This window comes from Ambystoma mexicanum, chromosome 4p, assembly GCF_040938575.1.
Source record: "Ambystoma mexicanum isolate Mex_15411 chromosome 4p, UKY_AmexF1_1, whole genome shotgun sequence".
In the NCBI taxonomy this organism is placed as follows: Eukaryota; Metazoa; Chordata; class Amphibia; order Caudata; family Ambystomatidae; genus Ambystoma; species Ambystoma mexicanum.
The window spans coordinates 677,434,676-677,723,033 of NC_090927.1; the positions used below are offsets into that span (position 1 = coordinate 677,434,676).

Below are 288,358 nucleotides of genomic sequence, written 5' to 3' on the forward strand. Positions count from 1 at the left end.
CATGTCAAGTTTTCCTGCTTCTGAAGATCTCTGCTCAAGCCCAATCAGCCTCTCTTGGAGGGGTCCTTTCCCGATGGGGGAAGGGTGTCACTTCACATGTACCATTGACTTGTGTCCTGCATAAGTGAAGAGAAACCATTTATACATTTATATGTGAGCTGCAAGGAAGGTTCGACATAAGCTACCTTGTAACTAGGAGTGTAACAAAGTATCGGATTCAAATGAGTATTTGGCCAAAATTCTGTCAAAATCCAGCAATTTTGCTTTGGCCAAATAGCTGGTAGAGTACACACTTGGAGTCGCAATTCTGGTCAATGTTCTATGATTTCTGTGATTTTTAGGCTATTTGTTTAAGGAAGGGTGTGAGTTGGTAGAGACGCAACACAAACAACGATAGTAAATTGGACCAAAATAAAAGAATATCCAACCAAAGTTCAATAAAAATAGAAACCTTTTATTAAACTAACAATCCACAGAGCTAATTAAAAAACAATAAAGACCCACCCCTGTAAAGGAGACACACAGAATGCAGACTTTAAGAGAAAGGGGGGGGCTCAGGTGAAGATAGGGGTTCAGGCAATTTATTTTAGCATTGAAAGTCAAAAGTACTTAAAAGTTTCTTGAAAAGGCAAAGAGTGGGTTCTTAAAAGTCACTAGGACTTGGTGAGGTGAACCGGGGGGCAGAACCACTAGAAATATCGTTATTGCTTGTGTTGGGTGTTCTACAGGGTAGAGCCAGGCATCTTGGTGCTCTTCTGTAGTTCAGCCGATTGTACTTGAGATGATCAGGTAGCATTGCTCCAGTGGCGAGCCAGCATCGAGGCGGCTTCGAGACGGGACTCTGTGGATCGAGTAGGCACTTGAGTAGGGGTAGAATCGATGGCACCCAACAGGTCGAGTCAGCGGTTGAGTGCAGTCGAGATGATGGTTCCACTGGGTTGAGTCAATGGTATAGATGGGCAAGTCAATAGATTGTATTGAGTTGAGTTGGCTTTCAAGTCGTATCAGGGCAATGCATCTGCTGGGATGAGTCGGCGCTCGGAATGCAGTGAGCCGGGTGCTTCCAGAGCAGCGAGCCAGCAGCAGCGACCACTTCACTGGGTTGAGTCAGCGTCAAGACAGCTCACAGCAGCAGGCAAGAGGTTCCAAGTTCTTAAGATGTCAAATGCAGTGCTGCAGGTCCTGTTGCCATCGGTCCAGCTCAAAGATGTCTTGCTGTGTCAAACAGGGTTCTGAGCTCCTTTTGGGCTTTAGGAGCAAGGAGAGTACTTTCTTCAGCAGTTACACTGAATGAAGATTGTCTGGCACCTACAGTGATCCTGGTTCCAGTGCACAGGCAGAAGAAAGGATTGATCCACAGCAGTGTCACCACAAATGTTCGTTCCTTGGAATCTTCACCTCTATGGCAGAGGTCTGTGGAATAGACTGCATTCCAAACAGAGTTCCAGGGGAATTCTTCTGGTCTTAAAGTCCAAAGATGAATCAACCAAAGGGTTGTTTCCTCCCCCCATATGAAGTCAAAATGATGCCACAGATTGGTCCAAAGCAAGCTGGTTGTCCGGGGTCCAATCCAGGCTGCTGCAAACACATGTTCTTTGCCTTCTAATGTCATACCCGGTGTACTATTTTGGCAGCAAGTGTCATGGGGCAAGTTACTGAAGGGACCCCTAGCAGAATAAAAGATGGTGAAATACATCTATTGTGCTACACCTCTCCCCTGGGCTATGATAACTCCAGCCCCTACCCCTTCCTGCCTACTTCAAAAGCACTTCAGTAATCAGCACCTTGATGTGAGAGGGTCATTGTCATGTCTTTGGCGCATCAATTTCCAGAGGACCTCCTGTAGAGGGCTCCTGTGCCCTATGTCAGCCTTCCCAAGGAGGATCAAAAGAGAAGCTTCCTGGGCATCAAGCTGACACTAATATGACATCCAAATGCCTGTGCCTTTATAATTGTGTGATGTCAGTAGCCACCATGTTAAAAGCAGACATTGTTCATGTTTAGAGATTAGCGTGCCACTAGGCTGCTACTATAAGAGCATTTGAGCAAGAGGTGCAGACGATTAAAAAGCCACATCTGCCTGTTGGAACATTATGTTCGATCAGCAGTGCACAAATGCACAAGTGACCTTTGAACCTGCCCTACTGTGACTGCAAGGTAGGCGTTGGGGATGCCAGAAGATGGTTACAGTAAAAGCACACTATGATTTTTGGCATGGAGCATTTATGAAAGTGAGTAGGATTAGCAGAGCTCCCTTTCAGAGTAAGAATTGCCTGCATCATTGTACTGCTAAAAATCAAGCGATCTAATGCTTTTACACTCTCACAGATGGTGGCCTGTCACACACCTATCATAAATAGCGATTTAATTTATTTTTAAAGTGTGTTTTTCAAGTTCAGTGCATTTTTTTTTTAATTAAACAATTATTCAGCTTCCTATTTGGCTTCATCCAAATACTTGATGCACTATTTGGGATTTGGCTGAATACTTAATGTGCTACTCTGTGCACCCCTACAAAGAACTATGAACCGCTGATCCCAAAAAGCACGCCACTACCTCGGGAGAAGCCCGTCCATTATTGAGTGACCTGGCAGTTGATTCCGGGAATGTCGGAAACATGTCGGGAATTTCTTTTTTTAAACACATGTAGAATGTTTATTGTTTTATTTTTGAGTCTTGTTGTGTTTTGTGCAATTACGTAAGAAGTTTGTTTAGACGATAGGTCTAGGTATTAGGTTATTTGTTAATATACTTCCACTGTGTTTGGTGTTTGTGGGTCCATTGATGTTTTAACCATTTGTGGTACATTTTGTAATAAATCGACTTTATTTTTATATTTCATCAGCATACAGTCCAATTTTTTCTAGACTGTGTTGCCGGAACATCATGAAGTTTAGGTAGGTTCTTTGAGGTCCATAATAATTAGTTATTTTCCCTGTCATTTCTCCTTGTTACAAATACATAGTTGATATCAAGAGCACGCAATTTCACGAAGGCCACTGTTATCAAATGGGACCTGAAGTTGTATTTGTTTTCAATTAATGACAGCCTCGTAATGAGTTCCGAACCAGCGAGTTCATAATAATCGTTTAAAACGGCAATCTAGCGGCAAATGTTCACGAGAAAACCTGCAGGTTTCTGTTTCAAAGTGTACTTGTCTTAAACATTATTGGCATTTGTTGGAAATACAGAAATAGAAATGGTTCCATGATCAGCAGGGGACAGAACTGTTTTACATTTTCCACTCTAATTTTTCCCTGCAAGTCCATTATTCCTTTCATGCAATTCTCTGAGCTGTGAGAAGCTTGCCCTTTGCAAACCTGATTTTTCTGAAACCTTTTTTGTTAGATTAAGCAAGAGAACAATTGCGCCATCATGTGGCTATGTGGAAATATCTACTGTAATTTCGTACACATTCCTATAAAAGCAGAGAGTACAGTACATCTAATATTTGTAAACCTCTAAAAATCATCTGGACCCTTTTGAGTACTTTGTAACAGATTCCGGAGTATCCTGGTTCTTTCCAAATTGTCGCTGAAACAAACGTTTCATGGCGAACTATGGGTCCTTTTTTGAAAGGCGTTTGTTGGCGTTTTTGTTTACAACTAAAAATAAATTCGTTCGCCAAAATGGTGTAATGAAAGTGTTCTGAAGTACTGATGGATTTTGATAGAGGCATTGCTATCCTTGGTCATGAAGCGGTGTAGAAAGAAAGTTTAGAGATTAACAGGCATGTTTTCTGTGGAGAATGCATTACCCTACCCAGTGGGCGGAGCGGTTGGGAGCACTGCTCCTCTACTTTTTTTAAATTAAGATTTCACTGCTTTAAAAAGAAACCGCTCTGGACACGTTTGTTGTTTGCTTTCGCCTTACTGGACATTCTAACCTGGGACTTGCTGGATCAGATCCAAACTCACGTCACGGTGAGTAATTGTAGAGCTGCTGGGCTGCTGTTATTTTTTCAGTGGCCTGCTTGGGGCAAAGCCCTTTCGCATGCCCTGTCATAGCTCTGCTCCGCAGTAATCAGAATATTTCTTTTGCATGTAAGCAACTTAACGTGAATACACGGCAGGCACAGCTGTAGTTGCAGGTGATGGGTACGCGGGAGGGGTGGCTTTAATATTTAGCATGCCCCGGTTAGGGAAGGGAGTGTGTGTGAAGCTGCATGCAGTGAGGGACGATGAATAAGGGCCAACTTACAACCTGGTGCTCTCCCGGCCTGTGCCTTTCTCTTTGTCCAGTTAGATCTGATTTCGAAGGTTCCTTTACATTTGCTTTCCAATGATCTCCTGTGCACAGTGCACCCTGCCTAACTGCGGAACCGAGTGGTGCTCCTCAGATGCATGCTGAACCTAGATGCACTGTCTTATTCACTTGCCCTATGATGCCTGCTTGACTTCTGCAGCCCCCGTAATGTGTCGTGTGATTCTGCCACTTGGCCTGCCCTTAATGTGTTTTATCTGATTTGACCATGCAGCACTGCGCTGCCCACATGCCTGATTATACCTTGTAACCCACTTCATTCAATCCGTTGCCGGGGCTGCCTATTTGATTGCCGCAGCCCCTGTAACATGAGGTGTGCTTCTGCCAGCTGCCTGCCTGTAATGTAATTGATCTGATTTGAGCATGCAGCACTGCGCTGCCCACATGCCGAAGTATACCTTGTAACCTACATGATTCGACCCGTTTCAGGCGCTGCCTGATTGTTTGCAGCAGCCCCTGTAACATGAGGTGTGGTGTTGCCAGTGGACTTTCCTGTAATGGAACTCACCTGACCTGAACATGTAGCCTAGCGCTGCCCACCCACTAGCCATGTCCATACTATGTATCTATCCTATATGACTGCAGCCTGCGCTGCACTCCTGCCTTCTAGACTATGCAACCTGACCTAACTTGACCATTAAGCACTTATACTTTGTAACTATTGTAACTACATGTGTAACCATCCTGCATAAGCAACTCCTGTAACCATCTTCTTAAGACCAAGTGCCCAGATGCCTCTGAGTTAGGTGTGCTTTATAAGTGTAAACATAAATAAATAAATAAATAAATGTAATGGGGGTCATTTAAAATGCATTTTGCATTTTCTTTCAGTCTTTACACAGTGGTGGGGGTGGAATGAAGGAAAGGCAGGACCCAGGTATGGGGTTTATACTGCATGTGGGATGGGACGTGGCAATGGGGTTTTGCGGGTGGGTGAGGATGGGCCAGCAGGGAACATAGTTGCACTAGTTCTTTTCGTACACTTTGACCACTGTTGTATCACTTGTTACACTGTGTTATGCTCAGGCACGCCATGGTTACATGCAATGTTTATGAAGGAATCTTAGCGCAAGATTCCAGTTTGAGCAAGTGACCGAAAAGGAAAATGGTGGGCAGTTTGGAGCAGGGGCTTAAGTATGTTACTTAAATATGTAGAGTAACACAAACTTACTTGTCTGGATGCACTTGTCTTAAGAAATTGGCGACGAAGGATACCCTGCTGCGATTCTGGTGCCTTATTTTCAATGCCTCTCCTTTCTTCTCCATAGCCTTTGGCTTAATTATTTCATGATAGCAATGTCCAGTTCTGTACAATGGCGGCTTCACCTGCTTCCTATGTACTGCTTGTAGCTAACCTATACGATGACTTGATCATGGTTACATGCAATGTTTATGAAGGAATCTTAGCGCAAGATTCCAGTTTGAGCAAGTGACCGAAAAGGAAAATGGTGGGCAGTTTGGAGCAGGGGCTTAAGTATGTTACTTAAATATGTAGAGTGACACAAACTTACTTGTCTGGATGCACTTGTCTTAAGAAATTGGCGACGAAGGATACCCTGCTGCGATTCTGGTGCCTTATTTTCAATGCCTCTCCTTTCTTCTCCATAGCCTTTGGCTTAATTATTTCATGATAGCAATGTCCAGTTCTGTACAATGGCGGCTTCACCTGCTTCCTATGTACTGCTTGTAGCTAACCTATACGATGACTTGATCTATCTTGCGTTTCAGAGTCTGTACTTTCTTCATGCTTCTGATTTCTTCAGCACTTTCTATCATGTAGTTTTCTTTTTTTTACACCTTTACGGTTCACTTGATTCTTTACTTCATCATTTCTCCTCTAGAATTCATACATTGGGCCTCATTACACGGTAGGTGGTAAGGGATTACCGGCACCGGTAATCCCTTACTGCCCTACTACGAGGTCCCTCAGCGGGTCCCGTCCTTAACGCCTGGTCTGACCAGGCGTTAAGGACGGGACCCGCTGAGGGACCTCAGAGCTAATAACGGTACCGCTAATAGCGGTACCGTTATTAGCTCCTTCCCCATTCCCATTGAGTCCTATGGGGGCTTGAATGGGAATGGGGAATGGTAATTGACATGGGGATTTACCGGGTCCTCCAGGGTCAGAATGACCCGGAAAGTCCCCATACCGCCTACCCGGACCCAGAAGGCGGTAAGGGGGTAGCCATGGCGCTAATAGCGCCATGGTTACCTCCTACCGTGTAATGAGGCCCATTGTCTTCATTTGATACTTCAGGACTTCCTGCACACGTTCCATGACATAATCAGTCCATCTTCTTAGTTCTTTCTCATATTTCCTTCCTGCAGGCCGTCATCACCCGGAGGGTACATTCGATATGGTTGTCTATTAATGGGTACCATATTCAAAATACTCGCGGCGGTATTGGTACAATATCTGGTGTCAGACATGGCACGGTCAGATGTCTCCAATGCAGGTGAGGTAGGGGGGTAGTGTCTCCTGCGGATGTGTATGTCTGCTCCTCTATGCCACGAAATCCCGAGATGCCACTGAGATACGGAGTGAATGGAAGGTGATCGGTTTGAATGAGAGTTGAGGCACTGCTGCCCTCCCAGGACATGATGACGAGTGTACGGTTTCTCTCAGTGAAAGGAGGATAAGCACACCGATTTTGTGTCAGCGTGCGTGAGGAGAGGAGGCTTGTGCTCTCCTCCTGAGTACCCGTGCCAAAGAGGACACTGCATAACAGTGCAGCCAGCATGTGCAAGCAGCAGTGCGTGGAAGATGTGAGCACTCAGTGCCTGTGCGCACATCAATGCAATGTAGACTTTAGAGGAAGGTACATTACACTGCTACGAGCACGTCCAGCGTTAACAAGGTAAGCAAAGCACCAGAGAGACAAACGTGTGCAGAAATGAGTCCAGATCCTGATACAAATAAGGTGGAGACATAAATAATACAGGAAAGAGAAAAGAAAGGTGAATAAATAGAAAGACAAGGCGACATAAGACTATCACCAGGCAAAAGGTGCTAGACCCAACTGTATTTATGGCACAACAGGGAATGCCGAAAAATAAAATGGGGAACATGTAGAAAAGATTTTTACATTATGTATGCACAACCTGTAGGGGAAACGTAGAAACTGACACAAAGTGCACTCATGCATAATTGCTACCTTAGCTGAACTTGATGAGGGTGAGGAAGTGAGTAAATTGGTAGATGAACTGGGCCCTTGCACTAAAAAGTTAGATAAACATTTCAACCCCAGGGTGGGTACAATTCTAGAATGATATAGTTTTGCCATGTGTGAGCAAATGCCTGGTGAGTTTGTTGAAGAATACATCATATTTTGGGAACAGGTTTATCGAACACATAAGAGACTAATTTAGTCTCAGGATGATAGGTCTGGGGCAACGCGCTCGCCTTGGAAACAAGATGATGCAGAGCAGCACGGGTTCCATCCCCATCTCCCAGGTATTAAGCGCGTTATAGGCAATTACAATTACAATCATTTATGGTGAAGTATAATCAGGACAAGATGAAAGAGGAACTGTGGATCAAGGATGATCCCTCCTTAGACGAAGTGATCGCAATATCCAAAAGAGTAGAACATTCTCTAAACTAACTTGCAAAAGTACCTGAGAAGGAGCTTGTAAATGAATTGATGAGAATTCAAACAAGCATATGTGCGAGAAAGAAGCATGAGAAGAGAAGAGATACGAAAGGAACGTACAAGGAAGGTGGTTGGAAGGGCGGGAAAGAACGGGGAGTGGGAAAACATTCTACAAATGTCGCAGCAAACGGCACCTTTCGGTGGCACCAAATTGTCCAGGAAGTAAAGTAGTATGCAAAAAATGTAAAAGGTGGCGACATTTTGCAAATTACTGCCGACATTTCAAGGGAATTAAAAAAGTATTAGGGTTTTGAACAAAGGAGCACACATGGATTAAGACTCAAAAGACAGTGATGATCTTGTAGGTGATGATATATGTCCCATAAGTGTAGTTGGTGAGGAATGTGACAGTGTCGATGACAGCCCCATTGCAGAAGTACATGTTAATGGTGTACCTATACACATGATGGCAGACTCATGGGCCAAAGTGTCTTTTGTTTCAAAAGAAGTTTGCGAAGAAATGTTTGGTGGAAATGAGAAAACATTGATGCCACCATATATTAGCCCGGGGAGTACAACGTGGACAACATTGAAGTTCTTGGGTATTTCATGGCCAAACTAGGATTCAGAGCAAGAGAAGCAATAGGGAGGATTTATGTGACACAAAAGCGAGCTGCACTGATAAAATGGAAAGAACCGCACAATCTGAAGATAAGTTTAGGTCCTAACACACGTCAGCAGGTGTTGACGGGTGCAGAGAATTGTAATGTTGCCCCATAGGTGTGATGGTATCCCAACATGTTTTCTAACAAAGTAGGAAAATTAAAGGGGATAGTGCACAAGATTATCCTAAAGGAAAAGGAATTGCGAGCAGCGGCAGAATTAAGATCAGCGGCATTAGCTTTGAAAGATGTTGTGGGGAAGGAGTTCAAGAAATTGTGCGAATGTGGGATGATACAGAATGCCAGTGCAGTAGAGTGGTTGTTTCCTTCAGTTGTAGCTGAAAAACAAAATAGAGAGGTGAGGTTATGTGTTGACTTACGTTGGCTAAATGATTGTGTGGTGGTTGAATGACATCCATTACCAAATATGGGTGAACTACTAAGCCTTGTAGGGGATAGAAGCATGTTCACTAAACTTGATCTGACATTTGTTTATCATCAGGTTGAGTTACATCCCAAATCAGGGAAATGTACAGCATTCATATCTCATGAGACTGTATTTCAGTTCAAGCCCATGCCATTTGGATTGGTATCGGGGGAATCTGTTTTCCAAAAGGTAATGTACACGTTTTTCAGGGAGGCTGAAAATGTTTACTGCTTATACGATGATATATTGGTTTGTGGCTAAGGTATTAGACATATTGAGTGTGCAGGGGCTCACGCTGCAGAAGGAAAAATGTGTCTTTAGAAGAGAGTAGGTAGACTACCTAGTGCACATGATATCTAGAGAAGGTGTTAAGCCGAAGGAAAAGTTGGTAAACACTATTAAAGGAAGTGAAAACACCCAAGTCTAAATGTGAAGTTAGGGTGTTTCTTGGACTTGTTGAGTTTGATCAGAAATGTGTACGTAATTTCCTGAAGAAGGTGAATGGGATGAGGGAGATGTTGAGAAGGAAAGCTGACTTTCAGTGGAATGACTAGTGTGAGAATGAACTTAGGTCCATAAAGGCTGAAATCGACTTAGCAAAACCATTAGGCCAATTGAACCCTAGAGATGAGACTATCATTACTATGGATGTAAGTGATACTGGTTTTGGGTCAGTGTTGTCCGATATCAGGATAGAGGGAAAGGAGGTGGTTACTGCACATGTTTTATGTGTTTTGTAAGCAGAGTGCAGGTATTCGGTGATAGAGAAGGAGGGTTTGGGTGTGTCTGGGGAGTGGAGAGATTTTGAGGTTTTGTATGGGGGCAAACATTCACTGTGAGGACAAACCACAAACCGCTTAAGGCAGTGTTTGAGAACAAGGGGACAGAAAAAACGTATCCAGGAGACAGGCGATTTGGGTGACACATATGTAATGTCATGACTTCAAGGTAGAGGTAGTCCCAGGTATACCTAATGTGTTTGCTGATCACTTGTGAAGAGTATGTGTGGAAGGGAAATGAGGGAGTGAGGAAAAAGGGTAGAATGGACAAGTTTACGCCACATATAATGGAATTATAGAAAGGCAAGAGTGGAAAGCTGAGTGTGAAAATGACAGGTGTATCAAGGAAGTAAAAGAGTATGTGAAGGGAAAATGGCCTAGAAAGGCCAGGTTGCATGAGGAACAAAAGACGTTTGGGAAGTGAGTGTGGAGTATAATCACTTTATCACTGAGGGAAGGTTGTGACTCTGAAAGGGTTGAGGGACAGGCTAATTGATAAAGCCCATGAGGGGCATACGGGCATAACGAAAACCAAAGACGTGTCGGAGGCAGATTATTGGTGAACAGGATTTAATAAGTGTGTGGAAGTTAGACTTAAAGCATATGTGAGTTGTAACAAATCCGGGAAGGGATTGAAGACAAAGGAGCAACCTCTGATTATTCCAGAGCAGCTGCAGTGTGTGTGGGAAGACCTTGTGATGGATATACTGGGACCCATGGGAAGAGGGTCCCAACTGGAAAAATATGTTCTGGTGTTGTTGGATCTGTTTTCGGGATGGGTGGAAGTAAACGTGGTGAGGGAGACCACTGTGGGCAGTGTGGAGACATGTCTTAGTGGTATTTTGGAAATTAAGGGATTCTGTATAGTATTTTTACTGACAATGGACCACGATTTGTTGGGGAAGGAATCAAAAGGTTTAGGGAAAAACACAGGATTGTGCAGAAACGTACTGCTTTATATCATCTGCAAACTAATGGAGTGATTTGAAGGGAGAATAGGTGTCTCATGGAAGGAATACATGTAGCAGAAGGAAGAGGCAAAAACTGAAAGAGAGATGTGGGAAAGGGCAAAAGCACTCAGATATGCACCACATTCCAGGCACAGGAGTTATACCATTTGAGTTGATGAGGGAAAGGATATTAGTGTCACCTGGCCTAGTAAGATCGTTGTAAATGCCATATCATATCGAAGCTAACACAAGAGTGTGTCCTCCATTGCTAAGGAGGCCAGAGGTGAAGATTCTAGATGAGAGTGTGATGGAGACAAAGGTGACGCAAATTAAAACAAAGGTCAAGAAAAAATATGACAAGATCAACGGGGTAATTCATAGATTTCAGTGCAGAGGCAGCGCACGCGAGCAGCGCAGAGAGGGAGCGTGGGCCAGCGTGCGCCAACCGTGTGCGCTAAACAGCATTCTGGCACACCGAGTATTCATGGAATATCAAAGCCATTGGAGCGCTGGAGCAGAGAACATCCCACAGCACCAGTTACGCACCCAAGAAGGCCCCTTGCACAAGGATAAGGCATTGAAATCCCCAATGCAGCGCAAAGGGCCACGCTAACCCTGCACCAGTTCACAGGGTCGGTACTGTGTATTTCAGGGGTGCGCTGGAAGTTTAACATGTGATAGGCCTTGTGCGAGCGAGTACGTGTATTTTGGTGGTGCGCGGAAAGTTTAACACACGACAGGCCTTGGGTGAGCGGGGTATGTGTATCCTGGGGGTGCACAGGAAGTTTAACACGCGATAGGTCTTGGGTGAGCGGGGTAAATGTATCCTGGGGGTGCGTGGAAAGTTTAACATGCGATAGGCCTGGGTGAGCGGGGTATGTGTATCCTATGGGTGCGCGGGAGGTTTTACACGTGATAGGCCTTGTGCGAGCAGGGTATGTGTATTTTGGGGCTGTGTGGGAAGTTCAACACGCAATAGGCCTTGGGTGAGCGGGGTACGTGTATCCTGGGGATGCGTGGGAAGTTTCAAACGCGATAGGCCTTGTGCGAGCGGGGTACGTGTATTCTGAGGGGTGTGCAGGGAGTGTCACACGCAATTTCACTGGGCGAGCGGGGTACGTGTATCCTGGGGGTGCGCGGGGAGTGTCACACGTGATTTCGCTGGGCGAGCGGGGTACGTGTATTCCTGGGGTATGCGGGGAGTACCACATGTGAATTGGCAGTGTGGGTCCTCCCAGGTGTGCCCTCTCCCCCCTCCCCAGGCCTTGCAGGCAGCCCTCAACACAGGGGACTACCCTGCACCCCTGGGCAAGCCCTGCAGGCAGGCCACGCCACATGGGACTACCCTGCACCCCTGGGTATGCCCTGCAGGCAGGCCACACCACAGGGGACTACCCTACAACACTGGCCATGCCCCGCAGGCAGACCATACACCCTGGCTATGCCCCCCAGCCAGCCCATATGTCACCATGCACAATACATGTCCCCCACACCCACTCACCCACTCAGCAGTAACAGTCACCTGCCAGCAGGCCCCGACTCATGTCCCCCTGAACCCCCACCCACCCAGCACTGACAGGCACCTGCCAGCAGGCCCCGACTCATGTCCCCCCACATACTCACCCATCCAGCAGTGACAGGCACCTGCCAGCAGGCCCCGACTCATGTCCCCCTGCACCCCCACCCACCTAGCAGTGACAGGCACCTGCAGCAGGCCCCGACTCATGTCCCCCAACCCACTCACACACCCAGCAGTGATGGGCACCTGCCAGCAGGCCCCGACTCATGTCCCTCTGCACTCCCACCCACCCAGCAGTGACAGGCACCTGCCAGCAGGCCCGACTCATGTCCCCCCACCCACTCACCCAACCAGCAGTGACAGGCACCTGCCAGCAGGCCCCAACTCTTGTCCCCCTGCACCACGACCCACCCAGCAGTGACAGGCACCTGCCAGCGGGCCCGACTCATGTCCCCCCACCCACTCACCCACCCAGCAGTGACAGGCACCTGCCAGCAGGCCCCAACTCATGTCCCCCCCAACACGTCATCACGATTCACAATCATGGGCCTTATGGCCACCCAAATCACACCCTACACCACCCCAAACACACAACCAAGTATTACATCCACCCCACATTGCAATATCCATCACATGATACATCGCAAATGGCAAGTATGCACATCAATACATGTCCGTCACACACACACAATGGGTGCAAGTGAATGAGAAAACACACATCGTGACATGCATGAAACCAAAGAGAGAATACCACACATTGAAGTATGAAATAAAAATGTATTAAACTCAAAATCAAGGGAATGAAATGAAATCACACAATAATGGAAATAAAAAATAAGAAGCTGCATGTCCAAAATAATCCCAAAAAATGTGTGAAAGCACAATCCAAATCAATCCAAAAGCAGATGGGTCCAAAGTGTCTGTCTGTCAAACGAAATCCAAAGTGAATAAATAAAACAAATCTATTGATCCATGGTAAAAAAAAATCAAATGAAGTGAAATATTGTGTTGAACTATATACAAAGTACACATCCAGGGTCCATGAACCCAACCATTGAAAGGAAACCTACAAAAAACCCTACCTAATGAACAACTATATACAAAAAGGTGGGGCATTTTCCAAGCGCCCCAAATTAAATAAAAACAGAAAGGAAACCTAACACTAATTAACTATATACAATGGCGACGGGCAAGTCCTACGGCTCACTTGTTGATATCCCGGGCCAGGGCATCATCGAACTCCCGTTCCACATTCTGGAGGCGGGCCTGCTCCATGGCCCGATGTTTCGCAGGGATATAGCCATGCCCACCTCCAACTCCCTGCGAATTGCCTCGAGGCACTCAGCCCGCCTCAGCGCCCTGCGCATGGAGTTCCCTGCCCTGACCATAGTGAGCCGTGCCTCTTCCGCCCGCCGCCGCTCCGCATCTATTTGCTAGCCCAACCGGTGCCACACAGAAGACACACCCTATACAGGGTCCTCCTGCCCTCCGGCCGATGCCTGCCCCTCTGATGTTGATGGCCCCGAGCCATCATCGCTCCCACCTTGAGCCGGCTGCTGCCGTGCCTGTGCCCTGGCTCTTGATGCCTGCACAGCCTCCTCCTGCTGAGGTGCAGTTGTTGGGGTGCCCACCCCTGCTGGACCTCTGACTCCCGACTGTGGCAGGGATGTGTCCTCCACCAGCCTGGCCGCTGGGTCAGAGGCAGCTCCACAGGGTACCCAGGTGATACATGGGCCGGAAGATGGCACGGAGGACGACTGGCGCATAGGGGGTTCAGGTGAGGAGGGGGTCGGTAGAAGGTCCAGCACATGGGGGAATCCAGCACTGGTGACCCGTCCTAGTAGGTCAACGTGGTCAAAGAGGCTTCCGAGATGACATGCAGAGTCTTCACAAAAACACTGTAGGTCATCTCGCATGCCCCGTTGACGCAACGCCATCCCAGCCAGGACAGGCTCAACCCGGTCCCGGATTGCCACATCCGCAGGGAGAGGAAGGCCAGTTGTTGTGCGCTTATCCCCTCCCTGAGAACGGTCTGGATGTACGCATCCCTGATGGTGCGGGATGATGCAGTCACAGGATTGGGAACAGGATTACACACAGGCACCTCCGCGGCAGCCTGTGCTGCCTCCTGTCCCTGCCCCTGGACTGCACCACTAGCACCAGTGGAATCCCCCCTCCAGACCCTGTGTGTGTCCCTTCCACGGCCTCCTCCTCAACCAAACCCCCCACCAACCTGGATGACTCCGTGCCATCTTCCTCCATCGGACCTTGTGGGGTCTCAGCTGCCCCTTCTGCTGCCGAGGAGTCCACCTCCGACCTCCGCCTCTTGGACCTACCCTCGGAAGCTGCGCCCATGGATGTGGCACCAGACTCCTCACTCCCCGATGAGATGACAACATGGGAGGGGAGCCGGGCCTTGCGTCTCCGGGTGGCGGTGCGACCCCTGCCGCTTTGCTCCACAGCACCCTCTCCGCCCTCTTCATCAGTTGACGCTGCAGACAGGGAGAGATAGAACACAGGCATCAGGGCACTGTACAATGACCTGATACACACATAACAGTTGTAAATGAGTGGCAGTGTCAAACTTCAGACATGGCATCACACTCCCCAACACACATGTCATTTCAATTTACACACATGAGTAAATCAACAGGAATGTTGCACCAGGCAGCACCATCCATACACAAACAACAGGATGAGCAGCCGAAGGTGAGCCTGACGTCACATGCAACATGGGGAGTGCAGAACACATGCACACACCCCACCAGACATACATGCATCTGTACATCTCCACCATCCATGTCACATCTGGCAATCAGCCTCCTACATGTCAGTGTCACATGCATCCATGGTGTATCACAGTTGCACACTTGTCAAATATACACACATGCACATGTACATAGTGCAGATACATGCAGGTAGAACCAGCATCCATGTGTGACACCACAACCATGCCACAGTACATACACAGAATTTTAAAATTGTGTGCACCCACACATGCATTTGGCCAGCATGCTTACCAACACCTACACCATTGAAGTGTCTCACACATGAGAGGACTCACATGCGGCAGGCTCATGTCCCTGTACATACACATCCATACATGGCCCTACAAAGACATATGTGCAACCTGCACACTCCTGCCTCACCTCAACATGCACAGCGTCCAATCAGTACGCATGTACACTTACCGCTCAACTCCGGACGGGTCTGCCTCTCAAGGCCCTGAAGGTGGAGCGCTGGGCGTATACGTTCCAGGACCCTCATCTGGTTGTTGGTTAGGCGGACCCGGCACCCCGCAGCATCCGCTGCCTACAATAGGCGCCGGGCCTTGTTGAGGGTCCTGGACCTGAAGTCCTCCCAGCACTTCCGGACGTGTTGAATGTCACGGACTGCCACCCCCTCCACGTTGATGGCAGTCACAATGTCCATCCAGATCCTCTTCTGTCCTTCATTGTCAGCGCGCGAACTTCCAAAGAGGGCATCATACTGCCCCAGGACTTGCTCCACCAGGATACCAACTTCATTGGCACTGAAGCTGGTAGCCCTCTGCCTCTCTGGCTGGGGGTTGCCAGATGGTGTTGTGTCCGACATGGCAACCCCAGAGGCAGGTGTGGGTGGGCAACTGGGTCCTGGGGCTGGGCTGTGGAGCGATGGAATACCAGTCGGGAGTTTTCTGTCCCAGCAGGGGTGGTCACAGCAACTGCACCCCTGCAGATGGCTGACGTGCAGGCACCAAACAGCAGGGCACGTGGGCACCAGGCAGGCAGCAGCAGATGGCAGGTGGGAGCGTGCTCGGGGCTTTGGGGGGCAGGAAAATGGCCTTCTGGGCAGGAGCGTGGTCTTCCGTGTGTTGTTGCGTGACCAGCTTGATACGGAGTGATTTGGCACGTTAAAAAACTGCACGTCTGCGTGTAATTCGAGGAAAGGCCCTTAGCGCGTAAGTGCATCTGTGACATGACGCGCATGGGCGTTTCCCTCAACGCGGGTGTATGTTGATTGTACACGTACAAAAACTGCACGTCTGGGTGTCACTGCGTGTAATTGGAGGAAAGGCCCTTAGCGCATATGCGCGTAAGTGACGTTGCATGTGTGGGCTGGGTTAAAAGGTACGCATAGGATGCCATTTTCTTGTACATGCTTTTTGTGGAGAGCGAGCGGGTGATTCTTGTACTTCTTGTCGGTTCACATGCGATTACTTCACAACGGTTCCAGTTCGTACTCCCTGTATACTCAGACAGTGTTTAATTCTTCTTTTGGCGGGGGTGTCGCATCTTTTTCACATTCTTTTTCCAGGCAGACTGTGAGTCGTGCATGTATTTTTCAACTGTGGTTGCCCCCGTGTTGCGTACCCATTCAGAGGTCATTGTAGGCTGCGTGTACCACACGTACGCTTATTTTTGTGTTTCTGGGTGCCACAGCATAGTGCGGGTTCTTTATTCCATGCACGTGGTCTATCAGAGGTCGCGTGCACGTTAAATTTTGATTTCAGGGTGCCTGTGCATTGCGTGACCCATCATCTTCCCCCAGGGGTCACAGACAGCCTTGCTAGAGCACTAGGGTAAGTATTCCATCTAGTACCCTACCCCTTTCACCCCAATTGCCCAGGACAATTGTTTACTGCAACTCCCATTCGCACAACAACATCAGTGCCATGGTTGGGAGGCACCCAAGCAGTAAGGGAGGCAAAGGTGGCCGACCTCAAAGAGGTGGGTGCGGTAGGGGACGTGGCCAGGATGTGCAGGTTGGCCCAAGAGGCCAATATGTGGAGGACCAATCAGGGACACCTATGCCCCCCCCCAATGGGTCGGGGAGATGTAGCTGACACCATCCGAGCTCAGGCCTTGTGAACCCGGCCCAACCGAATATTGTCAACCGAACCGGCACAGGATGACTCCCAGGCTGACCTCCGTGTCACCAAGTCGAAGCCACGTGTGGCGGTGAAAGTTGCTGTGACCAGGCCACGTGGATCTGGGGCAGCAATGTCATCTGCTGCCCAAAGTAGCCAGGGTGAGGAGGCTGCAGGGGCAGCTGCAGCTCAATCCACCCCGGCTCCGAGTCTCCCAGCCGAGACAGTGTTGGTCCAAGTCCATCACACCGAGGTTGGTCCTGCCAACATCACCCATCAGCCAATGCCTGCAGTGAGACCTTTGGTCATCGTGCCTTTGGCTACTTCCAGTGCCCAGTCCACCTGCGCTTCTGCCCCTACCAGCCAGAGCAGCGTAAGCCACTCAGGGTCCGCACCACCTTCTAAGAGGAAGAAGGGTGCTATTGCGGTACAGGCTGGGAACCCAGACACGGCTACCCACTCCGGCACATCAAGGAAGCCTAGTTTCAATGATGCAGAACTAGATGCACTTGTAGGCTACGTGTCGGCCCATGGCCGCGAAATGGTGGTGACTGCAGGGTGCAAGACTACGACTGCTCAACGTAGGGCCCACTAGCAGACCATCGCGGACCACATTAGTTCCCTTGGATTTGTGAAGCGCACAGCTGATGATTGCTCTAAGCGGTGGAATGAGCTCCATTGCAGGGAAAGAGTGACGAAAGATGGAGAATTATCGTATTGGCCACGTAAGGGGTTTCCGTGGTGCTAGGAAGTTGTAGCGGTTGATTTGTAAACGCCACCATGGTTATAGGGAACCACCTCACGTGAATATAGAGGTGAGAAAGTCGGGTCCTTGGTCGCTTAAATTTCTACAGTGAGAAGATTGGAATCCCCCAGAAGCAGGAAATGAGCGGTCCGACATATCTGTTTGGACTCTCCCCTACAGACACCGTTGTTCAAATAAATTATTGAAAAGAGTGACACGGTCATGAATTGTGTGGCGCAGAGTTAATCATGCATATTGAAGAGTTTTAAAAGTGTTGGATCTACCATAGGCGAAGAGATATTGTTCAAGGGTACAGATGGTCCCCCTGATGAAGTTCTCTAACACTTGGTCGAATAAAATGGTGTTGAACGAAACATGTTGAGCAAAGAAGTGTATTGTAATTGAGTGACAATATACGAATCAATCTGATGTATCAGATTGGAATCCACCCCAGGGTAGCACTGAAGGGGGTAGGAATGCACTAAATAGATAAATTACGTGTACAGTGGTATCCTTTAGTGAAAGGGAACCTAGTAGCTACCGACCATTTGGTTTCTCGAGGTAGTGTTCACCTTTGTACATTATCTAGTTTTGTATAGGCAGGTTGAAACAGGGCTGAGCACAACACAGGTTGTTTTATATATGGGATTTTTTTTATGAGAAATTTTGTAAAAGGTTTTTAGGAATTATTGCAATTTTAAAATGATGTTTTACAGAGTTGTACATTGTATTGTGATCTATATGAAATTAAAATTGTGATGTTTAAATTGTGTTTTTGACTTAGTATCTATTTGTTAAAAGTACTTAGTGGTTTGTTGACTTGGGGGACACAAGAGGGGGTAACAGGTTGATGTGGTGTGACCCTTGGTTGAAGGATTGTCCTGAATTTGTGCCTAGGAGCCTGGTCACCACGTCATTAAAATGGCTCCATGCCTCTAGGTGGTTGTTGTGGTGACTGCAGGGTGCAAGACTACGACTGCTCAACGTAGGGCCCACTAGCAGACCATCGCGGACCACATTAGTTCCCTTGGATTTGTGAAGCGCACAGCTGATGATTTCTCTAAGCGGTGGAATGAGCTGAAACACAGAGAAAAGAACAAGCTGGCTTCCAATCATGCCTCTACTCTGGTGACTGGCAGTGGGTCTCCACCAGAGGAGGAACAACTCACTGAACATGAGTCTATCGCTGGAGCATTCATCACAGAGGATCAGATCCAAGGCGTAGGAGACCTACCAGATCTTGAAGCAATGTCCGGTGAGTGACCATGCATGTGTGTGCAATCCATGTGTATGTTGCTTGGGTGATGTGTTCTGATTGAGTGCCAGGTGAGGCTCTGTAGTCATGACTGCTATGGGTCACCCATGTGGTCCCTCCAAACCATGCCCCGGCCTTGGGGTTCCGTTTCACACTATCACTTCTGACCGCAATTGACAATTTGCACATGATTACTGCACTTGCCCTTCAACTGTCCTCTTGCCACAACATTGTTCATACTGTTTTCCTGTTCATTCTGCCGGATTGATGAAATCATTAGCATTTTTACCACACATTTTTATGACCTACTGCCCCAAATGTGACATACTTCAGTCATAAATTACACCCCACAATGGCCCACATTTCCTAACTTATTATGGGAATGATTTGAACAATCAGGCTGATTGAGTAATGTGCACCTACACATGGCCTGCACACAATCATTTTGGGGCCCTGTTTGAATGTTGAACATGACAATTGTATTCTGTCATGTCAAAGTGACCAACCATTGATGTATTGATGTGCCTGCCATCAACACTGGCTTTGCTGCAGCGTGTGGCACATGCGTGTTTTGTCACACTTTTTTCCATGTTTTATTTCATGATGTCCATCTCACATGGATGGGTGACAGTACAGCTTTGCAAATATCTGGGTGTCCTTGTCAAATATCCCATGGCTATGCTATCTGCCATCTGTGTGCTGTCATGTGTCATGTATGTGGATTGTCCATGCCACTCACAGGTTAATGTGTGATGCCAATGCTATCCAGCATGCAGCACATGTGTTGGTTTTCCATCTTGGAGTCATCAGTGTCTGCTTTTTGCCTCCTCTTCCAACTCATTGACAGTGCATGCATGCCAGAGTTATTGTCAAGTGACATGTGTCATTTCTGTACTGCATGTCTGCCTCGTCAGGCCTATGTGTGTGTGCTATGGTGCTCATGCCTGTTTGCATCACTTATCTTTCATGTTTTTGCAGGTGATGAGGCACTTGATGCTGTTGAGGAGGGGGAGATGGCGCAGAGCCAGGTGTACGCACAGCCACAACCGGGCACCAGTGGAGGACGTGGGGTGGTGGTGGGTGAAACCCCAATCCTCCTACAGACCATACTGTCCACGTGTGTCTCTGGGTACACCTCCGGAGACCTCTATGAATCAGGTGCTGAATCGGACATTGAGACATATGTCCCGTCGCAGGTGAGTGTTTCTGGCAGGGATGCTGTTCTGTCCAACCCACCTACACCGGGGGTAGACCCCTCTAAGGGGCATTCTGTGTTGGAAAGTCCACCTGTGGCAGTTACGCATGCAGGGTCACACTCCACAATATTTGCTCCTGTTCCTAGGCCAGCAGATCAAAGGAGGAATGCAGTCCTGCAGCCTCAGGCAGTGCCAGCACTGCAAGGTGCACATCACCTTGCCCCAAACAGATGTGGTGCCCGCCAACGCGGTGGCCGTGCACCACCAGGCAATACTGTGTGCGAGAACTCCATCTACACTATAGCAGCACAACAGGGGGCATTGTGTGAAATGATAGCTCAGGCCATGGATAGGGTGGCCACTTCCATTCTCCCCCCTGAAAGGCAGGTGGAGCTTCAGCACCAGGCAACAGAGTCCATTTGCCACTCACACAGGGAGGACATGTTGGCGTCCATCAGGGACCGATGGGCTGGACTGGAGACTGCGCACAGCCATGTCTGCAGAGTCACAGGCCCACAGGGAAGCACTGAGGTTAGAACACAGGTCCCTCAGAGGTACTCTGGGTGAACTTGAGGTGTCCCGGAGTACAAGGTCAGAACAGCAGCTGGAGCAGCTGACACGCACACTCTCAGCTGTGCTCCAGGCAACCCGTCAGGAGATCTGGGCATCGCGCAAGGCCAGGCAGGCAGAGATGCTTGCTACCCGTGAGGTGCTGCATGGGGATCTCCGTACCATCATCCTGCGGAACCAAACCTTTCACACCCGCATGCTTGCTGCCATGGATGAGCATGCCAGCATGCCAGGGCTTTGCGTGGTCTGACACCCATATCATGCCCACCTTCTGATTTAGCACCAGAGGGTGATGACAGCGACAGCAGTTCTCCCACTGTAGCGTAGCTGTGCAGGCCATGAGCCCAAGGAGGGTGTCCTCCTCCCCCCGGACCACACATGGGCATTTTTTTTTTTACAGTGTGTTGCTTTGTGTGGCTCCCGTAGGCATCCACTGTGTATTCCAGCTGGGCATATGCAGGCTTGTCCTGTGTTTGGGTTAGAAACTTGGGTTCCTGACACACACACCCCTCCTGCTTCCCCTTTCCACGGGCTTGCAAAGGGTGTGACCATGTGACAGTGACTCACACAGTGACATTGGGCTCCAATGAGTTGTGTGGGCAGTCTGTAGTCAACACTGTGTATAAATCCCTAGTGGGGAGTGTTGGTCAATTCTACACTGCATGGTGGATTTGGATATGGTTCTACATCCATGACTTTATCCTTACATACATGTACCTTCTTCATGTCTTAACAAGCCGTCTCCTTTGCAGATGCAGTTCATGTTCTATGCAGTACACTGATACATTTGCCTACCAGCAACACTCTGCAGTTGGAAGGGGTCGATGTGCTGCCTTAGTCAGGTTGTGACACTTGCAGTAGTTTCATTTTTTCACTGTTGCTGGGAAGTATTTGTTCATGTGTGTTGTTTTTTTATTGATTACTGAGAGCAAATTGTCTGTGGCCTGTTTCCATTTGGGACGGTGCACTTTGTGACACTTGTGTCATGTGGTGTGCATTCATTTGGTTGCTTTCACATTACATGCTATGCCATGGTGTGGTGGGTAGCTGAGATGGGGAGGGCTTGGGTGACATGCCACTATTTTGATGTTGTATTTTGCAAGGGGGTAGTCCTTCATGCTGCATGAATGTGTGCCTTTTTCTGACACAGCATTGGGTATCTTTAAGTAGCTAGGGATGCACACAATGTAGCACTTCCAGGTGGACAATCTCAGGCTGGTATGGTTGTGACAGTTGACTGTCCCTTTTGTCATCATCATTGATTGTGAGCTGGTATTTGCCAGGCCTGTGTGCACTCCGCAGGGGTGGGATTTTAGGTGAAGTAATTTGCAACAAGCTGGGTACGGGCTGCCTCACCACGTGCCCTTTCCCCTCCCATGAGCAGCGGCCGTGCATGTGATTGGGGATGTGGGGGCACAACCATGTCCACCAGCATGGCCCGCCGGGTTGCGACATTGTGCAGGACACATGCTGCCACTATGATCCTGCACACTACTGGGGGCGCACATAGCAGCTGCCCACCAGAGCGGTCAAGGGAGCGAAAGCGTGACTTCAGCACTCCGAATGAGAGCTCCACTATGCCCCGGGTTGCAATATGGGCTGTATTGTATCTTACCTCAGGTGGTGTGGTGGGGTTCTGAATTGGCGTCATCATGTAGGTGCTCAGAGGGTAGGCACTGTCCCCTGGGGAGGTGATAATGGTTGGCATTAGTGTGGTTTTCACATTTCTCAGTGTCTGACATGCATGTATGTGCAGAGGCATTTATACTCACCAATTAGCCATGTGTCACCATGCCGCACCAGCTTGCAGGCCCGGGTTTAGGGGTGACATTCTGAATATGAAACTATCATGGCTGGACCCTGGATAGTTGGCATATACCGAGGTGATGATTCCCTTGGCATCACATACAACCTGCACGTTGATGGAATGCCAGTGCTTGCAGTTTCGATAGATGTGCTCAGTGGCCCTGGGAGGACGTAGAGCCGCATGGGTGCAATCAATGACACTTAGCACTTTGGGGAAGTGTGCCACCCTGTAAAAGTCCAGAACGACAGACTGCCTTTCTGCAGGTGTATATGTGCCTGCGGACTGAGGGGCATGCAGTCATGATGGCCAACACCTGGTGTAAGCAGCATGATTGCGTGGCCTGTGACACACACCCCACTATGGCACTTGTCCGCTGAAATGACCCAGTAGCCAAAAAGTGCAGTACATTGAGCATCTTTTCCAAGGGGCTCATTGCTTGGGAACAATGGGTGGGTGATGTGAGGTCATCCTCCCACTTCCTGACAAGTTCTAGGATTATGTGTGGTGGAAACCTGTACCTCACATGCACCTGGTCATCAGGCATCCCAAAAAGGCTGGTCCTGGGTAGAAAAATGCAGGGCCTGGCTATCCTCCTCCTCCTGCGGTGTCCCACGACGACTGCTGTGAGGAACGGTATATTCATCGTAGCATCTGAGCTTGTTTGTTGTTTGCGCGCACTTTTACGCTGTGCGGGGCCACTTACGCCTGCTTCCTGCTGGCGTACGTGTTTCCGGATTAGCGCGTCTTTTTTGGAGCACGGCTTTCCCCTGTTTGATTCCATGAATACGTGTTGTTTGCACATGTGTGGGTGTTGCGAGCATTTACCTCCTGTACTTCCCCTATAACGCCCACATTTTCATGCGTTGTTCCGCCCCGTGTTCCGCCCACTTTTCTTGTGTACGCTACATGATGTGTGCTTTCCCTGTTCAGTGACGTGCGCGCCCGCGTGTGCCACGCACGGATTTGGGGCACATCACAGGTTTTACAAGCGCAGCGCATTCCATGGATCAATGAACGCTGCGTGTGCGGCTTTAGTACGCGTGTGCTGCGATTTTCACGCTTGCGCTCCCCTTTTCGGCGCCCATTTATTCATGAATTACCCTGCAAATGTGTCCAGAGGATAATGATTAAAGGAGGAGATGTAGTGAGGATGAGGATGGGAAAGGTGAGAGACAAGAAGAGAGTTAAGTATGGACCTCCAGAAAAGGTCAAGCATGTGTTGAGTGTCGTGTTTAGGCTTGAGAATGGACAATTGCAGATCTTGAGAAGGGTTGTGAAGTGTGAGAGATACAGGACTGTGATGTGTGGGTTGGGTGAGAGTCGTAAATAGTGAGAGATTAAGTTAATATGTGTATATTTTTTATTGTGGTATAACCAAATTATGGTTTTTCACAAAGAATCATAAAAAACAGTTCATATATCCAATTTCTCTTACACAAATACAAAACACAAAAAAACAATTCATTTTGATAAAACCATCATTTTTTACACTTAATTAAACTGTTCTGAACACACAATTTAGAAAAATCCCTCAACTAAGAACCCTTACTTCTGAAATACTCTTAAAACATTCATCGTCAGGGCTGTTTCATGCCCCGCCATCATTCTTTCCCAAAACCTTTGTGAAGACAACCAATGAACTGAATAGGTAAAGCGCATAAAATACATCTGTCTAATTTCCAACGTGCCTTTACAAAATCTTAATAAATGCTCGTTCATTTGCTTTTTTGGGTCCAAACATTCAGAACAGCCTCGGCCCCCCGACGAGCAAGAACGGAACCAGTATGAATCAAATTGAGCGTACTCTCAAAAAGATGTCTCTCATTTTGGCATCAGGGAATTTCAGCAAATATTTTGGCAAATAAAGGAGGCTGCAACCGCTGATGCTCTCATTTGATCTATTGTCACTATCCAATCCATTGTAACAACTGCTTTCTTGATTTCAAAGGATTGGTAACTAGTGTTTCTTCATCACTGTCACACTGACTGAGGATCTTCAATGCCCTTCTTTTGAGCTCCATCAAAACCACAGATTGTCTCAATTTAAGGCACTGTAGGAGATCCTCATATAGCGTATTCCTTATTGGATCTGACATGAGCCTATATAATGAAAGAAGCTTCCAATCCACTTGCGACTGGAGTGAACTAAGTCCTAGTTCATATCTCAAGACCACCATCTGCAAACTACTTGGTAAACCTAAGGCTCTTTTCCAAATGTTTCTCTCTATTTTCAACCAATCTACTGACCAAGTCAACGGTTTTGCCTCAGTCCATAAAGTAAAATAGGGACCATGTTTGCCCTATAGAACTTTATTGCTGGCATTAATGAAAATGTGCAGTATTGCCAAACAATCTTTTGCAGCTGTGCTGTCAGCTGCATGACTTTTGACAATAGAACAGAAACTAAATGGGGCCAGTTAGAGTTCTTCGAATGAGCGCTCATGTGATGCCTGACCACTTTGTCGCTGGTCCGTCACTGGACTTTCTTTCAAGCTTTCACACACACGCTCTTTGTTTACAAGTTCATACAATGATGCCGTTCGCAACCTTGGGCTCCGACTCACTGGGTGTGCTGAACCTGTTGGCTTGTCTTGCTTCTGGAGTCATGGACGGTACCGTGGTAGCAAGCATGCCTTCCTGCGTGGGTTACCAATACGGGAGGCTTCTGTGCACCGTTGACATCTGCTACTCCACATGCCAGCTGTAAATCCTGGTCTTGTGTTTCCTTTTGCAGAGGCTTTGCGGGGGTGGGTTGAAAAGGGCAGAGGCACTTCCCTCCTTGTTATCCTTTTGGGTCTTGCCACCTTTCTTCAGTTTGATCTGCCGGTCGGAATAGCTGCTTCCTCATGCGGTTAGCCTTGCTTGTAGTGTGCACTCATGCTCCACCTTTTATCCATGAGGGCAAGGAAAAGGGCCATCAGGTGTCTGTGGTTACTGTCATTTGTCTGACCCTTGTGTTGGGACATGTCAGGTAAACGGCTCTGGTGTTCGTCCGTTGTCTTTTACTGTGTAAGAAAGTGTTTGTGTCGGAAAAGGGGTGGGTTGAGCTTCTAAATATCCTACGGGTAGGATGGGGAAAAGGTGTTACAGGGAATGGGGTACCGCGTCTCTCCCATCAGCGTCCCACCTCCACTCCCCGAAGACCCCTCATACAGGTGATCCTTCGCCACTGGTCCACCCCCAGGAACTGGCTCCAATAGAGATGGCCATGTCCTAGCCACCTGGATGATGATGTCAGCCAAACATGTAGATAAATTGTAGAAAATTGGCTAACTCTTAGATGTTATTCAACAAGTAAATAATTAAAAATGAAATGTGATCATATGCAAAAACATGTAATTCTTTGACTGTTTCGATGCTTCACCACTCAAACTTAGACTCAATTCTTGTAAAATGAATTATTTTTCTTTCTTTATTGTCTGATTGCCCAACGTGTTTTGAGATATACAGCGCTTCATCAGGGGATCAAAAATAGCTTCCAAACGTTCTTTATATATATCTTAACACATAATGAAACTAAATAAGTCATAATCGGTTTACAATGTTAAAGGTAAATCATATACTTTCTAATATCGAAAATAACATCTATAGGTCTTTATTAATTACCTTCATGTCATCTAGGCAATGTGAGCTATGTGAAATTGAAAGGCGGGTGGTGACAGCACCAGGAAAGTGTGGCTACCGCACTGAACTTGTCTTCTCCAGATAGGAGCGTATTAGCAGCCTGTTGTAAGAATCTAATGGGGCAGTGCACAGGGCCCCAGGCGAGGAGTTACAGGATGGGTGTGGGATTCTTACAATATTGGCGCTGCGCACATAGTTCATATGAAGTCTTGAATAGAATTTGTGGTTGGTTTCTTAGGTCTCAATTCAATTTAAAATGGAGCCTGTAGGTTCCATTAGTGTCATTTGTTCTTTAATGGTACTGAAAGTGCTGACACGTGTTTTGACCACTCAGGGGTCTTTATCAAGGCTGTGGTTGTCTTTCATCAAACAGGGGTTGCTACATTTTGAACAGAAGTTGAGTCCAACACAAATGTTGCATACCATGGGACCATATTTGTGCCCGTGGGGGTGAAAAAGTGCAGTGTGCAATTGTGTGTTGGTGACATGAGTGACAATGTAGTGTTCAAAATCAAAAAGCATACATACATCGTTAATTCAAATTTCATTAAATTTTTACAATTTGTGTGGATATTTTCCACAAGGCAGGGGAGAAACAAAGCACCAAGGAGAGAGAAGAGAGACAATGAAGAATGCTAGTATAAGTAAAGATGTAGTAATTCTCTGATGGGTAAAATTGTGGATAGGATGGTGATAGCTTACCAATTGAGTATATCTCATGTACATTTGGTAACGTGGGGGCATATTGCTTGCAGTGGTAATGTGCACTGGTTAGTGCTTCTGTGGGGGAAAACAACATGTTGGTACATCAAACTGTTGATTTAAGGTGTGGGTCCAAGATCCTAATTACAACCTGTGAGCCATGTGAATGCCTGTGCAACTTAGGCCCTCATCACAAGGTTGGCGCTCCGGTAAGAACGGCAACGGTAAGGCAATACCGGCATCCATTACCGGGCCGGTGTATCATGACCCTAGATGCCGTTGCTACCGGCATCGTCAAGGACCCGCTGTGGCCGTGCACCACTGTACCGGCATGCGGGCACGCGCGCAGATGGGGAGGCCTTAATACCGGCATGCTGCAAAGAAGGGGACACCATGAGTCACACGTACGTACAAGTACATACCGGCATCGAGATGCCGGAAAGAAGGGCCACCATGATGCCGGCAATACCGGCATCGCGGACCACCTGTAAACAGCAATCTGCTGTGTAACCAAGTGCCATAGGTGCACTCAATCAGGACAGGTGGAGGCAATGGAGTCAGGGTCAGCACAAAAGGAGCACACCCACACACCACACCCCCCTCCAAGGCAAAATGCTACCACTTGTACTTGCCATACTGGGCCTGGAGGACATGCCTGCACTGCTATTCCTTGAGCAGGCAGTACAACAGGAAACACAGAGGAGACGCCGGAGGAGAAGGAGGGTGAGACATGCCCAGCAAATCCCACCAGTGCAGGCAGTCGCTCCCCGCAGACAGCCAACAATTCCACGTATAAGGGCCAATCCATTTGACTTAACCCCAGCACAGATCCACACTCTGTACCGCCTGGACAGAGACACCATCACCAACATAGTGGAATTAATACAGGATGACTTGGTCAGCCTGATCAACATCCGCACAGCCATCCCCCCTTTGCTGAAGGTGGCATCTGTGCTCCATTTCCTGGCCACAGGCACTTATCAACACACAGTGGGCCAAATGCATGGCATGTCCCAATCATGCTTCTCTGTTGTGTTAAACCAATTGCTGGATGCACCCCTGAAGCACGCAAGTGCCTACATATCCTTACCAAGGACACCACAGGAGGCAAATGCCACCAAAATAGCATTCCATGCACTGGCAGGCATGCCCAATGTAATGGTGCCCTCGGCTGTACCCATGTAGAGTTGGTAGTCCCACATGCCGTGGAGGCGGTGTACCGCAATCGGAAGCTATACCATTCCATCAATGTGCAGATGGTGTGTGATGCCAGCCAGATAATAACACATTGCTGTGCCAGATACCCAGGATCCACGCATGATGCCATGGTGCTGCGGAACTCCTCACTACCCCGCTACATGGAAGGAGACATTGTACAAAGTGGCTGGCTGTTGGGTGAGTCTCCCCTCTGGGCCATGGGGGCAGATGGATTGGGGGGGAGGTACATGCATATGCAAGGTGAATGCCCTCTGGGCCATGGAGGCAGATGGATTGGGGGGGAGGTACATGCATATGCAAGGTGAATGCCCTCTGGGCCATGGGGGCAGATGGATTGGGGGGAATGGAAGTTTCTTAAGTCATCCGCCGACATACAGCCCTCACATTTGCATGCAAAATGCCCCTAGCCAAGACATACATTGGGAGGCCTGGTGCTTTAAAATCCTAGGACCCTAGGTCGTGTATGTCACACAAGGCTCCTTCTATGGATTGGCATGCACTGTACAGGGCTGACAGTCATGTGGATGTGGCTGCCAATGATGAGATAGTGCATATGAACTTGAATGATGTACAGGCTGAGCACACCTGTCAACTGAGCCTCATCCTCACACATACCTCCTTCTGCTCCCATGTAGGTGATGCTGGATATCCTCTGAAGCCGTGGCTACTCACCCCTGTCAGGAACCCGCAGAACAGGCACAAGGAGGACTTCAATCGTGCACATACACGTACACGTGTGGTCATTGAGCAGACGTTTGGCCTTTTGAAGGAACGGTTTCGCTGCATCAGCAGGTCGGGAGGGGCACTCATATACGGGCCTGAGAAGGTGGGCATGATCATCACGGCATGTGCAATGCTACATAACATGTGCATCCGGTGGAACATACCCCTGCCACCTGACGTGGAGCTGCCACCACCTGGTGAAGTAGAAGGAGAGGAGGAGTAGAAGTAGGACATAGACCAGGACGCGAAACTCGTGAGGGTCGCGCAGTGCGCAAAATGGTCATAGACCAATCATTCTGATGTACTTTAATGCAGAGGGTGCCATGTGTTGTGTATTGGGGGCACTGGTTGTGTGGGCACATGTGCATGAATCACCATGAAGCAATAAATTGACATACAAAAAATCAGCAATGTCCACTCATGTGATGTTTGTTACACAACTGGTGTATTTGTGAGAAATTAAGTACAACAAGATTCAACAATCCACACCTCCACCTCCCCCATCTGATGCTAAGGTTGTGACAATGGCACATATTGTCGTATAAGACCTCTGTGTAATCAAGTCTGTGTGTGAGTGTGCAAGCATTCATCTGATGTCGGCCAGTTGACCCTGCGTTATTAAACTTAGAATAAAGTAGTACTTTGCCATATTCTTTGAGCCTGTCTGGTTATTTGGTCTGAGATCTTTATTGGTAATTCCATCTAGCACAAGAGACATTTTCAGGTTCTAAAGCAGTTGCCAGCACTAGAGCAGTTACCAGCACCATACACTTCACTTCCAATAGCACAACATATTGAATTGCAAGGATGTGCCCCACAGGAGGAGAAGGCGTTGTGGCAGAAAAGAGGGTGTACACAATCCCCCACAGACTTGTAATGGCGGCAAGGGAGTACAGGTAAAGTTGTTGTGCCTCATGACCTGTTGCTGGTCGCATTCAACCAGTTGCATCATTCGTCTCATTTGTCATAATACCATATCACTGAAGATATACAGGAGGACTGGTTTGTCCCCAATCTGCAGGAAGTTCTTACCAAACTGGTGATAAATTGCATTATATGCCAAACTTACAGTATTGAGCACACCCTAAGAGCAATATGAGGTGCGCTGATTTGCCCTACTAGGCCATTTCAGGAGCTCCATATAGATTATGCAGATATGGGAGAGCAGTGTAATGGATGCAGGTATATGATTGTTGTGTTTGTCCCTTCTCCCGGTGGGTCGAGGAATGTCCTTGTGTACATCCAGACCCTAAATGTGCTGCTAAATTTCTAGTAAAAGTGGTGTTTCCTTGCTGGGGGGTTTGCGATGTGCTGCGGTCAAACAAGGGCACCCATTTCTTTAACAAACATTTTAAGAAAGTGACCTCGTTGCTGGGCATCAGGAATTGGATGTGCACAATTTAACACTTCCAGGCCAATGGGACTGTGGAAAGGATCAATGGAATGTTGAAGGCGAAGCTATCTAATTTGTGTGTCACCCTTAAAAGAAATTGGGTGCACTGGCTTCCTCTTGCTTTATTCAGTTTGCGTACGCATCCCTGTAAGGGTCATCGCTTATCTCCACATAAGGTGTTGACAGGCCAGTGTATACACACACATTTATCTCCTATAAGGAAGGTCTCTGATGCTCACAGGGCGGTGTCCATTCTGGGTGAAGAGTTTAAGGATTACTTAACTGTTTTGACTAGATCGAAAACATGTATTTCACAACAGTTAGCACAACGACAGTCTGAATAAACAACCAGCGCTGCATCTGCTTCAACGACATCGCAGCCTCTTCAATTGTCAATGGGTGATTCCGTGTTCATTAGGAACTTCGTACGCAGGTGGAGTGAACTCAGATACAATGGCCCTTTGACCGTTGTGTACGCCACTCCATTTGCAGTAAAGGTCTGGGAGCTGTGAGATTGGATCACCTTTCTGATGTCCGAAGGGCTCCTAATGTCGCACCCCCTACTAGCGAGCCTGACAGTGGTACATAAGTAGTGTTTACTAAAAGTGAGTATACATTTGCAGAGCAATTGACTGCATGTACATTTGTCTATAAACTATTTATAGAATTTCTCACTCTGCTTATTTTAACTGAATGACGTTTTGCCTTACATTTTATTTTATACATTGGTATATTTTCACTGTCTTGAGTTAAGTATCATTTTTCTTCCTTTTTCATTTTTTAATCATGGAAGTGTGTTTACTCTTTAATGTACCTATTACAAATGTACAATATGAAGCTGAAAGAAGATTTGATAGTACTGGGTTTTCCTCCATGCATATGTGCGTACTGCATTTAACATTGAAAATATGTTGTATTTTTATGGTTGGTTTAGGACTATATTTAGTGTGTCATTTTATATGGTTGGAAGATATAAAAGGGGGGAATACCCGAGGGAGGTGTACCAGAGGTGGGTGTACATATAAGAACGGACAGAGGCCCTGCTAAGCATGCTGTCATTCTGAAACGTTACTCTCAAGCTATTGTGGTTTGAAAGAAGGTTGTAAGCAAGGCAGAATTTTGAAATCTCACAACTCAATCTTTTTGCAACTGTCTCGACGAAGGAACATTCGGTTTTCTCTTCCAGGATCGTACACCACTGCTCAAACAACTGTGGATCCATATGAATTAAAGACATTCCAAGCTTTGGCCCTACGCTGGTGGGACGTAGAGGGTGTGTATTCCGTTCTCCATTCTATGAATGACCTCCAAGTGCCATTTATTAGAGATACTCTAATAAGTAAGAGTGACATTCACAATCTGGGCAGTCCGTTACTAGGTGTGAAGCTTTTGGATGTTGGCTGCGGTGGAGGAGTGTTGAGTGAGAACAAACGGCCCGCAATTAAAGCGGTTGCAACAGAAGGTCCGGAGATACATTTTGGACTCAAATCAAATCAAATCACAATGAATACGAGGACAATGTCCACATAAACTCTGCATTTCGACAGACCTATCAGGTCAGGAGAAACACCCCGAACCTGATTGATATACCTATCGAGTTGCCAGATGGTTTTCCTTAAATGTCTGAAAACAAGCACAGTGGACCACAGATCATAAGCCAAGAAGCATCAATTTTGGGGAAGAATAGTATCTCTGAAAAAAACATTTTGTATGTCCTGAAGACGGCCCATATGTAAAAGACCAACAGCATTTGAGAAGTGCAGTGTATGAGTCTAGACGGCCGAAACATATGTCGACAAATTCAAAGGAAATTTTGACTACACTTTTCCTTTTTTCTCCATCTATATCCATATGCAGGGAGGTTCTGTATGAATTATAATATTGAACTACTCCCCATAATCACACGTAGTAATATAGAGAGGCTGTACAGAACAAAAATAGGAAGGCACAGTTCTCTCTGTAATCAACAAATGTATTGACCTACGAGGGATTTTTTTGATGGATACAATTTGTTGAACTTGATTCCCAGGCTTTGAGAAAGTATCTGTCCCAAGATAACTTGCTTTGTTGTTTTTAAAAAATTGTTTTAAAAAATTGCTCAAAAAGCTGGATGTAAGACAATTGAATGAATGCAATATATGTCTTTTTTTTAAGAATTGTACATTGTTTATGTATGGTCTGGTTTCAGATCTTTTTTATAAATACATTAAATGAAATAATAAATTCAGTGTTCTGAAATACTAGAGCTTTGTCTTAGACAGTCTACTATGTGAAGAGATTGTCCATTTTTGACTGAGTTGTAGAGACTCGAGGACACAAAGGAAGAGGTAGTCGACCTGTTTGTTTTTCTGTTTTTCTGGCATATGAGAACGGGGACAATAATGCAAAATTGGGAATTCAATTTTGAATACCAATAAACCAGAATGTGATGACGGGAAAAATGAATATGAATATATTATCAGGTGCAAAGTTATATGTGCCATGTGCAATTATGTTAAAATGTTTTAGAAAAGAAACCAAGAACAGAAAATACAATGAGTATAGAGGATTATGTTTTGACATGATAGAGTATGTGCACAACCCAGAGATGATTAACAGTTTGTACACAGACATGAGCTCAGTGGGGAAACAGAGGGTAAATGGGAGTTTTTACATTTGCTCCTTAATACCACACACGTCGGGAGCCCTCAAGGTACTAATACCACAAGAGTTCCGCTCATGGATGCTCAATGTCTCGTCCATCTAGAACTATGTAGGTTGCGAAGTACAATCCAAGCGCACAACATTCACCTTGTGATGACGGATCGAGATGAACAGCCATGTGCCCGTAATGCTAGAAGCCTGCAGTGCCTACAAGGACCATACAGGCAACTAGAAAGAGTGAGGTTTGTGTCCAAACGGTAGGAAGAGACTGTGACAAGCTGTATGGCAGGGGGACTTATCGGACACAAAAAGAAGTGATTCAGAGGGTAAACAAAGTATGTCAAGAGCACTGGGGGAAGCACATGACAAAGCTAACATGGAGTGAAGCAAAGGAGAAGCCAGTGAAGATGCAGAAACAAAAAGAATATCAACTGTGCTTCTATAAAGCAGGCAATGTCTCTGTGGGTACCAATGACAAGTGCAATGTGACAATGAACACTTCAGATCTCAAGAAAGGAACAGCAGCAGTAATGGACACGTACTTGGTCTGTTGCCAGCAGGCGTTTGTGCACCTCCCACCATCCTGGAGGGGCATATGCTCGCTAAGCACTTTGCACTCGGCTCTTCTCATGGTTTCTGAAGCACACCTAACTATGAGCCCAGGAAGCTTGGTTACCCGCATGCCAACACCAGGGCCTACCGCCTCTGCATTGCCGCTACAGCCCCCTGTTTTCTTGCTGGGAAAAAAGGAAAACATACATTTCGAAAAGGAAAAAAAGAGATCTAAGTGTCAAAAAACTCAGCTCAATTGCTTCATGAAATACAGGAAAAAAAGAGATCTAAGTATCTGTCAAAAAACTCAGCTCAATTGCGTCATGAAATACCTGATACCCAATACCTAAATACCCAATACGACTGTACAATAAAGAAGAGAAATGTGCTGCTTCTCTGCTAGTGCCAGGAATAGAAGCAGCAGCCAATGCCAAATGGCTGCAAATAGTCAGGTGGGAACTGAAACAGTTGGTAAAAGACACTGAACAAGTATTTAATGCAATCAAGGTTGAACTGAAAGCCATCTGGTTAATGGTGTTCCCACACCGTTATGCGCTCCATCTGCTTACAGCAATGGAAGGGGGCGTTTGTAGACAAATACATTCTTGCTGTACTTGCATACCCCCAAATGATGCTGCGAATAGGTCTCTCACACAAATAATAGAGGCTGTACAAACCCCCGGAGAACATATGCAGACGGAAGCAGGGATTCATAAGAGTGATTGGTTCAATGATCTCTTCTCGTGAGCACCGTCATGGATGGGAGCAGTTGTGATGATACTAGTGCCAGTGGTGGTCTTGGTCCTGGTGATCTTCTGTACTTGCCAGTTGGGACTTCAATGTTGTACTAAAGGGATCGCTAATAGTGCAATGATGATGGTTTGAATTGGGGTAAGCAGTGCAAATGATGGGCAGGTACAAACGGATGACCCAAATATGCTCTGCATGGTGAGAATAGAGCAAAGACTTGATCCCCCTGGAACAGTTACTACAGCCCCACCAGATCTTGAAAACTATGAAGAACACTGGATTGACGTAGAAGGAGATGGGGGCTCTATATATATCTCACTTGCACACCTGAACCGTAAGCTGCAGCGGGAGAAAGTTTGTGCTCAGTATGTAGAGTGTGGGTGCCCGAGAAAAGGAGCATGGAGGTATGACAATGCTGAGAGGTAGGCAAGGGAGTTTGTTAATATAGAATTAATGAGAGGGGGTAATGTTGGGAAGCAGGAGCAGAAGTCCAAGGCCCTTCGCCACTTTAGGACAAGGTGATTATAGAAGGAGGCACTGGGGGGGAGCCAGGAGAATAGAGGAGGCGAGGGGTCGTCCATGGGAGTTGGACTAGGATGAACATTTTCTGAATTTTGATATTAGTATAATGTGTGTAATGAAATTCCATTCTAGAACGTAGAGGCAATCTTGAAATTGTGGTCTAGTGTGAGAGCTATGTTAGTATGCTTTTTCTGGCAGCCCTGCAGAAGGTTAATTCATTGGAAATACATAGAATTACATTGTGTCTTATCATTAGTGCATGTAATCCAGAAGGAATGTGCCCTGCAAGGCCAGGAGAGGGCAGGAGTTGATCTTTGAAGAGCTTTTCCATGAGAAGGGGGGTAGGGGCTGTAGAGGAGGTCCCAAATACAGCCTGCACTCCAGTCGCCCATTTTGAAGTACCAGGAATATTCACACCGAAATATGTGACGTATGATGAGCAAATACACCAGCAGAGGCAGGGCTCTGCCCAGTACCTATCATAACAACAATACCTATTGAAGTACCAATAACCAGACAACCATGGACAGTAAGGTACCCATTAAGAAAACCCTACCAGCAAATGAAACAAAATGAATATTGCGTAAGTACTGTCCAGGAAGAAACCACAAAGTCCTTAATGAAAGACGAATGGTGACGTCATGTGGGCCCGGACTAACGCACCTATAGAAGATATAATGACCCAAGAATGACACAAGGAGACAAAATGCCACGAATAAAGATATTGTGAAACTAAAAGAAGAGAACATTGATAAAAGACAAAGGAGCCTAATCTGTAAGCAGGATGAATATATTCAACCAGCTAACGCCTGTACATATGCTTGTAACCGCAAGAAAACTAAGAAAACAGTGCGGCTTGCTATGCTGAGTAGAAAAATAGAGCGGCAAGCGCCATTGTATACAATCTACCTAAAAAACTAAGCATGTTATATAAGTGCTAATCCACTTTGCAATAAAAGCAGAACCAACCCACGTTATTATAGGCCATTCATATTCTAGCAAACACGAGGAAAGAAGGCTGAATCGAATCTCGGCAGAGGCAGCTCGTGCCAGGGAAGCCAAAGTCATATCAATAGAAGCTATGAACAGTAGTTACTTTTAATTGAAGCTAAGAACAGACTATCCTGCCTCTGAAGGATCGATCTAAGAAGACGAAGGCAGGTGGCAGGTGAAACGAAAATCAAATACATAAATTGCGAGAAACGAGGCAAATTCACAGTGTAGTAGCATGTGACCATCCAAGCGAGAAGAGGCACGGGTTCACACCTACGCTTAGCAGTCACCCAGACAGAGATATCATAACTTTTTTCCTGACAAGAAGACACAGTTTTGAGGCTGACCAACAGCCAACTAATTGCCACATAGCCACTAAAGTAATGATGGATTGAGGGTAGGCAGGGTGAATCTTAGGGCACCCTGCACCTGGTTGACCATTCTGCTTGCTGCTAAGTAAAATGGAGATTTATGCATGGGGTTGAAGCCAACCCAATCATAATGGACCAAATAATCTAGGGTTCTATAGATAGTAGAACCTATGTGACGTCGTACTCATAGTGGCGTCTACTAGAGTAATGTTAGAAGGAAGGGCTTAGACGCCCACCTAATAGTGTTTATCCAATCATCTTACTCCGTTACCATATACAGATATAGTACCTATAGTAAAGTTACCTTTTCCTAACCAATAGAATTGCATGTTAACTTTTGAGTGTTAAACGTCAATAATGTGAGTTTTGGGTATAAATGTTACTGTTTGTATGAAGTTCGAGGGAGTTGAAGCGAGACAGACTATCACATCACTGTTGACTTCCATATTTCCCCGTTTTTTGTACTTGTCATTAAACGGACTCCCCTTTGCCAAACCATTGAGTTGTCCTTATTGATTGGTGTTGGAGTAAGAAAACCTGCACCCCCATCCATCTCAAGGTACAGCTATCTTGTCTAAAAGTACTCTGGAGCAAACCCAGACTCTATCGGCCGGCTGGGGTTCTCCCCAGTACAGGGCTTTAGACCTTTGCCAGTCCAGACCTTTAATTTATAGCGACACGAGACCCCCAAAGCCCCAGACACAAGCGTTCTTGTACACTGACCAGCCCAAGACTTATGGTCATAAAACTGCATTGGCTGAACGATCAGGAAGATCAGAGAGCACTGACGGGCTGCTCCCACTATTGGCTCATGTGATTTGTGCTGCTAGGTGCCAGGGGAGAAGATAACAAATTTAAACTGCTGGTGGGAAAGTTGCAGAGGCACCTGCATGTTTCATATTGGAGCAGGGGTTCAGCTAGTTCTAAGAAGTTATCAGAACGTCGCTCATGTCCTTGGTACAAGGTGCACTGTAGAAGATATGAAATAATGAATTATGCAACTAAATTGGCAATCAGAGCATTTGTACCCGATGACAAAAGAAAAAGATCCCCATGTGGAAGAAGGTGGACAGAATATGCTGGGAACAATTGCCTGTCATCCCTTATGGAGCAGGCTATTTCTTAATAGGGTCACACCAACCAGCCACCTGGATTTGTAACCTTTGTGATGAACGTCACTTGTGACACTTTGTATCTTTATAATCCACTTATTATGCTGTTTTTGTCAGAACGCTGTGTGGCAGCAGAGTTCTTTGCTGGCACGTACCTTTGTGAGAATAAAACTTGCTCTCCTTGCAAGAGGTGTGCTGCGGCTTTTTCCCTAGTGGGTTGTATTTTTTCTGGTGTGGGCGTTGAGGGGTTACTCTGCATTGTCTTCCCTGTGGATGGCTCCAGTGTGGCATCACCTTCTCCCACCACTGCTGAGGTGTCCCCTGATTCCTTCACCTCCTGGGACCTAACCGGCACCAGCCATACCCAATGGTCCATGTGCTCCCTCAGCCACATCACTCAGTGAAGAGTAGGTGTCACGGGGAGTGGCTGGGGTCTGAGCCTTTGTCTGGAGGCTGGTCCCTGCATCCATGCTCCACGGCACTGCTTCTACCCTCTACGCCAGCTGCAGCAACTGTGGGAAAGCAGGAAAAGAACATTCACATCAGTCAACAGTCTCACAGCATGTGTGGCATACACAACATTTACAGTAACATAAAGTCACCATGGGTCAACCAGAAACAGCCAAACACACACACACACACGCCCAAGAAATTCCCTTAAAAACTGACACACAAGTCTAGGGTCAATGATGAGTCACCGTCGCAGCACATTCACATGCTAACACTTCACATATTTGGTACTCCACAAACACATAGCAAAAAACATGACATGACACAATGGCAATGCCAAAGTGACCCAACTGTAACCTGCTGCATTGCCACAGGAGCCATATGGGCACAGGGTTGAGTAGGGAATCAAATGGTCAACTGGTCGGCTGGCCAACCACAGAATGAATGGAAGCACAGATGGACTGGGGAACTGCTGAGAACACATTGGTGGCAAGGCACCCAGTTGAATGCTGGATCTCAGTAGGCACTCACGATTGTACTATGCACAGCATGATGCAAACACCTGATTGCCATCTGTCCACACAATTACATGAAGCAACATGCCTCCATGACAGCCTGACCTGTAAGCATGGAACACATACATGAACAAATTGCGGAAGTACAAGCGAGTATGCTGTAGCCCCAAGCCCATACACATGGCATGATCACACGTCAACTCAGACTTCACATGCAGTGGGATGACAAGGTCCCTGAAAGGTCAATGCACCAACATGACAATCACCAACATCCATGCACCCGTGTCACCTCCAGATGTTGAGGGTGGATGGCTACACTTTGAAATTAAATACACAATAATTAGACATTTATGCGTACCCCTCACATGGGCACAACCATCAATTGACATTGCATGTGAAGGAGTGGTGCAAGTCAACAACTACAAAACTGCACATTCCAGCCCATGCCCAATCAACAGAGGTCTGACATCACACATGGCAAGCATTTTCTGGGGCATGCATGCCGCAGTGGATCACTGAAACACACATGCTGCATACAGAAAGGAGTAACTGCAATCATACATGCCCATGCACAACACACATGCACTGTAGAGCAGTGCACTACATGGTTACTCACCAACAGCATCCAGACGCCGTTGCCACTCACAGATCTGGGAATGTAGCTCTGGTTAGAACCTCTCCAGGACCAACATATTAGCCGATGAAAACTTGAAACAACCCGTACGGTGGCACCAGCCTCAATGGCTGCTAGATCCTTGGAGTGGGTCCGGGTCTTGAGGTCCTCCAATCGCTTATAGATGATCTTCGGCAGTGGTCTGCCACCCCCCTCTGTGTTGATGGCAGTTGTGATGGTCACCCAGATCTATTTGCATGCTTCCTTCCCCAGCTGTGTTGCTGAATTGAAGAGGGCATCATAATTCCCCAGGAACCCATCCATCAGGATGTCAACTTCATTGGAGGTGAAGTTGGCAGCCCTCTGCCTCACTGCTGTGGGGGTGCCGCTCGGTAATGAAGAGGATGGACCAGACCTGACATCCCCCGAGTCAGGTATGATGGGGCATACTGGGTCCTGGAAATGGGCTGTGGAGCAGTGGATGTGTGATGGAGAGGATGGAGAAGTGGGAGTCCAAGATAGCAGATGAGGTGGTCACAGAGCCAGACACAGGAGCACAGGCAATGGTGGGTCAGCAGTCACTCCAATGCAGTGCATGTGGGCAGTAGGCACTCAGTCTCAGCAGGCAGCAGCAGATCAAAAGATGGGAGGCAGTACAGAGCAGAAGGAGGCAGTAAAATGTTACTGGAGGCAGGAGAAGGGGTGTCGTGTCTCAGAGGCAGTGGAATACAGAGTAAAGGCCTTTAGCATATAAATTACATGCTACACACTGCACGCAGCAAATCTATGTGGCCTACGTGGCAATGACAGTGATATTTAAGGGGTTCAATGTGCATCACTGGTAGTGCGCGAGAAGGCACGAAGACAAACACATTTCACAGACATGCATTTGTGGGTGCTACGGAAGCTGTTTCCTTCAAGTAACACAAACCACATTTTTCTTTTTGGGGTTTGGACCAAGAGTAAGCTCAGTAACAACCTGGCCTCTGCACAGGCCACGGGAGAGGGGGCCAGCAGAGGTGGAGCAGCTGATCCCAATTGAAGAGTCTGCAAATACACTCATCAGCAGTGGGCAGATGCAAGGCGTGGGAGGCCTAGAAACCTATGTGGACACATCTGGTGAATGGAAATTGTGTGTATCGTATGTGTGGATAATCATGGTTGCCACTGTGTACACTTTTGTCACATGGCCTGCACTCTGTGAGGTTGCTGTGTGGTTCCCATATGTGGCACATGTTTTCATGACAGTACACACCACTGTGTACTGGGCTTCAAAGCTGTGCAGGTTCTTCCATTCAGGGTTGTAATGTCCAGAATATGTGCACATTGCAAGACACCATGATGTGCCCCCCCCCCTTACAGGCACGCATCACCCAAAAGGCACACCTCTGCGTCATGCCAGAAAATACCTCATCCACATGAATCAATCATTGCCACACTCATGGGGCCTGTCTCCCTGCATTGTACATCATACATATGCAATATATGTGGTTCACACACTTCAGTTGCTGCTGAGGTGCATGTTTGTACTGTCACCTGCTCTTATTCTTGTCAGAATGCATTTCCAAGCTGCCTGCAATGACACACTGTGGTGTGACCAGCCTGCCCGGGTATGAGTGCCCACAGATCACTGCGCTGTGTAGCAGGCATTATGTAGAAACAACTTAACTTTTATATTGCAAGGGGCGACACTAGACAAAACATAGTAAAATCAGCTGATGGTGGGTCATCATTCCAAGGTGGGCAGTCTGGTACTCTCCAATTGAAATGTCTATAGACAGCCCATGCGAAAGGTTGTGGGGATGAATACCGCCAATGAGCGTGTCTGTCTGCATTGTAGGTCATGTATGTGTATGTATAAATTGCAAATATGATTATACAGTTCAAATTAGAATCACCAATCTGACATGAAAGCCTGTATGTGGTTATCAGTCGATGCATACGACACATGACTTGTTGCTCGCATCACTGTTGAAGACACTCACCCGAACATTGCCATGCCTGTGTAGTTGAGACATGCATACTTTTCCAGACATGTGGATACTGTTTGATATGGAATGCCATGGCAACATGTGGCATGAGGGCTCTGTTGCTCCTTGTGTCATGAGATTTGAAAATGTGGAGGTGCTGGTTCTCAGTCCGAGCATGCCCGGTGAAAAATACTGACCCATCTTTGTAGGAGGATGCTCATAGACAGGGACTAATGCCCCATCAAAATCACCCATGCAGGAGGGATGAATGTAGGGTATGATTGTTGCACCTATGTACAATACCCAGACCATTAATGACCTTTAGTAGTATGAATGACAAAGGTGGCTCCTGATATGTCGACTGGGGTCCACATTTCCACAGACACTGCCTCCTCACCATCATGCATGCCTCATGGGTGAATCGTGCACAAAAGAGTAGGCCCATGCTTTGACTGATACTGCTGGCCTGCAGCCAGTGAATATGATGGTGTGGTGTGGTAAGGTGGTTTTGTACAGTGGAGTATTGAATTTGAGGTGAATGCTGTGATTAATTCATGTACCTGAGTCTGGGTACAGTATGGGACACTCATAGTAGATGCATATGTCAACGTTCCCATTGCACTATTATATGTGCAAGTGACACAAAGCTGGCTCAAAGGACTACCAAGTTGTGTGGTCACACGGGGCCAGGACGAATATAGTGCACAGCCAACACAAACCATGTGCAGTGTAACTTTACATTGTGTGAGATGACAGCGCCTGTTACACAAAAGTGCCATGTATGGGAGGCATGGTATCACAAGTATGACACTGACATAAGAGCCACCAGTTTCAAAACCTTTATTCAATTCTTGGGCTTTGGAAAAACTATAGCTATGCTCTAGTAATCTCTAACATCAAATAATAAAGAAAACAGTCCTAGTCAGTCTATGTCAAATCAAAATGGCCTACACTACCAAAACCTAATGCCTGCCCTTCCAGTCCACTAAATACTGTAAATTTCCTCCTGTGGTCGCGGGGGTCACAGATATCGCCCACCTCAAACTCAGGTCCAGAGGAGGTGAGTATAGGAGGGGGTTTTGACGTGATTGTAGGATGGAAACAACTTCTCTGGTCCGGTTTCAACTGGGGCACGTGAAACACGGGGTGTATTGGGATCCAGGAATCTGGAAGACAGAGTTTAAAGGCAGCTGCACCAATTTGGGACAATACCCGAAAAGGACCAACGTACCTTGGAGATAGTTTAGATGGAACCAGTTGACATGGTAGAAAACGTGATGAAATCCATACCAAGTCCCCTGCCATAATACGAGGTGCAGGAGTTCTGTGTCGGTCGGAAAACTTCTTGTGTCTTTCCTGAGCTTCCAGAAGGGCAGTCCGGGCCAACTTGTGGCCCTGCTGGATTTTTTCAATTAACTGATCTACGTCAGGACACGAGGAAGCTGGAGGGACTTATGTAGGAAATGATGATGGATGAAACCCATATGATCAATGGAGTGGACTGTTCTTGATGGAAGAATGATATGAGTTGTTGTATGCGTAGTCTGCAATCGGCAGGAGATCCTTCCAATTATCCTGAGCTGCAGACACATATCTGCGAAGATAACCCTCGAGAGTTTGATTGATCCACTCTGTCTGCCCATTTGTTTGGGGATGGTATCCAGAGCTAAGGGCACGAGAAACTGCTAGAAAGGAACAGATTTGCTTCCAATATCGGGAAGTGTATTGGGAACCTCGATTTGAAATGATCACCACAGGCAGTCCATGCAGCGAGAAGATTCGTTCAATGAAGAAGCGTGCCATTTGGACAGCTGAAGGTAACCCAGGAAAGGGGATGAAATGAGCCATCTTGGAAAATGAATTGATGGTGACCATAATGACTTAACATTTTCCTGGAGGAGGTAGCTCGACCAGGAAATCAGTGGATATGATCTGCCAGGGTTTCTAGTGAATTGACATCTTAACAAGTTCCTCCAAGGGGGAGATTCATGGAGATTCTGACTGGAGACATACTGCACATGAAGCCACATATTCTCGGACATCCTAGCTGAGGGAAGGCCACCAGAAGTAACAGAGAATCATTTCCTTAGTATTCAAAGTTCCACGATGTCCTGCTGTTGGTGAATCGTGGCACATGTTCAAGACCTCTTCTGAAGGGCCTTGGTAGGGATATACACCCTTGGGCCATGAAATAAACATCCCTCGTTGATGGTCAACTGATACTGCTTGATGAGCAGATCGGGCTGTTTTACAACAATTCCGAATGTTTCCTAATCTGTGTCAAAATGTCTGTGATTGCGTGAATCACTATAGTTTCAGGGAAAATTGGTTCAGACCTGAATGGTGTGTCAGCCACCGGATCTTTCTGTGATAAGGCATCTGCTCGCAAATTGTTGCAGCCAGGAATAAAAGAAAACATAATTCTGTATAGGGGAAATAAATTCACCCACCGAGCCTGATGACGGTTGCACGTCTGGGCGTATTGTACGGCACACAGATTGTGGTGATCTGTCCTGACCTCTATAGGCTGTTTGGCTCCCAACAACAAGTGTCGCCATTCCTCAAATGCCTGTTTAATAGCCAGAAGTTCTTTCTCCAGAACTGTATAATTCAATTCAGCAGGCAGGAGAGTTTTAAAGAGATATGCTCCTGGGCATTCCTGACCCTGTGTGTACAGCTGCAGTAACACTGTCCCCAGGGCATGCTGAGAGATATCTGTCTCCACGATGAACCTCTGGTTCTGATCTGGGGTAATAAGAATTGGGGCTCTCATGAAGAGTGATTTTAATTCAGCGAAAGTCTGTTGGGTAGTTAAGGACCAATGAAAGGGTACTCCTTTCTTAAGTAGGGCTGTCATGGGCTGTGTTAAGGTTGACAAATGAGGAATAAAATGCTGATAGAAATCAGCAAAGTGTCATGATGCCTACCCCCGGGCATCTGGATCGAGTCCATCAGCCTGGGGAGCAGGCATCCAGATACTCATTAAAACCCCAACAGCCCCGGCTGGGGGCTGTTTGGATTTAGTCCTGGCGCCTTAGGTGCCAGGCTCATCAGAGAAATCAGTCCTGGCGCCTTAGGCGCCAGGATCATAGACTTTACTTACCTTATGCAGACCATGCTGCAAATGAGTCCAAGCCAACGTGAGGCCTGGATGGGACTATTTTATTACAGGGACTATTTTTCACTCGGGTGTGGTTCTGGGGAACTTCTTACCTGGGACTACTTTGCAGGCTATTTAAACCACGCCCGAACAGCAGCCCATGCTTTGCATTATTCTGCATCCAGTAGCATGACGCTCACCGAGTCTGCAAGTCAGCATCCAGTCTTCTGCCACGCCCGCCTCGAATCCGGAGCTCCTAGACAAAAGGCAAAGAAAGGAGAAGAGGTTAGATCACAGACATTATTTGATTCCTTACCTGATTCCGGACCCAGCACATCTCCGAGCCTGGAAAGGCCATTCTTTCAGCACGCATCGCTTCGCCAGCAGCAGCGCTGCGTTATACTCACCAGTCCACCGCATCTTTCGACTCGGCGCTACCTCCATCATTTTCTTCATCGAAACCCAGCACCTGGGGGGAAAACAAAAGGAATAACACGGTGAGCCGAGAAAACCAACAAGGACAATCTCTTTGCCACCATAGGCTTACCTGCTTTACCACCTGAGGTATTATTCTTTAATTCGCCGCATCTTCCTATGCCGCACCTATAAAGGGAGAGAAAACAGCAAGTTAAACTCATGCAACTTTTACCGGACAGTGTTTGGTACTACAGACTCTTACCTGAGCGCCATCAGCTGCCTCCAGGCAATATTCTTTTGGACCCAGCTGAAACCTAACGAGGGAATGGAACAAGAGTGAACATCGGACATATTGAACTCTTTGAACTTTATAGACACTGGAGTCAATATTCCTCCGGAACTCCTCCATTACCTTCAACCCAGTGAAGTAACTGGTATCTATGCGCCCCTGCATGCCATGCAGGATGGAGAGCTCATCATTTAAAAACATAAGGTGAGGTTACCAAAGGGAATATCGGAGGTGATTAGTGGGGAGAACGAGAACTGTCGGGGGCCATCAATAAAGTCCACGGGTGGCTAAATCCCTTTCTCCACTTGCAGGAGAATACTTCTACGAGTCCAGCAGACAAGATGAGGCGGGCCAGTCCAGACTGTCATCTCTTCACTACGCATCACGTTGGTGGAGACCGCAGCTGTCTGGGTCCGATCGACCCCCTGTGGGAACCTGGTGAGCGTAACACAAAGCCTATAAACCGTTGTATGTGCTTAATGGAATTCGGGGCCGGCCAATGAAGAACTGCCGATACCTTCTCTGGATCCATAGCAAACCCCTCTGCGGACAAGACGTACCCCAGGTAAATTACCTGAGCTTGGTGGAACAAGCACTTGTCCAATTCGCAAAACAGATGGTTCTGCTCCAGTCGCCTAAGGACCTTGTGACATGTCATGCTCCTGAGTTGAGTCCGAATAGACGAGGATATCATCTAGGTAGATGATAACGTAGTGAAGGAGAAGATCAGTGAATAAGTGGTCCATAAATCATTGCAAGACGGCCGGGGCATTGGAAAGACCAAAGGGCATTACCCGATATTGGTAATGCCCAAAAGGTGTGCAAAACGCTATCTTCCATTCATCACCCTCTCTAATTTGTATCAGATGATACTCTCTTCTGAGATCCAGTTTAGTATATATGGTGGCCCCTTTGACAGCCTCAAGGAAATCAGGTATGAGAGGCATGGGGTATCGATCCGGGATTGCGATTTTATTTAATCCACGGAAATCAATACAGGGCCGGAGCTCAGTGGTATTTTTCTCGGGAATGAAGAAGAGTGATGCTGCTGCCGGAGAAGTAGATTCCGTGATCAGATCATTCTTGATGTTGGTCTGTAGGTACTCTCGGAGGACCTCCTTCTCCCTGGAAGAGAGGATATACATTCTCCTGAATGGTAAGGGCTGGCTAGGAATCAGATCCATGACACAGTTGTCCCGCCTGTAAGGGGGTAATTCTGTGTACTCTGCATTGGAGAACACCCTCTGGAACTGGTGATAATGTTCTGGTAAGACGGCAATCAGGTTCAGAGTGGTGACAGTAGGTGGGACCAGATGAGGGTTGATAACAGGACTGGGAATCTCTAAAGGAACCCCGATGCAGTGTTCCAGACAGAATTCAGAACCCAAAAACAAACATCCTGCCGTCCAATTAATAAACAGGTTATGACGTCTTAACAATGGTAAACCAAGTATAACTGGATGGTGTGCAGCTCTCATGATGCTGAGAGTTAGAGTTTCAGTATGTGAAGAAATCATCATTACCATGGGGTTAGTCTGATCCGTAATGGGACCGGATACCATGGGGCTTCCGTCTACACGTTCTACCGGAATTGAAATTAGTTTTGTGTACCAGGGAATACCATGAGTGCTGGCCATTGTTCATCAATAAAATTCCCCGCTGCTCCACTGTCCACCAGTGCCGGGATATCCTTAAGAAGACGATCCCCAATGGATAATGATACCTGTAATACCAACATGCTAGTGTTTGAAAGATTAGAGCACTGGTAAGAATGAGACATTGGTGGGGAGCCGTGATCAGGGGGTGATCCCGAAACGTAGTTCCCCTTACGGTTGGGCGGTTGTTGTTCCCTGTTTACGAGGAGGGGTTATGGAACATTATCTTACGGTGTGGGTGTTGGCTCCACAGTACATACAAAGACCTCGGTCCTTCTCCTAGTCAGCTCTTCGGGGGTCAACGGACCCCTAGCAGCAGCCCCTAATTGCATTGGTTCTTCAGAGGAACAAGTGGCGCCACGGCAACCTGCCTGTTGCCTAGGTGGTTCTGACTGGGGTCTGGACATCCTACCTCTTCTTCTCTCACGCATCCGCTCTTTCATACGATAATCCAGCTGCATAACTAATGCAATGAGCTCTGTGAGGGAATGAGGATGTGGCACCTGAGATACTTCGTCCTTCATTTCCTCAGACAAACCTCTCCTGAAAATGGTGGTTAAAGCGTCATCCGCCCATATGGTTTCACTGGCCATCTGCTTAAATATGGTTATATAGGTAAGGATGTCCTGATTCCCTTGTCTGATATCCAAAAGATGCTCCTGGGAAGCTACAGTTATCCACTGCCCCCCAAACATAACTCTGATGCTGTTGCATTGGAATCTAGTATGGGATTATTGGTGGTTACCAGTGGTGTTGCCCATGCTAGTGCTGGTCCTACCATCTGTGAGATCATGTAGCCAATCCGGTCCCTATCAGTAAAGAATTAGGCACCCTTAAATGCGAACTGAACTGTGCAAGATTCTATAAATTCCTTAACCTTATGGGGGTTTCCATCGAATTGTCCCCCTGGCAATGGCCCTAGAGGAAGCTCTGAGCAGTGGGGTGAACACCCCATCTGCGATAGAGCCGCATTCTCTTGTTTTTAAATGTTGTACCTCCATAGTCAATGACTGCATAGCTGCAATTAACTGTTGAACCTGCTGATAAATGACAGCGGCCGTCCGTATCTGACACTGGTTAGTTTAGGGCGTTGCTATCTGTTATGTCTGGGGTAATAACCAATAAGGATATGTACCACATATCCAACTATCAACATACAAAAGGTTGCATACCTGAATCCGCAGGCTGGACCGGACTGAACCTTGAGAATCCACCTGATGACCTTTCTGTGTGGCTGCCGAAGGCAAGCCCATAGAGAGGCCCTCAGGGAAACCCTCTTGGGGGAGAAAACCCTGTTGATGGGTGCTTGAGGACGCTGGTTTCAGTCTGTACGTGAGGGAGATTAGGAGGTCATAGGCTGCTCAGGTACGCTGAATCCAGTCCTTATCTTCTTAATGCTGTAAGTTGCCAATAATACCCAGTATGTTTCCTACCAGCTGGTAGGATCCTGCTAATGGATAATGAACAAGGGTTAACGGGAATCCAATATCTGAGACCCTTCATGTAATGTGACCCTGGTCTCTTGCCATCACTATGGACACAGGACTCCTCCACCAGTGGTAAGGGTGCAGATGGCGGCAATGATACAGCGATGGGGAGCACTGCGTGATAGACTTGGGGACAAGAGCCTACCAAGAAGGAACAGAATAACAATAGATTTACCCCAAAGGGATAGATTAGGAGAGTAAAGATAGATGTAAGGAACCAGATAAAGATCTGCCAGTACATACTTCCCTGCACGTACTGGATAGAGGATTGAATCGTAAATATGCGCGTACCAATATGCAGAATGCTGGGAAATGTAGTTCAGAGAGGGCGAGGACGGCAGATCCTACTCCCAACTAAAGATTCAAACAAGATTAGAGTAAACTACTCTCTACTGATCCCCCCGAAACCTCGCTATGCTGTTTCAGGTCTGATCAGACTCTATTCACGAGGAAGAGTAAATCGGAGTAATGACGTGGGTAAGATCCTGTGGATCGCAGAACTGGCACGTAGGGAAACTATAAAGAGAGAAAGTCGCAGGATAGTTAGAAGGGTAAGCGGAGGCTGAAATAGCTGCCTAGCTGTTCGAAAGATAAGCCTTGGGGAAAAAGGAAGACAAACTCATGGAGCGTCTGTGTACTCTGGGAGAGTAGCAACGAAAAGTTCTGCAGGTCCGGATATACTGTTTTCTCTGCTTCCTGCTTTGGGGGCATGGCCAGGTCCAGCTGAGAGGCTTCATTGACTAGTCTGCTACTGAGACTTCCCACGGTCATGTTGGGAGACCACCCAAGCGTCCCTGCAATAAGCTTCCGAGCCTGAGAGTGTTGTTGCCCGAGACGCCTCATCACAGGGGGTAAACCATGCTTCTTTAATGGAGTTTGGCACTTTAGTGGAGGCAAAGGAGGCATTGACATACTTGGCGATGGTAGGTGCGATGGGGGGCCATGCACAGCTTGATGAGATGCAAAGGACAGATGTCTCCTTTGGAGTTGGTTGTTTTTAGGTGACTGATGGTAGTAAACACCTCAGCCAGAGATATAGGGGAGAAGTAAAAAGGGGGCATGGTAGGTTACGCAGGAGCGATGGAGGTTGTGGGGGGTGCAGCATTGGTAGGGAGCAAGGATTTATTTAGGTTAGTTTTCTCTCTGAGGTTGTAGGTTTTGTTGGCCAGCACGGACTGGACCAAGGAACACCAAGGAACACCAATTTTTGTCTTTTGGGAAGCTTGTGATGGGTGGGGCTGAGGATTCAAACTTTTGAAGAGCTCTCCTGTGTTTGAGCTGGCGTCATTGATCCTCATATTGTAGATGTTAGCTTTGGTAGTCATAATTGTGTTTTTGTATGATTTGACGATTCTGAAAAAGGCCTCCTTGTGGAACGGAGATATTTTTCCTCCGTAGGTGTTCTTGGGCACGTTTCAGTTTTTGTAGGGTGGTTAGTTCCTCTGTGTATCGATTGTGGATGTTGTTGTTTTTTTGTGTTGTGGTTTTGGGGAGAGTATGCAGATCGACTGCATTGAGGAGGGTGGAGTTGGTTTCTGGATCGGTGCTATCAGGCAGCAGAGCCAGGGAAGCGCAGACAGTGGGTTCCATCATCTCTAAAGTAAGATTACAAGTGTGTCTCACCATGATTAAGGTGGGGAGGCGGTTCCTAGATTTATGGACTGTGATGGGGTTGATGGATATGGTGAAACGGATCAAAGAATGGTCTGTCCAGGGCACGGGTCAATGGCTATAACTGTGGTGGGTAGGTTGATATTCAAGATCCAGTCAAAGGTCTGGCCCTTTGTGGGAGTGGGAGCAGTGTGGGCATGTGCGAGGTTCATTTCTTGGAGGGTGGTGCTAAGCGCTGTGGCCTACTGGCCAGCGGGGTCATTTAGCCCTAAATTGAAGTCACCAAGGAGTAAGAGCTTAGTAATAGGTTTAAGGATCTGTGTGATGAAGGAGGGGATGTCTGAGTCCGGTGTGGTGATGTTATTGGGTTGCCGATAAAGGAGGATGATGTTCACAGTGGTTTGGGGGCTGGGCTCAATTCTGGTGAACAGAAGTTCATAGCCTAGCATGGAGGGGAGCACGGATTTAGTGATAAGGTCACTCCTCCACCTCGGTTATCTAGCCCATCTGTTCTGTGGATAGAGTAACCATTAGGTATTGTGAAAGACAGTGAAGGGCCTGGTGCATCATGTAGCCAGGTTTCCAGGATGTCAAGGTCATATTCCAGTACAAAATCATGAATGTGTGGGCCATGGGTGCAGATGGAGCGAGCGTTTATGAGGGCACAGACAAGGTGGTCAGGTTTGGAGGCGGTGGGGGGGAGTAGGCAGGGTGGCCAAAGTGAGTGGCTGAGGATTGGCCGAGAGAGTAGGTGGTGCAGACATTTGGGGGGTATCAGTGGGTGCATGAGTTTTCCTCTGGGACATGGTGGTGCGCAGGCGTTTAAGGGCATCTGTGGGAGAGCAGAAGTTGTGTAAGCTGGTTTCCTCTGTATAGCATGTGAGCTAAGTGGCTGTGGTGCTAAAGGTCGGGGGTGGTGACCTTGGTAGATGTACGAATGTTTCTCTGGGAGTTGGTAGTGAGCATGTGTTTTGGGATGTGTTTGCAGAATTTGAGGTGCTGTAGTCTGGTTTCCCCTGTGCAGGCTAGGGGGTTAGTACTCAGCTGGGCGGTGGTTGTATTAGTGGTCAGAGATGTGGTAGCTGTATTTGATAATTGTATTTGATAATACAATACAATACAAATTTGATAATGGGAGATAGGCCTTCTGGGGGTGAAGGAGAGGTTGTGGGTGGGCGTGACTCCTTTCTATGTAGAATTTGGTGGCAGGGAGTTGGGCAGTGGGGTTTGTCCGATGGAGGAAGGGGGAGAATGACATAGGGTTGGGTAGGCAGGTGTGTGGCGATCAGAGGAGATATCAGAGCCACCCTTGGGGGAGACTTTAGTGGAGTGTGGAGAGCCAAAAGGTAAGGCACTGGGTAGAGGCTTTTGCCTATGGAGGAGGTGGATTGCCGGGCATAGTTGAAGAAGAGAGGCATTGGGCACAGTCAATATGGCAGGGGTGGAACCCCTATTTCTGTGGCGTCAGAAGCAAGGAAGTTTGGTACAGGGTGCAGTCTAGGCAGCAGGACATTCGGCAATGGCAGCATGGTATTAGGCATAGGCAAAGTCATAGGCCAAGGCATAGGTGAAGGCAACATGACATTGTACATGACATTAGTGAGGCAGGATAGCTCAGTAGCAACGTGTTTGCCTTGGAAGGAAGACAGCGTAGCGCAACACAGGCTTGAATCCCGATCCTGCATTTATTATTATACATAGGCAACATGACATTAGGTGTAGGCAATAGTGAATGGGGGTCCCCTTGTTATTAAGGGCAACAAAGAGCAGGCAGGTAGATACAAGGTGTGAATGTGGTATCTTGACATTACGCATAGGTGGTACGTATTAGGCATAGACACCATACCATTTGACGTGGTCATAATAGCATTAGCGGGTCTCAAGGTGCACGTGGCAGCAAAGTCATTGTTGGAGTGAGCAAGACATACGTAAGGCAGTGTGCATGGCGCAGGATTTACAGTAGGGGCAGCCCTCATGAGCGTAATAGGTGGGGGGGCCATTATGGGTACATTTTGAGGTTTTATAGGAGACTGTGGCAGGTAAGTTCAAGGAGTGCAGGGGAACACGTTGTGGTGTCTTTGGTGGCGGGGATGCTATCACTGTGTGTGATGTTTTTTATTGCATTGGCCAGAGATGAGCCTGAGATGAGCAGGTCCTGCTGCATGGGTGTAGGGACACACAACCCTATGTGGCTGGTGAGTCATTGCATGCATTTTTGTATGTGGCATGCCGATTAACACAGTATCCCATTCCCTCACCTTTTCATGGCGTGTCTACCCATGCTGGCAGTCCACTCCTGACGCTTTGGCTCTGTATGCAGTTGTCCTGCCATGCTGTGCTCGGTGTGGAGTAGTCTGGGGAGTGCATGTGGGGGCTGCACTGTTTGTCTGACCGCAACAGGGTGGATGGCCCAACCCCCAACACAAGTCACATGCCATAGATTTTATGGTGTTTGACATGGCAATGCATGCTGTGGACTGTACCCTGCATCTATTTTGACACCTGTTACCAGCTTCTCAGTACATCTCAAAGCTCTCTTCAGTTGCCTGCTCATTGGTGCCCATTCATTCCAGTCCCTGTGGGTTCTGCCTCCCCTTCCTCTTGCATGTTGCCTGCTCCTTTTTGTGTGCCAGCATCCTTGCCCTCTGTTTATCATTCCTTTCTCTTGTCTGCTTGTCTCTTTTCTGCCTGTTGCCTTTGTGCAAAGCCTTCCTCTTTGATTGCAGCCTATTTTCCCAGTTGCCCACTGCCAGATCATGTCTTCACTGCAGTTGCTGGATTTCACCTACTGTCATCTTGGACAGTCCATCATCGACTCCCACAAAGACGTCTTTATGGGAGGTTAAAAGGGGCACTTGCCCAGGGCCCCTACCTTGAAGCCCCCCCCCCCAAGGCTGCCTGATCTAAATAAGTAGTATTCCATTGTTCACCTGTCCTAAATAGCACACGTCAGGATATTTTATGGGGTGCTGCTGAGGCTCTAAACCCATTGCCTTTCTGTTTTTACAAGTACATTCTGCCTTGATCAATTCATCATGTATTGCTTTCTGTGTTCACTGTTGTTGGTATACATAGTTTGTGTGTTCCTTACGGCACAACTCTGTAGCATTCTTTCCTTCCTGTGGGAATTGTGTTGATTATGTCCAACAGGCAACAGTGAAATGTATATTGATAAATTGAGTGCCACAATGGTTTAGAAGTTAGCTCAGTGTGTGAAGCACCCATTGCAGAGATATGTGTTCATATGCAAAATTAGAATATCACTTCCAGCAAGGCTGACTGAGACTTTCCTATGTCTGAAGTTTATAAACCTGTCTGTATATGTACTTGGTTTTGCAGAACAATATCTGCTATTATCAGCAATGTACCTGCTCCAGAAAGGGGTTGCTATAAAAACTAACATATCAGCCATATGGTGAAGGTCTAGAAATTGGTTTGTTCAGATGGGGTGTTGTAAAACCTAGGCAGTCGCCTCCAACAATGGCATAAACTGTTAGTCCAAGAGGTGAATAAGTATCCAAATTCAAGACTATGGAACAAAAGTGCTCATGCTTGTATCCTGGATTTTCCGGCAGACGATACAGTGATCCTGGTCAAATCATCTAATATCTCTTACATTACTGTGCTGTCTTCTGTGAGGTGGTGGCATCGTTTAGCCCATTACTTGATTTTTCTTCTTATGGAGGCCATTTGAGTGGAAGTGGTGGTAGACTGAAGAGAGTGGACCAGATATTGCAATCCTTAGGCAAGCATATTTCAAGGCCTGCTCATATCAGACAAAAAACAGTTTGCTTTTTGGTAAAAGTCAAAGGTTTTTATAGATGTTTATGAATGAAAATGTCACAAGCCATTGTTTTGGAAGTATTTAAAGCTTTAAAATACAAAAGACAAAGTTAGTTTAAATTTGTTAAATCACATCGATTGGTATGCTGGTACTTATATACTTCCCTTGATGGAGAGAATGAAGCCAGAATCATTCCCATTCTGCATAGCACCCTTCTACAATATTTTATTTAAAAATGGTCATGTTTGGTAATGTGATTTGTGTACTTTCCAAGTCCGTTTTTATGAAATGAGATTGCTTTAGTTCATGGTAGGAACGGGAAATGAATGTGTTAAAATGCAGAAATTGCAGAGTTAGCACAAATCCCAACTTCACCCTTACCCAGTGTGTGATCCTGGGCATCTCATTAAATCTTGTATTGCCTAACCTCTCAATATTGCCAGTCCATAAACCTTTAAAAATTGTCAGCCCTTCAGAGTGACTTAATCTCATGGTATGATCTTCATAAAAGCCTTATTCATGGTTTCACTAGCTATAGGGTTGCTTCCACTTTAATAGTGAGCATATTTATATTGCAGACCAGACGCACACAACAATATGGTTTTCCATACCAGTTATTGAATGTAGCATCATATACTACTGGGGTACATAGCATGCATTGTCGTGTTATATATCTAATTGCAACACTATTTGAAAACCATATCCCACTTCTAATTTCAGTGTGTTTGGCTAAAGACACCTTCCTGGTAGCTTCTAGTCTGCCTCCACTATCCATGCTACGCTATGTGTAGGTTTCTCCTTACTTCCAGCTGGTCTCCTCTATCTATTCTTGAGCAATTTTGCATTCTGTGCAGCCGCTAATGTAAGTTCTCTGTCCATTATGGGTTACATGTACCTTTTACATACGGTCCTGCATTAATACTCCAGGCTGCATACCTTCCTGGATGCTATTGATAAAAGGTATCCTGTATGTACTAGAACAGTAACCTCTTCGTAGACTTATAATGTTGGTCTCCAATTGCTACTTGTTCATCAGTCTGATAAAGTCCCCTTACCCACTTCATTCTTGCTCTAAAGAGAGTAAACGTGCTTATTATGCTGCGAGACAGCATATCAACAAATAGGTTGTGAGAGCGACGGGTGGGGGGTGGTGGCGTGACCAGTATTCTTGATCCCTTAATTGCTTTGGTTTGGTGGAGGGGGGCCTCAAAGATGGCCGTGCCCAGGGCCCCAAAGTGCTTAAGATGGCCCTGGACTCCCCTGCCAGTGTTTCCTTTGCTGACCTGATGCCCCATTAATCAGGGGATGCCAAAAGGTGGCATTAGGAGGGCATCCTGGGTTTCAAACCTTTCAGGGATCTCTTTTCGGGAGTTTTCTCAGTTTCATTCTGACCACAACCTGTTCCGATGTCCTACACAGCATGGGCAGTCAGTGGAGGAGTTGTGGGTGGTGATAGTGTCACTGTGTGGGGTGCTTTACATTGCATTGGCTTGAGGTGAGCTGGTCCAGCTGCATTGGTGCGGGTGAGACAGGGTGATGGTAGGCTTGCAACTCATTGCTTGCAGTTGTTGCATGTCATTCAGGGGACAGCAGGGTGCAGTGTCATTGGGTGTATGGATGAGTTACATGCTGTGACACTTGTGTTATTTTTCAGGACTGAGGCATTCTGCAAGGGACAGATGGTGGCTGATATTCAAGGGATCAGTGCTGTGGTATGCCTGCTGCAACACCTCAGCAGTGTCGGTTTGGAGGCCTACAGAGTGGAGCATGGGTTGATTGCTGGGTACAGCTGGTGCAGGCACGCAATGCAAAAGATGTGAGGTGAGATATGCATCTTTCCTGAGGTGAGCTTGCCATTTCTCAGTTCATATGACTATTTTGATGTAGATGTGTATTGTGTACATGATTTATTTCAGGAAATGGGGTGGCCAGTACACCTATATGTTGTGTGACACGCATAGGGTGACTAGGGCTGTGGTCAAATGTGTTTGTTACTGGTTCCTTTTTGCACTGTGCCTTCTTACTTGTGTTCTCATATGTGTTGGTGGGGGTCTGCGTTCACATTTTCTGTTGTGGAGCATGTGTAAGTGGAAAGGGATTTTGTTGATTGTGTTGTGTGCTTTGTTGTGTATACTGTTGTTTCCACTTACTGTGTCAGTGGTTGTGCAGTTCTTTTTATGACTATGAACACACATTCTGCTTCTTCCACACACACATTCTCAGGGTATTGTTATGGGCACGGAGGATTGATCTCAATTCATCATTGGATGGCACCAAGGATGTAGCTTCAGTGTGTGTGCTCCGCAGGGGCTGTAATTTATGTGAAGTATGATTGCACAAGCTGGTTGCATGCAGCCTCTCCCTGTGCCCTTTGTCCGACCAAGGGCACGGGTGGTGCCTGTGGCTGAGGGCGATGTCCCTCCTGCATCTCTACTGGTATGCCATGTTGTGTGGTGACATTGTGCAGGACAAGCTGCCACAATGATTTTGCATACTACTGGTGGGGCATATAGCAATACCCCATCTGAGTGGTAAAGGGAGCAGAACTGTGACTTGAGCACACCAAATGTGCGCTCCACTTTGCCCCTAGAGGCTATATGTGCCGCATTGTACCTTACCTGAATGGATATTGTTCATTTATAATGATGCACTTAATACAAGCAAGTGGTTTCTAAGCACAGGATCGAGATTTGAACCTGTGTTGCGCCGCGTTGTCTTGCTTGCAAGACAAACACATTGCCCCTGACCTATCCTTGCACTTGTTATTGGCATACATTTAGATGGTCAGTTGGTCAGTGTGTCACGTGACTACATGCATGTGCATGACAGTTGATACTCACTGAGGAGCCAGCTGTTGCCGAAGTTTCCTGATGCCAGGGCCCGGTAGAGTGGTGACTGGCATGGCATATGTGCTTCCATGGAAATTGCTTCCCATTGTGGTATAGGTGCTCAGTCAATCAGGGGTTATGGGGGTGTAGCAATCAATGGCTCCAAGTACACGTGGAAAGTGTGCTACTGCATAGAATTCCTGGTAAACACGCTGCCTTTCCTGCAGTGTGCGTGGCATGTACATGTGCCTACACACGCAATGTGATGCAGGCCAAGACCTGGTGTAAACACCGGTATTGTGTGGCCTGAGATAGGCCCCCTACAATGGCAGTGGTGCGCTGAAAGGACCATGTGGCTAGGAGATGTAGGGCTGTCAGCACCGTCTCCAGGTGAGTGAGTGCATGGAAGCAGATGGTGGGTAATGCAAAACCAGGTCTAGGATGACATGGGGGAGAGCCTGTACCTTGCATACACCCTCCCCCCATGTTCTATCATGTGGTGGCGAGGGGCGCGTGTGAATTTTCCTGACGTGAGGTTGCTCGTTGAAATCCTTGAATATGGTTGTTTGTGCTTGCAAGGGCGTGTGGTTTCTTTGTGTGGCCTGTCCCTCAGCACCCCCACCTTTTTCCTTGTTCTTCCTCATTTTGCCAGGGGAATGGGGAATATGCAAGTTCAGCCCACTATTTATTTAGTTGTTTAGGCACGTCCCACACTTTGCATGGAGTGTCACACACAGCACTCGACTGCCCGCAAAGACATGACAGACCAACAGAAAGCCTGTTCCATGAATGGCTGAAAGGAGTTTTGCGCACTGAAAAGTGTGCAAAGTCACTTTTCAGTGTGCAAAACATTCTATAAATCAGGCCCTATGTTGTTTATGGATGAAAGGGAGGAGTGTGATATGCCAGTAAGTAATATATGGAACATGGAAGTGAGAAGCGAGAACTGGAGAAAGAAAGTTGAGAAGGAAGATAGAAAGGAACTGCTTATGAAGATTTATACATATTGGAGAAATAACCACTTGCTGAAGTACCCTGTTTCGCCGTGAATGCTTCAAGACTGGACCAGGGCATTTATGCGGCAGGAAATGTGCAGGCACTAGGTCAGAAATGCGTGGTGCGTACCACTTGTTACCAGTGTCGTGTCTGTGTGTCCGGTGTGACAACAACGAACCAAGTGAAAGGTCCAAACGTATTTCTTTCAAAGAACGGTACGCTTATATGCCTGCACTGCAGCAAGTCACAGACTGCACCCACTGTCCCACGAACATCCGAGTAAGCCATGACCCCTCTCATCAATGTACGCAGTATTTACTTGGCGCGGGTCAGGGCCATCATCAGGACAGGTACTGAAGCAGAACGAAGAAGACGTGACAAACAGCACAATGAATTAGTCATTCACCTCAGGCATTTAGGTGCCCTCAAAGGCTCACGTCATATCATAGAACTTACCTTATCATCCTAATGAGCTCAATAAATGTTGTGCCATTAAATTAGATAAGAATAATGTGAATGCATGCAGCACTTGAAAGCATATCCAGCACGACGCTATATAAAACAGGTGACTATTTTCACTCTAATTTTCACGCCGATTATTTCACTGCTTTTGTATTAATTCCCTTGGTATATTCTACAATTTGAGTATGTGAAAGGGTTCTATTATTTGGAAATGGATGAGGCCTTACTTTTTAATGGAACGGTTTATACCTGTTAATAGTTAAAGAGAAATACAATCTCTGACTTAGAAACCAGTGCCCAACTTGGCCTGCTGCAAGTGTGCATCTTTAATGACATATGTGAACACAGTTATTTGTGAGCAGAACATGAGCTGATGGATTGATTTGCGCATGTATTGCCACACAGCTGTTCTCTTAAACATCATATAATCGTTGAAGTAAGCCACTGTTCTGCAGGGGCGAATATAGAATTCAGAATGTATTAGTACAATTTTAGTTTTGGTTTAGAGGTGGCCAAAATAATGCATATGTAAACCTTTTGCATTTCAGTGAAGTTGTAGGTCTATGGCATGCAGAGTCTTTCCTGCACTGCCTTCATCAAGTTAGTATTGCACACAGCTCCCCCCGGCCAACCGCTTACTGGGCCAGAGATTTGACTTTCCATTCTGAATGGAAGGATCAGAACTCAATGCAAGGCTGAGAAAGGGAATAGTCCCCACCTGCTTTCCTAAACTCCTTGTCAAAGGCACCAGGCAGGGCATGGCTTGGGGGCAGGGGGAAACCAAACTGGGATTCCCTTGGTCCCAATCAGAGGTTGGCTAACTTTCCATGAGCAGGGCCAAGTCCCACAGATATCTCGCTTGCATCAATGTAATCCTACACAGGTCAACTCAAAAGCATCTCACGTCACTTACCTGAAGTCTGGGCCGCTTCCACTAGCTCGCGTGCCTCAGCCTAGTCCTTCCGTGGTAACTGGGCACACTAGAACCTGTAAGTGGTGTGCTACCTGAGCACAACGGAGTCCCGCCCTTCTGTGCTAACACGGCATAATAGTATCTGTCCTTAAAGTGGTCTCTTTGCATAGTGAAGTTGGCACTGCTGTGATAACTGACACGAAAGGAATCTTCCATGGCCTTGCCTCCTGCACAAAATAGTATCTGCTTTTACCGTGCTAACTGGGCATAATGGAATTTGCCTGTGCCGCGATACCTGGAAAATGTCGCACTGCCCCATTGTATGGAAATAATATCCATTATTACTGTGCTTCCGAGGCATAATACAACCTTCCACTGCTTTGGAAAGTGGATCCAATGAAATCTGGCACGATTGTACATACTGAACATTATCGAATCTTGATGTGCTATGCTAACGAGCCATATTGGAACCTGACACTGCTGTGCTAAATGGACTTACCTTTGGACAATGTGTGGGTACATTGGCATTGGATGGTATTGGTGTGACTAAATTTGATTTCATGGCAATACTGGTCAATTGGTTTCTTAGCATTTTATAAGCTTTAAAATGGTGCTAGTACCTGAGTACAATGCCTACTAGATGGCAGAAACACCATACTGAGCAAGTAGCAGAGCGTATCAAGGCAATATTTAATAAATAATGGCCCTCCCAATGTATGATATGATATTTTATTTATGTTGCGCCCATAAACAAGTGTTTCAGAGCGCAACGAGGAAAGGGAGGGGTACAAGGGAGGACGAAACAACTATCTTACTAGGCCCAGTGACACTGAGAACACGCAAGTGCAGGGGGAGAGGGAAGGGGGAAAGTGCAAGGGAGGGGAGGAGTGGAAAGTGCTGAACAAGTGATCAAAACAACGACAGATAGTGCGGCCAGCCGGTGGAAAGTACAAGAATTAAGAGCAGACAACGGCTGTCTGATAAGTGCAGTTAAGGGGACTGTAGGGTTGCAGGTACAGACCAAAGTGCAAGGATTGCCAGGAGGCAGTGCAGGTATGTAGCTGGATGGGCATGAACTGTGACCGAATTTAGAGGGTCACCAGGTGCCCAGTGCAAAAACGGGCAGATCAGGAAGAGAGAAGGCAGAAGCCAAGAGGAAGGGCTTTATGTGCTTCTGGAACTGAAGATGGTTCTCCTGAAGTTTCATAGAGGCAGGGAGGCTGCTCCAGAGGGAGGCCCAGGACGAAGAAAGAGATATACCACCAACTTGTTGCATGGAGAAGCAACTGACCCTGAGGGAGTTGGAGGTGGAGGAGTGAAGAGGTCAAGCAGGAATGTATTTCCGAAGGGAGAGTTGAAGGTATTGCGGACCCAGGCCCTAGAAGGCCTTGTGGACAATGCAGAGGGTCTTGAGCATAATCCTTGCAACCACTGGGAGTCAATGAAGAGATTTCAGGGCTGGAGAGATACGATCCCTGGGCTTGAGGCCAAGGACAATTCTAGCAGTCCTGTTCTGGATGAGTTGCAAAGGGCGCAGAGGAGTGGCAGGCAGATTTAGAAAGAGGCTTTTGCAGTAATCCAGCCTAGAGAAAACCAGAGCTCTATAGAATGAGCTTCCGAGGCAAGGAGAGAAAAGGAAAAATACCGCTCAGGAGGTACAGATGGTAGTTTGACTTCTGAGAGGTGTCAGAGATGTCTGGAGAAAAGGAAAGCATGGATTTGAAGATGACCCCGAGGTTATTAGCCTCACGAGTGGGTGTAGTAAGAGGGCCAAGGGAGGCCAGCCAGAGAGAGAGACAGGAAAGGATGATGCAGGAATGCCGATGAGCAGGATCTCTGTCTTAGTGGCATTAAGGAAGAGGTTGTTGGTGGCACACTGCTCCTGGATTGCAGACAGTCAGAGATGAGGGAGGGAGAAGAGGTGGCAGAAGGGAGCCTGAAAATGAACTGAGTGTCATCAGCATAGCACTGAAGCAGAGAGCAGCAAAAAGGAGGGCCAGGGGTGCCAGGTATTGGTGGAAAAGCCAGGGAGAGATGTTAGACCCCTGGGAAACACAAGTGGAGAGTGAGATGGAGGAGTGGAAGGACCCAAGTTGGACCTGGGAGGGTTGGTTGGAGAGGAAAGAAGCCAGCCAGGCCACGGCCTGATCAGTGAGACCCATGTTATCACGGTTGCGGTTGAGCAGGATGACATGGTTGACTGTGTCAACGGCAGAGAAGAGATCGAGAAGAATGAGGACAGAGGGGAGATTAGAATCAAGGTTGTAGAGCAGGTCTTCACAGATGTTCAAAAGAGCAGGTTCCGTGCTTCTGGCTGCTCTGAAGCCAGACGGATGGTCATGGAGACAACCAACAGAATCAGTGTGGAGGTTAAGCTGGGAGATGGCCAACTTTTCCAGGAGTTTGCCCAGGAAAGGATTCATAGAGATTGGGAGATAGCTAGCCGGGGAGAGGGGGTCAGCTGTGGGTCTCTTGAGAAGAGGGTGCACAAGAGAGTGTTTCAGAGGGGAGGGGAAGGCTCCAGTGGCGAAGGAGTGTTTGCAGAAGTCGGCCAGGGCAGGAGCGAGGGTGTCAGCGATGGTTTTGGACGAACAGGGAAGAACCTGTTTTGACAAGACTTTCATAAATCGGACTCGTCTAGAAATGTCGTCAGGGGAGAACAGAGGAAGGAAAGAGGGAGGAGAGGTTGCTGACAGGGGCTTAGGGGTAGCAGAGAGAGAAGCAGGAAGAGGAGGAGAGGACAAGAGGGTGGACAGGATGTCCTGGGCTTTTGAGATGAAATGAGAAGCCAGGGCCATGCAGCAGGCCTGGGAGGGCACAGGAGAAGTAGAGACTGCAGCACGATTGGCCAGCTCCTTGCAGATTTAAAGAGTTCGGCCAAGTCGTTAGATGCCGCAGAGACACAGGCTTGGATGTGGGCTCTCTACTTAGTGCAGACAGAGAGACAATATGTAACGCTCACCTGACTCCCACAGAGGCGCTGGCCTGGTTTGGATTGCTGTGGCCTCTTCTAGGATGATGCGCAGGACTCGGAAGATGGAATGGACCGGACCCCCAAATCTGGCTTGTCTGGCTCGTAGAAATATCCTTCTGTGTGTGAAAAGGGAGTATTAACAATCTGCGGGATAATGCGCAGGCCTCCCACTCCCCTTCTCACCCTCCACGAAACCCTTCTCCGATTCCCGCGAAGTCTCACCTTAGGGTCTGAAAGGACGAGCTCTCCATCCTGCTTCTGATGCAGGGGCGCGTTGTTTTCCAGTTACTTCACTGGATCTCGGATTGGTGAGAGTTCAAGTTCGCTTGACTTTTCCGGTAAGGTACCGCAAGAATTTTGTTGCAAGTTCAAGCTTTAAATAACCATTGTCTGTTTTCTCTATTTTAGGTGCTGAATGAAGATTCCGAGTTAGGGAATGAAACCGTCGAAGGAAAATTCTGGTGAGTTTTTGATGAGTGGTTCCTCTAGTGTTCTTGCATTAATGCACTAATGCTTGTGTCTTTTTCCCCTTAGGGGCCGGGTTTCGGAAATGCCGAAGATACGGCGCCGACCCGAAGTGAGAAGAGATGTCCCAATAAACATCAGGTAAGTCTTTGATGAGCGTTCCGCTAATGTCCTTGCATTCGCTCACTAATGCTAATGTCTTTTTCCCCTTAGGGGCCGGGGTTCGGAAATGCCGAAGAAACGGCGCCGACCCGAAGTGAAGAGGGATTGACCCAACAGGTAAGTCTTATGGTGGAAATTAAGCCTTTCTTATTCTCTTCCCTAGCTCACCTTTGTTCTTGTCTTTTTCTCCTTTAGGCGCTGAAATGCGGCGGAAGATCCAGATAGTCGCTGATGGGCAAGAAGGCGCCTAGTAAAGGTGAGTGGAATGCTGCGCTGCAGTGAGCTATGCGATGTGCTTTTAAAAATGAATGTCTTCCCTTTAGGATCGTCGGAGAGATGACTCTGGAATGCGGATTAAGCAGGTAATGTCTCTTCTTTCTCCTGTTCTCCTCTCTTCTCCCTTTACAGGTGTTCCAGGATGCTGTCGGGGGTGGCTGGAGTCCGGATGCAGGAGCAGACACGGTGAGCGTCCAGCTGCTAGGTGCAGAACAACGTGAAGCGTGAGTTGCTGCTTGGGCGTGACTTAAATAGCCTTTAAAGTAGTTCCAGGTATGTATTCTTCCTCTAAGGTATGTATTCTTCCTCCGGCCACACCCGTGTGGTAAAGTAGTCCCATAGGTAAAATAGTCCCATTCAGGCCTCTAGGTGGCCTGGATGTTGCAGCACGGTCTGCATCAGGTAAGTTCACACCAAGCACTTCTTAACACAAAGTCATCCTTTATGAGCCTGGCGCCTATGGCGCCTGGACTGTTGTCCAACATGAGCCTGGTGCCAAAGGCGCCAGGACTGAGTCCAAAGGGCCCCTACCTGGGGCCGCTGGGACTTCCCTCGGGAACATGATGTCTGCCTCTGGGGTTGCTGGGCCCGGTCTGGCTCCTTGGGGGTAGGCATCATGGCACAATATTGCCTTTGGAACAGGGGCCAGGCCAGTTTGTAGAGGATGCACAAGATGCCTGCCATTTCCTCTCAGCAACCCTACACTTACGTTTAAGGGTGACAAGGTCAGAGTCATACCAAGAGTTGCACTTGGCTTTGGGCTTCAAGCGGATCCTCATGACAGGGGCAAGAACATCGAGAGTATCAGCGATAGCAGAGTGGAGCTTGGAAAGAGCAGTATCAAGGTGAGAGTCAGCCAGAGGTGGATGGGGGGGGGAGGTGGCAGCGAAAGCCTCAGCTGACACACACTTCATGGGCCGGATGACCGAAAAGGTAGGTGGCATTGCTGGAGCTGGCTTGGCCTGCAGGAAGAGAGGGAGAGCTGGGAGAAAAGGAGAAAGTGATCATCATTGAAAGACGTCTGGCGAGGGGTGCAAATTAGAGGTACTCCCTACAGAGGTGTAGGAGGAGCCCAAGGGAGGGCAGAGGAGGTAGGAGGAGAGGGCACAATAGCCAAAGAGAAAGAAGAGGGTGCCAGAGAAGAGACGGAGGATGGGGCAAGGATGCTGAAGAAGGGAGAGAAGGGACAGCGGGAACTGAAAGGAAATTGATAAGGCGTGGGAAACGTCTGTCAAAGAGGAGGAGTTTGGCCCGAGGGCCTTGGACCAAGACGGCATCATTCAGGTAAACATTAATGATGACCTTAGAGGAGTAGAAAGAGGCAAGGAGGGCCTCCAACTGGGTGCCACCATTAATGGGAGAGGAGGAGTAAGGCGAGAGCACAGAGACCATATGAAGAGTCCATAGTCCTGGCGAAGGAATGACAAAGAGTAGGTCAGTGAGAGTCTGTCTGGAGGCAGCGTTGGTATAGGTCTCAGTGATATGGAGGCCTGGGTTGGAGACCAGGATATCCCTTTTGAGACCAGGATATCCTTTTTGAACTTCTTCCTACCAGACTTAGTGAGATGGGAAGGGTAGACCATAGAGAAGCAGTTGGAAAAGATAGGTGAAACAGAGAGCACCATAACCGAAGTGGAGGGGGAAGGAGAGACATGGAAGTGGGTGTTACATGAGGGAAGAAAAGAGGAGGGAATGGAGACAAAGGGGGTAAGTGCAAGCAGAGGGGACAAAATAGCTAGGGAGGGAAAGCACAGCAGGTAAAACACAGTGGTCACTGGGCACAGCACAATCCGAAAAAGGTGGCAAGGTAGATGAAAGCAGTGGTCACAGGGGACAGGGGCAGGGTAATACATGTAACAACAGGGCAGGCTAAAATTAACTTTCAGCAGGGCAGGCTAACACAAGAAACAACAGGAAAGGCTAAATTTGATTTTCAGACAGGGCAGGTGAACTACAATTAGTGACTGGGCAATGCTAGTTTAGTTGGAAGTGCAGAATTAGGACTGAGAGGTTGAACAGTCCAGGTGTGTAGGAAAGGATCAATGAGGAAAGTTAAAGCAATGTATGTAATTAACTATCCATTGGTGTGATTGCCTGGGCATATGATGCTGATGCCTGCCCATGCAATGTCCAAACATCTGCCAAAACATTTGGATTTGCGAAACGATAAAATCCTTGATCTTCTTGAAATTATAGTAGCAGCCATTGAGAGAAAGGGAGAAAACAAGGAATACAATCACATTTTAGCAAAACTAAAAATATCCCATATGCCGATCATATACTTGCCACCCTGCCTAACCTTGAAGACTCCATTGAAGTATGAATGGACACAAGTAGTGCCTTTTCAGAAGTCTGTGGTTATAAAATCAACTGAACCATAACACAATTCTAGCAAAGACCAAACAAATCTCCTCAATCCTAACTGGTGCCAATAAAATCACCTGGCAACCACAGTCTTAAATCCTTAGGAATTAAATTTAACAGAGAGAGGGAAAAAATGATCTGAAAAACCTTAAGCACTAATAGGGGAAGGCGACAGCTTAGTTTGTTTGATGGTCAAAACTTCATCTGTAGCTTTGGGGCAGGTTTTAAGAGTTGAACATTTTTTCAGCTCCAAGATTCAAGTGCCTCTAAATGGGATGGAAGATGGACCAAAACTAAAGACAAATAAACTACACCGAATGGATTGGCTGGAGAAATCTGTTACAAAGTGTGCAAACTATCAAAACTGCTGGTGTGTTCTTGAACACATACAACAACCAGCTTGAGAGGAGAATCAGTCTGTTACTGCCATACCATATGGACAAAAGCCTGTGTCAATAATCCAATCACTGGATCCATCAAGTAGGGATTTGGGTTGTTTGATCAAAGTGTAATTATTCATGGTGGAATTGACCGTAGTCAATTTCGCTGCAAATCGATTTGCACGTCTGCCAAACAACCCAAAATGTACCTTTCACCACCCCCACACCCGCTCTCCTCCTTACCTGCTTGCTCGCCGCTGCTTCCCCTTCAGCGTCAGACCCGGCCCAGATTTTTTTTGGCCCCCGTCTGCAATTTTTAGGAATCGGGGGACACCCCTGCAACCCCCCAAGCCCAATAATAACAAACATGGGGAGCGAGGGACAAGCCCGCAATCCCAGCTCCACATGTTCAGTATTTTCAAAAATGGATAGAATGGTACTGCCAGAAATTGGTCAAATTGTACCATTCAATCAATTTTTATCGGTCAAAATGGGTAGTACCTCAAATACACCTCCGACGAGCATACATGAAAGGCTAAAGAGGCACCATGATTCCAGATATGGAATAAAATGATTAATTGAAAGAAAAATTCATACAAATTTGCAAAATGCTCAATGACATTGCTTTTGGCAGCTGAAATTACCTTTCACTGATTTTTTAAATGTATTTTTATTTTATTGTTTAAAGCACAGACCTAGCTCGAGAGCAGCAGAGCGCTGTACAGAGTGTGGATAGCCGGCATTTGGGCTGGCATCTTTTAACAGTAGTGCAGTACTGTGAGGTCTGTGCGTCCATTGGAATTAGTCCTTGGTCAGGTGGTGTTGAAAGAGACATGTTTTGAGAGATTTGCAAAATTGGAGAATTGTGGGGGCATTCCGAGCCGACACCAGGATCAAGTACCAGAGGGTCAGTGAATGACAAGAGAAGGATTGTCTGCAGGTTCCCTCTTTGCGGATGAGTTGTGATTCGAACCAGTTGGTCGATTTGCTGCACAAGGAGCATTTGTCAAAAGATTTGTGTAGCTTAGACACCAGGTGAGCTGGTGTGCTACTCATGACTGCTTTGTGGATGATACATGCAGTCTTGAACAGTATCCTGGCTTGGGGTGGAAGCCAATGTAGTTCGCATAGGATGGTGGCAATTCGGTCAAATGCCCGTGCTCCAGCATGGTGGACTGTTTTTAGGTGACACAAGTGAGAAGCTGGGAGCCCTGTCAGGAGAGCATTTCCCCCAGGATTGTTCACCTGTCACGAAATATATGCATCGGTAACGCTGGCTGAAAAACAAGGTACAACATATAAAGAGGATCCCTCTCAAATCCCCCCTCCCCCATTCTTGAGCTACGGGTATACGGGTATGCAGGAACAATCAAAAGAGCATAATATCTGGGGTGTACAGCAAGCCTATGATACACATCCACTCCGTGTCTACTTCTCAGGTGGTATGCAGCAGACGCCAAGACTAGCTGTACTCCATCATACGGGAGGAAGAAAATATGCATCTGTAATGCACCAAGTAAATCCGTGGGGAAACAAGAGTAAATTCAGGATTGTGCATGACATGACAAAACATACAAAGTGATATCCCACCACAATTCCAAATACTGGCGATGCCACCAAGAGAACAGTGATGTATTGCGTATTCTAGGGTCATTTCTTAATCTGGCCTCTTACTGAATGGACATACCCACTAGAATCAGCAGGTGGCTCAAAATCAAAGGAGGCCCAGCACTGGGGGGACCATACAACTTCACTCGACTGAACAAGATTGACAAGTGAAGGTGGTGGGAAATGGTGAAATGGTGGCATCATTGATTTAAATGTGCATACCTAGGAAATGTAGGCTGGTCTGAGGCACAAGCTATAAAGAATGCTGGGGGGTTTTGGTATATGATATAATCCCAGGAGACTATTTGTGGGTGGCATGATGACACATGTACATGCATATGCTTACAGTTCTGGGAACCATTTTTGTGGCATGTGACTAGCCAGACGCACGCAACAGATGCTGATGTGGAAGACCAAAACAAAACAGATGAACATCTTGCCCTACAACACAAGGAGGAAGGTCCAGGTACTAGTGACAGAATTATTAGGCACTATTCCAATCTGAGGGCCAACAAATATTGCATATGGGTAAATGGAATACCAATCCGAACCACCTGGAGGCCACCCTACCACTTGCACTGTTCCCCATGTACTCTTTTGACAAACCTTCATGCTTTCAAACCCTCCTTTCCCTACACGAGGTCAATGGATGTAGAGTACCAGGATTCTTGTGTAGCTAGACAGCATGTTCTCCTGAGCACTGAAATCAATTGGGAGGATCACACCCACACTATCCCATAAGGGGTTGGGGGAGGATTGTAAAGACCTTAAAAATCTTAACATGAAAGGGCATTAATATAGTTTCTCAAAGTATAAAAGCTACTTTATTTTCTCTCTAAGGCTATAACGAATGTACCACGTCCACGAAAAAGAAAATATGAAAACATTTGAACTCAAATGTCAATAAATATAAAATACTGTGCTTTGGGGAATGGAATAGTATTACATTTACTAATTAGCAAACTTTCCTGAAACTGCACTAGTCTTAAAAAGTAACATAGCAGAGATTTCACAGCTCATTAACTTTGTAAGTCATTACTTGCCTTGTTATCGCATGACTAATTTAATGCACTGGGTGAGAACACTGTAGCCATTTAAAGTATTTGTAACGTACATCTAATGACTGGACACATTAGGACACTCTGTTTTCAGTACAAAGCTTGCTTTTCTCATTGAGCCGTGAAACCCAGCTGCAAAGCAGACATACGAGTAAGAAGGCAGTTCAGTTTCACTATGGGAGCTGAAGCCTTCAAATTTCAAGTTGCCCTTTCTCTGAACCAAACGTTCTTGCTTCCCATAACTGTGAGAAAGAGACTGACCTACTCCACTCTAAAGCTCGCCTATCACTGTATACTACACACACAAACCCCTCACAGGCAGCCGCCACAGACCTAGTCATTAGCACATCAAGACTAACCGAACCACAACAAAGCTCTCTTCTTTAGCCTACCACACTCACTCACATCAGCAGTGGCTGGACAGACCCAAAGTGTTGTAGTCTATCAGATTATGGGCTCTTCCCATTGGATAACATACTGCCAAGTTTCTCCGCCAAACCCATGGAAAGCATATTGCATGGGTGTAATTATAAGGGGGGCAGGGGGTTTTGTCCCCCCAACTTCTGTGGCATGCCTTTTTGTCCCCCCCCATCTTTTGGAGGGAGGGCAGGGGGGCCACAATCATCAATTATGTAATTATGTAATTGGGGTGCCCAGCAAGGCTTGTGCTGTCTCATTACATAATGCAGAGTTGCCTGGCAGAGGCGCTGCAAAACATTGAGGGCTGGGATGCCCTGCGTGGTTCAGACCATCACCCTGGCTGGCCTGACTCAAAGTCAGCAGCCAGGGTGCTGAACTGGGTATTGCAGGGCATGGCGCCTGTGCTGTCACTCTAGCAGCAGCACTTCCGGGGGCCAGCGCCACAGAGCCTTGCTTTTCGGCTTCGTCGTCGTGCGACACAAAGACAGGAACTAGGAAGCTCATTCAGCTTCCTGGTTTCTGTCTGGAGGTGCGTGAGTGCGAAGAGGTTAGGTCCGTGTAACATGAGACGTGGCCCGGGCGGCATTTGAAAGCAGAGGAGAGGTACTTTAAAAAAAAATGTTTTTATTGTGTTTGTGTATGTTTGTTGGGGAGCTCTGGCCAAGCCCTCTGAGGCAAAATGCATGCAAACTTCCAAATTAGCATATGGATTGCACCAACAGAAGTGACTTCACAGAAAAGGACATTTCAAGGCGCATCATCAGTTTTTGATACTTGGAGGCACCATGGAGGTGACTTTAGAATAAGTTGCCATAAATAAGCAAAGTGACAAATAACTTTGTGGTGCAAAATACCTAAATTGCACTATTGTTATATGTGGAGCAACTCTATATTCATTAGGCTTTTCCATTATAATAGCATGATACATTAACATAAGTTTTGAAGTGAATCAGAATCACTTACCGAGCTGCAGATAAGGCACAATGGGCCTCATTACACGGATGGCGGTAAGGATTTACCAGTACCGGTAAAATACCGGTACCTAGTAAATCCTTACCGACTTACTACCAACCCGCAAAGGGACCCAGGGAGCTAATTACGGTACCGCAATTTGCGGTACCGTAATTAGCGCCTTCCCCATTCCCATTGAGCCCTATGGGGCAAAAATGGGAATGGGGAAGGGCAATGGTGGAAGGGGGAATTACCACCCAGCCAACCTTGGAATGGGGCGGTAATTCCCCTTTCCGCCAAGGCGGTGCCGGTATTTTACCGGCATGAACCATCCGTGTAATGACGTCCAATGTGATGAAATAATTGGATCAGGATCACACACTTGGTTAAACGGTGAAACTGGGATGAGGACAATTTAAGCGACAATGCACATCTTTCCGGGCTTAGTTGATGTAGATATTTATTATGGTTTTGCTTTACATTTCATGTGCTTATTATTTCTATAATACATATAACATATAATTATTTATAGCAATGCCTTGGAAGCAAACCACATTACATAATAAACTAGCCTTTCATAGTAAACTAATCATACACTATATACATTGTCATAGAAATATGTTGAGCAATGGGAGTATGGCTTTAGTTTAATTCTCCCCATTCTGCATGCAAAGTCACAATAGCACCATGCAGATTAATGTGAGCCTAACAAATCCTCCTTGGGTTTTAAAGACATAGGGCCCCATTACGAGCCTGGCGGTAACTGAGGCAGTAAAACTGCATGGTTACCGCCAGACTCGTATTACCATTCCGCTTCCGTGATTCCCGGAATTACCGGGGCATTACAACCCTGGTGTGCCGGGAATTCCGGAGGCGGAATGGTGTAAATCCCCATTCCCATTGAGTTCTATAGGACTCAATGTGAATGGGGATCATGGAAACACCGGCACCATCTCATGATGGTGCCGGTGTTTCCTTGTCCGCCTGCAGGCGGGCGGTGGTAAACCCGCCAGGTCAGACCTGGCGGGAACACCACCTCCCACCTGCAGGACTCAGGATCGGGCGGTCCGGAATTAACAGTGGTGGCGGGTTTACCGCCACTGTTATTTCCGGACCGCCCGACCTGTAATGAGGCCCACTGTAATTATTTCATAAAGCATGCAATATTATGCCCCCTTCTCACTTCTGATCACTCCCTCCCATTCACATTTCTAAAGGGACAAAAGTCCCTGCTAATAGTGCCCCCCACCCCGTCCAGTCAGTGCCTAATGGCTCACATAGTAAGACTCTGTTTATACAGAGCAACGTGAGGACCCTCTGCTGCCTGGAGCTACGTGGGATATTTTCCTGCCAGCAGGACACCTCTAACATTTTTGAACGGGTAAGGTGTCCTGCTGCCAGGACAATGAGCGTGCTGAGCAGGAATTGCTCAGCATACATTTTCCTGCCAGCGGGACACCTTTGCCATTGGGCGCCCTCTTTGAGGTGCCGAATCGGAGAGGTGTCCCAATGACAAATGTCCCGGTCTGGCTCTTAAAAGAACTACAGGGGGGGGAAACTTGACCACCCCCTTGGAACTCTCCCACTCAATACTCCACTGCTTGGAGCCATTTGAACACAGGAAAACATACCTTAATTTTAATCAGTCAAAATCTTGTAGAAAAAATCTATCAGTGCGTAGACATATAAGGTGCTCTGCAGAACCCAAGTTCGGAGATATATGGCATTTAAAAATCTATACCAATTATACTTGCTCACCAACTGCACTGCATTAACCAATGGTTTCTGCCTTTGAATGAAAGGAAAAATCAGGCAAATTGCACATTCCAGTGAATCTGGTCCTTTCGGCCATGGCTTTATAGTTCAGATAGGTCAAGTCAACGTAGCCCAAAATTTCAGGGATCCGGAAGTGATGAAGTCTGGTCTTCTCAATGGATGTTGTGCCACTGTTTCCATGTGTTATTGTATATGTACATATAAATGTTGTGTCCACACAGTGTATGTCAGTGGAGGTGCTGGGTGCATTTGTGTGTGAGTGAGAGTGTGTGCAAGCATATGTGTGTTGACCTTTGTGTCTGAATGAATGATAAATAATGCATTGTTTGTATTCTTAAAGACTCCAATCAAGCAGTCCCACTAAGTCAATGCCTTGTCTGGGATTGCTCAAGAGAAGCCCTTAATTATATATTTTTATGTCCAGTTTGTGTACTCTGGATGACAACCCTTATATAACACCCCTCTCTTAGAATCCCCCTGACCTCACTGAGCCAAGAAGAAAGTTTGTTTTGCAAATTTAAAAGGTTTATTTGAGAATTAAACAATATATATATATATATATATATCGCACTTTTATAATAACTTAATAATTGATATCACACTTGTGAATATGAGCAGTAATCAGCAATAGGTAATCCTACAATAGCACAGTTCTGGTGACTTATGACTTGGAACAGGGGAATAAGGTATCAGAGAATGCTTTAGGGTTTCAAGGAGATGCAAAGATGAATAAAAGGCAGTACAGAAATAAACTTGATATGATTTCAGCAAAAGATAATGTGATCACTTTTTCTTTGACAATTCACTCCCCCCCTATGCAATGTAAGGAGATGGAAGTAACACGCACAATTCTCAGGAATACACACAAATGCAATACAAAGTTCCAGTTCCCCCCAGCGAGCCTAGAGGAAAACCGGTATGATTTTAAACACAGGCAAAATCCTTTTAAAGGTGGTGGCAATGAAGTGAAAAATATGCTAAAATTGCTTTTAATTCCCTATAGGAGGTTCAGGGTGAGTGATAGCTACTTTAAATTAGTTCAGGATCACTTTAGCAATGCTCTATGAATGATTGTCAGGTTGCAAACGAATTTCAGCAAAGGAAAGCAAGGAGCTGCTATTTTGACAAGTGAAGAAATTGAGCCAAATCGCAAATCGCGGCAATTTTTCCGAGTGCGTCGAGCGCGATTACGGAAAAACTATAAGGAGTAGCAAGTCGATTATAGGTTTGTTGGAAAGAATATTAGCTTTAAAATGACAGTTAAAACTCGCTACTAGCACCAACGGTTCAAGAGATACGGACGGTTTAGTGGAGGTAGATTTACAGAATTGAAATTACAGTTTCAGAATGACAGAGGCGCTTTGGAAGGTTTTAAATCAACAGGATGGACACGATTTCTGATGATGCAGTTCTAATAGGTTAAAATAGTTTGAATTAGATTATTTTAAACTAAGAGATTGGTTTTGCACAGTCCTGGCTGAGTACTCACACTATATGCTGGACAAGAATGCGACGGGTCAGGATTGGCTGCGGTTCTCTGGTACTGGTTCCGCGCACAGCGATCTTGGTCATCTCTCAGCACTGCACAGCGATCTGGTCTGGGTCTGATCTCTCTGGATAATTCTGCCTTCTGGGTCTCTGGTTCTGGCAAAAGTTCTTGGCAAAAATTCAAACAGCTCGCCCGGCTGTTGAATAGTTTGCAAATGATTTGGAGGCTTGCTGAAAAAGGATTCAGCTTGTGGATTCGGGCCTCTCTGCTACAAGTTCTGGAGTTAATTTCTGGTCTCTGGAGATTGATGGATTTGAAGTCTGAAGTCTGGTTGTGAAGTTGTCTATCAAAATGCTCCGCAGAAAGTGAAAAAGAAAGTTCCTGCCTGGCTTCCAGTGGCTCTTTTATATGTTTTGAAAATGGGTGGGTCAGCTAATTCTGCATGCCCAACCCTCTCAAGATTTGATAGGCCAAAGGATTCTTTGGTCCCTGATTTGAGAAAGGATAGTGTGTCAGAGTGATGTCAGCCATTTACGATCTATTGAAGAAACGCCCCTTTGCTTTTACCTTAGAAATCATTTTTCATAACTACACATATTTCCCAGATACACAGTTGTTTGACATTACATGTACATATTACAGATTACTTAAGTTACATTCTGGCCCAACTCTGATCTTCCTGGGGGCTTGCATTAAAAAATGACAACTTATTTTCATTATTAGTTGATTTACCAATATCGGATATTTACCAAAAATGGCACACATGTACACCGCAATCTCCATAATTCATGGGGTTTTGCCTCAGAACATCGTACGGAATTGAGTTTGGACTCAAATTGTAGGTACAATTTCCATTTTAAGGATCTCCAAATTGTACATTCCTGTCATCTGGTTACAATTAGTTATCAGTGTTTTTATAAAACATATATTTGCCTTCAATTCAATTCACTTCAGTGTTTGGGTCCGCTCCCAGAAACTTGGGAGTCAGGGATCACATGTCTCTTCTGCCAGGCAGAGCTCTGTTTACAGTCCACACCCAAATTAACATACCCCATTCAATTGCAAGAGTCTATTGTGTCGGCTGAGGTCAGCAGGCCAGGGGGCCACTCTGCATTTGGTTAGCATGTCCATGTGATCTCCTGGCTTCTTGTGTGTAGTTCTGAGGTGAGAAGGTTTCCCAGCCTCTTGCAATGTTAATTGAATCAGCCTGTCTTCAGGGAACAGCAGGTGTTTAAATTCTTAATTAACCAAAAAGGCTTTGAAGTTTCCAGCTGTCTCAGGAGGCTGGCAACTCCTGAAGTACAGTTCTACTGTCAGAGTTTAGACCGCTAGCGCTGGCTTGTGTCCAAAGCTGGTACTGCAGCACCCATTTTTTTTAGGAGTTGTCTTGAATTTGACAGGAGGATTTTGCTTGACAGCTCTAATCCTTGCTGCCATTGTTTTGATGGGCATCCTTACAGTAGAGTGGTGATGTGGAACCCCCCACAAGAAGGTTGAATGTTTAGAGTGGTCTTGTGCCCATGATTTTAGCAACTTGTTTACATCAATAAAAACAGATTTTGAACAAATTGAAATGGACATTTTGAGCTTGCACTTCAGAGAAACAGCAGTGATTTCAAGGCGCTTTTGATCTAACAGGCACTGCTATTTTTCCTTTGGCACCACCTTTCACCCCTGGCGCGACCGGTCTATCACGCTTGCACTGGTGGGTGGCAGGTTAGGTGACCATTTTGGTGTGCGCAAAACTGCGCGGTCCTCCTGGTTCTGGGATAGAATGATGGGCGGCAACAGCTCAATCCCCACATCTACCCAGTCTATTGATTTAGTTTTGTTCTGGGATAGAATGATGGGCGGCGACAGCTCATCCCCACATCTACCCAGTCTATTGATTTCGTTTTGTTCTGGGATAGAATGATGGGCAGCGACAGCTCATCCCCACATCTACCCAGTCTATTGATTCAGTTTTTGTTGTCGCCTAATAATTCAACATGGGTCAAAACCCTTGACAAGCCCCCTGCCTGACTGCGCTTTGATTTTGAGTCGATGGGGAGTCGGGTGCAAAGGATGTTTTGATCCACGCGCTGGTATGTTCGCATCATCTTCTTCCAATTCCGTAGATGGCACAGTTCAGCATCTTTTCCTCCCTCCAGTTGGATCGATCGGTTCTCCTCGCCGGTCCTGATGGGAATATTGGGCGGTACCCCAGGCCCCTGGGATATTTGCTCCCAGTCTGCAGGTCGTCTTCCGTGGTCAGTCTCCGGGTTTCATCTCTCCTAGGATGATAAAGCAAAAGCGGCAATACCTATTCGTAGACATTTCTCCCCCACTATTGATATAGTGGGGCGGCATATACATTTTATAGTCAAAAACATGAACATATCAATTTTTTTAAATCAGGAGGCAAGAAAATGTTCAAGAATCATAGAATTTTATAGGCTATATGTGGAATATTTTAGGGTGGAACTGAATTAATCTGGAGCAGTCCCCTCTGGTATTGCAGAGGACTCCTCCAGTTGCTGCAGAGTGTGCCTGGGATAGCAACACTTTAGCTGTTTTATATGTACCCACTTGTCTTCCCCTTCCGCCAGACTACCTTTGGGGATGCAGATCTTATACGCTACTGGGGAGACCTTGTCTATAATTTCAAACGGTCCCTTCCATGTAGGCAAAGATTTTCGCTGTTTGGACTGGTTTCTTTGGAAATTGTATAGATAGACCCGGTCTCCCGCATTATATACTTTCCTGGAAGTTTTCAAATCGTAGTGGGTCTTCATGCTATCAGCTGATCTTTCTAGATTCCAATGAGCATAGGCAAAAGCATGTTGGAGGTGTCTCCTTAAATTCTCCACATACTCATGAGTTGTGGAGGTATTTATCAATGTCTGCTCTTGGGTCCTGTAGAGCAAATGCTGGGGAAGCATCATCTTGCATCCAGTCATCAGCTCAAACGGTGACATTTTAGTTGCAGATGAAGGGGTAGATCTGATGGCCATTAGTACCAGAGGTAATCGGATATCCCAACTTGCCCCAGAATCTGCCACAAACTTTTTTAATATGCTCACAATGGTCCGGTTGTAGCGTTCTACTGCGCAGAAGAAGCTGGCCGGTAAGCAATATGTAGCTTCCTTTTGACCCCCAGTATCTCCCACATCTTTGTCATTACTTCACTGGTGAAGTGGCTACCCCTGTCTGACTCAATCCTTTGAGGTAGACCAAAAACGGGAAAATATGTGGTTAATCATCAGGGCAGCTGCTGTTTCTGCCTTGCAGTTTGGAGCCGGGAGACATTGCACCCACTTGGTAAACAAGCATGTAACCGTCAACATGTACTTGCTTCCACTAGACGAGCGAATCACAGGGCCTACGAAGTCGATTTGCAAATCTGACCATGGCAGTGTCATCCCCCTCTTTTGGAGAGGCGCCCGGTGTGTGAGGGAAGTTGGCTGAAATTGTGCACACACAAGACATCCCTTCAAGTATTGGTCGAGGTCCTGCCCCATGTGTGGCCAGTATGCAACCTCTCTTAAGATTTCCAGTGTTGTGTGAAACCCCCTATGACCGGCGGTGGCCGCATCATGGGCGTGACTTAACATCAGGCTTCGGAATGAGGTAGGGACCACCCACTAATCATGGCCTGCTTGGGATTTCCTTACCAACAAACCGTCTTAGATTCGGAACATCTTTGGACATTTCATCAACACTCTAAGGTCCTCTTTCCCAATGTAATCGGTATCCGACAGGGGAAAGTTCTCAGGGTCCTCAATGTGTTGGTAAAACTTACCAATTATTGGATCCCCTTTTGAGCCGTAATTAAATCAGCATCAGGGGTCTCCTTACTCCATTGTGCAGTTGAAAGATCATTGTGAGCATTTGTCTGGGACCTAGTGATAGCAGTGACCTGGATTTCCCCCAACAGGGACTCTATTTCTATTAGATCCCCTGGGATGGCCCCGGTTTTGGCCAGCTGATCAGCTAAGTCATTTCCAGTTTGGTCTGGTCCCTCTACTTTGGAATGACCCTTGATCTTTTTCCAGTAGATGGTCATCCCATTTGAGGTGACCAGGTCATCAATGTTTTGGATTAACTTCCCAGGGTTTGTTATTAGCACATAACATGCCTCTGGTTTTGAAATTAACCAGATGGTCCACGAACCCGTTCCGTACATAATCCAAATCTGTGATTATGACCAGTTCGTGGAGTTGATGTTGGACAGCAGTGAGGATGGCCTGATGCACAGCCATCAACTCTGCCACCTGACTACTTCGGGGACCAATTTTGTACCCAGCGGAGGGTTCTGGAAACTCCTTCACCCATGCATTCCCTACGCCGGCCACCAGTTCTTTCTCCCCGTTGTTGTCAACATGGTAAGAGCATCCATCCACATAGACAGTGGGCATTCCCTCACACTTGTCTTCTTCAAAGACTTTGTGGGGGGAATTAAGGTATGCCTCCATGTTGTCCTTGATTTTTAGACTTTCGTCCTCAAGACAGTTTTCTCTGGCACAATCATGCAAGTCAGCCAGAACTTGCGCGAGGGGACTCTTCTTGTTTTGGCCATATCTGACCTCCACAGGAAAGCCTTGCATTGACAGAATCCAGGAAGTAATTCGGGAATTACTCACATTTCCGGCCCGGATTCTGTCACTTTGGAGGTATTGCAGAGGCTGGTGTGGAGTCTCCACTATGATGTGTTCCCCCTGGATGAACGGGCGGTAATTCTTCAATGCCCACACTGTTGCCAGGAGTGCCATTTCACAATCGTTTAATTTTTCCTCCACAGAGGATAAAGTTTTGCTCGCATAGGAGATTACTTTATTGACCTTGTCATGCTTTTGGTATAATACTGCCATCAAGCACGTATTAGAGAACCCTGTCTCCAGGAAGAACTCCTTGTTTCTGACAGGGTAAGCTAGGCAAGGCGCTTGTGAGAGGCTTCTTTTGAGTTGTCTTACTGCCTCGGATTGTTCTGGACCCCATTCCCACTTGACCCCCCCTTCAAAAGATGAATCAGGGGTCTGGTGATCTCTGCGTAGCCCTCAATGAACTTTCTGCTGTAATTAGTCAGTCCCAGGGGGCTCCTTAGTTCCCGCAGAGTGGTGGGGTCTTTCAGTTTCTGAAGTGATTCCACTTTCTTTTCCCTGGGGACAGAGACCCTGAGGAGTAATCTCATGCCCCAAGAAATTAACACGTGTTCTACACCACTGAGCTTTCTGAAAGGAAAGTTTTGCTCCAGCGGCCCACAACTGTGTCAGAACATAACGGATCTCCGCTATGTGTTCCTCCACAGATGAACTTTTGATGAGGACATCATCTACATAAACCAGGTTACCCCTCGCACCCAGATTGGGCATGGCCTTGTGTAGGAAAATGTTGAATTCATTACCGGAGTTGAGGTATCCGAAGGGAGTCCGGGTACATGTGTACTGCTGGCCCCCAAAGGTAAAAGCCAGTTTGTATTGGTCCTCCCTACTGACATGCACGGTCCAGTATCCATTGGTCAGGTCTATTGCAATGAATACCTGTGACCCCTGAATCTGGGCCAGCCCTTGGTCAATGTAGGGCAGAGGCCATCGGGAAGTATGGACCCATTTGTTGAGCTCCCTAAGGTCGGCACAGAGTCTCCACTGGCCATTTGGCTTCAATATTCCCAGCACCGGATTATTGAAGGTGCAGTGTACTGGACGGATTATTCCCCGGGACTCAAGGTTCTTAATTATTTCAGTAAGGGACTCCATGGATGTGAGAGGCAAGCGATATTGCTTCACAAACACTGGAGTCATGCCAGGGTCCGTGGGAATTGTTGTTGTGTGGATGTCGGTGCGACCACAGTCATATGAGTCTACCGCAAAGAGATCTTGGAAATCCAAGAAAACTTGTTTCAACTTTTGCTTCTGTTCCAGAGTCACACAGGCATCAGCTAGGTTGACTCTCTCTTCCACCATCTGCCTGAAGCCTGGAAAGACTTCTGGTTTCGCTATCTCTGTGGCCTCCTCCAGCTGGGTGGAGAAGTCCCTGGTCAGAGTGCTGATTTGGAATGGAGGCTTCAGGTGGGAAAGGCAGCCCTCATGGACCTGGAAAATCACCTCATCCCTTCTGAAGTCACAAGTCACGTCTTCCTTACCATAAGGGCAAGAAGTGTACACCAGGAAGTTCCCCCCATGCCGGGTAAAGATCCTGTCTGGTGTTGTATTGTCATCACTGTCACTGTCAAAACAGTCCTCGGGGATTGGTCCTAACAGTTCATTTCCTAAATCAATGGAGAAATGTCGGTCATCAACCGCCATTCTAATAATGGTGCCTGCGGCTAGAGTCATACTCTGTAAATCGCTGTTATCCACCTCTATTGGAATGGTGTCATGTTCTATGTTGACTAATGGTGTTGGGTTTACCCCTAACCCTTGCTGTTGGAGAGAAGCATTTAGATGAATATAAGCATCCGGGTTTTTCAATTTTTGTCCTCTTTTAACTTTCACTTCCAGGGAGAATTGTCGGGTCCTTTCTGGGATGGTGACTTCCTCTTTAATCTGAATTTCGACTGCATAAGGTAGCAATTGAGCTGACCCAAATGCTTTTTCTGGATCATCAAAGCCCATGGGATTATCCGCTAATCGGGACCAAGCTTTGAAGTTTATTAGGTCCAAACTAATGGCAAAGCGATTGAGAATGTCACTGCCTAAGTAAAAGGTGGCAGTGACGTCTCGCACGACCCAACAATTATGGATTATGCTCTTGTTGCCAATGGAGATTTTGAGCATACACCTGCTTGGCAGGAGATGTTTCGAATTGGGTGTTTCCAGATCCATTTCCCATTTGTCTATCAGTTTGAATGTGGGAATGAAGCTCTTACCGTTGTTCACACACACTCGAGCGAGAACAGAGTCCTTCCCATCAGTTAACTGAACAGGGATGAACAACTGCTCTCCAATTTGCTGAATATCAGCCAGTTTCTGAGCTGATTTCACATCTTTCTGGACTATATGAGTGGGAGTGTCTGATTGTGGATTGGTAAATAATTTCAGAGTGTTTCCTTCCAGTGTGGAATACCACCTTAAACTGGAAGGAAGGTTGATTTTCAGAAATAGAGAGGACCCCCCATCACCAGTCTTTTGTTCTACTGCTATTACTGTCACGTCTGGAATTTGGTTGTTCTGGAAGTGAAATTCTACTTTCAACCATGTGGCAGGTGCCGTTTAAACTAACATGGTTGACACTCTGTTTTAATTTTATTGGTCGGCTAGTCTGGGTCCAGAGGACCTTGTTTACACAATCTATTAGGGGTGACAACCTTCTCAGGAGGTCATTCCCTAGTAAACAAGGGGTGCCCTCTGGAGTCACTACTATGACCGGGTGTTTCACCTTGTGTCGCCCAATTTTGATGTCCAAATCTGCAGTCCCCTCGACAGGAATTTCCTTCCCGTCAAAGTTCTGGAGTTGTCCAGGAAGAGAGGTGAGAGGAATACGGTAATTCTCCCCCCTTCCTGTATTTAGTTCATCAAAGGCCCTTTTGGACAGAAGGGTAGCTTGGGATCCAGTGTCCACCAGTGCCAAAAGTGTACCCTGCCCCTGTACTTGTACCTGGGCATAATATCTTCCCTCCTTCTCCTCAAGGGGGCACAGATAATGCACATTTTTGGACAACTGGTGGGCTAATTTTCTGGTTTCAGACATGGCGAGAGAAGAGATTTGGGCAGAATTCTGTGAAGAGCCTGGGGAATCTGAAAGAAAAAGTTGGCAACTGGAAATGGTTTCGGGTTCTGGGCCGCCCCCCCCTTTTTGGAGGTAGTCATCAGGATGGGTTTGACCCATGGGATTTTGGTATTGTTGGTCCTGGGATAGAATGATGGGCGGCGACAGCTCAATCCCCACATCTACCCAGTCTATTGATTCGGTTTTAGGTTCCCCTGGTTCCGGTTCTGGGCCGCCCCCCGCTCTTTGGAGGCAGTCACCCGGATGGGTTTGAACCAGGGAAGTTTGGTTTTGTTGGTTCTGGGATAGGATGATGGGCGGCGACAGCTCAATCCCCACATCTACCCAGTCTGGATTGGAATCTCTTGGGACCCATTTTTCCTTGGGAGGAGTTCCCCCATCTCTGAAGGAGAAGATCCTTTTCCCAGCATCCTCTGAGGATCCCTCTCCCTCAAATTGGAAGACCTGTACCTCCTCCACAAAGTGGGTCTGTTTGGGTCCTTTGTTTCTCCTACCTCCTCTCTGCTCCTTGGGTGGCAGACTTTCAGGGGTAGGAGATTTTGTTTCCGGTTCCTGGTTTTCCAGGGGCTGTTTACAAGTTGGGAAGGAAGCTTCCTCCAAGGCTTTACACCCCCCTTCCCCTTGTGCCTCCTCCCTGGGAACCGGTGGGTTATCGGGGTGCTGCCCCAGTCATTGTTCTGGAGCACCAGGCCCAGAGTTTGGGGAATTCTGTGCTGGCATGCTCATCTGAGGGTTCTGTTGCGCCCTCAGCATGTGACCCAGATCCCATGCCATGTTTTGGACCTGGCGCTCAAGTTGGGAAACCCGCTCAGGCTGATACGGGGTTCTGTTTTCTCCCCTGGGCTGATCCCGGGAAGGGTAGCTGTCCCTTCTCTGGTAATACCCTGGGTTGGGAAGATTTGGGTACCCCTCAACCCTTGGCCTCCCCTCTACCGGATTAAGTTGTCTGGGATCAGGGAATTGGGGAAAGAAGGATGGATGGTTTTGGGGTTGGAAATTGGGTGGATACCTGGGGAAAAAGTTCTGCCCAGGATTTGGTGAATTTCTGCCCTCCTGGGGGAAGTTAGGAGGGAAGTTCCCCGGGTAAGGCGCTTGGCTGGATCCCCCCCTTGGGCTGGAGGAGTCCACACATAACCCAGGATGGGTCGGTTTCCCTTGTAGCGGGGACTTACATAGTCAGGGGAGGGGGGACCCCATTTGTGGGGCTACCTCCTTGACTCCCTGTCTGTGACTGGCCCGAGGGCCTTCTGGGCTGTGAATTATTTGGTGCAGGCAGGTTTTTAGGTCCCCCCATCTCCAAATCTAAAACGGGGGCAACCTTTACCTCTGCCACCTTGGCAACAGCAGGGGTGCTGTTGGTTTTGGTTTTTTTTGGCTGATTCTTGTTTTCCACCGGGTTCTGCACCTCTAGATGCGGGTGGCTTGCTCAATGACCCAGTCTAAAGATCTTTTCTCGTGAAAATCTCTCACGAGCTGGGTCATTATGTATTTGGGGAGTGCATGGAAGTATGTGTTGATGAATTCTCTGCTGTCCGTGTGCACCCTTCTGGTGGTCTGCGCAAAGGCACGCTTCAATTCTTGCACAAATTCTTGTGGGGCCTGATCCTCCCCACATTGCAAATTGTAGACTGCCTTGCGAGCCTCTTGGGGATTTCCGGTGAACAGAAAAATGTTTCAAGATGGCCGCCCTATAGGTGGACCATCTGGAATGATTTTGGTCCTCCAGCGCCGCAAAGAAACTGGAGTATTCTGGGGAGAATGTCCATTTGATGTACTGGATGCAGATACTGCTGTCCTTCAAATGGAAGGTCTCCATCATTTGCTCAAAGAGCTCCAAGTGTTCCCAAACAGAATACTTGGAGTTCTTGTGATAAGGCATGATGACACTCCTGATTGCCTTAATCTGTTTTAAGGGGTCCTTAAGCAAGGCCCTTTTTGCTTTATTGTCCTTTTTGGTTTGGGTAACCCTGATCCATTCATTCTCCGACTCAGAAGCACTGCTCCCAGAGGTGCCCGTCTGATCGTCCAGGTTTTCCCGGATTCTGCGAGCCTGGGAATGGCTGGCAGACCGTGGGAACCTGGTCTCCTGTGTCCTGTGATGCTCAGATGAGTCTTCAGATCCCTCCTTGCTACCAGGATTTGATGGGTACCCCCCCACTGGCCTAACTGGCAGAGGTTTTCAGGATGCCCTTAGTGGGCCTACTCTCCTCGGGTTCCCCACTAAATTGCACTGTGCTTGGGTGCCCATACCCAGATGCTCGCCCATCCATTGCTGGGTGGTACTGGCATATGAGCCCCATCCTTTTGGCTGGATAGTAATCTGCCATCCCTGTGGCCCTGTACTCATGTGCACCAGGGGACATGAGGGTGGCAGAGTCCAGGGACTGGGAGAGATGAAGGCCTCTGGTACTAGGGCTCCTGAGGTTATGCTCAGGTGTTTCCCTTTCCCAGCAAACTTCATCTCTATCAGCCCCTGCTCCTGGTTGCAATGCAAGAGCCTGGGCTTTCAGTTCCTCAACCAAGGCCTTACTATACTCTATCAGTCTCTCCTGCATGGCTACCTGTTGCTGGAGCCTATCATTGTGCTGACAGAGAGCCTCATTATCTCTCTGTGCCTCCTGATTGGTCCTGGAGTACTGGGCCAGTCTTTGCTGCAGGAGGGTTACCTCCTGAGTCCCATCCCTACTGGCCTGCTCCTTTCTTGCCAGAGCATCTTCCACCCTCCCGGTGTGCTCTAACAAGTTCTGATGCTCTTTTTGGAGGTCACCCAGCCCCTGGAGGGCCAGGTGATTTTCTTCCATTTTCCTTTTTAAGTGGCAGACTTCCTGGCCTAAGGTATCCGTTTCCTGAGTAAGAGCCTGCATCTGTGCTGCCAGGTCATCCCTCTGCTGTTGAAGGGCACCAGCTTTCTGGCGCTCTTCATCAAACTCTGCCTGGGTATCCAGGTCTTTCAAAATCATTGTATTGTGTTCCTCTTTCTCTCTGTCTAGTTGGATTTTCAGGGTGGCTACCTGCTCTGTGCACGCCCTGTTGAAATTGATCTGTTGCTCCAGCTTTTTCTGGCACTGCAGTAAGGAGTCCAAACTGTCTTGGTGCTCATTCTGCAAAGCCAGAATTCTGGTATCCTGGTCAGCCTTTCCCTGTTGCAGGATATCCATATCCTCCTTTATTTTAATGATGTACTGTCTACTATCATTTTCTGACTCCTGGCTCCTGTGCAGCCTCTGCTCAGAAGAGTCCAGGTCAGATTGGGCCTTCTCTAATGCCAACAGTTGCCTACTTGCCAGATCTTGGCCTTCAGCGCATTTGTCCTGCATGGCTCCCATATGTAGATACAGATATGCCGCTATCCTAACCATCTTGTCGTGTTCATCTTTAGCTTTAGGAGCCATGTATAGTTCACTCAGGGCCACATGTAAGGAACCCTGATCTCTCCAGATATCTAACCCAGTTGCAGTGACCTGTTGTGTGATCGCCTGCAACCATACATTTTGGTCCTGTTCAGACCATTCACCTCTCACAAACAGTTTATGTAAGAGGTGCTCCCTAGCTATCTTCATATCTACCAAGGTCGTTATTCTGGAGATTGATTTCCTTCCTGACTTACAGACGTTTGTATTTTATTTTGCAAAACAGACCGTTTCCTTAGAGCGTTCCTTTGAGGAGTGCTTTACAGCGTAACACAGCGTGGTGATCTAACCGGATATGTATCCTGTCAGCTGGCACACTGTATTAATCTGCACAAGTGATATCCAGAATCCCGGACGAGCCCCCACTTTGTTAAAGACTCCAATCAAGCAGTCCCACTAAGTCAGTGCCTTGTCTGGGATTGCTCAAGGGAAGCCCTTAATTATATATTTTTATGTCCAGTTCGTGTACTCTGGATGACAACCCTTATATAACACCCCTCTCTTAGAATCCCCCTGACCCCACTGAGCCAAGAAGTAAGTTTGTTTTGCAAATTTAAAAGGTTTATTTCAGAATTAAATATAATATATATATATCGCACTTTTATAATAACTTAATTGATATCACACTTGTGAACATGAGCAGTAATCAGCAATAGGTAACCCTACAATAGCACAGTTCTGGTGACTTATGACTAGGAACAGGGGAATAAGGTATCAGAGAATGCTTTAGGGTTTCAAGGAGATGCAAAGATGAATAAAAGGCAGTACAGAAATAAACTTGATATGATTTCAGCAAAAGATAATGTGATCACTTTTTCTTTGGCAATTCACCCCCCACCCCTATGCAATGTAAGGAGATGGAAGTAACACGCACAATTCTCAGGAATACACACAAATGCAATACAAAGTTCCAGTTCCCCCCAGCGAGCTTAGAGGAAAAACGGTATGATTTTAAACACAGGCAAAATCCTTTTAAAGGTGGTGGCAATGAAGTGAAAAATATGCTAAGATTGCTTTTAATTCCCTATAGGAGGTTCAGGGTGAGTGATAGCTACTTTAAATTAGTTCAGGATCACTTTAGCAATGCTCTATGAATGATTGTCAGGTTGCAAACGAATTTCAGCAAAGGAAAGCAAGGAGCTGCTATTTTGACAAGTGAAGAAATTGAGCCAAATTGCGGCAATTTTTCCGAGTGCGATTACGGAAAAACTATAAGGAATCTTAGCTTTAAAATGACAGTTAAAACTCGCTACTAGCACCAACGGTTCAAGAGATATGGACGATTTAGTGGAGGTAGATTTTCAGAATTGAAATTACAGTTTCAGAATGACAGAGGCGCTTTGGAGGTTTTGAATCAACTGGATGGACACGATTTCTGATGGTGCAGATCGAATAGGTTAAAATAGTTTGAATTAGATTATTTTAAACTAAGAGATTGGTTTTGCACAGTCCTGGCTGAGTACTCACACTATATGTTGGACAGGTATGCGACTTCGTCACGGATCGGGTCAGGATTGGCTGCGGTTCTCTGGTAATGGTTCCGCGCACACGATCTGGGTCAGCTCACAGCACTGCACAGCGATCTGGTCTGGGTCTTGTCTCTCTGGATAATTCTGCCTTCTGGGTCTCTGGTTCTGGCAAAAGTTCTTGGCAAAAATTCAAACAGCTCGCCCGGCTGTTGAATAGTTTGCGAATGATTTGGAGGCCTGCTGAAAAAGGATTCAGCTTGTGGATTCAGGCCTCTCTGCTACAAGTTCTGGAGTTAATTTCTTTTCTCTGGAGATTGATGGATTTGAAGTCTGAAGTCTGGATGTGAAGTTGTCTGTCAAAATGGTCCGCAGAAAGTGAAAAAGAAAGTTCCTGTCGGCTTCCAGTGGCTCTTTTTATGTGTTTTGAAAATGGGTGGGTCGGCTGATTCTGCATGCCCAACCCTCTCAAGATTTAATAGGCCAAAGGATTCTTTGGTCCCTGATTTGAGAAAGGATAGTGTGTCAGAGTGATGTCAGCCATTTACGATCTATTGAAGAAACGCCCCTTTACTTTTACCTTAGAAATCATTTTTCATAACTACACATATTTCCCAGATACACAGTTGTTTGACATTACATGTACATATTACAGATTACTTAAGGTACATTCTGGCCCAACTCTGATCTTCCTGGGGGCTTGGATTAAAAAATGACACTTTATTTTTGTTTTTAGTTGATTTACCAATATCGGACATTTACCAAAAATGGCACACATGTACACTGCCTTTCTACCCATATTCCAGTAAATTTCCATTTTTCTAGCATGAACCCCGTGTCTGCAATCTCCATAATTCATGGGGTTTTGCCTCAGAACATCGTACGGAATTGAGTTTGGACTCAAATTGTAGGTACAATTTCCATTTTAAGGATCTCCAAATTGTACATTCCTGTCATCTGGTTACAATTAGTTATCAGTGTTTTTATAAAACATATATTTGCCTTCAATTCAATTCACTTCAGTGTTTGGGTCCACCCCCAGAAACTTGGGAGTCAGGGATCACATGTCTCTTCTGCCAGGCAGCGCTCTGTATACAATCCACACCCAAATTAACATACCCCATTCAATTGCAAGAGTCTATTGTGTCGGCTGAGGTCAGCAGGCCAGGGGGCCACTCTGCATTTGGTTAGCATGTCCATGTGATCTCCTGGCTTCTTGTGTGTAGTTCTGAGGTCAGAAGGTTTCCCAGCCTCTTGCAATGTTAATTGACTCAGCCTGTCTTCAGGGAACAGCAGGTGTTTAAATTCTTAATTAACCAAAAAAGCTTTGAAGTTTCCAGCTGTCTCAGGAGGCTGGCAACTCCTGAAGTACAGTTCTACTGTCAGAGTTTAGACCGCTAGCGCCGGCTTGTGTCCAAAGCTGGTACTGCAGCACCCATTTTTTAGGAGTTGTCTTGAATTTGACAGGAGGATTTTGCTTGACAGCTCTAATCCTTGCTGCCATTGTTTTGATGGGCATCCTTACAGTAGAGTGGTGATGTGGAACCCCCCACAAGAAGGTTGAATCTTTAGAGTGGTCTTGTGCCCATGATTTTAGCAACTTGTTGACATCAATAAAAACGGATTTTGAACAAATTGAAATGGACATTTTGAGCTTGCACTTCAGAGAAACAGCAGTGATTTCAAGGCGCTTTGGTCTAACAGGCACTGCTAATTTTTCCTTTGGCACCACCTTTCACCCCTGGCGCTTCCAGTCCATCACGCTTGCACTGGTGGGTGGCAGGTTAGGCGACCATTTTGGTGTGCGCAAAACTGCGCGGTCCTCCTGGTTCTGGGATAGAATGATGGGCGACGACAGCTCAATCCCCACATCTACCCAGTCTATTGATTTAGTTTTGTTCTGGTATAGAATGATGGGCGGCGACAGCTCATCCCCACATCTACCCAATCTATCGATTCAGTTTTTGTTGTCGCCTAATAATTCAACATGGGTCAAAACCCTTGACAGTATGTTCTAGTGGAGTTAAGTTTATGAATGTTATGGTGTCACTGGGTGCATGGCAGGCCATCTGAAGATGTGTGGGGGCCCAATTGAATTTTAAAGATACGCCACCCGTCTTATGAAAGTTATAACAGAGCGCCAGCAAGGGACTCCTGTGGTGTAGTTGTTTAGTGTTATGACTGACGTACAAACACACGGCAGAATTAACCGTATTCATTTTCGCTGTGAATATGTTTTTACCTCGGTACAAAAAACCAAAGCCATGTCCCCTCAAACTGCCAGTACACCCATAAACCCCCCCACTTACCTTTTCTCCATCCGCTGCCTCTCCTGTAACCTGAGTGTCAGATCCATCCCTTTAACGTGGGTCGGGTCTGACGCTGCAGCTTTCCTTTTCTTCTTTTTTTTTGTTGGGTCCCCTGCCACCTGTCACCAATGCTGTGGAAGCGGGGAGCACCCCTGCAATGGCTGAAGCCAAAAATACTGAACATGGACTAAGGGGGCCACCCCTGCAACCACTGCTCTTCATATTCGGTATCTTCGGTTTCAAACTAATGGTGGTGACCGAATACGGTCAGATCTACCATTCAACCACATTTTCTTTAACAATTTGCCCGAAACGATCCCTCAGAGCCACCATCCGCCCTCCCTTCACCCCACCCCTTTCTTTCAGTTGTCATGTCCCCCCCAACATTTGCAGCAAATTTACTCATCTGGCAGATTGGCACACATGAACTGGTTACTTCCGACCTTCACCCATTCACACCACATCTTTCACATCTGTCTCTGCAACTCTCCAATCCATTTGCCCAATTTTCTTTTTTTTAACAGAGCCACACAGAGCGAGGTCCCCAACAGTGGCAGAAAGGCGCTATAGAAGTCCACTTCCATTACATTACTATCCCAAGAGTTTTATAATCTATTGAAATTTGTGAGATTTATGAGATGTGCACGACGAATGAACGTTCAACTGTTTTGTAACATTCTCACTGACAGGTACATCTGTTCACCAAAATGTCAGATGTAGCAGTAGTGACGGTGCAGTTCCTTCAAAGTCAGGTCATATGGCATTTGTTAAATTAGCTTCTTTTTTTTATAAAGTTGTAATATAGATCTGAGTCCCACCCAGGTCATCTCAGTTTCAGAATCTAAAGAAATTGGTGCCTTTGCCCAGGATCATACAATTTGGTTATGCAGAGAAGCCAGGATTACAGCGCAAGTCACAATTTAGTTAGTAGATGACATCTTTTCTTCCCATCACATCTTTGGTTATCCACTAACACATGATGATTTCTGCATTGTTCTCTTTCACAAGCTGATTTGACCAACACTGGTTGCTAGTTGCTCAGAAACTAGATCAGGCTTGAATGAAAACAGGATTGGTGATTCCTGGATATGACTCTGCACTCAAGCATCTCGTAAATGGCACCCACTTCTCCCTGTCTATATAGATAACAGAAAAATGCAGGTTCTGCCGCATTAAATATTGTCATAATGTATGCATCCCAGACACTGTTAACTATTCGCTTTTTCCACAGCATTTCCACTATTTGAATGAAATTTAAAAATGAGACAGTGGTATTTTACCTTGAGTAATACGAGGTTATGAACTGTGGCAATCAAATTGCGATTGAATGGTGTAAAGCATTAGATTTGATAAGTATTTTATACTATAAATTAATTCACCCATTTTTATTTCTTGTTGTGATGTTTGTATATTATGCTATTTTATAATGGTAATAAATTAAAAATGAAAATGTGAATATTTATGACTGGGCTTCCTTCTCTTGTTTGCCTCTATTCTCCACAATTGAGTACTCAAACTAATATAGTACTCTTCCATGTGAACTCCCTTTTCCCCTTTGGGATTTTTCTATGATATATTGTTGTTCCCCAGTTCCATGGTTTAGGGGTTACCCATCCGCTGTGACGTACTGAGTCCACCTGTGCCTACACAAACTTTAATCTGAATGATTCACTTCTCAGCCATTGTGTCATCAGTTAAGCTACCTAGATACAGGTTGAACAGGTTCCCCATGACAAGAGCCTCACATCTAGTGACATCTGACTTATCAAGTTTGCCACACAGCCTCCTGTGGTCGGTCGTTGCGCCCACACGCATCTACTGAACACCCAGACGTCACAGTCTTTTTGTCCTGACGAAGGCCCACAGAAGAACAGGGCTACACTCCAGCCCCAGAAGGGCCGAAACACTGTGGTGTAGACATTGACATTGACCTTTTGGTCACAGTGTTATAATATATTCACTGTTGTTTTGCAATTTTGTTCATTTCGTAAAACCACTGTATTTTGTTATGTGTTATGACCCCTGTCGTGCTTGATCTCGACAGTAGGATTTGTATTCTGTTAACTGTATGTACTTCACTGCAAGTAATGTAACTTGTCAATATATGTGCTGCAATCTCTTTTGCCTTATGTGTTGGAAACTGGTGTTCCGTGTTGTATTGCTTAGCAAACATGTATATGTTCTTGAATCAAAATGAAATTTTTTGAAATTACTAAAGGTACGAGACCAGATTGTATTCATTTCATATGTTGTTCTATACGTGCTACATGCTACAAAGGGCCGTTTTTGTTTCATTGACCCTTTCAATTGTATGTGATGACATCTAGATTCTATACACACTTATAAATATATATTGGTGGCACCGCCTGCAGTCTATTCACTATGTATAGCCAGCCTTATGATTACTCAGTCTACTTGCGTTTCAGCATCTGTACAATTATACAACGGCTTTGCATTTTCTTCAGTGCTCTCCGCATGTGCAATCTTCATTTTGCTCATTAAATGTTGCTCAATATTTTACTTTGCCATCAGATTCTATAAGGTCTATTCACCTTCTTCATTGGCATCTCTTCTGGGTTTGTCATTTCTGCTTCATGTGACGTCAATAGTCTTCTCTTTCACTCATCTTCACATTTCTTCCAGAACTTCCTTCAGAAGACTGTCATTTCTTCACAGATACATCATAAAGGGTTTTCTCAATGGATACTTTGTTTGAAGGACTCTTCGCCGTTCAGGTACCATTACTGGCGTTGTCATGTTGCAATTTCCGGTTTCCAACACATATGAAAAATGGGGGCGGGACTTGTGGTAGAGGCACTTGGCTCCTCCTCTACACTCCCCACTCTGGTTGATTCATCAACCACTGTGTCATCAGTCTTCACATCTACACATCCTTGTCTGAAAAAGTGTTTCTTCAGAGTCAATTTATTCATTACTCCTTTCAGAGATCCTGCCGATTTTACATGTTCATCGATACTCCAGGTCATGAGACTAGATTGTCAATTTGAGTTGCAGAAGATCCATCTTCCCACATACTTCATGTGATTTCTTGGATACAGGAACTTCGTTCCTTCAAGTACATGAATACTTGATTCTATATTCTTTTTGATTTCTTCATCTGTCAGTTCTTTGGGACCAAACCCTGACTCGACATCGATCATGATACTCATTCCTGTTGCTTTCTTTGCTTTCTTCTTGCACTGTGTGATTATTATTCTGATCACACAGAATCCAAACATTATCATCACCAACAAGGCTCCAAGGAACTTGAAGATATTCACCATTCATTGTGGAACCCATTAGAAGATCGATGCAAACCAGTGGTCATCTGAAATATCTTCTACTTCATCTTCCATCTTAATGTGTAAGTTTGTCAGCATCGTTAAGGCCTCTGTCAAGGTCCCATACTCTTCTTTGTGAGAAGGTATGAATGTGCAACATGATTCTCCGATTTGGCACAAACACCTCCATCCATACCTGTAATCATGTCCAGGACATATCTATTCTGAGGAGTCATCAGTCTTATGACTCTCAGCTCTTCCTTGATAGCATTAAATCCCTTTATGGTAGTGTTAATCGTCTGCAGGAGCTCCCATCTGGTAATCTGTAACCATTTGGCATTCGCCATCGTCGGGATCCTTGGCATGAAGATTGTCGCGAATACTGCCAAATTCTGACTGAAGAACCTGTGTTCATACGGAATAGAAATAAAGGCTTCTATTGATTTAGCTGAAAAGTAGTTCTCGCTCTTAGTTTGATAGAGGAATTCAACGGATCTCCTCTTTTTCAGGTGAGCATCTGCTTTTGGAAACTCTCCAATGTTCAGGTCATTCTTCGGAATCACCAGTGCTAGAACATGGACAAGTATTGTAGAACACAACCCTCCCCAGTTCTTATGCAGCTTCATGTATGCTCTGGATCCACAGGCCCATTAGTGGTCCATTATCACTACTGTTCCATTCTTCATTCCTGGTACATCGAAGATTCGACCGCACTGCTGATTCTCTCCAACTTTTCTTGTGCCATTGTTTCTGACACATATCTATGCACTAGCGCTATCTGCAACGGGCCTCCTTTGTCCTCAAGCCATGTCAGCAACTTTGCAAGCTTCTGCCAGAGTGGTTTGCATCCCTTTTCCACACGATCTATAACTAGTTTGTGATTTGTTTTTTATTTAGCATTTTTATACATGTATCTATGTCCTGTTACTGCCACCGCTCTGCATACAACTATGCATTCTTCCCATCCATCTGGAGAAAGTACTGCTCCCCAGATTTGCATCTGGCCTCTCTCCTTGCAGCTATATATTTCTTCATCATTCTTTCCTTGGCAATTGAGCTTTTTATCTATTTCCCATCCGATTCCTGCTCCCTTCATCCCAGGCTGTTCGTATATTATCACATGATCTCTGGTGTGTGGTCCCTCTCTTGTCTTTAAATCTTGAACATAAGCATCTTCTTCTGGTGCTATCCATTCAGTAACCCATACCAAGGATGCTGTTTGAACCTGGAACTGACCTCTTGTATGGCAGAGTGCAAGGTGAGTCAAGCAATGAGCTGTCTGAACTGCTATTTCTATATCTATGAATATCTTGGACTTCCCCATAGCATAAGGTAGGAGAGCACAAACATAGCAACTCTTCTCATAGGTTCTTTTTCACCTCTTTCATGTGCTGATACAACATGTTATTCCCCAAATGTGCTGTACTGTCTAGATAATTATTTAACCCATAATCATCTTCCCTTGTGCTTCTCTTGTTTCCCCCTCTTGCAAGATGAGCTTGTGCATAATGGTCATGGAGTATATCACAAATGGACCTTGCTACAGGGGGAACCATAGTAACACTTGTCAGAGAAATGGGTGACTTCACATGTATCACTGGTGTAGGGATAATCACATATGGCCTTGGTCACTTTGCAACAGATAATTCTGCATAGGTCACTGGAGTGGGAAGAATCAAAGGGACTCCTACCTTTTTGCGACCAATGAAGTAAACAGTGTGGATTAGCAAAATCAGAAAAACAATAAATGCTGTGCATGCATATATTATGCACCAATACATCAGTCCCACCACTTTCAATTCTCCACACATCGTTGAGTTTGCTCACTTTCTGGAAATGCATTATTTTCAACAGTCCGCATTGTGCCTGTGTACTACTTTAAGGAAGCAAAAAAAAAAACATTTTAATCAGGCAGCCCAGTTAAAAATGCTCAAGTAGCTGCCAGATCTGTTCAATTATCTCCATGAGTAACCTCCTAATTGAAGGGTCATTTTTAGGATCTTGAAAAAACACACGAATGTTAGTATTATGCCATACAAGAGCAGGATAAACTCGAAGTATGTATATAAAGACAGCGATAAGTAGTCTATGGGCATTGACATTTCACAGAACCATGAGGTTAACCAAAGAGAATCTCAGTGAGGAATGAATCAGGAAACTGCTCTCTTTCCAGTCATCGAACTCGAAGTCTAAATTTGGCATATTTAGCACATCAACACTTCCTAAAGTCCAATTCAAAGATTCCTGCGGCTCAAGAAAGTTTTCTTTTGCACTCCTGCTAATATATCTATGAAGAGTGTCCGGGTGAGCAACAGTCCAAATGCACACTTGTATTTATTTAATCAGCAATCTTAGTGTCCTTCGTCCTCGTCATCGATCGAGTCTGCACGTGCTGAACTACTTGTTATTGTCTTGCTTCCAAATCAATGGGTGGGGGTGCATCGGTCTCACCAGCATATGGCGGCTTCACATCACCCAGGTGTAGCCAGGCACATCTTTGTTGGACTTTTACTTCTGAGGGGGTAACATTTTTTACTATAAAGGGTCCACAAAAACAGGGCTTGTGCCACTTCCTTGTGAAGTTACACACTAGGACTGGATCTCCAATAAATAATTTAAGTATAGATAGTAAATTTTTAAGTCCGGTTGCTGAATGGTCTTCATCTGTGTCCTGAGAATGACACCCCTTGCGCATGAGTTAAATGACAGAGATACTAGCGGTCATACATGTCAAATATGTACGTAACTAATTTCCTAACAATTCTGCAATTGTCAGGGCATCACATCTGCTTCTTGATGGAGGAGAAAACGGGGTTCTCATTCGTCCCCCTGTCACTAACTCATGGGGTGTGAGGTGGTCGTCTGACCTCGGCTGATTCCTTAATGCATATAATGCAAGGGGCAGGTAATACAGCCACCCCTTCTTTAGTGTCAATTTGAGTTTAGCGATTCTCTCTTTGAGAAGACCATTGAGTCTCTCACATATCCCCCCGTTTGCTTGCAGGTGATAAGTAGAAGAAAACACATGTTTTATGCTAAGCAACAAATTAATCTGTTCAAATACTTCATTAAAAAAAATGGGGTCCATAGATGTATCTCAGCACCTCACTTACTCCCCATCTAGGAAATACTTCTCGAATTTATAACTTTACAGCACAAGTGGCATCAGGGTGTTCACATGGACCTGTTTCGGTCCATCTCCAAAAGGGGCACACCACCGCTGTCATATACCTATATCCACTACATACTCGTAGCATAATAACAGGCAATATGTAAATGCTGAAAAGGACCATTTGGTCGAGTAATAGCTCCTCTGATTGTTCACAGTGTGTGCCCAGCGGTAAACTTTTGACATACGATGCAATTTACTACATAAAATGCATCATGTTCTAACAGGTCCGGTACAAACCAGTCCTCTACAATAGCTGCTGTGAGGCTTTCCCTAGTTACATGTGCAGGGTAGTACAGCTGCTCAAGCGCTACCCTTAATAAGGGTACAGGCATCACCGGCTTTCCAGTGCTGGCCTTTCGCCACAATGCTTCAGAGGGGGATAAAGAACACCCCCTTTGTTTCCACAATTCTTGCTCTTCCTGTGGAGCACTAGCAATGCCTTGAACCTTCCACAATTCTTGCTCTTCCTGTGGATCGCTGCCTTGAACTTCCATCAACTGTGTTTTTGACAAATTATTAAACCCTTCATTTACAATCATAATTGTGACTATTTTTTCTTTTACACTCGGAATATCAAAACTTGAAATATCTGGTCAATATATAACGGTTTTGGGCTCCTCATCTGCAGCTTTGTTCCCGCGTGAGATAAAATCAGTTCTCTTAGTATGTGCTGCTGGGAGTTGTCGTGCCTTAATGAGCCTATCCAATAATGCTACATGTTGCACTGGAGTGCTGCCGCTCGGAGGTAGCCCCTCCTTTTCCAACGTGCTAGCCCTGCGTGCACGGTTGACGTCACATAGGCGGAGTCACTGTACACCGTCACTTCCTGCCCTGAGTGTTTCTTGAGCGCAACAATAAGCACCACTAATTCTGCTGCTTGTGCTGAAAAATGAGACGGTAGTCTTGCACTTGCTACCACTTCAAATTCCCCATTAGCTCTGTGCCTTACCACAGCTGAACCCAAATGCCTTTCCGCATCAGTTTGATCAATTTCTGAAGACCCATCAATAAAGAGAACCTCCCCTACGGCTAGTGCATGCTCCTTTATTCTTTGGATATCATCATAGAACACCTCGTAGTTAGAGCGATCATGCACATGCTCACCCTCTGCCACTGGCTCAGCTGCAAACGTGGAAGGGTTCACTATTTTACACCTGACTATTTTGATTGCAAGGTTCGATATAACAACCTCATATGCAGAAGCCCTCCGAGATGTCAATGTACCCTTAGGTTTCTCCAAAACAGCAAACAATGCATGTTCAACAAACAACGTCATAGAACACCCCATCACAATGCTGCTAGACTTCTCAATGGGGAGCACAACTTCTGCCAGCGATTGATCGCAGGGAAAGTGCCCTCTCATAACTGGATCTAAAATCCCACTATAATATGCCAGAGGTTTGTACCCTAGTGTAGTCCTCTGTCTAAGCACCACTGTCATGACTGTCCCATTCATGTGCAAAAATAAAAAAAAACTCTGAATAGTTTTGAATTCCTAAAACTGGAGCTGTACAAATTGCTTTCTTCAATTCTTCAAACCCTCCCTCCATTTCCTCAGTCCATTCAATGTTTTCCTTGCACACGTGTGCTTTCTTCAGAGCCTCCAAAAGAGGTCTTGTGTATGAACTATAATCAAATACCCATGCTCCAACATAGTTGCACAATCCCAAAAACTGCTGCATTTGTTTTATTGTGTGCGGTCTTGCTGTTTTCATAATCGCCTCAGCTCTTTCAGGTGTGACTTTCTTCCTTTCATTTGTGAATACCTAACCCAGCTTTTCCTTGTCCACTTTATATCCCTTGTCTGCTAGAATAATCATTATCTGAATCGAGTCTTGCCTGCACTCAGCTTCTGTCCTGCTACAAAGTAAAATGTCACCTACGTACTGCAGCACAATACTCTGCAAATCAATGTTGCTTAGTTCCATCTGCAGGATCCTATTAAAGATCGATGGAAATTCACAGTACTCTTGGGGTAACCAAGTGCTTTTCAGCTTAGTTTTGACAAAACGTAAATGACCTAAGGTCTTGAGAGTCCTTATGCAACGGGAATGAGAAAAGCACATTTTTCAAGTCAATTACTGTGACTGTGAAATATCGTACCTTTGTGGAGATATTACATAGTATTATCGCCCGATTCAGAACTAAAGGAAACTCTGCTTCTACAATCTGGTTAATTGGTCTCATGTCCTGAATTAGTCTCCACAACCCCCCTTTCGATTTTTTCACAGGTTACACTGCGTTATTACACAGTGACTCTGACATCACTAAGATACCCCGTTCCATTAGTGCTGAACTAGTCATAAAAATACACTCATCCGCCTCTCGAAACATGCAGTACTGCCTTGCTCGAGTTAAAATTGCTCCTGGCTTCAGCTTAATCTTAACCTGCCCTACCCCATTCAATAGGCCTACATCATAGGGGCCTGTAGTCCATAAAGAGGTTGGCACTTTTCCAAGTCCTTGTCAAAAAATGCTGGGCACTGCCGTACTATCATCATTTGCTGTGGGCTCTCTCTTTTCTCTATTCTGATCCAATATGTAATACTCATCTCGAATATTACTTCACCATCTAACGGATCATCTCTAATCATATGCTCGTCTGTGATGTCAGTCAATCTATACCCTTCCCCAATGGCAATCACTGTTCTCCATTGCCTGCCCCTCATCCTTGATTCCCTCAAGCATGGCCTATTCCTCTTGCACTATAGCTGCAGTTAACCGCAGGGGAATAGTCTGTCCCCCCTCTTCATCCATATGTATCTGTGGCCTGAACTCATCAGGTAATCTTTCCCACTAGGCCGGGTAACCATGTCAACAAAATGCGTACCCCATAAAGAAAGACGTCTGGCTCTACTGGCATTCCTCGCAGAACCATTTGCCCTGTAAACGCCAGTATACATTTGCCCACGTTTAGATAATGTATCCCTGGAGTGGAACACACTATGCCTTCGTCAGTAAAGGAAATGGGCATATTTAGCTTTGTCATTAAATCTCGGCACAGAATATTAACTGGTGTCTGCCTTGAATACAATAATGGAACAGACATGTCACACTCTCCCATAGAGACTGGTAATTCATCAGTAAATTGAACTCTGCTTGTAGCTCCAGAGAAACCTTACAAATTCATGGCATTTCCTGATAATGGATATGTTCCCTCGCGTATACATGAGCGTGTTGCACCCATGTCTTACTGAAAAAGAAAAAGATTTGCCTCCTATGGTAACATCAACCCTTGGTTCCTCTTTGGGTTCTGGTGTCACAATAGTACTGAACACATGAAGTCGGCCCTGTAAACTGTCCTATTGTGGGTACCTGCTTATCCCTGTACCCGTATAAGGACTTCCTCCCACCATTGTGACAACCCCTATTCTAGGTGTCAATAACTGTCCCGTGTTTCCAGTCTGCTGTATCTGCATGGGTGTGTGCTGTGACTGTCCTTGCAGCGGATTCAATGGTGCTTGCTGAGGTTGTGATGCCTGTTGCACTTGCAGCGCTTGTGCTTGATGCACTGTCTGATCTTGGGCAGACCCATCCATAGCGTGTGAGGTATATGCTGGAGGAGAAGCTGTCCCCCCTCTTGAGAATTTCCCTTTGTGTACATACCCTTGGCTTCCACATGTTTACGTGATATGCCCTGTCATTCCACATGTCCAACATACAGGAGGAGCTCTTCTGAATAGCCCCCCTAGCCCATTCTGATTATCATTCTGCATATTCAGAAACCCACCATGGTTATTTTGGAAACTACCTCTTCCTCTGTAGCCCATTCTTCTGCCTCGTGGCATAAACTCATTCCCTCCTTGGCCCATCCGGTGTTGATTATTCACCTGCGATGTACCCACTGCTTGCTGCATTCCCAGTCCCTCTCTACTTGTCAGTACCGCCCCTTCTATCGTGTATTTTGACAATTTCTTCTGAACTAACTTGGCTTCCTCTAGTTTTCTAGCATCTTCCTTCTTCTTTTTCTTCTCTTGTAACAGCCAGCAGTGATGTGCTATATTCAACTGGATCTCTGCCCATGGCTTTGCTTCCATTCCCAGTAGTTTCTTGAGCTGTCTCTGTACCTGTTCTGGCAATCCCCGACAAAAAATGTGGTAAAATACTGGCACTGATTTCCCCCATGGCTCTCTCGTTTCCAAAGTCCACCGTTCCTGAATACTTGGAATGTAAGCAGTCATCTTTCTTTTTAGTGCCATAATTGCACCCATATCTGACGTATCAGAATACTGTACCCTGAGTGCCCTCCAGATGTCTGCTCTACAATTATTAAATGGCACTCCGTCATGAACTGTGTTCTGTGACGTGACACTTGAAGAACCTTCTCTCGTCCAAATGTCATCAGCCCTTTCCTCAAGAATGGCTGCTAGGAGATCCTTAATGTCCCCGGTTGCCAGAGAATTTCCTCCTGTTATCTTTTCTAGCTCATAAATCAACTTCCCCACCCCAGCTGTTAAACTGGGCAGTTTACATCTTAAATTATCCTTATCCATTTCTGGCCAGGGAATATACTACAGTCTGGCCCCTCCTTTCTCCAATAAAGGGAATTGCGTGATTATAAATCCGCAATCGGCTCCCATCGTCTGCCTATCCATAGTGGGGACAATGGTTCCTGATTGCCAGGTAGAAGGCAATTACCTTTGCCTGTTCACATACCATGATGTCTCTCCCATCTCACTATGCGATTGTCCTTTAGGTCACTCTTGGTACGCCATGGGATCTGGTGTCCTATCTATAGGCTGCTCTATATCAGACCATCTCACTTCCTTGTCAGTCGGGAGACATCCCTCGGGACTGCATGCACTTTCTCCCTCCTCCCCACAGAAGGTATCTCTCTCTTCATCTGACATATCTAGACCCCAACTAGTATGACTCTCGTCTCTTTCATCCCTATTTAGGGCCAGCCTGTCTAAGGACAAGGCTCTATACTCGAGACTAAGCAGAAGCCCTTCTTTGCCTTGTGATTGGGTGACTATAAATCAATCTCCTTTTCCTCAGCTTCCCGATTCAATTCTTGCTCTCATATCTTGATAGGCTTTATCGATCCTATCTCCGATACTTCCTATCTCGAAGTTCTCATCAAATATAACTTTAGATGGCCCTGGCTTTGCTCCATGCGATGGGAGGAACTCCTCTAGGTTTATCCTAGATGGTCTTGCCGTTGCTTTCTGCGATGGGAGGAACTCCTCTAGGTTTATCCTAGATGGTCTTGCCATTGCTTTCTGCCACGGGAGGAACTTATGACTCCATGATACTACTGGTCTCTGCTCCATTAACTATTTCAGAATGCGATCAATATCGCGTTCCCTTTGTCTTCTTTTTCGCTCCATTTCGTCATCTAATTCCCTTTGCTTTCTAGCTTCTCGTCTAATCCTTTCCTCTTCTTGTCTTTTCTCTTCCTTTCTTTCATTTTCTTTATGCTCTTCTTCCCTTTGTCATTGCACTCTTTTATCCCGTAATCTCTGTGCTTTGTCCTCTTCTCTCTTCTTTTCCTCTCTTCTTGTTCTTTGATTGCTCTCTGCCTGTTGCAATACTTCCTTTGCCCTTTCTTCCTTCTTTTGATGCTCCTCTTGATACATTTGTTCTTGCCTCTGTCTATTCTTTCTCTTATTTTCATCCTCCTTCAGTTGTTTCTCTCGTTGCCTGTCTTTTCTATCCTGTTCGTCTTGATCTTCCCTTTGCCTAACTTCCTCAATACTTTTCCCATCACACTTGAGCAATATTTGTCCACCCATCCATGTTTTCTGTGCAAGCGTTACCTGGTCAGCTTTATCCATTCCTCCTTTCCATCTCTTAATTTCTCATTCTATGTCTGGGGTCACATTTGGTTGTTTGCGTTTCTCCTCTTTGTCCTGTAAGACCTTAAAGATCTCCTCTTTTCTCTTACTTTCCTCGGGACTGTCGTCACTGCTATAAGTAGGCAGTTCATATATCGGATCACTAAATCCTGTTGCTGCTTTTAGTTCCCTTAACGAATACAATCCTTCATCTTTTGTACTGTCACCATTTACTTCAGGTGAGGTAAGGGCAGCAGAAGGCACATCACCTTCCTCGCTACACTGATTAAGCTTGCAGTCCTCAGGAGGCAGGTATTCCCATTCCTCCTGGTACATCTTCTAGAGATCTAAACTAGCTAGCCTTTTCTCCAATTTCTTCCCTGTGTATGCAGCGTGCAAGTATGTGGTAATGTTTTGCAAAACCACTTTTGACAGAAATCCCCCTTGTGGCCATGGCATGAACATCTTGTCTGCTGTACCCTTTACCCATTCCGCACTATACTGTCTGAGCTTAGTTGCGTGTTTTGGCAGTGCCTTGCACAGTTGCATCAGTGGAGTAACATCCCCCATTGAGACAAGTTTCAATTGACTGTCAATACCTACCGTTGATTTACACAGATAAGTTTCAGAAGAATAACAACTCTGAGCGCGCTCCAACCTCGCCGCTCAAAGCCTCTACTTCTCAATTATCTCAACCTATCTGTTCAGTCGGCGCTGACAATGACTAAAAGATAGATAACGTTTTATCTCTTGTTTAACCTCAGAGTTTTACTTTTGTCGCTCTTCGACACCCCTTTGCAATTTCAAAATACACAAACAGACTAGTAGACTTTACATACATCTCATCATGATACTCCTTTTCTCCTAGCCCCTAAAATACCCTGATTGGAGTTTGAGTCATTCCCTATCATAAAACCTGTTTATGTGCCACATAATTACCCACGTGGGTTTTGAAATGACTTCTTCTAGACCTGCCTTGAGGTAGGAAACCGGTAGGAAACCGGCTCTATAGAACGCTCCTCGTTCAAACACTTCTCATTTACATCAAACAACCCCCTCATTCCCTTATTCTGCCAGTCCCCTCAATCTACTCACCATTCAATTTTCAGCTCAAGATCTTCGGGATCATCCCCTCCTCCAACCAGCCAGCACCAGTGGAAACCAGGAGGGATTTTGTCAAAAAGAGACCCATCCCACCTGTATCGATTTTCTTGCAAGAGTTCTATTTCGGCCGCTCTCCACAGGAAACCTTGCAATCCTCCGGCTAAATGGCAGAGGTGTCTGATTTTTGAAAACACTAAAAACCTACTAACCGATGGACCCGAACCATCCTCTTTCTGCTACCAAGTGAACCTGCAGGCCCGTTAAGATAAGGTAGCGCTATCTGCGATTGATGGGGATGCAGATCCTACTCTGACCCCAATAATCAGACAGACTCAGGAAGTTGGCAAAACACAACTCTTTTAATTGCAATTGTCTAAAACAGGGAGTACAACGGGCATCAACGGATGCTGCTTGTACGTCCATTGATGCCCATTTTACAAGCATAAGTCTCAATGATTCATATGAAAAATCACTATGGGGGACTGGACTGTGATTGGGTCTCTAAGGTCAGTTGAACAGCTATACCCCTAGTGCAAGTCATCTTCTGTGTAATAAAATAAACGTTTCATTTGATTTCAAACTATAGGGCTCTTTGCTACGTGGTCCTCTACAATCGGTTGCCACGCTTGTACCATTCTGGAATATTCCACTCGCTAGCAGCATGCAAGCTGGTACCCCAGGTGCTGGAGGGTTGGCTTGGGCATGCCTCCCCACCTAATTAGCCCAACATCCATCATCACTCCTACTGTTAGTCCTTTGAACTCAGCCTTGCAAGTATCACTGTGCCTGAGAATAAAAGGGAGTGTGAGCATGGTCTTATCTTCTGGTCTCGGTGTAACTCGCCCCAAGTCTATTTCCAACTTGATCACATGACAGGAGACCGTGTTTCGATCTCCTTTATTACATTTAATACTATTAAATGAATAAAACCTGGCACTTCTACTGTTTTTCCATTACACCTAAACAGGAGCCCACCTTGCTTCTCACATTCATTGTATCTTCTCGAATAGATAACCAGTTTCTTGGCTGCCCCAATCCTTGACACCAGGCCAGACGAGCCTTCTCGAATCTTCCTTCGCCTTCAGCTGTTTTATTCTACTGTGCCGCATTTTCAGCCCTTCTATGCATGGGGGTCCTAGTTTGCTAAAATGCGTCGGGGACCATCCAGATTTTATACACATATATATATATATATATATATATATATATATATATATATATATATATATATATATATATATATGTGTATATATATATATATATATATATATATATATATATATATATATATATATATATATATATATATATATGTGTATATATATATATATATATATATATATATATAGGCAGAACCCCCTGCAGTCTATTCACTACATATAGCCAGCCTTATGATTCATTTTTCTCATGAAATGTTGCTCAGTTTTTTACTTCACCATCAGATTCTATAAGGTCTATTCACCTTCTTCATTGGCATCTCTTCTGGGTGCGTCATTTCTGCTTCATGTGACATCACCAGTCTTCTCTTTCACTTATCTTCACACTTCTTCCGGAACTTCCTTCAGAAGACTAATTCCTTCGCAGATACATCATATAGGATTTTCTCAATGGGTACCTTGCTTCAAGGACTCTTCGCAGTATAGGTACCATTACTGGTGTTGCGCATGTTGCAAGTGCTGGTTTCCAACATATAGGCAAAATGGGGGAGAGAGTTTTGGTAGAGGCACTTGGCTCCTCCTCTACAATGGTGTCACATTCCTCTTCTTTATTTGCTTCCTCTTCTCAGTGGACAATTCTCTTTCAGTGAGTGGCTGGGGATTGATGGGTCCAATTGTATGCATGCATCTCTGTCCCTTTATGAAAAAAGGATGCTGACCGATCTGCAGATTTAATGAAACGTTCTTCTCTGTGTTCAACATCTGCTGATCCTTGCCTACCTGGATCCTTTTGTTGTAATCCTCACCAACTATCCTCTCAACAGGTGCATAAACGTGAGAAATAAAATGTAACTTATGTTAGATTGGATCTGAACTTGCCATTCCCATGCAGTGACATACATAATTTCTACCCTCTGGTAGATTGCAGCAGTAAACTTGTATACTACTGCATTTTCCCACATATTCCCCAAACTGAAACCAGAAACTATGCTATCAACACGAGGTTCCTACCTACATTCCTCTTTATTTACTCCGGAATTTGAGGGTATATCTAATAGAGAATTCCCATCACTGTTTCACATTTACCATTTTAATTTAAATATTTCCATTTCCTATTACAGTGGCTATACAAATGCTACTAAACACATTAGGATAGAAAAAAGTGTAAGTATTTTTAGAAATCAATATACCAGATTTTTTGTATTTTTAATCTGCTTAGGGTAAGCATCCTGTACAAAAGAAACCTGTCATTCTGTCTGAAAATTAAGCAGACACACACAACTTTGGATCTCAGTTAATAATATGTGCCTCCTAAGGAAATGGTACATTTCCAGGGGTGGTGGTGTGTCACCATTGCAGCCCATAACACAGAAGCACCCACAGTCTGTTGTGAACATTCAACATCACTTAAGCTGATTTGCAGCTCTGCAAGCATTATCAAAGCTACCAGAAGACCAGGAAAAGGAGATTCTGCTAGAGCAGAAGAGGGGCACAGATGTCAGTGGGAAGGTGGGATATGGGTTGCCAATCATTGTGTGTCAAAGGAAATGTGAACATGCCAGATTGGTGGAGACACACTCAGAGAGGGCACCCACAGATAAGAAGAATGAAGGTGTGCAAAGGAGAGCTGAGCAAATGGGATCAACCATAGAACAAGGATGCTTGTAAACCCTGGCTACACCCACAGATGGATGTTCAAAACCGAAACCATCATCAGCGAAAACAAGGGAAGGATGTTGGGCAAGACATTCACTGGATGCCCCATAGAAGGAAGAGTGGCTGTGTTAGAATATTTGGGTAGAGACCATCCACTAGCCAAGGACAATCCTTGGGGGCAGCCATGTGGGGGACATTGTATCACCACAGTGCTGAGAAGTAAAGAGAGCCCTAGGAAGCAGGGGGAGGATGGAGACAGCAGTCCAACATTGTGCAAGCAAGAGTCGTTAATTTGAAGTCTGAAACCTAAAGGGAAGGTTCTATAGCTTAACAACCAGCAGTGAACATTGGGAGAGTGAGAGAACCTCTGCACTTTACCATTGAACCTTTAGAAAAGTACCCCATTACGTCAAATCTGCCACAAACAGTGTGGAAAAGAGAACACTTTGCACCCCCTTCTGGAACCTGAGGTGAAGATTCAAAGTTATGCCACAGTAGTCACTGAACAGTGTGTGAGGGAGGTAATCATGCACAGACTTCTGACCTGGAGTGTAGATTCACAATTGTCCTACATAAGTTACTGAACATTGTGAGAAGGATAGAAATCAACTTTTTCTGAAATCTGAAGAGCAGGTTCATCATTGTGCAACAGAAGTAATTGAACATTGTGGAAAATAAACTTGAATCGGCTTTGGGAACACAGAGCAACAATTCACAAGTGTGCAATCATATTATTTGAACATTGAATGAAAGAGAGAAACCCACACTGCAATGTGCAGTATGCTGTGGGGGAGAATAAAAGGGAACCATTGGTTGAATCTACTGCAGCAAGAAATTCCAGAATGGTACCTGGCCTCTTTCAAGTGTGTTGTGTTTTTCTTCAATTACCAGAAAAAGGTGCACCCGTAAAAGGTAGGTAGTTACCTTCTCACCTGAGGAACATTATGCAACATTTAATGCACGTTTTGCCACTAACTGAACATTCAGATGCTGAAAGATACTTTCCTGAAATAAAACTTTATACTTTCATCTGAAAATGGTACTTTACTACGTGGAAACAATGTACACAGAACTCTACAAATACAAAATATAGAGTCTGTGAAATGTAGGGCAGCATTGCATCTAATCAACAACACCAATCCCTGCACAAAATGGAGAGCAAAAGGATATGGACCAGCGCCGGTTTCGACATATTGTGTCAGAAATACTACCAAGCATAGAAGAAAATCCTGTACTACCGAAATATTAATTTTGAAACTATAAAACCCAAGCAGAACACCCTTTAACGCCAAAATATTGTCATGCGTTGTCAAATGAAGAACCACATTTTACACAACAAGACAACATGCAGTTCATTTCATTGGGAGCATTTGAAATATCCTTAAATATAAAAGTGATGTACTTATAAATGCAAATAGGAGACTACTGTAAATTTATTAAACCTTATTGTATTATGCAAGACTTTAAACATAGTAATACATAACTGTTTACAACTGCATGGCCAGATTGGTGCTGTAATTTAGCTCGGCCATTGCCTGTTTTGCTAATTCTTCCACTGAACCTGACTACAAGCCAATTTCTATTTAGCCCTTTATATATTTCTGATGGGAACGGCTTCACATCCCACTAAAGAAACTCAGTGGGTCCAGCAGTACAAAGGAATTCCCAAACAAGGGCTCATCTCAAGAGAAATGTACTTAAAAAATGAGTTTAAATATATTTCAACTAGGCCAGAAAACGGTCCTCTGGACTGATAATAACCTGGACTGCTCACATGGCATGAGCCTCTGTTTTCCAGTCAGGGTGCTTCAAACACAGCCAATTGCACTAAGCATGTCACCTTTGACATATGATTACCCATTCAAATTCACCATACACCTAGTAAAAGGAAGAACAAACAAAGGAGGCCTCTCAGTCAACCATATTAATCATTGACTACAGCTTTTTCAAAGGGGCCTCTGAGAGCGGTTCATATGACTGACTATGTTAGGACAATGTTTTACATTTGCAAATTCAAAAAATGTAATGTTTCATATAAAAGGCCTTGGAAATGAATTTCAACAAATGTGTTGATAAAGCTTCACAACAACATGACTTAGAGCAGATTGAAAAGAGGTTTTGACACTCTGAGATTCTTTTCTACAAAAGGAGTTTAAACCTAGATGCTGATGTATTAATAATTACCAAGTGTACCCGGGCTTCGCACAGTAATTTGGACTTCAGTCCTAGTTTGAAATTTATTTAAAAAACGAAACCAAGGGTTCTTTGTAGACAATATTGCTAGTCTTTCCTGTAGGAGCTTGTGAGAACCAATTGTCTTTGTTTCCAACTCTGGAGAAAGCCACATAAAGCTGACCATGAGAAAAGCATGAATCCCGTAAATCAGTACCAGCTACTTTGAGTTGGAGTGTTGAGATTGTGCAGCAACATTATTGGTGTCCTGATTTACGGCCAAGACAGCAGCAACCTCAACATAAGTGCTGTACGTGTAGAACTGAAGCATGTAAGCTTGAAGTTCTGTAGCCGTATGTGTACGGCTGAAGCATGTAAGCTTTGTACTGTTGAGATGGCATACATTCATCAACTTCTGTGGAAAATGAATTTTTAATACAATTATAAATATTGATAGCCAATTCATATTTCATTGCACAAATTCATGCCACATGCTGCCGAATTTGTGAGGGGCACACGAGTCTAGAAATCCATATCTCTTCAATGTTCCTATGAGGGGATGTGGAAGAAATATAATATGAAGGGGTGTATTAGGAGTGTCATGCTGCTAAGCAATGAGAGATAGGTGGGCGAACCCTCTTTTTTGTATGGGGGCTTGACTCGGGAGGGAAATGGGTACAATAGAACAGGAATTGAGTCAAAGCTGCCCTAACCAATGGCGTGACATAGGGTCACCGAGATTTGCAGTAGAACTAGATAGCTGCTAGTTCAAATAGACAAAAAACACCTGAAGAGGTGAAAGTAACAAAAACAGGGTTTTTATTTTACACTAACAAAGAAACAAAAACAATTTTTACAAACTGCACCATGGCGCTGAAGATATGCATAGTGAGCACATTGGAGTATGCATATTTGTGGGTTAGTATGCAGAGTGAAAAAAACACTGTTTTCTACATATGTTGTTCTAAATGATACAACAATTTGCCTTGTCGACACACTATTTTGTGTTTCTGCTTCAGTGTAAATGACTGGTGGCTGTGGCTGAAGAGATGGAACAGCGTTGATACACCAGGTACTGTACAGTCTTCAAGACAGTTTGATCGAGTCAGGTAAGTAGTGGGGTCTGTCGGCCTGTTGGATAGCAGGGGACTGGTTATTTCAGTGGAAGAGGTGTCTGGAAGATTAAAAACTGCAAAAACGGGGGACCTACCATGTTCAAGGTTAATAGCGCCTTGGTCAAGTTCTTCAGAGTCCAGGAAGTTGGACTGGGAGGCTGTCTGCAAAGGTCAGAGGCCTGGAGCTAAATGGGTAAAAGAAATAAATCCTTAGTATCTTGATATATGTATACACTGTGACGGTGAGATCGGACACAGTGCTGTAGTGAGGTGAAATACTGCTGGAGTGAGAGAGTGTGTCTGTCCGTTTGAAAATCGAGCGGGACTACTGGCCCGAAGGTAATTAGCAAAATTAGTTGTGAAAAAGCTAAGCAAAATGCACAGATCTGTGTGGGCAGCCCAGTAAATTTATTTTAAGGCGGAAAACAAAGTGAAATGAAGCTGTGGGGGCAGCGCAATGAATATATTGCTGGCCGACATCTAGACACTCAAAATGATACAAGTGCTTGAAAGCAGGGATGGTAAAAGAATTGGAAAACCAGTCGGCAGTGATTACCAAAAAAACCGTGCATGTGATGAAAACGGCTGTTGTATTTAAAGACACTAGATATTTGGGATCTTAAATGCTGCAGCTTCATAGTAAAGCTGGGTGTCTGTTATGGGAAGGATCAAAGTGGTTTACCTGAGTCCCAGGATGCGATGCGGCGTGCGACCGCGGAAAGCTCTTCTGTGGAATGAGCTGTGTCACTGTGAGGGGCTGATTCGCATGTGCGGTAGATAAGTGCTAGGTTTTGCTTGCATTGCGTGCCTGTCTCGGAGCTGTCTGTCATGCTCATGTCAGAAAAGAAGTAGTGTCTGTGCTCGAGGTAGTGGAGTCACGTAATTAGAGGAAAAACTTAGACACACAATATTGATGGAAAAACGGAACAGTCTCTAATACTGAAAGCATGTTATGGCATTTTGTCCTTTGTGATTTGTGCAATGAAAACAGAAAACTTAGACACACAATGTTGCTTGAAAACAAAACAAGCTCTAATACTCAAGGCATGTTTAGGCATTTTATCCTTGCTGGTTTACTTGCAATAAATGATGTGCAATGAAGACAGAATACATCAGGATGACGCTCTAGTTTGTGTCACTAATATAGCGTGGTTGTATTAGCATAACTTTCAGGAGATCAGAAAAATTGGGACAAAACATTCTTTTTAAGCACATTGGTACATTGTTAAAAAATATATTATTGCAACAATTAATATGCAGCAAAACCGTAGAACATCATGAAAACACTTGTGGTTCATGTCAATGATTTAGTGCTAGAGAAGTTCTAGTTACATACACCACAGGAAAAACAGACAATTAGAGTCAAAACATTCTGTTTTGGAATGGTTAAAAAAATTGAAACCCATTCAAATCAAAAACATTTCGTGGGTGGACATACTTCTTGAAATAGATTTCACAAGATGGTGGGCCAGAGGACAAACCAGCAGAGGGAATTACAAATTGTCGCTGTGTTGGATGTAAGGCGGTAAAGGACGGTGAACTGTCTCTGAAAACGGGCTTGTACAGCTGGGGACCTAGAATGTTTCTCTCAGGTTGACAGGGCGTTATCTATTGAAGAAAAGGTTCCAATCAATTGAAACGTTTAGGCCTTGTTTTACAGAGCCTAGGTGATAGATCCATTTTTGTTCAAGCTTGCGTAGGGCTAGGTCTCTGTCTCCTCCGCAAAAAGGATAGCTTACTGTTTGTAATATCGCCCAGAAGATGTCTTTGTGGGTGTGATTTTTGGCTTTAAAATGTGCCACTAGTGGTTTGTCTTCAACTTGGTTCCGCATGCAGGATCGATGTTCACAAATGTGTTGCCTTATTTCCCGTTAGGATTTGCCCACATAGATGAGATCACAGGGGCATTTGATTATGTAGACAGACCATTTGGTTCTACAGTTTGTGAAGGAATTGAGGGTCCATGGATTTCCTTTAAGGTCAATGGTTTTTAGATTGGCTGTCAGGGGACAGACTGAACAGGAACCACGGTTGAAATGTCCTTTGACTGCGGGGAGTTGCCATAGCTTGGCTTGTTGTTGGCTTGAAGTGTCAAGTTCTGTGTATGTATGCACGAGGTGGTCTTTCAAGTTTCAGCTGCGTTTGAACGCGAAACGGGGTTTCTCTGGATTGAAGGTATCGGTTCAGAGTTTATCCCAGTTTTTAAGGATCACTTTTCTGATGGAATTACTCATTGGAGTAAAAGTGGTTACACACGTCATCTTGGTTGTTGATTGATCTTTTTTTGCTAGGTGTTAGGCATGATTCTCGATTGGTGTTTTTTTCTCGCTTGCGGGCTTGGCAGATTATATGTTTAGGGTAACCTCTTTCTTTGAGCCTGATCGCTAGTTCTTTACTTTTAGACTCATGCTCGCATAATGTAGAGCAATTACACCTTATCCTAAAGAAATTGGCCGTTAGGTAGATTCATCTTGAGTCCTGAAGGGTGAAAGCTTGAGTATTCTAGGAGGGTGTTTTTAGATGTTGGCTTGCGGTAGAGGGTAGTGCCTAAAGAGTTGTCCAGATTTTTGTAGATTTGCAGATCTAGGAAAGGAATGTGGCTCTTGCTGTAGTCAATGGTGAAATTGATACAATTGTTTTGTAAATTGAGCCATTGTAAAAAAGTGAGTAAATCTTCTTCTGTCCCTTTCCAAATCATAAACACATCGTCTATGTATTTTAGCCAGTTGCCAATCGATTGTTTGAAGGGGTTGACGTCGTTGTATATTGAGTCTTTTTCAAAAGTGGCCATGAATAGATTGGCCACGTCGGGTGCAAAAGTGGCCCCCATGCTGGTTCCGTGGCATTGTTGGTAAAAGGTCTGTTTGTAGATAAAATAATTTTCCATGAGGGCTATTCTAGTGCATTCAAGGAGACATTCAGTAGGTGGTTCTATTTTTGTTCTTTTGTCGAGGTAGGTTTTGAGGACATGTAAACACTCCATCTGGGGAATACTTGTGTAAAGGGATTCCACGTCTAGTGTTACTAGTAGATCATCTTGTGCAACTTGAATGGTGTCCAACATTTTAATCATGGCCGTGGTGTCTTTGATGTAGGAAGTCATCTTACTGATGAAAGGCCTTAAAAAATGGTCAATGTAAATAGATAGTGGTTCCAACAGTGATCCAATGCCTGCCACAATGGGTCTGCCGGGCGGGTTTGTTTGGTTCTTGTGGAGCTTTGGAAGCAAATAAAATGCTGGAATGATGGGATGTTGGTTGACCAGAAATGCTTTCTCATCTTCATCTATCCATCCATTGTCATAGGCGTGGCTCATGAGACTTGTGATTTCAGACAGTATTCTTGGGGTTTGATTGATTGGTAACTGTTTGTAGAATCTTTTGTTGGAAAGTTGGCTTGTCACTTCTTTATCATAAAGGGTCTGACTCCAGAGAACAATGCCGCCTCCCTTGTCAGCTGGTTTAATGAGGAAGGTCTTGTTTTTTTCCACTGCCTGTAATGCGAGTCTTTGTGCGGCTGAAAGATTGTTTTTGAAATGTATCTTTTTGTCAAAGGTCTTGTATAATTCCAGAATGATGCGGTTTCCAAAAGACAGTATTTCAGGACATACCATTGAGGCAAGAGAGATGAAGTTTGATGGGGGTTTTAGCCCCGTGGATTTTGGCGGCTCTTTTTCAGGGCTGTCTCTGAAAAAATATTGTAGGCGGATAGTGCGAAAGAATTTTCTACGTTTCTTAGCCGCCAAAATCCACGGGGCTAAAATCCCCCATCAAACTTCATCCCTAAGCGTTTCAATTGAATGGAACCTTTTCTTCAATAGATAACGCCCCGTCAAGCTGAGAGAAACATTCTAGGTCCCCAGCTGTACAAGCCCGTTTTCAGAGACGGTTCACCGTCCTTTACCTCCTTACATCCAACACAGCGACAATTTGTAATTCCCTCCGCTGGTTTGTCCTCTGGCCCACCCTCTTGTGAAATCTATTTCAAGAAGTATGTCCACCCACGAAACAGGTGCAATATTTTCGATTTGAATGGGTTTCAATTTTTTTAACCATTGCAAAACAGAATGTTTTGACTCTAATTGTCTGTTTTTCCTGTGGTGTATGTAACTAGAACTTCTCTGGCATGTAGCACTAAATCATTGACACAAACCACAAGTGTTTCCATGATGTTCTACGGTTTTGCTGCACATTAATTGTTGCAATAATATATTTTTTAATGATGTACCAATGTGCTTAAAAAGAATGTTTTGTCCCCATTTTTCTGATCTCCTGAAAGTTATGCAAATACAAACGCACTATATCAGTGACACAAACTAGAGCGTCATCCTGATGTATTCTGTCTTCATTGCACATCATTTATTGCAAGCAAACCAGCAAGGACAAAATGCCTAAACATGCCTTGAGTATTAGAGCTTGTTCCGTTTTCAAGCAACATTGTGTGTCTAAGTTTTCTGTTTTCATTGCACAAATCAGCAAGGACGAAATGCCATAACATGCTTTCAGTATTAGAGACTGTTCCGTTTTTCCATCAATATTGTGTGTCTAAGTTTTTCCTCTAATTACGTGACTCCACTACCTCGAGCACAGACACTAGTTCTTTTCTGACATGTGCATGACAGATAGCTCCGAGACAGGCGCGCAATGCAAGCAAAACCTAGCACTTATTTATCGCACATGCGCATCAGCCCCTCACAGTGACACAGCTCATTCCACAGAAGAGCTTTCCGCGGTCGCACGCCGCATCGCATCCTGGGACTCAGGTAAACCGCTTTGATCCTTCCCATAACAGACACCCAGCTTTACTATGAAGCCGCAGCATTTAAGATCCCAAATATCTAGTGTCTTTAAATACAACGGCCGTTTTCATCACATGCACGTTTCTTTTCGTAATCACTGCCGACTGGTTTTCCAATTGTTTTACCATCCCTGCTTTCAAGCACTTGTATCATTTTGAGTGTCTAGATGTCGGCCAGCAATATATTCATTGCGCTGCCCCCACGGCGTCATTTCACTTTGTTTTCCACCTTAAAATAAATTCACTGGGCTGCCCACACGTTTTTTCTAAGACCTGTGCATTTCGCTTAGCTTTTTCACAACTAATTTTGCTAAGTACCCTCGGGCCAGTAGTCCCGCTCGATTTTCAAACAGACAGACACACTCTCTCACTCCAGCCGTATTTCACCTCACTACAGCACTGTGTCCGATCTCACCGTTACAGTGTATATCTATATCAAGATATTAAGAATGTATTTCTTTTACCCATTTAGCTCTAGGTCTCTGACCTTTGCAGAGAGCCTCCCAGTCCAACTTCCTGGACTCTAAAGAACTTGACCAAGGCGCTATTAACCTTGAACATGGTAGGTCCCTCGTTTTTGCAGTTTTTAATCTTCCAGACACCTCTTCCACTGAAATAACCAGTCCCCTGTTATCCAACAGGCCGACGGACACCACTACTTACCTGACTCGATCAAACTGTCCTGAAGACCGTTCAGTACCTGGTGTATCAACGCTGTTCCATCTCTTCAGCCACAGCCACCAGTCATTTACACGCAACCAGAAACACAAAATAGTGTGTCGACAAGGCTAATTGTTGTATCATTTAAAACAACATATGTAGAAAACTGTGTTTTTTTCACTCTGCATACTAACCCACAAATATGCATACTCCAATGTGCTCACTATGCATATCTTCAGCTCCACGGCGCAGTTTGTAAAAATTGTTTTTGTTTCTTTGTTAGTGTAAAATAAAAACCCTGTTTTTGTTACTTTCACCTCTTTAGGTGTTTTTTGTCTATTTCAGCTAGCAGCTATCTAGTTCTACTGCAAACCTCGGTGACCCTATGTCACACCATTGGTTAGGGTAGCTTTGACTCAATTCCTGTTCTATTATGCTGCTAAGCAAGCCAATGGAAAGACTTGACCAATTAAAATGTGCAACTTTACAATGACTTTGGGCCTCATTACAAGTTTGGAGGTATCCATGGTGCTATTAGCACCATAGCTGCCTCCAAACTCGTGTCTGGGTCCGGGTTCCTTGAATGGGGACTTACCGGGTCATTCCAACCTTGGAGGACCCGGTAAGTCCCCATTCAAAATACCCATCCCCATTCCCATTCGAGCCCCCATAGGGCTCAATGGGAATGGGGAGGGAGCTAATAACAGGCCCGTTATTAACAGGCCCGTTATTAGCTCCCTGGTCCCCTTGTGGGACCCGCAAAGGACGTCTGGTCTGGCCAGACATTCTGAGGGAGGATCTGCCCTATTATTGCCATTCTGCCCTATTACGAGGTTCCGCAAGGGAACCTCGTAATAGGGCAGAATGGGTTTACCGGCACCATTACCAGTGCCGTGAAACCCATTCCGCCCACCTTGTAATGAGGCCCATAGTGTGGGAATATTAGACATTATATAAGCAGCATTACACAGGGAATTAGGAGATAAACTAGGACCCTGAAGGCTGTCAAAAAGGGAATGCCTGTCCCAAAAGGATGATTGCTGAGCTTGGATAATATCGGGAGGTGAAGGGCCTTAACCATGCGGAACCCTGAAGAAGATTTCACCTTAGGCAGCCCTGGTTTCCTCAAGGCGGGAAAGAGAATATACGGGGCTCAGCTGACTGAGAGATTGTTTGAAATCTCTCATGATCCTGCTGTCTGTACGATTAAAAAGAATTATCCAAAGGTGAGTATCAAAATTCCCCAATATAATTAGATATAGGCTCTCTGGAACAATTTCTCTGTTAAGTACCGGGGGTGGGAGAGAATGCCACTAGAGGTGCTCATTCCAAATAGAATTTTTTTAAATTTCAGTCTGAAATGCAACATAACTTATTTATGTGTAAAGCCAAATGAAATTTGATTTCTTGTAGAACACATAGCATTTTTACTGTGCAGTGCGTGCAGTGACTGATAACCTAACACCAACAGAATAGGAATAGGAATAGGTTGTTGTGGCATGTTGGAATGAAATGTATGCTTCTTTGACTGCATTTAAAGCAGAGCATGGTTACAAAGAACAAATAGCATTGTTGCCTTCCTCTGTGCTATGTGTGCAGTGTACAACAGATAAAATGTTTGAATGCAGAAAGTGTAAGTAAAGGTAACTTTGTGTTTTCACAGGTGTAGTTTGACACTGAATTTGTGAAAGGGTGTCCAACTTCCACATTTCCATTATTGATTGTTACAATTTGTCCTGGAAAGCGTAGTGATTTAAAAAGAGATATTTGGGTGAAAGAGAGCTTAGCTGGGCCTTTACATTTCCATAGAAAAGATGCAATTTCAAATGGACATTCAAATTTCATCTATGTGTTGAAGTGAGAGGAATCCAAATTAGAGACACCCAAATCATCCAAAGAATGGGTGGGTTAGTTGTCATTTCAGAAAATCACATAACCTTGGGTGAATGCATACTGTAAATATATCAGGATTCTGTGTGCTATAAATTGACAACAGAGCTTTCCGAAGCTCAAGACTGTAGATTGTGAAGTGATCCAATGGAGTTTGTATTTCATTTACATGAATATGCCAGAAACCAATCACATCACATTGTACATGGGGGTACGTTCCTAATGTGAAATATCTAGAAAAACACATTTTTCTGTGTAACATTTTTCTGATAACAATATTTGTTTTTCATCTTGGAGTAAATAAATGCAAAGTGATTTATACTATATATACATGTATATATAGCTAAAGCATAACCTGTATTAGCCAGCAAACGGTGTGCAAGAAATGTGAATTGTATTGTGCTTTTTAGAAATAGATGTTTAAAAATATACTTAGCTGATGTATGGAATGCTATATATCTATTGGACCTTAGTGAGGATTTCATAAGCAGGTTGTTTTATTCTGCAGACATTGGGCTTCATTACGAGGTTGGAGGTAGCCATGCCGGTTATACCAGCATGGCTACCCCCAAACTCTGGTACGGCTCCGGCTCCCACGAAAGGTGAATCACCGGGCCATTCTGACCTCGGCAGGACCGGTAATTCCCCTTGCGCGGAAGCCGGAGCCAGTATGTCCCCGTTCCCATTTGAACCCCATACGGCTCAATGGGAACGGGGAGGATGGTAGCAGCTGTACCATTCATAACAGTACCGTTGCTACCATCCAGTTCTGCTTGCGGGTGCCACTCTGCATGCCTGGTCGGACCAGGCGTGCAGAGCGCCACCCGTGAGCATAACTTGTAATGTGGCGGTACAGTAACAACGGCGCTGTCAGCACTACCGGCGCTGTTGTCACTGTACCGCCACAATCGTAATGAGGCCCATTGTGCCAATGTATATACAATATATTATGGTGACTCCCCCAGTATAAAGTTATGAGGCCGCCTTTTAATTGATTTTACATTAAAAAAAACATTGATTCCTAATACAACCTGTTTCTTGTCCCAAAATTGTGGGGTGGGATTGTATACCATGGGGTGTTAAATTAGAGAATGCCACTTAGCAAAGAACAACAAAAATGCACCAAAGAAAGAGGTAGACGAGGCTATCAAGTCCCTCAAGTCCCGCGCTCCGGGCCCAGATGGCTACTCAACCAGGTTCTACAGGATCTTCAGGACCCAACTGCTCACCCCGCTGGTGCAATTATTCAATTCCTTCAGAGAAACGGGTGTCATAACCCCCTCCATGCAGGAGTCAATCACAGTCCTCTTACCTAAACCAGGAGGAGACCCAAGAGACCCGGCCTCATACAGGCCTATCGCCCAACTTAATATCGATGCCAATATCTATTCCAAAATCCTAGCAACACGCCTATCTCATGTTCTACCAGGCATAATCCAACCTGACCAGAAAGGCTTCCTGAAGAACCGATACACAGCTGACAACATCCGCAGGGCCTTGGACCTGGTGGACCTGGCTGCCCGAGACTCACAGGGAATGGTGCTTATGGCTCTAGATGCGACCAAAGCGTTTGACAAGGTGGATTGGACCTTTATGGAACTCACCTTGGAAGCGTTTGGATTTGGACCGGAATTCCACACCATGGTCTTGGTGAACTATAAAGCATCCAAGACTCTGCTTAGAATTAACGGCAACCTCTCTGCCCCCATTACGCTGACCTGCGGAACCAGACAGGGATGCCCACTGTCCCCGCTTCTATTTGCCTTGATCATGGAATCATTCGCCCAACGCGTTAGACAGAACAATCTGATCAAGGGCTTCCGAGCTGGTCCCTCACACCATAAACTAGCGCTCTACGCAGACGATGTCCTCTTAACCATCACGGGCCCCCACAGCTCCCTACCACAGGCTCTAGCAGAAATACACTGCTATGGTAGCGTCACGAGATTCTCTATTAACTTCAACAAGTCAACAGCACTGGGGATAGGGATCTCCCAGAGAGAGCGAGAGAACCTGATTCCTATGTGCCCAATCCAATGGAAAACGAAGGCGATCACCTATCTGGGGGTCCAGATCCCAGCCAACCCAACAGACACTTATCACGTAAACGTTCCCCCACTCTTTAAGGAGCTTGAAACGGACCTGAAACGCTGGGCGACACAGGAAATCTCGTTAATGGGTCGGATCACAACATGTAAGATTAACTTGCTCCCGAGATTTCTATACACATGCTCCGCCCTTCCTGTCGCAATCCCAACTCCAGCGCTCCAAAAACTGCAGAGGAAAATGCTCCAATTCATCTGGAAGGGGAAGAAGGCTAGAATCCCCAAAACCATGTTGCTGGGAAACGCAAAACTTGGAGGCCTGGGGTTCCCGGACCTGCAGAACTACCAGATGGCAGCCCAACTATCCTGCATTCGGGCATGGCAAACAATCACCAACCGCCCCAGGTGGGTGGATCTGGAACAATCGCGTTTGGCTCTCCCCCTACGCTTTCTCCCCCAGCAACAAGGCAGCAATGGCAAGAACTACTGTTGGCTACTAGACACACCATTACCATCTGGGACAGAACTCTGAGGCAAAAAAAGATTCCAAGAGGACTTAACCCCTCATCCCCGGTGTTCCTAAACCCTGCCTTTTCACCCGGAGCAGCTCCCCAGAATTTCTAAAACTGGATTGCGGGGGGGCTGGAGTCCTTGGGGCAACTCTTCGAGGGCGGACAACCACAGTCCTTCGAACGATGCAAGGAACTCTTCCAACTACAGGAACAAGACAGGATCACATATCTCCAACTGCGCCACTGGTGATCCGACCCACAAACATGCTAGGCAGTAACTCGCGCCCCTACAGTGATAGAACTAACCCTCAAGGACCTACCAACACAGGGCATAATTTCTGTGCTATACTAACGCCTTCAGAGAGACATTCTTGCCTTCAGGACTCGAGCTATGGCACAATGGGAGGCAGACCTGGGTCACCCTGTGGATGACCAGGCTTGGGTGGACATTTGGACCCGCACACATTCATCATCTGCATGCGTTACAAGCAGAGAATGCGCCTACAAGATCTTACTGCGATGGTACTACCCTCCCCTTCGCCTCCATCACATGAACCATACTCTGGATCCAGCCTGCTGGAGACGATGCGGCCAGATAGTATCCTTTTTTCATATGTGGTGGACCTGCCCCAAAGTCCAAAGCTTCTGGAGACAATGCTTGGGGGCCATCGCCGACATCACACAAACTGTACTTCCCTTGGACCCTGAGCCTATCCTCCTGGGCCTCCCGGTCCCCGGGACCTACTCAAGGATGGGCCCCAGGTCTAAGCTCCTGTACCAATGGTTGCTGGCAGGTAGAATAGTGTGGCTCGCACCTGGAAATCCACAGATGGCCCCCTCCCACCCCTCTGGTGGGTGAAGCTATGGGATGTGCTGATAGCAGAAAAAGTGACGGCGACTAGAGCGGGCCTCCTCCACCGCTTTCGGAACATTTGGAACCCTGTTCTTGACTATGATAGAGACTTTCCAGCCCTGACGTACAAACCCCAACTGGCCAGGAAAGTCCTGGAAAGCGGAGGGGCCCCACAGGAGCAAGAATGAAGGAGGGATCCTCTGAGAGACCTGATAAACTTGTGGAGGGTGGGGAAAAGGGAGAAGTTGGGCTTTTACAATAATGCATCTTAATTATTGATAAATGTCGGCACTGTTATTATCCTGCCTTGTTCAAAAATAAACATATTTAAAAAAATGCACCAAAGATATCGTTACAGTGCAAAGCATTTTCAAAAGTGTGCAACTGTAATCTCTAAACAATGTCGGAAGGAGAGTAACCCACACTGCATTTTAGAATCTGGATTAAAGGTGCGCAGATGTACAAGAGAATGGTGCATTGTGGGAAATAATTAAACCCAGAATACGCAGGCCAAGATGGTTATGGGACTGGGTGGAAATGACAGACCTGCTGATATATTCAACTGGATATCCTGACCAAATAAAGCTAGAAAATCACACAAATACAAGTTATTTTGTTCAGTTCATAAGTCTAAGTTCGTCATTTATTCATGAGTATGCCCCATCGGTTTACCCTGCAGAGGGTGCACATTGGCATCACAGCCCCTTCTGAATTATGTAATGCACGCCGGGTAACTTTGTGGGCCCACCTTCTCAAGTGGCATTTCCCCATTTGCATTCCAATCGCTTGTCTGCATCCTGTGTTCTGACAATGCATGTTTATGGCCAATTAGATAATAGACGTGTACTCTATGGGCCACCTCCAACGGGGTCAGATAGATGCAGTGACAACATGTGTCCCGCAGAATGGCGCACTCCAAGGTAGGCCGGTGTACCCAAGCAGATAGTGAAAGCACAGAAGCTTTCAGTATCAGCACAGATGCAGCACATATCTATTTTATCAAACGGTAGGTGAACCCCGCTGCTCTGTGATAGCACGCTGTGCTGCTCCAAAGCACTGTGGCTGCGTTCTGCTGCAGTTTGTTTTGTTAATGGGGCTGGAACCCAAAGTGTGAATCTATCACAGGCTCCACACCAGAGGTGGCCTGATCAGCTTCTGGGGCTTTAGTTCATTTGTCATTTCAAGGAGCTACTATGAATTCTATTTTTAGTATGAACCCATTCGCACGTGCTTACTCCATGTTCATTATTTAATGTCGAAGCCACTATCAAACAATATAGATCAATATGTCCTCGCTTTGGCACATCACCTACAGCGTTTCAAAATTCCAGGTGGTTTCTAGTGTAATCAACCAGGGTTAGAGTTTATAAACAAAGCCATGTTTGTAAATGCAATGAATAGTATGTGAAAAAGCTGGGTGTGTATTCACGGATGGTCCTTCTTGCACGGTTCTTGATGAATATGGCGCCTACAAATAAAAACTCATGTTAGAGCTACACTTGAAGAGCAATCATTTTTACATGAAGGTCAACAATGCATGTCCTCTTCAGTTACTGGCATTAAATGTTGGGAGTAATGTACCTATTCACCTGTTTCAGGTTCTTGATATTTTGTCTGAGAAAACAGCTCAAGGCGTGGTTTGAAATCAAAGACCCACAAAAGAGTACTCCTGCAATAAGTAGAAAATGTAAAAAGCTGCCAGGAGCAGTACATTCATTACAACACATATATATGATGAAACATTTTTTCCGATTACTATGCACAGGCACTGGAACCCTATGTATCACTTTAATCGCCACAGTAGCACTTCATCCTTATCCACCGGTGCTATGCTTTAATCTATTGCTGCTACATTTTGAATGCTTTTATTTGTTTAGATGTTACTATTTAGAAAGATAGGCTTTTAAAATAATTTTTAGGAGTATAGATCACTTTTTATTGACTGAATTAATTGGACCTGCACGAATTGTTTCACAATACGCTCCGCTCTCCGCATATGATGCACTGCACGGCATTATGAAAATCACTTTGAATTGAAGCAACTATGTTTCCCAGAATCCTTGTAGTTCTTTCAGTCTTTTGAGACACTGGACGCTGTGGCGCGTCAGCGCCCGGGGCGTCTTAGCCGGCTTGTGCCAGTTTGTGTTATGGTGAGTGGTGTTATCTGTTAGTCCGCTATTCCCTCTTGTTATAACAATGGCCACAAGCTGTGAGTTACTAGTCGCAATTCAGAGGAATCGTAGAGCATGGCTCTTGGCCATGTCTGAAAAAACTATTCATGTTACAGGCATGCCAGGTGGTGAGATATCTAATTGTATGCCCATCACTTAGATGCCGGAGAAAGCACCCCTATTTGAAACTCATAAGGGCACGAGAACTGCAGACACTCAAGCCCCACCAGATACTGTGACTGAACATAGTGGCTGCAGGGGCATAGCGCATATACTTTCATCAGTACCACATCTATTAAAATGTGCTAAATACACGGTCGCTGGTGGGACATGCAGCCGAAATAGCCAACTATACTATGGAATCCAATCTTGACTTATTAGCCATTACGAGACTTGTTTCCATGAGGCTGTCCTACATGCATTGCAACTGGCCACGCCCATTGGCTACTTATCTCTTCATATCGATCAGATGGAGAATAGAGGGGGGCGGCCCTCATTTTTAAACACAATCTTCATTTTTATATATCAGACACACCTCACCTCGATCATTGTGAGGCACACACAACATCACAGGCGACCATGGGGCAGGTGGGGGGCACACAGAACATCACAGGCAACCAAACGTGGGTGCACACGCAACATCACAGGTGACCATGGGGGAATGAGGGTACATACATTACAGGTGACAAAGGGGGTGGGGGCACACAACATCACAGGCGACCATGGGGGGGTAGCAGGCACACAGCCTCACAGGCAACCAAGGGATGGGGCACACACAACATCACAGGCAACCATGGGGCGGGTGGGGGGCACACAGCCTCACAGGCAGCAGGGGGGGTCACACAGCCTCTGAGGTGACCATGGGGGGGGGCGCTCGGGGCACACACAACATTACAGGGGACCAAGGGTGGGCAGACAGGCGACCAAGGGTGAGGGGCACACACAGCTTCACAGGTCGACAAATGGGGAGAGGAGGGTGGGGGATACACACACAGCCTCACAGGCAACCAAGGAGGGCGGGGACGTGGGGGTTACACACACAGCTTCACAGGCGACCAAGGAGGGGGGCACACACAGCCTCACAGACGACCAAGGACAGGGGCACACACAGCCTCACAGGTGACCAAGGAGGAGGGCACACACAGCCTCACAGGTGACCAAGGGGGTTATATTCCTTGTTATCTTTTGAGATATACTTCCCTCATTCTCCCATTAGGAACTCACAACCAGATAAATCTTGTATTCTGACTAGAAACACTAGAAAAGTAACGTTTGAAGTGTTTGAGGCCACAGTTAATCCACTCCTACCCTCACTGAAGGATGGTATTCCTCTCAAAAAGTTCATCTATCTATTATGATGTGCTTTGTGTGTATGTCGTGCTTGCTGGAAGAAAGGGAGATGTGTTATGATGTGCTTTGTGTGTATGTGCTGTTTGCTGGAAGAAAGGGAGATGTGTTCTGATGTGCTTGGAATTGTATGCAGGAGCATGTAATGCAAAGCGGAATGTTTTGGTGTGAATGAGAGAATGTTTGCGGTGAGGTTTCCAAACCCAAGCAGTTGGAGAGCACCTGCCTAGGTGATGGGAGCCAGTGTCTGTTCCCTATGACTGTTTCTGATAAACTATGCTGATGTAACATAAGAAGATGTAAGAAAGCTTAATGGAACTTACCTGCAGCTTAAGGAAGTCACTTTGTTACTGTCAGGAATCAGGGCTGGCAAAGGCGTGGAGTGTTAAAATGCGCCTATTAAGACAATATGGGCTGGAAAAGATTTGGAAACTACAGTTCCCAGCATGCTTAGGGCTTTTCTGTAGTTTGGCCTGTGCGCGCGTTGCCAGCTGTTTTTAATTATGAACAGCTTAAATGCAGGCAACGGCAGCGGGCAGGTGTGGCTTATTTACGATTCATCAGCAGGAGGCAGGCAGCCGCGTTCAACAGCAGCAGCAGGAGGCAAGCGCCGTATGTGAAGAGGAGCGAGGCTAGTTACGAGCTCCTGAACTTACTTGGTCACGGTTCGGAAGAAGCAGGAGCGGGAGGAGCGCGAAGCTGCCTGCAGAGACACGCGCTGTGTTCTTCGTCTGGGAAGTTCCGTGGGGCTCCCCAGACCTAAGATAAGTACTTGTGGGGGCATTCTAATTCTCTCGTGTCTGAAGTGATCACTGCAGATCATTAACCGTCTGGGAAGTCCTGAGAGGCTCCCCAGACTTGATATAAGTAATGCTGCAATCTTCTTGAATGCAATCAGGGGGAAACAAAGTGTGTCGGCTAGGATTACGTTACATGCTAGAGTCAGAGTTGGGTTGCTTTTGAAGTGACCTTTGCAAACATTGTGTCGGGTGTGTTGGGGGTTACGTATAAAGTAATGCTCACAGACAAAGACTCTCTCCTAGTGCAGTGAACTAGGAAAAACGCATTTGTGTTGTATGTTGCTAACGCAGCCCGAAGGTCCATGTGTGCTGTCTAATCATTCTGGGAAGTTTCCCCTTTATGTGTTTCCATCATATTGCTTGCTTATGTGTTGTTTATGTCAGAGCATGGTGCATTACACGTATTAAGGTGTGCTGTTCAGGAATTAGGTAAATGTTAATAGCGCAAGTGGTATTTCTGTTTGTTATATGTTAGACAGAGTAGGGTTCTTTCCTGGTGCTTCCCCTGTCCCATCCACATTAGGAATTCCCTACCTGCTTTCCGGTGTTCCTTATTTCCCCTCCCTATCCACAACCTCTCCCTAACCCCTCTTCCCCCCATTGGCTGCCACATGGTGACCTGTTTTCTTAATCAGGTGCCTGTGCCAACCACAGTGGGAGGGTCGAGTTCATACAGCTTCTGTGGTTTGGGGGAGAGTGTCGATCTCTCTTCCTTCCAGTTAAATGTGATTGTGACAGTTACACTCAAGTCTTTCAAGGACGGCAACCTTCTCCATATTGCCACTCTAAACTCTCGCTCAGCTGTCAAACACTCCTCTGATATCTGCTGCCTCCTTGAAGAACTTGACCTCGATGTCCTCGGTCTCACCGAGACAGGGTTCACTGCCAGCTCTGTCACGAGCTTTGGCACTCTCCTCCCTGATGGCTACAAGATCCTCTCTGTGCCCAGGTCCAATTGTTCCAGAGGGAGTGCAGCCCTGATGTTCCCTGAACGGATTCCTGCCTCGGTCATTCCTACACAGGCCTACTCCTCATCAGGCCTACTCCACAGTGCCTCATCTGCAGGCGCTCTCTCTCTCTCTCTCTCCTAGCCATTCCCTTTCTGTGGCTACTATCTATCGATCGGCCACCTGGTCAGATCTCCGCCTTCCTCTCTGAGTGGGTGGACCTCTCCTCTTCCCTCCTGGTCTCGAACACTCAACTCCTCCTCCTTGGAGACTTTAACATCCACCTGGATGCTTCCAGACCTTCCTCTGGATTATTTCCCAACCTCTGCAACTCTCTCTCACTCTCTATCCTCCTCCCTGGCCCGACTCTCACTGCAGGGTACACTCTGGATATTCTGATCTCTGCAGACCTTCCCCTTTCTATTCCTCTCACCACTCATCTCTCCTGGAGTGATCACGTTCTACTTTCCTCCCAGCTCAATCTTTCCAGCCCTCAGACCAAGCCAACTCCAGCACTACCACCTACCTTCTCGGTTATCCTACCCATGAAGCATGTGTCAGTTGAGGCTTTCGCCACCACTTTCTCAACTCCCCGTCCCCCTTCGGCTGACTCACACCCTGGCGCAGCCCTTTCTATGCTCCACTCTGCTATATCTGACACGCTTGATGTTCTTGCCCCTGCCATGAGGATCCACTTGAAGCCCAGAGTCAAGTGCAACTCCTGGTATGACTCAGACCTCGTCACCCTTAAACGCAAGGGCAGGGTGGCTGAGAGGAAATGGCGTGCTTCCTGATCATCCTCTGACAAACTGCCCTGCCGCCTGCTCCAAAGGCAATACTTCCTCTCTGTCCGCAACAAGAAGAGATCCCTTATCCAAGCCTGTATCTCTGCGGCATCCAACGATTCGGCCAAACTCTTTAGAATCTGCAAGGAATTGGCCAATCCTGCTGCAGTCTCTACCTCTCCTGTCCCCTCCCCGGCCCTGGATTCTCATTTTATCTCTAAAACTCAGGACATCCTGTCTGCTCTCTCTTCCTCTCCTCCTCCTCCCTCTACTCCCCGCTCTTTCTCTGGCCCTTCTTCGGCCACCTATCCTCCCTCCTTCTCTGCCTTTCCCATGTTCTCCCCAGACAAGGTCTCCAGACAAGTTCAGTCTATGAAAGTCACCCCTGTTCCTCAAAAACCATCAAGGACCAAATTCACACACTGGCTCCTGCTCTGGCTGACTTCTGCAACCATTCCTTCACCACTGGAGTCTCCCCCCCCTATGAAGTACTCTCTTGTGCACCCTCTCCTTAAGAAACCCTCTGCTGACCTGTACTGCCCGGCTAACTATCGCCCAATCTCCATCACTCCTTTCCTGGGCAAACTCCTGGAAAAGCTGGCCATCTCCCAGCTTAATCTTCACACTGAATCTGTTGGTTGCCTCCATGACCATAAGTCTGGCTTCAGAGCTGCCAGAAGCACAGAAACCGCTCTCCTGAACATCCGTGAAGACCTGCTCTCCAACCTCAATTCCAACACCCCCTGTGTCCTCATCTTACTTGATCCCTCTTCTGCCTTTGACACGGTCAACCATGCCATCCTGCTCAACCGTCTCCGTGATAACCTGGGTATCACTGATCAGGCCCTGCCTTGGCTGACTTCTTTCCAATCGTCCTTCCCAGGTCCAACTTGGGTCCTTCCTCTCCTCTATCTCTACCTGTGGTGTTCTCCAAGGTTCTAACCTCTCTCCCTGGCTGTTCAACCAATACCTGGCACTTCTTGCCCACCGCATTGCTGCTCTCTGCCCCAACTTTCAGTGCTATTTGGATGACACTCAACTCATTTTCAGGCTCCCTTCCACCACCTCTTCTCCTTCTCTGATCCCTGACTGTCTGTCTGCTACCCAGGAGTGGTGTGCTGCCAATGATCTCTGCCTTAATGCCAGTAAGACTGAGATTCTCCTCATCAGCACACCTGCTCCCTCCTTTCCTGTCAATCTCTGGCCGGCCTCTCTTGGCCCTCTTCCTGCTTCCAACTGCAAGGCTAAAAACCTCGGGTCATCTTCTACTCCACACTCTCCTTCTCGCCTCACATCTCTGACATCTCTAAGAAGTCACATTACCAGCTGCACCTCCTCAGAGGTATTCTTCCTTTCCTCTTCTTCCCTCAGAAGCTCACTGTCTCCAGAGCTCTGGTTCTCTCTAGGCTGGACTACTGCAACAGCCTCTTTCAAATCTGCCTGCCTGTACTCTCCACCCTCTGCAACTCATCCAAAACAGGCCTGCAAGACTTGTCCTTGGCCTCAAGCCAGGGATTGTATCCCTCCAGGACTGAAATCTCTGCACTGGCTCCCAGTGGTAGCAAGGATTAAGGTCAAAAACCTCTGCATTGTCCATAAGGCCCTCTGGGGCCTGGTTCCTCAATACCTCCAACTCTCTCTTCGTAAATACCTTCCTACTCTAGCTCTTTGCTCCTCCACCTCCAACTCCCTCAGGGTCAGTCGCTTCTCCAAACAGCGAGTTGGTGGTAGATCTACCTTCGGCCGGGGCCTCCTTTTGGAACATCCTCCCTGCCTCTCTGAAACAAAAGGAGAACCCCCCGGTTCCGGAAGCACCTCAAGACCCTCCTCTTTGCTTTTGCTGGCTCTCCTCCTCTCCCCTGCTAATCTCCTAGCTGAAACCGAAACTGCACTGGTTACCTGGCTACCCTCTGATCTCGGGCCCAAGTCCCCCCCTCGCTAGTTGCACACCTGCACTGCCCCCTGTCAACCCTTGCACTCGGGGGCTTTTTTCTGTATCCCAACAGGCCCTTGACACCTGATGTCTGCACTTACCCTTGCACTTGCCACCAGCTGGCCGCACTTGTTTTATTGTTTTATTTATTTTTTACTATTATCTTATGTACTGCACTTCCCCCTACTCCCTCCCCTGCACTTGCATGATCTCATTGTCACCCGGCCTAGTAAGATCAGTGTTTCTGTCTTCCCTCTGTTCCCCCTCCCTTGCCTCGTCGCACCTTCAAACACTTGTGTATTGACGCGTTATAAATGCCATATCATATCCTATGATATCTTTTTAGAACTGCCACAAATCAAGCCTTTGATACACTTGCACCTTTAAAATCCATAAAACAAATGAAGTACAGTGTATTAAATTCATGGTATACACCTGAAGTATTGAGTGCTAGACTAGCCAAATGTAAGGCTGAGCATATCTGGCCAAAACGTCCCTCAGATACCAATCATGCTGCCTATAAACATGCAGCCAAACTCTTTAAGCTTACTGTCTTTCGAGCAAAAGAGTCCAAATTGAACAAGCAAAATCAAATCCTAAAGAACTGTTCAGTATTTTGCAGGAATTAAAGGTGACTACGATTAAATCCCTGATGATCATTGATGATGACTGGTGTCAAAATATTCATAATGGATTTATCCAGAAAACTCTAACAACAGCACATTTCTGACCAGGTGAAAATAATACAGAACACGGAAGTAATTCCTCCCCCCAGCAAGACTACCGCTCCTGAAGCTCCATTATTCTCCTTTAAAGAGGTATCAGAGGAGGAGGTTATGGAGGTTATGCAAAAGTTAAAACCAACATCATGCAAGGGGGACATGGTCCTGCCTCCATGTTTAAGGACTTTTTCAAAACACTTGTACCATGGGTCACCACATTTATTAATCTTTCCAGGAAGCCCATGATCCTGATAATATCAAAGAGGCATGGATTAGACCATTGCTAAAAATAATAACCTTGACCTCATGGGTGTAGCTAATTATAGACCCATAATGAAAGTTCAGTTTGTATTAAAAATATCAGACAGAATTGCATATAACCAATATGAACCGTTCATAGAGCAACACAACATTCTTGCGTCAGAACAATCTGGCTTAGGCCGCAATCATGGGATGGAGACTTCTTTTTTTAGATCTTGAGTCCAATATTGCAAACATTATAGATGGCGGCAATATAGCACGACTTCTGTTAAATCTCTGTGCTGCGTTCAATTTCATTTTCTTTTAGCATGCAGACTAATCAAAGTTGGCAATTGGACCCCCTCTGCCACTTCTTGGTTCAACTCTTTTCTTGGACCAAGAACCACAAACGTGGTTATGGAAAACACTCAATCATGCAGAACCTCTCTTTGATGTGGAGTTCCACAAGGCTCCTGCTAATTGCCACAGCTTTTTAACTTTTACTCCCAACCATCATGTGATCTTCTCTCCTCCGTAGGGATACTGTTCGCTAATTATACAGACAACACCCAGATTGTACTGAAGCTCTCCGGATCTAACAGGGAGGAAAGAATTAATGAAGTCTTTTCAGCAATGCAATTCCTAAATGGCAATGAATTCCTTAGCCTTTAATAATTCTAAAACAGAGCTGCTTATTCTAGGGACCCAACAAAAAATGGTAAAATTAGACCTCCAATATAAAAATGTCAAGATTGCTGGAAACAATATTGAAGTCTCTACCACGTCAAGACATTGGGAGTTTTTTTTACTCCCGTCTTTCGTTTAAAAAAGCAGGTCACTTACCTTAAATCTTCTTGTGCTTACTATATACACTTGCTGTGGCAGATTTACCCATGTTCCAGTGCAAACTGATCACGGATCGCTGCCATTATTAACACAAAATTAGACTATTGCAACAGCCTGCTAGTAGGGACCTCCCAGACAAACGTCAAGCCCTAGTGTCTGAATTGCGGCAAAAACTGCATTGGCTCCCTCTGGAGCGAAGTATTCAGTTTAAGGGCCTGACCATGGTATTTAAGTGTCTTCAGGGTGAAGTGCCTTCCTATCTTTCCTCAAGAATCAAAAAAGTCCCTTTCAGACGTCCCCTTTATTCTAATAACACCCTCAGACTCCATCAACCACGAGCCACTCAAAAGAAAATTGGCAAAGCAAATTCTGATGTCTGGGCACCAGCCGTATGGAACATGATTCCACTGAACCGCAGAGAATGTGCGTCAACTGTCATCTTCAAAAATCACTTTAAAACATTTCTATTTGATAAAGGAATAGGTTAAATCCTCTACTAGCCCAGTGTGCCCTTCCTCCCAATGCCTTTGTGTGTTTTCCATTGACTGTCTTGTGAGTGCCCTGAGGTCTATGGGTGAGTAGCGCAAGATAGATAGATAGATAGATAGATAGATAGATAGATAGATAGATAGATAGATAGATAGATATTGAAGAATAAAATAAGACTTTATTTCACATAATATCAATAACACTGCAATAATTAAGTTATACTGAAGATACCAAATAGCACTCGCCAATAAAACACCAGCCATCTATTTCAAAGAATTAATTCACCTATCACTGAAGATGGGAATCGTGGCAAAACAGACAAAGCGGCCTATATTACATCACATTTAAAAAGATAGGCAAGGAAAATAGACAGCCCCACTAACTACAGGCCAATATCAAACATGAGGGTGCAGCACTTTTTCGCTTTGGTTGGGGAACTAAACCCCCGTTAATCAGGACTGGTACTTTGCCAAGGATATAGGGGATCACAAGGACTTGCCAAAATAACATTTTGTAACCTAAATTGTAAAAACATGCTAAATAGACCTCAGACACAGGTTGTGCTGAAAGAAAGAAGCAGAAGGTAAGTGGGGTTGGGAGGGAGGGGAAGAGAAAAAAAAATGCGTACCTGCGTCCCCAGCAGGGGACAATGGAAGCTTCCAGCCATGTGGAGGCGTGGAGCGGGGATGGCCCTGCTCAGAATCTCCACACTGCTGGAGGCTGCTATCGTCCCCCACCGGGGATGCAGGAGCAAGCAGGTAAGTGGGGTGGGGTGGGGTAGGGAGGGGGGAGGAAGGGAGGGATGAAGGGAGGGAGGGGAGGGAGGAAAAAAACAAACAAAAAAAACAGCTTACCTGAGTCCCCGACGGGGGACGAAGGCAGCCTCTCAGCCGTGGGGAGGCTCAGAGCAGGGATGGCCCCACTTCGAGCCTCCTCATTGGCTGAAGGGCTGCCACGCCCCCCGCCGAGGACAAGGCGGCTGGAATCCCGGCCGAGAATCGAAGGATTCTCGGCTGGGTAAGGACCCGGCGGGAGCCAATCAGAATGTGTGTTGCATTCTGCTTGACTCTCGCCGGGTACTGATAGGTAATATATGCATTTAGATATGAAGAAATGTAACATAGCATCCACAGACATGAAGAACACTAACATGGCAATGTATAAGGTGAATGTAACATGAAGGGTGTGGAAATATAGCTCGCTAACACAGAAGTAAGAGTGTAGCCATCTTTTTAAAAATAGAAGCCGGAGCACATCTTTGAATGAGCACATTTCTCAAGGCTTCTGGAAAACTCAAAAGGATCAAGCCACAGAAATACATATCTGTGCAGAGCGCAGAGCTCAGAAAGTGGCTGGCAACTAGTGCCTAGGTTAAATTGAAATAAGGGAGGATTGGAATGGTGAAACGAAAGCAATTCCTAAGGCGCAAACAGTATACTCCTAGATAAATTAAAAGTGTCAGAAGGGCACAAGAACCTTTTGATGGTCAGGTGCAGTGAAACAGTAAGCCAAAAGACTCCATGAAGAATAACTCAAGAGTGTAACACATAATGAAACACATAATAATATTAGCTAAAACCTCAAAAAATAGGATGTAAATCTATTCCAAACATGGACCCATCGCATGTGACCCATACACAGAGAGCACTGGCCATTTATCAGGCTGTGGACTGCAACAGAACCGTGGTAGCCTGGGAAGCAGATATAACACTCTCCCGGAAGGAAGTAACCCACATGTCAATTAGGAATACAACACCAAGGGGGAGTGCTATGTGACACACTTCATGATAATAAGTGACTTGACAGGAGTGTTGTATCGTGCCTGAGTGTGTTTGTAATTGAGTCTGCCTAGTCTGGTCATGTGCTCAGTAATGCCATCAAGCATCAATTGGAATGTTGATGTATGAGTGTGAGAATGATGTGGTGAGTGTTCTGTAACTGGTCAGTTGGTCCCTTCCTCCCTGGGTGATGGGTGCCGGTGATCTATTGTCTTATACTTGATGTCTTGTCTTGAAACATGTAACTTAAGGAACTGAAGTAAACTCATTAAGAAGCATCTTAAAGCAGCCTGGAGTGTGCTTTTATATTACAATGGCGACGAGGATCTCTGGAAGAAGAACCCTGGAAGGAAAGCTGGAAAGGAAGGCGACTGCAGAGACCTGCTGCGGGGGGTGCAGGAACCATCAGGACCAAGGAAAGAAGAAGACATCACCGCCCCCAAGTAAGCATACCCATCACCCAGGGTGGATAAGGGAGGAGTAGGACCATAGCAGATTGGACCAGCAGCCCATAGCCTTGGGAGTGCTGGGTCCTGGGGCATAAGAAGTGAAAGGGGTCTATACGAGAAGGGTGCCCCTACAGTGCTGGGTCCTGGGATATAAGAATAAGAAGATACGTTGATCCGCTTTAGTAAAAGTGCTCCTGGACTAATTTGGACGGACCAGCAGCATGCTATCTAAGGGAGTGCTGTGTCTAGAGCCATAAGGAACTTAAAGGGACTGCAGAAGTGATGAAAGGCTCGCCAATAAGATGGAAGGGTCCCTTTTAATTTGAAATGAAGCCTTTCCTTTGTGTGCACGCAGTGAAGGGTCCCATAAACAGAAATGAAGTAAAGAAAGGATAATTGTTTCTTTATGTGCTTCATAACGGAAGGACAATGGACGTAATATATATGTGCCAAGTATGTTTCCTGAGACTGTTCAGTGCACGGATGATCAGTGCTTGGGGAGTTTGAGCAGATCTCTTTTCAGTGGTGCGTGAAGAAACAGCGCGTAGAACAGAAAGCACAGGAGCTGAACTGACCGTTGGTCTACTAGAGAGCACAGGAGTACCTTCATGCACTACTGCCTATTTGAAAGTGATGACGTATTTCACCTCTAAGGGGGAGTTGGCGGTGTGATCAAACGTTCCGTTCGATTAGTTCTTCAACTGAACTCCATGAAGAAAGGCATCACCGCCTACTGTAGGCGTGGAGGGAGGTCATACCTTCTGAGTAAGGGACCTTGCACTTTGAACGCAGCGTCGTGTTCAGTGACCCGGAAGATTTATTTTTTTTTTAAATTGGATTTGGATGGAACGGAGACTAGGAAGGGAGAAGCGATCCCGCGTTTCGGAAACGCGTTCTCATTTTACTGTGTGGGGAGGAACGCTATACTGCTCGCTACGCAGCAAACATACTCCGCCCGCGAGGGGCACGATGTAGCGGGCGACGTGACGAAGTACTGTGGAAGGCATCCTTCGCTCATGAGGTCGGGTGCAGATAATGCCGCTCCGCCTCACTACCGAGGCGCTATGCAGCGGCCAACATGTTGGTAAAATTGTTGTACAATGCTACTTGTATGAGACTGTATAATGCTTAAATGCATGTTGAGATGGAGTTCATTTCGTTTTGCATTTAGGACAAGAACTTAACTAATGCATTGCTGGTTAATGCTTCATTGGTGTTACAACTGTGAGCATTATCGTGAGCTTTAGTGGAAACCGCTGTATGTGAAACACTGGTTTTGGGTGAGTTAAGTTAAGTTAAGAACTTAATGCAATGTTGGTTGATGTTGTATTGGTAATATGACTGAGCAATAGTGTGGGTTTTGGTGAAAAGTGCTGGTCTGATGAGAGTGTGTATGGAAAGGGTTAAGTCACTGCTGTTAGAATTTAACCATTTCTTTAACATTTGCAGGTTTATGGACTTTTTACACATTTTACCGAGAGGTGCATAATTAAATGCAATGTGATACGGTGTGGAGCTCTTTGCGTGTGAATGAGCTAGCATAACCTATTGAGGATTTTTAGGTTCAAAGTGTTTTATAGACTTTTGGACTTTTAGGCATTTAGGATTAATGCAGGACATGGACAAGCAAAGGAACTATGTAGGAAATGTTTTTCTGTCATCTATGAAGCCTAAAGAAAAGTCAATTGTTGTATATACACTGTACACAAGGTTGACTGTGAATCTGAAAATTAATGGATATGTATCTGGTTATGAGTGATGTGAGTTTAGTTCTTATTCAAATCACTTTGGGTGCATTATTCTGATGGGTAGGTTAGGAGGCATGACGGTTAGTATTGCCGTCTATGAGTATTTAGATGGGGATAGCGCTTTTGTTTAAATGCACTGTATTGAGGTAGCGCTTTTGTTTAAATGCACTGTATTGAGGTAGCGCCTTATTAGGTGTAGTATTGAGATGGAGGTAGCGATTCTATTTAAATTGACTGTATTGAGGTAGCGCCTCAATAAGGTGTCAATTGGTTGGCAATGGACACTTTCTTTAAGATGTCTAAGTGTTACTGGGAGGTAGGATCCACAGTAGTTGTGGATTTTAGTACTTTGTATACGGAGGTAGCGCCTTTGTATAGTTAAGCATGGTGAGTTAGTTCCTCTTTTGGTTATGGGGACGTGTGAGGTAAATCCTGGGGTTTGCGCCCTTCCAGGTGTAGGAGTGAGGGGTAAGTGGAGAAGTGCACTAAGGTTAGTGGGAGTTGTGGTCTGGTGATTTTAGGAACAGTAGTAGTGCACTGTTTGAAGAAGTTGTCTCTTATCTGTAATGGACAGGTGGTTTTGTTGGATGAAGTAGTGGTTCTCTTAGAAATACCTGTTGTACTGGTTGGGGACGCCCTCTGGTTAACATATTGGCTAAAGGGAAGTGTGATGTCCAAGATGAAGAGTTGTCTTACCAGTTGTTTTCTTTGTGTGTTAGATGTAAATCCTGGCCAAGGTACCCCAAGGTCAGCATCATGGGACTTAGGCCAACCCCATGTTTTGTTGGTGGTCTTGGAGATGGCTGGCCAGCATATTCAAGTGTTGCAGGATCTGTATACCTTGGTGTGGTTGAGTGGGCTCCATGGCCTAGTCCATTGATGATCTGTGTATGTTCGTGATGTAGGCATAGTTGGCGTTATTTCAACAGTAGTTAGCGGTTTTATGAGTTTTCCTACTAGGTATGGTGATTTTGTTGTCTTCTTGGATGTCTAGTATTGCGCCGGGATGACAAGCTGTGCTCCAGGGTGGCAGCCTGGAGGCTCGCCTGTGGCGGTGGAGGGCAGAAGGATATATGTTATTTTGGTGGGCGTTTGGTTTGTAGGGTAGTTTTAGCCTTGTGTACGGGCTGGCTGTGTCTAGAGTGAGAGTCTAGAGTCTATCCGTGGCAGGGATAGACTGAAGGTGATTTGTGTTAGTATTGAGAGTGACCTGAATATGTAGGTGAAGTTTGGAATTGCATAACTGTGGGAGTACTCGTGAAGTAGTATGGTGGATGGTGATGTGACTTGCCTGTATGTAAAGTGCTTATTGTTTGTGTATATGTTTCGGTAAGGAGGTAGATGTGTTGTATCATGCCTGAGTGTGTTTGTAATTGAGTCTGCCTAGTCTGGTCATGTGCTCAGTGATGCCATCAAGCATCAATTGTAATGTTGATGTATGAGTGTTAGAATGATGTGGTGAGTGTTCTGTAACTGGTCAGTTGGTCCCTTCCTCCCTGGGTGATGGGTGACAGTGATCTATTGTCTTATACTTGATGTCTTGTCTTGAAACATGTAACTTAAGGAACTGAAGTAAACTCATTAAGAAGCAACTTAAAGCAGCCTGGAGTGTGCTTTTATATTACAAGGAGCTGCAGCAATCAGAAGAGGGTAATAGAGCATTACAAAGAGGCAGCAAGGAAAACCATTTTTTACAAGAAAATATTCATCTCATAGGAAATCCAGTACCTGTAATGAAACTGCTGTCCATGGTGTAATCCAAATCCAAAAGTACTGGAGCAGTAACTAACTAAATATACTAAACACTTAAATCCCTAGCACTAACCTGAATCCAGAAGTTCTAGAACATGACTGTTGCAAGAACGAGGTTTCTCTGACTGAGCCCTGCTTAATAATAATTATAAAATTGTATTTCTTAAATAGAGCTTCACACCCATAGGTCTCAGAGGGCTGAAACAACAGAAGACATTATTATCCCACAAAGTGGTACTCTATTTATTGCCCTCGGAAGGACGAAAGGCTGAGTTGACCGGGCCAGGATTTGAACCTCACACAGCAGGCTATGCACAGTTATCAGGTGTGAGCGCTTAGCTCGCTGTGCTATCTGACCTGCTCTTTCAAGAGTAAGGCTCTTTCAATTTGGTGTTTGGAGAGCCGACTCGTGACCACACGGCTAGAGGAAAAAACCTAGCTGCATGGTCTGCAATGTGTGAGAAACCCAACGTTATTCTCCCAGGTAGACCTTGGGAGTCTTTTACTCAGGTGGTCTGGGAAGGGCTGGCACTCTCAGATCCCAACCCTGGGGGTGGACAACTGAGGGAGGATCACCTGGGTATGAGAACCCGGGGGTATGTTTGGGAAAAGGCCCCAGCTGAGACGCTGATTGTACCAAAGGAGGAGATGATGACGAGATACCTAAGATCTTTATAGGCTGTAATACATCTACCACCCTTCCTCCCGTCAAACCTCTGCCGTACAAATATAACAAATCCTCAGAATCCTAACCCCAGTTACATCCAGAAACCACCTCTCTCAGGACCCCTACTTTTCCTCATCTTACCCGAATACTCCCAGTAATTCTCTTTCCCATCCCTCCGATTATCATTTCTTTCATTCTCAACCTGCTCAGACAAAACACTACTGTTCCCATAAACCCCCTTGTTTATCTCATGATCACTATCCCGATTACTCCAGTTTTCTTCCCAAACCCTACCAATCTCATTATTCCGCATTTACCCAGCGAGAACCATAATCCCATACAACACCTCTTCATCTTTATACCCCATAGGATACTCGAATATTCCAACCCACCCCCTTTTCCGACAAACACCTTTGAACAACACCAAGGAAAAAAACAGACTAATTCCAGAGCTGTTCACATGACATGTCCCAACTTAAGGGCCAGGCAGAGTCAGGCAATTGACCAGAACCACACACACCTGAAGGCCCTTTCCCTTCCCCCACAGGGATAAAAGGTAGAGCACGAGAGCACAGGACGAGCAAGGCGGACCGCACAACGTGAGGGCTAACTCAGCACGGCAGTTCAAGAGGAGGCGAAAGACGGTGAATACCAAGAGGGTGAAAAGGAGAGACGTGACCATGCCCTTTCTGATCCAATCCCGTGTAACCTCTGCAATCGGAAACATAAGACCGCAAACAAAGGCCAGCATGTGTTGCAGCAGATGGCTACGGTCCACGAGACCCTCCTCCACTGATAAACAAGCCAGGGGGAGACGCTTGTCTCAGTGGTAACAACCTTGACTCGATGGAGAAGAAAGCCAAGTGGTTCATCACAGGGGGAGAGTCGATAACAAGAAACGATCTCTGGTGAATGAAAAGTAGCAAGAGCTGATTCAAACTTTGAAAGGAACTATTGAGAAAAAAGGGGTAAAACCTGTAACAGAGGAGACCTGCGCCACGTAGGTGCTCACACAGGAAACTCGGGGTGATTAACCTGATGATAAGAGACTACCATAACCAGAAGGCCTTTGGGAGAGGCAAAGAGAGGTCAAAGTGGTCATACAGGAGTCTTGTAAAGTCCTCTGTACAGTCAAAAATCAATGATTGTGAAAGAAAGGAAGGAATCCTTCATGCTGAAAACTAGTAAATGAACTGTTTGTTAAAAGTTGGGAAGAGTGAACCCGGCAGAGGGATGCTAATGAGAAGAGGCGAAGTCTGAAGTCCCATAGTGAACCGTCTATAGAAGTTGGCGACAGTGAACCAGAGGGAAGCACACAATCAGGGACGAAGCCTGAAGAACTGTTTAAAAATACATTAAGACTCGTGAAAGTAAGAACAGCCACAGTGAACCCAAAGGATGGAGGCTGACATATGAAAGGGGTCCGAACCCGAATGAGGGAGATACAGGATGGAAATTTATCACCCAAAGTTCATTGAAAAGATTAGTGTTTAGTTTATTTGCTGAATACAATTTTGTGAGGGGTTTGTGCCCGGAAGAGGGGGACCCAGGGGTGAAGACATCACCCAAAGCCATACATGGAACAGAACTTTTTGTTTGGTTGTCATTGAATACATCCAGCCCTCGAAGGCAAGAGACTTTTTATAGAAAAGAGACTTAACCATTGAAAGACCTGATAGCTGTAAGAGAGCTTTCGGCTTGTGCTGAGCAAGCTAGAGTGGGTGCTGTGCTCCAAGGTCCCACCTTGGCCCTTGCTGAAAACGTGGGGAAGAGACACCACTGGCAATCACATCCTGACTTATTATTTGTGAACGCTTCTTTCTTTATTGAATCCTTATCCCACAGCCTTTGTATAATTACTTGTAAGGAATTGGCAATAGGTTTTTCTTTGTATAGGCTCTTTTATTTTGACACAACACCACAAGGACTGCCTTATTTTTCATTTGATGGTCGAAGCTTGTCCCCATCTAAGATTTAGGATTAGATTAGGCGTTTTTCCACCCTGCCTTTACAGTTGAATAAACACCCTTGAACGGTGATCACTTGTGTCTGTCTTTACTGTTGCCACCTTCCAAATTATTACAACATTGGTCAGAATCCTCAACAAACACTGGCATCTATTATTAATAGACAAAGATCTTAATCGGTTTCTAGGTAGCAAACCCAATATAATTTACACTAAAGCTCCTACTTTGAGAACCAAACATTGCACATCATTTATGGTGAACAAGGAAATAATCCCAGACATTGGAGAATGGTAGAAACATAGCTACAGCAGTGGTTTCTACAAATGAGGAACGCGTTCAATGTGCTAACATGCAGTGGATAATACTTGCGAATTGGTCACTGATGATTATTGTATATGGCATTGTATGTGTCTGCGAAAAAGTGTACATAGGGAGTACTGAAAGAGAATTAAGAACAGGAACTGAAAGACATCAGCATTTTAGAGAGCTAAGCCCTGAAGCTACCTCTCGTGTCACAATGGCAGAAAGAACAACAATAGGAAGATCGAAGAAAATTATGTTTACAAATCACATGTGGCAAAAGAGGCGGCAACATAGAATTAAAACTGCAGCAGATGGGTGGACAGACTGATATGTAAAATGAGAACTGCATATGATGGTCTCAACATTGAGCATTTGATTAATATTTTCTTATAATAATGCCCACATATTTGAACCATAGAGGGTTAATCAAGTTTCATCTTGTAAGATCAACTGGACAAGATCACCATGATTGCAAAGAGAGCTGTTTATTTTCATATTTTCATGAATAACACAAATGAGCATCTTTGAAAATAGAACTAGATGTGCATTGTTAAGGTTTTCTTTTAATAATGTCTCTGTATTTGAACCTTAGAGGATTCATTAAGCATCATTTTGTAAGAACTAACTAGGATTACATTTATTTGTTGTGCATTTGTAAGGTGCTTACAATGATGCAATGCAAGATCTGTCTATTCTCACATATTGTTGGATGACACAAGTGAACATCTTGGGAGCTATGATTAGATCTGTATGGACAACAATGACCGAGACCAAGAGGATGTTAAAGAGGTTGTGTTTTATGCTTTTTACCCTATCGACAATGGTTTTAAGAGAAGAACATTCCAAAAATGGTAAAGTACTTTAACAACAACTACATAAGTAAACACAAATGCCACACTGGCATGACCACAAGCAAATAGGCACAATGATGACATCATACGCTTGACATATGATGTCACTGCAGCAAGATAAACACAAAGAATAATGGCATCCACAAACAGTGACAAGCGGATCCCCAATTGCAATAACGGTACAGTAAAGAAATTAGAATGTAACCAAGTGAGGATACAATATAATCTGTGCCAGCAAATTTAAATAGCATGTTCAGCTTTACTTATCACTAAAACAGTCAAATGACAGACCTCCACATGCTTAATGCAGCAATACAATTTGAATCTCGGTCTACGCACTCAAAATAATAAACTTACTGCACCTTGTTACTTGATATCCATTGATCTAAAAAGAAAGAACATGAGCTGAATCCACAGAACTAGCACAAGCTCTTGTTATTTTGCACAGTCACTCAAATGAACTATTCTTGCTAGTACTCCCCCAAAAGCTATACCAAATTCAGTGTCATTTTCAGAACCATGAACAATTAATAATAACAATCAACTGCTTTACAAACTGAACACATAATACAATAGCAACCGACAGGAAAGCAGACACTTTAAATATACATATAGGTGACAGTTCTTTTTATAAATACAGTCGGTTGACTCAAAATAACAACCTAACACTATATAAATGAGAGAAACGACAGCAAAAGAGAACGCTCTATGTTTGTACGGAAAGCCATTAGATGAAAACCAGGAGCATTCACATGTCTAATCATTAGGGTTGTATGAAGAGACTATGAGAAAACGTTCTATCTAATGAACTACAGGTAACACAGTTGCCATATGCATACCCATGTAAACCAATAAGGAAGGTGACTTAAATCATGCTAACAAAATTTCTCTGTTTTTGTTCTGTCTGTTTCTTCTCTTCATTACCTCCTTCATGACATTTTATTGTATTATATTAACTGTACATTCGCTAATGCTGTGATGTTTACATTGAATACTTTGAATATTTGCTCTAATGTCAAACTACCAATAATGATGTATTGGGCACGTATTTGATTTTGCACTCAAGGTTCACCTATAATTGACCTCGCTAATAATATGAATAATGAAAACCAATGCCATTTATAGAGCTTTGATAAAGAGCGAAGAGGTCGAAACATGTGTCCGCTTTAGAGGCTTCACAATTCAATAAACCCATAACTGTTGTATGGTAGGCCCAAAAACCGATCGAAAAAAAATCAATCCAAGGAAACAATAATGGAGTGCACATTTGCGAGAAAAACTGTTTTTAATGCATGCAAATTACAGTTGGCAGGGTCAGTCAACACTGGAGCTGACAACGCTGTTGATCCGCCCACATTGAGTTACAGTATTTAAGGGTAAAAACCCACAAAATTAGAATAAGTTACAAATATCAAGTGCATGTTAATCCCATGTTTCCCATTGGCCCCCACCTATAGAGAAATAAAAACACAATATACATCTAATAGATCCTATGGGTTAGTACATTATCCATGACATCCTAAGAAAGCCCCTTATGAATGACACCATTTTTAAGTCTGCAGATAATGCTTCATCCTGATTGGCCAAAGGTTTACATGTAACATTTACTAAAATAGCATTCCCTCATTGGACAAGACATGTTCATGTAACTGCTGATGTGCAGTCCCACCTAAACGACTCAATCATATAGTGGGTGTGGTGGGTGTGAACAGTAAAATCAACAAATCAGACACAGGAATAGCCTCTCCCATGTGCTCAGCCAATTTGGCAATCCCAGGCAGTTCTCAGGCCTCGTAGTGGTTTACTTCTGCAACACTTTGTATAACTCCCATTTTGAAACATGTTGCTATTTCTTGGGAACTAGGTGGCTTCATAAAAACATAACTGTGGGCTCCACTCCTTGGAAATTAATGTCTCATGTATTCACTCTTTGAAGCCATCCTACTGTAAACCCAAGTGTCCCATCACTCCCTAGGGGGCAGTATGACCACAATCTAGTTCTGACATTTTGGCAATGCCTTCACCCAAGGCTCTGTTCCCACCAAAATATGTCTTTTGCAACTATTGTATTTTATCTATCGTCAAAAACAAACCGTTATTCTACATTTCACTAAAAGCTTCCCGGATACAGCTAACCCTTGAACAATAATTAATATGTGTGCTGCACCTCACCCTTATTCCACGGACATTGACATGCTGAACACTTGTTGGGGAAGCAAGTATAAAGTTTATTAAATCGAAAGACCGAAGCTCAGAACTGTGGCCTAGTGCCCCAAATTACAAATCTACACATTGTGATGAGACCTAGTTAAAAATGGCAGGACACTGGCTATTATGGCAAGAGGCCCTTATTCTAATTGAAACCAGCAATAATGTCTTTGCCGCCCATTTTTCCGCCATGTGCTTTGTAGCCTAGTGTTCTCTAAGATCTGCCAAAACTAAAGCAAGCAAAACAACGTCCCATTTGAAGATGACCTGAAACACTGCGACAAATGACAGAATCACTAACACTAAAAATGACCAAATCTCCATGCTGATAGAAACTCTGCAGCTTGTACTTCCCTACATGTGTTGCACACTGCACCTGCACTAAGACACTGTCAAGACTAATCTATTGCAAGAATATTCATTCATGTTGAGAAAATGAATTGGTATTTGGACAAATGGACATGAGAAGGACTAGCCTCACAAATTGTGAACATGTAGTTGTCCTTGTGAAAGGAGCATAGTTGTAACTCATTGCAGAATTAGGTGTGTTCCCCTGCCCTACCACAAGTTTAATTGTGCCAATTCTACTCCCACAGAAAATTATGTGAATTTAAATCCCATCACTCTTGATTACATAATACAAAAAATGAATCTGTCGCCACTTGTACTTAATCTGAGAAATAAAAGGTGAAGGGCACTTATACCTTTCTAACAAAATCCTAAAACTAGCCTCCCAGGTAATTTCGGTTAGCAGAGATTGTGTGCATTCTGAAGCGATAACACTGCATCCCTAACTAAAACCTTTCTGATTCAATTCATGATAAGCTTATTTAAGTAAACACACAAACAACGCACAGGGCCATATTTACATGGAAATGTGAAACATGTAACAGTACTTCGGCTCTAGCATTTACCAGTGTTATTGTGGAAATAAAAGTTCTATGATTCGTTTGCAAATTTAACTGTGTAATTTGGGGATGTTTTGAAATCCAGAGAGAATTTTGATATAGTGACCGGCAAGCGGCAGAAGGACTAGAATGCCTATTGCTAATTAGAACTAAACATACAGAGATTTCATTATGTAAATGCTAGCATGTGTGCAAGAAATAGCGAGATGAATGCAGGTAGGTTAATGTTGTTGTATATACATGCTGCCTGTAATTGTGTATTATTTTGGTTACTTACCCTTCATGAATCTTGGGGACAACCTTTCCATTGATTTTACTTCAATAAAAGATTTTGAAATGAGCCTGTTTTTTGTCCCCGGAATTATAGGGTCGGATTTTATGTCAGGAGCTATCCCATCAGGCGTCCCCACTTAATAAGCGACCAATACAATAACATATTGATCTACATCATTTCATGATAAATATAACAGAAATAGGAATTAACAGTTCAGGTATAATAGTGCTAACTCAAGCATACAAACATGCCATTGTCTTTGTGTAAACCAAATCGGTGCAGTGCATAAAATCTGCATCGAATCACCTTCTCAATTATGTAGTAGCAGCTGTCCATCGCCTCTCATCAGATGCCGATTGATATGCTAAATTCAATTAATCTGATATTCTCAATGTTTTGTCATTGATGGCGCTTATGTCATCTTGATGAGATCCATTATCATGCATCCTGGTGTCAAGTACAGCTTTATAGATCCAGAGCGAGGGCCATACCATGCAATATGAGCCCCAAAGACTGGCGTGCCTTTAACAAGATATGAGGGACCCGAATACCCCATAGGTCGCTTACTGCGGGCATATACAGATAGTAGTACCTTGACAGACTGGTGGCAGATTGGGAGTTTGCTTCCCACCTACTACATCCAAAGGTGTCCAAGTCCATCTCTCATAATGTGTGATGCTTACATTTTCAGTGTGGACGTGAGGGTGGGTCTATGCACTGCGACTGCACACACAGTTGCAGGACTTGATCGCAAATAATATCGTCATGGCCAGGTGATGCAACAAGGGATGGGGCTGTTGGATCTGTTGATTTGAGTTGCAGTTTGTGGAGAAGGTGCCTTGGAAGTCTTTCCCTAAATGTCCGAGCTAGGGGAGGCCAGACAGGATGTCAGTGTTGAGCTGGAAAGGAATTGCAGTGCCCCAGCCCTTCTGGCATCAATAGTGGATGACATGAAGAAGACCTGCCCTGGGCCCGATGGAAAGTACTGAAACCGAGGAAGAAGTACATGAGAACATAGAAGTGAGCAGATCATTGGCCTCTTACCATATGTTCCTCTCAGATAAAATCACGGGGAAAGAAAGAAGGTCCTCTGTGTCCCCTCAGCCCAGGGAATTGAGCAGTGCAGGTGTCAGCATCAGACAACTACATGGCACACTTACCTTGGACCCCGTACCCCCCCAGGCAGTAGTGAGTGCTTCAGCATGAGCAGCCAATGAGCTTCTGCTCCACCCGTCCTTCTCTGCAGCGCCCGGGAAGCAGACAGCAGGGAGCCCAAAACAGACCACCTGATTCAGTGCAGATGTATCCACATGATGCACATGCACCACCGGGTGGTGTGCTCCTGGCAATGAGCACAGAAGAAGCTGTCAGTCTGGTTTAATATGCATGCCTTGTGGGCAAACACGAGAAAGAAGGGACCTGGCTTTATTTATGGTGGGTGATGACACCAGCATTATTATGAGGGAACTAACTTGTCTTGCCACCCAGAATGAAGTGATTCAGGGAGTGGTTTCCAGCAGACAGTTCACCTACGGGAAGGTCTCTACTAAGGTACAACCACCAAGACTATGGCTAAAAGCATGCGGTCCTTCCACGATATGCATTGAGCTGGCATGGTGCAGGTTGAGTTGGTATACCTGAAGAGTCAATTGGGGGGTGCATTGCCCACTCAGCCAAACCTACAGTGATTTCCATTTGTATTACAGGATCTGGGCAAAAGGACATAGTGCGGCCCTACTCACACGCACAGTAAGTTATAATGATCATATGATGCAATTGAAGTTGAAGATTCATTAGCTTTGCCAGATTCAGTTGCAATGTGATGTACAAATGCAGTGACTGAATTGTCTGAGGGTGGAGCCATGCATCTATGGCATGCTGCAAGGATATAGATATATTTTATGGGGTCACTGCTACAATTCTCAGAGGGGGGTGTTTTGTCAGAGTGACTCAGTGGGAGCTGGGCTAAGTCATTCAAGTCTAGGGAGCACTCTCTGAGTCCAAAGCTTGGGATGCAGATACCTGAATAAAAGAAAGCTGGGACAGTGCCCTGTCTGTTACTAAAACTATAGTATTGTCATGAAAGTTAGTACATCAACAGGGCCCATGTAAGATGGTGGCTAAAGTAAATTTCCCTTCTGACATTGCATCTGTACAAGGTTGTGGCGAAGTAAAAAAAAAAGGGGAACTCCAGTCCTGCAAAAATCTTTCTGGGAATGCTGTTCTTGTTTATAGGTATTTACTTGTGGTATATTTTACAGGTAAACCAAGATCCATGACACTAGAACCTTCTGTTATTTTCCTTTTCTTCTTCCCTAAAGTCCTATGTATTGTCTTCCCTCCTAGCAGAGGACAACCGCCAGCCAAATGAATAGAAGAAATACCCCTCGGCTACACTTTCAGAGAAGTATCCCAATTTGGGGTTCTTCTGTGTGGGTGAGAGGCTTTAGAGGAATTAAGAGATAACACCTCAAAGAGTAGTTCAGAATCAGCACAAAGAGATAGTACACAAACTGTAAAAAAACATTATACATGTAAAGCTATTGATAAAACAATGTGTAAATTAATTGTAAGGTGGAAAGTATACCAGTTTATGGGGGAAAACGTGTACTGGAATAACTATCAAATACTTGCTAGATTTTACACAAATCTTCATTTGAAAAACTGCATTGAAACTCTGCACCAAAAATGCCTATGCTTTGCTTTCCTTGTCACATGAGTGGCAAGCAGTTGAACCCTGCAATCCAAAAAACCCTCCCTGCATTGCTTTTGTTTCACCTGAATGACAAAGTCAGGCACTGCATCAAAAACTACCTTATTGTACTTTTTACACATGAGGGGCAAGAATTGCAATCTGACAACCAGACACGTCTTATTCTTTCCATTTCACTTGAACATCTGCCCTTTAAAACATTGCCTATGAAAAATGGCAATGGCTTGACTTTTTCTTTTATTCAGTGTCAAATCAAAGAACCCTCTGGCAGGGAGCCTACCCTCATTGTCAATGGAGCAACAGCAAATGCAAACTCACTCAAAAAGGACAAATTAAAGAATTCCACGACATACAAGACAGGAGTTCAAGCATCAGATACAGAAACGGCTTGCACACGTGTAAAAAAAATAAAGACATGACTTTAAAAACCCACTGCGGAAGGATAGCTTTGACCCCACAGTAATGTCAGTGAAATATGCTGTGGGGGAGGGGGGTTTGACTAAGCAATGTACATTATGTTCCCACCCAAAAGACTTCAATCACCTTGGAAGAGGCTAACAATACTGGGAAAAAACAGTTTTTGGGCTCAGGCAGGAAACTTCTCAATTGAAAGCCTTTCTCTCCACTGAAAGTTGCACCTACTAGTGAATCAGCCTGCAATGACATGTGATGTACTAAAGGCCTTATAATGTCCTGCTCTACCAGACTTGAAGGCAGGTGCTCAGGGACTTCAAGGAAAGCAAGTGTGGCTAAAAACTTGACTGGGAGGTGCGAGTTCCTCCTGCGCCCACTACCAAGGACAAACTGACAACTTGAAGGGGGCAATCAAAATCTCTGGTGACCGGCTATCTGGGATAAAGCTCTCCTCCCACGGAGGGTGAAAGATCTCCCAAATTGACATTAAAGGACTGAATACATTTTTAGGCATTTTTGTAACAATTAGAATGAGAAATAATTTTGTTTTATGCTATGTTTTTATGTAATTTACAGGTGGTTTTTAAGAGCTAGAGTGCATTTTCCTAGGACTTTGGGGACTGAAATGGCCAGTTAAGACTAGTTTCCGGCTGCTCGGAAAATGTGACAAGTATGAGATTTGATGGAAAGATGGAAAGTGTAATTAGGAATATGCTTGATCATTTGCAAAGTCATAACAATTATAAATTTTAAGAAAACAACAAAAATGTGCCAAAGGTCCATGCTACCTCGAACAGAGTTGGCGATCAGCTTACCCAATTTCCTATGACCCCCTCAAACCACGTATCTAACGCATATGTCAGGGGCTAGTAGAAATATGAAGTTATGAGACATAACTGGGTTTTTGTCAAGAAGTGGCCAAGAGAACAAAGAAGGAGAATGAAATGCCAACAGACAGATGGTGCTGTCTTCCCTTGGACCAATCATGCCAGCAGGCGGAGAGAGGAATGGTAAACTGTCCTATCTGAGGGGTAGAGGTAATTATAGAGTACTCCTCCTAGATTGTAAAGTGAATGATGTCATTTGGGCTCTATAAGGGGGACTGTACTAAGGCAGAGGACACACAAAAATCCAAGGAGACAGGAGAAGGAGGATGGAGAGGAGGCAGCTGTAACGCTTACCTCTGGGGCCCTGCAGGAGTGCCTGGTCCGGTCTGTTGGCGAACTCTGGTCCGGTCTGTGAATGCCTTCCGTTGATGCCCAAAACTCTCCCTCCGCTCTGCTCGCTGCAGGTGAACTCACCCAGCGGTCGGAGGGGCAGGAGTGATCTGGAGGTACAGGAATCAGGATCAATGATCACCTTTATGTTGCACCTCCGAGGCGTATTGCACCAAGTGTCTTAGTTTCTTTATAGCCCGGTTTCCTCACAGGGCTCGTTACAGTCCAGCTCAGTTCCTATCACTGAGCTCTGTAGTTCCCCCGGTACTCTCCCCCCCAGTTCCTTCACTGGGGTGTGACAGTTCCAGTTGTTCCACTGGTGAAATGGGTGCCCAGACCTGCTGCGACCCCCTTATTCGCCGCCTGTAGTATTGTTGTTTTTAGTTCTAAGTAAAGTTCTTGTTCCTTGCCTCAGCGCTGCTTAGTTCTGCACCCCGATGGGAAAGAGAGGCGTAGATGAAGACGGCGCTGCTGCTGGTTCAGGTAAGTGTCACGAGGGTGGCGGGTGGGTTAATGACACGACCGGCACTTACCACATGTCTTTTTGTCTTTCTTTGTTTCTTTTCAGGTGAGAGGGATGCAGAATGCCATCGCACTGGTGGAATCCAGCAAGCGCTGCGGAGCGGGATGCAGAACTCTGTTGTGTAGGTGGAAACAGCAGGCGAGTTGCAGAAGAAGTCTGAAGAGTCCCACGATCCGGATTCAGGTTAGGATTTGACTCAGTAGTGAAGACTCAGCTGTTTTGAGAGATGCCTTGACACGTAGTGCTGATAGAAATCCAGAATCTTGATCCGTCGTGCAGAATAAAGCAGGACTGTGACAGGCAAGCGTCACGCTGGCAGCCAAAGAAAACGCAAAGCACTGGGTTTGGCCCAGGGCGGGGTTTATATAGCCCTGGGCTCTCCCAGAACCACTATACCACCATGGAAATCAACACGGTGGCCCTCTAGGGGCCATGTTGAATACCACTGTTGGGTTCAGCCTGGGGCCATCTTGGAAGGGGCCAAAGGCCTTCAAAAGCCTATCCCTGTGCCACATAGTGAGTTTTCTTAAGTAAATCAACTAATTCTGCACTGAAATTCACGATACAATTGGGTTAAAGTTTGAAATGAACCCCCTTGTCCCTGGTGTCTTTCTTTAATAATCAAAGTCATTAAAGTGTTGCCTCAAAAGAATTAGTCTCCTTGTAACTGAAAACCGAATTTGCCCATGTATTGTGTGCATTACCCCACAAATTCCTATTTGCATCTGTCCTATAAAAACCTCAAACCGTAGTCCCATTGAGAGCAATCCCTTTTGCCTACAAGTCTGTTATGTGTCTCTGTCCATGTCAATGAAAACTGAGTTTCCTATTCTGAGCTAAACCCCTTCCCTGAGCAGCATGTCATTGTAAATCCAGTGTAAAAATTTTTCCATATTCCGTTTGTATTTTTTCCTTTTGCATTTGCTTTCTCCCCAAAACTGATCCTACTTTATTTCTACATTGCCCTGGAGCTTCCCTATCTCTTCAAGTGTAGAAACACAAATTTCCTTTCATTCTGCCCCATAACCGTGTGAGTAATAATCAAAATCCGATTCTGCTGTTTTGCTCTAAAAATGGGTTTTCACTCTTTGCTGGCCTCCCATCCTGGGTTGTGGGCTTTACTTAGAATCCGATTTTCTCTCTCTATCCCTACTCCTTGCCACTGCCTTCCATTCAAAGCATTCAAGTTAGCTAATGTTTGGGGGTGAGTGTTGCAGGGGGGAGAGCTAAACCCTGGTGTGATCTCTTTCTAAAATTGCTCTTTTTCTGTGTTGCCATTAAAGATTGTCAGAATTGTAACAATATATTTTAACCAAATTGTTTTTTTTAGAGATTTGTGCAATTATGTACCACAACATTAGTGGATTTAAAATTGTTGGATTTTTCTTTTTCATTAAATAATAAATTAATAAATATCTATTGGTGCACACAGGCCTGATTCCTGGTCCATTTTGACACGGGGTGTTTGTGGAAGTTGGGTCCGAGACGAGTTGGAGGCCTACTAAAAAAAGAATCTGTGATTCATTAAAAATAAAAAGTGCTTTATTGCACGCCACCTTCATTGTCAGGGAAGGAGTGCCTGGCTGGAGTGTGCTGTGTAATAAAACTGTGAGAAAGTGGGGGCTCGTCCGGGATTGAGAGAAGAATTTTCACCCGTGACAGTGCAACACAGCAGACTAATCCATTGAAGGTAGTGTTACTTTAGTTGCTAGAAAGCTGTGTTACACTGTGAAGGCACTAGCGAAACTTGTACCCTAGGTATTAGAGCGGTGTGGCCAAATAATACATTGTAACCCTAAACTAGGCAAGAGCAGGGTGGAGATTTTGCCCTTGCATAAATAACCCACCAGCAGTAGAACACTCTTCATAATGAGCACCGGGGAAATTAAAATGGCTAGACTGCACCTCCTATCCAAAGTATTCATTAGAGGGGAATGGGCAGAACAAAAACATGAAACCTGACTATCTAGTATGATGCAACAGGTGACATCTGTAAGTATGGATGTGTGGCAGGACAGTGGCTTGTTACATCAAGGCCTGACTAACTTCTATATGATGCAGAATGTCAAAGATGAACAAATTAAAATGGTCTAACCCAATGCATATATGTAATTCCATATGATAGTCATGGAAGAAAAGTACCAAGAAAGTGTAACGTCTGTGCAAAATCAGTCTGACTTTTAAAATGAAACACAGAGTGAGTTATGGCAGGTAGAGGAGAAAATGCAAAAGAGCCAAAATTCAGAGTTAGAATTAGGAAACCTCATCGAGCAGCAAAAGGAGGAGTTCACAGTACAGCAACAAAATAATTCAAAGCAGGAGTCCCAATTATCTGCACTAAAGGAAGAGTGCCAAGAAAGGGTTGATTCCCCGAAACAGAGTCAACTAAAATTGACCCAACAAGTGACATACAATAGAATCTGCTTAGAGGACATGGGCGCTTTACAAAAGCAGATCAAGCAATTGGAAGAGGAGAATAGCAAGTCAATCATTAAAGAGGTCCATCCCAAGCAGATTTTGATCAAGAGCGCCAGATGTCAAGCGCTATGAAACAGCAGAGATAACTTTAGTGAACTGAATTGCACACTTTATCATGAAAAAGAGGCCCTATTCCAGGAAGTGGAAACAGACCTGGAGAAAAGTGAGTCATGTTTTCAGGAATGGACTAACATAAAATTAGAGAATGAAAAATTCATGGGGCACATAACACAAATAAAATGTGATCTAGAGCAGACAACACAGATCAAAAATGCGCAGATTGAGGAGATGCATCTCCTGCAACAGAAATGGTCTGAATATTTCCAGATGATATAAGAAGCACAGAAAGAAAATGAGGCCCTTGGTGATGAGAACAGGGGACTCCAGAGCCAAGTAGTAGCAAAAGGTAAAGTCACAAAAGCCAGTCAAGCCCTGATAGCAGAGCACAAGGCTCAGGCCTTTGCATGCTATCAAGAAATAGGGGCTGAGAAAGAGAAATTCGAGAGGATAGAAAAATAATGTGCTAGGTTTAATAAGGACTTGAGGTGCCCCAAACAGCTAGAGTGTGACAGGGCAATCCCTAATCATGGTTTTGGCCCCCTGTACCAGGGGCCTCAAGCCAACTTGCCACCCTGTATGCGCAAAGCACTGCTAACTTCTTGTCCACAGGTTCACAAGAACCGGGAACCATGAGGCAGCCGGACTCAAATAGGCACAGCATGATTGAGCCAGCAGGCCAGTGTTCATCAGAAATTGATGGGAGTGCATCCCTATTTATGTTAAAAAATATTCTGGCCAATGTATCTGACAAGGAAGATTCCTATGAAGAGAAAATCAGGGAGTTAGACTGGCAGACACATCAGCTACAAAGGAATCACCTGGTCCACTTTGCAGATAAAAAGGAGTCCGAGTTTAGGCCCCAAAAGAGCATCTTGAAAACCTCCACCCAATCAGGGAGGTGGGAGGAGTTATCCACATTCGAAAGAGGGAGTCCCAGGGAAGTGACCTAGAGATCCCACAGTATAACAGGGGAGAAGAGACTATGCCCTGTCATTCTGGGAGAAACTTTCAGTCTTTAAGAATCAGGGAGCACCTAGAGGGTTGGGATAGGACTTTACATAGCAGCAGCTCTGAGTCTGAGGGCGAATGGACTCGGGTGCAGTGGAAAAAGAAGGCTGCCAAACAAAAAAGAACTTTGGTAAAAGACCCCATTAGGCAAATAAAAGCCAGTAGAAACTCCATGACCTTGTACCATAAAAATGCCAAGTACTCAGTCTGGGAGCATCTGAATCTGTATGACCAGATGAAGACTTCATTTGGCATTAAAAATTATCTGAATTCCAATGAGTTTACCAAATGGACATTCTCCCCTGAATACTCCAGCTTCTTTGCTGGGCTTGAGGATCAGAATCACTCAAGGTGGTCTACCTACAAGGTGGCCATTTTGAAGCACTTCTCCGTGCACCGAAATCCCCAGGAGGCTTGCAAGGCAGCCTACAACCTGCAGTGCGGAGAGGATCAGGCCCGAGGGAATTTGTCCAAGAATTGGAGCGGGCATTTGCACAAACCACTAGGCAGCTGCGTACGAACAGTAGGGAGTTCATCAATACCTATTTCCATGCACTTCATAAATACGTTATGACGCAGCTGGTTAGGGACTTCCACGATGAAAAGACCCTGGACTGGGTAATAGAGCAAACTACCCAGATCTATGAGGTCCAAAAGCCAATAGAAAACAAGAGTTCCCCCAAAAATCTCAAACCAACCAACACCCCAGCTGCTGCCAAGGTGGCGGAGGTGAAGGTTACCCCCATTTTGGACCTAGAGATAGGGGTGCCTAAAAATACACCTCCCAATAATCAACAAAACCAGAGGCAAATAAGACCCTCTGACCAGTCCCAAGCAGGTGGTAGCCAGGAATGGTACCCCACAAATGAGTCACCTGACTCTGCCACCCACATCAGCCCGAGGTACAAGGGGAATAGACCCATTTTGGGGTATTTCTGGACTCCCCCGGCTCAGGGGGGTGGATCCAACCAGGTAAGTACGGCTCCAGGAAATCTTCCTCTCAATTTCCTTCCAAACTTCCCCCAGGAGGGCTGTAATCTTCTACCATATACTTTAAATGTCTTCCCTACGTACCCCCAAAACCACAACATTCAAAACAACCCTCCTTTCTCTCCCCGCTTTCAGGAGTCTAGACCCCCAAATCCAGGTGAAGGGATGCAAAGGAAGGAGGGCTACTAGAGAAATATTCCATATCAAAGTTACTCTGGGAGAAGGGACATTTACCCTTCCCGAGAGCAACAAAGATTTGACCAAAGAGCCCTGTATCAGCCGGGGAGGGTGTCACAACTGGAGCTCCAAGTCTAGAGCTTGACCCAAGATTTGAGTCGCATGTTAAGGGCTCAGCAGAACCCTCAGGTGAACATAGCTGCTCAGAACAGCTCAAACCAAGGATCTGGCACCCCAGAACAATGACGGGGAGAGAACCCCGACAACTAGCAAGTGGGGGTTCAAAGCCCTAGAGGAAGCTTGCCGTGAAAATCCCCTCGAAACCTCTAAACCTGAACCCAAATCGCCTACCCCCGAAAAGCTGCAAACGAGGGAACAGAGGGTAAATAGGAGAAACCAGGGACAAAGAAGACCCATTTTGTGGAGGAAGTCTGCGTCCTCCAGTTTGAAGGGGAAGAATCCTTGGAGGATTCTTGGAAGAAAGTCTTCTCTTTCAAGGACAGGGGTATTCCTCCCAATGAAAAATGGGTCCCAAAAGACCATGGGCCTCATTATAGGTTTGGCGGTAGCCTTGCCGGTGAAACCGGTGAAGTGGGAAAATGGGAAAATACCCTCGCCTCATTCTCATCCAAACCATGCCCCAGGACATCAAGGCCCAAGCACCCCCCGCGAGAGGAGTTCGACCCATTCACTTCATCACCAGACGACAGGACCCCATGTGTCCACGGCCCACACACTCGGGGAGCCTGCCCACTACCTCATCCTGGTCAAGCCAAAATCATCCTCATGGACCAACTCGATTAGACAATAGCCACAAACATCATCATCGTTAGAGATGCCATGACGACATAGCCAACAGACAAGAACACATGTGCCACCATGCACACTGCACACTCACACCAACCCACACGAAGAACATACTCAGTGCTATGGCGCAGCGGACTGGTACACCCACAGATATGCATCGTTGTTATTTTTCACATTGCCTCCTACAGCACAGCAGAAACGCAAGACGCCTGAAGAGCTTGTGTATGCATGCTTGCACATGCCGCGCTCCCGGCACCAAGGTTACACCTGCCATCACCAAGCGCTCCTCAGAGCCAAAATACAAATCAAAAGCTCACAATTCTGCTCCAGCCACGGTCTCTCCACACGTGACCAAGCCGAACTGACAAGATGCCAAACTTACGAGACAGAAAGTTGCCGGAGTCCCACGTCTGGGACGCAGGTTGCAACAACGAAGCGACAAGTTGGACACCTACAGCGATGGGAAAGACATGCACATCAGCCACTAGTCAGACCTGTCCATTGTCCGCCACTAACACATAGTTGCACATTGTAGCCAGCACCAGGTACATCGCGAGCTGGGAATGGCGATGGTCTCAGGCTTGGGGGCTCGCGAGGGAACCAATCAGAATACGAGGGGCTCACCACTGACGCCATTTTGGCTAGCCAATCACCAAGTGTCCCCTTGAAACAATTTCGGTGTAGCAACTGTTAGGGACAACCCAAGTGTACCACCTGACCTGTCCTTATTCAATAATCCTCTCTGCTAAATGTTACCATACTGACCCTACCACTCAGGGAGCCAACCCGAAGTGCTGTTAGGTTTTGTGACAACTTTCCCAGGTGACGCAAGTAGCGCATCATACTATGGTAAAAAGGGCCTGCGAGCCCCACTAACGCTGAGAGTCTCTCCGGGTGAATACGAGCTGAGAACTATCCCTGCCGTTACTATAATAAACAGCAGTAATTACTTTGCTATTGTGTGTGCCTCATACTCCTTTTGGGACGCGGGAGGAGTTGGGGCCTCCCCAGCCCCAGTGGTCCGCGGACGGCTCTTCCGGCCCCCGGGAAATCACCCCGACAGGTTGGAGGCACTGCTGAGATCTGTTCGAGGTCTACCTAACCTGAATTTCAACTACAAGGCCTCTTGCAACGAGGCAACCCTGCCGTGCGGCCCCCTCTGCCGCTGCCCCCTTTCAAAAACTACAGGACCATTGCAGAACTGCGAGACGACCGCACAGCGCAATCCGGACATTGGCCATCAGGAGCCGACTTGAGAAGTATCCCGCCCGCGGTTGACGAGTGTCCAGACGTGGTCCAGACGAGGGGAGGTGGCGAGCCGCTTTGGAAGGGTGCCCGCAGTTGAGCAGCCCCAGCTCACGAGGACTTGGTGAGTATGGCACACCCAATCAGCAATGTAACGTTGTGCGGGAGGGGGGAGGAATTGTAAAGAGGGTGGCGGGTGGTTGTTGTTAGGGAGAATCCTCTGTTTAGGCTGAATTTCCTAACCTAGTAAGTCCCCCAGCAGCTTTGCTGGATTTTTGGGGTTTATTTTTTTTCTCCTGCCAAGAGTGAGACTTTTTTACCCTCACTCTTGGACATGATTTGAGTTTGTTTCTTTGAATCTAGATGTGTTTAATGGGCTATGGGGTCTTTTACCCCATAGGGCTTCATGTGTTTTTGTGATGTGTGTTACACCGCACCCTCAGTGCAGTAACACAGGGGTGTCATAGTGACCCCCCAGTATAGACTCCATACCCTGGGACTGACTACTGTCTCCCAGGGCATGTAAAGTCACCATTGACTTTACTAGTCTTAAATTCTGAACAGAACCAGTACAAACCATCATATTGTGGACGTACTGACTGGGGCAATTAGATGGCCCCGGGGTCTGTTAGTCGAGGGGGCATGTCTCCGTCCCCCCTGATCGAGTTTTGGCTGGTGGCAGTGGATGCTACTTTTTATATTCAACCGCGAATATTTTCCTATGGGATTTCCCATTGTTTTAGGCTACTATCTTTATTTAATTATTTACGGTAGCCTCGAACATACCGCCGGTTTATTTAATTAATATTAATTCTCTGGTTGGTATTTTTTGCCAAAACTTGATTCTAAAATGGTGTTTGTGTTCTCTTCTGTTACTCCAACCCAAGTCGAGCCCTTTGTTCCACTTTTTGACGGGCTTCTCCACAGAAGCCCTCCAAAGTGGTGCCACTCTGTCTGGGGTACTTAGGAGGGGTGGAGGGGGATTTAGGCCCCCTGGACTGAGTTGCCTAGGCAACTCAAGTCACACTCCGTCCTGATTGGCCCAAGTGGTGAGCCGGCCGGCTCACCACTTAGCATGTATGAGTGACAGCTAGGCTGAGTGAATGGGGGTTTTCTGCATAAAAGCAGGGTTTTGGGGACTGGAACTTCAGAAGTCGCAACAGGACCTAAGAATCCGACGAGGGAGAAGCTGAGCCGACCTGCCACGACGACACCACCGGTGGAGCCCTGCAGAACCGTCTCACCACTTTTCCCAACGACAGAGGAGATATCCCGCCGGAGAGTCTTCTTCCTTTGACTGGTGGGGATAACCAGGTTCACCGTCTTTTCGCCTTCCCGACATATCACGTGGCCGCCTTGCCTGTGCCAAGCACCCCAGTAACCGGGATACCACATTTTACCATGACCGCAAATTAAAAGGTACTACCTTTAACCGGAAAACGCCGCGGCTGGTTTCTTCCCTGGCAGTGCAACGACCTTCATCTTTCCTCCAAGTCGAGATCTTCTCTTCCCCTGGACGACGACGTGACTTGCAACCACGGCCAGGAACAACTGCCACCGCTGGAGGATCCTTCCCACTTAAGGTATCGTGTCCCGCCTGGCTTCCCTTGCCACCGACTGTACGGGGTAGATTTAGTCCCCGGCTTTCGAACCTGGGTTAGCCTGGGACACCCTGGCTAAACTTTTCTGAGCCTCTCTAAACTCCTTTTGAACTCTCTGCAAGACTTTCTAAGCCTAGTGTAACTGTGTGATCTTGGGCGCATTTGTGCTCTGCTCTCTCTAAGAGCGGGCCCAGCCTTTGGACTTTGGCTCACCAGTGACTTTTGCTCTTCTACCTTGCTAACAGTGTTCCTAAATCCTAGACTGGTGTACCTTTCCATATTCTATCTTTTTCCCTCCCTTTTTCACAAACTTGTTGGAGTGCCATCTAGTTAAGCGCTCACCTCTGTATGAAAATAAGTGGTGTTTTACTAAGACTCATCTGATAAGGAGTAAGGGGTGTATATAATATAATAGTAACTGTGTTTAGAGTGTTTTACAATAAGAGTGCTGGAGTGTTTCAAACAGTGTGTTTTTAAATAAATAATTATATACTTTGATACCAAAGCTCTGGTCAGTGTTTGCTTGTATTATTGTGTCTGAGTGCCTATTGTGTATACTTTGCATACTGCCTAACTCTTCTTGAGGGAAGTCTGACTGCTCAGCCACAGCTACCAGGTAAATCTGGGTGGTACAGACTGCTACCAAGTGGGTTTACTGCTAACACCTGTAGTCCTAAATCTTTTGCAGTGTTCCCTAAGGGAACTGCACAGGTTTCTGCCTAACAGTTGTTACAGTGTGTGGAAACTGATTTCGACTGATAAGCGGCGATAGATTTGTGAGGTGTAGCGGGACAGGCACGAGGGCCGTACGCTACATCATCACGAAGTATATTGGGTGGGGCTTCAAGCACCCACGTGGGACTATTAGAGGGCGCGGATTGGTCTAGATCGCGGACACCTGTACAAGGGAGGCATGGCTTTCCTATGAATTGATGTTGTAGATCAATGAGTAGATGTGGATCAATACTAATTGAGTGTTGAAGCTCGTTAGCTAGATGATGTTTTCCCGCAGGAGGTAGCTAGATTGTTTCTCGAGTGCGGAAGATAATTGGCTGGTTAAGCTCCCCTAGAGAGGGGGCGTATCACACACGAGGTGACGCAGCATGCGCAGTCCGATTATACTAAGTAATTGATTGTTGATTACTCCACTCCAGACGTAGTGGGAAGGCAGCTGTGGGGTTAAAGGGGAATAAGGGTGTTAGATGATAGCGCACGATCAGAGGTTCTAAAATAGTATGTACTTGTAATATCTTGTAGAGGTTGGGGACGTCACCCATAGGGCTTGTATAGGACTAGACGACTGTCTCGTTTTCATCCTGGGGTGGTCGATGGCAGGAGGTACGAAAGGGTAAGGGCGAAGGGGGAGAGGTGGCCGCGCACGGACATCGCTGGCCGCGCTCGACGGGGGAGGAGCCGAGGGAGAGGTGGCCGTGCACAGAGAACACCGGCCACGCTCGACAAAGGGGTTGCACCAGAAGAGGGAGGGGACTGAGCAGGCATTAGAAACGGGGAGGAGGAGGAACTAAATTGAAGGTGTGCCAAATACAGGCAGCACAGGAAGGTGGGGAAGCTCAAAGGCGTGCCGCACAGGGCACATAGCCGCAGGGGCTTTGTGTGCCACGGCCGAAGGGGGCCGTAGTTGTAACATCGGGAAGAAAGAACAGTAAAAGCAAATTATTGTAAAATTGAGAGTGCCTTCCTTTTCAGCGGCCTGTCGAAAGTCCCCAGTTTACGGGGCCAGGTAAAATGTTGACGTTGAGAAAAGTAAAATTGTAACATGGACACGTACTATGGGTCGGGGGCAGGAGCAGTGTTGGGGTTCAGAGCAAGCGCTTTAACTACACCACTCCAGCACATCTTCACGACACTGTCACCACACAAAGAGGAAATTATAAATTACAGTATTGAGTGGACACAAGGAACAGACAACAAAATAAGGGTACCGTGGCCGCCCAACTGCAGCTTCGACACGTTTACCCAACACTACCTGCTGATATACCTACACAACACATACAAAGGGAAAAAGTAAGCAAACCATTTAGAGGCTTTTGATCTCTGGAAGATGTTCCAGGGGGGTACACCAGGAGCCCCGGGGATGTTCGCAGTACAGCAGGTGAAGGAGGAAAAAGGGATAAGGGAAGAGAAGGAGATAAAAGAGGAGAAGGTGAAAGGAGGGTGTGGGGGTACGTCACGTAAAAACCCACCCAACACTGAAGAAAGTGAGGAGGAGGCAGAAGAATCGTTTGCGGTAGCAGAGGCAAGGGTGGAAAAGAAGGGGGCAGAGGACGTGAACATGGCTAAGGTAGTGAAGAAGGAGGAAGGGGGATTATATCCACTAACAGAACTAAGAGAAGCCGCCCAACAGCAACTAACGGCTGCTGAAGGGTACTCAAACCCCGCGTACAGCCCTCCACCATACGCCCCAATAGATAGCTGCCAAAAAGGGATGGCCGCGACAGGTACGGCAGATTCAACCACAACACAGGAAGAAGAGGGGGGCAGAAGGAGGGCTGTGGGAAACTTCACAAACATAGGGCCAGATGAAGGATAGCAGCGCAGGTGCTTTTGAAGCTCCGGGGGACACTAACAGGGGAAGAGGAGGATGCAGTGAGGAAGGTAAGAAAGGAAGAGATGGATAACGCACAGACAGGGCACGAGGTAAGTAAAAGGAGAGAGGGATGACTGTTACAAGAAGAGGAAGAGATGCTGGAGGAAAGGTTGGCGGAATTGAGGGACGTGCGAAGTGCACTGATCAGACAGTTCGAGAAAGAAACACGGGAAAGACAGGAGGAAAAGAAAGCAAATAAGGTAGAAAAAGCAGGTATGAAGGAACAAGCAGAAGAAAGGAAGAAGCGCGCATTCGGGCAATAGCAGAAAGGGTGGCACGCGCGCGGAGCAAAGGGAGGTGAGAAGGAAGGAGGAGGAGCGGGAAGAAAACGACAGGGAAATGAGACTGTGGAAAAAGAAGATTATATCAGAAAGCGCGTGGAAATATGAAGAGGGAAAGGTTATAGAGAACATACTAAAGAGGGAAGGGGAATATGGGGGAGAAAAGAATAAGAGGAGAGGATATTAGCAAAGGTGAGCGAAGAAGTAATGGAAGAGCTTAATAGGAAACGAGCGGAAAAAGGCGGCGAAGTAGTGAAGAAGAAGAATGATGAAAGGGGTGAGAGGAGAGTGGAACATGGAGCAACAAAATATACACGCCAGAATAAGGAGGTGGCAAAAACATCAACAAAGGGGGTTGCGGTCAAAGGGGGTGAGTACACAGACGTGGATCTAATAGATTTAAGGACAGTGACAGTGGGGGGGAAACGCACAGAGTGGGGATTGACATTTCCTGATGGATTTTGCAGCGAGGAGGAGGAAGAGTCATGCGGAGGTGGGAATAGGGAGAGTTTAGATGAATTATACATAACGTGCACTAACTGCGAATCACCATGGGCGTGCGAGACACGAGGAGAAAAAAAACACAGAAGAAACGAAAAGCAGAGAAGCGAACAGGGAAACACCATGCCCACTAACACCAACACCTGTACACACCCCATATGCCAGCAGACTTAGGGACCTCTCAGGACGCAGACAGGAGGTGCGAGCAAACACACCCATGGTGGGGCAAGAGGGTAGCAGGAGGGGAAGGAAGAACATAGGAGGTGATAGAGTAAACTACTGTAACATTGATAGTATTGAAGATTTACCATATATGAAGGAAGATGATGAATATACTAACATAACCCCACACAAACGGACACCGGGAGAGGTGAGGGATTACACTGTAATGTCACTACTAGAGAGGGGAGGAGCTAGACCACAATATGTCCCCTGGAAGCACGGCGATAAGGAAAATATAAAATGCAGGCTTCCATCGCTAAGTGGGGGAGCCGGGAAGTGGATATATGAGATGGAAAAACAAACTGTGGGGCAAAAACTAGCGGTGGGGGATGTAAAGGGGCTGCTCATTTCGATACTGGGGGATGCTGCAGATGACATTTGAAAGAGGGTGGGATTCCCAGGGGTAACAATAAGCGACACGTCACATGATGGAGCACAATTCGCCAACTGTAGGCACACGCTCTGGCAGGCGTTGAGAGTCCAATACCCAGACACATCAGACATAGGAGCAATAACCTCACGCAAGATGTGCAAGAATGAAGATCCTTTTGATTACATCCAGGAGATTCAGGAGAAGTGGCGCCTGGAAACTCGGGAGCCATGGGACAAAACACTAGCAATTTTTTACCGCATACTAATACAAGGACTCCCAGAAGAAGTACATAGGCAGTTGAAGAAATTAGTGGGAATGGAAGCAAAGGCATGGCCAGAAATACAACTGACAATAGCACACCACTGTAGGAGTTGGCAAGAAAAGATTAAGCAAAAGGAGGAAAATAGGAAGACAGAGGAAGCGAAATTGGTCCAAAAGAAACTATCTAAATATGCTATGGAAGGGGCACTGCTAACAGCACCCACGCCAATGCAGGTCACTGTAGCACAAGACACACCACAACACGTAGCACCATTACAACAAGCATAGATAATGACACAGCAGATGCCTCCACCCCCACCATACACAGCGCACGCAGGAGGAGGTTATCTGCAACCAGGAAATGGGTACTCAAATAACTACAGAGGGAGGGGTGGCCAAATGAGGTGGAGAGGCTATGGCCCACCAGCACAACAACAAGGGGGAGGGTTCTGGGGTAACAACCAATATGGACAGCAGGGGTACTCAGATAACATAGGGGGGTATCCATGGCAAGCCCAGGAACCACCAATAGACTGGATATGTGGAATGGTGGGACACATGTCATGTACTTGCACAATGAGACCAGCACAAGCAACTTGGGGAGAGCAAGGGCAGCAAGGGCCTATGGGGGAACAGCAAGTGTACCAACAACAGCAAGAAACCCAGCAACCACTACCATTACAACAAGCACAGATGCAACCGCCCCAGCTACAAATGCAAGCATACACACAACAACCACGACTGCCACAACAACAGGCACAACAAATACAATAGTAGCCGTAACTACAAATACAGATATACACACCCCCACAGCAACAGATACAACACCAACCACAGCAGCAGGCGATTGCAAAACAACAACAACAGGTCCAAACAGTGCAGTAGCTCATGCAAATACAGGACAATGCAATATCATCAACTGACACAGCTGGGGAGGGTGACAATATTGGGTCACAACCCTTACATGGGCAATGGACAGTCACTATACCCACAATAGGAAAGCCCACATATCAGTAACACCTAACCCTGCGGAGGAACAATTCATACAGGTGGCAATAGGTGACAAAAAATGTTTCCTTCCTAGTTGACACAGGGGCCACTAGGTCATGCATAAGGGAGGGAAACTTTAAATTGTCAGGCAAAGCTATGAACACTCAAGGATTCTCTGGGGCTCGAGGGTTGGTTCCCTTCACTGATAACATCTCCCTGTCTGTAGGAGATCACGATATGTCCCTTCCACTACTGTACTCAAAGCAATCACCAGTAAACATACTCCTTTACCGACAAGGGAATAATATGCTCCACACCAGGCATTAACATGCTCACAGCACGACAAATACTGCAGGCCTATTGCGGCAAAACAGTGGCCAGGGCAGAATCAGTAGATGGAGACATCTTACAATATGTGACAGACATGGCAATAGCATGGCTACCAGGAATTGAAGGGAAAATTTGGAGGAGACCAGCAGCTTATCTCTTTAGACCCGAAACACCAGCCAGTGAGAAGGAAGGGGCAACAATATCAGTGAGCATTGAGAGCATTGTAGCAACACCAGACTACATTGCAGTACATGCCCAGGACAGGGAAGGGAGAGCATGGAGAGCAGTAATAGCACTCGCAGAGGGGTGCCGACTAACACAGGTATCAGATGAGCAGCTCTTCTCGGACGATAATGGTGCGGGGGAGATGGTGTTTGAGATGAGCGTTAACATCTGGGTGACAGTGACATACAAGGAAGTAGCACAAAAGATGGCACTGGCGCTAGAGGCACCAGCCACTACAGCTGTGCCATTTTACGAGGAGGATCTGGCAGCATTACCAGCATCTCTATGGACCACCAGTCCATATGACGTGGGCTGCATCAAAAGCATTGGAGGGGTAAAAATAAAATTGAAGAAAGGAGCAATGCTGCCAAGAGTAAAACAGTACCCACTATCAAAGGAAGCAGATGAGGGATATATGAAACAATAACAGCCCTCATAAATAATGGCATACTAGTACCATCAGAATCTCATCATGTAACACTGCTGTGTACCCTGTGCGCAAAGCAAAGGCAGGGACTGGTCATTTTATCCAGGATTTAAGGCCCCTCAACCACGTTGTAGAAGCAGAATATTCTATAGCAGCCAATCCAGCCACTGTACTATGTGGAATACCAGCAGAGGCCTCACGGTTCACTGTGATTGACCTCAAAAACGCATTCATCTTGATATCTCTGCACCCTGACTCACAAGATCTGACAAGTTTCACATACCGCAACACAAAATGGAAACACACAAGCTCCCACAGGGGTACTGCGAGTCACCATCCATTTTTAACAGGGTGATACAAATGGATTTGGGTAACACTGACATGGACAGTACGGTGCTGCAATATGTAGATGACATCATCATCTGCAGCATTACAGATGAGAAGTGTAGGAAAGACTCTGTCAAGATGCTCACGGTGTTAGCAGAAAAAGGGTACGAGGTAGACAAGGAGAAGTTACAGTACTGCCAAGAACAAGTGCTCTACATAGGTCAGCTCATTTCACAACATGCAAGACACATTGCACCAAAAAGGGCGCAGGCCATAACCAACACACCACAGCCACAGACCGTGAGAGAACTAGAGCAGTTTTTGGACCTATGCAACTACTGCAGGGCATGGGTTTTTGACTACAGCTCATACATAGGACCACTGCTTGAAGCACTCAGAGAAGCACAGAGGGGGGAGAAAAAGTTGGGATGGACAAGAGAAATGACAGAAGCATTTGAGGAACTAAAACGTGCCATATCAACAGCACCAGTGATGGCCACCCCAAACTATGAAGAAGAATTCTTTATCTTTTCACATTGTGGCTCAGCAGTAATGAAGGCAGTATTGACACAACAAACTAGCATGGGACACAAGCCAGTAGCATTTTACAGTAGACACCTGGACCCTGTAATGTTGGGTAATTTCCCGTGCGAACAGAGCCTGGCCGCCGCAGCTTTTGCAGTAGAAAAATCATCCTCAATAACAATGGGCTGCCCAACAACGCTGTACGTCGAACATGCACTTTTTGCATTCCCGAACAAACCAAAATCAACCTTGACTACCCAAAGGGCATCAGGGAACGAAGTAATCTTGTCCAGACCAGAATTAAAAATTGTGAGGTGCAGCAACGTAGACCCAGCAAGGTTTATAGCAGAGGTAGTAGAAGATGGCAACTATGTTCATGACTGCACACAGGCCATTGAAATTTACTCCAGCACAAGAAAAGTTGAGGTAAATGCCATAGAGGGGGAGAGATAATGTACATTGATGGGTCCTCAACAATTGACCAGAGTGATGGGGTATGCAGAACAGGAGCCGCAGTGGTGAGACAGAGAGGATTGGACCTATGTCCCAGTAAAATGTGTTCAGTTTCCACAACACTACTCAGCCCAAGCAGCAGAATTAGTGGCCCTAATTTTAGCTTTAAAAGAAAGCAATGACAAAAGAGTAACCATATATTCTGACAGTGCATACGTCACATCAACAGTCCACTCAGGTTTAATTAAATGGCAGCAAAGAGGATTCAGAAGAGCAGACGGCACCCCGGTGCAACATGCTCTACTACTGGCCGAACTCATTGAAGTAAATGAAGACCCCAAAGAAATAGCCTTGGTGAAGTGTCAGGCCCATACAAACGGGGATGATCCCATTTCCAAAGGTAACGAATCAGCAGACGCAGATGCTAAACATGCTGCGTATTTTGGCGAGATTTGGACACCCCCAGAAATAGAAAAAGATAAGGGGAGGGCAGGGGCAAAACAGATGTTGATGAAGGATGGGTATACACACATCCCTGAAACGTAAATAATGGAATTACAGGCAGCAGCACCTATGGCAGAGAAGGAGCTATGGGTTAAAAGAGGATGCACAATGTCTCCCACCGACGCACTATGGTGACAAAATAACACAGGCAAAATAGTAATGCCCCTCACCCTATTGAAAACAGCATTGGCCCAACTACACCATCCCACACACACAGGAAAAGAGCTGATTGCAGCATGAATAAAAGAGGTGTGCTTCTGTCCCAAGCTAAATTCACACGTTGAAAACTTCATTAGCAATTGTCTCACTTGTCAACAATTTACAGCCGGTCACACGCTGCAAGTGATCAAAGGTACTATACCCTGGCCTGAAGGACCCTTTCTGCACCTACATATTTACTACATTGACATGATCAGCATATGTCAAGGATACAGGTATATGATTGTGGTAGTATGCCCATTTTCAAGGTGGATCGAGGCTGGTGCATGCTCCCATGCAGATGCCTTCAGGGCAGCGAAATTCCTAGTCAGAGAGGTGTTCCTGAGGTGGGGGGTATGCGAGGTGTTGCGGTCTGACAATGGCCCACACTTTGCCAATGAAAAGTTCCAACACATACCCGCCCTCCTTGTAATTAAGCATAAGTTTGTATGCGTGTACCACCCACAAGCCAATGGCGTCTGTGAACGCCTCAACGCCCTCCTAAAAGAAGAGATAGCAAAAATTCAGCAAACAACCAAGAAAAGTTGGCTTTACTGCCTCCCCTTGGCCCTATTCGAGTTAAGAAACAGGACAGGTTCGGACTACCACCTCACACCCCACGAGGTGGTGACCGGACGCCAAATGCACCTTCCACTCACACCACCATCAAGAGCTATAACAGACTGCCATGCATCGCAGAATGTTTTTGGTGAAGTGAAGTACGAATATGTATCTTCCTTGGTTATTAGTGTTGCCTTTATCTCTCAACAAATTGAACGGACACAGGGCAGGTCGAAGAACACCCAACAAGAAGTAAAAACAAACACAGAACTGGAACAAGCACCACAGTGGACAGTAAAAGAGGGGGACCATGCCCTCCTGCGAAATTTTTAGTGCTGGTGGAACAGCCCCCGATTCACTGGGCCCCACCCGGTGGAGAAAACAGCTCCTAGAGCTGTTAAGCTTAGGGACAAGAATGTCTGGACCCATCTGCATGACATCAAGCCCTACAAAGATCAGACCTGCCCTTGCGTCGATGACAGGGCCAACGCAGCAACAACAGCAACCAACGACAACAACAACACAGCCCAGACCCCAAACCTCCATAAGGACACGAGTGAACAATCGCCCATAGCCCAACACATGGTCACGAGATCCCAAAGTAAAACAAACCCCACCTCAGCCACTACCTAAATAAAGAACTTTGTCCAAACAAGATCTGCAATTTTACACCACACTGTGTAGACACATGCATGTTCTCTTTTCTTTTGTCTCGCACATGCAGGTACCGCACAGTACTGTTTATATAGAAAGAGTTGAGTATAAGCTACTAACGCATACGTCATTGCCCAGAGGTAAATGCTGCCCGCAGATGATGACACCCCAGAGGCATAGTCACACCAATTTGTTTATGTTATAAAAAGACCAAAACACTTAAAGAAAAGAAAAATAAGTGCGTATTATAACACATTTCTTTTGATCATAGAACAATCATTCCCACATATCCACAAACACTTACCAGTCCTAAGAGATAGGACGCTAAGGAAAGCGTGGGAACAGCTTTTTGCCTGGGCTTTGAATGATTATATGATAGGGAGAGCTTGAAACCACTAACAAAATAACGCATTATTTGAAGAATTTTCAGGCGGGCATCTGTATCATCCAAAGAAAAGAAGCTGCAGGACTGCAGCAAAGGTAAGAGAACTATGCCAGTGATATTAGCAATTGTAATAATAATTACAGCAATATTTTTCATCACTGGTCTACTTGCTGCCACTGTCTGGCAGGCACACTATGCTTCCTATGTTTTGGCATTACCTCCTACTAACAGACCCCACACCACGGCTGCAACAGGTACAGTGTCAGGTGGTACAAGTAACCCAAGAGAAAGCAGGAAAAGGGATAAACGTAGTGTTTCTATTGAAAACAACGGGGTAAACACATATCTTACTTAGTCTGCACACGTCTCAAATAACATGTGGTACCAGCACATGTCCAAAATTGGTAAGCGGACAACTAAGGACAACTGCTATGTGTGCTTGTTGATCCCATACGCCATGAGTGCATCCAGAACATTTGTGGCAACTGAGGTACCTGCAAGATCGGTAGTGCCTGCTATACCTGGCCCTGTTCCAAACAAGAGGACGATTCCAAGGGAGATTAGCAATGCTGAGATGGAAATCAAGGGACATGTACACGTATGAAAATAACTTCATAAAAACACTACCCATGTACGACAACTACTGGCAGCATACACAAGGACTCCAATATGTGACGGATGGACCTGATAAAGGAGAAACAAAGGAAGTAACATTGAATTACCTACCATGTGAATGGCGCGCAAGAGAAGTTCCTGGGATACCAGGGTGCTGGGAAAGACCACTGATATTAATAAATGGAAAGCATACACGAAAGAAGGATGGGTAGATGGGGTTGTGGGTAGCAATATGATAACATTGGCAAAGGCAACAGTAGTAACAGTAAATGAAGAGAACAATAAATGCTACAACGGATGGACAAGGAGTGCAGCACTAGTAACATGGCTAGAGAAGGATGAAGAACCAATAACAATACTTAGACTAACTGCACCTACACTTTGTTATCAACATGATGGGAATGTCGATGTTGTAAGAAACAGCAACTGCAAAAGAACAATAATGATAGCTGAGGGGGGTGCCGGTACAGCAGTTCTCATGGATCACTATTGGGCCTGCGGAGAAAAGGCATACCACAGCCTGCCACCATCATGGAATGGAATATGCACTATGGTACACATCAACGTACCATCCCTGGTAGTACCGCAGAAACATGTCAACCTGGGGAACTTCCCTAAAATGGACGAGGGGAACAAAAGGAAGAAAACGTCACTGAAGATAGGAGGAGAAAGGGAAGGGAACAACACGGCAAGCCTGTTGAGGGTGAAGAGGCAAGGAGAACCACTGACGGGGAACTACCTGTGGGGAAGATCAGAAACGCCTCTTAGTGACATCCCACCAGAACACAGACTATTCAGCAGAGCAGCAATGTTCTTCTCCTCCATAATACATCCAGGGATGCAGGCATATGCAAATGCGAAATGGCTCCAGATTACAAGATGGGAACTAATGATAACAATCAACTCCACCATCAATGGATTCAACGCAATAAAGGAAGAACTGAGGGCAGTACGAATGGTGGCACTCCAGAACCGATATGTGTTGGATCTCCTAACAGCAATGGAAGGAGGAGTTTGTGCAAAAATTGGGAGCTCGTGTTGCACATTTACTCCTGCTAACGACGCAGACAATGGCACACTTTCTGAGGCAGTATCATAACTTGCCAAGATGAACGTCAAAATGGAAGAGGAAGCAAAGGGAGTGAAGAGAGATGGTAGCTGGTTTTCGTACTTGTGGTCATGGATGCCATTGTGGCTTTCAGACGGTCTTAAAATTATAGCAGGATGCATAATATTGGGAATGGCTGCTCTGCTTGGAATGAGGTTATGGAAAGCAAGATCAGCACGTACTATTGATGAAATGATAGAATGCATGCACGCCCTAATGCCAGCTGAAGACGACAAACATACAGACATTATCATAAAGGAAAGAGAACGGTTATGCCAGCAGATACTAGAGGCAGACTTATATCCACCATCAGTGAAGGTAGAAAACCCAAGGAACCCGAAGAATTACGTTGGAAAGTGGGTTTATTGCAAGCCTGGCGGTGGATGTGTATACATATATTGGTCATTTGAAGATCATGTTAACCAGTATGGACACCTAGCAAGAATAACTAAGGTATGGAGAGTATGCAGAGACAAGAGAGCGGATAATTTTGTGGTCGACAAGTCGACCAGAGGGGGGACTGAAGTTGGAAAATGGAAAAATACCCTTCCCCCATTCTCATCCAAACCATGGCCCAGGACATCAAGGCCCAAGAACCCCCTGTTCGACCAATTCATCACCAGACGACAAGACCCCATGTGTCCAAGGCCCACACGCTCGGGGAGCCTGCCCACTAACACGTCCTGGTCAAGCCGACGTCAGCCTCATGGACCAACTCAATTAGACAATAGCCACAAACATCATCATCATTGATAGAGATGCCATGACAACATAGCCAACAGACAAGAACACATGTGCCACCATACACACTCGTCACTCACACACCAACCCACACGAAGAACATACTCACTGCTATGATGCAGCGGACTGGTACACCCACAGACACGCATCGTTGTTATTTGTCACATAGGCCTCCTACAGCACCGCAGAAACCCAAGATGCCTGAAAAGCTCATGTATACATGCTTGCAGATGCCTTCTCGCTACCTATCCCAATGAAGACGCCACCCTATGTATTTACTGTTGCTTGTGACACTCTGTCACCCCTCACGACCCCATATTATGGATTGTGTACCGCCACCCAGAAGCTAGGCCCAAAGTAGGCCGCAAAAAGCAAGAGTCCACAGGCAGGAGCCTCTCAGACGAAAATCTTCTCAGACGAAAATGCAAGCGCTGACCACGCAGAACGAGCCCCAACGAGAGCCCACAGCCAAGGCCGTGATGTTACAACCCACATGGTGCGCTCACAGCACCAAGGTTACACCTGCCATCATCAAGCGCTCCTCAGAGCCGAAATACAAATCAAATGCTCACAATTCTGCTCCAGCCACGGTCTCTCCACACGTGACCAAGCCGAACTGACAAGATGCCAAGCTTACGAGACAAAGTCACCGGAGTCCCACGTCTGGGACGCAGGTTGCAACAACGAAGTGACAAGTTGGACACCTACAGTGATGGGAAAGACATGCACATCAGCCACTAGTCGGACCTGTCCATTGTCTGCCACTAACACATAGTTGCACATTGTAGCCAGATCAGGTACATCGTGAGCTGGGAACGGCGATGGTCCCAGGCTTGGGGGCTCGCGAGGGAACCAATCAGAATACAAGGGGCTCACCACTGACGCCATTTTGGCTAGCCAATCACCAAGTGTCCCCTTGTAACAATTTCGGTGTACTAACTGTTAGGGACAACCCAACCACCTGACCTGTCCTAATCCTCTCTACTATATGTTACCATACTGACCTTACCACTCGGGGAGCCAACCCGAAGTGGCGTTAGGTTTTGTGACAACTTTCCCAGGTGATGCAAGCAACGCGTCATACTATGGTAAAAAGGGCCTGCAAGCCCCACTAACGCTGAGAGTCTCTCCGGATGCATACGAGCTGAGAACTATCCCTGCCGTTACTATAATAAACAGCAGTAATTACTTTGCTCTTGTGTGTGCCTCATACTCCTTTTGGGACGCGGAAGGAGTTGGGGCCTCCCCAGCCCCGGAGGTCCGCGGACGGCTCTGCCACCCTTGGGAAATCACCCCGACACCGGCAGACTGCTGCCAAACTTCCGAACAATTCTGGCACCCGCGAATGGGCAATTGCCAGGTGATTGCGCCCCTGTTGGTCCCGGTAATTGCCCATTCATGGTCGCAGGAATGTAATGCTCCCCATTCCCATTTGAGCGGGAATGGTGAGGTCGGATGCACTGGCACCATTCAGAATGGTGCCGTGCATCCAACATGCTCTGCTCATGGGTGCCGGTATGGCCGCCAGGTCAGACCTGGCGACCGTAATGGCACCTGCGAGCAGAACTCATAGTTTACTGGTACCGTAGTTACCGGACCGGCAAACTTATAATGAGGCCCCATAGGTCAGACTGTGTAGGTATGGGGATTGACCTAGAACCGCCTATCCCTGAACCCCAGAAATGTCATCCTGAGAAATCAGAAATTAATGAGGGAGTCTCCCCCCCAACTGGTTCAAGTGACTGCCTCCAGGAGAAGAGGGACAGCACAGAAATTTTATTTACAGATTCCCGAAACTCCGACACAGAAAACTGCACAAGATCCCACAGTGTCAGAGTCCAAAATAAAGAAATTAACTGCCCAGCTGGCCCAAAATGCCCATTTCCTTTGTCCCCCGCAGGTCAAAGAAGGTAGGTTTTATTCCCCCTGTCTTGGGGAAAGGGCAGAGTGCATTTCCAGCACTGGTGGATACCGGATTCCAAGCCACCCTCCTGTCTACAAAGGGATTTGAGCAAATCAATTCAGGAAGGGGGGAGAGTCACCAAATTCCCCTCACACCTCTTCCTGGACAACTCCAGAACTTCCATGGGAATGCAATTCCCATCAAGGGGACTGCGGATCTGGAGATCAAAATTGGGCGGCACAAGGTGAAACACCCGGTCATAGAGGGGCCCCCTGTCTCTTAGGGAATTACCTCCTTCGGAGGTTGTTACCACTAACAGGCTGTGTGAACAAGGTCCTCTGGACGCAGCCTAACCGGCCAATAAAATTAAAACAGAGCACCAACTATGTAAGCCTAAATGGCACATGCCCCATGGTTGAGCAGCGGTCTGACAAAATTGAGTTCCATTTTAGGAATAATCAAGTCCCTGACATCACTCTAATTGCTGTAGGACAACAAACTGGTGATGGGAACCCTTCTCCATTCCTGAAAATCAACCTTCCTTCCAGTTCGAGGTGGTATTTCACACTGTGGATCAGTATAAAATTTCAGGGTATTTCCTTCAATTTAAAAACCCAAATCCCATGATAAAAAGTGATGGAGTGTGATGAACAACCAGTTCAAGGATGGGCAGATAATCAGAAAGGGGTGAGCAGCTGTTCCTCCCCATTTAGTTAAATCACGGGGGGGGGCCTGTTCTCGCCAGACTAAGCCTGAATACTGAGGAAAGCTTCATCAGCGAAGCGGTATTCAGTGGACTCTCAAAAGATCAGACCACTCCAACAGTTGAATTGTTTTGTCAGTGGGTATGGGATCTGGAAATTCCCTATTCCAAACATCATGCATCAGGTGCATGCAAAAAATGTCTATTTGTGATAAAAGCATAGAGCATAATTGTTGGGTCGTGCAAGATGTCCCCTCTGCCTTCTACTTAGGCAGTGACATTCTCAATCGACTCGCAATTAATTTGGACCTCATTCATTGCAAAGTCCCAACTGGAGAGTAACCCCAGGGATTTGACAATCATGAAAAAGCATTTCGGTCAGCTCCATTGCTATCGTAGGCAGTTGAAGTTCAAAAATGAAGAAGAGGTCACCATCCCAGGACTGGCCCGACAATTCACCATCCCCTAAAAATTAAGAGAGCAGTACTTGTGGCTGATGGAAGAGCCCCGTGAGGGTAAAGCCCAGGGATCCTCCAAATAATACAGGTAAGAAACTGGAACCCTGATGGATATAAATCATATACTATTACACGGCCACAATGGTGGCCGTGTAGTTATGGTTAAGTTGCTGTTTCCAAAGGAAGAGCACTTTTTGGGCGGCTTATAAGTTCCCTGCCCCTGGACGAATCCTCATCAAACTTTGCGAAAGAAGTATATCGGCCACTCTGGATTTTTTTGCAAAGTTTGGCGATGGTTGGTCCAGGGAGGGTAAAGTTATAGGGGGGTCCCAAAATGTCTTTTTTTCCCATAGACTGAATGGGGGAAAAACTTAGCGCACGCCTACAGGCCAAACCGCTGGACGGAGTTTCACCAAATTTGTAGCAGGGGCTTGGTCCCGAAAGCGTGCTTTTGTAAATTTGGTGACAATCCGTCAAGTAGTTTCCTTTAAAACGACCAAAAAGTATGTCTCAAACAATTAGTGATATCTATGTCCGCTCCGCAGTCACACTTCCCTGTTCGCTACGCGGACAAGATAGCGATTGGCTAAGGGGCTGGCGTCATGACCGCGGACACGCAACGTCTCCGCCGATTGGCTGCAGTGAGCCGTGTTCTGCGTCAGATTGTTTGGATGCGCCCGACATCACGGATCCGCCGACAGCGCAGCGGCGACCTGCAGCAAAATGCTATTTCGGAAACTGTTTTGGTGTGTCAGAGTGCTTGGGCAGGTTCAGAGAGTAAGAGATGGGTGAAAAACTGTATTTGTTCAGGCGGTAGGTGTTAATGATGTATTCCCTATGCCCGCCTTGTTCGGGATGTTTGTAAGTACAGAAAATGAGGGGTCTCATAAGGATAGTACTTCAGTCCGTGCTGTGCACAGGCAAATTGAAACTGTTCTAAGGACACGCGTGGTGTTCGCGAACATTGTAATTGAGTACATGCAGTAGTTACATTTTTTTTTCTATGCATGTGCTGTTGATTTACACACCACCATGGGTGTGACATGCTGCAGTGGTTGTGGCCAGGGCCTAGAGTCTTGGGTGCATGGCCGTAGGCCATACTTCCAAGACTCTACGCCCTGGCCAAAACCACCGCAGCATGTCACAGCAATGGATACACCTGTACTATTGCTTATCGATCAGATGGTTGTGGGGAGTGTGTAGAGTCTTGGGTGCATGGCTGAAGGCCATGCACCCAAGAACAAAGTTATAAGCACTGGAGTTATAAGCCACTGCACACCCATACATTGCAATATTATGGACATACAGCTAAGAGTCTAGCCTCTGGCCACAACCACTGCAGCATATCACAGCTATAGATACACCCGTAGTATCGAACATCACTCAGGTGGTTGTGGGGAGGGCCTGCAGTCTTGGATGCATGGCCGAAGGCCATGCACCCGAAACCAAATGTATACGTAGTGAAGTTAGAAGCCACAATCGGTGTGATACAGTGTGGTGGTTCTGGGCAAGAGATAGAGTCTTGGGTGCATTGCCGAAGGCCATGCACCCAAGAACAAAGTTATACGCTCTGAAGTTATAAGCCAACATGGGTTTTATATAGTCGGGTGGTTGTGGGCAGGACGTAGACTTTTGGGTGCATGGCTGCAGGCTGTAGTCCATACACCCAAGAGTGTAGACCCTGCCCACAACCACTGCAGCATATCACATTCATACATCACACCCATACAATCGATTATGTATCTGGTAGGTGTGGGCAGGGCCTAGAGTCCTGGGTACAAATTGAGTACATGCTACAGTTATAATGTTTCATGCTATGGGTGTGCTAATGATTTATAAGCGACCATGGGTGTAATATGCTGCAGTGGTTGTGGCCAGGGCCTAGAGTCTTGGGTGCATGGCCGTAGGCCGTAGGTCATACTTCCAAGACTCTAGGCCCTGGCCACAACCACTGCAGCATGTCACAGCAATGGATACACCTGTAGTATTGCTTATTGATCAGATGGTTGTGGGGAGTGTCTAGAGTCTTGGGTGCATGGCCAAAGGCCATGCACCCAAGAACAAGGTTATAAGCACTGGTGTTTTAAGCCACTATGGGTTTTATATACTGCACACCCATACATTCAAAAATCTATGGCCTTACACACAAGACTCAAGCCTCTGGCCACAACTACTGCAGCATATTACCTCTATAGGTACACCCGTAGTATCAAACATCATTCAGGTGGTTGTGGGGAGGGCCTAGCGTCTTGGCTGCATGGCCAAAGGCCATGCACCCAAACCAAACTTTATACGTAGTGAAGTTAGAAGCCACAATGGGTGCAATATGCTGTGGTGGTTCTGGCCAGGACCGAGAGTCTTGGGTGCAAGACTGAAGTCATGAGCAGTGAGGTTATAAGTGTGCATGGGTGTGCTGTGGTGTGGTGATTGTGTGCACGACCTAGAATCTTAGGTGCATGGCGGCAGACCATGCAACCAAGAGTAAATTTATAAGTAGTGAAATTACAAGCCCCATGGTTTTGATATGCTGCGATGGTTGGGGGTAGGACCTATAGTCTTGGTTGCTTGGCCGCAGGGTGTAGGTGGTAGGTTATACATCCAAGACGCTAGACCCTGCCTACAGCCACTGCACCATATTACTGCCATAGATTAGACGTGTAGATTCGAATATGCATAACATGAGTGCAATTATACTTACTGTTTACTTTGTTGAGAATCCATATATTTCTTACATGACTTTAGTACTTGGCAGAAATATCCTTTTTTGTACAATAGACATTTTTGCTTTTTTTATTTTTACCCTCATATTTAGTTTACAAACCAGTGTACTGTGCATTTTGCTCAGTTTCTGTATTTGTTTTACAAATCCTTGGGTCTGGGGGAAAAAAATCCTTGTCGGATTAAAGAAATCCTTTCTTTGCTATGCTACAAACTATTTCTTTGTTTTCTTTGAGTGTTTCCTTGTTGTTTCTGATTAATGTTATGTCTGTTGGCTTGTTGCAGATTTTTAAAAACAGTTAGATACCTGTTGGCGTATTCTAACTGTTTATAATCTTTTACTTGAATTTTTGGTAATGTTGAAGTACACATTAGTTATTAAATTTTGACTTTAAGAAGATTAAATACGCATTTGTAAGATTAGCTGGCAATCTCTGCTTTAGAGTAATGGTGCTATCATTATATTCAAACCATCCACACTTCTTTTTAATGTATGCAGTGTAGTGACCTGCATTGTTTGTAGCTCCTGCGTGGTAGATTATACCTATTGTTGTAAAGGTTTTCTTTCAAAGTGACACTTGACCATGTGTGAATCCAGTCAGCTTGCAGTTGTTTTTGGTACCATCTGCAATATAACATAGAAACATAAGTATTATGTACTTATTATGTGTTTGTATCAGTAAGGTGGAGGGATTATCTGAATTGCACATAGTACATAATCTGCCATGGTTTGCATAATGTACAAGTTGCTGAAATTGAATGGATTCACAATTAGGTATGGATACATACACAAATCGCTCATTTGGGATTTGTTCCTGTATCACATTGTTACAGAGAGTGCATGTATGTTTCCACAAGTATGAAATCTGGAAGATTTCATTTATAGGTATGTTTTTGTTTTCCAGTACTTGTAGTAAGTACATTAGAAATTCTTGTGGATCTTCTTGTGAGTTTATAGTGAATCTCACCATTCCAGCACAGTAGTCCAATTCTTGTCTTATTCTGTGAACACTGTACGTGTTGTCAGGATTGTTTGTTGTGTTTATATGAAGGACTAACATTTGAAAACACAATTGGTCTGTAATGTGTAAGTAAATATTGTTAACAATTGGTGGCAATTGAAATAGAATATTCATTGCTACATTTGCATAGCACTTACACCAGTTTCATTTGAAAATTTGAATGGATCAGCTAGTTCTGTCTCTGAGTGCTTTTTTGTGAGTTTCTGTTCCTTCTTTGAAGAAGTACCTGATTTACTTTCCCTAATAGGTTCTTCTTTGCTTGTGGTAATTGATGATGTTTTAGCTTCTTTTGTTTTCTTTGAAGGATTTGCCATCAGATTCTTTTGCATTTCTTTTTGAATTTGTTTTCTTTTACCACGTTTTACTTTTTCTGGAACATGATATGGTTTCAGATGAGGGTGTACAGTGAACGCAGTATATTGTATTCTAAAATGCAAGGAATATCAGCGTTCAGTTTACTTGCATCAAAGTTGATTAGAAATAGACCGTCAAGTGCATGTAAGTGTGATAGTCTTTAAAGAAGACATGAGCTACGTAGCACTGTTTCCTATATCTATCAATGCTTTGTCTAGGGTAAGACCTTGGGATTTATGAATGGTGACTGCATATGCAAGAGTTAGAGAAAATTGTTCTCTACGTACATACATTTCTTTGAAGAGAAGGAATGTGTAGCATCCCAGCCAAGCCATGTGAGGTTTGCCTGGAAGCAATCAGACCTGCCTGACTCTACCATGGTTGGCATGTGCCCAGTTCATTGGTGGAGGAGCCTACACAAGCCTCTGTCTGTCATGGAATGTGGAACCCTGGTTGAAGATGAACAGTTATTTCCAGCTTCGTGGGTTTGAGCGGTCTCCCTCCTTTCTTCCCATACAGTATTACTTTGATGTATATATTTTAATTATAACGTAACTGAATAAATATCATCCTTATTGATCAACTCACTTGTGCAGTGTCCTTCACTGAATCCCCATACTACATTTCGCATCCTGGCCATCAGAAGCCATTCCTTATTCTTTGTTTGGTCTTTATAATACCCTGGTGTCCAGGATGCGATTTACAGATTGAACACTACATCAGGAATTGTATCCTTTGCTGTAATGGTGAAACAAAATGTGTGGGTGTGAAACAACCGATGGTGATTACGGAGATTCTAGCAAAGTATGGAAGGATGTGGGCATGGATATCTTAGGTCCAGTGTGTAGCAATGGGGTGCAAAAGTACTGTCTGGTGATTATAAATCTCCTCACTAGGTGGGTGGAAGTGATTTTTTATGCACCATATGCGAAAGGGAAGGATTCCCAGGGAGCATTCTTTCTGATAATGGTACTCAATTCAAATCCAAAGAGGTAGCCGATTTCTGCAATAGATATTCCATTGTACATAAAACAAGCTCGATTTACCATCCTCAGACCAATGGGATAGTTGAACGTTTCAACTAAGTGCTGAAAGAGACTATCAGAATGTCTTGGTCTAATGGTATGAACTGGGAGGAAGCTGTCAAAGATAGGGTGGTTGCACATCGTTTTACACCACACTCCAGCACAGGTCTTTCTCCTTTTAAACTCAGTAGAGGAAGGAAGGCCAACACCAAATTGGCTCCTGTTTGGTTAGATACCAAAGGTCATGGGGTGGAAAAGGATTTTGGTACAGTGTGTGATAAGATCAGAGGAGTTCAGAGAAAGAACAAAACTGTTTATGACAGAAAAAGAAGTAGTGACAAGTATGATAAAGTCTCTGATGTTGGCAAGTTGGTTAGAGTTCTACTCCCGTCTGCTCTTAGAGTGGGCCCATGCAAGTGGTATATGCCTATTAGAGTAATAGAAGCTTTCAGGCACACTGTTAGAACGGAAGACAGAAGAGTCTAGAATGTTGAGAGGATTTGGGTATGTGAGGACAGCAAATGTAACAGGAATGGTAGTAAGAAGGTCAGTATGGATGTGAAGGAAAGTGATATGAGAGTTGGTGAAGAGAGTGATGTGAGGGAGAGGAAGTATACATCTAGGGTTGAAATTAAGCCAAAATATGTTTCCTTGTCAGTTTGTTCCAGAGATATCGGTTTCATGTCCAGATGGGGAAGATCATATCGCCCACCTAAACGGATGGAGGACTATGTGTGACTTTCTATATTCTTTTTAGTTTTGTTAGATTTATGTTCAATTTTCACTTACCTGTTGTTCCTCAAATGACTATCGTTCATGAACAATATAAAGGAAGGGAGATGTGTAGCATCTCAGCCAAGCCATGCGAGGTTTGCCTGTAAGCAATCAGACCTGCCTGACTCTACCATGGTTGGCATGTACCCAGTTCATTGGTGGAGGAGCCTACACGAGCCTCTGTCTGGTCATGGAATGTGGAACCATGGTTGAAGATGAACAGTTATTTCCAGCTTTGTAGGTATGAGCGTTCTCCCTCCTTTCTTCCCATACAGTATTACTTTAAAGTATATATTTTAATTATAACGTAACTGAATAAATATCAACCTTATTGATCAACTCACTCGTGCAGTGTCCTTCACTGAATCCCCATACTACAGAATCGAGCAGTTGAGCGCCCTATCCTTTTCACTTCTGAAAGTATGTCAAGCGAATATTGACAAACTGAATGTTGTTGTCACGTGGGTATGTTTGAAAGCAAAAAACTGTACCCAGTGTCCCATTAACTAGCCCTTGCTCCACGTCAAGGTTACGTTTAAGCATTACTGTACAATTTAAGGAAAATTTTAATATTTTTTCCAACCCAGCTCTGTTGAAGATTTAATTTTCTAAAGTATTTAGTCTTGTTGTGCCTTGCTCACACATGGGTAGTGTCATACCATGTACGTCTAGTTTGTCTGTGGTGCAAATTTCCATTATTGGTTGCATTTCTTTTTTTAACATTGTTTCATTGAATTTAAAACAGCTTGCTAGAGTTGGCATTATGGCCATACGATTGACATTTTTGTGCGCTAATTGTTCCATAACATCACTAGCACATGAGTTATGGCTATAAAGTGCATGAAAGTGCCGGTTTTTCAATATTGCTTGTGCTTCTTGAGATAGTACACCAACTCTAATACTTTTTAAAATGTTGGCGTAAGTGAGATCTGCAGATTGCTGCATGTTTTCTGTTAATTCTCTGTATTGGAAATGTTGCCAAAGGTTGACATTTCCTATGCTGCCAACAGTTTTACGGCAGAGTTTGTGTCCTAAGGTTTTAAAAATAGGTTCAACTTTCACTGGTGTCAATTGCAGAAGATCTCTGAAAACGATAATGTGTTTTAGTTGTTCGTAGTTTGTTTTAAGTACTTCTTGCAATCTGAGGTGAATCAAAGCCAACATTAGGTTGGAGACCATGCTCACTTCATCTGTTAGTAGCATTTTCATTTGTTTTAATACTCTGCGTAGTTTCATTGCAGCTTCTGCAGAAAGTTTGTAGTAGTCTAATTTGTTTTGGTGTTCTACTGGAAGGACTAGTAATCGGTGTAAAGGCACACTGCCTATGTTGTAGGCAGCTAAACCTGTGGGGGCAGTTACAACAGCTGACAGTTTGTTGTTTGTCAATTGTTGAACGAACTTGCTGATGATTTTGATTAAGAATGTTTTTCTTGACCAAGCTTCACCACTGACGTACAGCAGTATAGGTTTGTAATTTTGGCAGGTACATTCTTTATTTTCGTGCTGTACACCATGTGCAATTTGTTTTGTTACTTCTTCAAAAATGGTGTGCTGATCTTTGTTAAGTTTTGCTTGTAGTACAGTTAAGTCTTCTATATCTTCCTCATAGTGACACATGGTGCCTCATTACGACCCTAGCGGTACGGAGTGAACGACGCCGTAAAAGGTGCCAGCGCCGTTCACCCCGTACCGCCACATTACGAGTTCCGCTCGCGGGACACGGTAAGCACGCTTGGGAAAACCAGGCGTGCTTACCGGGTCCCGCGAGGGGAGGAGGGAGCAAACAACGGGCCATCTCGTAATGGGCTGTACAATTTCTGAGATAATGTTTTGTCTGATGATAGGTCATTCCAGAGGTCTTAAAGCTCTGTTTTTTCTGCTTTTGTTAAGTAGGCTATAACATATCGTACAACTGCAGTTGAATTGTCTGCAATGTACTGCACATCTATGTTTGCATTCCATAAGAGGGCAATGATTGCATTGTAATCATTGATATATTTTGATTCTTCTGTTCTTTTTATGTAATACGTGTTCTTAGGTGATTTACCTTTAACACTATGTCGAACTGAAGACATGAAGTTGTTCACTTCACCTGTTTCTGTAACTGGTCTAGGGAAACCAAAGTGGCATTTGGTCTAGTATTTCCCTTTGCTTTTGTATTTGCAACGACAATATTTGCCACATTTGTGTCTTTGAAATTGTAAAATCTGTCCATGCAGGTCACTATGTGTCTGTTGTGAAGGGATTTCACAAGTGACATATTTTTGGATGAACTGCAAAACAGTGGCATCACTGTCGTGACCAAATTAAGGTGAACCTTTGATCCATAAAAGCATGTGAATATGTGGTGTCATCTCGCTTGGTATTCTTTTCTCCAAAAGAAGTGTTGCACTTCTCCGAGGGGAGGAACAGTTTTATTACAAATAAAGTGTAGCATAGCAATGAAACGATGATGGAAATTTCTTGACACATTAACTGGATCTAGAGAGCAAAGTTCTCCAGGTGTTAATATATCTATGTTGGTTTTGTTGTTGTTTGATATGCGTAGGAACTCATGTAAATATTCCCATGCATATTCTGCACAACTTAGTGTAACAAACCAAGTCGGTGGTCCAAGGTTTCTGATTATACAACGTACGTCTCCGTGCCGTCGGAACCAGTATTCTTTTGTACCAAGCATGTTTGCAAACAGATTTGTTATACTTGATTGTAAAACCTCATCTTTTTCTTGTACTTTTTGTATTAATTGCGTAGCTGACATATTTTGAAAGCGGGTTCTAGATTTCAAAATGTGTGCAACTCCGTAACATAGGGTTGCTAGTTCACTTTCAAAGAGTAGGTGGAATATGTATTCCACATTTTGTCTAAATCTGGGATCTTGAAAATACATTCGTAATGAGCAGTATTCTGATGCCGTAATCTGAGTGGGTCTATAATCGTATCTTCCGCCTTTGCCAGTAGGAAATAGCAGTGAAAAAGCATGTGCTTCTATACTTTTTTCCCATATGCTCATTGGTGACCCTTTGATTTGTCACATTTGGTAAGTTTCTAGTGCATCATCTATGCTTTCATTGGAATGCAATGGATGAATTGTGTAATGGTTCAAAAGAGTGGATACTGCAGCAGGATCCAGAAGTTCAAATTGACCAGTTTCTGATGACTCTTGAATTATTTCAGTTGTTTCCCTTAAGCTGTCTTCAATATTTATTTCTTTGTAGTATTTGTTATTGTCTTTCAGATATTACAAGGCTTGTCGAACTTTATGTAAGTCCACCAGTTGTTGCCAAATTTTTCTGTCCTTTGTTGGTACACCATTTACCAAGACAATTAAAGAATGCTGTATTGGACGTTGCACTCCTAGAGTGCGTACATTTTCTGTCAGATCTAATGGCAAATAACCTACTTTGCCACGAATGCCTTTCACCAATTCAGAGTGAGGTAATTTTGCTGTTTTTGGTTGAAGGCGTATTATTGCTTGAAATGGGTGAACTGTTTGAATTATGATGCTCTCATACAAATTGAGTTGTTGCAGGGGTTTTGGTAATGGGAACAATACTAAATTATTTGTGATAGCACGTGAAGGAGTTTGGTTGTTGTCCAGTTTTGTAGTGCAGTAACTGCAACATATTAGGGGTTCACTTATTTGGTATTTGTTTTCTGCTAAAAGGTAGATAGCTAATTCAAACCATTTGGAATCTTCATTGTCTTCTATTTAGTATTTTACATCTATATTTTTTGTGTTCCTTTTGTAAAACGTTCTGCGGCAACACACGCACACATGGTTTGGTACTTCAGCCGATGCACTTTTAAATTTTAGTATTTATTTTTTGTATGTGTGTAATAGAAGGTTGCTATGTGCAGAATTGTTGCTAGTCTGTTCTAAAACTATTGCATTTTGTAAGTGGCTTTCACTTCCAAAATAGTTTCTCTGGATACGGTCGATTTCTTCTTGTAGGTATTTGGGTGTACCATGCAGAAGAGTGTTATTTAAATTGGCTAATTCTAAAGCTGGACTTTTAGCATAGTACATTTTATACACTAGATTTCTTACATTTGAATGATGTACTGATATCCTTTTGATATCATGGAAGGTGCTTTTGCAAATAGGTCCTGAAATGCAGGCTAATGAATGTCCTTGTAGTCCTGTGTATTTGCGCACTGGACAGATATCCATATTTTGCAGCACTTTCATTTTAATTTTCTCTTTACCTTTCACATACTGATTGAGGAACTGATGTAAAGATTTGAAAGATTTGTTAGGAATGTCACACATTGACGTGCATGGCCATTTGTATACTGGACGGTCTGGTTCAGTTGAATCGAGAGGTAATTCTAAGTTTTCAGGGCATACTTTTCTAAGCAGTGTTTCTTGTTCCATGATGGTATTATTGATTTTTTCATACCTTCGCCCACTGCTATGGATAGCAATTGTGATTTTTGATTTTGTTTGTATGCTTCTTCATTAAAATATGCTTCTGTGGTTGTTGTGTGACTCCATTCACCTCCACAAATATTTAAGAAGTTATTTTTGTTGACATCTGTTTATTGATAAGTTTCTTTTGTAGTTTAGTACTTAGTTTTGTTAGTTGTTTCATCCTATTTAACACTAATATGATCAACTTCCTTTTGAGAAGGATTGCACTGTCTACGAGAGCTTGTAGGATTAATTTTCTACGGTAGGTTTTAAGGGTTCAGGATGATTTTGGTCCTCTTCTTATTAGATTCTGAAGGACTCTGTGGCAAAACATTTTTTCCAAAATACTTTTTTTACTATGGGTTCTTGTTACTATATCAGGATTAATAGGAGCATTGTTAGCAGTACTGGTAGCTGATTTTTTGTAAAGTGGTTTGTGTTTCGTGCCACATTTTGATAGAGGAGGCAAAGTTCCGGTAGTTGAAGATTCCTTTGTTTCGCTAAATGACTGTATTAGCTGTTTTGTTCCAACGTTCTCTACAAACTCTGCTACAGAAGGATGCTTACTTTGGACACTTTTATTTTCATTTGCCATATTTCTGCGTTCCTTTCTACAAACTTGCTTTTTGGTAAGCATTCTTTGGGGTATGTTGAAAAAAAGAAGGCATGGTTTGGTCTATTGTACAATGTATGTGTGCTGTGTGCATGCATGCATGAGTTTGATGGGGAAGCTCTTTGTGATGGTGTGTGAATGTGCATTGGGCTGTTACAATGAGTTGGGAAGGCTATTTTCCTGTTTGTATACTACTACACTGTGCTTCAGATGAGAGTGCAAAGTGAGCTAGTGGTGAGGAGAAGCATTAATAGTAAACATAATGGTATAAAATTGAAACAGCTATTTGTTTTCTAGTACTAACATTCTAAGGCTTCTGTATGTTATTTGAGTTCCAAAAACACAGGGATTTGTGAGCCATTCTGCCTGTTATTCTTTGTTTAATAAATGGGGATTTATGGGTCGAATGGTTCAGAAATCAATGTTTTTTTTGGTGCACAATTTAAATAAATAACCCACACAGTCTCTTTGAGGAACAGTAAGAATATAAAGGTAGTACTGTACTTACTTTTTTTTGCGGAATGGCCAGGTTTCTTCGGATATGTCATTTGAGGTGTAGATGCTGTTGATTTTCAGGAGAGTTATCTTCACTGCGATTGTAAAAATAAGAAGTTAGTAACTTTGTGTGTTTAAAGCAGTGATGTTACTGTACACATTAATTTTGCATCTTTCATCGGAGTATTCTCCTTTGATATCTCAACACAGTGCATGTGTGCATTTCACTTCACTATATGCTGCCTTTGTAAGTTATTTGCAGTATGTTAGTTGAACGTGATTCGCAAATGAGTACAATTTTTAGTTTATGAAAATGCCTTGTTTTTTTTAAGCTGTGTTGTCCATAGCAGAGAGGTTTGTAAGTGATAGGTCATTATAGTAGATGGGAAAAATTGTACTACTTTCATATTATAAGTACGAATATGAAAAATTGGGACACCCTCAGAGGGAGATGTCACCACAGTAATCGGGAGTGTTTATTTTTCTCATACGATCGCATTGGAAGTAGTATTAATGTAGGCGGTACACAGTAAAAAATGGTGACATTTTCTAATGGAAAATCGAGTTTTGCGCTAAATAGGCAGGGTTACGTATGTTTAGGTTATGCGGGAGACAGTAAGAAGTAGTGCCGTTTGTCAATGAAAAATCGGAAGTCTTGCACTTAAAGGGGGAGCGTTGGTATGTATTGGCTATGCAGATTTAGTGGCATTAATTTGTTTAAATGAAATCATAAGGGTTGCACATGTTCTCTGATTAAAATATGCATACCTGTACTTTATACTCATGCATGTGCGCATGCACGGAGCTGTATGTAGAAATCTGCGACACTTGCACAGTAGTTTTTGAAGTAGGTGCTTTGCAATGATATATGACTTGCATTCAGAGTGATCAATAGTACATTTGAAGTGCGAAATTTTGATGATGGAGTTAGATGTAGAGATGTTGAATGTGATTGGTGGATGGTTGTGTGACTGCTTAGTTGTGTCCAATGAGGGAATGGATTTGCAAGTGATGTGGAAAGGGTAGAAGGACTGGCTAAGAGTTACGTGCTGCACATAGACAGCGCTTGTCCGTGGGTAGGGCGTGCCACATACGGGGTTCTACAGCAAATCCAGCATGGAAAGGGGACTGTAGGCATCAGCCAATCAGATGTTCACATTGTTCATTTGTGTCGAAAGACGGTGCGTGTACTGAAGATGGCAGAGGTGCAGAGAGTCAGCATTTTGGTGCTTGGAGATATTTTTGTCCATGGTGTACAGCACTATTCTGAAAGTAGGCATGTGGCACACAATTTCGATGTGAGAGGAGTGGAGGTGGTGTAGAGCGCGGAGAGTGATCGCAATGTTGCGGCTATTCTCCAAGTTTACAGAGACATGAATAGGATGACCAGTCCCCATGTGGTTCTTTTGCACTATGGTGCTTGCCATTTGGGCTATGTGAGTTCACGTACTTTGTTGGAAGATTTGGAACAGTTGGTGCAAGCAGTCATTAACATCTTTCCAACTGCGAAAGTAATTTTTTCTGGCTTAATCCCTAGAGGAAAATGGGACAACAGTTCTGTTTTCTGTCCTGATCAAAGTATTGGGAGGTGTAACATCAATCGCGCCATGCGTGCTTTCATGTTCCGAGCTGGTATGTTTTTCTGCAGCCACAAGAACATTGTTCCCAGTAATGCGGCTTACAGATGGTGTTGCATTATCTTATTTGGGAAATGCCATGATCTTTTGGAAAGGAGTAAAGTAAGAAGAAAAAATATCAACAAAAAAAACAAAATACCAGGTATTTGTAAGGCATCTGCCCAAAAAACTAAAAAACTGCTCTTTTCAGAGCCCACCTTAAAAGGGGAAAAGGGGAATATATTTAAATGTACAGTCGTCACGCTCTGATCCTCTATGTGTCCGTGGACATGGCGGTAGTCTGCAGGCAGCGCGTATTACCAACAGGGATTCTGGGGTGGAGACGCATGCAAATGAGAATGTGCGAAGGTACGGATTGGTCAGTTAAGTTCAGTGGGTGTGTTCTGAACGGAGAAATTTTGTGAGAACGTCTTTTCCCTGACAGGAGACCAGACAGCCATGGCTCTGTGTGCTCGAAAACAGATTATCTGGATTTTGGGAGACTCATGGATACATTGGTTGAAGATGCATGCAGAAAGTTGTGGTCTATCTGCAGATATTGGATTTCCTCATGTGAAAGTGCACTGGCATGGCGTGCGTGGAATGAGGTGACTGGACTTGGTACCTCTCTGTGCTACTTTACAGACAGAGCGTAATCCTGATATAATTATCATTCATTGCGGAGGAAACAGTCTAGGCCATGTCTCTGGAATTTCTTTGCAATTTGCAATGAAGGAAGGTCTTGCGAAGGTCATGGACATGTTTCCAAATTGCCAAATAGTGTTTTCCGGTATTGCACAAAGACAAATATGGCTGTGTTCTTCTGCATTTGGTCCACAAATGGAGAAAGCGAGGCGCAATGTCAATAAGGCTGTTTGTGCCTTTCTAAGAGATGTTGGCATGTCCTCATTCCACAATGAAAACATTTTGTTTTACAGCACTTTCATTTTTCGCAGAGATGGAGTCCATCGCACATATGCTGGCAATCAGATTTTTCTTCGCAATGTACAAAATGCATTGCAACCTTTTTTGGATTCATAGTCACCTATTTGGCAATCCGTTTTGTTCGAATCCACAGTTTTTGAACCACACAAAACACCACCGAAAGGCTCTTTTCAGAGTCACAACTTACTCCCAGCGAAAAGTGCATTGTTTTTGCTCGACTTGCACCCTCAATTTTTGTGCGTCCTACGACTGTCCGCGGAATTTTTGAAAAATGCATGGAGGCCTACAACGGTCACTTGATAGTTCTATTGTTAAACTGAGAAAGGCGGCTCTGAAAAGAGCCTTTTTTGCAATTTTTGTTGTTTTCCAGTTTATTGCTTTTCAGCACACGACACACTAGGAAAGGAGGGCAAAGGAGGGTAAGGAAGGGACACCAGCCACGGGGATAAGAAAGGGCAGGTGGAGAGAGAAAGATGTAGGGTGGGCTTTACTTAGGTAGGGGGCAGTTTTTGTGGTGCTCCGTGACCGTAGCCTCAAGAGCACTTTGAAGACTCTCCCCCCTGCAGAGTACTGCGTTGCAGTGCATGCACAATATTGTGACCCTCGAAAGGTAAGGGTCAACAGCATCGCAAATGGCTTGTGAGGCAGCTGGAGGGATGCTCTCCCCCACAGGAGTGTCTCTTGTGGTGAGAGGATCAGACACGGAGGATGCTGTGGAGGAACTCAATCTACTACGTTCTTCACATGGCACCACCTTGCGAATGTCCGCACTGTGGAACGAAGTTAGGTGTCGCTTCATGGGTGTCGTACCAAAGCTGTATGCACCAGGTCTCCCGCGACTCAGCACCAACTTGCACCGGTTACACCTGACCTGGTTTGCACGTGCTTTTGTTACGTTCCCAAAAACGGTAAACAACAACCACACCCACGACTCCCGGCGAGTGCTTGTAGTGCGGAGTTCCTCCACCTCATTCTCTTCTTCCTCACTATCTACATCCTCACCCGTATTTCCCTCTGCAGGCCCTTGGGGAGGTGGTGGTGGTGGTGGTGGTGGAGGGTTTGGGGGTGGTGCTGAGGCTTTGAAGCAAAAGTAGCCATTGATGCCATAAGGAGTAGTTGGCTAATGTTCGCTACAGCAGTAAAGGCAGCACAACTCAATCTGCTATAGCCAGAAGCACAATGAAGATGAGCTTGGGGGTGTGGCCATTTATAGGAGTGGAGGGGTGCGGCTCGTGACCATATTGATCGCTCAAAAGCATTGCAAAAATTCTAAACAATACGTTCAAAGGTAGGCCCATTGTATGGGACATGTGAAATGGTGATTTTATACTGTAAAATAATTTCCCATGTTTGTATAAGTTCTTTTGAATTGTTGCGGAAGCAGACAAACTGCGCAAATTAGTCCACACGCTCAGCGTGGGTGCGGTCACATGATGACATTGTGAACACATCCGCGAGGGAAATGGGTGCCCGCTGGACAGTAAATGCAGACTAACGGACGTGCGCATGCAAGCGTGTGTTCTATGGACAGTGTTCGGGTCCTGAAACTAATTAAAAGTGCGACACAAGTGACATGGACAGTTACGGACAGGTGCAATGTTCGCAGTGCTTATGGGTGTTGTGCGCATGTGCGTACATGATCTGCTGACTGTACGGCCAGGTACAGTGTCCTTAGGACAGCTCCATTTTGTTTGACTACGGACATGCCGGTCACCGCGCCTGTTCTACGGACAGTTCCATCTTGGCTGCGGATGGTACGGACAGGTATAGTGACCTTAGGACACTCCCATTTTGTTCATTTACAGAGATCCCGGACACCTGGTGTGTTCTAAGAACATGTTTTATCTTGTTTGTGAACAGTACAGAGAGGTATAATGTCCTTAGGACGCCCCATTCTGTTCATTTACGCACAACTTGAACAGCTGGTGCGTTCTAACATCAGTTCCATCTTGGTTGGGATTGGTACGGGTAGATGTATTGCCGTTAGAACATCCATATTCTATTGCTTACGGCCAGCTCGAACAGGCACGCTATCCGTGGACATTTTAACTCTGTCTAAAAAAATGTTTTGCCTCAAACCCTTCCACTACAACTAACATAAAAAAAATGTCAATACACACACACACATCAATCTAGAGGAATACAGGGGGAAGCAGATACTGAAACAAATATAGGGGAATTAGGGTTTAACACGGGCTGGTTGTGAGGGGATGATTTGTGAGGGGATGAAGGGATGGATGTTTCATCAAAACGTTTATTTTCTTCTTGAAGGTTTGGGGATGGTTCACTAGGAAATGGAGAAGGGGGCAGGTACAGGTGGGACAGTGATATCGTATTTTTCCTCTCACATATTCGTCCACAAATTGCCTTAAACTGTTAAAATTGTCATTTAGTATGTCCATTTTCACTTCTATCCTTTTCAGCCTATCTTCCTCTGTGTCCTTTGTTGGCCTTTCTTCTTTTTGTACCTGGTCTGTTAAAAATAAATATATATATATGTTAACTTTTAACTGCCATGGGTTTCCCCACCCCCGCCAGTGCCAAGGCCTTTTTTGGTGATTTCGGTATTTCACCATGCAAGGCCTTCTAACATTTTCTCCTTCATTAACTCCTTCAGTGCCAAGGACAAGCTATCTCGTCCTTGGCACTGGGGAGGTAATCCCAAGGACGAGATACCTCGTCCTTGGCACTTAAGGGGTTAAATGCCCATAAAATACTGACCATTAATTTGCTTATGCAGAGTAGTGTGTACCATTATTATCGCTATCTTCCGACATTTCCCCATGTGGAAAATTCTCCTCCAGCCACTCCAAAGTACTGCACATTTCTGTATCAAAACAACAGAAATACATTATTTGTACTGCCCATCATACAAAAAAATTACACACACATATAAGAAAAATGAAGTTCACTTACTATTTTCTTGTAATTTGTCTTTGTTGTGCTGTGTGCGTCTACTGTCGCTCCTGGCTGCACAGTTTCTGTGAGGTAATTACGTTGGAGGCATACCTTTTTTTGTTATGGTATAATCCATTTCATTCTACATGGTCATTAAATGCATGGTTAATGTTTCAGACGTTTAGGTTCACTTATTTATTTATTAGTACTTATAATGTCTTTATGTGTTCTTTTTCAAAGTTGTGAATTGTTATATAACACAATAGTACAATTTTAGATACCCCCTGACTGTTTGGGTAGTGTTGACCTCATCCGCACCCGTCCGCAGACAGGCGCTCTGTCCGTGCCTTTCAAATATCATTAGCGAGGGTGTTCAATGTGTTCTATGTTACATGTATATAAAGTAAGGAAATTATTGTACATATCTCCCAAAATCACATGATGAAAGTGTATATTCAGTAAAAAAAACCTTATTAACGAGATGTTATGATTAAGTTCCCTTTCTAAAAAACTGTGAAATTCAGTAAAAAAAAACTTTGTTAAAGGGACGTTATGGTTAAGTTGCCCTACTAAAAACCCGTAAAATTCACTAAAAAAAAACTTTGTTAAGGGGACGTAATGATTAAGTTGCGCTACTAAAAACCTGTGAAATTCACTAAAAAACTTTACAAACGTGATATTATGGTTCAAAGTAAAACCGAAAAAAAACCTGAAATTCGCCAGTTATGGTAGGCTAAATATATGTATATTCAGTAAAAAAAAACATTGTTAAAAGGCATAAGAACATATTTGAAGTGTAAGTCTACAAATTTAGTACTTTTTGATTTTTTTGTTCCTAAGTATTACTGACTAAGATATATCACTAAAGGAAAAAAGAGGGAGCCAGACATATGATGTCATCAGTGATGTCATCAATGACATTTGTGATGTCATCTTTGATGTCCTGGATGTTAGTCTTAGCAATGCATGTAGGTGGCGCGAGTTATGGTTGCTTAGCTTAACATAACTAGCGAATGTCAAGGATTTTTTGGTTTTACTTTGAACCATAACGTCCCTTTAACAAAGTGTTTTTACTGAATATATATATATACATATATATATATAGCAGTGAACAAAAACAAAGGGGCTACACATGTGATATCATCAGTGATGTCATCTATGACATTTGTGATGCCATCTTTCAGGTCCTGGGTGTTAGTGTTAGCCATGCACAGTGGTGCGGGCAGGTATGGTTGCTTAGCCTACCATAACTGTCGAATTTCAGGGGTTTTTCGGTTTTACTTTGAATCATAATGTCACATTTGTAAAGTTTTTTTTAGTGAATTTCACAGGTTTTTATTAGCGCAACTTAACCATAACGTCCCCTTACAAAAGTTTTCTTTTAGTGAATATATAGATATACATATTACATGGCCACGGTGGTTAAGTTGCTGTTTCCATAGGAAGAGCACTTTTTGGGCGGCTTATAACTTCGCTCTCCCTGGACGGATCCTCACCAAACTTTGCAAAAAAGTATTTGGGTCACTCTGAATATTTTTGCAAAGTTTGGTGAGCATTTGTCCAGGGGGGCAAAGTTATAAGGGGGTCCCAAAACTTTTTTTTCCCCATAGACTGAATGGGAATTTGTTTTTGCTCGCGTCTACAGCCCAAACCGCGGGACGGATTTTCACCAAATTTGGACCAGGAGCAGCGGCTTGGTCCCGAAAGCGTGCTTTTGCAAATTTGGTGAAAATCCGTCCACTAGTTTTTTAAAAAATGACCAAAAAGTAGGTAAAAAAAAATTAGTGATATCTGTGTTCGGTCCGCGGACACACTTCCCTGTTCGCTCCGCGGACAGTGTCCTGATTGGCCAATCGCCTTGTGTGATGTTCGCGGACATGCAACGTGTTCGCTGATTGGACGGCGTGGAGCGTGAAGTGCGTCAGATTTTCGGTAGCTCCCGCCATCTTGGATTCGCGGTCATCCGCGGACAGCCCGGTGAAACTTTGTTCAAAATTTGTATTTAGTAGAGTGTGTAGGAGTGTTTGGGGAGGGTGGGAGTGTATGAGATAGGATGAAAGTTGTGTTTTTTATGTGTTAGACGTTCTTTTTGTGTTCGATTTGTCTGCGGACATCACAGGTGTTCTGAAATGTTCTAAATAAACTGATTGGGGGTGTTCTGAGGACTCAATATGTGTCCGTTTTGTTCGCAAGCAAACTGAAACTGTTCTAAGAACACTCGCAGTGTCCTGAAATGTTCGCAAATAAACAAAATGGGGGTGTCCTGAGGACGATGTCTGTATTGTTCGTTGTCAAGTTGAATATGTTCTAAGAACACTTGCAGTGTCCTGAAATGTTCGCAAATACATAAAATGGGGGTGTTCTGAAGACGTTGTCGAACACTCGCTGTGTCCTGAAATGTTCGCAAATATGAATGGGGGTTGTGGCTGACAAGTTGAATGTGTTCTAAGAACACTCGCAGTGTCCTGAAATGTTTGCAAATAAACAAATTGGGGGTGTCCTGAGGACGCTGTCCGTAGTGTTCTCTGTCAAGTTGAATGTGTTCTAAGAACATATTGCGGTGTCCTGAAATGTTCGCAAATAAGCAAAATGGGGGTGTTCTGAAGACGTTTCTAAGAACACTCCCGGTGTCCTGGAATGTTCGTAGGGGGTGTCCTGAAGATGCTGTTCGTATTGTTCTCTGTCAAGTTGAATGTGTTCTTAGAACACTCATGGTGTCCTGAAATGTTCGCAAATAAACGAAATGGGGGTGTTCTGAGGACACTGTCCGTATTGTTCGTTGTCAAGTTGAATGTGTTCTAAGAACACTGCGGTGTCCTGAAATGTTTGCAAATACACAAGATGGTGGTGTTCTGAAGACGCTTCTAAGAACACTTGCGGTGTCTGGGGAATGTTCGTAGGAGGTGTCCTGAGGATGCTGTCCGTATTATTCTCTGTCAAGTTGAATGTGTTCTAAGAACACTCGCAGTGTCCTGAAATGTTCGCAAATAAACAAAATGGGGGTGTTCTGAAGACGTTTCTAAGAACACTCGCGGTGTCCTGGAATGTTCGTAGGGGGTGTCCTGAAGGCATAGTCCGTATTGTTCGCTGGCAAGTTGAATGTGTTCTCAGAACACTCGCAGTGTCCTGAAATGTTCGCAAATAAACAAAATGGGGGTGTCCTGAGGACACTGTCCATATTGTTCATTGTCAAGTTGAAAGTGTTCTAAGAACTATCGCGTTGTTCTGAAATGTTCGTAGGGGGTGTCCTGAATACGCTGTCCGTATTGTTCGCTGGCAAGTTGAAAGTGTTCTAAGAACACTCATAATGTCCGCGGACATTAAAAGTTTCCATAGACCATAGTTGAAATGTTTGACTCTATGGATGTGATATGCTGCGGTGGTTGTTGCCAGGGCATAGAGTCTTGGGTGCATGGCCATTTGGCCATAATACCATTTGGCCATGCACCCAAGACTCTATGACCTGGCAACAACCACCGCAGCGTATCACATTCATATTTGCTTATAACTTTGGGTGAAAAACAAATGTATAAGGAACAAAGGTATTATATATTATGGATGTGATATGCTGCTATGGTTCTCCTTATTATTGTATACTTACTGTTTGGTCTAGTAACCGGAGTACATGTATTTCTTGTTAATTTCTGTGATAAAAGAAAATAGCATGTTAGTATTAGTATTTTGTAATGACTTATTACATTGTATCGTCAATATACTTTTTTTTTTGGACCCTCATATTTAGTAGATTACAAATCAGAGTACTGTGCAATTTGCTCAGTTTCTGTATTTGTTGCTAAAATCAAAAAATCCATGTTGGATTAAAAAAAATCTTTTTCTGTTATGCTACAGTTAATTTGTTTGTTTTCAGTGTTCACTTGTTGTTTCTGGCTAATGCTTTATACTTTGGCTTGTTGTATTTTTTTGGAGCAGTAACATATTATTTATTTGTTTTGATATTATAAAATTTTGGAGCCGTTAGATACCAATTGGCGTATTCTAACTGTCTATTTTTTTATATATTTTAGTGGTATTGATTTATCTATTTGGATATTGTTAAATTTTGGGACAGTCAGATACCAATTGGCGTATACTAACTGTGTATTTTTTGGTCTAATTTAATGGTATTCATTTATCTGATTAGTTGTTGTAGAATCTTTGAGCAGTTAGATAGCTTTTGGAGTATTCTAACAGTTTATATTTTTTTAACACAAGTTTACTTAGGGTTTAAATACAGTTTAGTTATCAAATTTTGGTTTTAAGAACATCAAATAAGCGTTTGTAAGATTTCCTTGTAATCTCTGCTTTAGAGTAATGGTACTATCATTACATACAAACCATCCACATTTCTTTTTTATATATGCAGTGTAGTGCCCTGAATTGGTTGTGGCTCCTGCGTGGTAGATTATACCTATTGTTGTGAAGGTTTTCTTACTAAGTGATATTTGACCATGTGTGAATCCAGTCAGCTTGCAGTTGTTTTTGGTACCATCTGTATTGTAACGTAGAAGCATTAGTATTATGTATTTACTATGTGTTTGTATTACTAACGTGGAGCGATTATCTGAATTGCAGGTAGAGCATAATCTACCATGGTTTGCATTTTGTACAAGTCGCTGAAATGGAATGGATTCATAATTTGGTATTGATATATATATGAAGCGTTCATTGGGGATTTCTTCTTGTGTCACATTGTTGCAGAGAGTGCATGTATGTTTCCACATGTATGAAATCTGAAAGATTTCATTTATAGGTATGTTTTTGTTTTCCAGTACTTGTAGTAAGTACATTAGAAATTCTTGTGGATCTTCCTGTGAATTTATAGTGAATTTCACCATTCCAGCACAGTAGTCCAATTGTTGTCTTATTCCATAAACACTATACGTGTTGTCAGGATTGTTTGCTGCATTTCTGTGAAGTACTAACATTTGCAAACACAATGGGTCTGTACTGTGTAAGTAAATGTTGTCAACAATTGGTGGTAATTGAAATAGAATATTCATTGCTACATTTGCGTAGCAACTTACACCAACTATATTTGAGAAGTTAAATGGTCCAGGTAGTTCTGTATCTAACTGCTTTTTTTGGAGTTTGTCTTCCTTCTTTAAAGAAGTACCTGGTTTACTTTCCCTAATTGATTCTTTTTTTGCTTGTGGTACTTGATGAAGTATTAGTTTCTTTTACTCTCTTTGGAGGATTTGCAGTGACATCCTGTTGCATTTCTGTTTGATTTATTTTTCTTTTATAACGTTTTACTTTTTGTGGAACAGAATATGTGTTTAGGTGGGGGGTGTATAGTGAGCGAAGTCTATTGTATTCTAAAATGCAAGGAATATCAGCGTTTATTTTACTTGCATCAAACTTGATTAGAAATAGACTGTCAAGTGTACGTAAGCGTGATAGTGCTACATAGTTCATGCCTTCTTTAAAGCCTGTGTTACCAATATCTATCATTGCTTTGTCTAGGGTAAGACCTTGTGATTTATGAATCGTGACTGCGTATGCAAGAGTTAGAGAAAATTGTTCTCTGCGTACATACATATCTTTGAAGAGAAGGAATCTAGCTGTTGAGCGTCCTATCCTTTTTACTTCTGAAAGTTTGTCAAAGAGTATATTGACAAACTGAATTTTGTTGTCGCGTGGGTATGTTTGAAAGCCAACAACTGTACCCAGTGCTCCATTAACTAGTCCTTGGTCCACGTCAAGGTTACATTTAAGCATTACTCTGCAATTTAAGGATAATTTTAATATCTTTTCTAAGCCTGCTGTGTTTGAGATTGATTTTTCTAAACTATTTAGTCTTGTTGTGGCTTGGTCACACATGGGTAGTGTCATACCATGTACATCTAGTTTGTCTGTGGCGCTAATTTCCATGATTGGTTGCATTTCTTTACTTAGCATGATTTCATTGAATTTGAAACAGCTTGCAAGAGTTGGCATTAAGGCCATACAATTGACATTTTTGTGGGCTAATTGTTCCATAACATCTGTAGCACATGCATTATCGCCATAAAGTGCATTAATGTGCCAGGTTTTCAATATTGCTTCTGCTTCTTTAGAAAGTATACCAACTCTGATACTTTTTAAAATGTTGGCATAAGTGAGATCTGCAGATTGCCGCATGTTTTCTGGTAATTCTCTGTATTGGAAATGTTGCTAAAGGTTGACATTTCCAATGCTGCCAGAAGTTTTACGGCAGAGTTTGTGTCCTAATGTTTGAAAAATAGGCTCACCTTTTACTGGTGTTAATTGAAGCAGATCTCCAAAAACAATAATGTGTTTTCCTGCAAAGAGCTCTTCATAGTCTGTTTTGAGTACTTCTTGTACTCTGAGGTGAATCAAAGCTAACATCAGGTTGGAGACCATGCTCACTTCATCTATTAGTAGCATTTTCACTTGTTTCAATACTCTGCGTAATTCCATTGCAGCTTCTGCAGAAAGTTTGTAATAGTCTAATTTGTTCTGGTGTTCTACTGGTAATAGTAGTAATCGGTGTAATGTAACACCACCTATGTTGTAGGCAGCTAAACCTGTGGGGGCAGTGACAACAGCTGACAGTTTGTTGTTTGTCAATTGTTGAAGGAACTTACTAATGATTTTGATTAGGAATGTTTTGCCAGAACCAGCTTCACCACTGAAGTACAGTAGTATAGGTTTATAATTATGGCAGGAACATTCTTTATTTTCATGTTTTACACCATGTGCAATTTGTTTTGTTACTTCTTGAAAAATGCTACTTTGCTCATTGTTTAGTTTTGATTGTAGTATAGTTAAGTCTTCCTTATCTTCATACTGACACATGGTGTTTTCTTCTTCTATCATAGCTAATTATGCCTCATTTATTATTAGTGATTCTCCCAGTGGTTCTTGGCTTCCTGTTACAGAAGGTTGACTACTGTCAGGAGTGTCCTTATCTAGTTGGGCTTGGAGTTCTTCTTCGTGTTGCTGTTCATTGTGCAACATTGTTTTGTACTGTGTAAAGTTGACATCAGTTATAGTGCTTTCATTTGCTTTGAAAGCATCCTCATATGAGTCATAGTTATCTAGTAATTGTTCTTCTTTTCTCCATGGTTTGAAGAGTTGTAGAAAGGACATGTAATATACTTCTTTATGTTGAGGAGTCTTTAATGACAATTTGCTATGATTAATTAAATTTGGTTTAGTGAGTTTAACTAAGCTGCCTTCACAGTTTGTCACTCTATATTTACCTTTTTTTCATCAGGTTTCATATTATTTTTGTATGTGTAGTTTTGGGCTATGCGGTATAGACACATGTTTTCCAAAGTATTACTTCTGTTTGGGTAGTATGTGTCCAATGAATTGTTTTTTAAAATGTCTTGGCTGTTGGGATCATGTTTGGCTATTGTTTCTATATCTTCATATGATTTTAGAACTCTTTTTCTAGATTTAGCTGGACCAAGACTTAGCCATACTATATTTTCAGATTTACCATACAATGCAGTACCAGTTAAACGATCAGCTGCTTCATATGATCCACATTCTCTATGGGTGAGCATTTTTATGCCCAAGCTGTATAATTTCTGAGATACTGTTTTATCTGATGACAGGTCATTCCAGAGGTCTTGGAGCTCTGTCTTTTCTGCTTTAGTTAAGTATGCTGTGACATATCGTGCAACTGCAGTAGAATTGTCTGCAATGTACTGCACATCTATGTTTGCATTCCATAAGTGGGCAATGATTGCATTATAATCATTGATATATTTTTCTTCTTCTTTTCTTTTTATGTAATATGTATTTTTAGGTGACTTACCTTTAACACTATGTCTAACTGAAGACATGAGGTTGTTCACTTGACCTGTATTTGTAACTGGTCTAGGGAAACCAAATCGGCATTTGGTGTAGTATTTCCCTTTGTTTTTGTATTTGCGATGACAATATTTTCCACATTTGTGTCTTTGAAATTGTAAAATGTGTGCATGAAGATCACTATTTGTGGCTTCTTATGGAATTTCACAAGTGACATATTTTTCAATAAACTGTAAAACAGTGGCATCACTGTCTTGACAAAATTTAGGAGCATCTTTAATCCATAAAAGCATGTGGATATGTGGTGCTCCTCTGGCTTGGTATTCTTTTCTCCAAAAGAAGTGTTGCACTTCTCCAAGGGGAGGAACAGTTTTATTACAAATAAAATGTAGCATAGCAATGAAGTGATGGTGATATCTTGAAACATTAACAGGATCCAAAGAACACATTTCTCCAGGTGTTAGTATATCTATGTTTGTTTTGTTTTTATTTGATATGCGTAGGAAATCATGTAAATCTTCCCATGCATATTCTGCACAACTTAATGTAACAAACCAAGTGGGTGGGCCAAGGTTTCTGATCATACAACGTACATCTCCATGACGTCGAAACCAGTACTCTTTATTACCACGCATATTTGCTAATAGATTTGTAATATTTGATTGTAAAACCTCATCTTTTTGTTGCACTTTTTCTAATAATTGTGTAGCTGTCATATTTTGAAAGTGTGATCCTGATTTTAATATGTGTGCAACTCCGTAACATAAAGTTGCTAGTTCACTTTCAAAGAGTAGGTGGAATATGTATTCCACATTTTGTCTAAATCTGGGATCTTCAGAATACATCCGTAATGAGCGGTATTCTGAAGCTGATATTTGAATAGGTCTAACATCATACCTTCCTCTTTTGCCAGTAGGAAAGAGTAGAGGAAAAGCATGTGCTTCTATACTTTTTTCCCATATGCTGATTGGCGATCCTTTTGTTTGACGCATTTGGTAAGTTTCCAGTACATCTTCTACGGTGTCATTACAGTGTAAAGGATGAATTGTATAATGGTCTAAAATATTTGATATTGTAGCAGGATCTAGTAGCTCAACTTGACCAGCTTCTTGTGTTTCTTGAATTATGTCAGTTGTATCTTTCAAGTTTTCTTCAATATTAATTTCTTTGTAATATTCATTATTCTCTTTAAGATATTGGAAGGCTTGTCTAACTTTATATAAATCTACCAGCTGTTGCCATATTTTTCTGTCTTTTGTAGGTACTCCATTTACTAAGATAATTAAAGATTGCTGCATTGGACGTTGCACTCCTAGAGTATGCACATTTTCTTTTAGATCTAATGGTAAATAAACTACCTTTCCACGAATGCCTTTTACCAATTCAGAGGGAGGTAATTTTGCTGTTTTTGGTTGAAGGTGTATTATTGCTTGAAATGGGTGTACTGTTTGAATTATGATGCTCTCATATAAATTAAGTTGTTGTAGGGGTTTTGGTACTGGGTATAATTCCAAATTATTTGTGATAGCACGTTAAGGAGTTTGGTTGTTGTCAAGTTTTGTAGTGCAGTAACTGCAAAGTATTAAGGGCTCAGTTATTTCGTATTTGTTTTCTGCTACAAGGTAGAGAGCTAATTCAAACCATTTAGAATCTTCATTGTCTTCTATTTTGTATGATAGATCTACAGTTTTTGTGTTACTTTTATAAAAAGTTCTACGGCAACATACACATACATGGCTTGGTACTTCAGCTGATGTACTTTTAAATTTTAGTATTTCTTTTTTGTATGTGTTTAGCAAAAGGTTGCCATGTGTAGAATTGTTGCTTAATTGGTTTAAAGCTATTTCATTCTGTAAATGGCTTTCACTGCCAAAATATTTTTTCTGGATATAGTGAATTTCTTCAAGTAGGTCTTTTGCTGTACCATGTAGAAGGATGTTATTTAACTTTGCTAGTGCTAAAGCAGGACTTTTAGCATAGTACAGTTTATAGACTAGATTTCTTATAGTTGAATGATGTGTTGATATCCCTTTGATATTATGGAAAGTGGTTTTACAAGTAGGTCCTATAATGCAGGCCAATGAATGTCCTTGTAGTCCTGTGTACTTGCGCACTGGACAGGTATCCATATTTTGCAGTAATTTACTTTTGATTTTCTCTTTGCTTTTTACATATTTATTGAGGAATTGGCGTAAAGATTTGAAACATTGTTTGGGAATGTTACACATTGACGTGCATGGCCATTTGTACACTAGACGTTCTGATTCAGTTGAATGGAGGGGTAATTCTAAGTTTTCAGGGCATATTTTTGTAAGGAGTACTTCTTGTTCCATTATGGTATTATTCACTTTTTCATAACCTCGACCACTGCTATGTATGGCAATTGTATTTGTTTGCTTTTGTTTGTACGCTTCTTCATTAAAATATGGTTCTGTGCTCGTAATGTGATTCCATTCACCTCCGCAGATACTTAAGAAGTTCTTTCTGTTGACATTTCGCTTATTGAGAAGTCTTTTTTGTAATTTAGTTATTAGTTTTGTTAGTGGTTTCATTTTGTTTAACAGTAAAATAAATAACTTTCTTTTGAGAAGAATTGCACTGTCCATCAACGCTTCTAAGATTAATTTCCTACGATAGGTTTTAAGCATTGAACCTGATTTCTCTCCTGTTTTTATAAGATTTTGAAGGACTTTGTGATGGTACATTTTGGCTAAAATACTTTTATATTAAAATTTGAAGAAGTAGTTTTATCTGTAGTGATAGATGATTTTCTGTTAATTGTTTTTTGGTTTGTTTTACATTTTGATAGAAGAGGCAAAGTTTTTGTACTTGAAACTTCTTGTGTTTCACTAAATGACTGTATTAGCTGTTTTGTTTCAACTTTTTTACAAATTCTGCTAGAGATGGATGCTTATGTTGGACACTTTTATTTTCATTTGCTCTACTTTTGCGTTGCTTTCTACGGACTTGACTTTTGGTAGGCATTCTTTAGGGTCTGTTGAAAAAAATAAAGAAGATATGGGTTGGGGTGTTCTGGAATGTATGTGTGCTGTGTGCATGAGTGTTTGAGTAAGATGATAAAGATGTATGTAATGGTGTGTGATTGTGCATTGGGAACTACAACTCGTAGGGATAGGTATTCTTGAATTTATGTGTTACTAAACTGGGGTTCAGATGACAAAAAAAAGTAAGCTAGTGGTGTGGAAAAGTACAAATAGTAAATCTAATGTATACAATTAAAACAGTTGTTTGTTCTATAATATGAAAATGTTAGCGGTTCAGTTGGGTAATTTGTGTGTCCAAAAATAGGAATGTGTGGGCCATTCTGGCTTTAAATCGCTGTTTAAGACATGGAGATTTTTGGACAAAATGGTACACAATCTCTATTTTTAGGCACCGAAATAGCTTGTATTAACGTTATGGTATGTTTGATTAATAATACAAATACTATGGTGATATTCTACTTACTTTTTTTCTTAAATTAACAGGTAACTTCTTAGTTCTTCTTTGTTCTTCGAATTCGGCTGCTTCTTTTCAGGAAACTGGTCTTCACTGCAATTGTAAAAGCTTCAAATTAGTAACTTTGTTTGTATATAGCGCTGCTTTTAATTTAGATATTGATTTTTTAATTGAAATCCTCAGTGCCTTCTTTAAAACCATTAAACTAATTTATTTACATAAGATACATTGCATCAGTTCAGTACATATGATATGTTCTTAATGAACAAATTGTATTGAATGACTAACTGTAGCAAAAAAAAGTATCTTTACTATGTCTTGTGAAATTTATAATATACCAATGAATACCACTATTTCTGTAAGTAAGCTGTTCTAGGTAATAGCGCCTCAATATCATGTCTAAATTAAAGTAATTAAGTAAATAAATAAATAAAAACAAAAAAATATGAAATTGTATAAGTATTTTTTTAAAGATTTAAACATAGATTGTGCTTGCATGCAATTTTGTTTGAATATATGTAGTCTATATATTTCATTTAAAAAATGTTAGTTTAACATGATTTGAGTGTGTGTGTATAAAGAAAGTAAATAATATAAAGGTTTATAAGTGATAGTTGATTTTAGGAAATTGAAAAAAATACAGTAAATTCATTTTACAGATTACACAAGCTAAAAGTCTGTTTGAAAATGTGTTCATCTACTGTACAGAAAATATGCATACCTGAAGTTTGTGTTCATGCATATGGATATGCATGGAGTTGCAAGTAGATATCTTGGAGACTTGTACAGTATTTCTGGTAGATGGTGCTTGCCAATGATATGACACTTGTAATCAGAGAGATTCACAGTACATTTGCAGTGCTGATCTATGATGATGCAGTTAGATGTAGAGGTCTTGAATGTGATTGGTGCATGGTCATGTGATTTCTTAGCTACATCCAATGAGGGAATGGCAGAGAGAGTGAAGTGGAAATGGTAGAAGGGCTGTTCATGTTACGATATGTCCGCGGACATGGCGGTAGTTCGCGGACATCGGGAGTTACATCCGGGGATTTTTGGGTTCAGAAGTCATGCAAATGAGAATAAGCACTGAATGGGATTGGTCAGGAAAGTTTAGTGGGTGTGTTGTGCCAGGAGAGAGTTTCCCATATACTATTTTTGGTGAGAGAACAAAAGATAGCTATGGCTGTGTGTTTCAGAAAACATATTGTTTGGATTTTGGAAGATTCGTGGATACATTGGTTGAAGGTGCATGCAGAAAGCTGTGGAGTAGCTGTAGATCTTGGATTCCCACATGTGGAAGTACACTGGCATGGAGTACGTGGAATGAAGTGGTTGGACTTGCTACCTCTCTGCGCTACTTTGGAGACAGAGCAACATCCAGACATAATTGTAATTCATTGTGGAGGGAACAGCTTAGGACATGTGACTGGATTTTTTTTGCAATTTGCTATGAAAGAAGGACTTGGGAAGGTTATGGACATGTTTCCTAATTCTCAAGTGATATTTTCACGGATTGCGCAGAGACAAATGTGGCTTCATTCTTCTTCATTTGGTCCACAAATGGAAAAAGCAAGGCGCAATGTTAATAAGGCTGTTTGTGCCTTTCTAAGAGATTTTGGCATGTCCTCTTTTCACAATGAAAATATTATGTTTCGTACTACATACATTTTTCGCAGAGATGGAGTCCATCTTACTTATGCTGGCAATCAGATTTTTCTGAGAAATGTACAAAATGCATTGCAACCTTTTTTGGAATTACAACCATTTTGAAGTAGGTGTTAAGCATTTATAATTTTTGACTTATAAACACCTCCCAAAGGCTCTTTTCAGAGCCACCACTTCCTCCCAGAGAAAATTGCAAATGTTTGTGATGGGGTAGCAACCCAATTTTTCAAATGTTCGCGAACTGTCCGCGGACTTCTAAAAAATACAAAGGGCCCTGCTTCATTTATTTTCACTTCTATTTTTTAACTGTGAAAGGCGGCTCTGAAAAGAGCCTTATTTTTTTTTGATTTTTGATATTTTGTATTTTTTGGGGGTTTTTATACATGACACACTAGGAGAGGAAGGGAAAGGAAGGTAAAGGGGAGCGACACCAACCACAGGGATAAGAAAGGGTGAGCTGAGAGAGGAAGATGTAGAGTGGGTTTTATTTGGGTAGTGAGCAGATCTTCTCGTACTCTGAGACGATAGTCTCAAAAGCACTACGAAGTCGCTCCCCCCTGCAGAGTACTGTGTCACAGTGCATACATACAACTGTGACCCTCGAAAGGTAAGGGTCATCAGCATTCTGTATGGCCTGTGAGGCAGCTTGAGGAAGACGCTGTCCCACAGAGGTGGTCCTTGTGGTGACAGGATCAGAAACAGAGGATGAAGTAGAGGAAATCAACCTGCTACGTTCTTCGCAAGGTACAACCCTGCGAATAGCCCCAGAGTGAAATGACCTCAGGTGTCGCTTCATAGTAGTGGTCCCAAAGCTGTACTTACCGTGCTTCCCGTGACTGAGTATCATTTTGCACTCATTGCAGGTAACACGGTTTGCACGAGCCTTAGGAACATTCCCATGAATGGTAAATAACCGCCACACCCAAGACTCACACCTAGTGCGGGTAGTAGGGTTTTCCTCTACCTCATTCTCATCATCCGCTTCTTCCTCCTCCACATCCTCACTCCTGTTCCCCTCTTCAGGCCCTTGGGGAGGTGGTGGTGGTGGAGGCGGTGGGGGTGGTGCTGAAGCAGGTGCAGCACCAGGTGGAAGTTCAGCAGCCAGGGATGTCATCTCGATGATGGTGTAATCTGCAGGTGGCAGCAAAAATCTCTGTGTTTCGAAGAATAGCCAGAAACACAATAAGAATAAGCTCTAGGGCGTGGTCTTTTATAGGGGTGCTTGTGCGCGGTCCGCGGACATGAGCGCTGTCCGCGGACCGATCGAACACAAAAAAAAGTTTGAAAAGTTTCAAAAGGTATGTAGAAACTCAGGATTACTATGTGGGACTTGTGCCATGGTGAGATTTTATTGAAAAATATTATGGATTAATTGAAAATGTACTTTTAATTTGTTCGGCGACCCGAACAGTGTCCGCATTCAGAACACGCGATCAGCGTGGGCGCGGTCATATGATCCGTTCGCGAACAAGTCCGCGAAGGAAGCGCATGTCCGTAGGACACCAAATGCACGGAGATTGGCTAGCGCATGCGCGTTGATGTTCTACGGACACTGTTCGGGTCCCGAACTAATTAAAATTGCGTCACACGTGAAACGAACATTTCAGGACACTGCGTGTGTTCTTAGAACAGTTTAAATTTGCTAGCGAACAGTAAGGACAGATATAGTGTTCTTCAGGACACGTTCAATTTTGTTTATGTACGAACATTTCAGGACACCAATTGTGTTCTTAGAACATTTTCAACTTGCTAGCGAACAGTACGGACAGGTATAGTGTTCTTTAAGACACCTCCATTTTCGTTTAATTACGAACAATTCACGACACCGCGTGTGTTCTTAGAACAGTTTGAACTTGCTAGCGAACACTACGGACAGATATAGTGTTCTTTAGGACACTTTAATTTTTTTTTTTTACGAACATTTCAGGACACCGCCTGTGTTCTTAGAATAGTTTCATCTTGCTAGCAAACAGTACGAACAGGTATAGTGTTCTTCAGGACACCTCCATTTTCATTTATTTACGAACATTTCAGAACACCTGCACTGTCCGCGGACACCTACATTGTTTTTTAAAAAAAAAAACGAAACTATTTACAACACAATATAAAAATTAAACTTTATTTAACATATATTAATAATTTATGACAGAGAAGGTGAGGCAGAAACAGAAACAAAAACAGGAGAATTAGAGGTTTCAACATGATTGTTATTAGGTGAAGAAGGGATGGAAGTCTCATCAAAACGTTTTGGGTTATGGAGAGGGTTTGGGGATAATTGACTGGGATATGGTGAGGAGGGACGAGTACATGTGGGGCAATGGTACAAGGTTTTTGGTTTAAAATGATGTTCCACAAAAGTTTTCAAATTATTAAAATTAGTCAACAATAAATCCATTTTTTCTTCTATACTGTGAAAAGTGTTATCCATAACAGGTTTTTCTGAAGTATTTTCTATTTTGGTATGCTCTGTACAAAAATATATATATATTTATATATATATATATGTTAAATGTATACAAAATAATAATAATTAAATTGCTTTATATTATAAAGTGTTTACCATTAGTTTCACTATCTTGTGACATTTCATCATGTGGGAAATGTTCCTCTAGCCATTCCAGAGTACTAGACATTTCTGTGAGAGAAAAAAAAAAGATAATATATATTTTTATCTAATACAGAAAGTTTATAAATATATGAATAAAATTAAGTACACTTACTATTTCAGGTAAGATATGTCCTATGTACTCAGTGGGTCTGCTCTTGTTCTCAGTTCTGTCGTGTTTGTGAGGTAATTATGTTGGAAGCCAATTTATTTTCTTGTGGTATATTCCATTTTAAAACATAGTGCATTTAAATGAATGGTTAGTGTGTTGTATATATGGGTTACATTTCTTATGTATTAGTACATATAATGTGTTTGTGTGCTTTTTTTTAAATTTGTTAAATGTTCCTATGTTATGATATAACAATCAAACATACCCCCCCTGAGTTTTTAGGTAGTGGTACTGTTCTTCGAACATGTCCGCGAACATTAAATGTGTTCGCAGACATCAAGTACAGTAGAAGAGATTCAGTCAGTTCCATATGATATGTATATAAAGTGAAAGTCATTATTGTTAAGTTGCACTACTAAAAACCTATGAAATTCAGTGAAAAATCTTTGTCAAAGGGACGTTATGGTTCCAAGTAAAACCGAAAAACCCTTGAAATTCGCCAGTTATGGTAAGCTAAGCAACCATAACTCGCGCCACCACCGTGCACTGCTAAGACACGCAGGACATCAAAGATGACTGGCGAATTTCAAGGGTTTTTCGGTTTTACTTGGAACCATAACGTCCCTTTGACAAAGTTTTTTCACTGAATTTCATAGGTTTTTAGTAGCGCAACTTAACCATAACGTCCCTTTAACAAAGTTTTTTCATTGAATATATATATATATATATATATATGTATATATATATATATATATATATATATATATATATATATATTACACAGCCCTTTGTGGGCGGTTTATAACTTTGCTCTCCCTGGACGAATCCTCACCAAATTTTGCAAAAAAAAGTATATGGATCACTCTGAATTTTTTTGCAAAGTTATAGGGGGGGGTCCCAAAACTTCTTTTTTTCCCATAGACTGAATGGGGAAAAAACTTTGCTCACGCCTACAGGCCAAACCGCTGGACGGATTTTCACCAAATTTGGACCAGAAGTAGCGGCTTGGTCCTGAAAGCGTGCTTTTGCAAATTTGGTGAAAATACATCCAGTAGTTTTTTTTAAAAATGACCAAAAAGTAGGTCACAAAAAATTAGTGATATCTATGTTCGGTCTGCGGACACATTTTGCTGTGCAAGGTGCGGACATACAACGTGTTTGTTGATTGGACAGTGAAGAGCGTGAAGCGCGTCAGATTTTCGGGAACGCCCGCCATCTTGGATTTGCGGACGTCCACGGACGACCGCGGACAGCGCAGTGAAACTTGGTGGGGTGGAAAAATACTATTTAGTAGAGTGTGTTTGTGTGTAAAAGTGTTTTGGGAGGGTCGGGGAGTAAGAGATGGGTTAAATTTTGTATTTATTTAGGTGGTAGACCCTCCATGTTGTGTTCGCTTTGTCCGCGAACAATGCGGATGTTCTAAAATGTTCTAAATAAACGAAATGGGGGTGTTCTGAGGACACTACGCCTGTATGTATTTTTCGCAAGCAAGCTGAAAGTGTTCTAAGAACACTGGCGGTGTCCTGAAATGTTCAAAAATAAACGAAATGGGTGTGTTCTGAGGACGGTAAGCCTGTTCGTTTTGTTCGCAGGCAAGTTCAAATTGTTCTAAGAACACATGTTCGCAAGCACATTGAAAGTGTTTTTAGAACACAATATGTGTCCTGGGATGTTCGTAAATAAACGAAATGAGGGTGTCCTGAGGCCACTATGTCTGTCTGTACTGTTCGTAGGCAAGTTGAAACTGTTCTAAGAACGCTCTTGATGTCCGCGGACATTAAAAGTGTCCATATGGCATAGTTAAAATGTTTGACTATATGGGTGTGATATGCTGCGGTGGTTGTGGCCATGCACCCAAGACTCTATGCCCTGGCCACAGCCACCGCAGCATATCACACCCATAGTGGCATATAACTTTGGGATCCAAGAAGAAATGTATAAGCAACGAAGTTATAAGCCACTATGGGTGTGATATGCTGTGGTGGTTGTGGGCAGGGCCTATAGTCTTGGGTGCATGGACAAGATCAAATTTATAGGCAGCAAAGTTGTAAGTCACTATGGGTGTGATTTGCTGTGATGGTTGTACTTAATATAATATACTTACTGTTTGGTTTAGTAACTGGAGTACATGTATTTCTTTTTTATTTCTGTTATAAAAGAAATGATAATGTTAGTATTGGTATTTTGTAACAACTTATAACATTGAATAATCAACATTTCTTTTTTTACCCCCATATTTAGCAGATTACAAACCAGTGTACTGTGCAATTTGCTCAGTTTCTGTGTTTGTTGTTAAAATCATTGGGTCTGTGGGAGAAAAAAAAATCCATATTGGATTAAACAAAAACAATTTTTTGTTATGCTACAGTCTATTTGTTTGTTTGTTTTCAGTGTTCACTTGTTGTTTCGGTCTAATGCTCTATATATTGGCTTGTTGCCGATTTTTGGATACCTGTTGACATATTCTGTTTATTTTTTGTTATAATTAAGTGGTATTGATTTATCTGTTTGGATATTGTAAAATTTTGGGGTAGTTATAGTTATATAGCTGTTGGCATATTGTAACAGTTTATAATGTTCTAATAGAAGTTTAGTTAATGTTTAAGTACAGTTTAGTTAATACATTTTGGTTTTAAGAACATTAAATAAGCATTTGTAAGATTTGCAGGTAATCTCTGCTTTAGAGTAATGGTAGTATCATTACATTCGAACCATCCACATTTATTTTTTATATATGCAGTATAGTGACCTGCATTGGTTGTGGCTCCTGTGTGGTAGATTATACCGATTGTTGTGATGGTTTTTTTTACCAAGTGATACTTGACCATGTGTGAATCCAGTCAGCTCGCAGTTGTTTTTGGTACAATCTGCATTGTGACGTAGAAGCATTAGTATTACGTATTTACTATGTGTTTGTATTAGTAAGGTGGAGCGAGTATCTGAATTGCAGGTAGTACATAATCTACCATGGTTTGCATTTTGTACAAGTTGCTGAAATGGAACGGATTCACAATTAGGTATTGATACATGCACAAAGTGCTCATTGGGGATTTGTTCTTGTGTCACATTGTTGCACAGAGTGCATGTATGTTTCCACATGTATGAAATCTGGAAGATTTCATTTATAGGTATGTTTTTGTTTTCAAATACTTGTAGTAAGTACATTAGAAATTCTTGTGGATCTTCTTGTGAGTTTATAGTGAATTTCACCATTCCAGCACAGTAGTCCAATTGTTGTCTTATTCCATAAACACTATACGTGTTGTCAGGATTGTTTGTTGCGTTTCTATGAAGTACTAACATTTGCAAACACAATTGGTATGTACTGTGTAAGTAAATGTTGTCAACTATTGGTGGTAATTGAAATAGAATATTCATTGCTACATTTGCGTAGGAACTTACAACAATTACATTTGAAAGTGTAAATGGACCAGGTAGTTCTGTATCTGAGTGCTTTTTTTGGAGTTTGTCTTCCTTCTTTGAAGAGGTACCTGGTTTACTTTCCCTAATAGGTTCTTTTTTGATTGTGGTACTTGATGAAGTATTAGTTTCTTTTAATCTCTTTGGAGGATTTGCAGTGACACCCTGTTGCATTTCTGTTTGATTTCATGTTCTTTTAGAACATTTTACTTTTTGTGGAATAGGATATGTTTTTAGATGGGGGGTGTATAGTGAACGAAGTCTATTGTATTCTGAAATGCAAGGAATATCAGCGTTTACTTTACTTGCATCAAAGTTGATTAGAAATAGACCGTCAAGTGTACGTAGGTGTGATAGTGTTACCAATGTCTATCAATGCTTTGTCTAGGGTCAGACCTTGTGATTTATGAATGGTGACTGTGTATGCAAGAGTTAGAGAAAATTGTTCTCTTCGTACATACATGTCTTTGAAGAGAAGGAATCGTGCTTTTGAGCGTCCTATCCTTTTCACTTCTGAAAGTTTGTCAAAGAGAATATTGACAAACTGAATGTTGTTGTCACGTGGGTATGTTTGAAAGCCAACAACTGTACCCAGTACTCCATTAACTAGTACTTGATCCACGTCAAGGTTACGTTTAAGCATTACTCTGCAATTTAAGGATAATTTTAATATCTTTTCTAATCCAGCTGTGTTGGAGCGAGGGTCCGGGAACCAGGAAGCAACAGAGTTCAGCGAAGGCGAACTATGGAGCACACGTCTAGCCACAGCAATCAGTAGTGTTGAGACGCGCGGGGCCGCGAGGGCGTGGCCTCTTTATAGAACGTGCTACGTCTGACATAAAAGCTGGTAGACAGCGTTCTGTGTTTAAAGGCCATGTTGGAAGTACAGCAGAGTGTAAGCCCCGATGTGTCAGGGACCAGGAAGTCCAAAAGGGGCGCATCCGACGATTCATGACAGTATTTGCGACGACAATGTTTGCCACATTTGTGTCTTTGAAATTGTAAAGTTTGTGCATGAAGATCACTATTTGTTGCTTCTGATGGAATTTGACAAGTCACATATTTTTCAATAAACTGTAAAACAGGGGTGTCACTGTCTTGACCAAATTTAGGAGCATGTTTAATCCATAAAAGCATGTGGATATGTGGTGCTCCTCTGGGTTGGTATTCTTTTCTCCAAAAGAAATGTTGCACTTCTCAGAGGGGAGGAGCAGTTTTATCACAAATAAAGTATAGCATAGCAATGAAGCGATGGTGAAAATATCTTGAAACATTACCAGGATCTAGAGAACAAAGTTCTCCAGGTGTTAGTATATCTATGTATGTTTTGTTTTTGTTTGATATGCGTAGGAAATCATGTAAATCTTCCCATGCATATCCTGCACAACTTAATGTAACAAACCAAGTGGGGGGCCAAGGTTTCTTATCATACAACGTACATCTCTTAGTACCACGCATATTTGCCAATAGATTTGTAAAATCTGATTGTAAAACCTCATCTTTTTGTTGCACTTTTTGTAATAATTGTGTAGCTGACATATTTTGAAAGTGGGATCCTGATTTTAATGTGTGTGCAACTCTGTAACATAAAGTTGCTAGTTCACTTTCAAAGAGTAGGTGGAATATGTATTCCACATTTTGTCTAAATCTGGGATCTTCAGAATACATCCGTAATGAGCGATATTCTGATGCTTTTATTTGAATAGGTCTATCATCGTACCTTCCTCCTTTGCCAGTAGGAAAAAGTAGAGGAAAAGCATGTGCTTCAATAATTGTTTCCCATTTGCTGATTGGTGATCCTTTTGTTTGACGCATTTCGTACGTTTCTAGTGCATCTTCTACAGTGTCATTAGAGTGCAATGGGTGAATTGTATAATGGTCTAAAGTATTGGATATTGTAGCAGGATCTAGGAGCTCAAATTGACCAGCTTCTTGTGTCTCTTGAATTATTTCAGTGGTATCCTTCAAGTTTTCTTCAATATTAATTTCTTTGTAGTATTCATTATTCTCTTTAAGATATTGCAAGGCTTGTCTAACTTTATGTAAATCTACCAGTTGTTGGCAATTTGTTTTGTCTTTTGTAGGTACACCATTTACTAAGATAATTAAAGATTGCTCCATTGGACGTTGCACTCCTAGAGTGTGCACATTTTCTTTTAGATCTAATGATAAATACACTACTTTTCCCCGAATATGTTTCACTAATTCAGAGGGAGGTAATTTTGCTGTTTTTGGTTGAAGGCGTATTATTGCTTGAAATGGGTGCACTGTTTGAATTACGATGCTTTCATATAAATTCAGTTGTTGTAGGGGTTTTGGTAGTGGAAATAATTCCAAATTATTTGTGATAGCATGTGAAGGAGTTTGGTTGTTGTCAAGCTTTGTAGTGCAGTAACTGCAAAGTATTAAGGGGTCAGTTATTTCATATTTGTTTTCTGCTATAAGGTAGAGAGCTAATTCAAACCATTTAGAATCTTCATTGTCTTCTATTTTGTATGTTAGCTCTACAGTTTTTGTGTTACTTTTATAAAAAGTTCTACGGAAACATACACACACATGGTTTGGTATTTCAGCAGATGTACTTTTAAATATCAGTATTTCTTTTTTGTATGTGTGTAGTAGAAGGTTGCCATGCATAGAATTGTTGCTAATTTGTTGTAAAGCTATTTCATTCTGTAAGTGGCTTTCACTTCAAAAATATTGTTTCTGGATATAGTCGATTTCTTCAAGTAGGTCTTTTGCTGTACCATGTAGAAGAATGTTATTTAAATTGGCTAGTGCTAAAGCAGGACTTTTACCTTAGTACAGTTTATAGACTAGATTTCTTATAGTTGAATGATGTGCTCATATCATTTTGATATAATGGAAGGTGGTTTTGCAAGTAGGTCCTGAAATGCAGGCCAATGAATGTCCTTGTAGTCCTGTGTACTTGCGCACTGGACAGGTATCCATATTTTGCAGTAGTTTAATTTTGATGTTGTCTTTGCCTTTCACAAATTGATTGAGGAATCGGCGTAAAGACTTGAAAGATTCTTTGGGAATGTTACACATTGAAGTGCATGGCCATTTGTATACTAGACGTTCTGATTCAGTTGAATGGAGAGGTCATTCTAAATTTTCTGGGGATGTTTTTGTAAGCAGTATTTCTTGTTCCATTATGGTATTATTAACTTTTTCATAACCTCGTCCACTGCTATGTAAGGCAATTGTATTTGTTTGCTTTTGTTTGTATGCTTCTTCATTAAAGTATGGTTCTGTGCTCGTAGTGTGACTCCATTCACCTCCACAGATACTTAAGAAGTTATTTCTGTTGACATTTCATTTATTGAGAAGTCTTTTTTGTAATTTAGTCATTAGTTTTGTTAGTGGTTTCATTTTGTTTAACACTAAAATAAATAACTTTCTTTTGAGAAGGATTGCACTGTCTATCATGGCTTCTAAGATTAATTTCCTACGATAGGTTTTAAGGGTTGAGTTTGATTTTTCTCCTGTTTTTATAATATTTTGAAGGACTCTGTGAGGGAACATTTTTGCTAAAATACTTTTTTTGGTATGCTTAGTTTGCACTATGTCAAGATTTATAGGGGCAGTTTTATCTGCAGTGGTAGCTGTTTTTTTGTTAATTGTTTTGTGGTTCATTTTACATTTTGATAGAGAAGGCAAAGTTTCTGTACTTGAAGCTTGTTTTGTTTCACTAAATGACTGTATTAGCTGTTTTGTTTTAACTTTTTTTTACAAATTCTGCTAGAGATGGATGCTTGTTTTGGACACTTCTATTTTCATTTGCTCTGCATCTGCGTTGCTTTCTACTGACTTGGTTTTTGGTAAGCATTCTTTAGGGTCTGTTGAAAAAAATAAAGAAGGTATGGGTTGGGGTGTTCTTAATGTATGTGTGCTGTGTGCATGAGTGTGTGATTAAAGATGTATGTAATGGTGTGTGATTGTGCATTGGACAACTACAACTAGTTGGGATGGGTATTCTTGAATTTATGTGCTACTAAACTGGTGTTCAGATGATAGTAGAAAGTAAGCTGGTGGTGTGGAGAAGTAGAAATAGTAAATCTAATGGTATACAATTAAAACAGTTGTTTGTTCTAAGATATCAAAATTCTAGGGGTTGAGTTGGGTTATTTGTGTGTCAAAAAATAAGAAATTGTGTGTCATTTTGCCTTTAAATCTCTGTTTAAGAAATGGGGATTTGTAGACAGAATGGTGCACAATCTCTATTTTTAGACACAGAAATAGCATGAATTAACCTTACATTGTGTTTGAATAATAGTACAAATAATATGGTGGTATTCAATTTACTTTTTTTCTGAAATGAGCAGCTTTCTTCTTAGTTGTTCTTTGTGCTTCAAATTCGGCTGCTTCTTTTCAGGAGAATGGTCTTCACTGCAATTGTAAAGGAAACAAATAGGGAATTTTGTTTGTATATAGCACTGTTTTTAATTTAGACATTGATCTTTTTAATTGACATTGACCCGCAGCGCCTTCCTCTAAATCATGAAGACTATCTTATTCACATAAGATGCGTCGCACCAGTTGAATACATATCATATGTTCTTAATGCATAAACTGTATTGTAATGACTAACTGTACAAACCAAAATATCATTTGTATGCCTTGTGGAATTCATAATGTACCACTGAATACCACTATTTCTGTAACTAAGCTCTTGTAAGTAACAGTGCATCAATGCCAGGGGCTGCTTGCGCAGTATATAAATATAAGTAAATAAATGTTTATGTTTTTGTACAAGTATTGTTGTTTGATTTTTGAACATAATGTGTGCATGCAATTTTGTTTGAGTATGTTAACTCTTCATATTGTACTTTAAATATGTTAGTTCAACATGCTTTGAAAATGTGTGTGTAAAAAGAAATTAAATAGCAGATAGGTTTGGAAGTGACAGTTGATTTTAGGAGATGGAAAAAATGACAATAAATTCATTTTATAGATTATACAAGCTAAAAGTCAGTTAATCTGTTTATATGAATCTATAAAAATTGTACATGTACTATATAGAAAATATGCATACCTGTAGTTTGTGTTCATGCATATGGCTATGCATGCAGCTGCAAGTAGAAATCTTGTAGACTTGTACAGTATTTCTGGCAGAAGGTGCTTTCCAATTATATGACACTTGTACTCAGAGAGAACAGTACATTTAAAGTGCTGATCTATGATGATGCAGTTAGATGTAGAGGTCTTGGATGTGATTGGTGGATGTTCATGTGACTTATTCGCTATATCCAATGAGGGAATGGCACAGAAAGTGAAAAGGAAATGGTAGAAGGACTGTCCATGTTACGATATGTCCGAGGACATGGCGGTAGTCTGCGGACATCGGGTGTTACATCCGGGGATTTTTGGGTTGGGGAGCCATGCAAATGAGAATGAGCAGAGAAAGGGATTGGTCAGGAAAGTTTAGTGGGTGTGTTGTGCCAAGAGAGAGTTTCTCAGATACATTTTGCTGAGAGAAGAACAGATATCTATGGCTGTGTGTTTCAGAAAAACGATTGTTTGGATTTTGGGAGACTCGTGGATACATTGGTTGAAGGTACATGCAGAAAGCTGTGGAGTAGCTGTAGATCTTGGATTCCCACATGTGGAAGTGCACTGGCATGGAACATGGAAGAATTGGTTGGACTTGCTACCTCTCTGTGCTACTTTGGAGACAGAGCAACATCCAGACATAATTTTAATTCATTGTGGAGGGAACAGTTTAGGACATGTGTCTGGAATTTCTTTGCAATTTTCAATGAAAGAAGGACTTGGGAAGGTCATGGACATGTTTCCAAATTCTCAAGTAATTTTTTCACGGATTGCACAGAGACAAATGTGGCTTCGTTCTTCTTCATTTGGTCCACAAATGGAGAAAGCAAGGCACAATGTCAATAAGGCTGTTTGTGCCTTTCTAAGAGATTTTGGCATGTCCTCTTTTTACAATGAAAATATGTTTCATAGTACATACATTTTTCGAAAAGATGGAATCCATCTTACTTATGCTGGCAATCAGATTTCTTTGAGAAATGTACAAAATGCATTGCAACCTTTTTTGGAATTACAGCATCCATTTTATAGTAGGTGTTGAGCATTTCAAATTTTTCAAACACAAACAAACACCACCAAAAGGCTCTTTTCAGAGCCACCACTTCCTCCCAGATAAAACTGCAATGGTTACGATAGGGTAGCACCCCAAAATGTTTAGATGTCCGCGGACTGTCCGCGGACTTCTAAAAAATACACAGGGACCTGCTTCATTTATTTTCACTTCTATTTTTTAACTGTGAAAGGCGGCTCTGAAAAGAGCCTTTTTTATGTTGTTTTATATTATTTTTTATACAAACCACACTAGGAGAGGAGGGGAAAGGAGGGTAAGGAGGGGACACCAACCACGGGGATAAGAAAGGGTGAGCTGAGAGAGGGAGATGTAGAGTGGGTTTTACTTCGGTAGTGAGCAGATCTTCTCGTGCTCTGAGACGATAGCCACAAAAGCACTACGAAGTATCTCCCCCCCGCACAGTACTGCGTCGCAGAACAAACACACAACTGTGACCCTCGAAAGGTAAGGGTCATCAGTATTGAGTATGGCCTGTGAGGCAGCTTGAGGAATACGCTGTCCCACAGGAGTGTTCCTTGTGGTGACAGGATCGGAAACGGCGGATGAAGTAGAGGAAGTCAACCTGCTACGCTCCTCACAAGGTACAACCTTGCGAACGGCCCCCGAGTGGAATGACTTTAGGTGTCGCTTCATGGTAGTTGTCCCAAAGCTGTATGAAACATGCCTCTCGAGACTGAGTACCATTTTGCACTCATTGCAGGTGACTTGGTTCGCACGCGCCTTAGGAACATTACCACGAATGGTAAATAACCGCCACACCCAAGACTCACGCAGAGTGCTGTTAGCAGGGACTTCCACTACCTCATTCTCATCATCCTCTTCATCCTCCTGTGCATCCTCACTCCTAATCCCCTCTTCAGGCCCTTGGGGAGGTGGTGGAAGGGGTGGGGGTGGTGCTGAAGCAGATGCAGCACCAGGTGGCATGAGTGGAGCCATGGAAGCCATCTGCTTGGCGTTGAAAATCTGCAAATTGGCAGCAAAATTCGCTGTGCTCTGTAGGATAGCCAGAAACACAATGAGAATGAGCTCTAGGGCGTGGTCTTTTATAGGGGTGCTTGTGCGCGGTTCGTGGACAGATCGAACAGAAAAAAGGGTTCAAAAAGTCACAAAAAGTATGTAGAAACTCAGGATTACTATGTAGGACTTGTTCTATGGTGAGTTTTTATTGGAAAATATTGTGGATTACTTGAAAATGTAGTTTTAAATTGTTCGGGGACAGGAACAGTGTTCGCAATCAGAACATACGCTGATCTTTAGGGTCACGTCACATGATAGGTTCACGAACATGTTCGCGAAGGGAGCAGGTGTTCGCAGGACACCAAATGCACTGAAACTATTTTGCGCATGCGCGTTGGTGTTCTACGGACACTGTTTGGGTCCTGAAGTGATTAAAAGTGCGTCACAAGTGAATTGAACAGTTACGGACAGGCGTTTGTTCTTAGAACAGTTTCAACTTGCCTGCGAACAATACGGACAGGCATAGCGTCCTCAGGGCACCCCCATTTTGATTATTTACGAACATTCCGGAACACTTGATGTGTTCTTAGAACAGTTTCAACCTGCGTACGAACAGTACGGACAGTCATAGCGTCCTCAGGACACCCCCATTTTGTTTATTTACCAACATTTTAGGACACAGCCTGTGTTCTTAGAACAGTTTCAACTTGCCTGCGAACAATACGGACAGGCATAGCGTCCTCAGGACACCCCCATTTTGTTTATTTACGAACATCCCAGGACACATAATGTGTTCTAAGAACACTTTCATCTTGCCAGCGAACAATACGGACAGCGTCCTCAGGACACCCCCATTTCGTCCATTGACAAACATTTCAGGACACAGCTTGTGTTCTTAGAACAGTTTCAACTTGCCTGCGAACAATACGGACAGGCATAGCGTCCTCAGGACACCCCCATTTTGTTTCTTTACGAACATTTCAGGACACCGCGTGTGTTCTTAGAACGGTTTTAACTTGCTAGAGAACAGTACGGACAGATAGTGTTCTTAGGACCAGGGGAGTTGCTAGGTCTGGAAAAGACCCGGGGCTAAGCTGATGTTGGAACTGTTGGGACTGGGGGCTAGCTAGTCTTTTGGCTGTAGCTCCTGAGATTCTATCCGGGTCTACAACCAAAAGATCAGGGGCTATAGCCCCCTTGGCCACCCCCCAGAAACACCCCTGCTTAGGACACCTCCATTTCGTTTCTTCACAGACATTCCGGACACCCGCGCTGTCCGCAGACACCTGAACTGCTTTTTAAAAAAAGACAAGAAATGAATTAGGACACAATATAATAATTTTACTTTATTTTACATGTATGTTAAATTTATGACAGAGAAGGTGAGGCAGAAACTGAAACAAAAACAGGAGAATTGGGGATTTCAATAGGGTTTATATGAGGTGAAGAAGGGATGGAAGTGTCATCAAAACGTTTTGGTTCATGGAGAGGGGTTGGGGATAATTCACTGGGATATTGTGAGGGGGACAGGTACATGTGGGACAATGGTATGTAGTTGTTTGTTTGAAGTGATCCTCCACAAAGTTTTTAAAATTATTAGAATTTGCCAAGAGTAGGTCCATTTTTTCTTCTATGTGCTGAAGAGTCTTAGCCAATACTGCTTTTTCTTTAGTATTTTCAATTTTTGTATGGTCTGTACAAAACAAATATATATGTTAAATGTATATTAAATAATATTAATGAATTGGTTTATATAGTAAAGTGTCTACCATTAGATTCACTATCTTCTAACGTTTCCTCACATGGGAAATGCTCCTCTAGACACTCCAGAGTACTAGAAACTTCTGTGAGAAAAAAAAAAATAATATCATTTTTCTTGTATCTAATACAGAAAGTTTACAAATATATGAGTAAAATGCAGCACAATTACTATTTCAGGTAAGGTGTGTTCTGTGTTGTCTGTAGATCTGCTATTGCTCTTAGTTGTGGAGTTTCTGTGAGGTAATCGTGTTGGAAGCCTATCTTTCTTCTTTTGGTATATTCCATTTTAGAACATATTGTATTTAAATGAATGGTTAGTGTGTTATATATATGGATTACAATTCTTATTTATTACTACATATAATGTGTATGTGAGCTGGTTTATGAATTTGTAAAATGTTCATGTGTTATGATATAACAATTAAACATACCCCCTAGACTTTTTGGGTAGTGGTGCTGTTGTCCGAACATGTCCGCAGACATTAAAAGAGTTTGCGGACATCAAATTCAGTAGAGGGGTTTCTGTATGTTCTATGTTACTATGTTACCTCTCTGAGAAAAGTTAATTTTAGAAGTGTACCCAACTGCATTTAGAAGTTGCGCCCCATAGCCTCTCTGAGAAAAGTTGATTTTAGAACTGTCCCCAATTGCATCTAGAAGTATTCCCAATTGCATTTGAAGCTGCGCCCAATAGCCTCTCAGAGAAAAGTTGATTTTAGAAGTGTTCCCAACTGCATTTAGAAGTTGCGCCCAATAGCCTCTCTGAGAAAAGTTGATTTTAGAAATGTACCCAACTGCATTTAGAAATTGCGGCCAATAGCCTCTCTGAGAAAAGATGATTTTAGAAGTGTACCTAACTGCATTTAGAAGTTGCGCCCAATAGCCTCTCTGAGAAAAGTTGATTTTAGAACTGTCCCCAATTGCATCTAGAAGCAATCCCAATTGCATTTGAAGTTGCGCCCAATAGCCTCTCTGAGAAAAGTTGAACTTAGAAGTGTACCCAATTGCACCTAGAAGTTGTGACCAATAGCCTCTCTGAGAAAAGTTGAATTCAGAAGTGTACCCAATTGCATCTAGAAGTATTCCAAATTGCATTTGAAGTTGCGCCCAATAGCCTCTCTGAGAAAAGTTGATTTTAGAACTTTCCCCAATTGCATCTAGAAGTATTCCCAATTGCATTTGAAGCTGCACCCAATAGCCTCTCAGAGAAAAGTTGATTTTAGTAGTGTACCCAACTGCATTTAGAAGTTGCGCTCAATAGCCTCTCTGAGAAAAGTTGATTTTAGAAGTGTACCCAAATGCATTTAGAAGTTGCGCCCAATAGCCTCTCTGAGAAAAGTTGATTTTAGAACGGTCCCCAATTGCATCTAGAAGTATTCCCAATTGCATTTGAAATTGCGCCCAATAGCCTCTCTGAGAAAAGTTGAACTTAGAAGTGTACCCAATTGCACCTAGAAGTTGTGACCAATAGCCTCTCTGAGAAAAGTTGATTGTAAAAGTGTACCCAACTGCATTTAGAAGTTGCGCCCAATAGCCTCTCTGAGAAAAGTTGATTTTAGAAGTGTACCCAACTGCATTTAGAAGTTGCGCCCAATAGCCTCTCTGAGAAAAGTTGCATTTAGAAGTGTACCCAATTGCATCTAGAAGTGTTCCCAATTGCATTTAGAAGTTGCGCCCAACAGCCTCTCTGAGAAAAGTTGAATTTAGAAGTGTACCCAACTGCATTTAGAAGTTGCGCCCAATAGCCTCTCTGAGAAAAGTTGATTTTAGAACTGTCCCCAATTGCATCTAGAAGTATTCCCAATTGCACTTGAAATTGCGCCCAATAGCCTCTCTGAGCAAAGTTGAACTTAGAAGTGTACCCAATTGCACCTAGAAGTTGTGACCAATAGCCTCTCTGAGAAAAGTTGATTGTAAAAGTGTACCCAACTGCATTTAGAAGTTGCGCCCAATAGCCTCTCAGAGAAAAGTTGATTTTAGAAGTGTACCCAACTGCATTTAGAAGTTGCGCCCAATAGCCTCTCTGAGAAAAGTTGCATTTAGAAGTGTACCCAATTGCATCTAGAAGTGTTCCCAATTGCATTTATAAGTTGCGCCCAACAGCCTCTCTGAGAAAAGTTGAATTTAGAAGTGTACCCAACTACATTTGAAGTTGCGCCCAATAGCCTCTCTGAGAAAAGTTGAATTTAGAAGTGTACCCAATTGCACCTAGAAGTTGTGACCAATAGCCTCTCTGAGAAAAGTTGAATTTAAAAGTGTACCCAATTGCACCTAGAAGTTGTGACCAATAGCCTCTCTGAGGAAAGTTGAATTTAGAACTGTTCCCAATTGCATCTAGAAGTGTACCCAAGTGCATTTAGAAGTTGTACCCAATAGCCTCTCTGAGAAAAGTTGAATTTAAGTGTACCCGACCACATTGTCAAGTTGTGACCAATAGCCTCCCTGAGGAAAGTTGAATTTCAAAGTGTACCCGACTGCATCTAGAAGCGTTCCCAATTGCAAGTCGGCGAATTTAAAAATTTTACCAATAGCCTGTCTGGAAAGTTGAATTTAGAGACACGCCCAATAGCCTGTCTGAAAGGTTCCACTAAAGTGTGCCCACGAGCCTCTCGGTGAACTTGGAAAGCGTTCCTAATAGCCTTTCTGTGGAAGAATACCTTCTGAAGTGACCACAATAGCCTCTCTATGAAAATTGCAATAATGTAATATCATGTTGGACCAAACCTATCAATCTCACTAATAACCTATCGGTACAAAGTCCCTAATACCCTCGCTGTATGAAGTCGAATTGAATGAACTGCACCTACTAGCGTACCCTAACTAATCATATTAATATAACTAAACAGTATAGATGTGTAATGTAAAACCTAAACGGCGACTAATAATCTAATACAAACTTGATTTAGATTCATACCTAACACCCTCCCAGTATAACGGTGAATTGAAAGTAGTACCCCACTTGCTTGCCCTGCTAAACCCTATTACACCATGTACACCATGCACCAGAGGACACTTCATCAAGGTTGGTGATGGATTAGTTAGACCAGGTTGTCCACGCCACTTCCCCATCCCCTGCCCCACCCCTTTCCTCCCCACACTCCCCCCTTTCCCCATACCATCTCCTCAGGCCCACACTACGCCCATCACCATCAAAAAGGCAGCAACCTCAGACATCCCGTGCCTTAGTCCCAACCCGCCTACATACAATCACACCATACCCATCTGCATTAATGACACAACCACACCCATCCTGGGTATTGAAAGACTCAATAGACTCATGTCTAGAACCAAAATGTACCTACGAGCTAACTCACTCACCACTCCACCCAATACACTGACCAAACTAAACACCACGCCCACTAACTTCCAATACAAAAGATTCCACAACGCACCACTCAAACACCTAACCAATAACAAAACCACTGACTCTTCCCCATCAAAGGTAACACGCCACCCCCTGCCCCTACCTCCACCCTCAAAACTACACTCATCAATGCCCGCTCACTAGGTGCCCATGCTATAGATATCCATGACCTCATTGTAGACCAACACCTTGATATGCTGGTGGTCACTGAAACCTGGCTTCACCCAGCAGCAGGACCACTTCTAGCCCTTGCTATTCCCACAGGATTCAGCATCCTGAGAACAGACAGGACAAATACCCAAGGAGGCGGAGTTGCCATAATAGCCAAAACCACCCTGGAAATCAGAGCATGCCCAATAGAACAGATACAAGGTTATGAACTCCTACTAGTCAAGTATACCTCCAACCCCAAAAGCAGCACCAACCTACTAGTGGTGTACAGATCACCCAACAAAAACACACACCCTGACTTAGACATCCCACTACTACTAACGCCCCTCATCAACCCTAAAACCAAATGCATAGTCCTCGGTGACTTTAACCTAGGATACAATGACCCCCTCGACTCAGAAGCATCTACATTTTATACAGCCATGTCAGAGATGAACCTCATACAACTGGTAGATAAACCCACCCACTCAAAAGGAAGAACCGTAGACTGGCTTCTCACCCTTAACTCTCTAGTCACCATTGACTCCATCCTCCCAGTCAATTGGTCAGACCACTATGCAATTAACTTCACGATAGACAATGCCAGTACCGAACACATCACCTCTAAAAAACCAGAAACATTTGAGACTAGAAATATCAAAAAGCTCTCTTCCGACAAACCCACTCCAGCCCTGAGTGCCTCCTTTGCCCATATGGTTCTAGGCACCAACAACCCCTCCTATCTAGCAGAACAATACCAACAATGCCTCACCCAAACTATTGACCTACTTGCACCCATCACCACTAAAACCCGTAGACCTGATAAACGCTCCTGCTTTTGGTTTAATGAAGAACTTATAGCCTTAAGACGCACTAAAAGATCACTTGAACACCTCCATAAGAAAAACAACACCCCAGAATCAGCATCAGCCTTCGCTGAAGCCAACAAAACTTACAAATCAGCAATAATCACTCAAAAAGCCAATGCCTTCAACCTCCGCATTGCTAACGCGTCCTCAGACAGCAAAGAACTCTTTACCATTCTTAGAGAGCTCGAAAACCCCTGTCAAATCTCAGCACCTTCAAACGCTAGCAAAGACTGGTGCACCACCATTCAAAACACACTCTCATCCAAAATCCTCCTACTACAAAACAAAATCGATAGTAAAAAAACACTCCTAGCTGACAAAACTCCACCCACCATATCAACGACCAACTCAAACGCCACTACTGGTCCCCCATTCCAATTCTCACTAGTGACTAACAAAGAAGTTTTCGACACTATAATGAAACTCAAAGCCTCCAACTGCAAGGAAGACCAATTCCCATCCCATCTAGTGAAACTATGCGCCCCCACTCTCACACCTATCATCACTGAATTCATTAACGCCTCCTTCCTCACAAACACAGTCCCCAACAGTATCAAAAAAGCTTGGGTGACACCACTTCTAAAAAAACCTTCCCTGGACCCAACAATACCCACTAACTACCGACCCATTACAACGGTCCCATTTCTCGTAAAATAATCGACAAAATAGCCTACTGCCAAATTCAGAACCACTTGGAACAACATCACCTACTAGAAGACCGCCAGTCAGGTTTCCGTCCCAACCATAGCACAGAGACAGCCCTCCTTGATCTGAAGATCCAAATGGATGCCACCAGAGAAGCAGGTAAACTCTGCCTTCTGATGCTCTTGGACCTCTCAGCGGCCTTCGATCTGGTTGACCACGACAAACTCTGTAACACTCTAGCAAACAACTTCAACCTAGCTCAGAACGCTACCAACTGGATCAAATCCTTCTTGGCTGACAGGACTTCCAGAGTATCCATCGGCAAAGAATCAGCAGACCCAGTGTCTGTCCCTGCACGTGTGCCGCAAGGCTCCTGCCTATCCCCCACTCTGTATAATGCCTACACCAAGCTATTATTTGCAGCTTTGGATGCCCTGGGTGTCATCTATACTAACTTCGCCAATGACACCCAAATCCTCATTCCTCTCACAGGCAACCATGAACAAGACTCCCTCCTGGTTAACCAAATCTACTCACTCATCCAAAACTGGATGGCTAACAACAGCCTCTGTCTCAACGACGACAAAACCAAGCTCCTCATACTAGGCTCCTCCAGCAAAATCAACACCCTTGAGCCCGCCTTTAAATCATTCACCATCGATGGAACCATAATCCCTGTTCTTAAACAAGTCAAGACCCTCGGCGTGTACTTAGATGCCACACTATCCATGTCTAAACAAGTAAACACATTAGCCTCATCCACTTCCTACACCTCTAAACTCATCTCCCTCAGCCGTAAATTCCTCTCTACCAACAACTGTGTTACTCTAGCCAGAGCACTCATACTGTCTAAGCTAGACTATTGTAATATCCTATTCCTTGGCACCTCCAAAGCCAACATAGCTAAACTTCAACTCATGCAAAACAAAGCCCTCAGAGCAGCTCTAGGCATCAAAAAATCTGAACATATATCCAACACCAGAAGAGACCACCACTGGCTCCCCATACAAGCCAGAATTCTATTTAAAACCCTGAGCATCACCCACAAATGCAGGGCTAACAAAGCGCCCAAATACCTCAAAAACACAGTCATGATGAAGCCCCAGACCAGACTCCTCAGGTCCAACAAAAACGCATTCCTTGAAACCCCCAGATACAAAAGAGAGAAAGCAGGGGGCAGCAGCTTCAAAACACTGGCCCCCAGACATTGGAATGCGCTACCTACCCACATTATGAATTAAACCTCATTCCCCAAATTCAAAAGCCTTTTGAAGACTTGGCTCTTCAACAAGTTCTAACTGAACCAGTGCACTAATCCCCTCCAATCAACTATTTTACCTGACTGCTTTGTATATTAGTGTATATTATTGATTCCTATTATTGTACATTTTTGATTGTTATACCTTTACACCTCTATGTTCATTCTAAGATTGCATTATCCCATTGTCTGTAACTACGCCGTGATACCCCTGGGTCTGGGCGTATAACAAATGTAATAAATAAAATATTAAGATAACTAACAGTTTAGCTATGTAATGTAGAATCTAGAACGGTGACAAATAATCTAATACCCCCTCCAAGTAAATTGAATCTAGTGACTGACCGAATATCTTCTCTGTGTACAGGAGAACTCAGAAACGTACCTAATAAACTATAAACATCTGCCGACTATTGTATCTAGAGAGCACCAAATAGTCGAATATCGTCGAACCCAGAAGTGTGCCTAAAGGCGTGACACCCCCGATCCTAGAACTACAATCAGAAAACCCTCCTAAAACAACCGAAAGCCAGCACCAATCATGAGCGCACCCACTCCACCAGAGTCTGTCAGAAACGACCCCCGGGGACCACCCCCACTCTCCGATCTGCCTTCCCCCCGCCCCCTCCCTCCCAAACCACCCCACCCTCCTCCACACCCGCTGCCACTCCCCTCTATAAACACCAAGCCAGAGGAGCACGATGGCGAACCACTCACCCTAAAACCACTCATCCCCTGAACCCCACCCGACCCGCCAGCATTGCCCACACCAGCTCCCCTCACTATCAGACCTGGCACACCCCACCCGGAAATCACCCACCCACCGCCTTGCCCTCATACCCCTGCCACCTTCTCCCCCGACCGCACTCTTTCCCCTCCCTAAAAACTGCGCGCCTAGCCCTAGCACGAACCGAAGCTCTTTCCCTCTCCCCCCTGACCCTCTACCCTCTCCCACACACCAGTCACAGCAAAGAAACTAAAGAGGAAACGCGCCTGGCCCCCCTCAATCTCTCAGCACTCCTCGCCTCCCCTGTCTCATCCCACCCCCTCTCTCCCGCATTCTCCGCCTTCCCCCGTGGCCTCCCCCTTCCTGAAACCCCTCTCCCTCGATTTCTCATCAACTGCAACTGAAACCCCCCCGCCCACACCCCTCCCTCAAATCCCCCAACCCAAATCCGATCATCCTATCACACCCAGCCACCCAGCCCACCCGAAACCTGCCAAGTTTACTGCCCGCCCACTATTCCCTTCTAGCATCACCGACCTTACCCCCCCCCTCCACTCTCTCTGCCACCGCCACATCCTGGTCCAGCACCTAGACCTACCTTGCCCGCCGATGTGAACTGCATCCTATTTAACGCCCGTTCCGTAGCAAAAAAAGGACATTGCATCTATGACCTCCTCGCCTCTGTCAATCCAGACCTAGTTTTCATCACTGAAACCTGGTTCTCCGATGACTTCGGCCCAATCGTTAGTGAAGCCTTTCCCCCTGACTACTCCCTCATCCCACTGAACCGTCCGTCCAGAGGAGATGCGGTAGCATTCGTCTTCAAATCTCTCTTCCGCACCTCGATCATCCACAACCAACCCTCCATCCCATCCTGCGAATCTCTCCTCGTCAAACTTCCTTTCAAATTTTTCAAACACAAACAAACACCACCAAAAGGCTCTTTTCAGAGCCACCACTTCCTCCCAGATAAAACTGCAATGGTTACGATAGGGTAGCACCCCAAAATGTTTAGATGTCCGCGGACTGTCCGCGGACTTCTAAAAAATACACAGGGACCTGCTTCATTTATTTTCACTTCTATTTTTTAACTGTGAAAGGCGGCTCTGAAAAGAGCCTTTTTTATGTTGTTTTATATTATTTTTTATACAAAACACACTAGGAGAGGAGGGGAAAGGAGGGTAAGGAGGGGACACCAACCACGGGGATAAGAAAGGGTGAGCTGAGAGAGGGAGATGTAGAGTGGATTTTACTTCGGTAGTGAGCAGATCTTCTCGTGCTCTGAGACGATAGCCACAAAAGCACTACGAAGTCTCTCCCCCCTGCACAGTACTGCGTCGCAGTACATACACACAACTGTGACCCTCGAAAGTTAAGGGTCATCAGTATTGCGTATGGCCTGTGAGGCAGCTTGAGGAATACGCTGTCCCACAGGAGTGTTTCTTGTGGTGACAGGATCGGAAACAGCGGATGAAGTAGAGGAAGTCAACCTGCTACGCTCCTCACAAGGTACAACCTTGCGAACGGCCCCCGAGTGGAATGACTTTAGGTGTCGCTTCATGGTAGTTGTCCCAAAGCTGTATGAAACATGCCTCTCGAGACTGAGTACCATTTTGCACTCATTGCAGGTGACTTGGTTCGCACGTGCCTTAGGAACATTACCACGGATGGTAAATAACCGCCACACCCAAGACTCACGCCGAGTGCTGGTAGTAGGGACTTCCACTACCTCATTCTCATCATCCTCTTAATCCTCCTGTGCATCCTCACTCCTGTTCCCCTCTTCAGGCCCTTGGGGAGGTGGTGGAGGGGGTGGGGGTGGTGCTGAGGCAGATGCAGCACCAGGTGGCATGAGTGGAGCCATGGAAGCCATCTGCTTGGTGTTGAAAATCTGCAAATTGGCAGCAAAATTCACTGTGCTCTGTAGGATACCCAGAAACACAATGAGAATGAGCTCAAGGGCGTGGTCTTTTATAGTGGTGCTTGTGCGCGGTTCGTGGACAGATCGAACAGAAAAAAGGGTTCAAAAAGTCACAAAAAGTATGTAGAAACTCAGGATTACTATATTGGAAAATATTGTGGATTACTTGAAAATGTAGTTTTAAATTGTTCGGGGACAGGAACAGTGTTTCCAATCAGAACATACGCTGATCTTTAGGGTCACGGTCACATGATAGGTTTGCGAACATGTTCACGAAGGGAGCAGGTGTCCGCAGGACACCAAATGCACTGAAACTATTTTGCGCATGCGCGTTGGTGTTCTACGGACACTGTTTGGGTCCTGAAGTGATTAAAAGTGCGTCACAAGTGAATTGAACAGTTACGGACTGGCGTTTGTTCTTGGAACAGTTTCAACTTGCCTGCAAACAATACGGACAGGCATAGCGTCCTCAGGACACCCCCATTTTGTTTATTTCCGAACATTCCGGGACACTTGATGTGTTCTTAGAACAGTTTCAACTTGCCTGTGAACAATACGGACAGGCATAGCGTCCTCAGGACACCCCCATTTTGTTTCTTTACGAACATTTCAGGACACCGCGTGTGTTCTTAGAACGGTTTTAACTTGCTAGAGAACAGTACGGACAGATATAGTGTTCTTAGGACCAGGGGAGTTGCTAGGTCTGGAAAAGACCCGGGGCTAAGCTGATGTCGGAACTGTTGGGACTGGGGGCTAGCTAGTCTTTTGGCTGTAGCTCCTGAGATTCTAGCTGGGTCTACAACCAAAAGATCAGGGGCTATAGCCCCCTTGGCCCCCCCCTAGAAACACCCCTGCTTAGGACACCTCCATTTCGTTTCTTCACAGACATTCCGGACACCCGCGCTGTCCGCAGACACCTGAACTGCTTTTTAAAAAAAGACAAGAAATGAATTAGGACACAATATAATAATTTTACTTTATTTTACATGTATGTTAAATTTATGACAGAGAAGGTGAGGCAGAAACTGAAACAAAAACAGGAGAATTGGGGGTTTCAATAGGGTTTATATGAGGTAAAGAAGGGATGGAAGTGTCATCAAAACGTTTTGGTTCATGGAGAGGGTTTGGGGATAATTCACTGGGATATGGTGAGGGGGGACAGGTACATGTGGGACAATGGTATGTAGTTGTTTGTTTGAAGTGATCCTCCACAAAGTTTTTAAAATTATTAGAATTTGCCAAGAGTAGGTCCATTTTTTCTTCTATGTGCTGAAGAGTCTTATCCAATACTGTTTTTTCTTTAGTATTTTCAATTTTTGTATGGTCTGTACAAAACAAATATATATGTTAAATGTATATTAAATAATATTAATTAATTGGTTTATATAGTAAAGTGTCTACCATTAGATTCACTATCTTCTGACATTTCCTCACGTGGGAAATGCCCCTCTAGACACTCCAGAGTACTAGAAACTTCTGTGAGAAAAAAAAACATAATATCATTTTTCTTGTATCTAATACAGAAAGTTTACAAATATATGAGTAAAATGCAGTACACTTACTATTTCAGGTAAGGTGTGTTCTGTGTGGTCTGTAGATCTGCTGTTGCTCTTAGTTGTGGAGTTTCTGTGAGGTAATCGTGTTGGAAGTCTATCTTTCTTCTTTTGGTATATTCCATTTTGGAACATATTGTATTTAAATGAATGGTTAGTGTGTTATATATATGGGTTACAATTCTTATTTATTACTACATATAATGTGTATGTGAGCTGGTTTATGAATTTGTAAAATGTTCATGTGTTATGATATAACAATTAAACATACCCCCTAGACTTTTTGGGTAGTGGTGCTGTTGTCCGAACATGCCCGCGGACATTGAAAGAGTTTGCGGACATCAAATTCAGAAGAGGGGTTTCTGTATGTTCTATGTTAGTATGTTACCTCTCTGAGAAAAGTTAATTTTAGAAGTGTACCCAACTGCATTTAGAAGTTGCGCCCAATAGCCTCTCTGAGAAAAGTTGATTTTAGAACTGTCCCCAATTGCATCTAGAAGTATTCCCAATTGCATTTGAAGTTGCGCCCAATAGCCTCTCTGAGAAAAGTTGATTTTAGAACTGTCCCCAATTGCATCTAGAAGTATTCCCAATTGCATTTGAAGTTGCGCCCAATAGCCTCTCAGAGAAAAGTTGATTTTAGAAGTGTACCCAACTGCATTTAGAAGTTGCGCCCAATAGCCTCTCTGAGAAAAGTTGATTTTAGAAGTGTACCCAACTGCATTTAGAAGTTGCGCCCAATAGCCTCTCTGAGAAAAGTTGATTTTAGAACTGTCCCCAATTGCATCTAGAAGTATTCCCAAATGCATTTGAAGCTGCGCCCAATAGCCTCTCTGAGAGAAGTTGAACTTAGAAGTGTACCCAATTGCACCTAGAACTTGTGACCAATAGCCTCTCTGAGAAAAGTTGAATTCAGAAGTATACCCAATTGCATCTAGAAGTATTCCCAATTGCATTTGAAGTGGCGCCCAATAGCCTCTCTGAGAAAAGTTGATTGTGGAAGTGTACCCAACTGCATTTAGAAGTTGCGTCCAATAGCCTCTCTGAGGAAAGTTGATTTTAGAAGTGTACCCAACTGCATTTAGAAGTTGCGTCCAATAGCCTCTCTGAGGAAAGTTGATTTTAGAAGTGTACCCAACTGCATTTAGAAGTTGCGCCCAATAGCCTCTCTGAGAAAAGTTGATTTTAGAAGTGTATCCAACTGCATTTGGAAGTTGCGCCCAATAGCCTCTCTGGGAAAAGTTGATTTTAGAACTGTCCCCAATTGCATCTAGAAGTATTCCCAATTGCATTTGAAGTTGCGCCCAATAGCCTCTCTGAGAAAAGTTGATTTTAGAAGTGTGCCCAACTGCATTTAGAAGTTGCGCCCAATAGCCTCTCTGAGAAAAGTTGATTTTAGAAGTGTATCCAACTGCATTTGGAAGTTGCGCCCAATAGCCTCTCTGGGAAAAGTTGATTTTAGAACTGTCCCCAATTGCATCTAGAAGTATTCCCAACTGCATTTAGAAGTTGCGCCCAATAGCCTCTCTGAGAAAAGTTGATTTTAGAACTGTCCCCAATTGCATCTAGAAGTATTCCCAATTGCATTTGAAGTTGCGCCCAATAGCCTCTCTGAGAAAAGTTGATTTTAGAAGTGTACCCAACTGCATTTAGAAGTTGCGCCCAATAGCCTCTCTGAGAAAAGTTGATTTTAGAAGTGTATCCAACTGCATTTGGAAGTTGCGCCCAATAGCCTCTCTGAGAAAAGTTGATTTTAGAACTGTCCCCAATTGCACCTAGAAGTTGTGACCAATAGCCTCTCTGAGAAAAGTTTAATTCAGAAGTGTACCCAATTGCATCTAGAAGTATTCCCAATTGCATTTGAAGTTGCGCCCAATAGCCTCTCTGAGAAAAGTTGATTGTAGAAGTGTACCCAACTGCATTTAGAAGTTGCGCCCAATAGCCTCTCTGAGAAAAGTTGATTTTAGAAGTGTACCCAACTGCATTTAGAAGTTGCGTCCAATAGCCTCTCTGAGGAAAGTTGATTTTAGAAGTGTACCCAACTGCATTTAGAAGTTGCGCCCAATAGCCTCTCTGAGAAAAGTTGATTTTAGAACTGTCCCCAATTGCATCTAGAAGTATTCCCAATTGCATTTGAAGTTGCGCCCAATAGCCTCTCTGAGAAAAGTTGATTTTAGAAGTGTACCCAACTGCATTTAGAAGTTGCGCCCAATAGCCTCTCTGAGAAAAGTTGATTTTAGAAGTGTATCCAACTGCATTTGGAAGTTGCGCCCAATAGCCTCTCTGAGAAAAGTTGATTTTAGAACTGTGCCCAATTGCATCTAGAAGTATTCCCAATTGCATTTGAAGTTGCGCCCAATAGCCTCTCTGAGAAAAGTTGATTTTAGAACTGTCCCCAATTGCACCTAGAAGTTGTGACAAATACCCTCTCTGAGAAAAGTTGAATTCAGAAGTGTACCCAATTGCATCTAGAAGTATTCCCAATTGCATTTGAAGTTGCGCCCAATAGCCTCTCTGAGAAAAGTTGATTGTAGAAGTGTACCCAACTGCATTTAGAAGTTGCGCCCAATAGCCTCTCTGAGAAAAGTTGATTTTAGAAGTGTACCCAACTGCATTTAGAAGTTGCGCCCAATAGCCTCTCTGAGAAAAGTTGCATTTAGAAGTGTACCCAATTGCATCTAGAAGTGTTCCCAATTGCATTTAGAAGTTGCGCCCAACAGCCTCTCTGAGAAAAGTTGAATTTAGAAGTGTACCCAACTACATTTGAAGTTGCGCCCAATAGCCTCTCTGAGAAAAGTTGAATTTAGAAGTGTACCCAATTGCACCTAGAAGTTGTGACCAATAGCCTCTCTGAGAAAAGTTGAATTTAAAAGTGTACCCAATTGCACCTAGAAGTTGTGACCAATAGCCTCTCTGAGGAAAGTTGAATTTAGAACTGTTCCCAATTGCATCTAGAAGTGTACCCAAGTGCATTTAGAAGTTGTACCCAATAGCCTCTCTGAGAAAAGTTGAATTTAAGTGTACCCAGCCACATTGTCAAGTTGTGACCAATAGCCTCTCTGAGGAAAGTTGAATTTCAAAGTGTACCCGACTGCATCTAGAAGCGTTCCCAATTGCAAGTCGACGAATTTAAAAATGTTACCAATAGCCTGTCTGGAAAGTTGAATTTAGAGACACGCCCAATAGCCCGTCTGTAAAGTTCCACTAAAGTGTGCCAACTAGCCTCTCGGTGAACTTAGAAAGCGTTCCTAATAGCCTTTCTGTGGAAGAATACCTTCTGAAGTGACCACAATAGCCTCTCTATGAAAATTGCAATAATGTAATATCATGCTGGACCAAACCGATCAATCTCACTAATAACCTATCGGTACAAAGTCCCTAATACCCTCTCTGTATGAAGTCGAATTGAATGAACTGCACCTACTAGCGTACCCTAACTAATCATATTAATATAACTAAACAGTATAGATGTGTAATGTAAAACCTAAACGGCGACTAATAATCTAATACAAACTTGATTTAGATTCATACCTAACACCCTCCCAGTATAACGGTGAATTGAAAGTAGTACCCGACTTGCTTGCCCTGCTAAACCCTATTAAGATAACTAACAGTTTAGGTGTGTAATGTAGAATCTAGAACGTTGACAAATAATCTAATACCCCCTCCAAGTAAATTGAATCTAGTGACTGACCGAATATCTTCTCTGTGTACAGGAGAACTCAGAAACGTACCTAATAAACTAATAAACCTCTGCCGACTATTGTATCTAGAGAGCACCAAATAGTCTAATATCGTCGAACCCAGAAGTGTGCCTAAAGGCGTGACACCCCCGATCCTAGAACTACAATCAGAAAACCCCCCTAAAACAACCGAAAGCCAGCACCAATCATGAGCACACCCACTCCACCAGAGTCTGTCAGAAACGACCCCCGGGGACCACCCCCACTCTCCGATCTGCCTTCCCCCCCACCCCCTCCCTCCCAAACAACCCCAGCCTCCTCCACACCCGCTGCCACTCCCCTCTCCAAACACAAAGCCAGAGGAGCACGATGGCGAACCACTCACCCTAAAACCACTCATCCCCTGAACCCCACCCCCGACCCGCCAGCATTGCCCTCACCAGCTCCCCTCACTATCAAACCTGGCACACCCCACCTGGAAATCACCCACCCACCGCCTTGCCCTCATACACCTGCCACCTTCCCCCCAACCGCACTCTTTCCCCTCCCTAAAAACTGCACGCCTAGCCCTAGCACGAACCGAAGCTGCTTCCCTCTCCCCCTCTGACCTCTCCCACACACCAGTCGCAGCAAAGAAACTAAAGAGGAAACGCGCCTGGTCCCCCTCAATCTCTCAGCACTCCTTGCCTCCCCTGTCTCGACCCACCCCCTCTCTCCCACATTCTCCGCCTTGCCCCGTGGCCTCCCCCTTCCTGAAACCCCTCTCCCTCAATTTCTCATCAACTGCAACCGAAACCCCCCCGCCCACACCCCTCCCTCAAATCCCCCAACCCAAATCCGATCATCCTATCACACCCAGCCACCCAGCCCCGCCCGAAACCTGCCAAGTTATCTGCCCGCCCACTATTCCCTTCTAGCATCACTGACCTTACCCCCCCCCTCCACTCTCTCTGCCACCGCCACATCCCGGTCCAGCACCTAAACCTACCTTGCCTGCCGATGTGAACTTCATCCTATTTAACGCCCGTTCCGTAGCAAAAAACAGACATTGCATCTATGACCTCCTCGCCTCTGTCAAACCAGACGTAGTTTTCATCATTGAAACCTGGTTCTCCGATGACTTCGGCCCAATCGCTAGTGAAGCCTTTCCCCCTGACTACTGCCTCATACCACTGAACCGTCCGTCCAGAGGAGGTGGGGTAGCATTCGTCTTCAAATCTCTATTCCGCGCCTCGATCATCGACAACCAACCCTCCATCCCATCCTGCGAATCTCTCCTCGTCAAACTTTCCCTCTCCCCATCGCTCTCTCACAGCTTCCTAATAATCTACAGGCCCCCTGGCTACGATAGACAATTCGCAAACAACCTTTGTGACTCAATCGCCACCCTCCAACTAAAACATCCCAACCTCACCCTCCTTGGTGACTTCAACATATGGCTCGACATCCCCACCAACCCTATGACACACTCCCTGGTTGACGGTCTAGATGCAATTAATCTCCAACCCCACATAAACGGCCCGACTCACTACAAAGGACACACTCTTGATGCCATCTTTAGCTCCAACACCCTGATTCATTTAAAGCCCCCCACCCCAATCATCTGGTCCGATCATTTCATTATCTCGTTCGCCATCCACTCACCTGAACCCCTTCCCGTACTTGCATCCGACCCTCCGAATTTACGCAAATGCTGGAAATAGCTAACGATCACCCCGGACCTAGCCAAGGCACTCCTCCAATCTCCACCACCCACCTGCCTTCCCAACAACCAACTAACCCCTGAGGCCTTTGACTCATGGTTCAACGCATCTCTCCTGCGACTCACCCCCCATGCAAACCATCAACCCGCTGCGGCCCTTTCCCCAGATGGTTCACTCCTGAGTTGAAGACCACTAAACGACTTTACAAATACCTAGAACGCAAATGGCAGAAAGAGAAAACCCACGAGAGCAGGACCACCTTGGCCCGTCACCGATATCAATACAAGGCCGAAATCCGGAAAGCAAAAAAAGCCCACTACAACACCCGAATCCTAAACTGCAAAAACCCAAGCAAAGAACTCCACAAAATCATCTCAGAATTCACCAATCCTGCTTGTAATACAACCATCCCGACCGCCACACAATCATTGTGCGACTCACTCTCCCTCCACTTTCACAACACGGCTACCGAAAGAACAAAAACTCTAAACACCAAGATGGCTCAACTACAGCCACCGGGCAATCCTCTGCCCGTACCGGCCAGCCCTGCAGCCGCAACCTCTACGCAACCAACGTTTGAATCCTTTAGTCCAATATCGCCAGAACAGTTTCTCAAACTGCTATCTGCCCGCAAACCTTCTGGTTCACCACTGGACCCCTGTCCAGCCACAAACCTTAAAGAAATGTTTGCTTCCACTTGCGCAGGAGAACACGCAAGATCTGTCATAAATTCCTCCCTCTCCTCCGGTATCTTTCCCGAGGCGTTCAAAACGGGGCACATCAAACCTCTAATTAAAAAACCTTCGCTCGACCCTCTCGAGCCCAAAAACTACCGTCCAATCTCAAACACCAGGTTCCTTGCCAAACTCATTGACCGAACCGCCTACTCCCAACTAAATGCCTTTGTCGAAACCAACAACCTCCTAGACCCAGCCCAATCAGGCTTCAGATCACGTCACGGAACTGAAACCACCCTAACCTCGATCTGGGATGACCTTAAGATGACAGCAGACTCCGCGGGATGCGCCGCACTAATCCTCCTCGACCTATCAGCCGCCTTTGATACGATCAATCACTCAATCCTCCTAGACCGACTCCACTCCATAGGAATCCGTGGAACCGCCCTTAAATGGATAGCTTCATTCCTCAAAGAGAGGCACCAAATAACAACACTCTCCTGCTTTACCTCACAAGCCCGACCAGTCGACATGGGAGTCCCTCAGGGAGCATGTCTATCCGCCCTCCTGTTCAATCTCTACCTGATCACCCTCCCACCAATAATTTGTTCACACCACATCCTGTGTTACAACTACGCCGACGACACTCAACTAATTCTAAAATTCCTGAACTCGAAACCCGACTCCCGACCTGGCATCTTGCCTCCTTAACATAGAACTCTGGATGACCCAAAGCCACCTCCTGTTAAACCCCTCCAAAACAGAAATCATGATTTGCGGCAACCTCGATCTTCTTCCGCACCCACTACCCTGGCCACCCACCATGGGCAACTCACCGACACCCTCCAACACAGTGAAAAATCTTGGATGCACCCTAGACTCCGACCTAACACTCTCGCGCCAAGTCAACAATGTCTCAAAATCCTGCTACCACCTCAAAAATCTTAGGCGCATCCTTCCATACCTCTCATTTCCCAACAGAGTCTCCGCGGTCCAATCAATTGTCATATCAAGACTGGACTACAGAAACCCCCTATACCTCGGAATTCATGCCTACCAACTAAACAAACTCCAAAGAGCACAAAACGCGGCAGCCAAAATGCTACTCGCGCTCGGTCCAAGAGACCACGTATCCCCAGCCCTTAAGACACTGCACTAGCTTCCAGTAGCCCGTAGGGTAGCTTTCAAAACCTTATGCCTCTCCCATCGAGCACTGCATAAAACTGGACCGCAATATCTTCAAGACAAGCTAATACCCTATCACCCCCCTCGCACCCTAAGGTCAAACTCAGCCGGCCTCCTAGTAATCCCTAAGACAAACTCAGCCAGGTTAGGCGGATCATCATTCTCAGCCCTAGCCCCAACCCTATGGAACTCGCTCCCACACCACATCCGCCTAACTGAAGACTTAACGGCCTTCCGCAAACTACTGAAAACCTGGCTCTTCCGCTAAAACTAACCAGCAATTGACCGGAAGCAAGAAATGTAAAACTAAATAAAATCGAATGTAAACCATAAGACAAAGAGTACCAAACGAGTAATGTAGATCAAAACAGTAAAGCGGATAATAGGAATAAATCATCAGGAAACTAGGAGATCTGAATCGATGAAACGATCTTAATGAATGAGGAGGGAACTTAATGAATGACATAGACGAAATATCCAGAATGGATGTAGCATATAGAACAGATGAACACACTAAGTGGAAGGGTGCGAGAGTGGTAGAATAGACGACTAGAAAGATCAAATGAATATAGTGACCAGAGAAAATAGATGAACATACTAGAGCCAATGAGTATACAGAGTGGTTGTGTGTGGACAATGGACGAGCATGTAGAGATGATGAGTACGTGTAGTGAAGAGGGAAAATCGAGATCAAACCCATGCCCCTCACCCCAGGCGCATATACAGAAGAACAGCAGGAAGAACAAGGAGCGCACTTATCATTTGAACCAGGCCCCAGCTCACCCATGGGTGACAAATATGCTGAAACACACCCACTTCACCAACAGTGCAACTTCCATGCTACTTTAGAATCAATGCTGCAATATCAGAATCTACAAACACAAAAATCCCTGTTTAAAGGCTTGCAAATGCCTATAAGAATTAACATGGTCTTATTAAAAAAAAAAAAAAAAAAAAAAGAATTAACATGGTCTAATTGCAGAGTGTAAAGCCATGTTTCAGGAAAATTACAGCCAAGTTAATTTCTCTCACTGAACACTGGCTGCAGAAGCCTTCAGCAATGTTCCTCGCAAAACCCACGAGCAGCCAAGGTTGCGCATTCAAGATAAGATTGCTTTCTGCAGACAAACATTTTTAATTCTCCACAAATGCGAATAAACCACAGCAACCCAGTGTGTTTTTTTTTCTTTTCTTTCTGGGAAAGAAAGACATTTTCGCAAAGACTCGCACAACATTTGAAACATAATTGTAACAAGAATGGCTCAGCCCAGCCAATCAGCGCTCAGAGCTCAGGTGCGAACTGCTTGCTTCAGCTAAAAAGTTATGGGAACAAAGTCATAATGCAACAAGTTAGAATTAGGTAATGGGGGCTGGCAGAGCTAAACCAACCCACTGACGCAAAAGGCTAATATCCAATTGTCAGGCTCTCTATAAGGGCTACATAGGTAACCTATCACTTAGCAGCCAATAGCAGGAGGAGATAGGTTTCTGGGAGCTGATCCAATTCTGTGAGGTCAGCCTGCAGTGTGATTACAAAGCTGGCTTGCAAGCCAGCCCCGGGGGAGACGGCGCCAGAACTCTCGATGTGCACGATGCTCTGCGTGTTTTTTTTCTTTTTTGCTGCTCAGGAATAAACGCAGTTTGGAACATGTGGCTGCCTGCTGGGGTCTCTGTTGCATTTCTGGGGGCCATATGGGAGGTGTTGGGATCTCCCATAGATGGTGAGGGTATGGCTGCTGGCCCCCAACTGCCCTGGTGGGGGCCCAGCTTCTCCCCAACAGTAGAGTTGACGAAAATGCGAAAACAGAAAAGCGAACAGAACACAGGAGGGCGTAGAACAGTCGACTAATCCGAACGGACGAACGTATAGACTGGATGGACGTCTGACCAGACGAATGTGTAAGAGTGAACGAGCATGTAGAGAGGACGAGCGAGGAGGGCGGATGAGCATGGAGAGCGGAGGAGCGTAGAAATCGGATGAGTATGGAGAGCGGATGAGCGTGAAAATCGGATGAGTATGGAGAGCGGATGAGTGTGGAGTGTGGAGAGCGGATGAGTGTGGAGAGAGAATGAGTGTGGAGAGCGGAGGAGCATGGAGAGTGGAGGAGCGTGGAGAGCGACTGAATGTGGAAAAGCACAGAGCGAGTGTGGAGAGCGACTGAGTGGAGAGCGCAGAAGCGAAGGATGCAGTTGAGCCTGGTGGGCAGATGAGGGTGGAGAGCGGATGAGTGTGAGAGCCGATGAATGTGAGAGCGGATGAGTGTGGAGAGCGGATGAGTGTGGAGAATGGATGAGTGTGGAGAGCGGATGAGTGTGGAGAGCGGATGAGTGTGGAGAGCAGATGAGTGTGGAGGGCGGATGAGTGTGGAGGGCAGATGAGTGTGGAGAGCGGATGAGTGTGGAGAGCAGATGAGTGTGGAGTGCGGATGAGTGTGGAGAGCGGATGAGGGTTCTGAAACAGACGAATACATGGAGCGGATGTAGGAGTGGCACGTATGAGCTGATGGAGCAGATGATTGTGCGAAAAGGTGAATGGGTGGTGTCGGGCGAGTGTGTGGAGTGGATGTTGTGTGTGGAGTGGATGAGTGTTTGGTGCGGATGAATATTGTGGAGCGGACAAGTGTGTGAAGCGGATGAAAGTGTGGTGCAGATGAATGTTGTGAAACAGATGAATTTGTGGAGCGAACTAATACACAGTGCGGATGAGTGTCTGGAACGGATGGACAAGCAGAGCAGACGAGTAATTTTGTCAAGCCAACGAGTAGTATGTTGTGCTGATGTGTGGGTGGACCGGATGATCGAGTATCTAGACCGAACGAGTGTCTAGACCGAACGAGTGTGTAGACTGAACGAGTGTGTAGACTGGACGAGTGTGTAGACTGGACGAATGTGCGGAGCGGACGAATGTGTAGAGCGGACGAATGTGTAGAGCGGACGAATGTGTGGAGCGGACGAATGGGTGGAGCGGACGAATGGGTGGAGCAGATGAATGGGTGGAGCGGACGAATGGGTGGAGCGGGCGAATGTGTGGACCGGCTGATCGAGTGTCTAGACTGAATGAGTGTCTAGACTGGACGAGTGTGTAGACTGGACGAAAGTGTAGACTGGACGAATGTGCGGAGCGGACAAATGTGCGGAGCGGACGGATGGGTGGAGCGGACGAATGCGTGGAGCGGACGAATGGGTGGAGCAGACGAGTGTATGTGGAACGAACGAGTGTATGTGGAGCGAATGAGTGTATAGGGAGCGTAAGAATGTATGTGGTGCTGATGAGTCTGTGGAGCGGACGAGTGTACGGAGCTGATGAGTGTGGGGAGCGGACAAGCGCATGGAGCGGATGGATTTGTAGAGCGGATGAGTATGCTGAACGGAGCAGTATGCTGAATGGATGAGTATGTGGAGCTGACGAATAGTATGTTGAGCGGATGAGTGTGTAGACCAGATGAGTGTGTAGATCAAATGAGCGTACCGAACAGATGTGTATAGAGAGCGGTTGAGTATACAGAGCGGATGAGTGCGTAGGCAGACAGGAGTTCATGCGCTGGGTAGACTGGAGTACGTGCACAAGAAGGACAGGAGTGCACACGTATGGAACACATGAGAGCATGCGTGAGGCACACTGGAGAATGAAGGATAATCTTGAGCACGCAAGGTGAACCAGAGTACATGAATAGGTCGAGCATGCATGAATGTGTAGGACAATCCTGAACGCCTGAAATGAACAAAAATGAATAGAACGGACCTGCCCGCTCGGAACTGCGTGACATACATAATATGCTTTGGAATGCAGGGAACATTTGAAAAAGAATATATATCATAACACATCCCACGCTTACTCTCTCCCTTACACCATCACTCAACTAGAAAACAGAGATACTATGACACCATTCTGTATAACTGTTCTCATATCTACATCTCCCGCTCACTCCACAACACTCTAAGTAAACATTGCTGGTTTCACACCCCCCAGCCAGGCGTTCTCCTCAGGCCTAACGCAGCCACATTCGTCCTGGATAAAGCCGGCCAGAACGAACACATACTCCAGATCTCTCAACCACCACACCTACTGCTAAGAAGCAGCTACCACTTGAATTCCGCCCCAGCTGCACACATACCTGGTGCGCACACACACCTTTTGACTCTCTCTTCTCTCTCTACTGACCCGAACTTCGGTTCCCGAGGGCGTTCAACCTACCAGCGCCTTCAGACCATACCAATCGTATATAAGGCGCTATATAAATGCAAAATAACATAACATAACATAACTTGTACATTAAGTCAGAGTTATTATTGTTAAGTTGAGCTACTAAAAACCTATGAAATTCAGTAAAAAAAACTTTGTTAAAGGGATGTTATGGTTAAGTTGCGCTACTAAAAACCTATGAAATTCAGTGAAAAAACGTTGTTAAAGGGACGTTATGGTTCCAAGTAAAACCGAAAAACCCCTGAAATTCGCCAGTTATGGTAAGCTAAGCAACCATATCTCGCGCCACCACAGTGCACTTCTAAGACTAACACCCACGACATCAAAGATGACATCACAAATGTCATTGATGACATCACTGATGACATCACATGTGCATTTACTTTTCATGAAATGTCTGTACAAGGGATTCTTATTATAATTTTGAGAAAAAAGTGTCAAAGATCATTGGAATAAATATCAAGAGCTAATTAGTGCATTAAGCGATGCATTAATATAAATAGCATTCTATTGTGAGGTTCTATCCAGTATACTAAGGTACGCATGCAGAAACATAGGCATTGTGTGCAGCATACATGATGAAGGTATAATATTCATAATGTTGATATGTTGAATAATGAAATAACTGTTTTCTTATTAGAGTTTTGTGTACTGTGAAGTACGTAATAAGTAGCTAATAAAACCCATGTATAACATAATTGCATTATTACAGACAAAACACAAAGACACAATAACACATACAAATATGGGTATATACAGGGAAAGTGAAGGAAGCAAAAAAGCAGAAGTAGTAGCAGAAACAATTCATAACCTAACTGTTTATCTTTATGCAAATAAATGATTGCTCTGTTTCAAAGCTGCTATTTACCCTATGTACATGTATCACATGATGTGACTTGACCCTAAGGAAAATAGTGTGAGTACAATGTATACAAATATGAGCATATACAAGGAAAATACAGTAATAAAAAAAACAGAACTATCAGAATGTGCTGATAACTCTACTGATTATCTTCATGCACAGAAAGAATTGCTGTTTTTCAAGCTTGTGTCTTCCAATATGTATATGTTTCATATGATATGACTGGACCCTAAGAGAATTACTGTAAGAACATACTTGAATGATAAGTCTACAAATATAGTATGTTTATAATTTTTTGTTCCTGACTGTTACTGAAGAAAACCATGTGGCCTAGATATGTCAGTAAAGGAAAAAAGAGTGAGCCAGACATGTGATGTCATCTTTGATGTCTTGGGTGTTAGTCTTAGCAGTGCACGGTGGTGGCACGAGTTATGGTTGCTTAGCTTACCATAACTGGCGAATTTCAGGGTTTTTTCGGTTTTACTTGGAACCATAACGTCTCTTTAACAAAGTTTTTTCACTATATATATATATATATATATATATATATATATATATATATATATATATATATATAAAAGGAAGATATTCTCTTGGTGTTATTGTAAAAATGGAGGGAAAAAAAGAAAAAGTTGATGTATAAAAATTGAAAGTTGTTTTTGTTGTAAAATCTTTGTAAATCTTCCGGGAAAAAGGTCTATAAAAAGTACTGAAACTTTTTTTTATCTTCCATTAGAGAACTAACATCCTTAAATTTCATCCTAGAGAGGAAAACCCCGGGGACCTGGAAGGGAAGGAAGAAAGGGCGTGCCTTGCCATACCCCCCCAACCCAGAGATGGAAGGAGATACTGGAGTGCCCACTCCCTGAGGAAGGAAAATTGCGCTGAAGGAAACACCACTCTGCCTTACTCTTCCCCAACAAAAAGTCATGGAAGAGCAGGGGTGAGCGGTCGGGGATCTGTGGGGTGCATTTAAAGGCCCTAAACAGAAATCTCTTTCATTTGAAAAACAACATTGAAACTCAGCACCAAAAACGGATGTGCTTTGCTATCCCTGTCACATGAGTGGCAAGCAATTGAACCCTGCAATCCAAAAATGGGCCAGCATTGCTTTTGTTTCACTTGAATGACATAAAGTCATGCACTGCATCAAAAACGACCTTGTTGTAGTTTTTATTCACATTAGGGGCAAGAATTGCAATCCTACAACCAGACACAGCTTTTGCTTTGCATTTCACTTGAACATCTGCCCTTTAAAATATTTCATATGAAAAACGGCTTGGTTTTTTCTTTTATTCAGTGTCAAATCAAAGAACTTGGTTGAAGTGGGCCTACCCCTCATTGTCAATGGACCAACAGCAAATGCAAACTCACTCACAAAGAACAAACTAAAGATTCCCATGACATACAAGACAGGAGTTCAAGCATCAGACACAGAAACGGCTTGCTCACATGTAAAAAAATAAAGAAATGACTTTAAAAACCCACTGTGAAATGATAGCTTTGCTCGCACAGAAATGTCAGTGAAATATGCTGTGAGGGGGGTTGACTAAGCAATGTACATTATGTTCCCACCCACAAAACTTCAATCACCTTGGAAGAGGCTCACAATACTGGAAAAAAAACTGTTTTTGGGCTCAGGTAGGAAACTTCTTAATTGAAAGCCCTGCTCTTCACTGAAACTGCACCTACTAGTGAATCAGTCTGCAATGACATGTGATGTATTGAGGGTGTTATTATTCCCTGCTCTGCCAGACTTCAACGCAGTGGCTCAGGGACTTCAAGGAAAGCAAGTGTGGCTAAAACCCTGACTGGGAATTGTGAGTTCCTCCTAAACCCACTACCAAGGACAAACTCACAACTTCAAAGGGGGTAATCAAAATCTCTGGTCACCGGCTGTGGGGGATAAAGTGCTCCTCCCACAGAGGGGGGACAGATCTTCCAAATTGACATTTAAGGACTCAGTCCATATTTAGGCATTTTTGTAACAATTAGAATGAGAATAATTTCATTTTATGCTATGTTATTATGTAATTTCCAGGCGGTTTTTAAGAGCTATAGTGCATTTTCCTAGGATGTTGGGGACTGAAATGGCCAGTTAAGACTAGTTTCTGGCTGCTCGGAAGATGAAACGTATGATATTTGATGGCAAGATGGAAGGTGAAATTAGGAATATGCTTGATCATTTGCAAAGTCATAACTATTATATATTTTAAGAAAATGACAAAAATGTGGCAAAGGGCCATGCTACCTCATACGGAGTTGACGATCGGCTTACCTAATTCTCTATAACCCCCTCAAACTGAATATATAGGGCACATGACAGGGGCTAGTAGAAATATAAAGTTATGAGACAACTGGGTTTTTGTCAAAAAGTGTCAAAGAGAACAAAGAAGGATAATCAAATGCCAATATACAGATGGTGCTCTCTTCCCTTGGCCAATCATGCCAGCGGGCGGAGAGAGGAATGGTAAACTTTCCTATGAGAGGAGTAGATGTACTTATAGAGTACTCCCCCTAGATTGTAAAGTGAATGATGTTATTTGGGCTATAAAAGGGAGACTGTACTAATTCAGGGGACACACAAAAATCCAGGGAGACAGGAGAAGGAAGACGGAGGAGGCAGCTGAACCATACCAAGGAGAGTGCAGTGACTAGACCCCTTGCCTAGCTGTCCAGAGGTTCCTGAGATCCAGCTGCCTGTCCAGAATCCCAAACCAAGAGAGTGCAGTGGCCAGACCCCTTGCCTAGCTGTCAAGAGGGTCCTGAGATCCAGCTGACTTTCCAGAATTCCAAACCAAGGCTTACTTTGTAAGTAGCAAATAACTCCAGACCTAAATTGCATAAGCCCTTCCTTTTTGTAGTGTTGAACCCATTGAAAAGTCAGTGAATCCCCCATTGAAAACTCCAATTGAAAACCCGATTGACAACCTCACATTACTAGTGTAATTCAGTCAGATTCTGTGTTTAGCCTGTGTATATTAGCATATTCCCATTAGTAAACCTCTCAGTGTCTGTGTAAATCTGTAGCATATTCTTAAGTAAATCAATTAATTCCCTATTGAAATTAACCCCCTTGTCCCTGGTGTCTTTCTTTAATAATCATAGTCATTAAAGTATTGCCTCAAAAGAATTAGTCTCCTTGTAACTGAAACCCAAATTTGCCTGTGTATTGTGTGCATTACCCCGCAAATTCCTATTTGCATCTGTCCTATAAAAACCCCAAACCGTAGTCCCATTGAGAGCAATCCCTTTTGCCTACAAGTCTGTTATGTGTCTCTGTCCGTGTCAATGAAAACCGATTTTCCTATTCTGAGCTATACCCCTTGACTGAGCTGCCTGTCGTAAATCCAGTGTAAAACGAATTTCCATTTTCCATTTGTATTTTTTCCTTTTGCATTTGCTTTCTCCCCAAAACTGATTTTCCTACTTTATTTCTACGTTGGCCTGGTGTGCTGATTAGTAGTCTCTAAGCTTCCCTATCTCCTCAAGTGTAGCAACAGGAATTTCCTTTCCTTCTGTCCCATATCCGTGTGAGTATTAATCAAAATCCGATTCTGTCATTTTGCTCCAAAAACAGGTTTTCACTTTCTTACTTTCTTTGCTGGCCTCCCATCCTGGGGTGGTGGGCTTTACTTAAAATCCTATTTTCTCTCTCTATCCCTACTCCTTGCCACTGCCTTCCATTCAAAGGAGTCAAGTAAGCTAATGTTTGGGGTGAGTGTTGCAGGGGGGGAGTGCTAAATCCCGGTGTTATCTCTTTCTAATATTGCGCTTTTTCTGTGTTGCCATTAAGGACTGTGAGAATTGTAATAGTACATTTTAATCAAATTGTTTTTTTTAGAGATTAGTGTAATTATGTACCACAACATTAGTGGCTTTAAAATTGTTTGATTTTTCTTTTTCATTAAATAATACATTAATAAATATCTATTGATGCACACCGGCCTGATTCCTGGTCCATTGTGACATGGGGTGTTTGTGGAGATTGGGTGCGAGACGGGTTGGAAGTCTACTCAAACAAAAGAATCTGTGACTTATTAAAAATAAAAAACACTTTATTTTACACCACTTTCATTGTCAGGGAAGGAGTCCCTGGCTGGAGTGTGCTGTGTAATAAAACCGTGAGATAGTCTTGAATAATAAAGAGTTTGGCTGGCACAAACAGAAAAGCAATGTTTAAAGTACATTACATTGGGAAGTATCCCAACAATGAAGACATTTTTGGGGGGCGGGTGGTACACAAAAAGTATTGGCGTGGTGCTTATATTGGCCAAAAGATTAAGATGGCAGGGCAAGGAAGCACATAGGATTAAATATGGAAATATAGGAAATTAAGGGTAAATAGAGTATAGAAGATTATGGAATGTAAACATATAATGCATGGAATACATTTATGCATATATACTTTATTGCACTTCACCGGCACCCCAACCCCTCACCCTGTCTCACCTCCACTTTGAGACTGGAAATCAAGGGAAATAAATCTGTGAATAGGTGAATTTATCATAAACTACATTAACAATTTAACCAAGTGACTTGGGAAATGTACATCAGGGTGAATGGAAGGTTGATGCTGTGTGGAAACAATAAAACTATTCCCACCACCTGCTTCTCTTCTGAATATGAACAGGGGCACAGGGAGCCTAATGGCAGTGCTCAGGTTGGTGGGAGTGCTGGGATCCAGTCAAAGAGGCTGACAAACCACAAGCCTGGCAACACAACACAGAGTGTGAATTAACATCAAGTATAAAGTTTTACTGCAGCCTGACAAAACAGTGCCATGTTGTCTGGGTCAACTTCAGCTGTACCGTGCCAGGAGGGCATACTTTAGTTACATGATGGCTCTTCTTAAGCACTTTGTGGTTTTTCTAGGTAGAATTTGCCAATTCTAGCTAAATTACTTTAAACAATGAAATGCACACCTTTGCATTCTATAACTTATTTGTTTTTTGCCTCATGTTTTATACTTTTCTTAAAACAGATCAAACATTGTATATTCAATAGCCCTAATTTTCACAAAAGCGGCATATGCCCTACAGTGGATTGGCATGTTATTGCTACTTGCACAGTGGGTCAGATAGCACAGCGAGTTAACACTCGCCAAGGATATCTGTGCGCAGCCTGCAGTGGCAGGTACGGATCCTGGCAGGGTCAACTCAGCCTCTCATCCTTTCGAGGTTGAAAAATGGAGTACCATTCTGTGGGATAATAATATCTGTTATTTCAGCCCATGGGTGTGTTGCGCTATATAAGCAATAGATGTTATTATTAGGTACATTTTGGGGCATGTTTAATAAAACTGATAGAAGTATTTATTTATTTAATTCATAGAGCACCCATAATCCTTAGGCATCTGGACGCTTATGCTTAAGAAGACGGTTGTGTTACATACTTAGTCAGTTACAATACTTAATCAATTTCATTGCATTCTTATTTAGTGTACAGATAGTTCCATTGCATACTTGATCAGTTGCGTTGCAGAATTGATCAGGCTAGAGGAAGTCCATAGATGGGTAATATACAATGTTTACATACATGGCTAGAGTAACCTGTTACCTGGAGGCCTGGTGCTCAGTGATAGATAATGGTTCAGTTCTCAGTGTCTTGGCTGGATAGCCAAGTTTTCTAGTTTTTATGGAAGGACCAGAGAGATGGGTCAGTTCTAAACTCCAACAGAATAGCGTTCCAATATTTGGCTGCAACAACAGGGAACCTGGAGCCTCTTGCTTTTTGTCGATTACTGCAATGCCATCTTTTCCGGAATCCACTGCAAAACACATTAAGACACTCCAGACATTACAGAATAATGCAATCAGAGTTGCTCTCAATATCCCCAAAACAGAGCTCATCATCACAACCAGGAGAAACATCCACTGGCTACCAGTGAAAGATTGCATCAAGTTCAAAATTATATCCCTAACACATAAATGTCTGTCCAACACTGCCCCCTGATACCTGACGAACAAATCTCCAAAACCCAATCTACCAGACCAACCCGCTCAACATATGTTGGCCACCGTCCACTCGGACAAATCTCCAAGTTTAAGCGGGTTGGTCTGGTAGATTGGATTTTGGAGATTTGTTCGGTCAGGTATCAGGGGGCAGTGTTGGACAGGCATTTATACAATATTTGGGTGTCATCCGCATAGTTAGCATTTGTGACACTCAGTTTGTCGAGGAGGTCGGAGAGAGGTTTAGGGAACACATTGTACAATGTGGGGGAGACGCAGGACCCTGGTGGGACTCCAAACATGACGGGGGTTAGTGGTGCTGAGGCAGACAAGGAAAAGACTCTCATAGTGCATCTAGAGGAATGACTCTTTATCAAGTCTATGGCATTGTTAGAGAAGTGGGCTGCCTGGACTAGGTGTTGGCACAGGATGTTATGGTTTACTAAGTTGAAAGCTGCAGACAGATCCAGGAGGAAGATGGCTAGATCACCCCTATTTCTGACTTGATCCATTTGGATTTTAAGGAACGTAAGGGCTGTTTCTGTTCCATGGCCTAGGCGGAACCCTGATTGGTGAAGGCCAAGAGGTTGTGCGTTTCAAGGTAGTTTTGAATCCGTACATACGCTACTCTCTTGATTATTTTTTAGTAGAAAAGGAACAGTGGTAATGGGTCGGTAGTTGGTGGGCACATTGGGTTCAGTAGTGGGAGTACATAGGCTTCCTTCAGGTTTTCAGGTACTTTGTTGGCGGCAAAGGAGTTGTTGATCAGGGTTGTGATAAATGGGGCCAGTTTGTCTGCACATTCTTGGACGAGTGAGGCCTGGCAGATATCACCTTGACACCTCAAGGGTTTTAATCCCTTTATAATTTTGATAGTTTCCTCTGGGGTGATGGGTTTGAATTAAAATCTGGGGTGTGAGGTTAGTGTATTGGATTCCACAGCTATGGGCTGGACAGTTGGGGCAAGCTTGAATTTTAAATGTTTATTTTGAGTTGGTTTGTTTGTTTATTACTTGTATTGCGCACCAGACCCAAAGGTATTCGGGCGCATCGCGTAAGGTTACTCACAGCTTGGTTGTACATATGAATACATTTACAGTTACAGGGCCTCATTACGACCCAGGCGCTAAGTGGTTAATGGCGCCGTAAAAGGCTGCGGCGCCGTTAACCACTTAGTGCCTTACTACGAGGTCCCTTTGCGGGACCCGACCTTAACAGCTGGTCTACACCAGCCGTTAAAGTAGGGACCCGCAAAGGGACCTTGGTGCTAAGTACGGTACCGCAATTTGCGGTACCATACTTAGCACCTTCCCCATTCCCATAGAGCCCTATGGGGCAAAAATGGGAATGGGGAAGGGCCATGGTTCAATGGGGAATTACCGCCCCGCCAATCTTGGAATGCGGTGCTAATTCCCCATTGAACCATGGCGGACCCGTTACAACACCGGCACCAACCATGGTGCTAATAGCGCCATGGTTTAGCGCCGGTGTTGTAATGAGGGCCACAGTGTAATTATATAATCTCTGAAGAAGCTACAGCATGGATAATCCTCAATAATAGGACCATGAGAGTCTTCTCCTCCTCAGCGGCAGCAGACTCCATCCCCATTACATGCGGCGTGCTCCAAGGATCTTGTGTTTCTCCCACACTCTACAACATCTTCACGAAGCCCCTTTTCGATGATCTGGACCTTCTTGGTATCACGTACACTAATTATGCAGATGATACTCAGATTCTGCTACCACTTACTGGTGAATATGACAAGGATTTGGCCTTGGTGAACAGGGTGTATCTCATCATCCAGGCCAGGATGGCTACTCACGGACTATGCCTGAATGCCGACAAAACTGAAATCATTATCCTTGGCACACCCTCTACCCTAAAAAAACTGGGCCCTAACTATTCCTCTTTTAACATTGATAACAATCAAATCACCTCCGCTCACGCGGTAAAAACTCTGGGTTTCTACTTGGACTCTACCCTCTTTTTCAACAAGCAGGTCAACGCGATGGCTGCTGCCATCGCCTACACCTGTAAACTGATAAGATCAGGCAAACCCTTCCTATCCAACAATAGCTGCATCACACTTTCTAGAGCTCTCGTTCTTTCTATCAAATTTGGACTATTGCAACTCACTCTACATTGGGGCCAATAAGGAAGTTATTAAAAGAATCCAAATCTTGCAAAACAATGCGCTTAGAGCAGCATTAGGTATTCCCAGAAGAGCCCACATCACTGAATTTAGAAGAGCCAATAACTGGCTGTCAACTCATGAGAAAATCCAGCTAAAAGTAGCCTCCATTGTTTACAAAAGTCTAAACAATGCCGCACCTCGCTACCTTTCTACGAGATTCACAAGAATAAATCCTACAAGACTCACCAGGTCCTCAAACACTAACAACATCTCAACACCGAGATCTAAGCTGTCCAGAGTTGGTGGCTGTAGCTTCCAGGTCATAGCAGCTCAACTTCGGAACTCCCTACCATCCACCTTGCGGACAGATCAACCATACCCCACTTTCCGACACAACCTTACAAGGTGGATCAAAGACGTGGATAAACAATAGACTACCAACTGTCCTGACCTATTCCGCATGCCCTTCCACTGTTTGCATGTTGCACACACCTACCTCTCAGCACTTACCGCCTGAGTAGGACTGTAAATACTTGTACCATTATTTCTTTGCCTTTGTATATACTTTTTGTCCTCATATTTGCCCTGTGTTTTTGTAACTAAGCTGTAAATTGTAACTAAGCTGTAAGTTGTCATATGCAATGCGCCCGGTTACCCCTGGGTCTGGTGCGCAATACAAGTAATAAAACAAACAAACAAACAAAATGTCCAAAAAGCATATTTACAGTAATAGATTTTTACAGTATAATTACAAAGAGGAGCATATTTGCAATAATACATTTTTACAGTATAATTACAAGAGTTGTCCAGAGTATAGACAGGGACTAAGGCAGGTGAAAACTATAAAGATCTGGTAATATGTGATATCCATTTAGTAAAGTGCCTGAAATCCACTTAGCCGTCAGAGTCTTTGAGCAGCTTTATAAGGTTGTGACGGAATTTTAGGTATGATGGTTCTACTCTGAGGGGGGAAGGAAGTGAGTTCCACAGCTGGGTAGCCTTGACTTGGAAGCTGATTCCTCCATCTCTGGCCAGTTTGAATCTGGGGGTCAGAAGACAATTTGTGTTGGAGAGTCTGGTTAATCTTGTCACAGGTTTATTGACAATTCTATTCACAAGATAGCGGGGGCTACTTTATTTACATATTTGTGTGTAAGGGAAGCGACTTTAAGTTTTATTTTGTTGAGTGTGGACAACCAGTTGTTGGCTCTTCTGAGGTCAGAGATATGTATTCTCCTTGCAATTCCAAGTGCAGCTCTGAGAGCATTGTTTTGCTGAAGTTGGATTTTCTTGGTAGTTTGTTTGCTCGCCCCAATGTACATAGCATTGCAATAGTCAAGCTTTGATAGTATAAGTGCTCTGGCAAGAGTAATCCAACTGTGATTAGAGAGGAAGGCTATGCCCGCTCTAATCAGTTTGCAGGTGTAGGCTGTGGTCGAGGCCAGCGTATTTACCTGTTTGTTGAAGAATAGGGTAGAGTCCAAGTAAAACCCCAGGATTTTTACTTCCTTAGCGACTGGCATGATATTATTGTCGATGTTAAGGTCTGAGTATTTAGGACTCCATTTTTTGAGAGATGATGGGGTGCCCAGGATGATGATCTCTGTCTTGTCATCATTCAGGCATAGTCCATGGGTAGCCATCCATGCCTGGATGATGAGATAAACCTTATTCACCACGGCCAAATCCTTATCATAATCACCAGTAATAGGTAGGAGGATCTGCGTATCATCTGCATAATTTGTGTAGGTGATGCCCAGATCATCGAAAAGAGGCTTGGTGAAATTGTTGTATAAGGTAGGTGAGACACATGATCCCTGGGCATGCCAAACGTGATGGGGATAGGGTCAGCTGAGGCCATGGGAGAGAAGACTCTCATGGTACGATCACTGAGAAAGGATTGTATCCACGCGATGGCTTCTGGGGAGAGGTGTGCTGCCGAGTCGAGGTGGCTGCAAAAGACCTGGTGGTCGACCAGATCGAAAGCGGCCGATAAGTCTAGTAGTAAGAGGAGGGCTAAATCACCTTTATCCCTAAGGTCATCGATCTGGGCATTCAGGTCAATTAGCGCAGTTTCTGTCCCGTGCTGAGGCCGGAAACCTGATTGTCTTGACACTAGCAGGTAATTGGATTCAGATGTTTTTGGATTTGTAAATATGACATTTTGTCTATGATTTTCAGAAGAAAGGGTACCGTGGTGATAGGTCGGTAATTAGTGGGAATCAGGGGGTCTAGAGTCTGTTTTTTTAATAAGGGGAGCACCCATGATTCCTTGAGATTGGTGGGGATAGAATTGGTGGCGAAGGATGCGTTGATAAGTTTAGTGATGAAAGGTGACAGATCTCTGGCTGCGTCCTTCAATAGTTGGGCAGGGTATTGGTCAACATGACAGTTGGAAGGTTTGAGTGAGAGTATTTTTTTTTCTGTTTCAAGAATGGTGACTTTAGAAAATTTGAACCGGGGCACCTTGACAGTGTTGGTGGGAGTAACTTAAGTGGTGCTGTTGGACGTGTTGGTAGTTAGCAAGGCTTTTTTATTATTCATTTTTATTTGTAAGGTCGCAACTTTGTTGGCCAGCGCTTGCTGAATATCCGAGCACCTAAGTTTGTCCTTAGTACAGTTGTCTGGTATGGGGATGGGTGCTTCTAATTCTTTGAGGATAACGATAAGTTCCTTCATACTGGAATTGGCTTGGGCTATTCTTGTATTATAGGATTCACGTTTGGCTGAGAGTATTTTCTTTTTGTACAGGGCAGAGATGGCACTCAGATTGTTCTTATTTTCTTCAGATGGGTGTGATTTCCACAATGTCTGGCATGTTCCCTTTTTGGTACGTAAACTTTTAAGGTAGGGTGTATACCAGGAATTGAGGTGACCCTTGGGTTTACTTTGTCTAAGTTTAGGTGGCGCTATTGAATCTAGGGATGTGGTCATAATATGGTTGTATTCCTTGACCAAAGCATCAGGTCCCAGATTTTCTGGGATAGCATTGAGAGTGGGTATAATAAGAGGAAGTAGATTGTCACAGGTGACGTTTTTTTTGTTTCGAGTGGGAATGGGTGGAGCTAGTGAAACAGGTAGGGCAATGGGTTTTGCAGTGTCACGGGTAAAAGTTATAAGGTGGTGATCCGACCACATCAATGGGGATATGGAGGAAATAGTAACGTTACAGTTGTGGTCTGCTATCCAGTCCAAGGTTCTTCCTTTTGTATGTGAGGGGTCGATTACTTTCTGGGTGAAGCCTTGTTCTGATAGGATATTTGCCGCATTTGATGCATGTGCATCTTTGAGTTGTTATATCCTAGGTTGAGGTCTCCTAGTAGTATAATTTGAGAAGTGTTTTTTAGATTATTGGATACAATATTGGATAAGTCGTCCTCAAACGTTCCAATAGGGTTTGGTGGGCTGTATATCAGATGGATCGTGAGAGATTGAGTGCTATTTAGATTGAGTTTTCCCGATAGGTTCTCGCAGGATTTGGTGTCTATATGGGGTATGAGTCTAATTGGCAAAGGCCCTCATTACGACCCTGGCGGAGGACCATGGTGCAATTTGCACCATGGTCCATGGCGCAGAGCTGCCAACTCCGCCATGGGGGTTGGCGGACTTACCGCCCCATTCCGACCTTGGCGGGGCGGTAAGTCCCCAATCCCCATTTACCCTTCCCCATTCCCATTTTTGCCCCATAGGGTATAATGGGAGTGGGGAAGGCGTTAATTACGCCACCGTGAATTACGGTGGCGTAATTAACAACAGGTCCCGTAGCGCCATGGATTTTTCCGCCCGGAAAAACCAGGCGTAAAAATCGCCATGGCGCTACGGGAACTCGTAGTCTGGCGGAAAGGTACGCCATGCATTACGCTGGCGTAGAACCCTTTCCGCCAGGGTCGTAATGAGGGCCAAATTGTCTTTTACAATGAGTGCGATACCTCCTCCACGTGTATCAACTCTGTCTGATCTTAAGATAGTGTATCCTTTAGGGATGGCTAGCGAGAGCGCTGGACCTGCGGCGTGCAGCCAGGATTCAGTGTCTGCTAATAAGTCTAGTTGTTCTAGCTGTATGATCTCCGCTATATCAATGGCATGGGCGACCATAGATCTCGCATTTATAAATGCTCCTTTGAAGGTATGGCAGGGTGGCGAGCTCGATATAGTTGTGGAGGGTTGACTTTAGATTTATGAATAGAAGTGTCTAGCAAAGGTGTGGATCTGTTATTACTGGATACAAGGGTTCTAGCTAGAGGTTCATACAATTTGGAGAGTCTTGCACGGAGTCTTCCGTTTCTATCACAAGTAGTACAGGGTTGTGTTATCAGTGGTTCCTGCATGATTGGTTTAGTAGGCTTTTCTTTGCTTATACAGGAGGATGGTAGTGCTGGAATAATGTTAAAGGAGCTATGGTAGGGGTAGTTTACCAGTATACTCCCTAACAAAGCAGTGGCTAGCGCAATAATGAGGAGAGTCAGTGGACTCCTTGATATGTACATGTTTTAGGAGTGCTAAGGCAGGTGGGCACAATTACAAACACAGTTTGGCAGTGGACGCAAACAAAGTTAGGCAAAGTGGTAGGCCACGCTAAGGCAGATGGGCAGGAAGCACAATCACAATTGCAGTTTAGCAATATGCACAATCAAAATTAGGCAAAGTGATAGGCCACGCTAAGGCAGATAGGCAGGAAGCACAATCACAATTGCAGTTTAGCAATAGGCACAATCAAAATTAGGCAAAGTGGTAGGCCACGCTAAGGCAGATGGGCAGGAAGCACAATCACAATTGCAGTTTAGCAATAGGAACAATCAAAATTAGGCAGACTTGTAGTCTATGTTGAGGCAGATAGACATGAGGCGCAGTCGCAATCACAATATGGCTTCAGCATATAGTCAGCAGTATTACAGCAAGTCGGCGCAAACAAGATAGGGTGGATGGAGACAATATTAGCAGCATTGTTAACACAACAGGCATAATAATGCATTAGATAGTGGTGTAGTATATAGCTACCATTAGAATTCCCAGTGATATCAGTTGTGGCTGTTTGTGGCATATGTTTGGTACCTGATTAGTGTAGATAACTGGGTCCATCTCAGGCGCGTGCTGGATTGCTTCAGGCAGTGTACATGTACGGTGATATTGCAGGTGCTCCGGGAGTGAGCATAGTCTCTGGTCGGGGTAGATTGTAAGTCAAATGGCAGCGATGGTACAGGGTGTAGGGTTTGCAGTGTCCAGCACTGTGCTGCCGGTGCGGACAGGTGCAGACAGGAGGGGCCTTGTACTACGTGGGCCTTAGGCGTGGTGGGACGGCTTCCGCCTCCGGGCTCGCCTTCTGGCCTATGAGCTCCACGGTGGAGGGCTGCTAGGCAACCAAATTAATCAATAGGCGTATATTTTGGGCGGCGGCCATCTTAGGATCGCGGTGTGCAGATCAGCTTCTCCTCGTGGCGAATGGCTGACGGAGCTTGCCACAAAACTTGTAGTGGGGTATTATGGCTCAGTGGTATGCCCCAAATCTGTAGATGTAGATAGGATCATTCCGGGTCAGCTCAGGACGTCTTGTGCACATCAGGCACCGTTTCCAGCTAAGTCTAGCTTTCCCTGCAGCAAGACGACTTCGTAGGTGGACGATGCAGCTCGGCACAGCTGCTACTGGCTCTTGCAGATCTTGTCCGTGAGGGCTTTTTGAATGTTTTAACCCCATACTTCGTCCTTAATGCACTGGTCTGGGGCCTGGGAAGGTGATTGCAATTCCCGCAAGATGGAAAAAAGTTTTCTGGTGCCTGAGTTAGCATTCTCAATTCTCGTGTTGTATGCTTTGTGTAGTGAAGCAGCTCCCAGCCTTCTTAGGTTGACTTGCTAGGTTTATTACCAGCTTCATTTGGTATCTTTATAAGCAGTCAATTAGGTTACCTATAAGTTGCAAGTAGGACATATGAAACACTGGCGGCCCATCACCCAGGCCTCTGCCTGACCAACTGACCAGGTTAGAACATTCACCCATGCATTCCATCACTCAGGCATAAACACTCCACATACATCTCAACATTCCTTCTGCAAAGCCAAGCCATACACAACACATCTCCTCCCTTTACATTGCACATCACACATAGCAAAGCATTACACAACACATCTCCCATCTTCCGACAACAGCGCAAGACATTACACAACACACCTCCACACACACCAACATAAGCCATTCACACTGACTCGCATCATCAGGGCTAGCACACAACACGTGCTCTGACACTTTACCACTCACCTCATACCTGATGCACTGGCCAGGCACACCAGGACCAACAACCAATATCACTATCCCACTCCAGACCCTGATGAGGGTGAAAAGAGTCATAGAAGTGCACACAGTACAGCTAAACACAGCCGCATGTGCACAGAGAAGAAGAAAATATCATTTGTGGTAAACCACACACCAAGTCGGGGTAACACGACCATACAGTGCCTGACACCACAGACACGCCCATATCTATCCCGAGGGTGCTACCACCCGTATATACATACCCCTAACCATGCGTGACTCAGGGTGCAGTCACGCACCTACACCTAATGGGGGTGCTACCACCCAGATACCAAACCATTCACCTAGCCTGACTACCCTCAGTCACACTCCAACGATTGGTGGTGCTGCCACCTCATACAGCCATACGTGGAGTAACCATGCATAACCTATTTATAGTTACGCCCCGACAAACTGGTGGCGCTACCACCATAAACACATGTACACCGTTCAACCATGCATGCCCCTACCTCAGACGCGCCCATATCATACTGATTACTATTCCTGAAGGCGCTACCCCCAGCAACCACATTGAGAAGTAAGACATGCTGACCTGGAACTCACACCATCAGCAAAACCATACTTATAAATTTCATATAAGCTTCATCCAACCAAACTCATGGGAGGCGCTACCCCCGCAATCACCAGACAATCATACACCATACATCACATAATACAATATGCAGTTCACGTTGCAACATCCTATACATTTGAATTGATGCATTTCTTAAAAGACACATTCTATAACATGAAGCCCAAACCAAATCCAGTCCTAAAAGTTCATGTCACAATTCAGCGAACTAAATTCTGAAAAACCTGAAAAGGTTACATCTAGTCTCTAAAACATTAGATACCTTGAACCCAACCCAAATCCAGTCCTAAAAGTCCATGTCGCGATTATGCGACTTAAAAACTGCAAATCCTCAAGAAGTTACTTCTAAACTTCATACATGCCCACACCACCCAACAACAACCATACCTACCAATCCATGTATCATTTTGTTTAAATGCTAGAAGTCCATGTCAACTCCTGTGACCATAAACTGCAAATCCTCAACACAGTTATATCTTGTTAAGACACGTGACACTCTGACCCTCATCATACTCCATATGCACCCTAGCATGCATCTCATCCATACCATGCATGGCATTTTGGGAACTTTCCAACTTTTAAATAAATTACTATACTTTTCCCCAAAAGGACAATAGTCTTACAATCCAGCAGTTTACTATTCTTTTTCCCCCAAAAGACCATAGTCCACCATCCAGTTGTTTCTCAAAAATATGTGGACTCCTACAAATGCATCAAATTTCATACCTGTACCCAGTGTACAAAGGATACAATTTCCATGCGTCAAATTCCATGCGGCAGATTTCACCAGCTGCTAAAATAATGCTGCACTATGCAGTAGTCGTTGCCTTGCCTGCTGCCTGCATAATAACTTCTCTTCAGGCCACCTCATGCGGCACCAGGATCTGTCCCACAACGGACTTTGGATACAATCTCCATACACGGGAATCTCCATGTCCTCCTCACCCTACGTTGGACAGACTGATACCTTCTCTGTGCCATTCGAAATATGCCTAATACGCTACCAATTAGCAATGTTGTACAACGGATCTTGACCACATTAGTAGACCTCTTCCCAGCTGTTCTTCCTCAATACGCTGCACATTTTCCCAGCGTCATTCTTCCATAATGAATATTACACTGCGTCCACATGATGCCTCGTCACGCTTTTGGGTCCTTTACTCAAAGACCCCCTCATTCCTCACTCATATTGCGCAGCTCTCAAAGCATACAGATCTTCCGAGCAACGGCTCCTGAAATTCCTGGGCATTCCGTTCCACCCGTCCGCCATCACCCTCCACTGCTCCAAATAGGTCATCATTAGCACACTGCATACACTACTGTAAGGAGCTTTCCGTGCCCGACTGACAACCTGGGCTTGACAGCTATTGGCATCCGCTCGATCTACCACGACATTTCACTGTTAAAGGTGACATTTACCATCAACCAGTTAGTTTACAATAACAAGTGCTCTTGGAGTTGCACCACTGAGTCCAGCCAGCAGACACTACTGCATACTATAAGAGCGGACGGTCGCTCCCTCTCCCACTTCTAGGATTCACCTGTCCCCTTCCTCCTGCTGTAGGTATGACTTTCCCTATGCAAGTATGGGGGGGGGGGCATTACTGCTTGCCTTTCCAGACCCAGCACTCAGGTCTCCATGCAGTTCAAGGGGAGATCCTCCAGACAACACCTCCACAGAGGAAGTCCAAACTTAACGGGGCTATTTCTCATTCCTCCCTCTCCTTCCCCTTCCCGCCTTGGGTGATGGGCCTTACTTGTTTGTCTTTAGGGGCAGTGTATGTCCTCTTGCCATTCCTTCTGCACCCCCGCAGCAGATTCTCCAACTGTTCCACGCGTAGATCCTTCTTTAAAAGACCAGCTCATCGCCATTGTAGTGAAGCAGCTCTCAGCCATCTCAGCCTTCTTAGGTTGACTTGCTAGGTTTATTACCAGCTTCATTGGTATCTTTACAAGCAGTCAATTAGGTTATATATAAGTTACAAGTACGACATATGAAACACTGGCAGCCCATCACCCAGGCCTCTTCCTGACCAACTGACCAGGTTAGAACATTCACCCATGCATTCCATCACTCAGGCATAAACACTCCACATGACATCACAACATTCCTTCTGCAAAGCCAAGCCATACACAACACTTTGCTCTTAGCTTGGAAAGTGGCTTCATTGTATTCAGTGGGTAGCGTGGTGAATAGCTGTTTGTTGACGTGGGTGGGTCTTTTTTTCCAGTTACTCTCTGCATTTCTTTTTCTGCTATGCAGATCTTTATGGCCCGTGGTGAACCAGGGGCTGATATGGGCTGTGGGTTTAGCTTTGCGGATGCCCAATGGCGCCACTTCGTTAATAGCAGCCTCCAGGGTTTGGTTTAAGAGAGCTACTAAAGAAGTGGGGTTAGCCGTGTGATCCGTGTGGGAGGTGAGGGGCAGTAGCAAGGGAAGCATGTTTTCACGAGTGATGTTGCGATGGTTGCGTGTGGGAGCTGCAGGGGCGAGGAAGGATGGAGTGCTGAGTTGTGTAGGGGTGCTATTAGAGAAAAGTATAATATTGTGGTCAGACCAGGGACATGGTTCATTGTTGGTGATATTGGTGATGTAGTTGAGGTCAGCAAACCAGTACAAGATGCGGCCTTTAGCGTGGGATGGGTTAGAGATGCACAGGGTGAAGCCTTGTACTTCGATAGTGTTGGCTACGGCAAGAGCTTGGGAGTCAATGCTGTCATTAAGTCCTAGGTTAAAATCTCTTTAATTGAACACTTTGGAGATGGGCTTTGTGGCTGTTGCCAGAAAAGAGCTTATGTCTTCTTCAAAAGAGCTAATGGGGCCTGGTGGCCTGTAGATGAGATGTAGAGAGAGGGACGATGTGGCTAAATTGGCTAGATTGACGGACATCAGTTCGCCTGCCGGGAATGCTTTGTTGGTCGTTTCTCTTAGGCCAAGGTTTGTTTTGGTGATGAAAGAGACTCCCACTCCTTTGGATGTCGTTCTATTTTTTCTGAGGATGGAGTAACCTTCTGGTATGGCTAGTGCGAGAGCTGGACCAGCCACAAGGTGCACCCAGGTTTCGGTGATGGGGATAAAGTCCAAGTCCTTTGTGGTAATCAGGTCAGCAATGTCGAGGGCATGTGCCGGGAGGGATCTTGCGTTTATGAGGGTACCCTTAATATGTGCTAGTGTGTCCCTTTCATTGGACCTACTGGTCAATGTGGTTGCTTTGTTGAGATTGGGTTTTCTCACGGTGGCTGCAGGTTTATTTCTTGTGGGAGAGTGGAGTTGGGCTGTTTTAGAGGAGGCAATCGGATCAGTCTTAGTTGTTTTAGGAGAGAAGCATTTGAGTGGTGGGCTGGAACCTTTGGGCTGAGGTCCGTATATGGGAGAGAGTTGGGTTTTAGTCCTGTTGCTGAGTCTTTGGTTTCTCAGGGAGGTGGCCTGGATGGTAGTTGCAGCTATGTTGGGGTGACAATCAGGGTGATGGAGTATGGGTTGTACCATTATATGGGGTGTAGGGCAACATTTGATTGCCGGTACAATGCCTTTATTATCCCTGCTTGGTGGTATGGAGTCAGCACAGGTTGTGGATGGGATGAACAGAACGGCTGGTGAAACTGGGATTTCCTGCATGGACCTCGGTGTGGTTGAGACCCGGTTATTAGCAGGTTGGGTAGTCCTAAGGGTAGGGAACTTAGTTTGTGGTTTGAAAGGGTGTGTCTGGGGGAGGAAGAGTGATGGTGGGATGGTGAGTGGGTTGGGGAGTACTTTGGCCAATGTGCGGTGGTGATTCGTAAGGGGGAGGAGGAGGTGGTGCAGGGTTTGTTTGATAGGGGTCTGGATGCCTCTGGTGGTCATACCTCTGTTAGCCGTCATAGGGGGCACCATAAATGCATGTGGGGGATGTACTATGATACCTTGGTGGGGGGGGTCTGCGTGGGTAGGGAGATGCTCCTGTGACAATAGCTTATGCGGCCAATTACTGTGGCCACAATGGGCAAGGTGATTGTGGGAGGTGGGCTTAGGTTCTAATGGTCCAGTTGGCTGGACTGGAGGGATACACGAGTTGATACAAAACTGTATTGTGCTAATGGACGCTGTGCGCTGTAGCAGGGCTAGCAGACTTGGAATAACGTGGGATCAGGCATTCAGTGAGATACATCAGGGCAGTGATGTGGTGGTACACAGGACGCAGAACACATTACTGTAAATTTGGCAGCTAATCAGCAGTACACTATAGCGGGCTACTAGCAGATAGAACACACTGCAGGGTTATCATTGCAGGCTAGTATACAGGGCACAAGTTAGTAATTTGCAAAAGTGCATAATGCTGGCATACAGCAGTGAGTCTGACAAGGTACAGTTAGAGGATTTTGGTTCTGGGATTGGGTGTACTATAGCCAGTAGTTAGTGCGAGGACTGTCTGTTGCGTTGATGTTGAGGAGCAGGTGGCGATATTAATCTATTATGCAGCGACACATCGTGCCTTCAGAGGGGAGATAGAAAGTCTTACCCTTACGGTATGGTGAGACAGAATGCTGGGCTAAATTTCGGGATGCCTCGATGTAAATGGTGTTCCTCTTCAGCTTCTCCAGAGATTTCGGGGGTCGAATGTAGATAGGGATTTGGGGGGTACAGTAAAGAACAGTATAGGTCCTGGATGCTCCAGACAGGGGCCTTCAGCGTGGGCCTTTGGCGGGGGCGGCATTGGCCTGCCGGCTCCCCGATTGGCCAGCTTAAAGCCTACGGATGGCCAATTAATGCAGCATCAGGCTGCGGTGTGGTAGCACTCCAGTGCTAATGGCGCGGTGGCCATTTTAGAGAAGGCTTTGCTTCTCATTTATCAAACAGCCATAGTGCAGCTCCAAGAAATTATTTCTTTTGTCACGCTGCATGTGGGGGTCCCAGTAACAGCACAAAGGGTGGAGCTTGAGCATACAATCTGAAACAGAGTTAGGCAATCATTTTTTTTCGGTTTTGCAAAATAGCCCAGGATGGCTTGCCTTAGTAGCGATGCTCCAGGCAACACTGGCTCCAGCCACATGTGCCGCTGCGAGGATGGCGCTGCTGCTTCCTAAGCTGTCTGGCTCTTGCGAGCAAAGATAGTGAATGGAGGACCTGAACGGAATCACAGATACACGTGTAACAAGACAGTAGAAACAAGCACATGTATGGATCTTGAAAGTAATCTGGTCCTAAGGAGGTACCTTAAAAATGTGACCTTGCAGGTAGGATTGGTATTCATTTTATGACTGCTCCAAATCTGGGATCTGGAGATAAAAAAGTGTCTTGCTGTTGGTAAAAGAAACTACCTTGAAAAAGACACATAGTATAGCCAACTCGCCACATGTCAACGGGACCACCTTAATCCCGGGCTTTATAGCCAACACCTCTTTGCATGTTGGGAATTGAATGTAAGGTTTTTCCATTCTAATCGCAACAGTGCCCATTGTCAACTCTGGGTACAAATGATGAGAGAAACATTAGTAGGGTAAATCCATACACATAGTGGAAAACACAGGGGTCATTTTGTCCAAGACAAAATAGTGGTGGCTGCCTCACAATCAATAAAGTTATACTCTGAGCCTCTCCAACCGGTGCAGCATTGACCTGCATAACATGGAATGCCAGAAATCTTATAAAGCGGTCAAGAGGCAGATACTAGAAACCACCCGTCTTGACAATTCTAGAGAGCCCAAGTCAGACCTTGCCATTAGAAGGGCCCGCGTTTCATAAATATGAACAGATCACTATCACTCCTTTGAGCCATAGGTGATTCACTCTCCCTTAAGATGAAGAGGACATTTCTTTTTCACTGGACGTGACATTTGTCAGCATATCTCATGGTTGCCATCTCATTTGATCACTCACTCAAAAGGGACACAGCCTTTCACAATTACATGGACAGGAGGTTCCCTGGTGTGAACAAATGAAAGGCAAGATGCAGGCAAAGCGTACATGTACATCCTGTCTCTGGCTCAGGCCACAAGAGCCCCACACTTCTGTGCAGTCTCAACAGAGCAGTGGGAATGAGGAGGATTTAGGTCATTGGGAAGAGTGTCAGGAATGTAAACCAGGAGCAGCTCTCTGCTGTTGCTTATCCGTAACGCCATGGGCCCTGGCGTGTGTCATCTAAAAGCTGTAGACCGGTAACCACGTGCAAACAGTAAAGTAACCTCACTTTTTGCTGTGTCAAAAAATCCTATCCTGCTGACTGAGCATGCGTTACCTCTGCCGAGTAAAACTCTCCTCTATTTATTCTTACATGCGATTTTAGTTTTTGTGGTATCGAGGGGGGAAAAATGGTTGCGGGCAGCATTAAGGAAAAGGGGATCCGTACAGATGCTTTCTTTCAAGTGCAGGCTGCTGAACTCGCCCTCTCAGGATTATGGGGCAAGATTAAAAGCGAAGAATGTGGAGGGCCCGTTTAAATGAATGCTTGGATCTGGAGTCTGCGTGCTTTCTGCAAAAACCTTTCTCTGCTTCCTCATTAAGTAATTAAAGACCGAAAGGAGAGCAGACGAGGTTTGTGCTCTTGTGTGCAGAGAACGAACGGACTGCTGGCAGCCGCTCAGGAAACTCGAGGACCCCTTGTCATTATGCGAAAGACGTTCCAGGTCAAGTCGCCACTGCCTTGTCATTGACAAAGTATTAAAAAAAAGAAAGAAAAAAAAGACAAGAAATGCTGCATAGACAATGAACTGTTGTGCCCGGCTATAATTAGGGCGGGTCTGACTTTTGCAGATTTACACAGATATCCATTAAAAAGATAAGGCTCAGAAATGTGAATGCAAGATTTCGGGGCTTTGAGATGCATTGCAGATCAAAATGATGTCAGGAAATATACTGCTTCCATACGGAAGTGGTGCTCTGAGATTGCAACTCTCTTTAATTGGACTGGACTTTAATAAAAACACAGCGCTTGGGGGCAGGCACGATGAAAGGTGCATCTATAGTGCAGCGGATGCACTTTCTTTAGAGGGCTTTACAAAATGCCACTAGTGACCTTATTTGTAAATGTTGTGCTAGGTAGTCAGTGAAGGGCACACATGCTGCTCACCAATCACGCAGCTGATGGCACACTTGGTTATGACATTTCTATTACATCACAATCACATGTACAGCTACTAATTAGGCCCTTAACGCCAGGAAACTGCTTAGCAATAACACTAGCAGACCAACGTTTGTTGTTGACAGATTGATAAAGCTAGCTCAAAGAGAAGTGAGTGGGAACGCCCATGGGGAGCCAATGGGTGGGCAAATAGCCACACATACAAGGTTTGTATCCCTCCTCATATCCCATCTCCCTCTGAGATGTTGTCCAATACAATAGTTTAGACTATGGGTCGTGCCGCGCCACCTAATAGCCAAAAAAAAAAGAGAAAAAGTGTATTTATTTCAATCCCTGCAAAAGGAATATAAATGTGTTCAGGTATGCAGTGGTTCATACCACGGAGGAACCAAAGAACAAATTATCAAAATACTCCACTTACCTTTTAAAGTTGCACACCCACCTGCACCAGAAAGGCAAAGGGCAATCTCTGACCTTCTCCAAGCAACGAGTTGCTGGTAAATCTCTTTCTTCGGCTGGGGCCCCCTCTGGAAAAGCCTGTCTGCCTCCCTGAAACTTGAGGAGAACCATCTCTGGTTCTGAAAGCAACTCAAGACCTTCCTATTTGCTTCTGCTTTCTATCCTCCTCCCCCCTGCTGAACTCCTGACTGGGCTGAAAGTGTACTGGTCACCTGGCTACCCTCTGATCTCGGCCCCAGGGGCCCTCCCTCGCCAGCTGCACACCTGCACTGCCTCCCGGGCAATCCCTGCAGACATGGGGGCTGTTTCTGTATCCCTACAGTCCCCGTCCCAGCGCTTAACACTTGATGTCTGTTGTTTTTATTTAATGTATTCTTTACTGTTGATCCTATGTATGGCACTGCCCCTTCCCCCTCCGCACTTTCCCCTTTACCCCTCCCCTGAACTTGCACAATCTCTATATCACCTGGCCTAGTAAGATCGTTGTCTTTGTCTTCCCTCTGCCCAAACTCTTCTTCTCTCGGGAAATCAAGAGTATGCCAGTGGAAATGTTGGCAGCTATTTGGAATACGGTTTTCTAGATCTAACAGCCAGACTCCTCAACCTTGTGTGTGATCTTACTGTAACAAACTGACTCCTGCCCTGCATGAGGACAAGGATGAACAGACAGTGAAGCGCCGACTCAGCCCTTACACTGCTACAAACCAGAAGCCAACACAATCATAAAGGTAAAACCAGCACAGCCAAGAGATACACCACCTTCACCCTTTGTGGTAACATGGCTGAGGGAAGGCCATACTCTTAAGAGGGGTGTGATTGTGGTTCAGAAGCAACCCAAATAGTGAAGTATAACAGTCCAAAATAAAGGAATGCCTAATCAAGGTTCTATATATATATATATATATATATATATATATATATATACTTTAATTAAACACACCATCTACAATAATATCTAACTAGAAAAGCACTACACAAAACCCACCCCGGAGGAAAGTACACAGAATAAGCAAAGAAAGCAAGTTGCAGCACTCCGAGTAATCAATCAGGGGTGTATGGTAAGTAATAAGCACATGTTCTTTAAAAGGATATTTTCTTGGGTGTAAAAGGGGCAAAAATGATCCAATCAGTCTTTAGGGCCCAAAAATGGACCATCAGGGTAGTTAGCAGTCAATACTACGCTTTTGCAGTTCTTGATGCTCTGTGAGCGATTTGAAGATCATGAAAGTACAAAAAGCAGAAACGGAGTGTCCTGGTGGTTCTTTTGTGTCAATTGATTCTTGAAACACGACTCCAAGCAGTTCAATGGCTGTAAGTGATTTCAATCCGGCACTTCACCTAAGTCAACGCCTTGCGTGGAATGCACAACTGAAATCCTTATTTATTTATTTGTGTCTAAAAGTTATTTTATTCTGAACGATGTACCACTTATATCACGCCTCTCTTTTGGAAGCTCCCCCCCACCCCCCGGTCACACTGAAGCAGGAATCAGGCTGGTTTGCAAAGTAAAAATATTTATTTATGTAGTTCAAAATATAATCACACTATGTTTAATGGTTATACAATGATCACCAATGGGGTGATGTCACACTAAGCAATCTCTTTAATCACAAGGAGTAATAGTGAGCAAAACAATCCAGCATAGAAATAATACTTTGGTGTGTGTTCAAATCAAATAGCAGTGTGGTTACTATTTCCCCCTGCACACCCTCAACCCCCACCCCAATAGGCAATGTAAAGAGATAGGAGGAGAGAGAACAGGTTTCAGGAATGCAGAATTCAAACAAAATGTCATTCCCAATTTCCCCCCAGCAACACGAGAGAAACAGAAGTGATTGGCAAACTGTCAAAATGCTTTTAAGTTATCTAGAGAATGGAATGTACAGAAACACTAAATATGGTTTAAATTGCTGAAATTGTTTAAATTCTAATCGGAGCCACTTTGGATAGTTGCAGACAAACACTAGCAATGATTTGACACTAATAACCAATGTGCAGACTTAAAATTGAGGTCGGGTGCAATCAGAAGTTGTTTTACACGTGTAATGTTTTGCCAAAATGAACATTGCAGAAAAACTATATGGATTTGGTTCCATGTAAAGCTGAGAATGTTAGCTACAAGCAGACATTTAAATTTTGTTTCTAGCATAAGAATTGAAGAAGTTATGGACGTTTTAGTGGAGGTCGTTTTTCTGAGATAGGCGCAAGAATGAGAAAAACAGGGATGTGCTTTCAAAAGACAAACAGGATTTCTTTACACTAGGAGATGACTATGAAGAAGCAAATACCACACAGAAGCACAGCCACTGGACCAGGGCACCACTGGATCCGGGCGACTGCCTGCCGAGGAGCCTGCCTTCTTCAGATAAAATAGATGTGCGCAAAGATATTTAACAATACTAGTACTGAAGGAGATAGTAGGGATAATATAGAGAGTTCAGGCAATTCAAAAATATTTTTACAATGCAGTTCTGAATATAGGAGAGGATGGATTTAGATAGGGATAGACTGTGGATAGTACATATGCTAGTGACACAGTCCTAAACTATGGATATTCACTATATATGTTTTGAACAGAACCGTCAGGAATTCTGGTCCGTCAAGATTTCTGGACAGGAATTCTGCTGGGCAAACCAGACTGGACAGGATTGGCACAGCACGGCACAGCATGGCACATGATTGGGTTTAATCTGCCCTGGTTCTCTGGTCACAGCACAGCACAACGGGATTGGATCTTTTGGTTCTGGTAATAATTCTTTTAGCAGGAAAGCAGTTACACCACATCCCGGCTGTTTCATTTGTTCCCCTTAGATTTTGTAGGATTCTCTCTGGTCCTGGAAACTCAAGGCCTAGTTGAAAATGGTTCAAATAATGGAAAGGGCCTTTCTGCTTGCCAAGTTTCTAGAGTCAGGAGCAAGGAATATGGATGGATCTGCTTCAGGGTGCTTCGTCAGGATCAGGATAGTGGGTGAATCTGTGTGTGTTTCTAAGTCCTCAGCTTTCTCTATGCATATGGTAAATGGGTGTGTGTGCTGGATTGTCCTAAGTGCGCCCCCTAGGCAGGCTATAGGTTTGAATCTCTTCTCCCCCTGATTGGAGAAGAAAACAGGGTGTCACCATGATGGTGTGAGTTTATGAGTCAGAGAAACCTCCCCTTGGCCCTTTGAACATAAAATCTACTTTTGGTATAATAGATATTTACATGTGTGCAATCTTTATTACAATGATATATACAATTTACATATTTTGTAGAGCAGATACTCTTCCAAGCCCCGTCGCTGTAGGATCTTGGGTCTGCTTTTGACATATTTCCGCCTTTTTTGTCCGGAACACATGGTCCAATTTTGGAGCAAATTTCCACAAATGTGCACAGCGTATCAAGTTTCATGCTTTTGACATAAATACATTTGCTGCAAAACCATAATTTCCCCTTTTACTTCCCAGAACATAGCACAGAGTTCTGGCACCTCTTAAAATGTGCAGCCGAAAATTAGGTTCACAAGTCCGGGGTGTACATATTTTTCACAATTTTACACAGTAAATTATCAGTCTTTTTTAAAATGTGCTTTTTCTCCTTGTGAATCAACAAATGGTTGTCTGTCCCCGCCTCCTTCTCCTTCTGGCAATTCAGAAGCAATCTCTGCCCCCTTCCTTCTGGGAGAGGCCGTTTATGACTCTTCACACTCTGCATATCCTTTCAGCCAGAGGAAGTCCATTGTCCTCTTCTGCTGCAGCCCAAGTTCTCCTCCCCTGATCTAATCATCACAGAAGTGTGATTTCCTGGTGGAGTGGAGCAGGAAGGAAATGCCTGGCCTTTGTGAGGGAAAGCTGTGGAACTGGTTTGAGCCTTAATTCAAATGTCATTCTGTTACATTGTTTTACTTGGTTTAAAACAAACTTTTAATTTTCAAAACAAGCAGCTAGAACATTTATTCCAGCTTCTAAACCATGGGATTTGAATAGTTACAACCTAGGTTACTCTTAATAACAGGTCACTTAGTTTTCAGACATTTGATTTCAGTTGCACAAGTTTAAATCTTCTGATGCAAGCTACTGACAGCTATCCACAGGCGGCCACTGGTACTTCGCCCAGATTTTGACAGATTTCACAGGCAGGCACATTTCTGCTGTGAATGTTTTGATGACAAATCTAGCTTTTCTGGACCTTGTCTGTTCATAATGATTTCTTGAATGAAGTGACTTGTAACACCCAGCAAGAATATTGGATGTTTGATGTTGTTTTGGACCGGCATTCTGTATTTTCAGCAACCAAGAAAAATATTTGAAAACAAGATTCTGGATTCCTTTCAGCAAAACACTGCTTTTCATGCAGTCTCCATTTTTACTTGTTGGGAAGCCCAGTGACATGTTTCAGCAGTGAGGTCTCCATTCCACCACTGACAACATGCATGGTAGATTTGGCAGCCATCTTTTCGTGTTGCAAAGCGTGATCTCCATAGGTTTTGGCACGCCCAGGGGTTTTGCGGCCATTATGATAATTCTGGCACCATCAGCACACAGGGATGCTGCAGGGCAGAGCATAAGTGGGTTAATACATCCCACATGGCGAAAACCACTAGGATATCAGCTGTCTTGGCACTCAGGGTTCTGTGAGTCCCAGTCAGGGTCACAGGGACAAGATGAGTTATTTTCTCGTGCTGCCAAACACAGAGATGGCTGTCCCACAACTGCAAGGGTCGTTGAACATGTGAGGTCCCGGGTACTGATGTAGATGGCGGTGGTCGGTCAAAAAAAACGAAAAAAAAATATCGAATTACAAAAATCTCGAATTTAAAATATTGAAAAAAAAAATCTCGAATTATTTATTTATTTATTTATTTATATGTATTTGTGGGTTCAGGTAAGTATAAAAAAGGGTAAAATAAAAAAAAAATGAAAAAAGGGGGGTTGGGGGAACCCCCCCATTTCGAAATAAAAAAGTATTAAAAAAAAACTCGAGATTTTTTTTTTCGAGATTTTCAATTCGATATTTTTTTATTCGGTTTTTTGACTATAAACCATAGATGGCAGAGGCAGTTCTTGCTCCAGCAGCAGGTACTCCTCATTTTGCTGGGAGTTCCATTCCAGGGACAAGATGGGTCCTTGTTCTCGGGGGTCCCAAACACAGGGAGGCTGGCACACAACTGCAGGGGTCCTTCAACATGGTACTGCAGTGGGTAGCAGAGAGGCATGTCTTGTTCCAGCAGCAGATTCACCCCCCAATGGTCTCTGGGGATGGTTAGGGGATAGAGCGCACCTCTGCCTTGGACCACCTGTCTTCACCATCTTAATGTGAGGACTTTGGAAAGTACTGCTTTCTGATCAGGATCCAAAACAAATCGTCATGGGTTGGAGTCCGAAAGATGATTCAAAGAAGTGGTGGGAGACTCCTCTTGAAAAGGTAAAAGTCCACAGGTGATTGGACCTAAGCTAACCTGCTTTAGGAGGGTGCAATCCCTGTTCTTGAAACAAGTGGACTTTGCTTTCTGACATCACAACCAAACTGCTTTGTGCTAGAGGAAGTGGAGGGGACAGCAAGAAGAGAGAGAAGCAAGATGGTGGCACTTCCATTTAACTGTACATTGCTCTTCCCGTTCTACACTAACCCTGCCCCTTCCCTTCTCAAAAGGCTCAAAGGCATCTTTGGCATCTAGCACCCTGGTGAGAGGCTACTACGTTTGACTAGGTGTGCTCCTCTGATTCCATGCCCAGGACTTCCTGTGTAGTGTCTATCTCTGGAGGAGTGTGTAACCTACCCTCACAAAGAGATCAAAGAAGAGGCATGACCATTCAGGTTCCTGTCATGCTACTTGGCAGGACCATCTTGTCTGGCCAGAATGCACATCAACATCCACAGCTGGGCTGGCTCACAGGGATGACACATGCGTGATATAAAATTAGATGTGGCTGCAATGACTATGCGCATTGCCAATCAGGCATGGTGCATATTTAGAATGTACCCTGTCACCAGCACGGGCTATTCATGATCATATTTTGGAAGAGGGGCACATATCTTAAATGCCACTCCTGTGTTGCAGTGACTTTTGCTGTTACCTCAGCCTTCAAGGGGGCACAAATAAATATTAAGCTTCTAAATAAAGAAGGCAGCCCTTCGGAAGATCAGGAATGGGAGGAAAGAGCATGCAACTGGATGACAAGCATGAGAGGGAGAAACATGCATATGCTTAATGCACAAACAGAGGGAGGATGTTCCTGGGGGATATACTTGGAAAAGTGGAGTATTAAATTCCTGTATTGTCTATTGTTTTGTGTCAGAAGGTTGATCGCTTTGAGATACTACAACAGAAATCTAGTGGTCATGACTTACTGGCAATTTCGATCTCCCTAGGGGAAGTAGTAAAGTGTCAGGAAAGAATGGGGGAGGTCGATCTGGAATGGGGCAAAAATTGGGTAAGGTTGAGAGGTGAAGCTGTGACCCGATTAACTAGTCAATACAAATCATTTAACCAAGAGAACCCAACTGGAGTGGACTACTTCAGTATTTTGAAGTCATTCACCCAAAAGGGGTGTAAAAAGTGTAAAAGAAAGGGGGTACAGAAGCATACATACGATTATGTTGTGGACTTGCAAAGACATCAAATGCGAGCCAGTATTTGACAGATCTGCAGGGATGGTGGTGGGCGAATGAAAGAATCCAAAAAGCCAGGCAAAAATATCGTAATTGGCGGATTTGTTCTAGCCCAGAGCCCAGAGGGATGCTGAGCACATGTTAAAAGTAATATATGCCAAGAAAGCACGTAATTTGTGGAAACTAATAATTAACAGGGAGGGTCTAATTTAGAGTGGCAAATACTAGTAGAATGGTCATTTCACTAAGATGATGCTCAGCAAATGATATTAACCTAAGCTCACCTGGAGCGGCAGGGCCTGATGGACTATCCAATCAAGAACTGAAGAGAAATAAAGAGCAATGGGGAAAGCTGTTTGTTGTCATGTTTGCACACATCACGCAGAATAAGGAGATACCATCTACCCAGAGAGAGGCAAATATTGTCCACATTTTTTTAAAAAGGAGAAAGGGTGGATCCAAAAAATGACCGCCCTATTGCTCTCCTTTATTCCATTTGGAAACTGTTTGCAACCTTATTATTGAGAGACCTAAAGGCATTGGCAACGAGAAGGGGAATCCTAGACCTGTAGGGTATTTTGTATAAACTTGGGGCTTGGCAGTATTTTCTTACCGCCAACAACAATGGTAATTTGACAATGACTATTCCTTGCATTCAGATTGGGTTTGGCTTTATAGTGGAATACATTTTGTTGGTGGTATTTTGGTGAGCATGATTTCTTTGTTTTATTTGTGGCCCCAACATACGAAACCCCCTTCTTTTGTTTAGACTGTTCTTGTGATCTCTAGAGGCCTCAGACTTCTACATTATTCAGAAACACCACACTTTCATATGGAGTGCCACCTATGGCTGTTAGCACTGATTTATCTACACCAGTGACCTATGTTTCCATAAAGTATTCACAATAACATGTGGTGGTATCACTAATTTATTTACATTAGTGAGACTATTTTTCCATAGGCCTCTCTCTGCTGATTCATATACGCTCAGCAGACTATTGCATTATATTCCACTCAGAAGCCACACGCACATACCCTGAGTGGAATCATGCGCACACTTATTTATAATGGCTCATGACATTGCTTCATCTGTATAGGAAACTTGGCACATTAAACATCATTCCCTCTCTTGCAGAGTATTTTTTTAGAGGCACCAAATGAAGAACAGAAGCAAGAACACTCTTAGGCAGACTGTGTGTTATCACAATTTCATTTCAAAATGATACATTACCATTCTGGTGAGAGAATCCTTTCTGAAATAAACCTAAGAGGAACAAATGCAATAATACCACAAATTTCATTTTACATTTTCAACAAGAAAAAGAAAGATTACATCATTTGTCTTGCAACATTGTAACATGGCAGTTAAACACAGGAGAATTCCCTATCGCTACACTGCCTGCCTAATAGTAGATCATTTGTCTGGCAGTCACAGCAATCTCACTCCATTTGCATATTTACCAGCTATTTGTAGCTTTTCAGCATGCAAAATCTCCTGGCTTGTCGTCTCTGAGCAGTGACCCATGGCTTTCTTTTTTTCTTTCTTTAAAGCACCCAGCGAGAACATGCAGTTCAATCTGCAATCTGCAGTTCTCAAGCCGGTGCCAAGTGACTAGGAAACCCCAGTCTCTGAAGGTCAGTAGTCCAGCTCCTCACAGCAGCAGAACGAAGGCGACCTCACAGCAACTCCGCAAAATGTCTTCTCCCTGTAATTCTGTCAGAGCTATTCCAAAAAACCTCTGTTACCTCCCCTAAGTTTACGTAGAGTATTGCCTCCTCCTTCCTCAACAATAGCTCACTTTTACAGAAAGCAACTGTATCTAACTGATTTCCTGGCATTCGAATTTTGCTTCCTGCAAAGACAGTGAACAGGGCAAAGAAAAATTGCACGTTTAAACAATGAATCTCAGCCTGCCTCATTTTGCACATGGAGAACACATTATAATGTTAAGGAGTTAGAATCGTGTTAGTATTTGTTAGTTAAGTTAATTAATCAAGTATCTAATGTGTCTCCTGTAGGTGAGGCATTTCAAGTGAGAAAAAAATGGTGTGCTTTTAAAATAGATAGCCTGTCTTCATATACATGTCCATATGTTACCCTGGCAACACATGGCTTGCTGTACCACATCACAGTAATAATGTGATCTCATGCAGTGGCGCTGCACTCCAAAAAACGCTAAATTATACTACAGACCCAAGAAAATCTGGTTTTGTCAAGGGAGTGGGGACAACCCTCAATCTCTTTATTATTAACATTCTTAAAGAGAGAACTTTAGTCACAAATACTTGCGTATACTTGGCATTCGTGGACCTCGAACAGGTTTTCGGCGGCATACTTCGAGACGAGCTTTGGGCTAAACTGAGAGCCTGGCAATGCCCAGCTGACCTGGTCGAGGCCATGGAAGCATTATATTCCAACACCTCAGTCAGGATTAGAGTGTCTGAGAAAGGTCATCTAACAGAAAAGATCCCGACTCATGTAGGACTCAAACAGGGGTGTGCTCTCGACTCCATTATTCTGCCTCTACATTGCCAATCTAGCACGGTCTCCGAAAGACGTGGCAGATTTCCCACTAAAGATCAATCGGGCCGAAGTCTCTTGGATCTTATTTGTGGACGATTTGATCTTCTTAAATCAAACACCCATTGGCCTCCAGAGGAGAATTGAGGTATTCAATAATTTTCTAATAGAAAACAGGATGAAGGTCAATATGGCCAAATCAAAGATTCCGACTATGAGATAGGTCCTCAAGAAAAAAGGCAATGGATTCACGTGGAGAGTGGGAGAAAGACCCCACGCTATCCATTTTAACAAATCAGGGAATGGCCCTTCACCGAAGATATGGGAAATTTTCAAGGATACCAATCATTTCCTTCTATAAACAGAAGGTGGCCCAGACTCTGACCTATGGGGCAGAGGGTACCCTACAGCTATCCTGGCAAACATGGGAGAGGTTAGAGGGACTTTTATGGTGAAAAATACTGACTGCCCAATTTGCTTTCCAGGAGTTTCATTAAGCACAAATTGGAGGCTACAATCACTTGAATCATTGGTCTTGTGGAAGTCTGTAACCTTATATAGAACATTTACATATGAATCAGCAGTTAATCCCTTCCCTATTTTTGATTCAGGCAAAGAAGTGCAAGATAGATTCCTAATCCAGTGGAAAAGTAAGATTGAAAGCATTCTAGAAAGAAATAGGATTAAAATGTTTGATTTGGCAGTAAACCCGATTAAGATAAAGAAGAAACTCCAAGCCCTAGATTGGACAACAATAGTGTAGAGATGGGAGCAGGATAAGTTGAGACAGTCTCTTGATTTAGAGCAAAAAGGTTTAAACTGTCTTCCGTTATATCTTCAAACATTTCCATCACAAATATATCGTGATCTCCTTCTTAGATGCCGATTAAATGCCCTTGATGCAAGAGAGGTGCAATGGTCGAGGAAAATGCCCGGGATTAGAAGTGCCCAATGTAGATTCTGTAACAAAGAAGGAGGTGTAGAAGCACTGTCGCACTTGGTAATAGTGGGTAAATCACTAACAAGAGTTAGAATGCATTTTTTTAAAAATCTTATTTACAATTTGCATGAGAAAAGTACATTACTTATAAAGATCAACAACAGAGAAACCAAAAATTACTCTAAATGTCAGCACTAAAACTATGTACAAGCGCATAAACATATATGCATTCTCAGAAATCCCCACCCGCCCCCCGTACAGTCAGATGAGTCAAGACATAGCATGAGACTAGTACTGATTCGAAAACTTCCCCCAGATTTTATCATAAATGTTTATCCTCCTACCGTTCTTGTAAATTGACCTTTCCAAATCTGCAAGCTTATTCATTTCACCAGAATGCATTTCTTGGATGGGAAAGTGAATGGGTGTGAGACATTGGGACACTCACAATGGTGGGAATAGGTTCTGCTGGGGGGAAAAAACAGTCATGTGATCGCTGTAATGAAAATGGTGGAATTTGTGTTGACAAAAAAACAGGAAATCGAAGACGAGTGAACAGGAAGTGATATAAAAAAAATTGTGTAAAACTGGTGGCATATTAGAGGACTTATTTTTTGTTTTTCTGGAGGTTCCGGACCCCTTTCGCCTCTTATAATTACATGCTGTTGTTGGATTGAAATGAATTTTAAGGAAGTAGCAAAGTGACTACGTTTGAGGATGATGTTTTAAATTAATGTATTGAATGTAAGGAAGAAAATTCAATGATCTGATAACAGATGTTTGGTATGTTAAATGTTTAATTTTGCATGTTGTTCTTTTAAACCAATAACACATGTTAACAAAAAATAAAAACGTGTATGATTGAAGACTTAGCTGGTCTAGCCTACAAATCCCCTTTGATATACTTTTTTTCCAGCAGCGGTTAGAAAAACAACTCGGTGCTGTGCGCAGCAGGAGGTTGGAGGGGTGGAAGAGGGGTTCTGGCATCTCGTCCTTGAAGTAAGACCGAGTTATTTTTACAGATCTATGTAATTTCATTGAATCCCGTAATTTATTGCCTCATTTTTCCATGCAGGAACCCCCACACCCTCCTCCTCCACACTTTTATAAATAACTAAACCCACCCCACCCTCTATACATATTTGCAGTAAAATACGTATGGTAAAATAAGATGCGATGAAACAGGCCTGTGATGCAAAGGGGTAATCAAATGTTCAGCTTTTCTATCCACTTGTATATGTTAAAATAATTTTGGTTTGATTTTCTGTGTATCTGGTTTAATGTCATGCATATGCTTACATCACGGTTCACCGATCCATCGCTATGCACAGCACTTTGGAAACAATCTGTAAATAGAATAAGTACAATAGGTTCTTATGTACATAGGCACAACTATGTACAAGGTGAGCCCAGCAGTTGACAGCATGCACATCCTTGTTGAATGCTTGCTGGAAAAGAAGCCTTCAGAAGAGGACATTCACTGGTTTATCATCGTTAAATACAACTTCGCAATAGCTGTGATAATATCAACTATGGTAAATGGATCTTGTGTTGAACTACTCAGTACACCATGAATGAAAAGTTGCATTTGTATTAATCAGGGAAAGGTTTTCCAACCAGACACACTGACAAAAGCAACAACAGACGGTGGCGCAATCATATGTCCAGTGCCTTAAAACAGATTGAAAGGTAATGAACATCTGGATAGTCAATATTTGGAAATACATAGACTGGGAATGACGTACAAGGGGAATGGATAAGTATAGAAGGAATTATCCTATAAACTGTGGAGCTAGAGACAATTATCAGAGAGGAGGCAGTGGTCTGAAATTGAAGATTGGCTCTCCAGGCTCAGAAGGTGGCATTTTATGGCAGATTTAAAGGATGGATAGCAATGATGTGTTATAATTGCGTGGGTAGTGAGTGCAAGCAAAGAGCAACAGGATGTGCAGGGCAGTCATGCAACAGTGTGATTGAAGAGGCTTTGAGAGCAGAGATGGTCTGGTGGAGTGTAGTCCAAGATAGTTTCAGCAGTGTAAAGGGGGTGGGGTGTCAAGAATGGATGGTTTAGAAGACTGGCAGTAGAGATTTGTAAAAGGTGCATTTTCATAGGGACATAATGTTAGGGAGAATTCTCCAGAACGGCTTATTTCCCTTACCTACTGAGTCCCTCAGCAGCTTTGCTGGATTTCTAGGATTAATTTTTTTCACCTGGTAAGAGTGTGAGCCTTTTTTCCCCACTCTTACATGTGTTTTGCTGTGTGTTTAACATGTTTGTGTTCATAGACTGTGGAGCCTCACCTACTCCATAGGCATGATCTTTTTACTGTGTGTCACACAGCACCTTTAGTGCAGTGACACAGGGTTGTCTTTTTCAGACTTCCCACATTAAACTCCATCTTCTGGGACTGACTACTGTCTCCAAGAACATGTAAAGTTGCCATTGACTTTATTAGTCTTTTTCAATTCACAGACACAGTACAACCTATTGTAGGGGAGGGTTGGTCCAAAAGACCCCCCCTTGCCTACATCCCCTCCCCAGGTGAGGGCCATGACTCATCGGGCGTCCCTTCCTTACCACCAGGGCCCAGGTGGTGGATGGCTCACCTGCTGAAGACATTGCCCAAACATATTGAATTTAGCTAGGGCCAGAAACCATTTTGTCTAATAAAGATGGTGTGAGCTCGGCGCACTGTAGCGCGGCCCCCACCTTTGGAGAGTTTCAATTATCCCTGTGGCCGCAGCTCCCTGGCAGATCTGCTGTGAGCCCGTTCCCACGAACGAGACGGACATGAGCTAGTGTAAGATACCAACACTGTAACATTTCACCTTCCGCAGTGTATCGCTGCTCCCAGCATGACAGCATGACCCGGCCAGCAGAGCCTGTGTGGAAAGAGAACTGAAAAATGGTTCTTTAATAAAAGCAAAAGTTCCCAAATACTAATGCCAAAACTACTTGCAATACGTGCATTTTCTCCACAAACCCTTTTGATTAGAAAATTTGTAAAACGTACAGATGTGGCAGAATACATGTTCACATGGCATAAGCAATGAAGCAACCCCACCACTGCAGTTGTGTGCAAATAATAAAAGTGTCCCGGGGGGTTATTTGTTATGTGCCTCATTGAAAAGCTTACACCCCACGGTCCCGGGCCACAACCGAACTAATGCTGCTAGAGTGAAAAGAAAGACAAATGGAACCATACTGAGGGCTCATGTGAAGGACACGCGAGAAAGCACCCTCCATGTGTGTAAGTCCAAGCCCCTTATGTGCCACTACCGTCATGTATGGTGGCAAATCATTTCCTATGTGCTTCACCAACCTCACTTCTACCTCACTAACTGCAAATGTGTATGCATATAACACAATGTTGTAGTTGTTAAAACATAGTGTACAAATAATGTGCTCGGACTGGCTAAATGCGAGAGGCATTAGCAATGTTAAGATGTGAGTTTTGAAACGACTCAATTAGTATTGTATGTTATTTGAATGTTTATGATGCTTTCACCGCAAATCGGCAACACACGAGTAAGATGCCTTTGTGAGTTTATGCAAGGCCATTCCCCCTCCCACCCAGTGGAGCCTGCCAGACGAGAGGGCAGAGGCCCGCGCCGCGCTGCTCCACCTCCCCCAACTAGGCTGGAGCCGCTTCAAAGATTTGTAGTCCCCTCTGCAGCACCCAAGGCCACTGCCCGCCACCTGCATTATTTACAGCCCAGTAGTAAACCTCCGCCTGAATACACAAATCCAAAGGCGCCCTCTCTTAAACCCCACAACCCACCGGATCACCTTAGGTTTATGGCCCCTGTAAAATTAGGACACCCAATACTATGGCAACATAACGACTTCTAACTTCTAGTCCCCGTGGAGTCCCCGCTTTGCCGCTACACGCTGCTGCAGTCTGCTCTGCTCTGCTCTGCTTCGATATTGCATTTGCAAAACTTCTCTGGACTACAACGCCCAGCAGGCTTTGTGCTGGTCCCTGTTGGAGGCGGGCCTACATAAGCCTCGATCCGCGCGCACCGCGCGCGCGCACCCGAGCGAGTCCCCGTGGAGTCCCCGCTTTGCCGCTACACGCTGCTGCAGTCTGCTCTGCTTCGATATTGCATTTGCAAAACTTCTCCGGACTACAACGCCCAGCAGGTGAAACCAACTTCCAAGAAAGCCTTTATTTTTTTTTTTTTCTTTTACCTCATATACAAGGTGGACTATATTAATTACAGCTTGTTTATATTTATTTAGGCTTTGTGCTGGTCCCTGTTGGAGGCGGGCCTACATAAGCCTCGATCCGCGCGCACCGCGCGCGCGCACCCGAGCGTGTCCCCGTGGAGTCCCCGCTTTGCCGCTTCGCCGCGGCGTCCGGGGCACCACGGGGGCCCTTGTTTTCTTTTTTTTTTTTCTCTCTCTTATTCTTAAACGGTAGAGCATTTTACCACACAGTCTGTTCTGGTTATAAAACTTGTGACGTTATATTTAAATTATGTCCACTAAAAGAAACGAAATCTATCGTCTTACAACCGATATGCCTACGAACACACGGCTTCGAATAATGTCAGAAACCCAGCCTTTGCTGGTTGCGTCGGCGGTCGAAAGACTTCCACCAAGTCCTGCACCAAGTCCTGCAGCAAATATCTGTTCCACGCCTGTCCAACACTTTGCTCGAATCAAATGCAAATCAAAGGAAAAAGTGAAAAAACCATCGATGGATAATGTTGACATTCGGAAATATGGCTTCGGGGCGCAGTGTGGAACGACTACCCCAGCTCCCCTGACTAATCAGATGGTAACTGTTGCGCATGTTGATGATATTATTAATATTGTACCAATTAACTCTGAAATAGGTAGTGGGGGTGAGCGGGTGCTCACATCAGATGACAACTTAAATTTAAAAGAGACATTGGAAACCTCTAAAATGCCTGCCTCTATGTCAGACAGTATACTTTTAAAAAATGCCTTGTCCGGTGTTGTGCAACTTGGAGCTGCTGCAACATTTGAAAAACCAAGTGAACTAACAAATGTTCTAATATTATATATTATTATATAATATTCTTACGAGTCTTGAAAGATCTCTTACTAATCCCAAATCTGAAAATCTGACTTTGGAAGTCATGAATATAGCATTAATGGCTCTTGCGAAGCTCTTTGAATCAGTGGATAGCACCTTAAAGTGCCTCACTGCTAATGTTAATACTCTTGAAAATAATCAAACCAAACTATTATCAGAGATGTCCTTTTTACATGATGATATTAATGTAAAAATAAATAATGTCACTCATTTACAACAAAAAATAGCCGAGTCTCTGGCACAGAATCCGAGTTGTACATTAAAAGAAAGTGTGATTGAGACCTGTAAAAGCACTCAAACTATAGAAGACCCAGATTGTCAAATTGTAGAAATTATTATGGACTCTCAAATTTGTCTTGAATCACACAGATCCAGTGTTTCACACACTTCCAAGACAGCGGTTCCCTTTGTACCAGGTATCATAGTAGAAAAAATGGCACCTCAAGAACTTGTCATATTGCCCTCCATTGAACGTTCTTCAGCACAAAAAGAAAAGAATAAAGAACTGGAATGTACTCAAACACATAAAATGACCTACTCTGTCTTTGACAAAAAAACAATCAATGAAGCGAATGAGAATCTCTCAAAAAAGAAGAGCTCTAACCAAATGGCTGCAAAAAAAACAAAAAATATGAAAACTGTAAAAGCAACAGCCTCTCCATCTATCAAACAATTTGTCAATAATATCACAAGGGCGAATTCTAGATCAACAACAGCAGCGAATCTCATAACTAAAAAATATGTTGCTTTAGCAAAATCTAAGAAGCCAAAAAACATTGTTAGCACTCAGTCGGTGGGAATGATCATGGATCATCCACCATTGAACGATTTGATCACATTGGCAGAGACTGAAAGTTTATCTTCTAGAATTCAAAATAAACACGCCTGTGTGCCTTCGAGAACCACTGTTGAAAAAACAAATGCAGTGAGTGTCCCAAATACAAAAGTGACAGATGTAGTTGCATCATCAAGAAAAGCTTTAAGGGAGGAAATTGATTTATATTTGGAGACACGTAAATTCGACCCCCCAGTCTTTCCAATCATAACTAATGGTCCAGCAAAATTTTCGACTCTTAATTCTCCGGATCCTATACCTTATGCAATGCCGAGTGAATCAATAAAGCCATCAGTAAAACGAGTATCGTTTGCTGACTCATTGTCATATGCTGATGAGAAAACAACATGAGAGGGGTTTGTTAATAATAATATGTCACAATCAGATCTAAATGAAATTAAAGAGTCTATTGCACGCCTATGGATGTTAAATTCCAAAGCTCAAATGCAAAACTATCCAAAAGATGATAAATTCAAAAAACAACCAAACCCACATCAATTTGCTAACCAAGAAGTGACAGACCCAAAGCTTACTTCTGATAAACCAACACAGTCTGGCAGAAGACAGCAAACAAAAGTAGAAAATAGACACTGCTTGCTCTTAATGGCACGAGAAGATCTAACTACATCATACAACATGAATCGACAAAGTATTCTTAGACTTTTCTCGGATGTGAAATCCTTGCGAGAGATCGACTCTAATGATATTGATCAGATTGAATTCCCCCGCAGTGAGGATCTAACAACAGTCCTTATATGGTGTCGGTCTCTAATTATTCATAACATCATTTGGGCTGCCCGGGACGAACTATTTGATTTAGGATTTGCACTCTCACGCAATAACAAAGATGAAGGACCTATCAAATCTTGCTTGAAGTCTACCCATAGATTCCAACCATACATCCCTAAACATAGAAATGAAACTAATACACCTATGTACAAGAACTCAAATGTCATTACTGGAGTATAACTAGATCGAAATAGGGAGCAGATTGATTTGTCGGTGCTAAGTTGGAACACTCGAGGTTTCTCTCATTTTATTAATAACCCTGAAAGCATACTGGGTGATTATGATTTGGTTTTTTTACAAGAGACTTGGCTGTCCACTGCACCAACTTGGAACAATTACGATATATTACTTGAACCAGCATTGTGTGCTTTGAGAGGTAGACCTATGTCAGGTCTGCTAATTGCATCGAATTCTCTAGCAAATATCCACCTTTCTCCATTGCCTTTTAGCAACCCGTTCATCCAATGCTCCTATATTTCGGTTAGTTCTCTTAAAATTGCTTGTATTAATGTTTATTGGAATCCAATGGGCATTACAACTGCCAAGTTTTTGAAAGATATAACAGATGTCCTGGAAAATGTTATGCTTGTGCGAGAAATTGTATATTTTGTTATTGCAGGCGACTTGAATTTACATCTTCTTAACAAAGAAACTTTAAAAGATCTTGAGCGTATAAGATTATGGAACAAATTCATGAAGACATGGAATTTAATTATGCTGAATGGCACAAGTGCAGCAGATTCACCTCCGTTACCGACATGGCATAGCCAAAAACAGTCAGCAATCATTGATTTTATTTTTGTTTCTAGAAATCTATTTGCGCACACTACCGATTTTGCCATCAAGTCATCGCAATACAGTGACCACTGTCCATTAACATTTAAGATCATGCTGACCCCAGTACCGATTGTAGAAACTCAATCGCTTATGGGCAAATACGAAACTAATAATTCTCTAAATCGATTAAAATGGTCTCATGAGTCCTTAACATGCTATTGTGACCATATAAGATCTTATGTAGAAATCTCTCAAATGTCAGTAGAATCATATAGATTGGTCCCTTTTGATCTTATGCAATTATATGCCACAAAACAAAACATCAAACTAAAGTCCGCTCAACCTTATGACACTGCAATTCGCACTAGGAAAGCTCTGTTCAAAACACAAAAGCGACAAGCTCTTAAACTAGTTCCACCTTTAAAGATTCATACATTAAGAGCTATCAAAACTGCATATAGAAATTGGATAAAAGAATACAAAATAACAAAGCAACAAAAAGAAGGAGAAGCTATGTTAGACCAGATTAAGAACAAAAATACAGCACAAATTTGGCAATTCCTAAACTCAGTAACCAACGTATCGCAAGTATCATCTCATATAAATGGAGTGTCGGAAAACGATTGGTGCAATCATTTTTCATCCATATATCTTGCTCCAACCGTAAGCGAGCCCTCGGACATGATAATGTCACCTTTTACTTTAAAATTTGATCAAGATGATATTTTTTATTATATTAACAAAACAAGCATGTCACGGGCTCCTGGGCCTGATGGACTCTCGAACGCAGTCTTAAAGAAACATATCGATATGTGGGCACCAATTCTGTACTCACTTTTTCAACTAATCATATACCTTCAAAAAATTCCAAGTTCCTGGACACATTCTATCATTGTCCCCATCTATAAAAAAGGAGATAGGCAAAATCCCTTGAGCTATCGACCTATTGCCTTATTGGATGTACCGGGAAAAATTTTCTGTAGGCTAGTATTGCGTGATCTGAACAATTGGTCTCTCCAGCATAAGCGTAGAGACCCGTTTCAATCGGGTTTTGTAGCAGGTCTCGGAACAGCTATTAATTTGACCATTCTCAATGCAATTAAACAATCCTATGCCATGCGAAAGCAACCCTTATATGTTGCATTTGTGGACTTCCGCATGGCATTTGATTCCGTTGACCGAGTGCGTCTTTTGAGGAAATTGGCGTATTATGGTTGCCCAGGGAGATTGTTAAAAATTGTGAGTTTGCTACACTCTAACACTTCTATCCAGGTGAAACTTAATTTAGAGGGTCTGTTATCTAAATCTATCCCAACTGAGAGGGGGCTCAAGCAAGGATGCATACTTGCCTCTACTCTTTTCAATCTATTTTTGCTTGATCTGGCGGATGATCTCGCGGTGGCACAATCTGATCCCCCAAAGTTGGGAAATCAAGCTGTTGCTTGGCTTCTTTATGCTGACGATCTAGTCCTCATTTCCCAAACTCCCAGTGGGCTTCAACATTTATTAAATGTCCTCGATCTTTATGTGACAAAAAATAACCTCACAGTGAATGAACATAAGACACAAATTATTATCCTTGGGAAACCAAAGTTATCTCTACGGACTAAATATACATGGTCGATATGCAATAAAAAATTACAGATCGTGAACGAATATAAATATCTAGGAGTATATTTTAACAACTTTGCCTCAGAAAATGCACTTGAGACAATAATTCAAACCAAACTAACAGGTTTAATTTCACAGGCCAGAATAATTCATGCAAGATTTGGTAAGTTTACTTGCATTCCGATCATGAAATTTTACCAACAAAAGGTAATACCTGTTCTTATATATGGTTTGGAATCTCTGCTCCCACGAACTCTCAAATTCCGGAATGGTATTGAAGCAAAATTTTGGAAACGAGTATTTGGACTGCCCAAGTCCACACCGAACATGTTACTGAGGTTTGAATTTGGCCTGCTGTCCATTCATGTTCAGGTTACATGGAAAATGTGCACCCTTCTAAGAAAATATCTTATGGGGATAAATAAGCGAGATAGCCTTGCCATCTTAGCAAATTACCTTTTATTCTCCACTCACTTATTTCCACAAAGATGGAGAACACATGTTATGAATGCTCTTGTTGAAGCACATATATCAATTGATCTATTGATTACAAATCCGAATCGAGCGAAGACTAAAATGTATCAGACCGATTGGATAACCACTCAAGAAAAATGCCTAAGACTAAAAGATTTTAATAGATCTCTCTTTGGTCACAAGGAATTTGGTAGCATGGCTGAATATCTTATTAAATGTCCATCTGTAAATTTAAGAACGAAAATCTTGCGTTTGCGTTTTAATCTATGGCCAGTCAATGAAATTTTGGTAAGACGTGGTGTGGTCACAAAGAAGCAGAGCCATTGTCGGTTTTGTAATGATAAATCTCAAACAGAAACGCTTGCTCATATCATTGTCCAATGTAATGCCTTTGTTCCACATTGATTTAAACTGATGAAAGAAATGACACGGGAACATGTCAGTCGATCCTATGATGAAATATGGTATGAAATTTTTAGTGCAAGAAAAATATCGATCATCATTGCTGCTATGCAATTACTTGACATAGCATTTCCTTATGCAAAAAGAATTTCCTAAAAGTTGCACCTTTTGTACCAGAAATTAAGGAAAAAATACTTATTTGTAATTTTATATAGTTATTTTTTATATGTTGTAACTAAATGTTGATTTTATCTGTTTATCTATAAAATGAAAATTTGTAAAGTTGTACTAACAACTAAATCAAATAAAAAAAATAAAAAAAATAACGACTTCTAACAAGACAAAAAGACATGTACCGCCTGTCCCATGCCCTGATACCTAGCCCCACGACCTATGGTACCCGGTCAACAGGACAGTGGCGGCTGGTGACTTTGGAAGGCGGTGGGGCGTAAATTTAGCAGGGCGAATTCAGAAGCGAGCGAGTGAGTGAGTCCGACCCACATCAAGGGGTGAGCGGGGATGGGGGTTCCTGTGCAAAATGTTTGGAAAAAGGACTTCCAAAATGTCCAATTTACTAACCAAACCAACACAAAGATTACCAAAAAAGTATTAGGATTTAGGTACTAATGATGGGAGGCTTTACTATATTTATGTCTGGAATGCTTTCCTAGCACTAATGAATGTTAAGGGGCAAGACAGAAAGTCATTTTTTCACTGAATCCCACAAAATGTTCAGGTCACCTTTGCAGATAATGTCAACTATGTATTTCTTAAAGCCATGCAAGTAAGTATTTGCAATGCCAACATTTTTGGCTTGTGTGTAGGCTTGGCATAGGTATTTGGCAGGCACTGCAATAATTAGACTAATTGGCCATTAATTGTACCAGCTTCAAAATGGTGTGAATACCTGGGCATATAGTAACAGTGCCTTGCCAATGCCTAATACCTATACAGAAGGCCAAACTGTTGGATTTGCCAGTGCTTGCTTTTGACCGGATTTCAATGAAGGATATGCAACAAGCTCTGAATGCACACTTGGTTAAGAAATGTTCATTACACTAGTAATCCATTTACAGCTCCAACTAAAGCATTAACTCTCGTAAGACTGCTTTGAAATAACACTGGCAGGCACTTCAAGCACAAAGTTCGATGTTACTCAACGACATCCCAGGTGGATGTGTTTTAGGTGGGGAGGGGCAGGAAGTGGGTGGGAATCGTCATAGGGATTAGCATGGCCACGGAAGTCAATGGGTGGGTAAATAATCAAAGAACACATGCAAGCTTTGTGTGCCTGCTCATATCCCTTTTCCCCACTACTGTACTGCAAATTAATCGTTTTTGCTTATAGGTTGCACTTTAGCTCCACCCAATAGCTAGAACTAAAAAGGGCACCCCCTTGCTTTCTCGAGTGATTGTTTGAAAATCTGACCCCACATGTTTACACCATTACTTCCATACATATATTGAGGCTGTGGCATTTTAAATATCACTTCTTTGCATAATTCTGTCTGCTCGATGGCAGCAATCACATGGTATATTTACAGCATGTATATAAAGAAGTACATGGAGTAAATATTGTTTTTTTACCACTCACAGTACTTTCTACGTACCCAATGCCGTAAATATCCCATGCAATCCCTCTGGGTGAATGAACGGGCATCAGGGACCAGACAAATGACAATATGGGTACACATCCAGAGAAGGCAAATAGCCGAGAAGTGAGGTTGCGCATCTTATAGTAGAGAGAGTGCATACATGCCAGTGCAACCTCCAAAGACTCATCAAGGACAAATGTGCAAGTGAGGCTTGTGTGCGCACTGGTCCTGGTGGCAGTGTATGTCATGTCTGGCATCTGTGATGCAAGAAAAGAAATCGGAGAAAGGGACCCTGAGCGTTTCCATGCCACGTGAAATGTATCCTGGGATTGTTTTAAATTGGCGTAAATGGATGAATGCAGAAAGTGTTGTGATCTGGCTCCAACCCAAATGCGGTCCGGTTAGTTGAGGGGTTACCTAGTACATTAGGTGATTATCGCCTGCAGTAATATCACGGGGTGATAAGGCAGCGCCTGCTGTTGTGCTAATGCTCGAGACCCGCATTCTGCTTTTGGAGCATTTGGCTCAGACATTGAACACGATCCTTTCGACTCGAGAACGACACTTTAATTATAAATGTGTGTGTCCACAATGTAATGTTAGTTTTAATTCAACACACTAACAATATCATAACTGCATGTTCTTTTTTGTTGAGGATTTCCAATTTTTAGGGAGACACACTTTTGTAGTTAATAAAACTAACATCCTTACATTTCTCCATAAAAAGGCCATCTTTAAACTTGTAATAGCCTTGCTTTTTTTTAAGTACATTTGCGGACGGGCTGCGCGCGCTTTCATAAATGGGTGAAAGTTAAGCAATGCGCTCCTTAGAGCGTAATTTGGAGGGTTGATTCATTTCATCTTAAAAGAACAAAAGCTAAATAGAGATTGGGTAAAGGTATTCTTGAATGCCCTTTATTCGAAAACACCAGGAAAGGCAGTGGGCCTGGCAGGCGTGCTGTAATATTTTGCTTGCTAAAGTACATAACGAGGAATGCTAATGTACGTCGGTCAACGGAATTAAAAATGCAAAAATAATAATAATCTATTTAAAACGTGGGGTTGTGTCGCCTGCACCGTGAAATATTCCAGTCATATATGTGCACACAATGTGCAAATACAATTCATATCAAAGAGTTCTCTGTCGGTGCATCAACCTGCTCTGTGCGCACTGTGATGAACAGAGGCCTATCTAGCAACAACTATGGACAGGGTTAGATCTTGAAAGCACTTATGTGATTGAAGCACTGCATAGCCTGAAAGTGGTATCGTGTATCTTGATGGAAGCGGGAGGGGGGCATTCACAGCCAGCATAGTTCGGTCGATCTGTGTGATTTGCGTGGATTCAGTGTTGGAATGAAAACCAGTTCCGAGGCACCTACCCCAGGCATTTAGTACATCAAATCTGTCTTAACATCAAGACAAACTGCAAAGCATTGCTGCTGTTTCAGTATTATATGTTTGATTTGATGGAATCTCATGAACAAGCCCCGATCGCCCTGTCACCCCTGCTCAGTGCACTCATTTGCCTACTGCCTCTGGCATCTCACCCTCAAGCGTTGAGGCAGCCCAGGCTACTTGTTCGACAGTTCGCCCCTCTCGGTTTCCGTCGTGACCTCTTGTCACAGGGGAAAGGAGAGCGTTGAAATTGAGAACTGGGCTCCGGGCAGGGCATGGCTGAGGCCGTACCGCGGCTGGGCTAGTAATGGTTCAGCCACGTGGTACAGGCTAGAGGGGCAGCACTTACCGTTCAGATTCAGAATCCTCAGATGGGTGAGGGTCCACAAGTGAAAGCGAGGCTGCACTGCGCACGTGGCTCTACTCTGCTGCTGCATGCTATCTTGTTCTGGGGGCTATAGAAGCTTGGCCGACCACTCCCTGGCTGAGGGCTCCGCAAGTTTGAAACATACTCAGACGGTGGCGCACGTGCACCCATCACCCCACCCACAGTCATCACAACACGATTATCATTGGCTTGCAAACAGCCAATGAAAATCCCGAATATTCTGTTGCTATGGTGTAATGCAGATGAGGATCCTACACTGCGCTGCTTGCGCACACATTAATGCTGGCGGGGCCACAGCTCTAGCGCCCCGCCAGCCTCGTTTATGATAATGGGTTACGTTAAGTGCGTGGAGCCTTTGAGCTCCATGCACTATACTATAGGAAATAAATGCGTAAAATGGGAAGCGCCCCTCTGTATGTGTCAGGCCCAGCTCTGACACGGCAAGATGATTTCATTATTTATATATGTACTTAACATTGCAGCCACATCGCGTGTAACAAAAAGGAATAAACATAGCCAACACTGTTTTCTCTGTGCTCCCTGGGGGCTGGGAGGGCGGTGCCCCTACGCCCTAAATAAGCAGCCGCCACTGCAACAGGATACTGGTAACCATGTACTGATGAATCGCCATCAAACCCCTCTCAAGGTGCATTCCTCCTGTGTTGCATTAACCTGTAGAATAACCTATTGAAAGATTTACTGAAGAAGATAATATTGCAACTGAATGACTGCGGTGTGCATGGCCTAGGGCAAATAAATCAGAAAAAGACATTTATCTCTGACACTGGCCACAGGGGCACAACGACACCGCCCGGATGAACCCAGCAGACCTGCCAGGCCCAGCCCAACCCACGAGGCTGACCAGTGACGTCCTCCAGCCAAGGCCAACCACATCGCAGCAGCACCTATAGCTAGTCGTCGCCACCCAATCCCATTGAACTTGTGCCCACTATAGAATGTAGGTTCTGATGACGTTTTTTGTAAATATATACGCCTGTCTTTGCTATTGTCAGACAGAGCGCTCTCGGAGTTTGCAGAGTTCTTTGCATGCCCTATTCTGATTGATAAACTCCCATTTACACTCACCCGCACTCACCCGCACTTTGCCTTGGCCTTATTCCCATCCTGGGAGAGTCCTTCATTGTCTCTCATTGCGGGGACGATCGTGCTGGTTGGGGACGCTTGCCTTTAGTGGTGACCCCGAAAGCGTGATTATTATTTTTCTCCCAACATATCCCTACCGTCCCCTTTGGCACGAAAATCTCCGGTCGAAAAGGGATGCGCACAGTGCGCCGGCTCCGGGAGGCTACCCACCAACGGCGACCGGTACGCTCAGAAGTGCGCACTCAACAGAGAGAGGGTACGGGATCCCGGTTGAAAAATCCCCTTTGAGTACCGCTCGCTGGAGCCGGGGCTGACTGTTGAGCATACGGCAGCACTGCCTGGACGGACCCAGTTTCGGAGACTCTCGGTTCAAGACGGGCACATGAGTATTGAGTGCGAGCGATCATAAAGGGAGTAGAGGGGGAAATTTAGGACAGGGAACGAGGCGGGGTAAAAAGGGGCACGTGGGTCTATTAAGGACCATCTTAAACTTTCTTTGCTTTTTTCTTTGCATATGGCCATTAGGATTAAGAGGTGAATAAGAGATAAGAGTGACGGGAACCTAGCTCCGAAAGGGGGTGGAAGGCGGCGCCGCATAGTGCTATCTTGACTAGTACTGGGAATATATGAAGAAGTGGAAAATAAGATAAAAGTGTCTGGCAAAGGGAGACACAGAGAATATATTAGTGACTGCTATTCTTTCTATCCTTTTCTTTAGGGTTACGGGAAAAATAAAAGTGGGTTAGTACAAAACCAAAGAGATAAAATAAGAGACAGAGAGTTTTACTGTAAAATTGAAGGTCAAACCTCTATACATATATACATATATCTGAATAAGACGGACAGGGACAGCCGGCCAGGGAGGAAAGGGAGGACAAATTGAACTGTGAACAGAGTGTTACAGAGGGGTGTGCGCACATCGTATGTGTCAGGAGATAATTTGGTGTGATGGGTGTGTAAAAATGGTCATAAATGTATAGCCCTTGAGTGGTCATGGTAAGTGTGGCCAGACAAAACATTATAAAGACAAGAGTAATAAGGTGAAGTGAGTGTGTACCTTTCTGATTTCTGGGTTAACATTGTTGAGATTACAATTTGGTTTGCTCTTGTACTTGCCCCCCCCAAAGAGAATAGAATAGAGGCTGTGTGCAGCCATTCTTATGGTGTGCAGGCGGGGGCGGGGGGGAACACGAAGGCCCCCACGATTCAGTAAGACATAAAATACAAGGACTCACATGGTGATACGTTTATATTGAGATATCGAGATACATAGAGACACACAAGTACTAGGAGGGCACAAAATATGGGGGCAGAAACACCCTTATGACATATTTGCAAGAACCTACCTGGGTACGAGGAGCGGATTAAGAAATATCATGACCAATGGATCACAGAGTTGAAGGGAGAGGGGTTGCCCCAAATATGGCCCGAAGGGGGGATCATTTGACAAGAGTGTCCTAGATATGGTAGCCACATGTATTTGTTTGAAATACAAGGGGAAGCAGTTGCATAATAGGAGAGAAATATTAGATCTCTGGAGGCTGTTTGAAGAGATACCGCCGCCTAAGGCAAGAGAATTAAATCCTGATCTACCATCTACCACTGACAATCCACTAATGATACACAAAGATGATAAAGCATTGCCAGACGAAGAGCCACCAATAGAGGTAATAAGTTTGTACCCAATACTAAACAAGCCAGTGCCCGCAGAGGGGTACAGTGACCCCACTTATGTGCCTCCCCCGACAACTACTACAACCCAAAGGTCAACGGCACCCCCGCCATACGAGAGTACTAGGGAACGAGCACAGGTGAGCACACCAAGGGTGGACATAGAAAAACTAACAGACGATCTCGAATCAAGGTTCTCTATAGCCAAAGATGAGCTCTCGAGTATAAAAAAGCATATATGAGCGGACCACACTTAATGCGGCCGGTTCAGAGCGTGCGTCTAGAGCACAAAGCGGGAGTAGAACTTTTGAAGAAGAGTGGAAAATAGGTGAGATACTGTTCAGAATACAGGAAGAACCCACTCGAATAATTGAAGTAGAGGAAAGAGAGGGATGTACTGACAATGAATAGAGGCCTATAGGGGACAGGGAGGAGCTATTATGTGATATAAGGGATGATTTGGAAGAAAGCGAAAGGTTAAGTATGGCAATGGGAGGGGGAAGCGAAGGATTGGATGGTGCATGCTCAATGAGAACACTGGATGAGGAGTGGACAGGGCGATTAAGGAACCGAGTGGGGAAAATGGCATCACTAGGAAAATCGGGAATGAAGGGGAGTACAGATACGACGACAAAGGGCAAGTTGCAGCTCCCACTGATACATAGGGGAGGAGGGAGGCCAAATTACATACCCTGGGCTCAGATGGATAAGGCTAACTTACTAAAGTTATTGCCCCCGTTGTCAGGAGGGGCGAGCAAGTGGATATATGCCTTTGAGAAACACACAGCCGGGGTACCTCTAGCAATAGGGGACGTGAAGAGCTTGCTAGTATCAGCAGTAGGGGATCAGGCTGACAGAGTATGGGTCAAAGCTGGTTTCCCGGGAGTAACGTTAGACTGCGATCGCCATGATGGTGCCTCCTTTAACACAGTGCGTGCAAGGGTGTGGGATGCTTTGAGGGAAACGTTTCCAGATACACCAGACTTACAGTCAGTCATGCAGTGTACAATGAATGACGGGGAAGATGCTATGGATTACATTTTTCGGGTCCAAGAGATGTGGAGAGCAGAAACGGGCACGCCCTGGTACCAATCGACATCGTTATTTTACTTCATTATAAAGAGGGGGCTCCCAAAAGAGGTGCAAAAGGCGCTCGACAAGATAGCAGGTATTGAAGCGAAAGGATGGCCTGAAATTCAGAGCATAATAGTTCACCACTGTAACAGAATAAAAGAAAGAGAAAAGGAGGTGGCGCAGAAAAGATTGGCAGACGAAGCGAAACTAGTGCAGACCAAGTTGGTGAAGGTCGCAGCAGCAGTAGCAGTGCTCCCACACAACAGGGAGGGAGATGAGGAAGAGGAGGGGCTGGTAGCAATACAGGGAAGGATGGCAACTAATTGGGCAGGAACAGGACAGCGGCAGTGGAACGAGCAGGAGCAGGGCGGAGGTCCGCAGTGGCAAGAGTGGGCCCCTCGAGGGGGACGAGGTGGGTACAGAGGCCGAAGAGGAGGTGGACCGGGGTACGGGGGAATGGGAGGAAATAGATGGCAGGGTCCCAGAGGTGCGCAAGGGAGTTGTTGGAACTGCGGGAGGTGGGGACATTACTCTAGGGAGTGCAGAAGTAGACCAAGCAACAGATTTCCAGAGGCAGAACATTATGGTCATCCCCATCTGGGGAGCCCATATGGTCTCCCAATGGGACAACCACAAAGAAACGCCGGCCAGGGGTACAATGAGCAACAACAGGGACACCAATACAGAAACACAGAATCACCCACAAAACAATGACAATATGCACTACACGCCAGGCAACCCTTTCGCAACGACATCAAATGGAGCACCAGCCCCCTATAGTGGCGTGTCAGTGGTTTCAGGGAGTGTGTTCAACCAAGGGGGGGCAATGAGACACCCCGCATAGGACAGCCCACAGAGAACACTTGCGTGTACAGTCCTATCTACCACCTGCAATGCAGCAGAGGAACCATTGGTAGGGGCACATATAGGAGACAAGCAGTTCATATTCATGGTGGATTCGGGAGCGGGGAAATCATGTATTAGAGAGGGCCGGTTCCCTTTATCTAACCGGAAGTTAGAGACGCAGGGGTTCTCTGGGGCTGTAATTGAAATTCCTTACACAGAAGCAGTGGACGAGACGGTGGGGGGTAAAACTGTAAAAACACCCTTACTGTATTATGAACATGCGCCAATAAATTTACTAGGGAGGGATCTTCTTAGCAAACTCAACATGACAATATCATTTACTGAAAGAGGTATAGTGTGTTCAACACCAGGAATATGCCCATTACGTGTAATGCTGGTAGTACAGGCTCACACAACCACACCAGAAATACGTGGCTTGCCAGTGGACGAGGAAATGTTTATTGAAGGACTAAAGACACTGGCCCTCATAATTCCTGAGTTAAGAAGAATGGATTGGAGGATTCCAGCAGAGTTCCTCTTCCGCCCAATAGTGTACCCTGACACAGCACCAGGATCAGTGGTATCATTAGACTTGCACGCTGTACAGGTATCTGTGAAAAGGATCTCTGTGATTGGAATAGATATAGAAGGATGTGAGTGGCGTACAGTACTGTGTACCAATGCCAATATTGCCCTAAGAGACTTGACTGATGAGGATCTCTTTTCAGATTCGGAAGGGGATGGTGAAATAGTAATGGAAATAGCAATGCCCTGTGACATCTTGATTCAAGCTAGAGAAATCCCTGTCCAGCTGATGGCAGTGGTGGGAGCACCACCGTCATTCTTCGATGATGACATGAGGCTCGTACCAAATAATTTGTGGACAACAGGCCCCCATGACGTAGGGTTGTTGCATGGAGTACAGCCAGTGATAATAAAGCTCAAACAAGGAGCAATTCTACCCCGAGTAAAGCAATATCCATTGTCCCGTGAAGCTGAAGAAGGGATAAAAGAGACAATAAATGCGCTACTGGCAAAAGGGACAATAGTGCCTTCCAACTCCCCATGTAACACATGCATTTACTCAATTAAAAAAGCAAAAGGAGGGTCTTGGAGGATGATCCAGGATTTACGCCCCCTAAATGATGTAATACAGAAAGAGTTCCC

At 44.3% G+C, this 288,358-nt stretch overlaps 1 long non-coding RNA gene across 1 annotated transcript; it reads left to right on the forward strand.

The window, feature by feature from the left end:
* Window positions 1-3,787: 3,787 nt before the first annotated feature.
* LOC138452608 (uncharacterized) lies at window positions 3,788-240,470 on the forward strand. Its single transcript, XR_011260259.1, has 3 exons — window positions 3,788-3,923; window positions 54,764-54,930; window positions 237,396-240,470. It is a non-coding gene; the product is annotated as an uncharacterized lncRNA (long non-coding RNA).
* The last annotated feature ends 47,888 nt before the right edge of the window (window positions 240,471-288,358 follow it).